The sequence below is a fragment of the Populus nigra genome, chromosome 10 (genome assembly GCF_951802175.1).
Source record: "Populus nigra chromosome 10, ddPopNigr1.1, whole genome shotgun sequence".
Lineage (NCBI taxonomy): Eukaryota > Viridiplantae > Streptophyta > Magnoliopsida > Malpighiales > Salicaceae > Populus > Populus nigra.
Genome location: NC_084861.1, coordinates 7,552,042 through 7,837,601, shown reverse-complemented (window position 1 = coordinate 7,837,601; position 285,560 = coordinate 7,552,042). Strand labels below are relative to the sequence as shown.

Genomic DNA, 285,560 nt, shown 5'->3' with positions numbered 1-285,560 from the left:
CTAAGTTCTATAACATTCTCAGGAAACAAAATCACCATATTCCCAATATCTCAGATAGCATACATGCCATTGATCTACATGAAGGTGATTGGGAAACTCCAGGCTCTGTTAAACAATGGACTTATACCTTAGGTAAGTCGGGGCCATTGAATTATTATTCTTTATTTCTTAAGATATCATTATATATATACCAATACTGAGGAATGTTAATCACTTAGTTCGCAAATGGATATGCTAGAGTAAGGGTTGTCAATGTTTGGCAATGAAGTTGAATTGCTTTTACAAGAGTGTTTTTTTTTATTTTACTTGCAAAAGCAATATAAATATGTGACCATATACTCTTAGTTCAAAAACATTTACTTTTTTCGTGTTCTTCACAAGAAATTAGTCATTTTCAAAAAATCTAACACCACGGTTTTCAAGCAAAATTCTAGATGGAAACGCACCCCTGTGCGTCAAGGAAACCGTTGAAGAGGTAGATGATCAAAACAAAACGATCAAATTCAATTGCTTGGAAGGAGAAGTTCTCAAGGAATTCAAGAGCTTCAAGGCCATTGTTCAAGTAACTCCCAAGGCCGGCGAGGGTAGCCTAGTGAAATGGACCATAGAATTTGAGAAGGTAAACGGGGACATTCCATCTCCAGATGCTTACCTGGAACTTGCGCAGAAGATGACCAAAGATATTGATGATCATCTTGTCGAGGCATAGCACCATGCATGGTTCTATCCTTGTATATATACTGTATATACCTTATGAAAGATTTGTATGCACGACGGCTTCTATGTCAAACGAAGTCTCCATGAATTGTGGTTCCTACATGTGAGGTCTCCTAATTCAATCCTGGTTATAATTTCGTGTTGTGCAGGGGAATTCGTGAAAAATAAGAAGAAGTGGAAGTGTGGATTTTCTACTGTTGTTTGTTTGTGGTTGTAATAATTTAAATTTCCTGAGGGCTTGATGGAGCTTTCTTGTGTTTTTCTTTTTCGTTCATGACTTGGTGTAAATTAAGCCATTGCAGTACTGTGAAGTTTGGAATCTTAATGATATGGTTATTTCTTGCGCATAGCATAATGCATGGATTTTCAATGAATCAATAAAATCTAAAAGTTCAGATAGTAAAATTAAGTTAGTCTGTAATGATTTAATTTTAATTAGCAATTAAAACTTTGTAATTATTTAGCCATTAAAATTTGATGTGATATTAAAAACTCATTTCAACTAAAAAATCTAAATTATTAAATGCAATCTTATAAACTATTTTATATTATTTTTTAAAATAACTCCTAATTTTGTGTTTGTTTTTTTTGGTTTATTACAATCCTGGATACCATGTTTTGAAACCTTAGATTTACAGTAGCTTTTCAAAGTGCCAGAGAAGATAAAATTAAGAAGGAAAGGACGAAAGAGAGAGAAAAGGATACCATGAAGGATGATGATGGTCTCTAACTAATACAATGTTGACCGTTGGATTTCTTTTTTAAAGATACAATCAGATATGCCAGGATTTTCCATCCACTTACGAAAAGAAATGGTGCCCAGCCTCGTTGTATTTAATTAAGTGACGCAAGCACGTCATAAGTTGACCTATAAATTAAATACACACATAAGGAGGTTTTGATTAGATATTGTAAGATTTTTTATTACAAGTGTATTTAATTTATGTGTGTATTTAATTTATAGGTCAACTTATGACAAGATTTTAATACGGTCCTTCAAAAATATGTTTATAGGAAGCCATGATAAGATATGGCAAGATTTTTGAAGGACCGTATTTTATTTGTGGGTGTGCGGCTATGTGCGTGTACGTACAACTTTCCTTTTGTTCTTTTCTTTTGAGAACAATAAGAATATCAAATCGAAGCCGTTGAATTTTTTTCTCTATTATTTTTTTTATTAAAATAATATTATTTTAACTTTTTGTGAAATAAAAAATTTAATTGAACTTGAGATATAATAGAGGTCGACTCTCATATGAGGTTTTTAAAAGCATGATAAAATTACAAACATAAAATATAATATGAAAATTCAATGAAATAAAACAATGAGGGATGGAATTGTCAAAAAAAAAAAGTAATCAATAAGAGAACTCAAAATAAAAAGAATTACAATCATAAAAATAAAGATCAAATTCAATAAAAAATAGAAATTAAAATCAAATGGGTAGGGATGAAATCAAGAAATAAAATCTAATAAAAAATTATTAAAATAAAATAAATAAAAATTAAAAAAATAATGATCAAATTTGATAAAAAAAACATAAAAAATCAACTGTCAAGGGATAAAATTTAAAAATAAATAAATCAAATTCAATATAATTAAGAGATTGAGGACTACTTTATAATTTTATAAGATTAACACACCTTTTGAGGTGGAGAAGAGAGAAAAGAGGGAGAGGAGAAAAATTATCTCTTGAGCTTCTTCGTGCCATGGAGGCCGGCAAGTGCCGGCTCACTATGTAGAGGATGGAATGATGCTTTAAAAGCCGTCTCGAAAGATCATCAATGATCACCGAGAGACACCGCACGCTTCTATTAAAGGGTGTGGTTTTTATATTTTTGTTTTTAAAAGTAAAATTAATATTTTATTATGGATTGGACTGTGTTTATAAAACACTATAAACTCTAAGCAGGTTTAGCTTTATGTATAATAATATTGCACTGCTCACATTTTTTTGACCATTTCTTCTTTCCACATTGTTGTGCATTTGGTGAAGCGATTTAACCATTCTGGGATATAATATGCTTGTAACATCTTATACGATTGGTGCTCTGTATTTGAGTTCAATCTAGTCATTCTAGACCATTTATCTGAAATTGCTGATGCATAGAAGAGAACCGATCTCCGTCTTCCATCTACAGAGAGATCTGTTAATTTGGGCCAATAATCCACGATGATTCATGATAAATCCATAGATCTGACAAACCTTAGATCATGGGTCAGAATTTTGTTCTGGTCGTTGTAGCAACGGGAAAAATAGAATTCGAATTTTAGATATTTTCAGTTATAAAATATTCTGGGAAAAGATAATAACAGGCTTTTGGAATATGGTGTTTGAAACTAGAACTTCTATTTGGAAGCGTGGAAGAGAATTCAGGTTTATGTTGTGCAGCGGAAGTTGTCAGAAATTTTAGCGAACACGAAATAAAACTATGAAAGAAAGGCACGGGAATTATATACATCTGGTTAGGCAACCTCTTAGATTGCATCAATTGTAGTGAGATTTCTCTGCATTCGTATTTAGTAAAGAATAATACAAATTATTTTTTTAAAAAAATATTTAATAATTTAAATTTTTAAATGAGATTTTTTTATAATATTAGAATTTTATTAACTAAACAATCATAAATTCAAATCTTATTATTATATTAAAAAATTATATAAAATTATTTTTATAATTTCACATTTCAACTTAAATTTTTAAATTGATATGACAGTAATATTTATAATTAATATTTACAATTAATAGTTATAACTATTCATCTTTTGTTCAATCTTGTCAAGATTTAATCTTATAACCACGACCTAATTTAATATTATTATCTTTTTGAACTTTTAGCATTTCTTATTTTGCTGGTATGTTTAAGAAATGATTAAGAAAAATCTAGTTTTCATGTAAGAAAAAAAAAGTAAACCAAAAAACTCTAATCATTTTTTTATTCCAAAATAAAAGGTATCTTCAGATTAATTTACACATCAACTAAGAATAAATCTACTTAAAAAAGTATATCAGAAAAAAGAAATTATGATCAAATTGGAGAGTCAAATTTTGTAAAATTCGTGAGTTATATATATCTATGGGTTCACGATCAGATTTGTAAAAATCAGCTTTGCCTTCCATTTGATTTGTTCCTTCTCTAAAAAAAAAAAAGAACATTCCAATAAAAAACATTCCTGAAATGATCGCACTTTTTTTTTTTTTGATTTACGTGGGGTGTTCGGGCTAGCTTGCGCGCACCACGACTATTCCCTACGGCCCACTGGACATCCTGCAAGCCCAGGGGCAGGTTAGGCACCGCGGGGGTGACAGACGTGCACATAGAAGGTCGAACCCGGGACGGGGGCGAAACAAGTCACACGATTGACCACAATAGCTAGGCTCTCAAGTGCAATCATCGCACTTTTTAGTTCTATTAATGGTATATCTCCACTTTACCATGTGGACAAGATTCAAAATAAAGAAATAAAAAAAACAAAAAAATAACAGTTACGCAAACATTAGTGGCAAAACAAGGAGCATTTTAATGAGAGGATATTAACACATAAAAAACAAAAATTTTGTTCCTAAAAGGAATTGTTTTTTTTATTAACATGAATATTTGGATTAGTTTATGCATACTTCAACTAATCTTATAAATTTTAAAATTAACAATTATATAAGCTTTGATTTCAAGCACTTACTACTAACCATCTAATTTAAAAAATAAAAAAAATTACTGACGTTTTTGTCATAACCCAATTTTTTACCATTTTATTTTAATTATTATTATTATTTTATTTACTGAAAAGGATAAAAAAATGATGATGATGATAAAAAAATAATAATGATAAAAAAAACTAGTAACATGAGATAAATGAAGAATGAATTAAAATTTGGGTTAAGGGCAACATAATTAGAAGTTTTGGGGTTTAATTAAACTTTAAAATTAATCTAATTAAGCTTGGAATTAATTTAATTAATCCAATCAAAGGTTTAATTGGAGAATTGAAAAGTTTTGAGACTTAATTAAGCTTGAAATTAATTTAATTAATCCAATCAAGGGTTTAATTAGAGAATTGACAAGTTTTAGACTTAATTGAGCTTGGAATTAACTTATCCAGGGATTTAATTGAAGAAATATTAAAGTTTGGGGTCAAAATTGGAAAATTAGAATCCAAGGATTACATTGAAAATGTCGCGCAAATGCAAGGATCCAATTACATTTTAACCAGAAGCTTGATTGCAAAATTACAAAATTCCGAGGACCAAATTGAAAGCAGCCTTTGGAATTGTAAAAACGGAATCGTTTTGGGAGGCGACTGTTCGCTCGTCTTCTTCCCCTGTAGCGGCTCCGCCATTAAACGCAGGGACGTTTCTCCATTGAATGGAACGCCCCACGCCATTACTGCCGGCTGTTACAGCGCCGATCGATCTCCCAGCCCTATAAAAACCCGGGTAAATGCAACCTCGCGAAGGGGGGGGGGGGTGGAACGGCAGAGGTCGAAATCCAGGGGACAGAGGGAAACCAAACAGAGCACAAAACAAAGCAAAGAAAAAACACCGAAAGAAGAGAAAAATCAAGGAGAAACACAGCGAGGGGTATTGGTTTTCGCCATTGTTTTTGTCCCTGCAGAAAACCCAGAATCAACAACCAATTCACAGCAGGCCGGCCTCTCCATCATCTTCTTGGTTTCAAAAGTCGCTAAGAAAAACGAAGAGGAAACGCGGACAAAGTGAGCACAGAAGGAAGATAAAGGGAAACCATAGGCGAGGATCCATCAGCACTGCAAGCGTCTTCGGTCTCCAGCACCACCAGGTAAGCAAACCTTTGCTTCTTGCCATTTGTAAATTTAATTAGCATTGGCTCTGTGCAAGTGAATTTTAATTCACTTGCACGGTGAAGCAACACGCGTGCGTTAGCGCACGCGTGTTGCTCAACCCAGCCTGGTCGCTGGCTTGGGCCAGTGACCAGGCCGGGCTGGCTGGGTCCAGCCCAGCCCAAAAAAAATAAAAAAATAAAAAATAATAGAAAAATAAAAAATAGAAAATAGAAAAGTAGGAAAAATAAAAAAAATAAAAAATAAAAAATGTGTATGCATGAATAAAAATAATGTAAATTTATTGGTTTATTAACTGATGCCAGAGTCAGGAATAAAAATACCGGTTTAAATTTATATTATTTTTATTCGGTGTATCTTATTTTATTTAGCTAGAAAAATAAAAAATATGTGCATGTGTAAAAATCAATTTATTTTTATTTATTTATTCACTGGCGCTAGAGTAGGGAATAAAAAATATTGATCTAATTTTTCGTAGCTACGAATTTTTACCAACGCCAGAGTTGGAATTATTCGAGCTCGAATATTCACTGACGCCAGAGTCAGGAATATTATAAACAAATTATCAAAGCATAAACTAATAAACATTTAGCAATTTAAGACAAAACAGCAATGCAGTTTGCCTTAGGCAGAACGTTTAAGGGGTGCTAATATCTTCCCTTTTACGTAACCAGTCCCGAACCATAGAATCTCTGTTGACCAGTTAGGGTTCCTAGTGACCATAATACTAGGTGACGACTCCTTAAACAAGACTTTTTCCCCTAAAAGAACCAGATGCCAGATATCTGTTCTTTTTCCACAATTCAAGAGAATTATTTGAGGGCCGCCGCGATGTCGAGAGGATATTAACACATAAAAAACAAAAATTTTGTTCCTAAAAGAATTGGTTTTTTTATTAACATGGGTGTTTGAATTATCTTTGCATATTTTAACTAATTTCATAAATTTTAAAATTAGTAGCTATATAAGCTTTGATTTTAAGCTTTTACTACTAATCATTTAATTTAAAAAATAAAAAAAATTACTGAAGTTTTATTGAAAAAAGTCACTTTCTATTAAAAAGTAACTTTCTATTGAACCACGTAATGGCTTAACCTTACTCAGAGACAGTATTAACAATTACTGACGTTTTATTTGAAAAAACAAAAAACAAATTGACAGATGGGGCTGAGAAGATTGCCAAGGAGGTCATTGAAGCTTTAGACGATGTGAACCTGTCAGCCAACTTCAGAGCGATTGAAGGAGTCATCACGACGGAGTACAAGAACTCCATAATAATCGTTCAAGCTACTCCCAGGGGAGAGGGCAGCTGCTTGGTTCACTGGACTTTTGAGTATGAGAAGCTAAACGATAATATTCCAGATCCCCATACGTTGCTTGATCGAGTCTTGCATCCATTGCAGCAAAGACATTGAAGACCATCACCTTACCCAATTACCAATAGCTCCTCAGGCATGATCAGATAGATCATATGCGTGCATGTCGCTGCTATATTAAATTAAAATTAAAATTAAAATTACTATGAATAATAATTAAGGCTAAATTTTGGGTCCAATTGAACTTAATTCTGATTTATTTTATTTTATTTAAGTTCCGTGAACTATTTTTTGGACAAAAAAAATAAGTCTATTTGTTCAGGTTTTTTCCCTGCGTTAATTTTTTTTTTCATATTATGTATTTCCACAACTTACATTGTGTTTTTAAATTATTATTTCTCATCAAAATTAAAGAAAATATTATATTTTTCATAAGGAATAATTTAAAATACTCAAATAAACAATTAAATTCAGTTTCATTCAAATTCAAGATATTTTTTTTATAATATAATTTAGGGGATTAAAAGCGAAAAACTTCTGTAATTTGATGGGAACAACTTGTTCTCCAACGAAAAATTTATTTTAGTTTATCATGGTATTTGTGCAGGGTACTCTACTAAATGGTGTGTTCTCAGTGTGTGTAATGTGTGTTTGGTATGAAGAAAATTTATTTTTATTTTTGACATATCATATTAAAATAATCAGAAAACATATATAAAAAACATTAATATGATATATTTTTTTAATTTTTTAAAAACACAACAATATTATTATTAGGTTTCAGGGTACTGCTGTGTGAAATTAATGTGTGCTCTTATGTGTGATTCAGAAGTGTTTTTCAAAATCCTGGCTGGAAATCAATTGGGATTTTAAACTACTTATGAATTGATGTCTTACGAGACTACCAACAAAAAAAAGGGGAGAAAAATAGACCGACCCTCAAACTGCAATTGGGAAATTAATTTGCCGCTATTTGTAATTCATTTGATTAGAAGAAACTAATATCAAATAAAAAATTTATTCAAATTCAAAAGTTTAAATTATTAAGTAAAAGCATAAGAATATTTTAAATAAAGAGAATTAGATGGCAAAATTCAAATTCATGACAACATAATCATCAAAACTTTGATATTGAACTATTTCAACTCAAATTTAAATAATTAAACCAGGCTTCAAAAATAATTTTATATTAATTTCAAAGATATCAGTGAGAAAATTAATGAAATAGATCAGAATTTCTTATTGTAATAGGAAATTAAAGAGTTTAAATTTATTTGTTTATTTCTAATTAATTTATACTTCGTGGATAGGTAATAAAGAAGCAGTGCTCGATGCTGGGGGGTGTCTCTTAGCTTCTCAGTTCTCAGTAATTGCCTCGAGGATGGCAGTTTATCATTTTTTTTTCTTTTTGATAATTAGTTATCGATTATTTTGATTAAATTGAACCAAGTAAAAATAACAATAACAAGAGGATAAGCAGAAAAGAATTCAGTTCCCACCCATTAATTCTCCCTGTACATTACGGCCTTGGTCTTTATTAATTGTAATATAAGGTGCTTACATCTAATTTCTTGAAGATCCCCCATTATTTTACAAGTCCAGTTCTAGCGTACTTGTCGATCTGAGTAACATCGAGGATCTTGTCCATTCCACTTGCCACGAGAAACCTGGGAACAGAATAATTAATCAATAATAAATCTCAGTCTTACGAGGCGTTCATGCAACATTAACAGAAATTGTTTTGAATTGATCTAACTGCTAAGGTCAGGCGACATACTTGTCTCTCAGAGTTTTTGTCATAGATAGACAACCCCCAGGCGCCATTGATTGCATATTCACTGCAATATTTGGATTGTGAATACTCTGACGCAGGTGTATCCAACCATGCTGTCCAAGTTTTTCATCAGAAACTTTGGCCCTGTACTCACAGAATAATGTATGACTTTTTATATATAGAAAAAATCATCGTGTAGATAACTGATAATCTTTTTTATGAAATAGAACTCCTTGCATCAGATAAATTCAGATTATGTGATCTTATCATTTATTAGAGAATAAAATAAATCATTAAGCCTCATCTAAAAATTTAATTAAAATATTTTTTTGATTTGGAAAGTTAGTAGTCTGAATCCCACAAACTCCCTTCATTCTATTTAAATTAATAAAATTAAGCATAAAATTTCAAATTTAAAGAAATTTCACGTCAGAAGGTTGTTAATCATCACATAAAACTGTTTAATGTCAGAGTAATCATTGTGGTTTATAGCACCGAACCTGTACATATGAGCATCAACAGCTGCTGGATCGTCATTTGAGTCGACGAGGCATCCATCGGATACCCAACAGTCTCCACAGGAATCCAATTCCCAGCCTTCAATTCGTCCCTCCTGAAAGCGGATACATTACAGTGAAGTGATGTCAATTTACCATAAATGATCGCGATCTTCTGATGAAATGAATTGTGTTTTAAATATGAATATTTGGAGATAAATACCTCAACATAGCTTCGGAATGTCTCGATTGCATCAATACCTCTTGCCTTAGCATGCCTAGGCTCAGAGATGATGTTCATCCTTAGCTCTACAGATTCTAATGGTTCTTCAAGATCTTTTATGAGGCTACCGATTCCTTCATCTGATCCAGCTAGTTTCATACGTACCATTTCGATGATGATTTTTACCACCATATAAGCCCCTAAACATAAGATTAAAAACTGCATTAGAAGGTGACAAGAACAGAACTTGAACTACATCTCCATCAGCACTACTAGTGGGGAACACTCAAAATGCTATTCAAATTGCTAGGGCTTACCATCGTCTAGGAAATAATTCTCTTTAAGAGCGCCATGTCCAGAAGTTTCCATCATCAGATGTGTTTCAATTCCATTTTTATTAAGCTGGACACCCTTATCAATAACATTCCGGTAGCCAACTCGATACAAGCAATGTTGACCTCCTCTATCAATAATAAACCTTGTCAGTGCCATGCTTGTACGCGCATCGGTAACTATAGTAGTTCCAGGATGTTCCCTCAATACGATAGCAGACATGAGTGCTATAAGCCTGTCACCATTGATCGGGTTTCCTTCCTTGTCAACTACCCCACTTCGGTCCACATCAGTGTCGAAAACAATTCCAAGATCAGCTGAATTTTCTAGCACAGCAGCTCTAGTTAGTGCCATGGCAATCTTGTCCTCGGGGTTCGGGATGTGGTTTGGGAACATTCCATCTGGGTTTAAGTGTAGCGAGCCAAAGGTTTCTGCACCAAGCTTGTCAAGCACATCCCATGTGAAGAAACCTCCTGATCCATTTCCGGCGTTTACAATTATCTATACATTAGGAGGTAGCCTTAATCAATCACAAAAACAAGTTGGGCTATATTCAATTTCTTGGACTATAGTCTATAGGTGAGGCCTGGGCCTAAAACCTATCTGATCGAGCAAAGAAGTCCACTCCGCAACCTACTTGCCCCCTTTTCATTTATTTTTTTCCGTACTTGGATAATTAAGAATCGATGCTTCTCCAATTCATGTCTAGGTTAAAGTTTCACCTCTAAAAAGAGTTCTTGGTTTATGGAGAATAAAAGAATCCTTCTCTAGTTGTGATTAAAAAATAAAAATAAAATACATGGCCACCGCTAACTATTAAAAGAAGAAGAAAAAATTAGGCTTGAAAACAATTGTAAGAGTAATTAATAGTCGTTAAGTGAATGCCAAATAGAGGTTCCTGGTTTACTCAGAGTTCTTTATTACTTTTTTCTCCCTGGCTCGGCAGGTTTCTCCTTTATTTCTAATCTTCTTGTTTTTCGATTGTTTGGTTGGCAAGGGGCTGTATATATGAGAATTGCTGTTATAATTAAAGAGGGGTTTCTCTCTCTCGTTGTATCCGAGAACCAAATTTTTTTACTTTTACTTTTTACAGCATGCAAAAGAATAAATTATACATTTGAGGATATATATATATATATATATATATATATATTACAATTAACTATGTATTTAAATTTTCAAATATTATATTATGAATAAATAAAACCATTATTCTCATGTTCGGCTAGAGATTAAAATTAGAGGTTAAGTGCTAAAAAGGATGAGGTGTTAGAAGTGCAAGAAATTTATTGAAGGGAGTGTAAAGGTTGTTTGATTCATGTATAATAAATTATATATAATGGTGGGGTCCAATAAATTTTGTATATTTAGATTAAATATAATTTTAAAAATAAATAATAAATATTTGTTGGGATCCAATAGCATGTCAAAGAAAGGGGGAATATTTAAAAGCTAAAATTTCAAAAAGTAACCCCCCCTCCCTAACAAAACTTTCCCTCATGCTCCTCAGGTTTCCCAGAATAAAACAAGGTTAAGAGTTAAGGAGCTAACACTTAACTTTCTTAAATCCAAAACCAAACACAACCTCAAATTCTTTTTTTGGAGAGTAAATTTTCATCTCAGCTTGGAGAATAAAATTTAACCTTTAAAGTATTTTTTAAAAAATGCTTATTGATCAAATAATTTTTGTTTCCTTCTTATCGATCATCACTGGTAATTTAATTATTTTCTCTCTTTATATTAAGGTTATGTTAATTTGGTGTGCGCTAAGAAAATTAAAAGAGAAATGTTAAGGGGGTAAAATTTAAGGATGAAATGTTAAGAAATGTAAAAAGTTAAAGGATGGAGTGTGAAGGATGTTTTGTACGGGAGTAGTGGAATTAAATATAATTATAAAAAAAATAATTAACTTATATTTTGTGGTATAAAATGGAAGGAAATAAAAAAAGATGTAATAGTGTTTTTTTTTAAGAAAACAGGAACAGTACAAAACCCCAAATTTTTCCTCTTTCAAAATTTCTTTACCCTTCCCCTTACAAGGTAAATATATTTAATTCCTTTTTGGGGTAAATGTTTTTAACCTATATTAGAATTTCTCCTCCCTCCAAATTTGCACCAAACATAAGTACAGATAATGAAAAATTACAAGAGTAATTTTCACCCCCTTTTACCCTCCTACTAATACGTACCTCCTAACATTTAACACTTTAATTTATAAACATACTAAACTTCTTTAAATACTAATTTTAATTTACACTTTTAAAATTAAATCTCTCTTGTAATAATTACTCAATATATTAATTCATATTTATCTTTTGGACTCATACGTACCAAAGGCTATCTAACGATAACAAAAGATGAGTGTGGGTGGGTGTGCTGCTTGTGTTATAACTTAAACAATAGAACATGTACAGCCTCATGCACATATACAAAGAAAGGGAGGAGGGAACTTATGAGAGAGGGAAACCTGAAATCCTTTGAGGGGAGTGTCGTAGTGCAAGGGATGGTTCACTCTCTCCTTGATTATATTCCGGAGATGCTTTGCATAGGTGCTCATGAAATCAACTCTTTCTGGTGGAGTCTTAAGCATGGTAGAAACTTTTGCAAGCCTATTTGCATACTTACGCGCAGCTTTACCGCAAATCTCCTCCACCTCGGGCGAGGTTAGCCCCCCTCTCCTGGTGAAAAATTTGAGTCCGTTACGAGTGTATGGCAAGTGTGATGCTGTCATCTGCAAAGCAATCAGATTCAGCAGCTAAACAAGCTAGCCCCAAATCGATCGTGCACGCATGTCTTATATGCTAATTGCAAGGGAAAACTTACCATTATGGATGCATCATAGGCAAATGGAGTTAACAAAGTACTCATAAAACAAGCTGGAGTGGTGGCAAGTCCCATATCAAACGCCAAACAACCAGCACGAACAAGACCTGAAAGCACAGCTACACTCAAAGAAGCTCCTGATAGTCGTGGGTCTCTGCCTAGTGACACCCTAACATTCTCAACAACACGACCTTTTTCCTTTTCCAAGCCATTGATAACCCATTCGCCAAAACTCTCTGCAATGGCTTCCACGGCCGGAGGAGAAAGATCCACTGTTCTACCCTTCTCCCCTTGCAATGCCACCCCACGAACATCGGACCCATTTTGGAGCCTCCTAATCTTGTCCATTTCTTCATCAATTACAGCTTCATTGTACCTTGTGGCACTTGAAGATTTTATGCCTGTAGCTTTTGTTGCAGGCATTAAAAGTGGAAATTTGAGATTAGAGTGCAGTAGTTTTGATGTTGTAGATGAGGGGAACCTTGTTCCTGGAGCATTGTTTCGCAATGATATCGAGGATCTCGAGGTAGAAGCCATGGATTCCTTGCTCAAGTTGGCGCTCGTCGAATGTTTTGAAAGTTTTTGAGGGAAGATATTTGAATCAAGAAAGCAAGTTGAGAAGATGAGGAACTAGCTAGAAGTAAGATTAACCAAGTAAATGATATCCCTACAATTCAATCGATAGCTATCTCAGAAAATGAAAATATCTATATACAAACTTCCAAACATCCCTGTAGATTTTTTTCTTGTTTTATGTATGAGATGTCTCTATTTTTGTTTTCCATGATAACGCAATTGATATTTCTTCTGGACGAGAACAATTGGATATCTTTGCATGGTACTACAGATTGTCTAAATATATAAAGCACATTCCGTAAAAATTAAATAAATAGCCAAATCTTATTCTTTTATATGTAATTATCATAATTTTTAAATCCGGTCCGGTTCAAGATCCAGATTCCAGGTTTTGACCGAGTTATCGGGTCACCTAGGTCAAATCTTTTTTAAAAAAAATTAAAACGACGTCGTTTTAATAAAAAAATAAAAGTTAGCAGGTTACAACTGAGTTTTTAACCGGGTCTTGCCGGGTCACACTGGGTTTTTCCTTTCCCTATTTTTTCTTTAACCTGGCCTGGTTTCATCCCCGAGTCGGCCAGGTCCCGGGTCGACCCGCCAGGCCAGGCCGAGTTTCAAAACTATGGTAATGATATTCTAAAAAAATCAACTAGTTTAAAAATAAGATTTCTGGATTGAATAATCAATTAATTACTTAGTCATAGCAATCTCATCTATAATTCTTAGTTAAGATGGTTGATAGCTTATATTTGGTGTTTGATGGATCAAGGTAACTTGTGACTAGTACCTGTAAAAGATCCCTATTGATAGAGGTAGGAACTTTCCGATACTTAAATAAAGATTGTTTTAGATAGAGAAAATACAATAATATTCTAGAGAGAGATGCCTTGAAAATATATGCAGTAAAGAATGAAAATTGTGAACTTTTGTTATGAATATCTCATGGTATATTTATAGCTCATGAGTCTTTTTTTATGAAAATAATGGTCTGAAGTGTAATTTTACCTTAATAATATTTAATAATAAATAAATATCTCTTATATCTATGTTAATATTTGATGGAAATATGATGGGTCTTTGAAAGACTTTTATAAATCTAAAAGGTGTAGAGAGACTAAGGTCTAAGATCTCAAATGTAATTGAGTCTATAAAAACTAAGTTTTTCTCAGAGTCTAAACCAAAGAGAGGTGGGTGGAGGATAGGTTATCTTTTGTTGAGCTTAAGGGAGGCTGGGTTTGTCCCTTGTGAACCTCAAGGAGGCTCGGTTCATTCTTTTGGTATGCCTAAGGGAGGTTGAGTTAATCTCTTGGGCGTGCCTAAAAAAAAAGGTCATTTTCTTAGACATGTCCAATGAAGAAGAGTCATTTCTTTTAACGTGACTAAGAGAAATTGGGTCCATCCCTTGAAAGAGTCTAAGAGAGGAGGTTCTTTAATTTCTTGGTTGAGCCTGAAAAAAAATAAATTCATCCCTTAACTGAACTTAAAAAAAATAATTCTTTTTTAGTTACGTTACATTTAAACTTATTAGCATGAATAAAGAAATTTCAAGGAATGACTATCACTCAAATATTGATTAATAAATTTTAATATTGAGAAACGAGTATAATAATTTAATATCTTAGCATTAACTTGACCCAAAAATGTTCCTATGTTAAATTGAAATAAGAATATAAAAGAATGCGTGACAATCATTCAAAATAAAAAGGTGTTACTGAGAAGTTTAAAGAATGATTTTATATTATTTCATTGTATATTTAAAGTTTTTAAAATCTTAAATTTATATGATGGTTATGTTTTTTTAATTTTTATTAGGAAAATGAGAATTTTATATATCAAAAAGTCATATTAATTAAAATTTTAAATTATTAAATAAGACTTCAATAATAATGTTAATTAACTCATTAACATAATAGGTAGTTTTACCATGCTTTTGTTTAGTGCATAGGATCCTCAATTATGAAAAATAAAATCCACCATGCATTTGTAAATATCCTATTAATTGAAACACAATAAGTTTGTTCCTTTCAAATTAATCTCAGTGCTGGATTAAGCTTGCAGGCTTCTAATAACTCTTATTGTTATATAAGATTAGGCTTCCATGTATGGTTTGAGAATTGTTCTTCTAATTAGATTTTCTTCTTTTTCTTTTTCATTTTCTTTTTTCTCGAAATTAATCTTAAAAAATCTTCATCTTACAAACAAGAATTTTAATTCCATCACACCATGATCGGTTTAACATTTTTTAAGATTTTGAACTATGAAAAGCCCAAGCCCATCATCGAGAGAGCCCAAGGCCGATTGTTTATCTCTTCTAGATTCCTCCAACGACGCGTTATTTGCAGAGAGTTTCCAGCACGTGCCAACTATGATCACAATTCACGATCACAATTGTTGGTTTATTACATGATAATTTCAATTTCAAGATACTTTTATATTTTAAACATTAGCTAAAATAAGTTTTATTTTGAGTAAATTAGGTAATTATTTATAACATGATATTTTATTTTATTTCCTGAGTATCGAGAATTATTTTAGTGTCTGGTGTACTCCAATATTATCATCATGGTCTAATTGTTCGAATTTGTCCATTGATACGGCTCTCGTCTCGCATCAACCTAAGTCATACTGCATTTTATGAAGGTTGAGGCAAACGCTTTCAAGTGTTGACATGCCGCTTACAGTCAAACTATTTGGAAGGGGTGCTCTAGGTTTTAATAAATTTCTTGCTGGTGTTTATTTATCAGAAAGTGATTTTTAAAAAATAAATTTTTAAAATTTTTTGGGTTTATTTATTATTAGAAAAGTTGATCAATAAAAAATACTTTCCGGTCAAAGAAAAATTTGGCTTGATTTTAAAAAAAGTATTTTTATTTTATTTTGGACGGAAAACACTTTCTAGAAGTTGTGAAAAATTTAGAAATGTCATATTATTTGCTGATTAAATCAAATTTGATCCTCAAATTTTTAATTGCTATATATATTTTGTTTTGAATATTTGTTTTTCAATTTCATGCCTTAGAATTTAATTTTTATATTAAATTCGGTCCTCATTTTTATAGTTGTTATTTGTTTTTCCCTTATCATTTTTTTATTGAAATTTTTTATCTATCAAATTTGGTCCTCATTCTTTTTATTGTTACTTATTTTATTTGAAATAATTTATGAAAAGTTAATTATTATTATTTTAATTTCTTTATCTTTCAATTTTTTTATTTTTTAGATTTAATCTCTATTATTTTGATTATTATTTATTTTATTTGAGATAATTTATGAAATTATATTTTTTTTCAATTTTATTCTCATTCAACTTTTTAATTTATAAGATTTGTTTCTCGTTATTTTAATTAACTTGAAAAAAATAAAACATTAATAAGTTATTTTCCAGCTCATTTTCCATGACATAATCAAACACTGGAAAGTGTTTTCCAACTTATTTTTCATTACACTACCAAACATCGAAAAGTAATTCACTTTCCCAGAATTCACTTTTAAAAAAAAAACTACTTTCCAGCAAACAAACAGGGTCTTGATAAAGAATTCTCGTTCAAGGATTTTATGCAATGGTTAGTAAACAGCGAAGACTATTTCGGGTTTAAAGAGATTTTTTAGAATCAAAAGATAAAACTTGTAAGTTTTTACAAATCTTGTATCAAAATCATTAAAATATTTATAAAAAAAACATTTTAAAAAAACCTTAACCTCAAATAATTGCCTCATTATAACTAGTTTGTAGTTTGAAATATGATATTTGGTGTGTATGGAAAAATAAGTGTTGGGAAGAAATGAAAAGGGTTGGTGGTGAAATACGGGTCTAACTTAAAAATTATTTTGGCCTTGACCCGAATATATTTTCTATTGATCAAGTTCTCAAGGTTAGCCAAACGCAAGAAAATCGGAAAAATAGTTTTCTCCATAGAAACAAAGTTTGAAAGTTATACTACTTGGTTGTGTTATTGATGAGGTCAAAGGGTAGACGAGAACTCCATGGGAGTAATTCTTAAGGTAATGATTAGTTTATTACCCCCATTATCTGTTACCACTACCGTAACATCAGAAAGCTAGCCTTCATGCCGGCTGTTATCTGGCAGTCTCGATATTATGGCCTCTGAGCTCCCTCGGTGGGACGTCGTAAGATTGATTTTCACTCAGGTTATCGGTATGTGTGCCTCATAAAACGTCAGGAACTAGGATCGAAAGAGTTGTTTAAAATAAAACCAAAAGAAGAAAGACAGAAGACAATAAATCAACAGAGAAAAATATTCAAGTAATTCTTGATTAATATCTCTATGCCAGAAATAGAAGGCACTCCGAGAAGTTCTCACTGGGATTAATTGTTACAAAACCAAAGAATTCAAGAAGGTCAAATGCAGTCATCAAACTCCCAGTTAGGACGCGGTAAATTAATGAGCAGTCGCATCTTACCCAGAGAGGTTACAGTGAGCAGTAAAATTACGAAAATCATTTGATCAGTTGCGGTTCTTCACCCGGTTCAATGATGCTTCCCTGTCTGTGTTTCAAAAATGATAAAAATTGATGGGTAATCCAGTTAGTTTATGCAGACATGCTTGAGCGAATCAAGAAAGTTGTTTGTCTGTGGGAAGAAAAATTGATATGGCAAGCAGTTTTGAGAAACTAGAGGCACCGTAGTCCATCATGTCTTTGACAGTTCTCACTAATTATCACATTGAAGCACATATATCATGTCACTACAGATCACTTGTTGCTTATTCAACAACAACAACTACTGCCACAGTAACAGAACCTTAATCCCAAACTAGTTGGGGTCGGTTATATAAATCCTTTTACATCATTCCGCACGATCATAGCCAAGCCCACCTCAATATCAGCATAGTTTAACTCTTGTTGCTTGTTACAGACAGTACAATAATTTAAACCCAGTTCAGGCACCTTGAAATTTACATTACATATAACAATACATCTTGCAAGCACATTAGCCCGTACCTTCAGTTTTCAATCCTCGACAACCTGGAACATCAATCCACTCGATTTGAATCGTAACTTCACCAGACTCTACATTTCTTAATCTGAGAATCATGTCTTGGTGGAGTTTTCCATCATCCCAAACAATGCAGCTCTCATCAGCAAGGCAGTTGTTCTGGCTTGGCTGAACTCTTGAGACCACACAACCTTTCGGGAGATTTTGCAGGCCCATCTTTAGACTTGCGATATATGGTTGAAGGTCTATGCCTGCTTCACCCATTTTGTCATCCACAGTGAACGTGTCTTTGTCAAAAACTGTCTGCAAAGGAAGCCAAAACAATTGGAATCTGGATAGACTGCATGATATGGATTATCATGTTTCATCAAAATATTAAAGTGAGGAAAACGGTGTATTGCCGAAACAACCATCAACTATCTGTATGTAATTATAGCACCGAACAAATCAATTGCTGAGTGATTGACAGTATAGCAAGTCATAAACAGACTCGCATATGGTGGGCTATTACTTACTAAATTGATTGGAACATTGAGATCTGTAATTGAAAGAGTAAGCTCCTCATTCCACACTGGATTGCAGTTTTTTTTCACCACTCGAGTCTTCAATTTCTGCACCAACGTTCGGGTGATTTCAGTGCAGAGATAACATACTGGAAAAGGAACAGACAAGAAGAAAAAAAAGAAAACTAACGTGTGGTTGAACTTTATCTTGTGAAGTGAATATGTGTGCAGATCTAATGTTATATAGTTATGACGTACTTTAAAAGGATGCATGCTGTCTAGTTCTAGATCACGATAAATGATTGAAGACAAAGCTTCACAACAAGCAAGTACAGGGACCCCTAAGGCCCTAACGCGATTCTCTCAAAAAATAATGAGAACACATCAGCAGTCCAACACTGACCATAAATTTCAAGCAAAAATCAATCAATAACCAAGTTACCAAACAATTCTACCAAAAAAAAAAAGGCTCCGTCCTCCATATTTGTTCTTATGTGAAGCTAACCAGAAGTGAGAAGACTATTTCCTCTCATCAGAGAGGCATTTATGATAAATCAAGATGAATTCATGAACTCCACTCCCATCGATATCAACTACAGCTTCAATTAGATGAACAAATTTCACCCTCTTCTTGTTTATTTCCCATGTGTATAACAATAATATATCCTTGCACAAAATACAATTGTGAAAACCCTTTTCTTTGCGGTCCTTAATTCGCTCTCGTACATAACTTCATCTCCGCTTCCCGTATTCATTTCTATAGAGGTCCCACCGTCTCAGACAGACAACTCAAAAAGATAGAACCATGTACGATACCGAAAATTCAACTAAAAAAGACCAAGGGAAAATTAACAGTTCATGTAACAAAATTTGAGGAGATCAAGAAACAGTAGCAAGCCTGGTTTCCCATGGTGATGACAACATAAGGATCACTGGAGCCAAGGTCGCGAACGGCAAGATTTACGCCGCGTTTCACCCGGATTCTGAGAAGGCCAAGAAAGCTGTCCATTTTCGGAAAACTCCTACTGATTATTTTTCAGGTCAAACAGATACAGAATACTAGATTTTTTATGGCCTAGAAAGAAGACTTCATAAATGTCGCTAAGGACAAAAATTCCACAGGCACGTGTTTCTCGGTGGAACCCAACCTGGATATCTATGACTATAAGCAACCTGCTGCAACGGGCTTTAAACAGTAAGAGATTGGCCGATCAAAAACTATAAACAGTAAGAGCCTCATATTAGACAAGCCTTTGTGGCCCACCGCTATGCTCGCTCTAACCATTAATGTTGTTTCTGGAGGGGGAAAAAACACTTGTGCTTGTGAATTACAGGTATTGAGATAATACATATAAGATGCCATTTTTGTTCTAATTTGCTTCTGTCCACCCAGAATATGATAAGGCATTATTATCATTTTATTAGGAAATAGCAATAAGTCAGATTGCAAGATGCGGGTACCATGTCCAACCCTATTTTACATGGAATATGCGCAAAAACATCACTTCGCTGTTTTTGCTCTCACATGGTCCATCAATGCACTAGGGGGGCATCGCGCCACCCCGACCCCATCCTGAAATAGAGTATGAGCTAAAAGACCAGAAAACTGTGGACCATTTGTACTGTACAATCATGAAATTATCAGATAATTAATGATCCCAGGTACAACAATAACCTGGAGGAGAAAGATTCTTCAACCCGATTTTGCGTTTTGCACGTGGTTGCCTGGAAAAGGTTCTGGCTATCGGGCTGATGGGTCAAATCAAGCTTCTTGCTTTTATCCACACGTTTCTTCTTCTTCTTCTTCTTCTTCTTTTTTCAAAGAACAAAACTTCTCTGGGTTTACCACAGTCGGGATTGAGTGAATCAATCTACCGATTCATAAAGATTTGACCATTAATTTTTAAATCAATTTATATTAAAAAGTTTCAAATTTATAAGATCACCTTGTTAAGCTAGGATAATTTAATAGTTTAATAGTGAACTACTTGTGTTGTTATCATTAATTTCTATTATGTGCACTTGTTGTGGGGTCGGTTCGAATTATGTCACCCTGATTCATTTATAATCTTACATGTACAATGTAAGAATGTAATTCAATTTCTCCTGATATACTTAAAATATAGTTTAATAGTTTATAGACTTATATGTAGTCTCGTGCCTGATATACTTCAAATATAAATTTAGAGATTTATCTTTTTCTTAATTTTCACTACATTATACATGTATGAAATATATACCTTACTTTTAGTAAATAATCTTCTTCAATGCTAATCTGATAACGTGATAATATAGAAACAAAATGACATTTAAATTCCTATTAATTTAATAATTTGATAGTATAGACATGAAACAACATGAGAAGAATCATAAAAATACATTAAAAAAATTATATATTCTACTTTATGTAAAATACAAACAAAAAATTCAGAAATTCAATAAAGAAATTATTAAAAAAAAGTAAAAAACACAAAATAACAGAAGAAAAAATCTGGCCTTGGATCTTAGCCAAGACCATTTGGGCTTTGTCCTGGAGCACCTAGGCTCGGGTCTAAGCCCGCTCAAACACCCGTTCATGCATCATTTTCTACAGTGCCGGCTAGAATCCAGGCAAGCATGATCGTGGCAGGGTATATTATTAGAAATTGCGATGATTTTTTTCTTTTTCACCAAAAAGAAATACATTTAAACAATTATATTATCGAAGCCTCCAAATTACAATTCTTTAAAAAAGCCACAAAAAGTTGTACAGATACACGTAAATTACTGAAAATTTTGCTATCTAAAAGGAAGTCAAAACGAGAATAAACACTCCAAGTGCAGGCATGAGCTGATTCAGGAAACGAGCAAGACAAGCCATTACTGGGCACCGTATCCAGGGAATGTAATGAAGAGGAGGATTGAAGAGCTGATCGACTGCCGTGCAGGTTCTCCTTATTTTCTTGTAGCACCGAACAGTAGCTCCTCCTTTAGCACAAAAAAGCATGCATCCATTTCAGAATGCTGAAACCAGCTCTGCATTTTCCCTGAAAACAATTTTGTCCTTGTGTTCATCAATTAGAGGTTACCTCGATATGTTTGCTGGACTTTTTCCTTGGTGTTATGTTTGCTGGACGACAAGGAAATCCTCCGAAAGTAAACAACTACAGTCTCTTCTTTGAATTCAAGTCAGCAAGAAGACATTAATTGGAGAGACTAACACCTCCTCCACAAGTATCCAAATACTGATCAGGCACACAGGTGGTTCAACCACTCTTGCATAAAATCAACGAAATAGCTAAAGAAAAAAAAATGTAAAAGAAATCGAAATTAGCTGGCGGTACGTTCATTTTGAAATCAGTATGGATGGCTCTTGAGGCTTATGCCTGACCATTGATGTTGGATATTCTAATAAACGACCGTACATATCGACCACCTGCTGCAAGGCTACTTATCTGCTGCCACCTTTCCCATTCACATGGTTATAAACTATCAGAAGCCAAATTCTGTCGTTAGCGCAAGGGTCCCTGAATTGTAATTACAAATTATATATGTAGTTATGAATATGATCCGGCATTTGACTTGTCAAGCATTCTTAAATTATCTGGTCGTTTTTTTTTCCGAGTTTACCTGATTTTAGTAACTATGATATGGAAACCAAAAACTAAAAAAAAAAAAAAAAATTAAAATCAGTTATTTGAAAATTATAAAGACTTTCAAGGTTGATAAGAGAAGGTAGAAGGTTAAAAATAAATTCATGAACCAAAACTTAGATATTTCTTGTTTTTTACACTTTGATCTTCTAGCACTTAATGGATTATATCTCAATCTAGGTAGAGAAGAAATTAAAAAAAAAATTGTTATAAAAGTTTTAATACATGTTATAAAACCTTAGCTTATAATTAATCTAATGTGAGTAACAAAATCAACTCAATAAATAAATTAAAATAATATATATATTTTATTTTTTAATATTAATACATTAAAATAATATAAAAATATTAATATAAAAAAGTATTCAAAAAAACAAGCAAACATGCTGTTTCACGGAGGAAAGAAAAAGCGTACGAGAAGAAACAAACCTTCAAAGAACCAAAAAAACGTGTTTGCCTGTGCAAAAGGTTTCTCCTTGCTGTCAGGTGAGGTCGGCGCTAAGTAACGGACGCCAGCAAAATTAGAACAAAATCCCTCTGTTTAATTAGCCCACCTCATTGAAACAAACAACAATCAAAACCCAAACCCTCATCTCCTCCAAAGCCCCTTTCCTTCCCTCGTCCTCATATATATACATATCCGGAACCCCGAGAAAAAGCTCCCCACAATTTTCTCTCAGATCTCAATACCCCTTTATCGTCTGTCACCAACAAAAGCAGAAGCAAAGCAATTTAATTTAATTTAGGCGGTGTTTTTTTGTGTTCTGTAGAAATAGATCATCAAAGAAGAAGATCCAATTGTTATCGTTGTGAATGGTGGAAATCTTAAGTAGTAGTAATTACATGCTCTCCCTTTGTCAATCAAGGGCGGGCGTTGTCTCTGTGGCCTCTGCTTTTGCTTTCGGATCTTGCAAGGAAGGCTGGTACTATCGCTGCATCGGTGTCGACCCGTAAACAGAGAAAAACTAGGAAAAAAGAAACTTGTTCTTGCTGATTTTTAATAACAACAACTATCCAGTTCTCGATTATTTGCTTTTGTTCAAAGAAAGCAAAAAAAAAAAAAAAAGCCAATTCATAACTTTTTTGTTCAGATTTTTCTTTTTTTTTTTCGGTTGTTCGAGAGAAAAACAAAAGGAAAAACAATGCTGCTTTACAAGCAGAAGAAGAACCAGGTAGCCAAGGGCAAAAGGTTCTTGATTAGCGTGACGGTGTTGGGGAGTGCAGGACCGATCCGGTTTGTTGTTAACGAGGAGGAGCTAGTGGCTGCTGTTATTGATACTGCCTTGAAGTCTTATGCGCGTGAGGGTCGCCTTCCAATTCTAGGCTCTGACCTCAATGATTTCTTGCTTTACTGCCGCAATGCTGCTTCTGATGGTAAGCTGCTTATTCCAAAACCCCAATCTTTTTGTGTCATTTTGTTCGTTTTGTATTTAATTTATAAGAAATTATTCCGATTCTGCTTGAAACTTGTGAGCCCACTTTACTTTCGGAGAAAGAGAGCAATTTATGTCTGTTTCTTGCATGTTTCCATGATTTAGGTTCAGTATTTGTAATCTGTGTGGAATTTGATTGCAGCTATAAGCCCCTGGGAAACAATTGGATCACTGGGAGCTCGCAATTTTATGCTATGCAAGAAACCACAGCACTTGAAAGCGGCGGATGATGGAAGATCCACTGCAGCATTTGCCCAGAAGGGGGGGAGTGGGAGCTGGAAGGCATGGATTAACAAGTCTCTCAATCTTAAGATATCCCCTCGTTGGATATCATATATTCTCATCAAGTAACTTTTCCAAGTAATGGAATTTGATTCCAATTTCATTTAAGTGTTGCCAAATTGTTAGATTTGGTCATCTTATTAGTTAGTGTGGTTGTTTGTTTTCTTGGTTATGTCCCCTTGGGGTTTCTGTTCCGGTTTGAGTGCCAATTCAATCAAATTGTTCTCCTTGGATGTTTTTCTTTGGATAAAATAGACAGTCATCTCTGGTTGTCTTTAGTAATTTCCTTTCTTCTTATCAATTTTGGTTTGCATCTTGAAATGGAAGTAAATCGTTTGGTATTTGACTGCTTTTGTTATTCTAGTTAATGGTTGCCATACCAAAATAGGCTGGAGAATCCCAAAGAATTGTGCACTTTCATTTTTTTTCTCTCACAGGGACCACGGGCCTAGAAACTCCTGGACGGTTTATTCCAATAAATTCAATCCCTTAAAACTGATTTGTAATACAGGGGGAGGAAAGGATAAACACGACACTGCCCTCTCTGAACACGCAAGAGAGACGAACTTACCCCTTCAAGTTTCTTTGTTTAATAGCAGTTGCTAGGGAAGTCTTGGCCGCTGAAACTGGAACTTTGAATCAAGCCTCTCAAGGCAGGCATCTGTTGCTTTCAACCATATTTTAGGTCCTGAAGCAACCTCTTCAAATTCAATTATAGCAAGTTCTGAAGGAATATTTCCTCATCATGTCAATGCCAGGAAGGGTCTTTTTGACAGAAGGCCCGTCCTCCTTATCTGCTTGGTCACAATCATTTAAACAGGCTGCGACATTTACTTCAATTTGCTCTTTTATTCTAAAACCAAAACAATCTAGAAATTGTCACAGCTAAAATAGATTTATATTCCCTTACAAATTTATTGAATGAATGCAAACTGTTTTGTGTGATTGTGTAACTAGCCCCCCGCAAAACATTCTTTTAGTTAAATTTAATTTCTGTTCTTTTCAATGCCCATGGATCGTTGTGTGAGATATACCGAAGGTTTAAGACCCATCAAAATTTAAGAGAGTTTTGACCGAGTGCTGTTTCGATGGCCGCGGCCTTCCAAAATTTACCAGTTTTTCACTTCCCAAAACCAAGGGGTCTCTTAGCCTTATCAGTACTAAGACGCTGACAGCCTGACACGAGAGATGTTTGAGAATCAGTCATTAGTCTTTGCTTGGCCCATCTTTAATTTGGTGTGTGGTAAAATTTGGGCTTGTTCTGTACTTGCGTAGCCTTCTACCCAGTACCTCTTTCACTTGAAATCGAGCCATGCCTGCGCTGCTATTGTTAAGTGAGCGACAAATGCTCAATTACTTTGGTAGCATGGGTTCTTACGGCCCAGTAAGTAATAGATTTTGTTGCTCAAGAGGGTAGATGGAAATAAAGATTCCAAGAGTTATGTTCCGAAGGTAAAATTCTACTCGATCATTTATAATTACACAGGTAGGTTTTTTGAAAAACAACTAGAAACTGATGCTACGATTTCTTCTTTTACAGAAGATCATCGATTTTAATGAATAACACTTGCAACTTGAATTATTTCATTATTAATAGAGAAATCATGTGTAATTATGAGATGATATAGTTAATAACGCATCAATCAATAAATGGCGTGTGAAATTATATACTTTCTAGACAAATAATGGTAAAATATTAGTTACCTGTCGCTCAATGATATATAGATATACAAGTTATTTAGTTCTTTCTTTTATACAAAATTAAACCAGTTGTTCGAGTATTATCATTAGAGTTTCTTGTTTTGCTATATAAAACTCAAGAATATATAAATTCAATAATAATTAGTTTATAGTAGGGGGAGATGATTTTTTAGATATACAAATTATTGGTGTGATGTTGACATTGGACAACCATTTTATTATTTTGTTCACATCTAGCAATCCCAACGCCATTGTCATTTTGCCACTGCTTTAAAGTAAATTTCATCTACATAAAATCTGCTATGCTTTACTTCTGCTGCTGATAGATGACTTTTGAGTTGATATTTTAAAAGTATTTTTTATTTAAAAATATTACTTTTTTATTTTTTTAAATTATTTTGGATATCACTGTATTAAAACTATTTAAAAAATAAATAAATTTTAAATTTAAACAACAAAAAGAATTAATTTTTTATAAAATATTATTTGTAATAAAGACAACTTTAATTGATAGATACAGCATCGCTGATTGAGAGAGAAGGACTGCGCTGAAAGGTAACGGAGAGTAAATTGGCAAGCTCTTGTATTTATATCCACACCCCTTCAGATTTTCTAACCCGATATGATCAACAAAACGTGAAAATATTGCATAGTAGCTTCTGGATTTGTTTTATATATATATATATATATATATATATATCTGTTCTCTCTCTCTCTCTCTCTCTCTCTCTCTCTCTCTCTCTCTCTCTCACACACACACACACACACACACACACACACAAAGCTTACACTATTTAAGACATCATGTCACAGTCACGAGCCTACCCGACATCTTAAACAGTATCAAACTCACGAGTGAGGGATTCTGACTCTTTTAACACTGACCCATTTCTAAAATCCACAAGAATGTTTTTTGTAGTGTGTCTAAAATTGGGAAGAAGAAAATTAAAGCACGCCAACCAGTTTGTGCTAGTGGTTCTTTCAGAGGGTGCTTTTTATTATGAAAAAAATGTTTAAATAATATATTTTTTTATTTTTTTAAATTAATTTTTAACATCGTTGTATAAGAACATGATTCAAAAATACTAAAAAAAATTAATTTAAATAAAAAAATTAAAATTTAATAAAAAAAAACAAGATGAAATTCAATTCAAAACACTCCCGTAAACTGCCCTGACAAGCCTTTCCTTCCACTCCTTTTTTTTTTCGAGTTCCGTCTAGCTTCTCACTAATAATTAAAAAAATATCTCACAGTTTCAGTTTGACTTGGCTTCCTGATTGTTTCGTGTAGTAAACAATGCGAAGACTAAAGAAGACGGACCACTTTCCTGACCTCTATAAATAGAATGAATAAGTAATGATTAAATGGGGGGAAATTAAAGTCATGCGTGTTCTCTCTCTTTAAAAAATAATAAATACATTTTAGAAAAGTAAAAAGGGAAATTAATAGAAAATGCAAAAAAAAGGGGCTGTTAGCTTTTGAAAACGAGATTTGATGTGATGTCCAAAGATTAGTGAATTTTCAAACGCATGGTGGCAAATTGGCAAGTTGCATTTTAAAGGAATTGCATGGTTGAATTAAACGTTGTTTTAGACCGCAGAAATACCATAAACAAGCAATATATCATCGCTTGTAGTGTACCTAAATGTAAAGTTGGTCCAATCCGTAGAGGCTAACGTGGGCATGGTGCTTCCTTCCTTCCATTCATACAGACACCTACTTGCCTGTGTACACACTAAATTATTGGCCCCCTCCAGTGTCGACAAATCCCGAGCAATCTCTTTGGTGGTGATTTGCTTGTTTTTAAATTTTCCTAGATGATAGAGCATGCAGGAGGAGGGGCATGGTTCCTTTTCTGCTACTTTATGACACAGTACGCTGACCAATTTAATCATGGGCGGCATTGTAGATAAGATAAATGGGCACATTATTTTGCCAGGGAAAAGAATTGATCAAGGATTACCCCCGCATATTTGATTTCTGCTTTTAGCTTTCCATTAACTCTTGCTTGCTTCCTATAAAGGAAGATTTCTTAGATTTTAATGGGTTAGTAATCACATGAACTGCAAGTTCGAGCAGTCTTTTATGATTTGGGATCCACTAAAGCTGTGGGCATGTCGATCATCTGGTTAGAGGAAAATAGGATGGACATTCTTGATTTGACCCATATGAAATTTGAGTATAAAGAAGTGGCCATCCAATTTGTAAGATTATTATTTTTTTTTTTGGATTTGAGGAAACCTTACCTCCTCAAAAAGCGTATTTTATGGATCCAGATGAGTGAGTAAAATCCCGACTATCCTAAGCTCTTACAAGAGATGCACGCCCTAACTCGAACTTGAAACCTGCTATGCAGATCTCAAGTCCTTTGCCACCACGCTACACCTGAGAACAATATGTAAGATTATCATGAACACTAAACAACAAAACCCAATCTCAAACGAGCTGGGATCAACAATTTGCAGAAGTTAACGCGACCACGAAAGTAATCCTAAAAAGGAAGTAATTTTGGTAGAACATGATGGATGAGCAGGTTTGGAGAAAGGATGTGATAGTAATAAAGAACAGACCAAAAGTTAACCTTTCCAATAAACAGAATAGCAGATTCACAACAAAGAAGTAGGAGTAAAAGAGAGACTTTTTACGCTTTTGTATATACGAGCCTGCTTTCCTGACATAAAAGAAGATTCTCAGTAGTCCTCTGCAAAAAAAAAGAAAGAAAGAAGAAGCAGTAGCTGTAGTTCAACTTGAAAATTAATGCCAGTCTTCATCACTTTTCTCATACCTTAATTAGCTTGCCTCTCTATGTGGAATATATGACAAGGGTGAAAAATGAAGAAAAGCTGGATAGTTTTTATCGTTTAGGTGGATCCACAAGATGACGACCAGTTCAGGTCCTGCTTCCAAAAGAGTTTTCTACCAATCTTTTATTAAAGACAATATATATATATATAAATAAATACACCTTTTGATTCATCCTGAAAAACGCAGAAGATTCCACCCAAAAAAACAAGAGGAAAAAAAGACTTGAAATGAAAATACCTAAGGGAACAGCTGGCGATTTTTTTTTTAAGAAAAACAAATGACAAAGGAAAAGAAAAGAATACTGCTACTAATTAACAAAAGGTGATCCAGAGACAAGCGGGGTAAGTGATGGGGTCTCACTTTAACTCCGGAGCTGCTCAGCATATCACACAGAACCGCACTAGGGTTTGGATTGTGTGGGGTTCGAAAAGGAGTTGACCTAACTCGGACGAGTAGACTCAGTGTGTTTTGACTCTCTAAGCAGCACCAACTACCGGTTGGTTGGTGTTGAGCCGCCAAGCAGAGGTGGCTATGAGCGGGCGTGTGTGCCAGCCCAACATCAAACACCCATTATTCTCCTCCACTCTGTACCCATCTCCACCAGCAAACAGGGCCAACAACATGCTGGCCTGCTTAAACGCGTTGGAACCGAGATGAACCGGAGCAAACCCAGCCGAACCCAGCCGAGTTCGCCACTGTGTCAGGGTCTCATGCCTCTCAACTCGGTCAGGCCCTTCGCATGCCACAACATTGCAAATCTGCTTCCCCAAGTACACCTCTGACATTATCTTATCTTGGGTGCTCACAGATCCCTCCAGCGAATCAAACAGAGTCGAATAATAATGTAGTGACTCAGTGAACCGGTCCAAGAAAATCGGGCCATTATGGTTTGCTTCTTGCTCAACAACAGTAACAATTTCCGGTTTCATTTGTTTCACGACTGATAACACCTTCTCAATAGCACCCGGTCTAGACAACAATTTATGCAACTCAAAAACCGAGTTAACAGCCACAGACTCAGTGGGTCTGAGTTCAAGCATAGAAGCATCAAGATCAGCCAAACTGTTAGCAACAAAACCTCTATACTCAAATTCCACATGAATAGTCTCCGCCAACTGAGCCAACTTCCACCCCACCTCTTGAAGGTGGTCCGTGTTATCATGAGCCGGTGGTCCAATGCCGGTTAACCGAAAAGCAGGCGGCCCACCAGGCCTAAGAGCAAGAGCTTGCATCAAAGCAGGCCACTGCATCCCTTGATTCATAGAAAAATCAATAACATGAACACGTTTTTTCCCTTCAAAGGCCTCAAGAATTGCTTGATTGGCCGTGAAGTGAGCGAATTTCAGATAAGGGCAGGTCTCATAGAAGTGTATCTGAAGAATATCTGAGAGAGAGTGGTCAGTTGAGTTTTGAGGGCATAATTTGTAAATTCTCCGAGCTAATGCCTCGGCGAAGTAGGTGGCTACCTTACGCATGACTCCGGCCTGAGAAACAGCTAAAAAGCCGATTTGTTTGACGAGCGCTTCTGCCAGGGTAAAGTTACTTTCTTGAACGGCTTCGGCACAGGCCATTAGGAGATGGACGAGACGAATACCGTTTTCTTGCGAGTCAACTAGGACTACCGGACGAGTCGACTCGGTCGAAATCCCAAAAGAACCAAGGGTAGTAGCGGAAGACAATGATGACGAAGAGGATGTCTGATATAGGTCTGTTTTTAAGCGTTTAGATTCTCTAGAGTCTATTTGGGTCTGAGAAAAGACAGCCTTACCTGGTATGACTTTCAGATCATAATCCGATGATGATGATTCCTCGAAAAGCTTTTGTTGCTGATGATGTTTGCGGTCGGAGAAATCGATAGAAGTGATGGTGGAAGATTCAGCAGGAGCAAGTAAAGAATCAGCAGAGGGGTCGAAATTGAGATTTGGGTTCAACTCCGAAATCATGCTTTCAAGCCAAGTAGACAGATCGGAAGGATTATAATGGACAGAATCAGATGCGAGGTGGGAAAGACCATCTTCTTGCGCGTGACCCATGACTTCTTCAAGGTGTTCAAGTTTTTGGGCAACCTCAGCCATGTCTGACGATCTTACTTTGTAACCCAAAACAGCTAAAAGCTCATCCATCCCCCCATCTGCTTGATGCCCCGCTCCTTCCTCCCATATCTTAGCTTTCCCGGTATTAGGCGCCATGGCACTGGTAGAAGTGGAAGTAGAATACCCAGCTACAGCAAGAGAAGATGGGTCTGAGATTTGTTGGGGATGGAGATTTGGGTGTTCTCTTTTCATTTCTTCTTCTAGGGAATTTCTATTATGAGAGTGAGATTTCTGGGTGTGGGGGTGGTGTGCTCAAAAACCAAAGACGGGTGTGACTGGGTAGAGGAATCTGAGCATTGGGGATTGGGGTTTATTTTTTTGCTTGGTACTTGCCACTTCAAGATCAGGGTAAAAAAGGACATTTCTTTTAATATTAAATAATACACAAATAATTAGGGAGGTAAAAATAAGGCTCGTGATGCGGCGCAAGCTCCCATGAAACTATCAAGACGACAACTACTACTCAAACAGATAAAAAAAAAAAAAAAGAAGAAGAAGAAGGGAAACTTATTTTCCAAAAATAAAAACAAAAGGAAACTAGTCACAGCGGTGGGAGAAGTTGTTGTATAGCAACAACTTAATTGATCTTCTTCTTCTTCTTCTTCTTTCCTGAAAGGGTGACGAATTTTTATTCAGGGTACCGTTTATTTTCGAAGTTTAAGAACTGAATTTAAGTCAATGCTGTATTTAATTTAGTTACTAGGCTCACTGAAAATCCATGCCGTGTTGTAGGAAGGGGAAATATGTGGGCTTTCATTAATGCAAGCGGTGATTCATTGTGTTTATTACAAGGAACTTAGTTTTGTGCCAGTAAATAGGGGCTGTGGTTGGTGTAAATTAGGAAGGGGAATTACTTTTTTTTTAATATATAAAAATAATATTTTTTTATTTTTTAAATTTATTTTTAATACAATCCTATCGAAACCATTCAAAACCACGATACAGATTCATTTCAAACTACAGAAAAAATTCATATTGTTTTTCAAGAACGCAGTTATACCGCGGTGTGAAACAGTAACCTCTAGCCTCCTACTTTTTAGTGCTCTAGGTCTAGGGTTGGAGAGCCTTAGGATAATCCATTCTATGCGTAGACTAGAGAATTTTGGAGTTGCCTTTTCTTTAGAAATTAACTGTCAATCTCATCCTGCGATCTTTTGGATTGCATGGGAATTGTGTTGAATTCGTTCACACTAATCTCTAAATTCACGTGTACTGTACTCTCGTTGAAAAGAGTAAATTGCTTTGTTCAATCCTTGATTTTTTAAAGCTTTAGGTTTTTTTTGTTAAAGGAACGAGAGATCTTTTAGGTGTTCTTTCTTTTATTATTTTCAAATAATTCATATTTGGAGATTTAGAAGAAACAAAAAGGATTGATATATTCCTCTGACAGATTAACAATCAAGAACAGTCACTAAATTGGAGACGAGGCTGTGGTTTTCTTTATTATTGTAAGAGATTTGTGTAATTATATTATCAAATTTTATCTAATAACTTAAATTTTTGGATTAAATTAATTTTTTAATATAATATCAAAATTTTAATGATCAAATGATCACGAATTTAAATTTTACTATTTCTATTTATTTTATAAAAAATAAATACAAGTTAGTGTAGGTATATGTAAATTTTAATTTTAAAAAAATTTTATTTGAAAAAATATATTAAAAAATAATATAAATTATATTTTAATACCATACCAAATAACTAAATTAAAAATGTTTTTTAACCATTATTATTACCCTAAGAATCCATTTAATCGAAGAAGAAAAAACACGATGGAATGTTTTAATTACTTGACGTGGATGGGCTTTTTAAGAAATGATTAAAGAGGAGTTGAATCTAATGTACGAAAGTTGGATCGAGGATGTTCTTTGCCATTAAAAAAACTACCGATTTAATCAATGGCATGAGTGCGATGAACATAACACATAAAAATCGAGATATCTGAACTTCGCGATCCTCTGATAGACTCCTGACCTTCACAGATTTATACCCGAGTTTATGAAATCGATCGATCATCGAAAATCACTTAAAAATTCATGCCGAATTTCAAGTCATCGAGATATCTGAAGAAACGTTTCTCACCATGGCATGGCAATTGATCAACAATTAGGAATAAAATGTCATTTTCAAGAATGAGCAGTTTACCATTATCAAACACATACAACATGTGACTTAAACTGGTTGGTGGAAAGGTTGTTAAAAAAATATCCTGCGTCATTCAATCCATGACTCGCGATTCTTGAATCCCACAATAGTGTATTTCAAGATTGCAATTTATTATACTAGCAAGCAGTGATTTTTGATTTATTACAAGTTGAATATAAAAATATTTTTAAAAAAATTCTAAAATTTATTTAAATTTAAATCTATAAGCATGTAAAATAATAATTTATAATAAGCATTCTTTCAATAAAAATATAATAATTGAACACTAAAATGCACACTAAGTACACACACAAACTAGCAATTGTTATTTATTTAATGCCCTGGCATATATACTAGTAATCAAGATATCTCTGTTCGGATTAAAACAAATAAGATGTTTATGTAATTTAAAATAATGTGATTTTTATTATTATTAATAATAAATTTTTTATTTTAAAAATTTTATTGTTTATCACTTTTGCATCCAGTATGTTTGCAACATGGCAATAATATCAACTTGGTTTCTATGTACTTTTAAATAAAATCCTTCAACTATATAATATAACACTCAAATATTTTTCAAGAAGGTGAATCTAAACTTTAGATTTTTTTAAAAAAGTGAAAGTATAAAAATAAAAAAGAAAAACACTGGAAAATAAGACGAAGATGAATGCGTCAAAACATGGAGAGAAAAAAAACACAAGCCAGGAACACTCCACTCACCCTCTTTTTTTATAATGAATTGTGCAGGTTCAAATATTGAAGAATTAATTTTTACACCTGATAATGTTTAATTAATCATCATAAATCAATAATTAAATTTTAAAAAATTGATAATTATTTGAGTGTGAAATCAAGAATTTTCTAAAATTGATCTTCCTTTCACCCTCAACCATGATAATCAAAACAAATTTCCGATGAGTATTTTAAATTGATTAACCAGTCAGTAGAAAAACTAGTAAAGAACAGTTGCACGGTTGAATTTACAACATCTGAGCAATTTGAAATTTGTCATTAGACGCGTGCAATAGAGTGTTTCGTAAAAATTAAATTAGATTTACAGTTCATGTGGTAACATGCAATAAACTTGCGCAATTTGCGGTGGCGTACGTGTAAGGTAATCCCTCCCGTTAATTTACTTTCCACGGAACGTTTCCTGTTGACGACAGGATTATATTAAACGTGGAATCCTAAAAAGAAAAATGTTATTTTTCAATCATATCATATCACAGAGCCAATTACCATGCCAATTTCGGGCAGTAATATTGCTGTGTCTGGGAGACTAAAGACGTATTAACTTCAGATCTCAAAGCTGTTGTCTCTGCATTCTTGAGAAAAAGCAAAGGATCAAAGATTCTCCATGCCTGTCTCGAGTTTTAACAGGAGAATTACACCAGGAAGATATATCATATTGATCTTGTTTGTTTTTATATTTTATAAGTATTTAAAAAAAATTAAAATTTTTATCTATTTATTTACTTTAAATTAATATTTTTTAGTGTTTTCAAATTATTTTGATGTGCAAATATTAACAATAATTTTTATAAAATTAAAAAATATTATTTTAATATTTTTCAAATAAAAAATACTTTAAAAAACAATTTCAATTCACTCCCGAACATTCTCACCAGATAACAAAGCCGCCGTAGCTAACCCTGGGGTCTTGCATACTTCTTCTAAATTTTTATTTTTGTTTGAAATATTCATTCATTTGTCGATTTAGATTACCGAAGAACTACAAGAAATTTCTACAAATTAAAATTGAAACAACTAAGTTCACGAGAAAAAACCTCTACCGATAATATTGTGTGTCAAGTAAATGACCAAGAAAACTTGTAAACTAAATCTGTGCCACATAAATTACATATCTAAACTACTATATTGTGAAAGATATTTTGCACAGAATATAGTCACAATAACCTGAAAATTTGGCATGTTTCGCTCTTCGTTTTAATCCCTTGGAATGTGCTCATCGAGTCTGGTGTCATGTTTAATTAGTTAATTTTTTCTACTATTTAAAGAAATTAATTACGAGGCTCGGCCGTGGTGGTTAAGCATAGAGAATAGATAAATTTAACGTGGATGCCCCTTTCTAGCATTGAATATGTAGGCCGGGGCTGACGTGCAAATGAATGTGTAGACCAGGGACTGTTTCATAGTTGGCCTGACCTAGAAAAGTACAGCGCTCAAAATCGAATCCTGTTGACGTTTCTCGGTGGAAAGTACATAAATAGTTAAGGACTGTAGAGAGCCAAGAAAGCAAATTGTGATTGAAAAACCTCGAATCCATGGGGAACGATGGGAGTTTTGGGATTGGTTGCTGATAACAAAATGAACTACGATGAAAGAGTGATGTTCACCGGGTTTTTTTACTGTCGTTTCAGATTCAACAGCACTGTAAATTTTAATATTATAATTACAGTTTTGTATATTAATCAAGTAATAATTGGCTTGACTTGTAGGAGTGAAAGGATCCTTTTTCATTTTATTAACAATGAAAACACTAGAATGCTATTTAAAGTGACGAATATATGTGGTCTCCATGGGTATTTTTTGATTTTTGCTATTGAATGTAAAGTGAACTTACTTAAATATCTTTATTGTAAAAAAAATAGATTTGATCAAGATTTTTTTAAAAATTAATATGTTTTTGATATTTTCAGATATCTTTTATACTAATATCAAAAATAATTTTTTAAAAATAAAATAATATTATTTTAATATATTTTAAAATAAAAAAATATTTTAAAAAATAACCATTACTAAGCTTTCAAAAACCCTATTAATAACCTTGGAATAAAGGTTTTTTTTTTTGTTATTTGATGTTTTGTTGGGGTCATTTAATATAAATTGAATAATACTGAACTTTGAAAATCTATTGGCGGCTGTTGAAATTGGACACACTTTTTTTTGTTGCGGATATAACGTTTTTTTATTGTTAAAATTATCGTTTCATTGAGTTTATAAAGTAAATGTTTTTTTCTTTGGTTATTTTATATAAAAATTCACAACTCAATTCAAGTTTATAAGTAATTTTTTTTAATTTTATCTTCCTTCTTTTAGTTTTATCTTCTTTTGTTATTATTTTTATTTTTTTGAAATTAACTCTCAAATTGAAAAATTATTTTTGTTTTTTTAGTTTGACTATTATTATTTTAATTGCTTTTTTTATTGTGAATCATTTTGTGTAATTTTTTTCTCTAATTTCATTATTTGACATTTCATTTTGTAGGAATTGGGCTTCACAATTTTTTTCATATGTAATGCTTCTAATCTAATAATCCAGGTTATAAATTTGAAAAGTTAATATGGGTTGATATTTGTTTTGTTTGATTTCTTTTTCTACATCGTCATTTGACATTTTTAAAAAAAAAAATCATTTGTATTCTTTTACAATTTAATTTTTTATTAAATTATCCAGATCTCGTAACTTAGGATACGATTTTGACAAGTTATCCAGATTTAACCTGTCATTTGATGCCAAATTTATATATTTATCATGTTATCTTGTGTTGACATATACTGTTTTGTTTTTTCTATTTTTTTACCATGTTTCATTTTTTTATTTTAATTGATTAAAATAAAACAACATCATTTTTTTACTCTTAAGTAAAGGGTTTTTTTTATAAGTTATCGTGATCGTTTTTTCGTATTTTCCTCTTTTTTCTATTGCTACCTCTATTCTTTTTCCATCTAATTCAAATATAACTAGCTTATATGGTTGGCTGGTTCTGCAACCTAGGTAACGAGATTTCTCTTATTTATTTAAAACATGCTTGTGGCACATAAATATTTTACTGAGAAAAATAATGCAGACATGTGGCATAGCATGAGCTCCTGTCCAGTTAAAAAACACTAAAGGTGAAGGAGAATTTACTTGTTATTGTTATTTTTTTGTATTTTATTATTCAAAATTAAAATAAATAAAAATTAAGTTTTTTAATTAAATCTGGTTCAAATATTTCATGAATTGTGACTTTAAAAATTAAATTGGGTTACAAGATTATTGAGCTTCACCTTTTTTCTTTTTATTTTTTTTCCCATGAAATTATTATGTTCACATTTGACTTACTAGAAATTGATTCTCGAACTTTTTTTTTTATGCTTTTTTTATGAGATTATCTCAATCTCATGTTCATTATCATAAAGTTTCCGAGTTAACCTAATTTAACTAGAGTTTTTTTTTATTTTTTTTAAAATTTTTTTATTTTATCACCGAGTTGTTTCATAATTCGATGAGTTTTTTTTTTAACTTTTTTCTTGTTTTTTTAACTGTTTATTTATTGTTGTTTTGTTTTTTATATTATTATTTAAATTAAATTGTACTAGTGACCCGGGTTTTAAATCTTTTTCTTTTTAACATTTATTTTTTTTTACATTGAAAAAAACCTGCCCGGCCAGCTGCACAGGCCAGGCTACAAATGTAGTCAAACACTAATTTCCCTTTGTTTGCTATACCTCTATGAATACAGGCAAACTTTATAGAAATCGATGACCATTTCATAGCTAGATGGGATTTAACAATGAAATCTATTCAGATGCAGCATATGTCCAGTAGTGAGATTTTTATCCCGAGTCCAGGTCCATGTCCTGCAGAGGCAATACTTCTTCTTTGTCATTTGCGGTCTCACCACTGTCTGGTCGTTGTAGACTGTAAACTATGCTATTTACTTGTACAGTGTAATATTTCAAAACAAAGCACCAAAATGTTTTAGAATCAGGATTTATAATTTCAATAAAAATAATAATAATAATCTACGGCAACAGAATTGACAGCCCTACAAGAAAACACCATGCGGATAAGAATGCATTGCTTGCAGAGTGTAGACCCGTTTTGAAAAATCCCACAACGTGCTTGGCACGTGAAGAGACATCCCCCCTCGATGATCAAAACTCAAATGTCAGAGGCCTGCCCTACCTAATGGAGACCATTGGACTCGAACGGCCCCGCCGTTAACGTCCGACCCGTTTATCGTCACGTTTCAAACTCTATGAAAAAGAAAGAAGCGCTAGACTGCATTGAAGCCCTCAACAGCCTTCTTATTGTGTTTTGCTTTGAAAACCTCACAGGGCAACATCAAGGGATCCAGGTAGTGTTTGTTTTTATCGTCTAGCCGGCATTTTAAACTCCTTTTTTTTAAATATTTTTTTACGGTTTTAATATACTAGTATAAAAATAAAAAATAATATTTTAATATATTTTTAATTAAAAATTATCACTCACCTTATTACCAAAAACACACTAACTACTCCTAAACTTTTTTTAAAAAACTATTTTATGAAAAAAATAAATAGGAAATTCTCACCATATCCTGTCCAAACATATATTATCCATGAAGTATTTGAATCAGTGTGTCGGTTGGAATTTCAAATGAAAACAAATCTAACCATGTATATGCTTTATAAATAATAAATAATGATCATCAGATTCAACTCACACGTACATGCCCTCAGTGGTGTTTTTTGTTTTTTATTTTTAGAAAAAAAAAGGAGGAAACTTTTTAACCTTTTAGATGAACTTTCTCTGGTGTTAAGGTGCATTTGTTCTATATCATTTTTCAGTGCACACGGGGTAGCAAAAATCACCAGTGAAACATTTCCTGTGAAAGTGTATTAAAGCCTATGTGGACATCATGTCTGTAAATGAGAAAATTAGCATGTGCTGACTGCAAAATTATGATAACAACTCTTCTGTGGACAATTTATAGTGTTATAATAGATTTTTTTTCCAGTGCTGCTATGTTGCGGGATGGGTCATTTTTTTTATAATATAAAAAAAATATCAAGACAATAATAATCTAAATGAACCCGGTTTAATTTAATTAACTCCCGATTCGGGATAACTTGGATGGAAGGAAAGAGAAAAAATAGAAAATTCAATGCCCAACAAAGCTAATATCAAATGATGAATTAAAAAAAAAACACAGGAGAAAAAAACATAGGTTTACTCTACTTACTCACCACCTGCGGCATAAAATTGAGATGTGATTTATTTTTAAATGACCTAGAAAAACTATCAAAATTAATTAAATAAATCAAATATTGAAAAAAAATCCCGAGTCATCTAGGGTTAACTTAACAAACCTGCAACCCTGGTCATGAGACTAAGATGACCCTGCAGAAGAAAAAAAAAACTTGAACAAAATTCTTAACCATAAAAAAATATAAAAGAAAATAAATAGTAATCAAAACAACGAGAACCAGATCTAGTATAAAAATTAATGAAATAAAATAACGAGCAACTTGATAAAAAAAGATAGAAAAAGAGTAATTAAAATAACGAGGATCGAGATTATAAAAAAAAATGTAGAGGGACAATATTTAAAGAAAAAACATATTAAGAAAATAATAAAAATGAGCAATTAAAAGAATGATGATCAAATTTGAATAAAAAAATAAAACAAAATATTAAGGAATAAAACTGAAAAAAAATAATTAAAAAATGATAAAAAAAAGTAATTAGAAAAGCGAGTAAAATTGGATTAAAAAACAAATGAAATAAAATATCGAGGGACAAGTTGTAAGAAAAAATAAATTAAAAACATAATAGGAAAAAATAGTAATTAAAAAAGCGAAGAGCAAAATTGGACAAGATAAAAAAAAATATAAAAAAAAATATTTAAAAAGAAAATGATAAAAATAAGCAATCAAAGAACAAAAATAAAACATGAAAAAAAATGAAATAACATGTGAAAGAAAAAATAAAAACTAGGAGAAGGATAAAAATACGATAATGATATAAAAACTAAAAAAATCAAATGAAAAATAATAAAATTCAAAAACAATATTTTTTAAAAAATCAAAACAAATAAATATCAATAATAATAAAAAACACAATTAAAAGACAAAACAGATGGGAAACAACCTTGATTTTTAGCTAAACTGACACGAATTTCAAGGAGAGGGGATAAAAAACAGAAGGAGAAAAAAAATCAATTACCGCCTAACCACCGTGATTTGAGCAAGATGCTTTGCCTCCATTGCATGCTTTGGACAACACAGCAGTTGAGAAAATTTGGTTGTTATATAACACCGCACAACCCATCAATTTTTTCTTTTTCATTATTGTTTTACTTGTGAAAATACTAATTTACTACCCCTAATTTACTTAGATTATAACAAAAAAATCATGATGAAAAAATTAAAATAACAATTGACTCGTATTTGAAGGATAATAAAAAAATTGCACTATTTGTAAAAAAAATGAAATCACGCGAAAATTCTTTTAGCCTTTTATATGTTTTTGTCTTCTAAAGACATCATTGTAATTGAACTGTTTAAAAAATATAAACAACTAAATTGTCTCAAATTAATTTGCAAAACATCTCTGGGTGCTCTGGAAAGTACAGTTCTACCCTTTCAAGGAAGGTAAAAAATCTGTATTTATAAGAATAAAATAGTAATTATAGTATACAAATTCACAAAGAATTACCTCGCATTCTACGATGAAAGACCGATATCTTGTGGAGTTTTTTTTACAATATAATAACGCTGTTATCTCTAAATGGGACCACATGATAAAAGTCCGTGCTAAAAACAATGCGAACTGACAATAGATCCACAGCAGCTTCAAGGTGGCAGTGGCATTCGATATCACCGTGGACGCAGCTTTGTAACGGGGCCCACTGCCCATGTGATTGTAACATGTGTTGGGATTCCAGTTTCACGAGAGGCCCACAATCCGCCCCCTACCTTGGTGGCGTTTTCACGGTTATGTTTCCAGGGAATCTAACCACGGACGCTTGTTCTCAGCTGCAGTACTGCGTTTATTTATTTAATTTTGTTTTACAGCCGGTGATCCTTCAAAACATTTCCTACCCCCAGAAATTAAATTCATCCTCTTAAAAGAATCGAACACAAGTTCATTTACCAAGAATTATTATTATAATATAGTCTACCTCGGGGTTATAGTATTCATGGCTGAAAAGGGGGTTTGCATCCTTTTAATAATTGCGTCAACCCTCAAATTATTATAATAGCATGAAAGTTTGACTCCTGCTCTATCTCTCATCTCAATCAAAGACTAAAAAGGAAGTGGAATCACTTATGTGCTGTGGATACTGATTTACAGGGTGGTTTTTTTGGTAGACGAATATAATTTGTTTTTTATTTAAAAGTATATTAAAATAAATTTTTATTTTTAAAATTTATTATTAATATAAATGCATCAAAATCATTTGAAAATATTTTTAAAAAATAATAATAATTTAAAGCTTGATGAGAAACCAATTCAGTCGCAGCTCTATGCAAAAATTTTAAAAAATAATTTGAGCTCAATTTGAAAACTTTATTCACAGATCAAATTTAATAGGTTTATCACTCGTAGTCATGAGAAACTCATTTGAAATCCCATCAAATAAGGTCATAAGTGAGTTTCTAAGCATTGAAAAAAAGTTATTATAATATAAATCAATTTTACGTGACATGATCAATGACTTTCTTATTATCCTGATGTAAGATCCCAGGGAGTGTTTTGTTGTTATATTAAAATAAAAAATATAGAGGCAATGAAAACATTAACCTATTTAATTGAAAATTAAAAATATAGACCCAAAATAAAATTATTTTTAAGATGATTTTTGAGTAATTTTTTTTATAATTTCAGGATACAGAGTATATGAAGATTAATATCCCCTTGTCTTCATCTTCATTATCCTTTTTATTTGGAGGTAGTAACTAAATATAAAGTATAGCTAGATAATTAATTAATTATTTTTTATTGGACATGGATTGGTATGAACATCCTCTAAATTATTGGTGGATTGAATGGAACACCCCCGTCCTTTTTTTTTAGTTTGACATTCACTATGCTATATTAAGCTATTAATAACTCCCTTATCTTCGTTTTTTTGTCTGATTCCTCGTGTATTCTTTTATTTATTTTCATGCTAGTACATGAGCTGTGATTGGGTTCTATAGTATGTTTTGGCTAACATTAGCGATGACACCACCACCAAACGAAATGCTTTGCATTAATTTTATATCCAATCACCATCAAATTTGACTGTCATAATTAATTAAGATCTATAAGTTTCAGATTGAAAAACTAAAATTTCATATTTATGAGTATAATTTGAGTCACAAAATAACTAAAATCTCATATTTATGAGTTTAATCCGAGTTACAAAAATGGTTTTATTTTCAAGATATTATTGGAAGGATAAAAGAGCTATTTTTGGGATCCTTGGGTGTATAATTGGTTTAATTTGGTTATGATGACAATTAATACGATTTTTAATTCGAACGTATCATGGTTCATATATTAAAATCGAAAAAAAAATATAGAAGGTGCCAATCCAATAAAGAAATAATAATAAGGAGTCAAACCCGAACATGATAGAATCTAAATGAAGCAAGCTCGCCTTTAAATTCTAGATTCACAATAAAAAAATAAAAAAAATTCAAACCTTGTTAAAACTAAACAAGTCGAGCATGGATGCTTAAAAACTCAGACTTGACTCGGACCAGCTTATTTACGTGAAAATGCACATGCGAATACACAAGCATTCGTTCTCCGAGAAAAAAATATAAAACAACTGGAGTAGAACGCGAACGGCCGCTAGCATAAAATAACACTGCTACTGTATTTATTTATTTATTAAAACAGGAACCTTGCTAATTAACCACTGAGAAAACAGGGCATTGATTTTCTCCGCACGTGTCACGGAGGCTTCCAAGCTCCCACCATCTTAATTGACAAGGCATTGCCGATCGAGTACAGTTTGAAAGGTAAACTGATGATATATCTATTGAAGAAAGTTTCCATCACGTTATATTACAATTTGATATAGCATATAACTAGAATAATTATATATACAAAAAAAGAAGATCGCCGTCGGGATGCATGACGTGATTATAAAAATGACTGGCTTGCGCCGGCGGCATAAGAAAGAAATTGACATTTTGCAGGATACATATTTACAGAATTAGCCATGCTAGATGCTGGATGGATAATCAAAACACTCGTTAATTAAAATATCCTAAGTTACGTGCATACGACGGAAGTAATTGCTCCGTTTTGGCCTTTTCAGCCCTTTTGGAAACTAATAAATACATATAAGCACTTCTCGTTGCTGTTCACTTGTCCTCCTGTGATTTGATTTTGAGGTTATCCATGAGTATCGATGTCAATTTACGGACACAAAGCGGATATAATTGCACGATCCAGTTCATTATATATTCACGAGGCATGCTAAAGCTGATAGTGAGCTAGAAAAATACATGTAAGTGAATGTAAGTTTATAATTTCCAGGTATAGGTAATATCAGCTCATTCCTTGTTTATTAATATTAAAATTACATTATTTTTTTAAATAAAAAAACATTGAGCATGATCAAACTTTCACTATAAAGTAAGACTCGATAAACTATGAACACAGACGATTTCTCCCTCTACGGTTGTAAGGATATTATTGTATTTTTAGAGGCAAAATAATATTTTCACAGGGTTTAATTATCGTTACTAACTTTTTTTTTTTTGGATAGATTGGTCTCTGTAATTTTTTATTGCGCATTGAAATATTAATTTACCCTTTATAGACAAGAATTATAAAACGGGGGCAAATGGTTTTTTATTTTTTTTTTAATGGTGATCACTTAATTACCATTGCAATTTTGTTTTTCTTTAACTCGGGTAGAAAAGGTGTTCTTGTCATTTCCCTTTAGCTTTTCTTTAATCTTCAAGTAGAGTTGTGAGCAACTGGGTCATTTTATATATAATGTATATTTAAAGCAAAAAAGTTATTAGCGATTGCATTATATGTGCAAGCGAGTGAGAAGAGTTCACGCCTTTCAAACAGCATAAAAAAACGATGTCAGCCCATGTTAACCCATTAAGTCCGCGACACGAGTCATTTGACAAAAAATAATAATTTTGAAAACATTTTAAAGCTTGATCCTCAATAAATTATATGTTAAATGATAAAATTAAAAATAATAATATATAAATGAATAAAAAAATAGCAATTACAAGCCAAAAAAAGACATGAGCCTGATTGGGTCAACTCGTCAAATATTCGAATCAAGTTATGAATCCAAGAAAATCCGATAAAAAGAAGAATAAAAAAAATCATAAAACTCATTTTTAATGTCAAATCATGAGATGATAACAAAAATAAGTGAGAGAAAACTTATGCTAACCTTTGTCAGCTTGTAAAACTTGTGCCCTGGGCCATTTGATTGGAAACACAAGATATGAAATCTTAACAAATTTAATTTTGGATGGTGAAATGTTTTTTTAAACAAAACAATAACACAAAAGGATCAAAAGGAAAAAAAGTAACTAAAAAAAAAACAAATGATGCGAGCCTACTTGGATAAACACGTTAATCCGGCAGGTTATGTTATGAGATTATGATAACCCTATATAAAGGAAAACGAATAAAACCATGAAAGTTGTTTTTTTTTAAAAAAAAAATCAATGTTGAGTAACAAGGTGTAAGGAGAAAACAAGTCCATAAAAAAAATGAAAACTCGTGTTAGCTTAGAAAACTCATGACCTAAGCCATTTTATTAGAAGCATCAAACCTAAAAAACCATGAACACTAAACCTTAAAAAATCAAATGTCAAATGTTGAAATTGTAAAAAACATTTAATTACATAAAAAAGAATTAAAAACACGAAAATGCAATAAAAAAATGATGATCATTTAAAAAAAAAACATATGAAAGGCCAAGTAATTTTGGATTGAAGGGCTAAAATAAAAAAAATAATTAATTTTACAAAAGAATTAAAAGAAAAGACCCCCAAAAAATAAAGATCAAATATAAAATAAAATAACAAACTATATATCTCGATTAAATGATGTAATTAAAAAAATTAAATGTTTATAAAACAGATAAAAGAGAAATGAAGATAAAAAAAAGAATCAAAACCAATTTTTTTAAAAAAAAATTTGTAGATTGATCAATGAAATTTAAAAACAAGATAAAAACTTATAAAACAATCAAGGATAAAAATAACAAATTAAAAAAAATAAAGATTAATACTACAACATCCTCGATCAAGATGACTATTAGAAATTTTAATCGCCATGCGTGAATTTCAAGTAAAGAAGGGAAAAAAAAGTTTGGATAACAATCCGTCCAGAAAAACCAATCAAGCACGATTAAAAATAGAAAAGGACATCACAAGAAATCTAATGAATCAACAAGGCATGTGATAGACAAATTTTACAATATTTGACTAATGTAAAATACCAACTTGCCTCTCCTCTGATGTTTTTATAACTCAAAAACTAACATGAAAATCTAAAATTTCCCTGGAAACAAGTCTAAATTATTTTTGATTTCAAGGGTAAGTTAGTAATTGAACTGTGCTGTGAAATTTGGAATTTTAAAAAAACCCTTAGCAACCAATAATCTTATTTTTATTTATAAGGGCAGTAAAAATATTTTAATATCCCAAAAAAATATGGAAAAACCTTTATACCCCCATTAAAAAAAACAAACAAACGAATCATATGTAAAATTTCATTTTACCCGTGAGCGCTTAATCTTGTAGTTTGATTTGGTGAATGAAAAAAATTGGTAACTCATTATCACAATACACGGTGCTCTACGTGCTCGTCTAGCGTTACAGCATCTTCCCGCGCATTGTATATCTTGTCAATTAATGTGCATATTTCTTTCCGTTTTCTTTTTAACAATCCATGTGCATTTTTATCTCAGTGCGGCGGGGTTGACTTACGGAGACGGATACCTGGCATCCCATTGGTCATCTCAAAAGAGAAAATAAATAACTATAAAACTATCTTTTTATTTCTAAAATTCTAGAATGCATCGCCGTCTAATGTTTTTTTTTACCCTATAATCTCAGTTTCTCTCCTCCCCTCTCTTCTCTTTTCCTTGAAACTGGAGGGAAATTCTAAATAAAATATCAAAATATTTTTTTTCTTATAAAATAAGTTATCTCTACTGTAATGTAAAAAAACCATAACCTTACCAAATATTATTCATTGTGAGTGATGATTTTTTTTTTACTAGTTTTTTTTTTCTTTGATTTTTTTTTCAGTTTACTTTTCACATGATTAAACTAATCTCACGACTCGTGTTATAAATTTTACGAGATCATCCAGGTTGACTTAAATTATTTTTATTAGTTGATTTTTTTAATTTTATTATTTAGTATTAGACTGGTCAAGAATAATTCGAGTTGCTCTTATTTCTGTCAAGTCAACCGAATTATATTAGATTGTTAAAATAGTTGTATATTAAATATATTAAAATACAAGTGGATTGTATAATTAGTAACATGCTTATATTATTAAAAAAATAATTAAATTAGTTATATAATTATATTAAAATTAGTTTAATGTAAAACATAGCAAGACATGTCTAACTATTATAAATGATTTTTTAACATTAGAGCATGCATAAATAAAAGAAAATCAAATTCACATCATTCAAAAACTATTCCATCTTCCTGGGAGATGCTCGTGCACACCTGGAGCGCAACCCATCTTAGAAATTACAGGCTGTGAGATTGATTGCATGCCCCACTTATTAAACTTTAACTCGCAGAATGTTTTTATATCTATACTCTTTAAATAAAAAATAAATTTGAAAATCCTCTAATTGAGTGTCGGCCGAAACACTTTTCAGTGCAATGCGGGTTATCTTCTGCCCCCATCGGCACAGTGAGACATGCATGCTAAAAATGATGGGGCAAAATCGACAGCACATCTTGACAGACATGCTCTTTCAAATTCAAGCCTACCTTTCTACCTTGCCATTGAGTGCTAGCTACTGGTAGTGTTATCTCTGGGTCCGATGGCTGACTGGGCGTGAAAATGGTGTCAAATCAGCTGGCCAAGAATGGCAAAAAGAGACGACAAATCTCACAAGGAGGATCACTCACATATTCCATCTCCCGCCATCTCTGATCTCTCCCCGGGAAGTTTCTAGGTGCGTCATCTACTTAGCATGATGGGTCGGTCTATATTTCCCCCTTGTAAAGGAAATTCTCTGCTCTAATACGCTTCCATGTTTTTGGACCGGAAGACCTGGTCAATGGCCACTCGTTTTATTTATTTTTTATCCATCCTTTTACTTTTTATTTGCGCACAATTCTCATGCCCGATTCTGGTGTTTTTGCCTCACATTTTTCAGCTATTATTTTCTCAGTGATTTATTGTCTGAAACCTATTTTTTCCTTTACTATTTCAAGCCCTCGGTGTAATCTGAACTGAATCCTTTTTCCTACAGCAGCGGATGTGACCTGTCCACAGTGTGAATTATGTTTTTAACGGTTGCATTTAGCGTGATTAATCGTGCGCTGTTAGCCACCCTGTCAAAATGTCAGGGGGGTTGGATGTTTTTAAAATATTTATTTTTGAATATAGTAAAATATTTTGTTTTAATTTTTTTAATATATATATATATATATATATATTTTTTTTTTTTTTTGTGGGTGAAATGATTTTTTCTCTAGAAAAATTAAGCCCCGTAAACTTGTAAGAAAGGAAAGATGAAAAATTAATCCGGTCTCGTACAATCTTCAAACCAATCTCAGTCGCTTACCCTCTCACATTCTTTAAAAATAAATAAAAAATATTCTTATTTTCACACGTGTTGTTACTACTTACTGGTCTTTAACAAATTGAAAATCGAAAGAGTTTAAATGTTTGATATAATATCAGATTTTGCTTTTATATGATTTTTAAAAATATTTTTAGTTTATAAAAATATTAAATTACTATTTTTAATATCTTATGATGGTTTTAAAACATTAATATTAAAAATAAAAATAAATTATTATAATATGTTTTAAAATAAAAACTATTTTAAAAATCACTTCAAATCACAATTTCAAATACCTTCATAGTTAAGAAACGCGTGTGACACCCTTGCAGAAATTTTTTTAAGACAAAAAACTTTATAATATTCACGGTAGAAGTTCTTGACAATTGTGCAGGTTTAGCTATTATTGAAAAATCTACGACGAAACTTCCATGAAAGGACGTTATTTTAGTTGGATCTGATCAAGGCACATTTAGCTCTGATAGTAATTATGGTTTAAAGTATTTTTATAATTAAAAATATATTAAAATAATATTTTTTATTTTTTAAAATCAACACATCAAAATAATTTTAAAAATATATAACAAAAATATTTTTTAATAAAAAAAACTTTTTTTAAATTTTAAGAAAATAAATAAAATTTCAACTACGTTTTCAAACAGAGCCGGATTCCAAGTTGCTGAATATCCGAAGAGATGTATGTAATCAGCTTCCAAGACAAGGAGAAAGCCCTGCTTGAAGTCTCAAACGGCGCAGCACCATTTTGCTACCATATACTTGGCAACAAAGGGATTTGGGGCCCAACATGTTTTGCGCTGAGTGTATTAGGCTGAAAATGTAAAGTGGAAAGGCCGAATCTTGTTTCTTATCCATATCAAACCAAAGCCCAAGCGCCCAAGAGTTCTTTTCTTGGGCAGCCTCATATCTGATCGTCGACTGTTGCCTAAGAAAAGAGTCCATGGATTCCTGTCTTGCTTGAAAAATCAAATCCTTGAAAATTTCCAGATATATTTCTCCATGCTCACCTCTCCTTGATTATGAAGAGAGCAATCCTGGTTTCCTTCCCCAGGGACCTCAAAATCCCAAGATTGTTGTCTTTCCCAAAGGCTAGTCTCGTACAAGAGACCTCTCATATCTACCTGCCCTGATTCCTTGACCATGCAGTCCGTCGAGAGCAGTCACGGGTTAGCATTTGGGGTCTGTGGATGAAAGGGACTAAAATGCCACCACATGAGGCTTTTAAGAGCCACTTTGTCATTGAATTTTTTGGTAAAACTTATCTTAGTCCCGCTTTTTATTTTTTAACGAATAGGTCCTTATTCTGCCCTCATATGTTAATGGAAAATACTTTTAATCTCTTAATCGAAAAAACATTCATGGTTTAGTCCTTGAATGTCAAATATTGTATTTACTAGCTAATTTGCCCACGAGATGAGATGTTAGTGGCTTCTTCTTTTTTTTTTCAATTTTTTATTTGATTATTTGATAATTAAAATAAATATTCACAGGAAATCTAAGTATTTAAATTTCAGAGGAAAGCTACATGTTTATAGTCAAAATTCCTATTTCTTATTCATCCCTTTTTGCCATAAAAACCTTTTTTTAATCAATAACAACGAACTTTTCAAATAAAAATTTGAAGTGATTAAAATAAAAATTCATAAAAACCCCAATGATTTAAATTAATTAAAAAAATATTTTTTTTAAATCAAAACTCCATTTTTTTATTCGTGCATTTCTCCTTTGTTGTGATATAAACATTTTTTTTTTATTAGAAACATGTTTTTTTTCTTAAAAGAACACTTATCATGATCTGAAAAACAAATCTAAATAAAAAAATAACTTAACAATATCATAAAATGCTTTAATCTTACTTCAAAATTATTACATAATCAAAATCTTTCTCTCTCATCTCTCAACCTCTAGGAATTAAAATGCAAGGAAAATAAAATTTCAAGATTAAAATATGAATATATGGACCAAATTAATGTAAAAATAAAACCTATGGATATCAAAGTGTACTTTTCTAGCCATGAAGGGTAAAAAAGCACCAGCACAATGCAATTCACACAGCAGGTGGATGCAGAATAAAACGTCTCTCTCTTTTAATTTATTACTAGCAAACCACTCAACTACCTCTTTTAATTTATTATTAACAATAAGTTATTGCAATCTTAAATCTGAGTAATAAAAAATTGTTGCTCTGGAGGGTGTTTCACAATTCACACTGTCCAAGTGATGTGCCGAAGAAAAAACAAAAACATAAAATTCCCAAAAGGCCTGATCCAGCTTGCCCGGGTCAGCCCAGGTGTTTGGATATGCTCTCAGGTGCAGCCCAGCTGCGGGCAAAACTCCGATCATTTTTATTCATATTTTATTTTATTTTACATATTTTTAGTACAAATGCTTTTTACATAATCTTAATTCCAGTAAACTCGTGTTTGCACGGTAGGAAAATCCGCCTGAGTGGTGCCCTGCCTGCTGCGAGATGTGGCTGGAGATCGTACACGAGGAGCTGAGGTATATTTTGCGAAGTGATTGAAGACTTGCAGGTGTGCCTTTCTAGGTAAATTTACGCAGCACTCGAAGATCTGCGTTAAGATAATGACAATTCATTGCTTTTGGATAACGACGCCATTGGGGTTGTTAAAGCTTTAATCTTTTAAGAACTGGAAAAATGGAAAACGACGGCAGTGGGTTGTTGTTACAGCTTACACCCATCCGCAGGTCAATTCTTAACCTCTCTGGCCTTATAACAAAAATACTCCAGCAAGTAGCTATCCTTCAATCCAGGATTGCCTTTTGATTTTGCCTTGCATTTTTGTTTAAGATAATTTGGCTTAACATCCCACCCTTGCCCTCCAAATTTCACCAACAAAATGACTATTTTTTAAAAGTATTTTTATTTTTAGATTTTTATTTTATTTTTAGATATTAACATATTTAAAGGTAAAAAAACAAACATTCCCGAAAGCTTCTATTAAGTGGCCATTAATCGACGATCATTAAGGATAATGCACTATTTAGAAGGAAAAAAAAAACATAAAATTAATAGGAAAGGCAACACGGTAACAGTAATAGGTCAAATTAAAGAAGTCAACTCGTTCAAATCGTCTCCCCAGCCAAAAATTTCCTTTTATTTCCCCTCGTTTCTCTTTACCTCTCTCCGTGAAAAAGCTAGACATTTTTTTGTTTATAAAAAAAACTCCTATATTTGAAGAGGAAGAACAACAACAGCATGGATTCCTTTGAATCAAACGAAAATCACCAAATCGCCGGCAACATCAACACTCACTCAAACACCAACGATCACGGCTGGCAAAAAGTCACTTACGCCAAGCGCCAGCGAAAGCAGAAACCCGCTGCTCATTCCGCCGCCAATAATTCCAATGACAACAACGAACCAAACAATGTCTTCCGATCTCTCGAGCTTCAGTCTGAAGACCGCCGCCTTAAAATTATTGAATCTCAGAGAGTCGCCGCAAATGCCGTCGCTGTTGCTGATACTCGATCGAGATCGAAGCACCACCAATCTGATGGCAACGAAGGTGATGATTATGATAGCGATGATACTGGATCTCTCGAGGAGAATGCCAAGGCCGATGAGAAGAAAGTGAAGCAGAAGAAACCTAAGAAACCTAAAGTGACTGTAACTGAAGCCGCCGCTAAAATTGATGCCGCCGATCTTGCTACCTTTCTCTCTGACATATCGGTAGGTGTATTATATATTTATTTCTGTAATTTTGAATGATATGGTTGATTTTTGACATGTAGTTTTTTGGTTTTTGTAGGGGTCATATGAGGGGCAGCAAGAGATTCAGCTGATGCGATTTGCGGATTATTTTGGGAGGGCGTTTTCGGCAGTGAATTCGTCGCAGTTTCCTTGGGTTAAGATGTTCAGGGAGAATACTGTGGCCAGACTTGCCGATGTGAGTTCTAATTTAAACGTTTGTTTTGGTTTATTTAGAGATTTTATGTTAAATTCTGTCATAGGTTCAGCATAGCAAATTTCAAATCTTTAATTTGATTGAATTTAAGATGTCATGTATGCATTGTTTTTTCGTCTACCTGCACTGCATTGTCGTTATGTTAGTTTGTAGAGGACAATTCCATTTATTTGTAAACTTATAGCATTTTTATGAAATTGATTTCATCATGTATGACTTGATGTACAGTTATGTTTTTTTTATTATATCCACCACTTGTCTCACATGCATTCTTTTGATTATCATGTCCTCTACATTGCTGATATTTTAGTCTGACATCTTAAGGAATTTTTTTTTTTCCATTTTTCATGAAATAATTTTTGGCTATTGTATGCTTCAACAGATTCCGCTGTCTCATATTTCTGAAGCTGTTTATAAAACATCTGCTGACTGGATTAACCAACGCTCCATTGTAGCGCTTGGTTCATTTGTACTCTGGTCTTTAGACAGCATTCTTGCAGACTTGACAAGCCAGCAAGGTGGTTCTAAAGGTTCTAAAAAGGGCACTCAGCAAGCATCGTCGAAGTCTCAGGTAAGTTGCTGGAAACATTGCTGTGTTTTTTCCACACAATGTCTTGCACTTGCCTGCTCATTGGTCTGATGCATGGCACTGTTGAGTTGTGGTTTTTCCTGATTTACATGAATGTTTAGTGGTTCCCAACACTGTGGCTAATTTCCTCAGGTGCATGAATGTAGAGTTTAATTTGTGTATAATAGAAAGTTTTCGGTTCAACTTGGAGATATATTAATATTTGGTGCTATCTTTATTAGAATAGTGTCATGTCTTTGATGCGTTGAGCTTTTAAACATGCAGGGTGGTCAAAATGTTCTTGAAGCATATATTTTGACATAAAACAACATATGGTACAGACACTTGTACATTTATCATGTTATGATCGAGGATTGAGTAGATGGAAATACATAAGAACTTTTGCATTTTGATTTTATCAATTAATTCATCTTTTCCTGTAAATGCAGGTAGTAATTTGTGTGTGCTTAACACAAAAGTATATATTCATTAGAAAGCAGCAAGTAACAGCAAGTAGACATCCAAAAATTGAAACCTTGACACATTGAATTAATTCACGTGGCATCTACGAGAACATAGTCTTTGAAGAGTAAATGTGTGCCATTGGATAGATCCCAACCTGCCCTGACCCCATCGTATTTACTACCAGTCCCAAACTCTTGCATATTACTCAATGACATGCATAGGCTTCAGGACTATGAACTCCTTAGCCCTACTGATCTCAACTTCCTAATGGAAATATATTGGGTTTATTATATTCTCATAGATAGCTTGGCCTCACCTCTGAGTGTTAACCATGATGCGCAAGCCTCACATCTAGAGTCATTGGCCTTACATGAGCCTTGTGCTAACTTCATGCCTGGTTCATGATGCTTACAAGTTCAACTTGTAAACATCAACCTATTTTTCAATTTGAGTTGCAATTACTTTCTTTCTTTTAAGTGGCATAAGTCCTTTCAGCATTCCATTACTGTTTTGATAATCAATACACTTGAACTAGTATATTGAAATCCAAATACTATAAACTCTTTTTTAAACCAAACACTGGTGAATGCGGGCCGTCATCTTGTGGGTGACCAATTCTGTTGTTCCATAACCACCATTTCTCCTGAAATAATATTGGAGGAGGTCAAATTTAGGTTTGAAAATCAAGAACTTAGATTGCTAAATTTTATGTGGGATTGTTTATTTTAGCTGTAAACGTCAGGTTTGACTTTCCCCTCTGAGTTGTTATGTTAGAAACTTTAGGTGTTCCATTAATGCTGCTGTCTGGAACATGCATATCAAAGCCATTTTGGTCTAATCAGGTTCCTTAAATGAAATTTTCATGAAGCGTCAGGAAAAGCTCTGTTTGGAGTGAGTAAGCCATGCAACCCTTTTTAATACGTGGTACGTTGTTATCCTGTCAGTTGGGATGTAGAGTGCATTCATCAATCATTTGATTTGTACAGTTTGGGTTTCTTTTTATAATGATAGGTTGCTTAAGGAAGTCCATATTTAGAATCATCTCACACAAAAATGTTTGGGAGGTGGTTTCTGTAAGAATTTAGGAGTGACTTTCTGACAAAATGCATTTTGATACATCACATGTAACTTCAGGTGTACTTCTTGGATGCCAAAAAATAGGTTTTGGAGTAAATAAATCCAGATTTTCTTCCATAATAGTCTGGCTTAGTATGGCTTTTTTTCTTCCTCCTCGATGAGGCTTTGATGCGCGTTGCTCTTGAGAGATTTGAGCACTTGCTGTATGATTTATTTAATGTAAACAGATCATGCTTTTTCTTTGTTCAAGCATCTATAAGCCAACATGTTGGAGGTTGCTCCATTTTTTTTTAATATTGATTATTAAAGTTTAGCTATGAGCTACAGCTAACAACTGGTGCTTTTGTTATTGAATTCTGGTTTCAGCAATCCAGAAGGCCTGATATGTTAACTTTTTTTTTGCTTACTAATAACAAAGAACACTTCCAGACCCCGGACACATTTGTGGCCTGTTTAATCTGGTGCTTTTAATTTTGGGCATGGCTATCTGTTTAATGAAAGGGCATATTTACAAATTGTGAGCACTCAGAATGTCTTGGCTAATGTCGAACCCATGGTTGGTCTCAGGATCCATTTTCTAGTTTCTTGTTTGTAATAACTCTTTCTTTCTCTCCCTACTATCTATTAACAATCGGATTAGTCCACTCCAGATGCTTCCTTTTACTCTCTGAATTACAGCTTCTCTTTAATCTCTATACCTTGGTGGTAATAGCTGTTCTTGCAAACTGAGTTTTGTGTTTTTGTTTTTCTCTAAATGCTTTACTATGGATAGACTTGCTTGTGAAAACTTTTTACTTTGTCTAAGTGTTGATGTATAAATGAAATGACAGGTCGCAATGTTTGTAGTTCTGGCATTGGTGTTGCGACGAAAACCTGATGCTTTGGTTAATGTACTGCCAACACTCAGGGAAGGTTCAAAGTATCAAGGACAGGACAAACTTGTGGTTATTGTATGGATGATAGCACAGGTAACGAAACAGTTGTATGACTTCAGTGGTCTGCAAGATGGGCACCTGTATCCATTGTTTTGTTGACCTTAACTATGCAAATTTTATTGTGTAGGCCTCTCATGGTGATTTGGCAGTAGGGTTGTACTCTTGGGCACATAACCTTCTGCCTATAATGAGTGGCAAAAGTTCTAACCCACAGTCCAGGGATATAATTTTGCAGCTAGTGGAGAAGTATGTACGCTTTGTAATCTGCCATTCTTCTCCCCCACCCCCCGCACGCACACACAGCACACACAGCTCTCCTCCCTTTGCTTTGAACTCTAATTTTTTTAAAATTTTGTTCTATTCGGTTGCAGAATTTTGTCTGCTCCGAAGGCTAGATCAATATTGGTAAGTGGTGCTGTTAGAAAGGGGGAGCGCTTGATGCCACCTTCTGCACTTGAAATACTGTTACGAGCTACCTTCCCTCCATCTTCAGCTAGAATAAAGGTGAGTATTTTGATCTGGGCATCTGTTGTATCGGTGCTCGAAGATATTATAGGTTCAGTGCTCTTAATTTCTTTTGTATGTGGTGTTCATGCAGGCTACTGAAAGATTTGCAGCAATCTATCCCTCCCTAAAGGAGGTGGCTCTTGCTGGCGCTTCTGGAAGCAAAGCAATGAAACAAGTATCACAGCAGATACTGAGCTTTGCTCTAAAGGCAGCTGGAGAAAGTATGAGAGCTTGATTTGATTGCATTTTCAGTTACGTAATCTTTTTGCCATCTAGGGAAAATGATCTTAAAGTTCAACATGATATATGTACTGTCTTTAACAGGCATTCCAGAGTTATCTAAGGAAGCAGCTGGAATTTCCATCTGGTGTTTGACTGAAAATGCTGATTGTTACAAGCAATGGGTAAGTTACTTTCTTTGTTTTGTTTTTTCCATAATGAGTTTTATGTTCATAGATGCTGGCTATCCTTGTTTTGTCACCACCCATGTCTAATTTTGTCATGAACTGGAGAAACAGGATAAGGTTTACCAGGATAATCTAGAATCTAGTGTTGCTATTCTTAAAAGACTTACGGAGGAATGGAAGGAGCTTTCAGTGAAAATGGCTCCTCTGGATCCTTTGAGGGAAACCATCAAGAACTTCAGACAGAAGGTAGTATCTTGCTCTTTTCTATTATTTGTTCTCTATTAGCATTTTCAAATTATTTGGCGACTGTAATACAATTTCAATGTAAAAGCTATTCCCCTTCATGTTGTAACTGAATCCTTACCTATGAAAGTGCTATTCATGGTATGCGAAGTAATTTTCCTAATTCCTGGTTTATGATTTTTGCATATAGAACGAGAAAGGAATGGAAACTGAAGCTGATGCTGCTCGCCAAGCACTCTTCAGGGATGCAGATAAGTACAGCAAGGCGCTATCAGGAAAATTATCACATGGCCATGGTTGCCTTAAAGGTATGGCCGTTGCTATTGTTGCATTGGCTGCTGGTGCTGCCGTCATGTCCTCAAACTTGGAATCCTGGGATTGGAAGGAACTGCCTGTATTTATTAGCTCTCAATTCTCTTTCTAAGGAGGATGCTGTATGATTGTCAACCAACATTGGTGCAAAGCATCGATTTGTTTTTAGGACACCAGCTTTCCTCAATTTTGCACTCTTGATAATAGAGAAAGGGAAAAAAATTCGATGACATTTAGGATCCCTTTTTGGTGGTACACATACAGCATGAGAACTTGGGCTGTTGCGGTATCGAGAAAGGCACAATGGCTCTAGGGTGGGAGACCTTTTGAAAGGTCTCGTTCCCTTCAAATAAGTTGATCAAAACCAGTTTATTTGATATTTTGACTTTGAGGTTTTGTGAACGAAATCATATTACATGTTGAGAATATTTGAAGTTCTCGAAAAGAATGAGGTACAAACAAGTAAATAACCAATAGGAAGCATTTTGTCAGTCGCCTTAATGTATCTGGAAGAGATCCAATTACGTTTGCTGCTAGAACTTGGAGCTAGCGGGATAGCTTTGCTTTGAACGATCCTCTGGTTGGAAAATGCTTTGCAGAGAAGAAACATACAGATTGCAGAGCTGGTTTGTGGTGAGAGATCATTCTATTGCTTCTTATGGCGTCAAATTTTATCGATGTTTGTATAATTTGTTAGTGTGTATAACAACATAACTAGATGTTTTCATTCTATTCTCCACTTTTTGACTGTCTTGTGATTTTTAAATTTCTTTGAACTTATGACTCGTGCTTTTAACATGTCTTCCAAATTCACTTTCATCTGCTTCAACAAAGTTGATGCAGTTGCCATTATGGTGCTGGCGCAATGGTGTTGAAATAAAACTGATGAATCTTCACAGCAACAATGCTCAATGGTTATTTCGGTTCTTCCATTTTCTTGCAATTCCCACAAAGGAGAGAAGAAAACTGCAGGACGGAGGAGAAAGTTCACTTCAACAACTGGAGTTTAAATGTTTGTTTTAAGTTGTGCAAATAACAGATCTCTGTCGCGTATATGGTACAAGCAAGCTTGCCAAGGGCCTAAAGTCGACAAGTTTCTGAGATTTTCAATCATGATCTTCATGTGTAGCCCAAGGATGCCTAAGATGATCGTTCTTTATTTTTGAAGGATCTTCAGGTTTTCACCATGGATATACTTCAAGGATGCATCCCGAGGATTTCCTGAAGTTCAGAAATGGTGCCCATAGTATTATCCTGCACATAGGAGAAAAGAGCCCTAAGTGTCGAATTAAACATTATTCTAGATGAAATGAAATTTAGATAATTACTGTACAGAAAATTATAACTAATCCTGGAAAGAAAATGAAGATGCGCATGAATTGCAAATACATCTCCAAGAGCTTTCTCCTGTACATCTTTATCCTAACCCAATTCAAGATGATAGGTTGCCATATATCTACCATAAAAAACAATCACATTAATATTATTCAGCACCAAGCAGGAAAATCAGAATATGAGAATATTAATAATTCAATTCCGAGGAAAAAAAAAAGCGTATAAGATCGATCAAGGGAAAACATGGAAATGGAGGGATTCACTCACTGGCATCAAACAAAGTACTAAAAGGTTACAAACTTACAATAGCAATTGTATAAAAACCCACGTCAAATCTTCAGGATTATTCACTCCAGTAACAGCAAATGCTGTCTGCTCAACCTGGTGGAATTATTCTCGTGGAAATCAACCTCACGAAATATAAATGGGGTTTTCTTCACCAATAAAAAAACGAAGGAAAAGGCTAAATATAGAAAATTAAACAGAAAAGGCTTACAGCGCCTAAAAGTGCAGCAAACTACGTTGCCAAACCAGACTTCATTACTTTATTGTGGTCTTCAGGCTTTCAGCCAATGCTGGTTGCTCTCTGTTACAGACAAAGGAGAAGTGCAATATTTCATGTTTTCTACGAAATATCTCAAACATGGATGTGAAAACTATAAATATGAAAAAAAGACCAGGAATATCGTCTACATTATATATCAAGCCTGGCATTGTGGAATGATTTGTGCTTGGGCCATACAGAGAGAAGTTCTTTTGCACTGAGGAGAGGGAGTAGGCAAAGCCCTATAGCTTTGGAAGCTGAAGGAACAGCTCCTATTAGACCTCTATCCGTGTTTCCTTATCTTTTCTAAGCGTCCAGTGTCATGGCATAGGATGCATGGGGCTCCTAGAGGAGTCAGGGATAGAAGGGGTAGAGAAAACAAGAAAAAGAACAGGCAAGCGAACACAACTTCAAATATTAGTAGTGTACTGTATTCTATTCATCCATGGAGACTAGAAGTTCAGTTGGATTATGATCGTCTGCTGAGATAGTAGTTGGCCCTTTGCCTGTTATCTGGCCTTGGCGATAGGATTGATAATGTGTTTGTGATTATAGTAATTTTTGCAATTGCAGTTTGAAAAAATAGATGAAAAAAATATAAATTATAGTTTTTTTATAACTAAAATTTGAAACTCATACAAAATTATAATGTATAATTCAAAGTTGTACAAATGACCTGAACATCTAAATCATTAGAGGCCGTTTGTTGGGTTAACGATGCATTTGATTCTTTTTCTAAATTTTGTTTCAATTTAGTCCTTCCACTGTATAGTCTTTTAATCCAAACAGGCTAATATGAAAGAACATCCTGTCTTTAGAGTTTGGGCCAGTAATGGACTCCTAGCTGGGCTATCATCTGCTGCAATTACACTGACATACGATAGCACAAAAACAAATTAAACCCGAAATATTTATTTTAGTCAGTCGATTGCTTGTTGATAATTTATTTTGATATAATTTATTTATTGTGTTATTGCTGTTGAAAAAGAAGTACATACTAAACAACTTGATATAAAAATTAAAAACATTTAATTTTTTTTTAATTTGTTGTTACCTCAAATTTTCTTCGTTTTGACTTTTGAGTTAGCAAGCAATATATCATCTTGGAATCTGTAAAACTTGTACGAATTTAAAATTTATTGATTTATCTATAGATAACAGTGCTTAGCATCTCAAATTTTTTTCAATCTCATAAATAATTAAATGTGATGCTATAGAATATTAAAAACCATCACATGCACGATTTAGCTGGAATTTTACATTCTAAACTTTTCATAATTTTTTTTAAAAAAACTAAAAAATAAAGAGGTTTTACTTTGCCTCTCCTTATAAAACACAATTAGTTATAATAATGTTTTTTTCTTTTTTTTCTTTTTTTTTAATTTATAATAAAAAAAACTATATTTCATCATTTAACTTAAAAAATAAAAAAAGAGGTTTTACTAAACCCCTCCTCACATAACACTTTCGCCTAATAATATTTTTTTTTATATATATATATTTTAATTTTAATTTTTTTCTCATAGTTTATTTTAATTTATTTTTATGAAATTATCCTAATGGTTCATGCCTTAAGTTTAATTGACTAGCTCGGTTAATTTTAGTTTTTTTCTTAATTAATGTTTTTCTCTCAACTTTATCTTTTATTACTGGGTTGATTGAAAATTAAATTTTATAATTTGTTCTGGTTTGTTTTTTACAAGGTTATTCTTGTTCTATGACTCAGGTTGCGAGTTTGACGAATTAACTATGGTTGACTCGAGTTATTTTTTCGTATCATTTTTAATCAATTTTTTTTTCAATTTCATATTTCAACACCGTGTTGATTGTGAATTAAGTTTTATAATTTATTTTAGTTTAATTTCTATTAGATTATCATAGTATCATGACATGAGTCGCAAGTTTGTTAGGTTAACCCGATTTGGCTCGGGTTTTTTTTTTATTTTTTTTTAATTTCATCATTCAACATTGAGTTAATCGAAAACTATGATTTATAATTGGTTTATTTTCTTTGAGATTATTACCATTTCATCAATCTTGTCACGAGTTTAATGAATTAATCTTGGTTAACTCGAGTTGTTTTTTTATCTTTTTTTTTTAATTTCATTTATCAACACTGAATTGATTATGGATTAAACTTCATAATTTATTTCAATTTTATTTCTACAAGGTTGTCTCGGTCTCATGACTTAAGACGCGAGTTTGTCATATTAACTCGGGTTAACCCATGTTATCTTCCTTGTCTTTTTTTTTTTATCATTTAACACTGAGTTATTGAAAATTGAGTATCGTATTTAGTTTCATCGGCTTTCTATAGAGTTATTATAGTCCTATAACTTAACATGCAGATTAAAAGATTAATCCGAGTTAATCTAATAGTCTTAATATTTATAAAAAAAAATATCATATTGAATATTTATTTTGAATCAAATTATTTTTTTTATTGGTTATTAATGTTGTTTTTTAGAAGCTCGAAGTTGATTAGATTATATTGAATTAATCCCCGTATAATTTAATTTTTTTATACTAAAAAAATATTAACAAGAATTAAATATTTATTTTGTGTTAATTTTTTTTAATACAGTCCAAAATAGCGCATGAAAATGAGCTCATTGATAGGAATTTATTTATTGTTCATAGTTCATACAGGGTCATAAAACACAACGACAAAGATTCAGCTACGAGCCACACTTTCAGTTTTTCTTTTACCTGTTTGCCACTCTATACTGCCCTGGGACAATTTTTTTTTTCCTTTTATTTAGAAAAACAACTTCTTAATCTAAAATATCCGTTATCCACAATTAAATAAATAAACATTCCCAAAAATTTTGTGAAGAAAAAGGATAAACCCCCCAAGATTCTCCTCCTTCTCTCAAGATCGACTTGAGAAACCCTAAACCCAGTAAATAATACAGACACCATAAACCCCTAAACCTCTCCCAAAACTATCATCTCTCTCTGTTTTTCTTTTCTCTTTTACAGTTTTAGCTAAAAGGAAATGATGGCTTTAACAATCCCAGCTCACTCCAGTCTCAACCTCCCTTCTCTCCAATACACTCCCTGCAATACCTTCTTGCAAGTTATTAGACCCACAAGAAGAAAACCATCAGCCTCTTCCCATTTTCATATTAACAATAAAAACTCAAACTTCAACCCCAAATTATGCTCCAAAAGCGCAGTGCTTACCAGGGCCAGTGCTGATGGCGGTGGAAGTGGTGCCGTTGATGCCAGTCCACAACAAAAGGCTAGTCTGTAATTCCTAAACTGCTTGCTGTTTTCCAAGTTTGGTTCTTGCTGTCTGCTTGTTGCCAATGTAACATGTATATATGATTGAAAATGATTTTCCAAGCATTGGTTTCTTGATTTTGATTCATGCTGTGGTGATATGTTGATGGTGTCTCTTTATGGGTTTTCTTGCTTACGATGAATGATGGCAGTATCTTTTGAGTTCTGGCCCAGAATTTTTAAGTTTCTATTTGTTTATTGTTTTAATTATAATTTCTATTTCTATTTTTTTTCATTTTGATTCTCTCAGTTTTGTGTAATCACGGAGCCAAGGGAAAAAAACAGGGAGCCCATATCAGTATTGTTTTCCGATAAAGTGCTGGCCATTTACCCATTCCTTTCAGCAGCTAAAGTTTTTTGAAGAAGCTAAATTTGGTTCTTGTAATTTTTTTAGAATTAGCAATTCTTATATTATGTTTTTATTGTATTTTCTTAAGGAAACCTGTGGTCTAGATTGAGAACGTGATAAATTACTACTTAACTATACTAATTCAGGGTTCCTTATTAATGCAATATATGTTGTTGTCGATGGCAAAAGTTCCTCTTTCTATGCTCAATACTGATGCATGATTTCTCAAATTTCAGAATATTGAGGACTCAAAATGTAGCTCATCTAGTTTCAGTGATAACTATGTGGCCTTGTTTGTTCGGATGCTTGGGCTAGATAACGATCCTCTTGATAGAGAACAAGCAATAGTGGCACTGTGGCAATATTCACTTGGAGGAAAGAAGTGCATTGATAACATCATGCAGTTTCAGGGATGCATCAATCTCATTGTAAACCTTCTTCAGTCAGAGTTGAGCTCTGCATGCGAAGCATCTGCTGGCCTCCTACGATCAATATCTTCAGTCAATGTATACAGAGATGTAGTAGCAGAAAGTGGAGCAATTGAAGAGATAACTCGTTTGCTCAGTCAACCTTCTTTGACTCCTCAGGTATAGAAAATTATTTCATCAAATGAAATTCGCTTCTTACCTTTTGGTGTTGAAAATTGGTTCGTTGAAGTAAAGTGTAAACATATTTCAGGTGATGGAGCAAAGTATATGCATTCTTTGGAACTTGTCTGTGGATGAGAAGCTCAGAGTGAAAATTGCTAACCCTGATGTCCTACCTTTACTGATTAAGTCCCTGAAAGATGAGGACATTAGAGTGAAGGAAGCAGCGGGAGGAGTATTGGCAAACTTGACATTGACCCACTCCAACCACAACATCATGGTTGAAGCAGGGGTTATTCCTAAGTTGGTGAGGGTTCTGTCTACATTTAAAACCAGGCAATTTGAAAGTTGAATTTGGTGTAGGATAATGTCATTGATTTGCGGTGATTTACTTTTTAAATGGAAAGCTTCTATGACTGAAAAAGTCTGAAAATGGATGTGTCTGGCTTTCTCAATTGGTTTTGATGCCTTTCTTTTTCTTGGCTCGACATGGATGTTGGAGTGGGCAACAATAAGAAATAGTTGATGTATTTTCTTTTGGTCAAAAGTTTGATGTTGCTGTTGCAGTTGTTTTCCCTTCAGCAATGAAGACATTTGAATTTTCCAAAGTTTGATGCGCATTAGTGGGCTGCCCAATCTGGCTTTTAGTGTCTTCTTTTCTGTAAAGGGTGAATTTATGAAGAAATCCTGTAATATAAAGCCTTTTACGGAGCACTTCCACCCTTAAAAGAGCTTCATTTGATGCTTGCTTTAAGTATTAAGAAGTCTAATCTCCTATGATATTGACTGCAGGCGAATTTCTTAAAATCTGCGGTTGACGAAGAATCCAAGGTCATTAGGAAGGAAGCTAGAAATGCTCTGGTGGAACTTTGTAAGAATCAATACTATAGAATCCTTGTCATGGAGGAAGGTCTAGTTCTTGTGCCATTAATCGGCGCAGCTGCATATAGGTCCTTTAATCCAGCTTTGCATTCATGGCCAAGCCTACCTGATGGTTCAAAAATTGAACATACTTTTAAAGGTCCTTCAAGGTTTGGTGCTTCTGAATTGCTCCTTGGATTAAATATTGATGACAAGAATGCAAACCTTGAGGAAGCTAAGATGAAAGCAATAATTGGACGATCTAAGCAACAATTCCTTGCTCGTACAGGGGCTATAGAAGTGGAAGACACAAAATTGTCTCAAAGTGGATCGTCTAAAACTAGGCAATTTACAGTTTTGCCATGGATAGATGGGGTGGCCAGATTGGTTTTAATTCTTGAACTTGAAGATGAGTCAGCCATTTGCAGAGCTGCAGAGTCAATTGCTGATGCATCTATCAATGAACATTTGCGAAATTCATTTAAGGAAGCTGGAGCAGTCAAGAACTTAATTCAGCTCTTGGACCATAACAATGATGCTATCAGACTTGCTGCTGTTGGCGCTTTGGAGAAGTTATCTATCAGGTGCTGTTTCTTTGCTTTCTTGTTTTGAATCTGTCTTTGCATCCCAGATAACGTTGGAAACTAACACTTTTGTTCTCTAGCAATGCGGTCACTCCATATGAATCATGATGTCAAAGGTCTCTGCATGTGGCAAGGTCAATATCTTGTTGGATTTGACATTATCATCTAAATTTCTGGTGCTAGGTATATTAAATAGAAGGATTGTGGGCAACTTACACATTTGAAAGAATCTGAAACTATGGCAGGGAGAATATGGCAGTGGCTGTTTCATAAGAAACCAAAGAGTTGAGATATTCTTTGAACCATCTTTATAAGCCTTTAATACATGTTAACACCATGATATGCCCTAATCACTTGGTTAGGTTGCCGCATACTAGGGTTTTCTGCTCTTTTGAATCACAATGAAAACTGCGATTTTACTTATGTGACCAAACTGAAAATTGGCAAGACAACTTGATGCCAAAGGTTGGTAAACAAAGCTAGAATTAGGATCAGTTTAGGCTGAACAACATGGTCATCCAGTCTAGTCTGGTGTTTAATACTCTTGCTTTTTATGGGATAACTACTTTCTAAAAGCATTAGGAGGTCATAGCAAACTCTCTTTTGGGTGGAAGTAACTCTCAAGCTGCTGGAGAGAGAGTGAGAGAGAGTTGTGAATCGTCAACTTCATGTTCGAATTTTATTCTCTTTTTCATACCAAACCTTTTATGCTGTTGCTGTATTCTTGATGTATGGCACTTCTCATTAGTATTTTTTTAATATGCATCTTTTTGATTCAGCAATGCAGTTTGTGAGACAATTGAAGCTGAAGGTGTTATGGCTCCCTTGATCAACATCTTAAAGAACTCAGAGATGTCTGAAAGCATGATGGAAAAGGTAGTTATATATTAATCTTATATATTGCCATCAAATTTGTTGTTTATCGTGATGAATCGCTTATGAGGTTGCAAAAAAATGATGTAATGCAGGCCTTGAATTTACTGTCTCGAATTTTAGACCCTAATAGGGAAATGAAATTGAAGGTCAGTTGCCTGCTTCTTGCAACATATTGTGAAAGCTTAGAATTCTCCATATGCTTACCAGGTTTTTTAATGCATTGCAGTTTTATGATGGACCGGTTAATGGATTTAAAAAGGAATTGGATGCAGCAAGAGGTGATGATGCCTCTACTGGATTAAGTAGAAAAGTTGATGAAATGCTGAAGTCAAAAACAAATACCAGGTAATCCTCTTTTAAATTTTTTTTTCCTCTTCTTCCCAAAATCAGATTTGTCTTCACTTCACCATTCATTTCTTTCTTCTCTTTACACAAAATGTTATACTCAGGTGTTGAACACTGATTGTTGATGCAGAGTACCCAAAGTTGTAATGGTTGCCATTTAAGTTTGTGTCTTGGTATAAAAATTTCTCGGTGGAAGTGGCATGCAAAATCCAAGCTTTTCCTCTTTAGTCATTGTCAAGTGATTTTGGAAAATATTAGTTCTACATGAAAACTTTTTTGGTTGAAATTTACTCTAATGTTTTTCTTGCTTGACAAAATATTCTTGAGAAGGAAAAAGGTTCTAGATTGCTATTAAAAATTCTTTATAACCTGAAGTGGTCATAAGATTGATCTTGTAATTTTTTTCCATCCACAGACATTCTCTGTGGGAAGTTATAAAAGTCTAGCCCCATGCCTTACAAAATGCCCCATATTATTATGATTTCCAGCCTCCTGAAATGCTTGACTTAGTGCATTGTTGTTTGATAGCATAATGGCCATAATAGTCCTTGACAGCTATGCTTTGGTGGAGCTCCTAAAAAAAAGAGAGCATCCCTTTCAATTATTTATACCCAGGGCCACCTTATCTGTCCAGGGCAATTTAACAGAAATGGGCAGATTATATAATGGGTCAGCCTTAGAGATATTTAGACAGGATGCCAACTGGAAATAAGTTTTTTTTAGTTATCTTGAAATAGGATTTTGATTTCTGTGAATGATTTACCATTTATGCATTTGTTGAACCAAGTGTAGTGATCTATCATGTGACTATGAAACTACATGCATGACAAATCATTTTACTGACACTTGTGTTGACCTTCAAATCTCACAGACGAGACGTGTTGGACCTGGATGTCGTTGCTCGCCTAGTTGATATGCTAAAGCACCCATCCCCAGAGCTACAAAGAAAAGCAGCTTCTGTCCTTGAGTTTGTAGCAATTAGTGACTCAAGCATGGAGACAGTCATCTCAGCGAATATCGAATCTGGTCTGCTTGCTATTTTCCAACAAATAGAATTGAACGGTATGTGAGATGATTGCCTCTACAGAATTTTTTTTTTTAAATGAAGTTATCTTGAGATATGTTTTTGTGCTTAAACAATGGTTGGAACTTTGTAAATTAGTATCTTGCTTTGATTGAAACTTTCCAAGATATTAAAACTGAATTTAACATCTTTTGGTTGTTGGCTGTTGCTTTTGTTTTACTGCTTTTATCCACCAGGCAACTCCATACAACCTATGCGATTTTTATATTACTGACTATTGATTAATTTTATTCTTATCGTGTTCTGTTGATTTTAAAGTTTCATAAATATTAGCAGGTTTTTAAAAACATTTTGACAATTAACTGCTATTTGCTGAAGTACTAGTGACTACATGCATGTAAATGGCCTACTTTTCACAAATTCTAGCTTTAGGCACAAATGAGACATTGAAAATAATGTTTTTTATCACTGTAAAAGTATTTGAACAACTTGTATGTACCTTCAATTGTTTTTCTTTCTTTCTTTCTTTTTTTAAATAATGTCAGAAACATTCCAAATTTTGTCCGAACCTTAACAATTTGGCTGCTGTGGGGAGTTTACAAAACGAACTTGATTTCTTTAGTGACAAAAAATGTGTTTAATTGAAATTTTTATCTATATTGATGAATTGTCTTTGTTATGGATCACATTTCGTATTTTATTTTTCCGTATGCAGTATAATTTGTCATTGATTGTACTGTTTCAGATGTGATTATTTTTCTGTTTTTTATATTTTTGGCAGAACTGGAATCTGATGATGACAGTCAGCAGACAGAAATACATGCCATTCAAGTTGAAGAGGTTGGTCTTGCTATATCTTCAGCCTCCCGGTTACTCACGAAGCTTCTTGATTTGGAACTGTTTCGACACACTATAAACCCCTCCCTTTTCACTAAGTTGCTTCGTAAAATCCTGAAATCAAACATTCCTCTTCAGTACAAAGATTGGACTGCTGCTTGCCTTGTTAAACTCGGCTCTCTCTACGGTCCTACTCCCATCCTTGAATTTGAGAATCCAATCAACATGGAAGTTACCCTTTACGAGAAGATACCAAGACTAATAGACCAAATGAGATCCTCTTTCTCTTTAGAAGCACAAGAAACTGCAGTTTTAGAACTCAACAGGATAATTTCTGAGGGAATGGTAGATGCCACTCGAGCTGTTGCTTCTGATGGTGGAATATTTCCATTGGTGAGGCTAATAGAGGGAGGAAGTGAGAGGGCAGTCGAAGCAGCCATATGTATCCTATATAATCTAAGCATGGATAATGAAAATCATGCTGCAATTCTAGCTGCTGGGGCGGTGCCAGCTCTGAGGAGAATTATCCTGTCAGAAAGATCACAATGGAAACGAGCTTTGCGTTTGCTGAGGAATTTACCTACATGATTAGACAAAATCTTGAAGTCAGTAGTTACCTGGAGACAGTTGCCAAGAGTTGTATGAATGTATACATGAATGCTGATAAAATTCTACTCCTTTAGAGAATCACCTAATGAAATTTATGAATCTACAAAGATAAGATTTCTTCAACGGCTTGTTGGGCCTTGGTGATTTTATGCCTTTATTCGTAGTACAGCTGTATCTTGATTACCTTATACTCCCATTTTCAAATGTCTCTCCACACGTTGTCGTGCCTGGTCTGCCATAATTTTGAAGCTTACCTTTACATAAAATCTGGTGCTTCAGCTTTTTATTTCTATCCGGAGAAGATATATTCGCTTATGGAAAGATATATACACTGTAGTGAAAAAAGAAATGGACATGCCCGCAGCCCTACAAGAACTAATCATCACGTATTATTGAAGTTCAAATAAATAAAAGAAAAATTAAGAGTAAGAGAAACAAATAAAGAAAGTTTTAGGTAGAAAATGATTTAAATGCACGCACAGCTGAAGATGTTAAAGTAGCATGATCATGACATTAAAAATAACTAAAAAAATTATTTAGAATTTTTTGTTGATCTCTAACAGAAAAACGAGAAAAACAGCCAGAGACACAAAACGCATGGGCATGGCTTGCTTATCCTGCCACTCCATGACCAAAACACTTTGAGTGTTTGTTTTTCTTCCCTCCAATACCAACTCTCCATCTCCACCATCCAACACTGATCCGAAGCCTCTTCCAGTTCCAGTTCCCACAACAACAGCAAGTACCAGAACCAAAAGCACCACTACTCTACCGTTACCGAGAAAGGAAACGAATCCACAACAGACGATAACAAAGAGCTCAACCTTAAGCACATTGAAAGCGTCGTTGGTGCTGGCAGTTATCGTGACTATGAGAAGCCCATGTATGTCCCCTTCTCAACAGTACTGTTTCTTTACTTTCTCCTTTCTATATAGATATACATATATAAATATTGGTGGGCATTCTCCTTTCGTGTTACCCTTTTTTTATGGTTATAAGTGACCAAGAGAAGAAAAGGAAGAAGTCTGGGTTCATGGAGGAGGGAACAGTGGGAAGAAGCTCAGAGAGACTGGAGAGTGGGTTGCCACCAAAACTGATGGAGGATTTCGTTCCAATAGTACCTTTTTTTTTCTTATTAAATTTAAAGTTCTTTTTAATATTTTAAGGTATATGAAATGAGAGAACCTTGTCCTTTTATGGGTTCTATATATGTGATTCTTGATCCAGATAATTTGGGGTTTCAACTTTTTAAATCAAGAAACGGGATATAATTTGCCATTGTTCAGATGACATTTAGAAGAAATTCATGTGCTTGCAGATTGAGAGAGGATTGGATAGCTGTTTTCCGTTTTAATTTGTTTTATCTGGAATTCGAACCAATTGGCTGTCCTATGTTTCACAGGATTGAAGTCAGTTATGAAGGTACTCTTCCTTCAGAATTTTGAGTTTCGTAGCAGAAAAATCATTTTGAGGCTACTTAGCATGAGCTTAAATCACAACACAGCCTTTTTTCTTGGGCACCGCACCCTGAAAGATTAATATTGGTGACTTGTGGGACTGGAAGAAATGAAAATGCCCATGGAATGATTTACTTGAATGCTCTAAGAACTCTGGGTACCTTTGTTACTCATAATGGATTGGCTTGCAAAGATGGAACCTTCTCAGGATTACAGTTGAAAGCTTTTTGAGTCTGCAAAATTGTTTCTTTTTACCATTTTTTGTTGTTAGAGAAATGATAGAGCATCATGTCTAGTAATTAGTTTGGCATTTAGATAGATGGTTTGTAGAGTGATACAATAAATAGGAAAGTAGATTGGGAACTTGATACTCATTGTACATGTTGGCCTGAACCAACAAAATCACCCCTGGAAACTTATGTTAGCTGAAGTGATTATGAACAGCCGAGTGCTTGAGCTTGCCAGTTGAAAAATGGTGTAAGGTTTGTTGAAGTAAATAGGTGTCGTCACCTGGATTCATTTTCATTGCTTGTTCATACTTTATGATCACTGGACCTGGTGTGATCAACTTTAAGCTAGATTCATCAACTTCTGTTTCTCTTTCACCTTTTCATTTCCATTTTCACTCTTTTAGGGATTTAACTAAAGTGCTTTCCTTGATAATTACACCATGTGTTTCCCTTGCATCTGATCCTGTAGACCATGGAGTCAACGGGAAAAAAATAGTTATATGAAAAGCACAGCATACTAAGATAAAACTGTTCTTTTTATTTTATGTGATCTTGCAGCATATGACATTTTTCCTGGGAAACAAATCTGTACTGTGGTGTCTTTTTTTTCACTCAGGTTCACTAGAAGCCAAGAATCCGCCTTCTATTTGCTATTGAATCAATAACGTGATTGACCAGATGCTGGTTTGCGTTATTCTTTTGCAGGTAAAAGAACTTTAATGTTCTCTTTTCGGTGGGCCATACCAATTAATTTCTTGATGATCTGCTCATGTAAAATTATCAGTTGAGATAATATAATGTTTTGCTATATTAGTTCGAGAGTGTTACCGAGCTGTACACAAACCTTCCAACTTGTGGGGTGACACCCTTCCTGCCAGTATAGATATCAATTTGAAGGGCCAAAAAAGCTTCACTGCAGGTAAGCAGGTGGATTAAGCAATTAAAATTCCACAATGTAAAGTTGCATAATTTACAGAAGAAACCAAGATACATCTCCTGCTTGGTCTTAATTTATCTTGTAATTCTTGTCATCAAAATATGTAACATATATGTTGCAATATCTATGTGGTAACATCTACTGAGACAGCAACATCTGTTTACCAGAAGAAACAGTCTTGGCTCTCCTTAGGAACAAGATGCTTACCTGGGGAAGAATTGCTAGCCCGGCTTGGATCTGGCACATTAAGAAGGGTGTGATGGCTAACTGGGAGCCTTACATAGGATTCCGAGAACTCCTTTATATCATACACGTGGCTAAACTTGATCATGAACGTGATTCTTGTTGCTTCCGAGATCACTGTCCCCGGACACGAAAAAAGATGTCATGATTAGCGCTTGAGTGTTGAGGCATTATCATTGTCATTATTGATTTTGTTTCTGAAGAAAACATTATTAAGAAAAGAAACCTCGTTAAGGTGAAATTGATTATTTAGTGAATAGAAAAACGTTGGGTTGCATCTTACTTGTTCAAGCCAATAAAAATAAATTAAAATAAATATAAAAGGAATTATTCGCCATTGATATTTTGGCTGCTCCAGAAATACATTTAGTATTTTGGGAGATGAAGATAGGAACAGGGTTTTATTTATTTCAAGAAAACGCGTTTACTAATTTCTGTGAAATGGAAATGAATTATTTGTTCAAAAGAAACAAGTTCTTCCTCGTAAGAACATGATCCTGTTCTCTCAAAAAAGAAAACTAGCAGAATTGCTTTTGCAAAGTGTTTTTACGACATGAGGGATGTAAAACCATTAAAGTATCCATAAAAGAGTAAAGCAGAGGCAAAAATACAGTTACTCCGTACTGGGAAAAAAAAAAAATCTTGTGCGGATCCTCGAGGAAAAATGAGATTTTGTTTAGATTTGAAGGGTAACATCAGTGATTTTACTTTCATCGCTGAAAAACAACGTATACACATAGCTCCTGAAAAACAAGCCTAAAAGAACTGTTCCTTCTTTTTCTTTTTCATAATTGCTTTAATGGTGGAAACAGAATGTTCTGCTGAAACAACGATTGCTTTCAATGGAGGATGTCAACAAAATACTACCTGTTGAAGCCTTGACCATTGACCCGTTAACTTACATTTTACACTTCCTTTTGTCGATGCTTTTGGTGGAGGACAAGGATCGGTAGATTCAATACCAGTTTCATATATTAAAAATTTAATATCATTGTGATATAAAATTATTTTTTAAATTTCATTTACTAAATTATTATTTTTAATTAAAATAAACCAGTGATATGAACTCCATTCTTATTATTTTATTTTATTTTATTTAATAAGATTGAGCATAATAATAAGCCTTGAAAATTTCAAACTTTAAAGACCTTCCACTTAATAATATATTAAAAAATAATATTAAATTATTTTTTAAATTTCACCCGATAACTATAATTTTTTAATCAAGATTATTTTTTAACAATGAGCTTAGGAAACAGGAAAATAAAGAACAATAATAACTAAAAAAATTGAAAATTTAGGTAAATGGTGCTCATATTTTTTTTTTCAGAACTGGAGTTGGACACCTCATACTTCTAAAACTGGAGTTTTTTAAAATTAAAATTGGAGATTGATCTAGGGAAATTAATTAAACTATAATTTCGCAGACCTGCATTGTTATTTCCTGGAGTCAAGAGTTACTAAACTCTTTCTTTATCACATGGTATTGTAAGAAAAAACAAAAACATCTTGATTTGATGTGCTAATGTATATATACTGTGGGGACTACCCTTTAACTCCTTTCTGTAATTTGAGTTGGAGATATTAAATTGATATTTTACATGAAAATATATTAAATCAATATTTTTTTATGATTTTAATATACTAATGTTAAAAATAAAAAAAAAATCTAAAAATTAATAATTTTAACACATTTAAAAAATTATATTTTTAAAAAATAATTTCAATCACAATAACAATCTCACTAAATAATTGAGTGCATGGAAAGCATTTACAGTGCAATATGAAAAAGAAACTCCACATGATCTCAGTTAGTCTCCACTAGCTTGGCGTGAGGTTTTGACCGTAACTTTAGACACATATTACTTTAAATTGTGATAGTAAAATTTATTAAGATATGATGTATAACTAAGAGGATCATAAGGGGTATTTTAATATTTTTACATTGTCTTTTTTATTTTTTATTTTAGAAGTTGTTGGCGCCTGTTTTACACGCCCCAACGAGTGGGCGGAGCTTACGCCATGAAGGAGGCACGTGAAACGCCTCTCGGTGGCCAAACGCTGTCCAGATAGATGTGCAGACATGCCCTCTTTCACATGATACGGCGTGTGTAGACGTATCATTGATGGATTGCCGCGTGGCACCTGATTGTTTACTTTTTTTTTCTTTTCTCTCCCTAACAACTAAAATATACAATTGTTCTCTGTTTATTTGTTGTCTGCTTGGATCTGGTAAGAGTTGTTAGAACCAAACACCTTGAGTCTGACAAGCATACTAGATGCAAGCTACTTGGGTTTGGGTATCATGTCAGGTCCAAGGTTTTTGGGTTTGACTTAGCCGTTAGATCCAAGTATTTTAGGCTTTTTAGCTCTGACATGATTTGTTAGATAAAAAAAAATTAAAATAATTTTTTATAAAATAATAGTAACTCGCTACAAAGTAAAAAATAAAATAAAATAGTGTATTCTATAAACGTACTCGTGTTCTTTGGAGTCGGGAGTGATGGTATTTTACTGGTAGAATTTAAGTTCAGCTTCGCATCACGTGGTTCCTAGAACTGCCCATGTTTTGAGCCTTGATTATTCTTGCCACATTTTGCATACAGCGATAGAATTCCAACTACGGAGATTGAGACTCATCAATGTACTCATCTTCCTTCATCATTAATTTGCTTTTAGATACAGTGATCATTTATTCTTAAAGAAAAAAGGTTTTCTTCTTCTTCTTCTTCTTCTTTTCTTTCTGGTACTTAGCTTTCTTAATTCTCTCGCACTCGATGCAATATTATAAATTGATATTAATTAATTACTATCCAAGACGAAGAAGACAAGAGCTTCACTGTTGTCGCAAATTTCTCCTCTCGTTTCTTTTTCCATCTCGTCAGATTAAATTAATTAAGAGTTGGATTAACTAAGTTGTTTTTTCCCCCCTGAGATCAAGTTAACCATCTGGAAAACGATCTGATCCGTGCACTTAGTGTGGTAATTTAATTTTAGAAGAGATGACAAAGGAAAGAGAAAAATAAAAGAAATAGAGAGACCCAGAAGCACGCGGAATCTCTAATAATAGTATTTATGGTAATATAAAAAAATCTTAACAAAATAAATATAATGATATAAATAAATATTATCCACAAGGGCATGAGTGACCACACAACTTGATAAAGAATGACACGTGTGATCATTTTAATTACCGTTGGTGATATTTTTTAATGTTATTATTTTTTTTTTGTTATATTTTCAATTATACTATAAATAACATCATTGAAGTTTTGATGAGTTTTTAAGAATCGTTTTTTTCTTTTTCCTTTTTTTAAATCAAAATATTGTATTTGGACACCATTTTTACTAAACCCTGCTATTTTCTAATACGTGATATTTTTTTTTGGTTAAATATGCTAGTTTTTTTATTATAAAAAAAAGTAGTGTAAAAATAATATTTGTAGTGGAAGCAATGTTAGTATAATTTAACACTTTTTATACAGGTCTGAAAAGACACAATTACCCATTCAAGTAACATCCTTAAACAAATAGGTTTTGCACATTCTCGATGTTTATTACAAGCTATTTTAGGAAAGAAATTGATTATGTGTAGATCATATGCTGTTGCTATTGATTTTGGATAGAAAAAACTGACAAAATGATAGAGTAAAAACTAAATTATTATTATTATATATATATATAAACAATCTATACGTGAAATATAACTGAAACTCTAGCACTATTTTTATTAAATGAATGAGAATCTTTTAACACATGGCGGCAAATACCACTAGTTTATATGAAAGCTTCGTTTAATTATTGATGTGGAAACTCATAATTCGTTAAATTTAAATTATAAAAATAATAATTGATGGGATATTCAAAATATTTTATTAATTGGAGGAACTTAGTTGAGGATTTTTAGATTTTAACGAGTTTTATGTTTCTTAATGAGTTTTAAAAATGTATTTTATTTGAGAAAATATTAAATTAATATATATTTTTATTTTTTATTGTGTTAAGATTAAAAATAAAAAATATTATAAAAATTTATTTTTAAATAAAATTATTTTTTAAAATATCATTAAGTAATAAGTAGGCAGGTGGGGAAAATGTTTTTGAAGATTCAAAGCAAAAATACTGAACAATGATGACTGTGCAGTGTGCCACCGAAATGAGAGGGGCCGCCAAAAGCCAACCAGCCACAGCTTGGAAAACTTTTAGCGAAGAAAGAAAAGAATATTTATTATTTATTCTTAGTTTAGTTACACCCGAAACATTTTATTATTAATTAATATTAATTATTTTCTTAAAACTAAAAACACAACGCATCGCTTCATTCTGCGGTCTTTCTTTTCTCTCTCTCTCCAATATATGGTTGATCAATTCCAGAATCCCAACAAAAAAAACTGAGTCTCTTCCCTTACCTTCTAGAGAGACAAAAAAAAAAAAAAACAGAGAGAAATAAGGCATAAACAGCACGTACAGATATCAATTGCCAGATTAGTATAGAGAGAAGGCGATCTGATCCATCTCTATTTAAATTTAAGTAAAATAAAAAAAAATATGGGCACACTCCAGACATGGCGAAAAGCCTATGGCGCTCTCAAAGATTCCACCAAAGTCGGTCTTGCTCATGTCAACAGCGATTATGCGGTCCGTCCGTCTCCCTCTCAATCCTTTTTTATTTTATTTTGAAATAAAACCAGATCAAATATCTGTCTCTCTTGTTCTCTATTTTTAGATTTTTTTTTCCTGTATTTTCTTAAATTTAGGAATTGGACGTGGCCATAGTCAAAGCAACTAACCACGTTGAGTGTCCTCCAAAAGAGCGCCATCTTAGAAGTCAGTACCACTCTTCCTTTCGTTCTTTATTTATTTATCTCTTCAATTTTAATTTCAGTGGGCTCATGAGACTTGATTTTTCCTACAGAAATCTTGGCTGCTACGTCAGCGATTCGGCCTCGAGCTGATGTTGCTTATTGCATTCATGCTCTTTCCCGCCGATTGGCCAAAACCCATAATTGGACGGTATAGATTTTGTTTATTTTTTGAAATTCTAATTGTTTTATGATGTTTTGGACTCCAAATGAATCGGGGTTTGATCAATATGTGTATTTGTCCATCCAATGCAAACGATGTTTTTGGTTATTTTTTCTTAATCTTTGAAAGTTATCAGTTGAATTCTTTGGATGAACAAAAATAAGATAGAAAGTCTCCTCTACATTTTGTTTTTTCTTTGTTATCAATTGGGCTTGCACAAGAAGCTGTTGGAAAGTAACTCAGGTCTGCTCATTTGATCCTTTATGCGACCCCTCAATAATTGAAGGTTTTCAGTTGTGTCGGCTGTTGAGAGGAGTGTGCATTGTCACTGTCATGGAATAAATTTAGTCTTGAAGCTTCAAACTAACCAGGCTATGTCTTAAGTTTATCCATTGCGCATGCAGTGTGTTATTGTTTGACTTTGCTGCACTGTACCAATTTGCTTTTGCAGTAACCACATGTTGAGGGAACTTGGTTTCACAGCTTAATGCCCAAATCTAAGATGCTAACCCACATGGTGATTGTGGAAAAAAAGATAACGAGCAGAACCAGTGAGACAGTCATTGTGACACTTGATGAGAATTATAGTTATTCATATTGACAGAGGGTGTTTGGAAGAAAAAGGCTCTAGATGTTGGAAAAAAAAAGATACTGGAATTGCTGTTGAATCAAATATACATCTGCAATTTGTGCAACCTGTACATTATGTGAAAAATTTTAGTATTTTCTGTGAAGTGATCGAAATCTGTTGTTTTATTTTTGTCATTACCATTTTTTTGTGAAGATGCTCATGTTATGCTATCACTCCTGCATTTTTACCAGGTAGCTTTGAAAATACTGATTGTGATCCATAGATTATTAAGAGAGGGTGATCCTACTTTCAGAGAAGAACTTCTGAATTTCTCTCAGAGAGGGCGCATCCTCCAACTTTCTAATTTCAAGGATGATTCAAGTCCTATTGGTAATTTGATACTGCTTTTTCCCTGTCTTTCTCAGGTCACAAGTAGTGGCCTCTAACTGCATTTTGTGAACCAAGTACCTTTTGTAGCTCTTTTTTCTCACCATATTTCTCCTTCTTCAGCTTGGGATTGTTCTGCTTGGGTGCGTACATATGCACTTTTTTTGGAGGAACGACTTGAATGCTTTAGAATTCTAAAGTATGATATTGAAGCAGAGCGTCTTCCAAGACCTGCCCAAGGGCAGGATAAGGTATGTTACCAGAATAGCAATTCTGCTCCTATTAATAAAAAAACGAATTATCCGGACATAGAAGACAGCAAGATTTGCTAGTGAGTGAAAATAGCATCATCTATCAATTCATTTCTCTTTCCCTATTCAGCAGCTTTTTTTGTTGTTAATGTTATTTTAAAAAGAGCTGTAATCTCCATAGAATGTGTGCATTATTGCGAAGGTCACACTCTTTCTTCCCTCTCTTAAATTTTGGAACAAAGAATCACTAATAAGCTCTTGTTTTGTGCACTTAAGCTGCAAGGATAGAGCAAATTGTGATTTTCCTCAGTATTTTCTGCAATTGTTGTTTCCAACATGAGCTCTTACTACTCACCTTTCTTCTCTTAGAGCTGCAAAGAAATTCTGTGCTTTTATCAACGAGACAAGTTTATGAGAAAATGCCCCACTAGTATCGAAATGCTCTTTTTGGTTCTTTTGATGAAAATTAATAATATGTATCAAGTTCTTCAGAAGAACTATGAAAGGAAACTCCTTATGAAATGTCAATCACCACTACATGGATTGATCGTATGGTTGGACAGTTGCACAACTTTTTTTGTTGAGAGTGCAAATGTTTTCTTTCTCCATGAACTTTCCTTTTGACTTTTATTGTGACATAACATGTGGTGATTTTAGTTGAAATTTGGACCAAGTTCTGTCTAGAGATTAACTGGTGCTACTTTCCCCTCATAATGCAGCACTCAACATAGCATAGCATAATACAACACCAAACAGGCCCTAATCCTGCAAATTGGCAATACTTATTAAATACATAATTATGAGAAATTAAGAGTCATTATGCCAGCAATTCCAGTGTACGATGTTCTAAAAAGAAAGTTTAGAAGATTTGAACATATGAGGTCAGTGGAGGTTTAGGACATGGTTGTCAACCTGTTGGATCTTCTGAATTTCATAAACTTGGAAGCCCCAGATTTGTGGCTTGTTTGGTTGCAAAGAAACTCCTGCACATCTTTTGTTTTGGAGTCATTTGATGAAACATGAGGATGTGATTCAGTTAAGTGGTATTGCATTATGAGCAAGATCATCAAGCCTTCACAAACGGTTGATTGAACTTGTTGTGTCATGGCCTGGTTTCTTATTGAATGGCTTTCCAATTTCAAAATTGATTGTGGTTATTTTACAGAAGCTAGGGAGTTCATTAATGGAAGATTGTTTTTCTTTTTCATTTTCATTTTGTTATCTTTGGTGTATTTTTAACTCATTTTAGCAATCTCAAATTTTATCCACATGAAAATGCTTTGGAGAAAATTGTTAAAGCTGATGTGGAATTAGTTATTGACTTGTTGAAATATTTAGGTGAGACCAACTTTCATTGATATATATATTGGTTTTTGCCCATTTAAAGCAGGGCTACAGCCGAACTAGGGACTTAGACAGTGAAGATCTGCTTGAACAGTTGCCTGCTTTACAGCAATTGTTGTATCGTCTCGTTGGCTGCCGGGTATGGAATTTCTTTCTATCCATGGGTAAATTGTTACTTGAACACTCTGCAATGGAGGTGGACACAAAAATTGATGGAAATTTCTTTTTCAGCCAGAAGGCGCTGCGGTTGGCAATTATGTTATACAATATGCTCTGGCTTTGGTGAGCCTGCCTCTTTCTGCTGTATTTCTTGTCTTGTACAAGAATTTTGTTTCTGTATTTGCCATGTGGAATTTTTTTTAATATCTAAGTTCCTTGTTTTAGGTGTTTGAGGTTTTCAATTTATTCTAAAATATCATATGGTAATAAGGAAAAGAAAATCTCACAGAAAATTCAGTGTAGTTTGATCTTTTTCCTCCTTGTATGGGTTGCCTCTGTACAGGACTGCTGCTTTACACACTCGTATTACATACTCATATTATAATGCAGCAATGCAACATAAATTTTTTACACTTTATATAGTGATGTCCTTTAACTTGCCAACTGAATGACAAAAGCATAGATTTAAATTTTGGAAGACATAGGTTTCATTTATGCTTCCTCTTCATGTATTCTAATGAAGTTGTTGCTGACATTTTCATGCAATTTTCAGGTATTGAAGGAGAGCTTTAAAATATATTGTGCTATTAATGACGGGATCATCAATCTTGTGGATAAGGTAATCCGTTGCTCTTAGTTTTCATCATTTTGCAAGCATTGTTTTTGTCTGATTTTACTATTAAATCTTTCTTCGTTGCAGTTTTTTGAGATGCCAAGACATGAAGCAATCAAAGCCCTTGATATCTACAAACGAGCCGGTCAGCAGGTCATGTTGTCCATTGATTTTGCAGAATGTCAGTTTGTGGTTAAATATTCTTTATCAACACCTAAAGTGTTCATTGGTATATCTTTTATGTTGTAGCATTCATTATAGAACTGAAGTCTCCACAACTAAAAATGTTTTTGCTAGACATGGTGTTTTGTTGAAAAAAATTGTTTATTCCTGCAGGCTGGTAACCTTTCTGATTTCTATGACATTTGCAAAGGATTAGAACTTGCTAGGAATTTCCAGTTTCCTGTTTTGAGAGAGGTATTTGATGCTATGAGACGGATTTAGAGTTTTCACTGGTTATTTCATTCTTTCAATTGCAGTGATTTATGACTTTATTGTCCTAATCTTTCTCAGCCTCCACAATCCTTTCTTACAACTATGGAAGAGTATATCAGAGAGGCACCACGTGTTGTTTCTGTTCCTAGTGAGGCATTGGTAAGTATCATTACTATGCTAGACAGTCCTATAAATTTTCCAATTTATGATTTGTTGATATGTTACAGGTCCTTTTGTTTTATTGTTACTAGTTTTATATTTTTAAACAGGCATTAGAAGCCAAGGATTTTTCGGAAATAGGAATCATGGATCTTGACTAAACTAATTAAGAAAATAGTTCTTGACTTGGCTAGGTGGCAGAAAAGGATGTATGGTGCTGCATATTCAGTTTATGCTTTCTTGTCTCTTTTTGTGTGATGCATGCATGTCAACTTATTCTTCCTTGACAAGGGATATCATTGTTAGAGGTTAAATACTGTAGGACTAATATCTGGTCATTTCAAACAGCTTCAATTGACATACAGACCAGAAGAAGGTCCTTCTGAAGATGCCAAATCATCCGGCGATGAACTTGAGCCACCTCCTTCAGATGATGTTGCTGTCTCCAATGTTGAGATCGCCCCTCCTGTTCCTACAACCGCTCCTCAGAACAGCATAGACACTGGAGACTTGCTGGTAATCTCTTAGTTGTCAGCCAACTAATGCTGGTTGATGATTTATGAGAAATGACCCACCTCTTTCTTCCAACTTTCTTCTTTCAACACCCTCTTTCTCCTTTTTGGTGATTTTTAGGGATTGGATTATGGAACTCCTAATGCATCTACCATTGAGGAAAGCAATGCTTTGGCTCTGGCTATAGTTCCTTCTGAATCAGGTAACCAGCCTTGTTCCTTTTCTCTTTTCTATCCCTTATTTGAGGTACTTCTATGCTTTCTGGTTGGTTGCTTGTATATGTTTATATGGGATATGCAACTCCTAATTCAACAGATGTTGCACCGACATTTAACTCTGTTGCTGGTCAAGCAAAAGATTTTGATCCTTCTGGATGGGAACTTGCCCTGGTCACTACTCCAAGCAGCAATATTTCTGCCACTAATGAGAGGCAATTGGTAGGCTGCCTTCCTTTCTTATTTTCATTTCCACAAACATATATATCTATTTTTTTTCATGGTCTGTTCTCTTTGTTGATTAGCCATCATGAGAATGAATATTGGTGATACAGCTACATTGATTGACATGCTGCTATTCTTGTTGACAATGTTAATGTTGCAACAAACCATTACAATTTAGCACTGATGAAGAAAAATGGATTGGAACAGATAGGATAGAAAATGAATTGTTTCCTCTGCATGCATTCTTCTTTTAGTTCTTTAAAGTTTTCATCTAGTTATTGAGAAAAGCCATTGCTATGAATTTGGAGGCAGTTTTATTTTAAATGATCAAGGAGCCACTTAGACATGCTGCTTGCATTCCCATTTTTGTGTAGACAAATAGTCGTTTTTGTTCTTGTGAATTGTTTGTATAATGTAATGTTTTTTAGCCGATGGTTTGTTTCAAGTCAGGCCTGTGTATAAAATGATCTCTGATCACAGGGAGCTCAAGCTCTGAGCCTGGCACTTGTAGGACTATGGTTAAAAAACTTTGTTTCAGTTATTAACAATCTCTGCGCATATGATTGAAATTGTATTAAGAATAGCAAGCATATAGCTGTATTCTCTTCAACCATCTTGTCTATGAATGTCAGGCTGGCGGCTTGGACTCGCTCACTCTGAACAGTTTGTACGATGAAGGAGCATATCGAGCTGCCCGGCGGCCTGTTTATGGAGCGCCAGCCCCCAATCCATTTGAGATACAAGATCCATTTGCTTTGTCGAACAGCATTGCTGCCCCTCCTTCAGTCCAAATGGCAGCAATGACTCAACAGCCGCACAATCCTTTTGGTCCATATCAACCTACCTACCCACAACCACAGCATCAACAAAATATGATGATGAGCCATGCAAATCCTTTTGGTGATGCAGGGTTTGGCGCATTTCATGCACATCCTATGGCACATCCTCAGACTAATAATCCCTTCGGAAGCACAGGCCTTCTGTAATCATTTGTTTTTGAGGATTTGAGGAGTGTGATCTAGATGGTGCATCATTATACATAAATTGGAAACGAAGCACAAGAGTGATGGTTTGCGGCTTGGATCGTAAATTGGATTGGGTTGTAAAAGTTGGGTGAATTTGTATTATGCGACAACTAGTTGATACGGATCCAAATAATCTCATAGTTAATTTTTGAAATCCCACCGTTGTATGATTGTAGATTTATTGTAACTCATGATTGTAATTACTTTATGTTGAAATCCCGATAGAGGACTTTTGGCCTGGCTTCTTATACTTGATAGCTGCTCCATTGTGTGTTTGCGCGCACTTCCGTATGTTTGCTTTGCTCTATGATACCTTGGGGATTTTATGCCCCTGAACGTTGTTATGCTGACAACTGAGTTGGGATAACACTTGGAATCATACGTAGAGTTCTAGAAAAATCGTCCCCTCGTGTCAAGTAAGAATCTCTAGCTCTTGGTGATGCCACGGAGAAAAGAAGTGTGTTGGGACGCGCTGGGCTACAGCAACTTCTCTGAAACCACCTAGCGAAGAGAGTAAAGGAGGAGAATATGGGATCTGTGAAAGCGAAGGTTACGAGGGTGTCTCTTAAAGTGGATAATCTGGCAAGGTATTCGATGTTCTTTTTGGGCTAAACGAAAAAAGATTGTTAATATCAATCTCTTTTGCTTGCTTTAGGCATGGTTGGGTGCCTAATGTTCTTTTGGATTTCTCTTTTGATTCACAAAGTCCTTGTTTTTTTAATGGTAGATGTTGACCGCAAAAACATTGAAGTGATACAGCACGAAACACCAAATTCTTGTATACTTGTATATTGGTTTTGGTTTGCCTGCATGTCCCGGCTTGCAACTTCTAAATTAAAGTCCGAAATAGATGATCATGAAGTGAAATTTACCATCAGAATCATATCACCAAGTTCAAGTTTCCATGTTTTATGAGCAAGTCGAGTAACTAGAACCTCTACATCTCTGGAGATTCCCCCTTCCAAAAGGCTTGCTGATTGATATCTTTTGATTTTAGCACGCGGGCAATTAAGAGGATGTGAGAATTTTCAAAGTGCTATTACTAGGATTAAAAGCAGCCGACAAGAGAGAGAGTTACAAAAGATGATTAATTTGAGAGAGTTTTGTCATGTTATGAAACAGTAGCAACTCAGAACTTCAAATTATTAGCCTGCCAGACATAAATAGTGAGGTTGTTTGCCTTTAAGTTCACAGCACAAATGCCTACTCGTCTTCGTCTTTTGAAGCAGGGAGTTGATCATCTTTCGTCCTTTAATATATAGGAAACAGCATGCAATATGCAATGCATATTTCGAATCTCTGTGGCAGGGCTACCTCTCATATAATGATATCCTGACACGTGAGTCTAAGTCACAGTTAAATCCCCCGTGCTCTTGTTTCAGCATCATGTAAAGTTGTAAACAAGGATTAGGCCGTTATTAGCAAATGCCTGTGAAATTATTTGTCAAGTTCAACCAATGCATAAATGATCTTGTAGATCTTGCTACTAAGATACCACTTCTCCTAATGTCCTTCAGCTTTTTTATTTATTTTCAGAGTCTCAAAAAGAATTCAAAATCCTCCTTGTTCTTTGAAGAAATGGCCATCCCAGATGAAAAGTTTTGCACTCTAGTCCTCACGAACACCGAAACCTGGATCTGTCCTTGAATACATCTTTAAACAGGACGAACAATATCTCAGATCACAATGTCTTTCAGCGTTATCTGAAATAAAAAAGGTCTGAAACGAAGAGGCATCACCTTTCATTATTATGTATGTGGGTGCGTGCCTACATGTGTACATGAGAGAGAGAGAGAGAAGGAAGGGTAGTTTTTTCAAAGCCAAAAGCAAAAGGAGAGGAGGTAAGAAGAAACATGTTGCATGGAGCAATAATAAAGCAAGGGAATCCATGCCCCACGTCGCCAGACGCTATCAAATCACATCATGACCACAGCATCCCAGCCCCCATCTATTTCTAATATTAATTTGTTCATTCCTCTCCTCTTTCCTCCTTCCTCGTTGCTTTTCTAACTGGTATCCCGTTATTTATCACAAATTCACAGCTGTTTTTCATGACATTATTTTGCTTTCCTATGTTGTTAATCATTGGATCCTTTTACATCACAAGGACTAGGATACTTCATTTATCTTAGAAAACCGAATAAATACGAATAAAACCAATATATTCTTGGGCTCTTATACATAATCGTACTAATATTCTTATGCTACCTACCTTCTCTCTTTTTTTATCGGGAGGAAGGTAAAAATATTCGAATCTTGCATAATTCTATGTTTCCATGGTTCTTTGCAAAAAGAGCTATTGCAGCATCACAACAAATAACGATCGATGGTTTAGTAGCATACATCTTTTTGCGTTGAAACTTGGTTATATATATATATATATATATATATATATATATATATATATATATAACAAGTAATACCACAAACAAAATAATATATATATATATATATATGTATATATATATATATCTATGTGTGTGTGTGTATTATTTTAATACATTTTTAAATAAAAAAATATTTTAAAAAATAAGTACTACCATAATTCCAAAAAAAATACTTAAACATAAATATAAACAACCAAGACAGTTTAATTGTAACAAAAAAATTACTAGAATGATGCCTTTACTTGCCTTTTTTTTTCTTCTTAATTGAATGTTTTTTTTAGAGAGAAGGATTTGTAGTGGAAACTTTTTTAATTAAGTGCTGCTAGCTGTTAGAATATGTTTGGAAATTGTACATTGATGATCGACATGTTGAAGTGAACAGCTAGCGATTAAAAGTGAAGCCTCTTGCTAGACAACCATGTGAGTTAAATATTACAAATTTGATGCTTGTAGTTCATCCTTGGACCTTTTCTTTATTATTGAAATTTAGTCTGTCAAACTTTAAAATAGTGTTTTCATGGTTTTGAGTTAAGGATCTAAAATATTGAGAAGCACTTGCCTCAAATGGAATCTAAAAGGGTCTAAGCCGTGCGTATGGTACCGCCTCAAGGGTGAGGGATTAGCTATCCAGGGGAAAGAGCTGATGAACCCACGGTGGTCTTAAATCTCACGAGCTCTCCAAATTACCACCTCTGGTGGCTATGACTGCTACAAAAGATCAGGTGCTAAAGTGGCCACCTTGAAATTTATGTGCTTTTAGGCACGCTTGGATTAATCTCCTAGATTTGTACTAAAGTTTATATGCACATGAAACTTCAAGAGCACACTGTTGTTTGGTGCTTGATTTTGAATTAAGGATATCAAAAAACCATCTCAATCCAAAAGCTTAAGTTATTAGGTGAGGTTCCAGGTTTATATTATTCTCTAACACATCCTTTCAAGTGAAAGCTTTTTTGAGCTTGAAACTTACACAGACCCACATTACCTTGTGTTTAATTTTTATCAAATAAATAGGGATGGTGAGATTCGAACTCGTGACCACTTGGTTATCAAGACTCTGATACCATGTCAAAGAATCATCTCAGCCCAAAAGTTTAAGCTATTAGGTGAGGTCCCAGGATATGATTTATATTATTCTCTAACAAAGAAACATGCTGAAGGATCATTCGGTGAATTAACGAAGTTTCGGAAGCCTACAGTCTATTTTGCCTTGCAGTACCGCTTCAGCAGTTCTGCTTTGAAAATCAATTGGAGATCATCCCAGCCACCATAAAACTGCCCCAGAACAATACTTGAATATCTTCTTCTTTTTATATATATATATATGAAAAAGAGAGCCATCTGCAAAAGTAGCCCTCCTTGACCCTCGAGAGCTTGCAGTTTGAAGTATTCCTCTTGAAGAAGCAATTGGGGACCGTGTCATGTAGATTTGACAGTTCAACTGTCATCAATGCTCATCTCAACTGGAATAGAATTTCTTTGAAGCTTTGGCACTAGCCCAAGTTGACAAAAATATGATATCTTTCTTCTTGTCATACATATACTAAACAGCCGTTACAAACCTTAATCCACGTTAACTAGCACGCATTCACATCCTGCACAGCACAAATTACTGAGTTCATATCATGGCCAAAAAGACACGCAGCCATGTAACAGATTTTGCGATGACCCAGATGTGCAATGGCCCTTGTTCTTGAATGCTTAAAATTAAGGTTAAAGGGTTATGATTGGAAATGAAAATAGGGTCGCTTAGTGTATAATTATCGTACAAGATTAAGTCAAATATTTTGTATTTTTTCAGTTGTTGGATGGTATCTTCTAAACCACGCGATAACGTGGGATTATGGCCCCTAACAGGGTCCCTCCATTCAATTCAGGCCATGCCAGCAATATTTCTCCTTTTTTGTTTGTTCAACCTTGTGTTCCTACCCAGCCATCAGCCACCAAATTTGAAGTTTTCTCTAGTGAAGAACTAGGCACTCAATCTTAGACCATGGAAACAGTGTAGGCCAATATTATTTCAATTTCAATACAGTACGCGCTTTTTTATAACTAGCACGAAGCCTTTTCTAGAGAGAAAAAAAATCAAAGATATTGTCTGAATATGATGGTTTGGATATTGAAGGGTGGCTCTTTAATTTGCAAAACGGTATAGAAAGCAGGATTTTCTCAGCTCATCTTCTGAAAATTATAATGTGAATCTTATGCCAATTACATTATTGTCTTTTTTGGTCAAAAATCAAAAGGGAAAGACAGACTTGATCAACCTTTGAAGAGGGGCGAGTCCATCAAGAAAGTTTATTGATCTTTTTTTTTTATTTTTTTAAATTCATATGTTCTACATTCTATCTTCAAAGATTGGTTACAGAATTGCAACAAAAGGGGACACCTTTTGTGCACAAATTCCTTTAAAATAGTTGTGATCTCTGGCATCTATAAATCTAGGTGTTTGAACAAAAGCAACTAAAGGCAGAGAGGAGGGAACACAATTATCTTTAGGGGTTAATTGATTTAACTTGAATTGGGATCTGAAGAGTTAAAAGATCCAGTAGGGCGAATTATTATGAAGCATGGAGGATTATTATTGGTGTAAACAGGACTAAAGCAAAAGTGCATTGGAGGGGTGATGCGAAAAATAATAATAATTAGATTCCTTACTTTAAAATCAAGACAGGAGTTACAATAATTTATCAGAAATGCTAAATATTAAAAAAAAACATAATAATAATAACAAAAAAAACTTTGAAAATACATGTGGATTATTGGGTCAATAGATGTACAAATTTATCTATTTTATTATTATTATTAACGTGGGTATTCGGGTTAGTTTGCGCGCACCTCAACTAGTTTCATGGATTCTAAAGTTAACGATTATATAAATCTCCAGTGGTATTGAAATTTGTGAAACTTAAACTGATGATTTTTAGAGTATAAACTCAGGGTCTGACCAATTAAAATATATCCCTAAAGTTAAATTTATCTCTTTTTAAAACATGATATATTCTTAAGAGTTTTTTCTTGACAATTTTTTTTTTCATGTCTGGCATTACTCTAAAATACAATACAATATACAGTTGTTATTTATATCAAGAATATTCTATTATCTGTCTTTAATGATGTTAGTTGTCCTTTTTAATACTTTTCATGATGTGCATATTATATTGCATTTTTTTGTATTTTTATTGCTATAACAACGACAGTTAAAATAATACTGTATATTTGATACAATGGCTCTTGCTATATATTGAAACCTTTCAAATCTTCATATATCTATATTAATTATATAAAAACATGTATCCTTGCGTATTTCTTTTAAAAAAAAGTTTCAGATCTCGTTCTTATTTTTTAATTCGATTATTAAAATTGGACGATATTAATTTTGATACTGTGTATGATATTGCATTCGGGAAGGCCATGGTTTTAGAGCATAGGGACGATGATCATGAGAATTTGGAAACTAAAAGGAAAATATGAAATGAGGTGGTCTGTGTGTGGCGGTGTGTGGCGGTGCAGCCTCAGACTATCCCAACCCAACCAAAACCAAACCAACATCAGCTTTTTATAGTATTTCTGAATTCACAAGTATTCCTTGATCCGTCAACTCGTAACAGTTTCCAGAAAAACTGACCGAGGAAGGGATCGCAGAATTTCCTTAGAAAAACGACATCGCCGAGTCTTGATGGCTGATTCAACCGTAGGTAAAACAAATTAGAATAAAAACCAAAAATATATCTGGTGTGAAACATAAAATTCAGCATAGTGATGGTCTCTGGCTTGGTTTTCTATAAGAAATTCTAGCGAGGCCCAATGCTGTTTCTGTCTACCTTGCATGGATTTAATAGTTCGATGAAACAGGCAAGCTCTCGGTAAACTTAGAGAATCTGCGCTTCAAACCGAAGTTTATTGCAAGAATCTGGGTGGCTTTCCACAAGAGAAACAAAATTAAAGAACAGAAGGAAACAAAATTTCATATAAAAACAGAGAAACCTCATGAGATCAGAGAAACAGAGTTGCGTAGCCCCTGATTGGGCCCCCTGCTTGGGCCCCCTGCTCTACCTTGAGAGTGGCCCACCAACTCATTGGTACGGTTGGTGGGCCATCCCATTTTAATGCCCAAAGAGAAAACAGGCGTGGGACATCGAGATGGCCTCTGGAGATAAAAATAAAAACGATGTCTAGCCTTTGGATTCCGATGGAGAAAAAAATGCTGATGTTCCGAATTCATGGTGATGAGGATTTTCTAAAACATGATTTATTACAAAAGGATAAAGATGTAAATGCATATTCACATGAACTGAAATTTAGAGCATCGTCATCAATAAAACTAATTATACATACTTATATAATAAGCTCATCATAACCCTTATATTTTAAATAATATGGGTCAGAGATTGTTGTAAAAAAATATATATGCTTTTTTATATAAAATTATAATAAAAATACTAAAAATTGCCTTGGGATTTTAGTAAAACCCAAGAGTTAAGATTTCTTTATCAAAATATCTGAAATATTTGTTACTTGTGGAATATTAATAATAGGTAACTTAATTCCGTCGGAAGAATCAAGTACTTTAATCATGCTCTAAAAATTCTTTAATTCACTTTGACTCAAATCACATTATTTTATATAGAAAAAAAAAACTTTAATTTTCTATTCTAACATTCGAGTTTTAGAAGCTTGTTAGGATTGCGTGTAACCTGTGTTTTATGATAATTTATTTTTTTTAATTATATTTTTATGTTGATATTAAAAATATTTAAAAATATATATATAATTTTAATATATTTTTATAAAAAATACTTATAAAAAAAAAATCAACCATCACAACCATCCACGTTCTTTAGCTCATTCCTATTCAAACCGGCTTTTCAACTTGTAAAAATATACCTCTCCATCTTCAATTCCTCTGTCCTCCCTCTCTCTCCCGCTGAAAACATTTTCACGTCTTCTTGTCTTCCTTCTTGTCTTAACTTTCTCTCTTTTGATATTCCTCAATGTCCCCCTTTTCTCTGTCTTGAAGCCATTTAACTTCACCTTTGATAAATTATCTTTTGATATCTTACCCAACTCCATCTCTTTCCTTGTACATAGAAAGAAAAACAGAGCAACCATCCATGGCAGGTAACAAGTTTGCAACCATGCTGAACAGAAACACCAACAAGATCACTCTTATCCTAGTCTATGCAATCCTTGAATGGATTCTGATCATTCTACTCCTCTTAAATTCTCTGTTTTCTTATTTAATCATCAAATTTGCTGATTACTTTGGCCTTAAGAGACCCTGTCTCTGGTGTTCTAGGCTTGATCACTTCTTTGAGCCTACAAATTTCCAGAATTCTTATAGATCTCTTGTGTGTGATGATCATGCTAAAGAGATTTCCAAACTGGGGTATTGTTCGAATCATAGAAAACTAGCTGAATCGCAAGATATGTGTGAGGACTGCTCATCCTCATCACATAGCGAATCCTTGAACAAGTTTGCTTTCTTTCCTTGGATGAAGCAACTTCGTGACCTTCAAGATTTAGGGGGTGGTAAGCTAAGTGAAAATGGTGAGGAGGATTTGAAGTGTTCTTGTTGTGGTGTTTGCTTGGACACAAAACTATTTTGTGATGATTACTGTCTAATTAACCCTACCTGGGGTGACTCGGTTTTTACCCAGAAAGGAAATTTGGTTTTGGATCATCAAGTTGATGATAAAGTTGGTGTGGAGGATCATCCTGATAGAGAAAGCTCGGATTTTGTGAGTGATTTCTGTGGAGTTGAACAGGGGATTGTTGAAAACAGGGGACTTGAGATTGGAAACAGAGAAGAGGAAATGGGGCAGAATTGTTCAGGCCCTGTTTCTAATTTTGATCGCAAGGAAGTGGCTGCTGATGATTGTGAAAAGGAAGATGTGTTTATTGAAGAACAGGAAGAACCAGTCAAGAAGGATGATTTGAATGGGCAAATGGATAATCCGGCTTGTGTTCAACCTGTGATGGTTCAAGCCAGTAGCAGTAAAGACAAGGCTTCTGAAATTCAACCTTGGCATCTAGAGTTTTACATTGATCAAGATGATTGCCACTTGATTCCAGTTGAACTGATCGATTCCGATGCGACAGAGAAGCAAATTCGAAAGAGGCACGAAAAGGGAGTGGAGGAGAATAGTGGTAGTGAAGATTTTGTTTTGGAGTTTGATAAGCAAGTTGGAGCACAATATGAATTGGTTGTGGAGGATAGGAGCAATTTAGAAGAGGAAATGCCATTGATTTCAGTCGATGATAATGCGGAGGAACCTAAGATTGCAGTGGTTGGGTTCATGGAAATACTCGAGAAAGAGAGTTCCTCGGGAGTGCATGCGGATTTGGATTTGGTGGAGGAATTTGAGCTAGTTGCCACTGCTCAACCAACTCAAACCCCTTCTAGTGATGGCAATGATGCTCAAGAAAGTTCACTGGCCGTTGGAGAGTTTATGGATTCAGATTACAATCAAGGTACGCATTCAACCTTGTTTGATCTAATTTGTACTCAATGTTCCATCTTGAATTCCCATTTGATAAATTTGTTAAAATTTGCAGTGTCTGAAGAAGCACTGCAAATGCTTAGTGACGAAATAGAAGCGGATGTCTCGATAGGAACTGAAATTCCTGATCAGGAACAAATTGATGATATTCATTATGGTGAAGAAGTTTCTCCTTCATATTCATCCAAACAAGAAGACCCTTCAACTAGTGATGTCAATAAACATGCATGTGAAGATCATGGTAACCTTTCCTTTGTTATACTGCTGTATTAGAATTTATTGTTACTGTATGTGTATATGATTTGATTTGAAAAAAACTGAATTGTTGGTTGCATTAGGTTCTAAGCAAGCTGAGGAAGATGCGATAGAATTTAGGACCATAACTGTGGAGACTGGCGAGCCATCATTGCATACAGAGGGCAATGAGCTTGAGGAAGATAAAATTCCTGATACACCAACTTCTATAGATAGTCTTCATCACCTACACAAGAAACTGCTACTACTTGAAAGAAAAGAATCGGCTACAGAAGAGTCTTTGGACGGAAGTATCATTAGTGACGTAGAAGCAGGTGAAGGAGTTTTGACTACGGAGAAGTTGAAATCAGCTTTGAGAGCTGAAAGGAAGGCTTTAAGTGCTTTATATGCAGAACTAGAAGAAGAAAGAAGTGCCTCTGCTGTGGCAGCTAACCAGACAATGGCAATGATAAATAGACTTCAAGAAGAGAAGGCTGCGATGCAGATGGAAGCTTTGCAGTATCAGAGAATGATGGAAGAGCAATCAGAGTATGACCAAGAAGCTTTGCAGCTTCTGAACGAACTTATGGTAAAGAGAGAAAAAGAGAAAGCGGAGCTGGAAAAGGAGCTGGAAGTATATCGAAAGAAGGTACAGGATTATGAGATGAAAGAGAAATTGATGGTGTTGAAAAGGAGAGATGGTAGCACGAGAAGTGGAACTGCCTCGCCTTCTTGTAGCAATGCCGAGGATAGCGATGGACTATCTGCTGACTTGAATCATGAAGGGAGAGAAGTAGCTGAAAGCTTCGATAACCATCAAGAAAGTAGTAATCAGAACACCCCGGTAGACGCAGTTATATATTTGGAGGAGTCGTTGGCTAATTTTGAGGAGGAGAGGCTATCAATTCTAGAGCAACTCAAGGTCTTGGAAGAGAAGCTTTTTATGCTGAGCGATGATGAAGAGCAACATTTTGAGGACATAAAACCGATTGAGCATCTATATCAAGAGAATGGCAATGACTACAATGAGATTTATGATCATAGCAGTGAATCAAATGGAGTTGCAAATGGTCACTACAAGGAAATGAATGGAAAGCATCAACAAGGAAGAAGAAACATTGATGCAAAGGCAAAGAGACTTCTCCCGCTTTTCGATGCCATTGATACAGAAAGTGAAGATGGGATACTAAATGGGCACTCAAAAGGGTTTGATTCTGTTGCTTTCCAAATGTCAGTTAACAAATCTGACATGGATAGGAAGAAGCTTGCAGTTGAGGAGGAGGTGGACCATGTCTATGAGAGGCTACTAGCACTTGAGGCTGATAGAGAATTTCTCAAGCATTGCATCACCTCCTTGAGGAAAGGAGATAAGGGGATAGAACTGCTGCAAGATATTCTACAACATCTTCGAGATCTAAGAAACGTGGAGCAACGTGCAAGGAACTTGGAATATGGTGCTCTATAGTCACGCTGTCCTCAACCATGCATATCAAAGAAGATAATTGGTAACTTCAGTTAAATTCTTCTGTTGCGTCCTCTTAAATATTATAGTGTTAACTTAAAGTAGCTAAAAAGATTTATCGATTTACTTTCTTTTTCGCGGAAATGCAGATTTATTTAGCAGCTGCAATTTGAAGATGGATGATCACTGACATTGTTGTCCAAGGAACACGAGACCAAATGCATTGCCACCTTTACAGGAAATATTCATACGGGAAGTCCCTCGATGGAGGGGGGAGGCTCCTGCTATGGTCCTTTAGGCGAGCCTTGATGGACTGTATAATTGAAAGTCTGCCCTCTTCTTTCTTTATTTTTCCTCGTTCTTTCTTTCTTTTAATCTTATCAACAGTTTTCGGTGTCCAAGTAAGCCCAATTTTTTGGTGGGTTCAGCTTATCATCCCCTCTTGAGGGGGAGGGGGAGGATGGTGAGTGCATGTGTGTGTAGGCTAGTGAAGCGAAGCCAAGCTGTCGTTTGTATGTTGTGAGAAAGGGCCTGGCCAGCTAGCGAAACTGGAGTGATCAAGCAGAGATTCCAGTGCGCCAGGTGCGTAGGCGTTAGTTTATCAAGACAGATAGGACTAGAACACTCTTTTTGTCATTTTTTAAATGTCTCCGAGAAGGAAAGAGAAAGGGTAAGTAACCCCAGCCTCTTGTCTTTCTCATCATTTCATCATATGGGGTTTGTTTATTATTTGTAAGGGCAAAGTTGAGTTATTTGTATACTAAATGTATCCATTTGTAAAGTATATAAAGTGAGTGAGTGTGAGTTTATTCTGTTCTGGAGTTCCTGTATATTCTCTGTCATGAGGACTGACAGAGATGTGATGGTGTGGAAATACAACAGATGGTTAGAAAAGGAAGCAAAGATTGCTTCGCGTTCGATGATGCTTCAAGTATTTGACAACTCCTGGTAGGTACAAACCAACAAAACGCAAGCAAACAAGATTGTTATTACTTTCTTAAAATTTTGCAACAGGCTTTTGAGTTTCTATTCTTGACGTGATGGGAGCTCTAAGATGGAGATAGAGACCGTGTTTTTTTAAAAAATATATATTAAAATAATATATTTTTATTTTTTAAAATTTATTTTTAACATATTACATTAAAATAATATAAAAAAAAAACTAAAGAAAAAAATTCAAAAACCAACAAAACAATGGTTGATTTGCTATGCCAAACATACCCTAAACTTGCAAATCACGTCACCATAAATAAAGAGAATGTATTATAGTAGTTTCTGTTTTTTATTTAATTATAAAAAAAAATATTTAGTTAATCAAATAACTTTTGTATTTTTTCACACTAAATTTCATGGATATATTTACATTTCAAACTTTGATCTTACATAAATTAAAATAAATATTTTTGTATTCATGAATATTCATTTATCATGAAAAAAATTATCTCACTTCAATTTTAATTAAATTTATTTTTTAAAAACTATAACCTTAAAAGCTATAAAAATATATATCATATTAATTGACGTGTTTGTTTACATCGCATTGTGCTTTTAAAAAAAATAATTTTTTTATTTTAAATAATTTTTATATTATTATTTACAATAACAAAAATTAATTTTAAAAATAAAAAAATTAATTTTACATATTTTTAAATAAAAAAAAATTAATATAATCTCAACCGCCGCACGGCAGTTCAATGACTATATATAAACAAAAAAGAATTCACAAAAAAGAATTCGGTGACCGTAGAAAGCCCTAGATACCGGTGCATGGAAGCCATCATTATTGTCGGATTTAGGGGAAAGCTTAAATGATTACTTGGATCACTCGCCAGGGACATAATTTATTCAAATGCTCAGCAAGCAAGAGCAGCTTGGAGTTATTATATATGAAGGGAAGAAAACGAGAAAATTCAAAAGCATCTTTCACACTTAATTTTGACATGAAAACATTATGGAGAACAAGAATTTCTCCTACTTGACACTGATTTAGCCTCTGTTACTGTTGTGAATTGGCCTCTCAGCAGATCTGATAACGATCCAAATCTAATTGAAAACTACATTTTTATGCCTTTTTTTAATATATATAATTAGGTGAAATTTAGCATTTAATATGCATTGACATGAAAGTATAATACATAAAAAAAAAAAATCATTCCTGTTTAGGAATATCTTTGCCTGGTGTAAATATTTTTAAAAATAAAATATTTAGTTAATCAAATATAGCTGTTAAAACCATGTATCAAATTATAAAAATTATTTATATTGTCAGTGATGATTTATTTATTTCTTTTTTATTTTAAAATTTTTATTTTTAATGCACTTTAAAAAAATTAAAAAAATTAATTTAATATTTTTTAGAACCAAAATATTCATATATTTAAAATCTACTACGTAATTCCAAACACAAAACGGTGCCTTGATCGTTTTTATCACTATGGTTGAATAACTTTCGGCGGTGTTTTACAACAAAACGTCAAGGCTAGGTGGGCTTTTAAAAGTGTATTTAGGAATTTACGTGTGAATTTACGTGTAGTTGTGGTTTAAAATATTTTTTATTTAAAAATATATTAAAATAATTTTTATTTTATTTTTTAAAAATTATTTTTAACATCAATATATCAAAACAATTTAAATATATATATATATATATAATTTTAAATAAAAATAAATAAATTTTAATAAAACATATATGAACCGTGTTCTGCCAATGTCTCCATGTTCATGTACCAAGCTCAATTTGATTTGAGAAACTGAGGCCATGGTCCTAGGATTAAAAGAGTGAATTCTGGTAGTGGAAGGGTTTTTTTTGTGTTTGATTACTGTGATATGATAAAAAAAATATATAGTTATGTATAAAAAAAATTTAAACGTTATTAGTTTGAGAAATAAAAATTAAAACATAAAATAAATATTTTTTAAAACAGTTTCAGAATAAATTTATATATTTTTAAAATAAAAATAACAGAGAATATATTTTACTTGGCTAACTATCTTAGTCTTATGTTTTGAAATGGTATCCGAGTACTATTTAAAAAACTTTCTATTTGAGATGAAAGATTATATATCTAGTCAACCTCCCATTGACAAAAAAAATTGTGGCTAAATCACCCCATCCATATCTATATAAAAACTATTTATTATAAAAGTGTTTTGAACTTTTATTTCAATTTAACCATTTACTAACCTTTTTTTTAGTTTTTTAAAAATTTATAGTTTAATATTATGTTATTTTGGTAATTATAATTCATAATTTTTTTAGGTCATTTATTAGCATCATGGATTTAATTGGGTTGCTTTTTCTATTTTTTAAAAATTTTATTATTTAATACTGAATTGATTGAAAATCAGGCTTTATATTTTTTTAAGAGGTTTTCCCGATTTGATAACTCATATCGCAAGTTTGGCGGGTTAATAGTGTTTATTTTTTAGTTTTTTTAACTGAATATTTCTTAATTTGACTTCATATTTTTTTATTTGCTTTTCAATAGGTTGTTTCGGTATCATAACATGAATCACGAGTTTGACAGGTTGACTTGCATTGACTCAGTTTATTTTTTTTATCATTTTTTATTGATTTTTTTTTCAATCTCGTCATCTAACAACTCAATCTTTTTTTTATTTAGTTTTTTCTTTAATTTTTATCATTTAATATTCGATTGTTTGGAAGTTGAGTTTCATCATTATTTTTTTCAATTTGTTTTTTATGGAGCTATCTTAGTCTCATGGATTTAATTTTTTTTCTCAATTTCAATCTTCAATGTTTGATTTATTATAAATAGAGTTTTGTATTTTTTTTTACTTTCTTTTCTATAAAGTTATCTTAAACTCATGATTAGAGGTCACATATTTAATAGGTTAATCTAAACAAATTTTAGTTGTTGTTTTTTTGTTTTTTTTCAATTTTATTGCTTAGTATTAAATTAATAAAAAATCAAGTTCTATAATTTTTATGATTTTTTTTATATGGCATTACCTTGATATCATAACTTTTGTTTGTAAATGTTTTTTTTTTCTATTTATTAGAATACAACACACAAATTACTCATATGGTGTACTAATATTAGAGGCGCTTGCGTGCAAGGTCGGGTATAGGCTTTCAATTATGGCCAATCATTTAACTCATGCTTCGTTATGGATTATAATTATTTAAAAAAAATATTAGGTATACAGGCTACTTTTTTAAAAAATAGAGTAAAAAATAAAACTTCCATGCAATTATCTAACTAAATAAATTAATAATTATTTATATAAATAAATAAAATTATTAACAATAACTAAAAAACAAAATATAAAAATAAAACATTCACCTGATTATATTTATTAAATTTATTTATTTAAATAAATAAAAATAAATTCACCCTAAAAGATTTATAACTTAAATGATAAATTGAACGAATAAACCCATGTCATGAGAAAAATATTCGGTTTGACTTTTAGGGAAACTAACTTATATGCACGTGAAAGTCCTTTTTTATTCGAGCTATAATCGAGTGAAAGTCCTTTTTTATTTGAATCTGACGGCATTGTAAACACGTGAGTATTTATCATTGTCTTTTAGGAAAACTAACTTATATACACCGCATGGCGCATGCTAATAAGCAATAACCTTGTTTGAAAACGACCGAACTCAACCATCTGACATCAATGACAATTAACTATAAAATTAAAAGGAGTGAGTTTTTCTTTCAACTACTATTTATCCTCTCACATGTTATTATAGATGAACTATATTTTTTTTTTTGTTATCTTAATTTCATTCTTAATTTTTTTTTGACAATTTAATCTTAATTGAAAGTTAATTAATTTTGATTTCTCATTGAATAGTGAGATTATAAGATGAGAGACCTAGATAAAAAAAAACATCAAATATGGGTGATGTTCTGTAAATTTTTAAAAAGATGCACTTTTATTTTCAAACTTAAAAAATAACATAGATTATACAAATTTGATATTTCAATATTTTTCAAATTTAATTTTAGTAAAAAGTTTATTCTTGTTATTTTTTAGTTCAGGATTGAGAGAGTAAAAAAAACAATTTTTTTGAGGTCATAGATAGGTTTATCGTGGTTCTTGATATGTTTTATAGGTATTTTGGGTCAATATAAGTTGAAAAACAAGTTTTGACAATTTTTTTGAGGTCATAGATATGTTTATCGTGGTTCTCTATTTTCTCTCATTTTCACCTCCCTATTTTTTTTCTTCCACTGTTTTTTTTTAATTTTATATTTCAATATTTTATTGATTTAAAATTGTTTTGACAATCTATTTTGGTTTGCCGTGTAGTCTTATTTGGTTAAATATATTGATATTTCAATATTAAAAAAAAACACCGCCTTGATTTTTTTTAAAAAATTAATCATGTTTTTTGCTGGCTATTCAAATTAATTTTAAATGTGCCCGGTCAACTATAACGTGGCCTTTTCCTGTTCAATTGTTTTTTAATAGAGCATGCAATATAATATAGTACTAGATATTTGATCCGCGTTTCACCGTGAGTTAGATATTTTATTTTTCAATGAAAAAATTTATACATGAACTTTTTCAACACATTTTTGTATTTAAAAAAATTATAAGTGAAAAAAAAGTATACATACATGAAATCAAATAAATGGAGAAATATATGAGTTAATAAGTGAAAAAAACCATAAATGATAACTAGAAATAAAAACTGGATAAATCAAGAGATAGATATAGATTAAAAAATTTAATTTCATAAAACATGATATTTACTCGGTTGTGTTTGCTAAATTTATTAATTAAAATAATTTTTTATTCAATCAAACGATAATAAAAATAGACACACATATTGAATGAATTTAATAAAATAAAAGGGAAAAATAATATGCAAGACTGCACATATTAAAAATGTTATTTGAAAATAATTTTTATTTTATTTTTAAAAATAAAATTCATCTATACAAAAGAATAAAAAAAATATAGATTAATCAGAAAAACATTCTAAAAAATTAAATGCATAATTAAAAAAAGCCATCATTTCAAATAGACATTCTAAATAATATAAAAAAGAGAAGGGATATTAATATAAATATAAATAAAAATAAGATTATGATAATGATTTAAAAAAATAGAAAAAAAAGAAAATATTTTTTCTTAAACAATAAAAAAATGAACAATGCCGTCTACAACAAAACTTGTGGGGTGAATCCAGATCATGAACTCAACCGGATTTAATATTTTTCCCCTTAAATTTATAGCAAACCTACAAAAAAGTAAACAATGTTCTCTACGTTAAAATATAAGGGGGTGAACAGTGCGACTGTATAATATTCATCTCACACATTTTCCCTTTAAAATTATAGCAAAATCTTAAAAAAAAAACCAATGACTAGTGTCGTCCATAGTAAAACGTAATGGTGTGAATAATATATCTACACAGTATTCACCCCACACACAGGATGAATCCGGACCATGAACTCAACTATGCTTGATATTTTTTTTTCTTAAATTTATAACAAACTTAAAAAAAATGAAAAACATATCTACATTAAAACATGACAAGGTGAACAGTGCGATTGTACAAGTTCACCTCATATATTTTCTCCTTCAATTTATAGAAAAAAAAAAGTTAACCATGCGTCCACAATAAAACGAGGGGATGAATAATGTTGCTTTACAGCATTTACCCCCAAATACTTTTTTTTTTTTTGATTATCGTGGGTGTCCGGGCCAGTTTACGCGCACCTTGACTAATCCCACGAGCCTTAAAGTTAACGATCATGTAAGCCTCCAGTGGCCATCATATGAGCAGCCACAGGGTTTGAACCTGAGACCTAAGAGGAAGCAAACCCCTTAGTCCCAAGCTCTTACCACTAGACCACCACCTATTTTATATTATAAGTGTGTGTGTATATAAGGGAAAAATAGAAAAAACACCGTGAACTTACACAATGTTTTTCCCGCAAAGTTTAGATTATAGGTAATAATAAGTAATATATTTATAATATATAATAATAATAACAATAATAATAATAATAATAAGAAAAAATGAGGAAAACACTTGTATAATATTTTTTTCCACGCGGTTTAGAATATAAGTATTCAATCATAATTGAAAGACAAGTTGAATAGTATAACTTGTGCTCTGTCTATTCCTTCTCCCAAGTCCTCCGACTTCTATCTCCCCATGCTTCCGTACTTCCATGTTTTGAATAATTCCAAACACCTTTCAATTTCTCACAAGCTTGGATTCATGAACTATTTGCTATCTGACCGGTCCTCCTCCGTCCACTCTCCCTGTCTCTATCTCATTAATTGAATATTGTCTCTCTTTGTATACATAACCTGTTTCCTGTATTTATAATCACGTACACTGACTTGATTTAAGAAACAAGGGTGGTGGGGTTAATTTTTTTACTTTTAGATTATTAATTTTAATTTTTTTAATATCATGTGAATAAAATTTTAAATTTTAAAACAAAGTTCTATCAATAATTTTATATTATCTATGATATGATGCATGGCCCGAAGGAGGTAGTAGTTAACTCTTCATTTCATGCGATACCCTTTTAACCAATCCAATTGATATGGTTTCTCAATGCCGATCACCTGGTGCGACTGTAATTCAATTCCGGCTTCTATGCTTTCAAAACAAAAGGACAAGCATGCCCCCCCTGCATCGGTCGGTTAATTTGAAGGTGTTTGAAAATATAATAATAATAATTTTTTAAAGTATTTACATTACAATAATATTTTTTTAATATATTAAAACAATTTAAGAAACGTGTGTTTACGTGCATTGTAAACTTTCATTTGGATAAAAAGCATGCATAATCCTATATTGTCTATATGATTATGTCATGAATTCGTGCTCGAAGGAAGACAAAAACAAGAAGTATTCAGTTGACCATTTGGTTTTTTATTTTTGTTTTATTAATTAAGGTATCCGGGTTAGTTTACACATACATTAACTAATCTCACAGATCTTGAAATTAACAACCATATAATTTTTTAATGGCTCTAAAATTTATATAATCTAAACTGATAATCTCTAAAAAAACAAACTTAGAAGCTAAACAAAATCTAATCAATTAAACTAAAACCTTTAAATTTTCCATTTTGTTAATTAAATCGAGTTGTTGCGGTTATATATCATATTTGAACGAATCAATGTCTCATTCCACAAGAAACACATCACCACCCTTGAAAACACGGTGTATAGCATCTTAGGTCTGCACTAGGAACGCGCTACGCTACTGGTACAAACATTTTTTTTTAATATGAAAAAACACTTTGATGAAGTCAAGAAAAAAAAGTACGATGATCGAGATAAATAAAAAATAAAGGACTGAAAAGGAGAGTTGCCATTAAAATCCAGGGTTAGCTTACCCTATTTCGGTTTCGACTATTCTAACAGGGATCATCTTGTTTTCTCATTGCCAGCACAGACAAAAACACCTCAAAATCATTTAAAAAGAAAGAACAATTAAAAATCTCAAGAAGAGTCGATCCACCTTTCTCTTTCTAACCAAGAATTTAAAAAACCTGAACACCCAGAAATCAGTCAAAACCACATATTTCACTTGAAAATATCAGTGTTTATCTCCTGTAGCAGTACTTTCCCGTGGTCTTTTCTTTTAGCAGTTCTTGAAAACTATGACGAAGCCCAATAATTTCTTGCAGAATCTGATGAAGCCTTTCAAGCTCAACTCAAGCAAAGGTAATTAAGAAAACCAGTTCATTCTCTTGGATTAAGTTCTAAGATGCTATGTGTATGACCCATTGATGATCTAACTGCTTGGTCTCTTGGTATGTGATTTGATTGACCAGAGGGACCTGAAGAGGACTTGGAGAAGATTGCTGAACAGGAACAGAAGCAGTTTTCTTTTGAGACTTTGCTCTCTGCTACCAAAGATTTCCACCCAACTCATAAGCTCGGTGAAGGTGGATTTGGACCTGTATTCAAGGTAAATATTTTATATTTCTCTCTAATTGGGTGTGTTAGTGAATCCCAAGTTCTGTTTGGTCAAAAGAATTGGAAGAGTTATCATGCTCTTTTTGGTGTTTTCTTTCAAGAGTTGATGGTTTTTCTCTCTCTCTCCCTGTGCTTGAGATGAAGAATTGATGGTTATTTGTATCAGTTTATCATTATTATTATTTTTAATAAATATTGTTGTCATTATATTGTCTGCCACTGCGTTTTGGATCCTTAACACAATCATGCATATAATTCGTATCACATAGGCATATAGCCTATAAAACGTTAACAAAATGGCATTTGCTACATCAAGTTCTGCCAATTCTGTCTAGAATGTTTTGTGTTATTGAATAAGACTTTTTGAAATGAGACTAATTGTGGCCACTAGCCATGAAGAAACACAATCAACCTGATTATCCAACTGCGCGAAACAAGTTTAAGATCTTGTAATTTAAAGGGTTATACTTGTATACTAATGAGAATAGATGCTCTCAGTACTGAATTAGTTAGAGGATATTTTTCGTTATATAACTTGTTCAAAGGGAAAAGGCCTATATCTCTGCTGGTACACACACGCACACACAGGAAGCTAGTAAGTTATTCCACCTATCTTCTGTAGATCCTGAACTTTAATCCCAATCTTGACGACGCAAGAGTTCCTAGATATCTAGGAAGGGAAATAAGGCAACTGAGTGTTCTTCTAACCCTGGAATGTTTTAAATAGGGGAAGTTGGATGATGGGAGAGAGATTGCAGTGAAGAAGCTGTCTCACAGTTCAAATCAGGGGAAGAAAGAATTCATGAATGAGGCAAAGCTATTAGCACGAGTCCAGCATCGAAATATTGTAAATTTGTTAGGATATTGTGCACATGGTGTGGAAAAGCTACTGGTTTACGAGTATGTTGCCAATGAGAGCCTTGACAAGCTTCTTTTCAGTAAGTGCCAGTTAAAAGTTTGTTATTCTAGGATTCCTTTTCCTTTTCATGTTCTGTGACATTACTTTCCCACTTGCTCTTCTATGAGATGAACTAAGTTCAATTGAATAACACTAGCATGTTTAAGTTTCAATCTCTTCTCCTACAATTGCTCGATGATTATTTATGTTTTTGCAAAACGTATTTAAAGAAACTTGGATTTTCTTTCTCAATTTGGGGTTATTAATGATTTTTAGACCTTTGAAAGTTGTAGCAGATCTATATTATCAAGTGTTGTCTTTGGTGGATAGAAAGGAATCATGTTGTTATACGGGTTCAGTTTCTAAAGCAATTTGATCTAATGAGTAGCCTGACTGGATTAAATTAACCAAACATTTCCTTGACAACCAGCATTTTGTTTCCAAAGGACCTGTGATGCTGAATTAGTGGCACATTCATGTTCTAAATTTTGGTGCCAAGAAACTAACAACAGATGGTCAAGACAATATCATGTTCTTCATTACACGACTGTTTAAAAAAAAAAGGTTTTACTTTCAACTGATCTTATTTTCTTAATTTGTTTTGTGATTAAAATTCCAACGTTTGTTTTGATTTGTGTATTTATTTCTAGTCATGATCTCTGGTTTGAGAATTAAATATTCGTAAGACAGATGATTTTCTTGTTCTTCACCTGTTCCAGCATTGTGGACCCATTCCTGAAAGACCTTGTTAAAATCATCGTTGCATAAATAAGTTGTCCTTGTCAGCTTGCTCCACCTTGCGAGAGAGAAATATCATGAGGTTTTGACTTATCTACTTCTAAAAGCTTGATTTTGAACATGAGTGCCCCAGTCAACTGGGAATTTTTGTAACATGCCTCTTTTGACCAGTTCTAGCCCAACTGTGGAGGCTTGGAACGTAATCCCATGCCTCACTGACTTCATAAAAAGAAAGAGAGAAGGAAGGAGGTCTTCAACCTGCCTCTAACCAATGAGTTCCTAAATTATTACATAGTAAAAAAGCACAACATGATGGTTGTACACTTGATTTTTCGTTGACATTGCTGTGCCCCAATCAAAATAGTCATAGTGATGATTTTCATGCAGAATCTGACAAGAGAGGACAGCTTGATTGGAAGAAGAGATATAATATAATAATTAGCATTGCTCGAGGTTTGCTTTACCTTCATCAGGATTCTCACAGTTGCATCATCCACCGTGACATCAAGGCAAGCAATATTTTACTGGATGACAAATGGGTTCCTAAGATTGCTGATTTTGGCATGGCCCGTCTGTTCCCGGAAGATCAAACACATGTCAACACCCGTGTTGCTGGTACCAAGTATGTTTTCAAATTTCGACCACCATAATATATGGGCGATATTTTTATGATTTGAACAAAGTCTGATTGCTTGGTATAAAGTTTGGGAATGATATAATAATTGGCTTATGATTGGCAACAGTGGGTATATGGCTCCAGAGTATGTCATGCATGGACATTTATCGGTGAAGGCAGATGTATTTAGCTTTGGGGTTTTGGTTCTGGAACTGATCAGCGGCCAAAGAAATTCAACATTTAGTCAACAGCATGTTGAAGCACAGAATCTACTTGATTGGGTAAGGACATGATTTGTCATTTAACTAATTCATATTATGGCGTTTTGTGGTGTTGTAGGTTTCATTTAACTAATTCATATCATGGCGCTTTGTGGTGCTGTAGGTTTCATTTGTCCATATTTGTTTATCAATTTCAATATCGTTGCTGGTTTGAGACTCCAGCCATCTTTTTTGCCTTCTTTGAATCTGGTTTGGGACAAAATTGGGAACAAAAATTTGGCTGATAACTTGTTGACATATAGGCAAGGTTATGTCAAATTAATGTTGTTTAGAATTGTGAAAGAAGTACTCAGTAAATTCGTTGAATGAACTCATTCTTAAATTCTGCCCACTGCTCCTGGTAAGATATATATATATATATATATATATATTTTGTTATCCTCTTGGCCAAAGATAACTTAATGTTGAAGATAATAATACATCAAGAAAGTCAAAATTGCAACGCAATCATGAAGTTTTGAAGTGTTCTCACATAAGAAACCTTTTCTTATTTTCTGGGCATAAACCAAGAAAAAAGAAAGGTAAATATTGTTTGATCTTGGGAAAAGCTATAAAATCCAAATTGACATCAGATAGTATAAATATGCTGATTTGGGAAGAGCCTACGGCCTACCTAGAGGATTCGATGGAATGGCAGTGAATCAAAGCTGGCTTTGGGAAATTGTTTCAAGCTGAGGTGCCCATATTATTTTCAATTAATATACATGGGCAACCTTGCATATCTGTTCTGAAATGACTTGTCTGCTACTACTTGGAGAAGCACCTGTGGAATTATATATTTCTATTATTGTGTTTTCCAGCATTTCGTATGGTTTAAAGCTTTGTTCTGCTGTTGGCGCAGGCATATAAGCATCACAAGAAAGATAGGGGTTTGGAGATTATGGACCCAGAATTAGCATCCTCAGCAGTCACCGAAGAGGTGAAAACATGTGTTCATATAGGGCTGCTATGCACACAAGGTGATCCACAGTCGCGGCCGCATATGCGACGTGTTGTTGTCCTGTTGTCAAGGAAACCTAGCAATCTAGAAGAACCAGGCAGACCTGGAGTTCCTGGTTCTAGATATAGGAGATCTCGTAGGCCAGGAGGAATGTCCTCAACTGCTGGAACATTCGGTGAATCTGATTCCCGTACATTTAATTCAAGCTCAAGTACTAAAACTGCCACCGCGTCTACCTCAGCTTCGAGAGAAACGCCCCCTTGAAGGCTAAAGCATATTTTAATTGGAATTATTTTCTTATTCTTTTTATAATGTAGGCTGTCCTTTAGTGTGTAAATGTTAGCGGAAAGTTAGTGGTTAAATAGAAGCAATACTGATTGCTCCTAGTTATTTATTAGATGGAAAATGGCATTAACAAAGTAGTCTAGGGTTGGACTTTTTCTGTTACAAGAGAGGTAGAGGAGGAGAAGAAAATGAGGTTTTGAATCGCTGGTATCATGGAGGCCGATGTCTCTCTCCACTGCAGCCCTGGAATTTAATTGCCAGCGAAGAGTTGCATTGACATATTAACACTTACCATATAAACATTATCAAGGCTATACCATCAAAACTTCCCATATTAACATTATCAATTAATAATAATAAAAAAAAAAACTAAAGAGTATTGACATGCTCAAAATATATATTATATATTGGATAGTGTTTTATGTTTTTTTTTTTTACCCTTCAACAACGTGTTTTTTTTTTCAATTTTATTTTTAACATTAGATTGTTTTGAGAATTATGATTCATGATTTTTTTTTGTATATCGATCTCATAATCTTAGTTTTTTTTTTTATTTAAACTTTTGATATTAGATCTGTTGGAAGTAGAGTTTTGTAAAAAAAAATTTAATTTGCTTTCTATGGGATTATCCTGATCTCATGACCCGAGTTACGGGTTTGATCGTAGATAAAGCATGAACTTTGATGTCATACACATTTCTAGTGGCAAGTTATAAATTGTGGGTATCATCGGCTAACAAGAATAAAAAGTAGCAAATGACCTAAATGGGTTGAATTTGTCTATACATAATTCAAGATGCATGTCTCGTGATTCCACTGAAAACTGAGGATGCACCCTATTAAAATGTTTCTAGGCTTCACCATCAGAAAGATGCACCATCACTTTATTTTTTGTGTCATGCGAATGATGTCATGTCATGTGTTCATTAGTATTTGGAGACATGAATAACCTTTATAGTTTAGGTATGACTAGGAAATATCTATGTTTTCTATGTGCAACAAGAGTCTTTCCCTTCTAGTTCTGAGTTAACAATGAGCATGCTCACGTGTTCTGCACTCGATTAACTTTGCATTTTCAAGAGAATACAACATGTAAAAGTTTAAACATATGCTAATTTTCTAGTATCATAGGTCGAGGAGTTTCATTGTGGATTTAGTAGCATAAAAGTTTTTTTCTAGTCTATTTCCTTCAAGTAAAATCTTTTAGCTCATTCCATAATTTTGTTATACTGCTGATAATTTATTGTGATTTGTATACCCATCCCATAATGGTTCATCAGAATCTTTTTAGATATAAAAAAAAATATGGTCCCGTCTATATTAGATCCTCCATTTATGATTGGACATTCGCTTGCATTATCCTGATTCATTCTCATCACATCCATAATCATGTTCATATAAGGATTAATATTGTTATCTACAACTCCATGCACGTTGTTAAAACTAAAAGTGAACCCAATCATCTTTTATACCACAGTCTAGGAACATATGGTTCTTCGTGTGCAAACCAAAACATTCATTTCTTCATAATTTTTTTTTTATAAAAGACGCATTGTTACACCATTTGGATAATAAAAGTCTTTATTTTTATACTTTTTATATGGACATCTAATACCGCCTTCATTAATATTTATCGGATTAGATAGTGCATAATTAATAAAACCCCCAACTCCATTACAATAATCCATCATATACAACCCTTCAGGTAAATCTCAATACATCCATGAATGATCATCCATTATTTTTATCAAACATACATAAACTATTGGTTTAACTCAAACTTATTCAATATGTTTTAATCGTACTTTTAATTCATTATCAATTATCTATATAAATTCAAATTTCCATACATTTACCAGAATTTTCAACTCAACAATAAAATTGACAAGATATAAATTTTTTTTCAGGTGATTTTTTTTCCTAATAGGTTATATATCGATCTCATGCATTTAGCTTTTTTTTTTTCCTTTCAATTTCAAACTTCAATATTAGATCCGTTGGAAGGGGCTTCGTAATTGTTTTCAATTTGCTTTCTATTGGATTATCGTGATTTTATGACCCGAGTTGCGGGTTTGGTAGCTTAACCAGAGTTGACTCGAGTTATTTTTCTCATAACTCAGGTCATGATTTTGGCAGGTTAACATGGGTTAACTCGAGTTATTTTTTGTCCTTTTTAATTTAGTATATTTCTTTCAATTTCATCATTTTAATATTGAGTTGATTAAGAATTAACATTTATATATATATATATATATATATATATATATATATATATATATATATATATATATAGAGTTGTCATGGTCTCGTAATACTTTTTTTTTTCTTTTTCTCTCTCTTTTTATTAGGCCTTTTTCTTTAAAAAATTGTTTTGTTTTTAATTTTGACCTTCAATATTTAGTTGGTTCGAACCGGGCTTCATGAATTTTTATTTATTTTCTTTCTATTAAGTTCTTTCGATCTCATAACCCGAGTCGCAAGTTTGTCGAGTTAACCTAGGATGACTCAAATTATTATTATTATTATTTGTTTTTTTTAATTGTTTGTTTTTTTAATTTTATCATTCGATAATAAGTTGTTATACAATTGTGCTTCATAAATATTTTTGATTTGTTTTTTATGAGGTAATCTTATTCTTATCATTCGCGGCGTGAGTTTGTGGGGTTAACCCATATTATTATTTTTTGGTTTTTTTTTTTAAATAATCTTCTGATTTCTTCGCCCAATAATGGATTGGTTTAAAGGTAGACTTTATAATTTTTTTCAGTTTGCTTTTTATAGTGTAATGTCGTTCTTATTACTCGGGTCGTAAGTTTAGCTGGTTTGAAATCAGGCTTCATGATTTTTTTCAATTTGATTTCTATTAAGTTATCCCGAATTGACTCAAGTCATTTAAAAAAAATTATATTTTTAAATTTTTATCCTTAAATATATTTTCTTATTGAAAGTTAAGCTTTCTAATTGATTTTATTATGTTTTTTTTGACGAGGCTACAAGTTAATTACTTGAGTCCTAGAATCTGCAAATAAAGTAAGCTAATATGAGGTAATTTGATATGTCACTATCTCGCCATTAAAATGTCGTGTCCCAGCATTTAAAAAAAAATTCATATTTTTATATTTTTTTACTATATAAAAAAAAATAACTGAGTCATGGCATGGCTATCTAGGGTCGTCCTAGAGGAAGTACACAAGGAGGACGCTTATGTAACCAAGTAAAGAAGCAGGAGAGGTTCCGTGCATCTCATAGGGAAGAACAGAGAGTGGGCACAAGAAATATATCACCGCCCTCGGTTCTGAATTATGATTGACAAACAAAAATTTGTTCCTGGCCAGCCAAATTATTCGTCGAGCCAAACAGAGCCTCCCTTTCTGTCTATCTGTTGCTCGATGTACTAATCCAAACGACAACTCGGATCAAGAAAGGGACCAGATTTACTCGACCTTGCGTTCCTTTTTCACGTGTACTTGGACGAGTGCTTCTTCTTCTACATTCATCATTTTTTTTCCCGTCACCTCTTTCTTTCTTATTTTTATTATTTACTCCCTTCCATCCCCATTTTTAATAGAAGTTCCGTCACTGCTTCCTCCTCCTCCTCTTCTTCTTTATTTTTTTTTAATTTTCCATTTAATTGGATAGTTACAGAGAATATATCTGAGGATTCAACTTACAGTTAATATCCATGCTTAAAACAATTATATATGAATATCATTGTGATTCCTAAACGCTGGATCCCTGATGGTGCAAGAAGTCCGGTCATTTGTGGAATTTCAACAGCAAGCTCAACAACTATTCGATTTCTTACAAGATTCGTGTCAGATTTTAACTGGCTTTAGAAAACAACTTTCCCTGCGATTATTCCTATCTCCAATAAGAATACAACACGTTCGTAACTCTATTTCATAGGCAATAAACACCTCCTTGTTGTAGAAACACCATTTAAAAAAACAGGGACAACATCGTAAATTCAAATAGCATAAATCTAAAATCCCCAATCTAGCCGCTACCAGGTCATCAATCCGAGTCCTTCCCTTCTAAGCAAACCGAAACCGTCCGATCAAAACCAAAAAACACAATCCCCAACCGCTAGATCCTTCATCAACCCCTCGTCTTTCTTCACTTTCCTTTCCTCTCCATCCAATCCTCAAGAAAACCCCTCCTTTTTAAATCCAACCCTTTACCCCCTTTCCTTTCTCCACACCAAACACACACAGTTCCTTCGATCTCCTTCTCTTTTAGAAAACATTTGTCTGTTTCCATGGCTACCATCACTGAAGATTCTACTAACCCCCAACCTCCTCCTCCAGCACCACCAGCACCACCAGCAGCAGCGCCAGCTCCACCCCAACAACAGTCACAGCAACAATCCTCCACTCCCCCTCAGTATCCTGAGGTGACAATTTCATGAGATGGCGATCGATGCTATTTCTTTGTTTATTTCCAGTTGTCTGGTTTATAATGTGTTTTTTCCCTTCTGTTTCCAGATGATTATGGCGGCTATTGAGGCATTGAACGAGAAAGAAGGGTCAAACAAGACATCAATTTCGAAACAAATTGAGTCAACACACCCCGATCTGCCACCTGCACATAGCACACTCCTCTCCCACCATTTGAATAAGATGAAGCAAAGTGGTCAGCTTGTTTTGGTCAAGAATAACTACATGAAGCCTGACCCCAACGCTCCCCCGAAGAGAGGCAGAGGCCGCCCTCCCAAGCCTAAGCTTCCAACCCCAACTGGAACTGTTTCTGGACCTCCCAGGCCACGTGGCCGCCCTCCCAAACCAAGGGATCCTTTCGCGCCTGTGGCTTCCCCTAAGAAGAAGACGACAAGTACTGGAACTGGGAGGCCACGTGGTCGTCCACCTAAGAACGCTAGCACGGCGGTTCCCGCTGCGAGTTCTGGTGGTGCTCCACCCAGCGGTGCGCGGAGAGGAAGGGGGAGGCCGCCTAAGGCGAAGCCAGCCGTGGCACCCGTCGCTGGCTGAGTGGGATTAGAGCAAGGGAGAGAGGAGAGATAGGAATCAGTTTCTTTAATCTTTTTTTTTTTTTTCCTTTTTAACTTCTTTTCTTTTAGGTAGACAAGGGAACTACTAATTGATGTTGTAGCTTAAGCTTTAGCGTTCTTTTAAGTTTTGAATTTAGTTTCAATTAAAATGTGGTGAGCGGTATTGTAATGTTGAGCTTGGAGGGGAAGGTTGGATTATGTGACCTTTGTAATTTTAATTTAATTTGCCTTGTAAATTTGATCAGTGGCCGTGTATGCTCTTGCTGTCGTTATCTCTCTCTCTCTGAACAAAAACAAAATTAAGGGAAAAAGAAGAACACAAGAATGAAACTTTATTCTGACCGCTTTTTTCACATGGTATTTCTCTATATTTCAAGGCTTCAAAATTAATTTTTATATTTATGAGTGTCTTCAAGAAGCAACGCATGGAGGTAGTCGGTGAAAAAATGTTTAATGTCGCCATTAGATTAGGCTTTTGCTTTTCAAGAAAAAAAAAAAAAAACTGCGGGCAAACCTTTACAGCTATATTTTATTTGATGCAGCATATGCCCAGCATGTTACTTTTGGATGGCATGCTTGAATGCCTTTTGTTTTATATAATTCCTATCACCTTTTTTTTCTTCTTTAAATAACTGGACAAGAAAAAAAACTAGGCGGGCTAAGGTGGGCTTTGACGAATTTTGAAATTTTATGTCTAGATAGGTGTGATGGTCCTCATCGTGACTCGTGGCGGGGGCTATAATAAGAGCCTGCAGATCCCTTTTTCCAGTTTTTGGATGGCTGAGGTATCTTCTCATGGTTCCGACTTCTGACTACGCTCCTAGTCGATTCATTCGAGTGCGTGTCCTAAATTGGGCTGGATCTTATGCTAGCATGGCTTTTCGTACATGTTCGTTTTACTGTTGGTGATTTATCCAAAGATACGCAATTAAGGGCTATTGTTTTTGTGAGTTTTTTCCTCCCCACCTAGAAGGGGCTTGAGCCTAGAAGACACGATAACATGTGGGTAGCGGTGTCAGGCAATTCCAGTTATATACGATGCCGTAAAGAAAGAACGCCATCAAATACTAGATTCCCACAGCCATTTCAAAACCAAAAATTTGCTAGCCAATCCATGCTAAAGTTGTCTTTTCTGCAAAAATTTATTTTTTTTCATCAGATTGAACCTCTTAGTTTCTAGCGAAAAAGTAAACAGCATGTATGGTAATATTACATCGCTTCCTATGCTTGCTGCACAACCCTTCGGAGTTTTTTCTAGCACAGTGGATAAAAAATATTTTGTAAACTAGCGCATCATAGTCACTTGCGCAGGTCGAACCTCTGCGGGTCATTGACCCGTCTTGTGTAATTAAGTTGATGCAGGTAGAGGGATCTGTGCCAGTGATAAAAATTCAGTAACATTCCTTTTTTCAATTAATCAATCTATCCAAAATATAAACCACAAAGAAATCGGTGCCAAAGGTTGCTGCTTGATTTTGGCCGTTGCCTGACTGCTATCCAAATTTACAGAGCAAATGTGTGAATAGTTTTAGTTAATTTGAAGACAAATATAGCCTTCTTCATGGCTGCACTGTCGCGCAGGTCATCTAATTTGCGGATCAGAATCCTTGGAGAGCACACTCTGAACATATAAGATCAGTTTCTCTCACTGGTTAACCACCCATTTCTTCCATTCTACTAGGAAACATCAAGGATCGCACTGTTATCGTTGGATTTTGCTGGATATGGGGCTAGCCTGCGAGCTGCAGCAAAGATAGAAATAGGGCTCTTTTGACGTTCTATTTTGCTGGATAAGTGAAAAATGATTGTATGATCTTGGCTTATCACTGTGCTGCTTTGAACAGTCCTTTCTTTGTCAACTTGCGCAGCCACCACATGCCCGTATCAACTTGCGGCGCGAGTCTAGTTTGGGAAATATTTTTTCCGCTATGCTAGTTTGAAAAAAAAAAAACTGACTTAACCAATTCCTTTCTCATCAGAAAGCCCAACAGCAGATAGAGTGAGGCACCTCTGTGATTGGAAGGAAATGCCATCTTCACTGGCCAAATCAAATAGAATCACATTAATTTAAGACCAGTCTTCTTGGTTGTCAGTAAGAGAACACTCTTGTTTCATCGCTCAAAAACCATGCACCAAGTAGAGAGAGTTTTCCAATGCACAGAATCTCCTCTTTCTCCTGATTTTCATCTTATCGTAAAAAAAGAAAATGGAAAAACTCAACCTTGGGTTAAACAGTTTTTTCATAGTCTGTTCAAGGGAATTATAACTCCTGTTTTTAAATGGGCTGTGTGAATCTTTGACTTCTACTTGTAAATCACCAACACCCTCTTCCTGATTCAAACCCAGCATCTTCCACTTAGAGGATGAAGGAAATGTAGCGAGGTCATCGGTTGCTTCTCTCTAAAGGCAAGGATTGATGGAGGGGCAGAGTTTAAAAGAGGATGTTTTATTGATTTAGATGCTATATTGCCCACATGCTAGATCTCTACACATGCACATATGAGTTTCTTCATCCTATATGCTATAGAAGTTTTATTTTATTCCGACTCGAAGAAAGTGGCCAGTTAGGCTAATCTCTCTCGCTTCCTTCAATTTGTTTTTTAGTTTCTGCCACCAATGACAGTACTTCTACCTTTTTCTTTTTTATTACTGCAATTCAAGATTTACCATCCATTAGATAAATTTCCTTAGTCTGAGTCTTCTTTTTGCTAATACTTTTGATGGATTATTGAAAAAGATTGTACTAGCTGTCTGTCTAGTAGTAGAATAACTCTCAATTTCTTCAGATCTAGTTTCCAGATCTTCAATTTCTCTGCAGAGTTTCATTCTATGTTTTTGAATGTCCTTCTAGTAGCAAGTAGGCTTATTTCATTTTGTACGCGGAAGAAATATATAATATTTTTGTTGATTTCAAAATCTAGATGTAAGAACATTCATCAACGTTAATTTAAGGAAATATCGCTATGACAAAAAAAAAAAAAGGAAAAGGAAAAGAGAAGTAAACACCTTTTGCATTAACAAATTCAAAAAAATTATCCATAATTAATTGTGGTTTGGTTAATTAACTTGAGTTTATTAGAATTTATTTTTAATTAAGTTTTGTTTTTTAATTAATTTTATCATTTAATATTAAATTAATTGAAAATAAGCTTTTTAACATGTTTTTTTTTAAGATTATCCTATAAGTTTTGTAATAATTTGACTTAGGTTAATTCATTCATGTAATTTCAATATGTTTATATCTTAAAATTAAATTAAAATATAACCCGAGTATAAACTTGATTTTGAATTCATGGTCGCAAATCTTTTGTACATTTCTCAATTGAGTCATTTCATCCATTCCCACTGTTTTTTCATCAAATTTATTAAAACGACACTGTATTTCATAAATCAGTCACATTTGACCGGAAAGTATGAACAGACATTGACAAAATGACCCTGTTGAAAATGTTCGAAACCTTCGGGACCGAATTGAATAAATACATTGTCCTAAATCTTAATTGACAATAGATATATAGGTTAGGGATTAAAATGGGGTTTTTTCATTGAAGATCCACGGGAATCGTTCACTGTCACTCTCACCACACTGCCGCCAAGTGTCAGCCGTCGAGCCAAATAATAAACGACAACTGCGAGTATTACGTATACCCACACCGAATAATCCTCCTCAGATACCCATTCCCTCACCTCTCCTTGAGCAAGTACCATAATTTTTAAGTCACAGTACAGCCCTTTTGCTCTCCCCTGCTAGAAAAAAATGGTGCTATTCAATGTTTCACGAGTGGAGACCACTCCTTTCGGAGACCAGAAACCTGGAACTTCTGGCCTTCGCAAGAAGGTTTGGTTTCTTTTTTCTTTCTTTCTTTTTCTCATTACTATTGATTGATTCTCAATTGCATTCAGATCTGTCACATTCCATTTCTTAGCAGTTGATCTGCTTGATTTTTCGCGTTCAGATATCTTGAATCTGAATTTAATTCTTGTGCTTCCGATCCCAGTCTGATGATTTGTTAATTTCTTTCTGTTCCTTTTTCGATTGAATTATCTTTTTGTTAAATCTATCCTGTGCGTTTCTTGCGGTTGGTTCTTTTCAGGTGAAGGTGTTCAAGCAACCTAATTATCTGCAGAATTTTGTCCAATCAACCTTCAATGCCCTCACTCCACAAAATGTTAGAGGTGAAGTTTGATCTGTCATCTTCACCAAAGAATTGTTTGCATCTGAACTTGGATCTAGCGTCAAACTCGTGCACCTTAAAATTGGGAATTATAAAATATTTTAACTGCTAGAACAGAACCCTGCTGTCTTGCTCGACTTTTGTTTTTATTTCCTTGTTCCATCACGGCTTGAAAACATTTCTACCCTTGATGACCATCTCGCCTTTGGGCCCTTACTCTGAGGTTAAGACAGTGTTCTCCATCCTCTGTACTGAATCGGACAAGAGATATGTGTTCTAATAGACAGATATAGTTGAAAATTTTCACAAATTGACCAATGTTCTGTTTTGTATCATTTTTTGCAATTTGATTTAAGTTATTTTTTAATTCTTGATTCAAAGAAAAGTCATACAATCATGTTTGGTTAAAATAAATCTTGACTTATATTAATGAGTTTTTATAAAATTGATTCAAAATTTTGCCGGGATTAACGTTAAAATTTTCAACTTAATTTGTTAACTTGAACTTATATCACCTTCCTTCTTTAGAAAATTGATTTTGTGGCATTTATTATCAAACATACTTCTAACTGAACTCATCTGTCTCAATTTATTTATGGAAGTTAATTTTTGAATTATGACTCACAGTTAAAAGTTATTTTTCATTAGCTTGCATTTGGTTCAACTTTTTCTAATTGATTTAAGTGGTGTTTAACTTTTAACACATAGAAAAGCAATGTTGTCAAGAGTTGCTGAGGTGCTCGCCTAGGGGCTCCAGGCGTGGCTAGGCCCCAACGCCTTTATTAGCCTCAGGCATTGGATTCCAATGAAGCGCTGCTTAGGCGAGCGCCTTGTGAGTGAGTGCAGGGTGTTAAGGCTAGCGCGTGCTTGAAGTTCTTCCTTTTCAGCTGGATTTTTCTTTTTCTTTAATTGATTTATGTTTTGACCTATTTGTTCATTTTATTTAACTGATATTTATTTTTTCTTTTTAATCTATTTGTATACTTGCTACTTTAAATTATCTTATTTTGTTTTAAGGGTGAAAAACATAATTTTATATGACTATGCTATGATATTTTATATTCTCTTTTGATTTTCTAATGATTTAATCGTAATTGGGAAGACATATATTTTAGATTTATATAAAATAATATAATATAATATTACATTTTTTTTTTAATTTATAGCATATTGCCTTGGTTCATTCAGCCAAGCGCCTAGGCGTGTGCCTAGCGCCTCAGGCATTTTTATAGGCTTGGCATCTTTTAGTGCCTTTCGCCTTTGACAACACTATATAAAAGTCATAAATATGTTTGATTAGAAATAACTTTTGACTTATGGATTCTAACTATACTGCATCAAAAAAGTTGATTCAAGTCATTTTTACTATACATGCTTCGAACTTAAAGTCTTTTTAACTTATTTTTATCATTAGTTATTTATGAAAAACAACTTTTGAATTATGACTCAAAGTTAAAAGTCACTTTTCATAAGCAATGCCAAATGGATTCTTAGTCATTCCAAATGGACTTTATTCTTTTACCAATTACCTGTGCTTGAATGCGATGTGAAATATAAAGTTCTGTTTTTAATTAAGAGTTTCCCAAGGTTACTTAATTATCCATTCTTGTCCTTTTGCATGCTATTAACACAATCAGTGACACTGATCGCCAGTGTCTATATCTAATGCCATTATGCATAACTGCTGATCATTTCCTGTTGAACAACTTAGTCTATTTCTGATATTTTGTTTTTCTTCCTTTTTCTTTGCCATTGTAAGCAGGTGCTACACTTGTTGTTTCTGGTGATGGTCGCTATTTCTCAAAGGATGCCATTCAGGTACCATATATAATATGTGCTGTGGTTATAATGTTACCAGATCATGAAATGTTTTGGCTGAACTATTACTTTCATGCCGTTGGATTTATTTTCAGTTTTGAAGGGCACATGCCTTTTAAATTCTTCCAGCTCTATTGAGCATTTGTGCGGATGCATGTCCCTGTGTGTGTTTGTGCAGCCATGCAGTCACATTACACTGTGGACATGTATAATTCTGTTTGAAGTTTGGAATACATCTGTAATTGGGCTGTAGATGGGTAGAGAGGTCTAAGATTCACCATCAAGGTTTGTCAATTTTTGATGGATTGATTGCACCAAATAAACATCCTTTCTTGAGTTCTTTAATGAGTAGAAGAATCTAGAATATCATCCTGAACAGAATCTATTAGCCAACTGACACTTTATATGAAATGCTGAAAGCATGAGAAAGGAAGCTTTTCTGATCATCTCGATCACCCCATTAAGCATTTGAGCTATAAAATCAATCTCCTGTCATCATATCAGGCTTGCAGTCAGCTTTCAAGTAATCCTGGATTGGTGGTCACCAGAGTAGAATGAGATGTTTAAAATCTCAGCTGATGTTTTCAGTTCATGTTCTTCCATTCCTGTTCCTCGCTTACAAAGCATTTGCAACAATAAAGGCCTGTAGATTGAACTTGTTGACATCAGACTTCTTGTGTCATGTGAACCAAGAAAACACCTTAATTATTGAATATGGCCATGAACTTTCTGAATCATTTGTTTTAAAATATAAACCTACTTTGTGTGGTATAAGCTCTCAAAGTGTGTTTTTTCTTGAGTATTTTATGAGTTTTAAGTGAGCTGAACCAACTAGCATCTTCTTAACCTGTGTGATTCTTTAATGGAATGCATGGGCAATATCTCTGACAGGCACATATTGTGTGCTTGATTATGAGTTCTTTTTTGGCTACTGGTTTTGAGCATGGCTATCCATTCCAGGCCAAGGCAGACAGTTCAATGTTGTGCTGCTCCCAGCCTACTCAAATCATCTTTTCTTATTCTCTTAAGTAGTCTAGGATATGTGGCATAGGTTTTTTCACTATTATTGGTGATTCTTGGATAGCTACAATAGAGGGGAGAATGTGCTATTGGTGTATTTTGTGGATTTTCAGGGGGTTGGGAACTCTTATCATCTTCATTTCTGTTACACTTACCATTTTCTTGGAGGATACGTCAACTTCATGTTGTAAGAATTCGCTCTCGCTCTCCTTTAATAGTATGGCCTTTGTTGTCTGAAAAATATCTACAGTCTCTTCCTTGCTTTCTCTCTCTGCACAGTGCTGTTTTGCTCTTGCTTTTTGTTTTTCTGGGAGGGGTGGTATCCTTGTTGTTTGTGACTGTTAATAGTATGCATGCATGTTTCAAGCAGTCAAACCTCAATGGAAAAGTCATATATTCGATCCAAATTTATTTTATTCCATTGGCAGATTATTACTAAGATGGCAGCTGGAAATGGATTAAGACGTGTTTGGGTTGGTCAGAATGGACTGCTTTCAACTCCTGCAGTATCTGCTGTAATACGTGAAAGAGTTGGGGTAGATGTAAGTAATCGACTTGTCTTGTGAGCTGGGCTCATCTCCTTCAACAATAGTAACAATAGTCTTCTGCACAATGAGTTTTATACCTTTGAACTTGGATGTCAGGGATCCAAGGCAACGGGAGCATTTATATTGACAGCAAGTCACAACCCAGGTGGTCCTAATGAGGTAAATAGAAACCGTTGTGTTTTTTTTTTAATTTGTTTTTTATATTTTTGGTCTGGGATTGTGGTTCTTAGTGACAATTGCAGCTCTTCAATCTTTATTATGTTTCGGATGAAAAGAAATGGGATATGATGTCACCTTAAGGTGGAAAACAGAAAGAGGATGTTGATCAGTAATCAACAATTATTTAGCATCCTGCCATAACTAATAAAATTTGCAGATTCTTTTTTTTTGAGTGCCAACTTCATTTTTTTTTTAATCTTTCTTTCCTTTTTGATGAAAGAGAATGTATCAATACTAAAACAAGTGGAAGTGCAATCTCAAAAAGGTGGGCAGGTCAGCCCAATCTTGCTGAATATCAGCTCATGCATGCTAAAAGCATTTGAAGCATGGCAGCGCTAGGATGCAAGAGAATCTACTGTTATCTCATAACAAATGTCTGGGAGTTTATTTTGTTGTGTGGTAATAAGGAATCCTGTGTTATGTTATCTAAATCATGCTTCTTTTTTTGTCTCTCTATTGCAGGATTTTGGGATCAAATATAACATGGAAAATGGTGGACCTGCTCCTGAGGGAATCACAGATAAGATTTATGAGAACACTAAAACAATAAAGGAGTACTTAACTGCTGATCTGCCTGATGTATATCCTTCATCCTTGCCTTCTTATGTTTCATTTGCCTCGTACTGTTTCTGTCAAACTGCTCCCAGTGTTTCATTAACTATGTTTGTATGTGCTGCATCCAGGTGGATATTACAGCAATTGGTGTAACCAGCTATCGTGGGTCTGAGGGACAGTTTGATGTTGAGGTGTTTGACTCGGCTAGCGATTATGTCAAATTGATGAAGTAAGCTGTTTCCTGTCTAAACTGCAAGTTTTCTTTAGTTTTGTTTCTAGGAGACACTTCACTGAATATTATTAATGATGCTATTTATTTAGCTATAGACAATCACTTGAAGACATATATATCATTTCTATTTGTGTACTTCTAAGCAGACTTTATGAACTTTATTGGATTGCAATCTCGCGGACATTTGTTTTTTACCCCTCTTTACACTTCTGTATTATGCACTATGTTTTGTAGCTTACTGGATTATCCGGACATGATTATTGGCATGCTTATGATGCAGAATAATATATTAAAATTTAGGATACTCCTTGGATGCCCAAGGAATTTTATTGGCTCATATGAAGTACAGAGAAAAGGTGAAATGATTTTATTTTTCATTATGTGATTTTTATAACATTGCTAAAATTGACCTAGCCCCTTTGCCTTTTGAAATCAAGCTTCAAGAATTTGCACCATGTCTTCTCTAGCATGCTATGCATGCAAATTAGAGTCAGTAGATTTTTCATGGTAGAGCTGTATTATTTTGCATGTTCTCTTTCTTTCAAAAATATTGAATGCTTCTTTAACAATTACCCAGGTCTATTTTTGACTTTGAGTCCATCCGGAAGCTCCTTTCCTCTCCAAAATTCACTTTCTGGTATTTAGATGGTGTTATTTACTTCTCTTGTAAATTTCTGTTTCTCATGTATGCTATATCAACTTGATAATAACTTTCCTTGGGTCATCATGTTGAAGCTATGATGCACTACATGGAGTTGGTGGGGCATATGCAAAACGCATTTTTGTGGAGGAGCTTGGAGCACAAGAAAGCTCCTTATTGAACTGTGTACCCAAGGTGCTGCTAAGTTTGTGATGCTATATGTGATAAATTATTAGTAAGATCTCTTTTTCATCTTTAAGCACTTATTATTTATATAAATTTTCATGCTTGTGCTTGGAAAATGCAAACAGGAGGACTTTGGAGGAGGGCATCCAGATCCCAATCTCACTTATGCGAAGGAGTTGGTTGCTCGTATGGGATTGGGTAAATCTAACTCTGAAGTTGAACCACCAGAATTTGGTGCTGCTTCTGATGGTGATGCTGATCGTAATATGATCCTTGGTAAAAGGTAGCAACCTTTAATTTTTTCGTTGGAGAAGTTACTTTTCACTAAATCTTTCATTTACAACTCTTGCTATTTTATCAGGTTCTTTGTTACTCCATCAGATTCTGTTGCCATCATCGCTGCAAATGCAGTGGAGGCCATACCATATTTCTCTGCTGGTCTAAAAGGAGTTGCCAGGTTGAAAATATTTCTTTGCTTACTTTCGATGTTCTTTGTGTATGTACAGTATTTACTTCTTATTGTTGTAGTAGTATATCTTAATGGATGCAGTGCACAACATACTCCTTAACAACTAATATTCTATATGCAGAGCAAAGAGTGGCGTGCTTGACATAATAATCTTAATGAAATTAGAGTGGAAAAACTTTTCAAGTTCCACATGCAAAACCATAGCCAGTAATTAACATTGCTACGCTAATTTTCTATGACATGAAAGCTTGTTTATTGCATGAAACTCCCATTTCTGAAGTTGTCAGGGAACAAGATGGAGAGTAAAAAAGAAAAAAGAAAAATGGAGAGTAAAAAGAACATGATGATTGAGAACATATTAGATTAAGGGTTGTTTGAGTATCCAATTGCATTAGCTGTATAAATTTTGAAGGAAGTTGTTTTGTTGAAATAAGTTTCTTTTTAATCTTTGTGTAGAGAATCATGCAAAGTAACTATTTATTACAAGGCACATAAAATACATTAATATTGTTATTTTTTTCTTTTTTGTTTTGAGCTTGTATGTGTGCATGTCATGCACAATAACCTTTTTATTGTTTTGGTATATGAAAACTGGCCTTGAGTGCTTCCATTATATCTCATGATTCCTGCATTCTATATCAACCGAAACTTGATGAGTCTAAAATTCTTGATAATATCTTGGTATTATTGGGCCCTATCTCATTGGTTAGGTCATACATGTATTTTTTTTATTTTATGCTTTCTCCGTGGAAATTTCTGTATAATGTTTGTGTATTTGATGCTTTCTCCGTGGAAGTTTCTGTATAATGTTTGTGTATTTGCTGTTTCTAGGAGCATGCCAACATCAGCTGCCCTTGACGTTGTGGCAAAAAATCTGAACTTGAAATTTTTTGAGGTATGTCATGGCCTCATCAATTTTTTATATGGGTCCTCCTTTGCTATTGTATGGTCATATAATTTGGTTATTCATTGTTCAAATGCCAGGTTCCAACTGGATGGAAGTTTTTTGGTAATTTGATGGATGCTGGTTTATGTTCAGTTTGCGGGGAAGAAAGTTTTGGAACTGGTTAGTCTTTTGTGTCTCTGCGTGTGTAGTAAATCATCTTATGCTTGGAATTCTTATTAAGATGTGCAAAGGGTCTTTTGTTGTAATGGCATCTGTGAACAGGCTCAGACCACATACGTGAGAAGGATGGAATTTGGGCAGTTCTGGCTTGGCTATCCATTCTGGCTTACAAGAATAGAGAAAATCTTGGTGGTGGAAAGCTTGTGACAGTTGAAGATATAGTTCACAACCATTGGGCTACCTATGGTCGCCACTACTATACTCGATATGACTACGAGGTACTATGTTCTTAATTTTTTCATGCCGCCTCTAGAAACAAGAGATCTCGGACTGTCATGTAATTGGTACATTGTTCTTGAAGAATGTTGATGCAGGTGCAGCAAAGGAATTAATGGCATCCTTGGTCAAACTGCAATCTTCCCTTAGTGAAGTTAACGAGTATGTCTGTTTATATACATTTAAATTCTCTTTCTTTATCAAGCTAGCATTTTTAATCAATCCTTTTAAGGATTGAGGTACAACTGTTTTATTGAGTGCCTTTTATTTTGCTCTTACTTATTTTTAGTTACCTGCTAAAGCACATTCTGCTTGTACTTCAAGTGCTAAAATTCTAACTTGGTTTTGGTGTGAAGATACGGAATGATATCTTTGCATTTTATTCAGTTGCTTTTAGCTGTGAATTTATCAATTTGGTTCCATGTATAGTCCTAGGTGCGCAAAGTTTCAAAATAAATCTATTTTAAGAAATGATAAAAGGAACAGTCATTAATTTATTTTAGTTTTTTACTATTGATATTGCCATAAACAGTAAAAAAAAACAAAAAGGTATGTTTTTTAAGTTTTAACTTTGGTCCTTGTTGTTTCAATTTTTTTAAATAATAAACTTAAATTCTTTTTTTATTATCAACCTTTAATTTAATGTAGGAATGTTTTTCACCACTACGAATATGCTGAGAGCTCGAAAATCGAAACAAGTTTTAAAACTTAAAACCATGGCAATACAATTTGAGATGGTGAAATTGAAAAGAAAAGTTTAATGACCATAACTATATTTCAAGGATAAAAAAGGGACAAAATCAATTGTACTATAGCAATACACAGTGCAATTGTCACACTATCCACGGTAAAAGAAACAGTGAAACCATGTTGTCTTTTAGTTTTTATAATAATATAATAATGAGGAGGAGGAACTTGAATGGTTTATTTATGCAGGATTGTCAGTGGTATACAATCAGATGTGTCAAAGGTTGTTCATGCTGATGAGTTTGAATACAAAGATCCTGTTGATGGTTCCATTTCAAAGCACCAGGGTATTCGATATCTGTTTGAGGATGGCTCAAGACTGGTAAGCTGATTCTCTTGCAAAGCTTTCAGCTTGAGTAAGGTCATTGGAATAGGACTTAGATTGGTGTGGGACAAGCAATATCTTGTGAGCTGAACTAAAGTCTATATCTATAACAGCTGATTGCAATTTTTTGCTTTATTGTTGTTGTACCTGCAAGAAATTAGAAATTATTGTAGAAGTGTAAGCATCCATTTCAGTTGATTTCTTGTTTGATTAACCTGGAATCATGAATTATTTCATTCTTATGGATGCATTCCTGTTTGAAATAAAGAATTTGCTGGTTATCATCTCCATGAACATCGGTGCAGGTTTTCCGCCTCTCAGGAACTGGTTCAGAAGGTGCTACCATCAGACTCTACATTGAGCAATATGAGAAGGATCCATCAAAAACTGGAAGAGATTCTCAAGATGCCCTCGCTCCTCTTGTATTATCCCACGTCTCATCTATTTTTTATTGGCCAATGTCCATCTCACCAGTTCTTGAGGCTGATTTTTATGGTCCTCTTTGCAGGTGGCAGTTGCTCTGGGGCTTTCTAAGATGCAGGAATTCACTGGCCGATCAGCACCAACCGTTATAACATAGATGTGAGCTGCTAGGCGCAGCAGTGGGGATCAGAGTCACCTTGGATGTGGGAAGTGTGGTCTTGATAAACCATGCTTTTATATGTTGAATGCTTTTTAAGAAATCCAATAATGCTACATATGCTTTTCTTTTTGTCGCCTTACCAAAAAAGGCAGGAGTACGATTTACTAAAACACGCTGATCCAAAGTTTTGAAGTTCAAAATAAGAATTTTTCTCATGTTATCTTACATGTGTTGTGAGTTGAGTGTTTGTGTACGAACAGGCTGTAATTGATGTGCTGCCCAGCAGTTTTGGAGCTTGTAAAAAGTGTGAAAGATGCTTGTTGATGTCTTTACCTGCACTTCTCAGCATGGCTGTCAATTGCATTTGCACCAAGCACGAACAAACAAAATTTTTCATAGGCCGATAAACACAGGAATCCAATCTATCCCGGAAAAAAAAAATCTTGCACAGTTCCTGCATAACAACAAAAGAATGCAAATTACTTGAACCTGTCTTTAGTATAACTTACAGTAACTATTTAAGTTCTTTTATATTTGTGATTGCTTGAATATCAGTTTATTCATCTTTTTTTATTCTAATAATAATTTACTGGAACAAAAAAGAGCTGCTTATCAACTCTAAATTCGTACAAAACTGAACACTTATTTGTAACTCACGAAGAGTTAATAAACATGTAATATTTATTTGAATAAATGGTCATAAGAAATAACTTTCAATACACTGCATGGATAAAAGTAGACATAAAAAAACTTTGATGAGTGTAACTTAACTGGTTAAGTTCTGGATTTGTTTTTTAAAGGTCATCAGTTCGAATTTCACAAACCTCAAGGTCACTGAAAGCTTATATGGTCATTAACATTAAGACTCGTGGAATTAGTCGAGGTGCGCTCAAACTGGCCCGGACACCCACGTTAATAAAAAAAAAAAGAGTGGACATAAAAAGTTTGATAATTCTCTTAAATCCAAATATCAAAGTACTCAATTATCTGAATTAAAACTACAGCTGTGTAAAAAACCGAGACGATGAGGAACCTTTATTGTCATGAAACACATTTGGGAAACATGAAAATTTGAGGGAGATAGGACTCGGGGTTAGATACTGCTAGGGAGGCAAGGTAGGACTTGAAGTTGTGGAGGCCCAGCAGGAGGCCTATTCTGCTCTTTTCTAGTTTTCTTTATGGAAGATCATATGAAATCGAGCTCGCCATTCTTACCATATGTGTCTTGAGCCGAAGTTGTTTTTTGGGCTTTTCTATAATCTATTAATAAACGGTAATTACTTTTATTCAACAAATAAAAAATATAAAAGAGATGTCATTTTAATTTTTTAAAATTTTAACTATAAAAATTCATTTTATACAAGTTGGCGTCGCCCGGACTCGAACCGGAGACCTTCAGTGTGTTAGACTGACGTGATAACCAACTACACCACGACACCTTCTGTTCTTTAATGTTAAATACAAATATTAGGATTATTAATGAGGTCCTTTATAAATAACATGTTTACACAAGCCATGTGAACGGTGGACCACACAAAATTGAGTTTTACTGATTGGAACAAGTGGGCTAGCAGAGACATACAGTGACTCCTGAGCGCATTATAGAAATAAAAGCTTCGAGGATGGGTAATTTATGTATCAAGAATTATTGTATTATGGATTTAATAATATACTAAAAAATCAAAATAATTCAAGAATAGAGTTTTGAATTGGATAATCGGTAAATTAATTGATCTTAGTAATTACATTCATTTTTTATATTTAGATGGTTGATAATTTATACTTAGTATATAGTAAGTTAAGATGGTTTATGACTAGTATATGTAAAAAAATCTTGTTTTTATAGACGTGAAAATTCTATGATGATAAAATCAATAACTTTGTAAAGAGAAAAAAGATGTAATATTTTAGAGAGATAGACTCTGAAAATATATGTATTAAAAATATTAAAAATGAAAAAATTATAAATTTTTATTCTGAAGATCTCAAGATGTATTTATAACTCATGATTTTTTTCTGTTTATAAAGAAGATAGTCTATAATATAATTTCACCATGAAAACATTTATAAGCATTACTAAATAAAAATATCAAGGAAAGAAGAAAAAGGCATCGAGTACGTGTTTTTGAATTCAAAAGTTAGGGCAAGACATATCATTTGGGGATTGGATTTAGATAGTGTGCCCGAACCCGCAAGGATGATAGGAGTGCCCAGCACCTGGATGGGGCGTTGGGGAAGCCCAGCACCAGGGCTCGGGCTGGTGCCCAACAACCTTTTTTCTAGGCTTGATTGTTTCTAGCCGAGCCTTGAAAAAATGTTTGGAAATGGACCAAAAATACTAGACCCGTACGTGACCACTGTAGGTTTGTGACCATTGATTCGTCACAATTGTTAAAGTATATGATGGTTTTGCCTTTCACAGTACCAGTCAAGGATAGAAGATTTGAGGGATAGAATGGTCTTTTAAAATGTTAATTTGATATTATAAAATTAATCATGGGTGAATGAATCGGTATCATCAAATTGATCAGTATAACATAATGTTTTCACAATTCATTAGGAATCGCACTATTCCTTTACATCGCAATCCTCCCCTCCTCGCTACATCTGAGGTATGAAAAAAAATTAATTTATTTTCTAAAGTTTTTCAATTTTTACATCTAGTCTCTTTAGTTTTACATCTTTATGTTTTATTCTAAATCTTTATTTTATAACATTTCAGTCTATAAATATTGAAAAAGATAAATAAATTTGTCAAAAAAAAGATGAGAGGTCCAGAAAAAATGATCTTAGTGTCTCTATATTTGTCATAAAAATAAGAGTTCAATGAAAATAATTTTGTCTTTTAACCATGCCATAAAACTTAGATTGGAGCTTAAAAAAAAATTGATTTTTTTTTTATATTGACTAGAGAGTTTTTCAAATTGAAAATAGAGTTATTAAAGTTCTTGTAATATCTTTTGAATGTTTTTAAATGAAAATAACTTGAAATTTAGATTTTGGTTCCCAAAACTGGAGTCAATTTCTTGATCAGTGGCAAATGACAGTACTTGGGATATGTTCTAGTAGACAAGGGATTGTCTGCACAGCTGAACAACACTTAAATAAAACGTCATCTATTATATTTTAAAAAATATAAAATAAAGGATATATTGTCTATTTAAAAAAAAAAACAAAAGGGTTATAAAAATGCTTGATAGCCTTTTTTTAAAAGAGTCATTCACAAGGGCTTCATTAACCTGACCCTTAAATTATCTTTTATATACTTTGAAATAAAATCTTTTTAAAATAAATATTTATAATAATATTTTAAAAATTATTGAATTAAAATAAGATTATAGCTTTTTATAATAATATTTGTAATTAGTTAATGAGTAATTATATACGAATCCAATATGTCATCTAAAAAAATAATATTGCAATGTAAATATCAATAAGAATAAAATATATTTTTTGTTATTTTTATCTTGACTTTGTTATGTAGTTCCTGCAAACTAATTATTCTTTTATTCTCCCATACGAACGTATAGAAACAATAAAGACAATATTTGTTTTCAATTATGATAAGTTTTTATTTTTAAAAAATACCCCTAATAAAAATGGCATGTTTTTTTCGGTATAAAACTTGTTATCATAGCTTGTTTTTCTGTATTCCACAGTTTATTACATTTATGCTATCATGAACCAGTTGAAATCTCAATAATTAACGTTTATAAAATATTTTTCCGTATATCTATCTTTTAATTTTTAATTATTATTGTGAATATCATCTTTTAATTTTAATCTTTAATTAAGATTCATAATTACTTTTATAATTTATCAGTTTATATATTTTTGAATGCATTGTATTAAACATATTTCTCAATTTATAAATTTTGTGATATAAAAAATTACATTAATAACTAACAAGTCTTTCTATTAAAAAATAATTTTCAAATTTCTCTCACAACGCGGGCGCAATGACTATTTGATCAATAAAAGAAATATCGAGTATCGAAACCTTTGGCACCTGTTCAGTGAATTTTCTAAATCTATCTACGGTTGTATTTCTCGTGTCCTTGCTCACAGCCCTGTAACGATTCCAGTTCAGCTTTCCGATTTGACTGGTGCAACGTGTCATGTTGTCATCGAGCGTCGTTTCATGGTAGCACGAGGAGGTGACACGACAGGATATGATGGCCGCGAGCAATAGTTGCGTGGTTGAAATGAAAACCCGGACTGTTGTTTTTTCTTCCTCTGGAATCTGATGAAAAAAAAAAAAGGGGGCCGGATGTTATAATATTGATTGTGTATGGCGAGGAGTCGGACACAAAAGACGCAGATAAGTTTGCATCCCGTGAACCCTGAAACAACCTGTAGTCTCTTCATTTCACGGGCTGATCATGTCCCCTAGAATAATTCCAAAACCCTCACGCGCCGAATTAAGTCGAACAGAACAGAAATTGCTTTCACATTGTCTTTTTCCTAGTTTGCTGCCTCTTGCCTCGTTTTTTATGGTTCGCTACCTGTTGAACTTGAGCCATGCGCATCTCTGTTCGCCATTGGAGAAAAAAACGAAAAAAACCACCTTTTACATTAACTGGCTATGTGTTCAGGCCGGAATCCGGCCACCAGATTCAATATATGCGTGATAGCTTGATCTCAAGGGGACAATTTTTATATAAACTGCCAAAATTAGTCGGGTGTGTTCTGCGCAGATCATTTTTTTTTTAATTAAGCCTGTACGTACATGCTATGCTAATTCTTCTAGGTTCTTCCTTCAGAGATACTACCCAGTACACTAAACGGATTAAAGAATTCAATCATGCAACAATTAATGTCTCTTTACGTATATTATACATACCATCTAATCATGAACTGGCTTGCATCCTCCAAGATCTTAAGAGACACGGACTCACTAAAGAAGAGAAGAACCGGTGACCGGTTTCAAGGACTTAAAAGCTTAATCTCAAATGCTGCATGGTTCCACGCAAAAAAAGGGGAGAGTGCTGTATAATTCAAGATCTAATGAGCCTTTGATGGATAGAAAACATTGAATTGCTTGGTAATCGGAGTAATTTAAAAGCAGAGGCTACATCACTGAAAACAAGCATCCCCTTGGCCACCCTCTATGTATCTTCCTGTTAATTTCATTGATGTCTAGCTCCTTGTAAAATTCAAACTTGACTGCATATTGCTATCAACTAGTTTGACCGAAGGTCAAAGGAAGGTATCTCGACGTGATGTAGCCATCATTAGAAATCAGGCGGGAAGAAAAGGTGAAGAAAGAGATTGTCTCGAGAGAGCCATTCTCATTCATATTTCAGATTAATTATTTTGTCGATTTGTCTGAAGTAAATATCATACCGTAAACGTAAGTGAAGAAACATAATCATTGAATTAAATGTTGACGCATATGCGTACGTCTCCATTGCATATCCAACCATATCCTTGCTCACGAATATTGGTTGGTGGAAATTGCAACCACGACGACGATGACCAATCATATCATTATATTTTTATTTTTAAATCGTATTTACACTGCCTAATTATAACTAAATCCCAAATCAGCTCTTCTATATTGTTAATTTATTTATATGTCAACAAATGGTGATTTATTATTTAAGAAAGCAATAATTACCCACGATCGATGTGTCGGTGGTGACAGAAAGCATTCTTTTAATTGTGGCATTTTTACATTACTTCTTACGGTGTCTTCTCTTTTTGGAACAACTTCCTTTGATATCTAAGGATATTTTTATCTGTGAAACACTCCAACGGGGAGGCTAGCTAGGACAGTAAAACGATCATAGCTGACTTCCATAAATAGCTTATTAAATTATTATTAATTATTTATTATTATTGATGAATATTCCAACTCTCAGTCTTGCATGATGAGATTGTTTTGCATTATTCTTTTACAAAGTATATTATTTTGAAAAAATATATATTTTAATATAACAAATAGTTGTAGTAAATAGTAATGGAGAAAAATGACCACGTTGAAAAGGTGAAATGACGTCATCTGCAAGGTGAGATAATTATAGAAATTATATAATTTCTATGATTTTATAATACATTCAAAAAATTATTATAATTTATTTTTATTTTTTTCCTGTAAAATTTAACATAAATCGATTATATTTGTATTGTATAATTCTAAAAATAAAAATTATAGTTACTAGCTATATATCTTCAAGATAAATAAAGAAAACGTGTAAAATAAAAATAGTAATTGAGATGAAACAATTGTGTATATATCTGTATTTTAATTTCTTTTGAGAAAATTAACTTCTCATTTTAATTTTTAATTAGCATTTATATTTTCATTAATATACGTACCTTTTGATTTACATCATATTGTCGTCTCTTTTTTAGCAAATTTTATGAATTAGAAAAGACACATCCATAATATATATATATATATATATATATATATATATATATATATATATATACAACTTGAAATCTTAATCACTAATAACAGCTGCATCAAACATTTAAAACCAAATCTAATTGCAGAGTAATGCACATATACATGATAAACAAGGGCTCGGTCAACATCTAAAAACCATAAATCCCTCTTTGCTTTCCCACTCTGGATGACACTCACACCGTCACACGCTAATTCTATATCCAAATCTAAAGTTTATTTATTTTTTAAATGGGTATATAAATATCTATCATGGCGTTCCTGCGGCAGCAAAAGTGTTAACCAGAGCAAGAGCATTGCTAGTAAATTTCTTGGCATCCGCAACGCGGTTACACACCTCCGTTTTCACAGCCCCGTCCGCTACGTCCTCAAATCCATCCGTACACGTCTCCTCATCTGTCAAAGCCGCACTCATCCACGTCTGCACGTTACTCATCTGAAACTGAAACGACTCTGCGGACAGCCCAGCTGCTCCAACTTTCCGCATCTGCTTCAACGACCCACTCATCTCATCAACGGCGTCTCCCATGTTGGATAAGCAGTCGTGAAGGGCGGCCGTGGCACGGTGATCGCCTCCGAAGTCTTCATGGCGGGTTAGGTTGGATACGTAGGCTGCCAGGCGGCGTGCTCTTGAGAGGCTGACGCCGATGGCCACGCGAGCTAGGCGACTGGGGCTTTGTTTTACAGCACTGGCGTAGCGAGAGAGGGAGGTGTAGCAGATTTCGGGGTACAATGTTGCGCCGCAGCTTGAGCGAATGTAATCTGTGCCGCTTGATTGAGAAAAGGCGGGGTCCGGTGAAGCGACGGTTGAGATTGGTTGGGAGTATAGAAGGAAGGTTGTTAGGAAGAAGGTGAAGAGTAGCAGAGGGCCTGGCGTTTCTGATGGCATTTCTTTTAATCAAGAGATTAGAGAGTGGATTGTTTCCTTTTCTTTTTCTAGGGATTAGTGAGTGAGGACTGGAGAGAGAGAGAGAACCTGTGTTGACTGTGATGATTTTGAGTGCTTAAATAGGCTCGAGTCTGCTGGAATTACCACTCTATTTTATTAATTTTTATTTTATACATATCCTCCTCGTGATTTTATGATATTAATACAATAATCCTATAGTATTTTGGAGTATAGGAAGTAAGTTTTCCCTACTTAAATTGATTATTTTTTAATATTAACAGCAATGAAATATTTAAGTTGATTTTTTCATATAAAAAATCCCTTATTGATCAGTTGCTAAGAAGAAAAAAAGAGTACTAAGAATATTTATATCTTTAAATCAAATCGAAAAATTAATTCGATTGCAATAGATCATGCTGAACACATTCCTGTCACTGGTTGGTGGAAACAGGGATGGAAGCATGATACAATTTCAGTAGGGAAAAAATAATATTAATATAAAACTAAATTAATTAAAATTCTAATAGTCTAAAAATTCTAAATTTATAATATAAAATTAAAAAATTATATATGTTATAAAAAGATGCTCAATAAAGTATTATTTTTTTTTATAATTCATAATTGCTCTCTACAGGACTTCATATGCCGAAACATTATAATTTTTTTTTATTATCAACACTTTCAATTTTTTTTTCAATTTAAGTAACAAAATAATCATTCAACTACTTATCCTCATAGTTAACCATAAATTATTCATCTCAACTAACCAATACATAGCCATAAATTATTTATTTCGTCAATTTCTCACAATCTTTTAAAAATTGCATTAAAAATCCACCTACAACTAAATAATATAATAAAATCAATTTCAATTTTCATCAACACAACAATACATATTAAATACACATAACTAAATAATTAATAGACATTTACTTTATTTCAAAAGTTCTCATTTCCTCCTCTTAAATCATCGGGTCTACTTTCACCATTACCATCTAATTTTTCACGCAGTTCTTTTTCTCTTTTATTCTTAATTTCAATTCTACCATCTCCTTTCATTTTCAAAACACATCTATTTTATTTTTATTTTTTAATTTTTTTTGTCCATCAAAATCCGTTACTGGTTTCAGCATCGTACAAGCAGTGTGGCCACCTGTCCACATCGACCTCATGTTGTCTCCTGTCCATTGGTGGAAATGACATTACCATGTACCTATATTATAGCTGCATGCATGATAAACAAATACAGAATAATGAAATGCTACCGTCGCCTTTGCGTGCGGTCTTACGAACGACCGGCAAAACCTTGTACTGTACCTCCGACACTAAGAATACGCATGGCCCCTACTCACCTTTGCTTTATTGATTATCAATGGAGCCAGTAGTGCGAGAGCGAGCAGCGTCCTTTTTCATTTTAAAGTTGACAACCTTTACTCCTTTCCCTTTCTCCAGATCCTGTTGGTTCTCCACGCCTTACAAATTATGGCTGCAAGTCTGGCTTCTCGAAGGGCGCCTGCCATGACGATGATAGATGACCACGAAGTATTGAGATGAACACGTGACCGAGGATAAAACAGCCATGTGAAATTCGAAGCTTAACCTTATAGATTTGCCATGCATTCACAAACCAGTCCTGTTCTGGTGAAGTAGGTCGAAGTATGAGGAAATTTCGGAGACGAGATTCTGTACATAATTTATGAAGATAAATTGTGCAATTAGCACTTAAAATTAAAACTAGTCGACTAATTCAAATAGAGTATTTCATTAGAGTACTTCAAGTTTTCTTCTTCTTCTTCTTCTTTTAATTTCAACGACTACGGTAGGCAATCACACAAAAAATATAGGAAATTTCGGGTCCACGAAAGTATTAGGTGTTGATTGGGTGTGCTGACTTGTTTAGTTAGTGCAGCGTGGCATCGATGGGGGATTCGCCGGTTTCGCCGACCGGATTTTTTATGGGAGGTTAGCTTTTGAACTGCAGTTGGGGACCCTTTTAATTACTGGCCCATTCGCCCACCAATATGAAGCTTGCACCTTTTCTGTGCCTTTTGTGGATGGCGGTGGATCCCGTCCGCCATTTCGCTCGACTTGACATCTTGAGTTTCAGCTCTGAGCATGGGATGGTCAAAAGCACAGATTTTGGGAGCTATGAGCTAAAGCAAATTTGTGACTTCCAGAACTCTTTTAGATCCGGACCCGTCAAGGAAGAAAAAGAGAACAAGTTCTTGAATTTATACTGTTAAAGTTCTGCTCTCGAAAATTTTATATCTGCTAGTACGGTACCGCTTTTTTTTAAAAAAATATTTTAAAAATATGATAAAAATCATATTTTTAAAAAATTAAAAAAATTATTTTTGTTAAAATTTAATATGGTTTAGATTTTTCAAATTGTTTTAATATATTAATATTAAAAATAATTTTTAAAAATAAAAAATATTATTAATATATATTTTAATATAAAAATTTATTTAAAAAACAATAGTTACCATGATATTATATACATGCTTTCTATTTCCCAACTCCCGCATCGCTCCTCTAGATTTAGGTGACAAGTAAACGGGTTAGACACGGGATTTCTGACAAGTTTGGGCCCTACGGGCTCTAAGGTCGCGTACAAAGGGCCTAGTGAGGAACGACCCATGAACACGCTACTTAATATGGGCCGCTCCAAATACTGGGCTAATAGCCCCAAATCACAAGACCCAATAAGAACTCCAAACTCGGTCCCATAAAACAATGACGAAAGCTCTTCCAAATCAAAAACAACTTTTACATCCATGCCCATGTCCCGCTTGGCCTCCAATATTTTTAAAAAGACCCTTTACATACATGGCCGTCACCTTGTGCTCTCTCTGTTAGTCTATGTATCTATTTCGCTTTAGTTTTTAATTTTTTTAATGTTTTAGTATTAAAAAAATATTATTTTAATATATTTTTAAATAAAAAACATTTCAAAAAAGACATCTAAAAAAAGTTCAGAGTTGTGTAAGAACGCATTTTACCTGGCTTATGAACAGTACCATCTAGGGAAATCATCTCTGGTAACAGACAAGAAAGGAGAAAAAAAGAAGAAGAAGATTTCTTTTTATATGAGTCTCTCTCTAAAAAATGGTTAATTGTTAACTTAATTATAGAGTATCTCCTACCCTCGACAAATGACTTATGTTGAAAGTCCAGACTCTTGGTGAGTCCAGATTCTGAAGTTGATTAACTCGTTCTGGCTTAGCCTAGTTCCAATTCTCTCAAATCGTCGTTCTGGCTTAGCCTTGTTCCAATTCTCTCAAATCGGCCTCTCATACCTGACACGCTCAAGCCTACCATCCCAACAAAGAAGTTCGTCAACTTTTCAAAATGTATGCATCCCACAAGTCCATCGATAACAATGAGATAAAGAGTTCAGATAGATCGTGCCTCGTCAACTTGTATATGCACATCCATAAATGTTTCTCGGCTGAATATTTCAGCAATAGAAAGAATTGATTGATTTTTACTCGGTCCTTCAGCTAGGATTTGTAAGGGCGGGTGACATTCTCCCTGCTGGCTAGTTAGGATCATATTCATTTCAATAGCAGTAGGGTTTCATTTCAGGACGGGCACATATAATTGCAAAGGATGCTAGGGTTTAGGGTGTGGTGGGACAAGGGAGTAGAAGGAGGGACTTTCGGTCTAGTGTAGTTGATTTGACAATTAAAATTGCATTGATAGATTGATTCTAATTCATTACTTTATTTTCTACAGTATCTTTGGTTGAAAGTGAAAGAAATGGCTTTCTTTTAATGAACTGGAGGTTTTATATCCAATCTGACCTTATTGGCCATGACCAAGTTTCTTTGAAATTAATCCAATCTCGGCTAATTGAAGGTTTCGAAAATATGTAAAATTGCTCCAAAAATCTTTGTGAAAAGCATTTGTTTTTGTTGAAAATTAAGGGCATTGTAGAAAATGCTCCCATCCCATGGAAATCGATGCTCGTTCACTGGGCAAAAGAATCTCCATAAACAATAAGAGATTTTACGTGCACAGGCATGGGTTTAATTTGCCTTTTTTGGGGGGAACGAGTGAACTATTTTTCTTATTTATTAGAGACACGAAGTATAGAGAGAACAGTACTTCATTTCTTTGTAAGCTGGATAAATGCTGGCTTTGAAAGGACGAGGTGGGATCAGTCAGAATGCCAGCCATATCATTTGAAAATACGTACTTGTCACGGGCGAAACGGCGCAATTCATGACTCGATTCAAATAGTTTTGATACTCTTCAACCAGGAAAAAAGTAAAAATTTTGATACCCAACAAGAATGATATGATGCATGGACAGGAAGAGTAAGCATAATCTTCACTTAAAGCATACGTAATGAACTGTTAGGATATGAATTGAAACTATCTGGGGCCCTAGCACCTGGTCTAGCTAATAGCTGAGGTTCAAGTTTTCAAAAAGGGAAACAATCACATCTTCAAAATAACCTTGAGAATGAGACGACGCCATTTTTCCATGATTTTAGCAGCAAACTGTTCCTTGGTACTCTAAGCACAAATGCCCCACAACATCATTGTAGAATGTCAAGAAAGGGAGATCGTGATCCCGAATAGTCTCCCTTGATTAAGAATTTCCTGTAGTTTTTGAGTAATGTGGATAAACTCCTTGGTTTGGGATCGATAATATCAATTACCAACCTACACAGTACTCTTGGTGGCGGGTTTTGTACAACGGGAGTCGCGAGAGCATTGACTTGTAGTAGCTGGGCGGTGAGAAAACTTCGGGTTTTACTTGTTTTATAGGTGGCGTTGGGAACGTGTTTGGAACGTGAAGATTTATTTATTATTGGTTTAAAATTTCTGGATTGTGTATATTATTTTAATATATTTTTAAATTAAATATATTTTTAAAAAATAATAATTATCACAATAATATTAATCACTAATTGCAAAAGTTAAAATCTTCAATAGATCGCGTAATTAAATAACTCAAAAGTAAAAAGTGGAATGCTAGCGGCACTCTTTCACAGCCGCTAGCGACCCTCGCGTCCATAGAGTGAATACGTTTCAATTAATTTCTCAAAGGTTACTGGATAACCGAATAAACTGGTTTTTCAATTTTCATATACTAAGAAGTAAAAACTTAAACAGAGAGAGAACACTGATATTATCTCTCCCTCTGATCCTATCTTACGCACTTCCAAGTCTTTTAACGGAGCAGCCTTCACTTCACATGAATACCATCTTCTACTATCAGCTTGCCTTGCGCCCATGGATCCAACCACCTGCCCGCTGTCTAGTTTCATGATCATATCTTTGTTCCCTTAATTTGATTCATCCCTCTATAGTCATTATCTTTAAAATTAGTCACGGGTGAGAAACTCGCCTCCGATTTTTAGTTTCAATTATGTTGATTACAGATTTGGAGAATTGCCCATTTCTCACTGAAATTGGACGTCTTTTATGATACTTGGTGGCACCCACATGAAAAAAAAAATGTTCTTCAAAAGATGCTTGATGGAGACAAAATTGTGTTAGATTCAACTTAGGGTTCACGGGCAAAATTGGCATTCGAGGTGGTTGAGCAAGCAAGGGAGCGGTAGTGGCTGCAGCGGTAGACGTACGTGACTTCATGGGTTTTGAGATGGGCGAAGATAGAATTTGCATTGGATATTTGGGAGATCTCCTTCGAGTTTTTGTTATTTGAAACGTGTCTCGTTATTTGAGGAGAATGTTCCTAGCGGCGTCAGGAGAGGCTGCGGCTAACATCCCCACGAGTTACTTAAAATTTGTGTGTTTATTTTTGCATTATAATTTATTTTTATAATTTTGATATATTAAAATATTATTTTAATATATTTTTAATTAAAATATATATTTTTTAAAAAATATCACACATTACATTATCAAAAACAAATAAATCACATTACCAATCACAGGATAAGTTTTTATACAATAAAAAATATTTAACCGACTCATAATTGCATTTTCACGTGGAATATTATCATCTCTTAGTAGACAACACGCTTCACGAAGCTTGTGCTTTTAATATATATATTTTTCTTATGACAAGCTTACCTTTTAAAAAATGTCGTCAGGACTTTTAAATTTGCTACAAAGTTTCCCGTTTTTTTTTTTTAATGACAGCATTCTTGAAACTGTTTAATAGTTTTTTTTCTAAAATAAAAAATATTTTTGAATTAACTTTCATGTTAACCAGGACTACATCTCTTTTTTGGGTGATATTAAGAGTGTATTTTTCATGCATCTCTAAACCCATAAAATCAAAGAATCAGACACGTCTTCTTAATTAATTATTAGATTAACTACTTAATATAGAAAATTACAGACTTATCCATGAACTCATTATTTTTTTCTTTACATGTAAAAGAAACTCATGTGCAAAGTAATAAAACTTGACCAGGTTTTACTTCCAAACTCATAGCTTTAATTAACTCGTCAATTCAAGAGTCAACTCGTCCAAACCTATGATTTTGGTGCTAGGCCCAGTTCATCCTCGACTTGAGTCTTGTAACTATGCTCCCGTGGCAAGTATATTAGTTTAACAAATAAATATAGTAATTATGAACAAGTTTCAGGTTAAGTAAAATATGTGGATTATCTAATATATGAATTTGTTTCCTGAATTGATAGATAAAACTTCTATATTCAATAATTGACAAATCAACTTAAAACGAATTAAATGACTCTGCTGGTAATTAAAGGTGGACCGTAGTATTTTGAGACATGGTTTCAGTTCTTCGAGCACGCAGCTCATTCTGCTGTTGCGTGTTTAAAATTTTGACAAAATTACTTTGTAAAATATTTTTTATTTAAAAATATATTAACATAAATAAATAATTTTTTTTATAAATATAATTCAACTGTAATCATATACACCCTCTAAACTTAGTAACACTACAAGGCAATTGCTCATGTACATGACCCTTATAAAATGGATAAAATGGGGCTTCTCTTTTGCAATAATTAATTATATATAAAAAAAAAATACTAAAACAGATCAGTCGATTACATTGTGAATTATCAACGGTGCAATCCATAATAAAACTATTAGACGAACTTGGATTTAGGGATATGAGAATCTTTAATTTCCATTGAGCTTTTTAGTAATCATATTAAAGAATGGTATTAATCGGTAATTTAATGTTTATTTTCTTACATATAATTATAAACAAATCTTTTAAAAAGTTTCTTTTGGTTAAGGGGCTTTTCAAGTTTTTGATATTTTTTTGTGCATATTAATTACTTAAATGCCTCTAAAAAATAAATTCTTTTTACTACAGATACAATGTCATTTTAGGTTTTTTTGCTTTTATTTTTTTAGGGTTAGAGGTGATTTAGTGTTTTAATATCTATACATTAATATTAAAACTCGAAAGTGGTTGGTGTCGTCCCATAGTCTTTGTGTGGCGCGTGCGGTGCCAACACAACACCGAATGCCTCCCTCTATGATGATTTTCGATGCGTCTCACCACCCTCATCATGATGGTGAGGTGTGTGTTCTCCGATAGCATATAAAGGAGCTTCAATAAGGAGTTTTCTTGTAACATCCCACATCGAAAGAAAAGTGTCCAGAGTGAGGGCATATTAAAGCAGTTGGTATCTAGGACGTGTTTTGGGGCATGTGGGTTATCAGGAGCAAAATCGTGAGGCGTAGAAGTCAGGTTAGGCTTAGCTATAACGAACAATATTCTGCAAGGAGGAGTGTACCAGGCCTTACATATGGTATCAGAGTCGAGGATGGCTCGTTCTTAAGATAAGGGGATTGTAACATCCCACATCGAAAAAAGAGTGTCCAGAGTCAGGGTATATTAAGGTAGTTGGTATCTAACCTTGTAGGATGCGTTTTGGAGCCCATGGGCTACCAGGAACAAAACCGTAAAGCGTGAAAGCCGAGTTGGGCTGAGCCATAACAGACAATATTCTGCAAGGGGAAGTGAGTCGGACCTTACATATAGTATCAGAGCCGATAATGGCTCGTTCTTAAGATGGGAAGATTGTAACATCCACATCGAAAGAAAAATGTCCAGAGTTAGGGCATATTAAGACAGTTGGTACCTAACTTTGTAGGACGCGTTTTGGGGCCCGTGGGCTACCAGGATTAAAACCGTGAGGCATGAAAGTCGGGTTGGGTTGAGTCATAGCGGACAATATTCTGCAAGAGGAAGTGGGTCGGGCCTTACATTTCCCCTTCCTCCCTCTCATCCTTCTCTCCACCTAAAAAATTGTGCTAGCAATTAAAAAAACAATAAAGTCTAGCTATTTGTTTGTTAAATTAAGTTAGTTCTTCATTTTTTTGATTGAAATATTTTTTTTTGTGAACTTAATTTTTCTTTTCGAGTTTTCCCTTTAGTTCAATATTTTTTGATATTTAAGGTTTGACTCTGAATGTTTTGATTTTTAATTTTGATTCTTAGTTTTTTTATTAAATTTTAATTTATTTTCAATTTCTTCCTTAGATTTTTTATTTTTCAAAAATCTGGTCCTCATTCTCGTGATTTTTGTTTTATTTGTTAATTTGTATTTTTAAAATTTTTTTCATTCAATTCTAAATTTTAGTTTATTTTCTCAATTCTTTTTTTCAAATGAAATTCTTGTTCTCCTAATTGTTATTTTTTATCCTTCATTTTTTTTATTTCATCATTTGACATTTTATTTTTTAAGATTTGGTTTCCTTGGTTTTTCTCACTTTTTCTAGTCTTTACCTAAGAGTCAATCCGGGACAATTATTGGGTCATGGGTCGAGTGGACTGGATTGAGTTAACCGAAGTCAACTAGATCCTTTTGTTTTATAAAAAAATAAAAAAGATACCATTTTTTAAAAAATAGAAAATTAGTAAACAAGTTTTGATTGGATTTATCCCGGGTTAATTGAAACATTGGTCATCTCAGGTTTTTGATTGAATTACACTGGATGAATTCTCCCTCAATTTCATTTGAAACTCGGGTCACTTGGGACCTGGGTCAACCTGTTGGGTCAAGCCAAGTTTTTAAATAGTTAATTTTCATATGCAGTGCTTTTAGTTTAGTCACTACTTAAGATTATGATTTGAAAAGTTAATACAAGTTGATGTTGTTTTCTTTTCCAATTACATCCTTTAAAGTTGTTCATTTAATAAAATTAACTTTGTTAATTTTTTTATTTTTTTTCAATCAGGTTATTCCTATCTCATGATCTTGTTGAGGGATTTATCAAGGTGACTCATGTTTTTTTAAAAGTTGATTTTTTTTATCTTTCTTTATTTTGCCCTTTCAAATTCAATTCTTTTTAACATTAAACTTTATTTTTTTATATGTTTATTTTTTTATTGGATTGTCTTATCCGCACGATACTACTTGCGGGTTTTGAGCTTTGATGATGCTTTATTTCTTAGTATTTTTTTCTGATTTTATTCTTTTACAATTTAATTTCTTGGGTTTGACAATCATTATTTTTTTAGTTTTTTTTCTATTATGTCTAGGAGTTGTTTTTTTTTCATCATTTAAAATACAATGAGAGCACTCTAACATCAGATTTTTACTGTACAAAGAAATTGGCCCATTAATGTAGTTATAGAACTGTACATCATCAGAGTCCCTGTGGATCCCGATCGCCCACAATCCACACTGAGTCACGGAGCAACCTCCTACGAACAAGTTCTTAGCCCAAGTCAATAAGTTGTTCGAAGGAGGTTGCTCCGTGACTCTCAGTGTGGATTATGGGCGATCGGGATCCACAGGCTTTTGTACCTTGGGGTACTGTCTACTTAGCAAGTTACCTCATTCTCAGAAAAATGTCATCCGCTCATCAACTCTTCTTACTTTTATTTTTCCAGGCTTTTGTACCTTGGTGTCGACGTCCACTACAATGAGGTTACCTTCACATCTTTGAGATAGTTAAGCGAAGGCCTCCGATCTCAAGGGATCCATGATAATTTATATATATATAATTTTAAGATTTAAATTCTGACTAGACAGCTAAGAGACTCTTTTCACTACTAAAAAATTGAATCTTTTTAGCAACTATTTGCAGATAATATTAAAATTTGTTGCTAATAAAATTTAGTGAGAGAATTAACAACAAATAATCTTAAAAGCAAATAATAAAAATTAATTTTTTTACAACGAATTATCAATTGTTGAATATATAAATTAACAATGAATATTTTATTGTTAATAATCGTTGCTAATTAGTAACAGATATTTCGTTGCTGATCAGTAACGGATATCAGTAACAGAATATCTTACTAATTAACAATGAAAATTTTATTATTAATATGTTGCTAAATAATTTTTAATTTTTGACAGTATGGCCAAACCCACAAGTTAATTAAGCTCTTTACCCTGTATGATACTACAAAATTCTGCAAACTGCACGCAAACTTGTCCCAATTCCACACCTTTTCATATACATTTGCAATTAGGGATAATTACGGAGGTTTATAAAGGCAGAGAATGTATCATTTTATATATATAAATACTGTGTGTTTGTGGCGGACTGACCTTAATACCGGATTAATTTTTATATTTTTGTTTAATGACTGTACGAGAAAACTTGAGTATCTGACAGGGATTAAGCTACACACACCAAAGCAGCTCGGTAGATATACATTTCTTCATGATTTATATTTCATTTTACTTGCGAAGAAGGGAAAGGAAAATCGCTGATGGTCATTTGATGGCTCAAAAATATATAATCTCTGGAGTCTTTTGGCTTCAATGGAGTCATTACGTCGAATGAAGCCGCTGTTTCTATGATGAGACGAGGACTTTTTGTTCACTACCTAATCACTGAACACACATGACATGGGCACGGGTAGAGTTTTGTTTCAAGTTGGATTCACGGGATCAGACAGTATATGATCAGTCATGGAACCGGCGAGAATTAACATAGATGCGTGGTCACGTTGAACTGATCACGTTACGTACACCAGAGAAGGGCAAGTCGAAAGGGTCCTGGAGACGAAGTACTTAGTTTTTCTTTCAGTAACTTGATTGTTTAATGGAGTCTGGCCAAATAATAACTGGATTTGATAAGCCTATCATATCCAGACATGATACGCTATTTGCTTCCGATTTCATCACGGGCTAATAGTTTTAGAGACACCGAGATTTTGGGTTTATTTAGGGCTCCGAAGAAAATTTGATCCTTTGAAGCTTCGCCTTTTTCGAAATAACACCGGGATACCACGAGAAGGTTTGAACAGATACACTAACAGGAACTGCATCATGCGGTTCTGCAGGCCAAACTGTCAAGAATCAGGGGAGGACAAGTATGTTAAAATTACCTGGTCTAGCAAAACGAAAGTGTAACTCAGGTTAAACCAAAGTAAAGTCACTGGGATAAATATAAGAAAGAACCCAAAATTCACCTGATACAAGGCAAATCAATCATCATTAACATTATATATATATATATATATATATATATATATATATATATATATATATATATTAATTCAGAAGGCAAATGTACTGTTTCAAGTACTGTGGCTCTACATTTGACCTGAGTAGTCACTAAAGAAGACCATTTTTGTAGACGAGAGGAAGACACACTTGCCGTCACAAGACGGCACGCTCATGCTGGCGCTAGTTATTTCATTGTCATTCTTTTACTTTGGTGTGTAATTCTTTTCTTTCAATTTAATCTCTATTTATTTTTTTAAAAAAATCTTTCATTTAAGCCTGAATTCCATTGACCCAAGCCCAATTAAAAGCCAACCAGTGAGGAAATAAGGGCAGTGAAAAAAAAAATTTAATCAACCCGGTTAGTGCATTATGTTTATAATTTAAATTGTGATTCTTTAGTTAAACCCAAATTTGCTGGGAGTTCGTTATATCTCTGTATCAAAATTAAAACAATTAAATATATCATACTTATTTTTTAAAGAAATATACTATATTTTTAAATATTAACCAAATTGCTTTTTGCCTGTGAAATTGATTGAGTAAATTCATGACACCTCCTCCGAGATTAATCAAATGATCGGGTAAGAGGTTTAGACAATGACTCGCCACGTTGATTTTAATGGCATTATCAAAGGATTTTCCATTACCCGGCTACATTCCAAGAATTCAACTACTAAAACAATAATTGCACGACCGTTATTAATTTGAATAAGATGAGATTGCCTCTCAGAGAGGGCTGGGGAGAGTCAAGGACAGGGAAACGAAGGGTTTAGAACGAGCTTTCTCACCAGACTGCCTCCCATAATTTGCCTTATTTCTCCCCTGAAGATCGTAATGCCGTTGCGTGATTGAACTTACAAGTCTAATTCGTATATCCTCAATATTTTTCTTATCATGGTTTGGTTTGTGCAGAAGTCCATGATCGTAATCTTTTCAATTATTAAATACACTCGGAATCCAATCTTGTAGGAATATATATACTCTGTAACAATTCAACTATAGTTCATTGAGAATGTTCCACGATTCAATTTACGTTGTGGGAAAAAAATTCCATCAAAAAGTGTTTCTTTTTAATAAAATATTTTACAAATAAAAATATCAATCACATAATACACCTTTCCATTAATTTTTTTTTGGATTCAATAAATAATGATGTTGAAACATAATCAAGATAAAATGGCAATGATTATATTAATAATAAAGCAATGATGGTTTAAATAATGATGGTGATTGTGGAATGATGCTAATTGTGATTATGTTGAAATATAATCAAGATAAAATTTAACAAGTCTTTATTGCAAATCTTAATGAAAATTTAACACGACCCGCCGCCCAAATTTGAGAGTTTAAATGGGTTCATTATTTTGTTTCTAGGATTTGATTTTATGTGATCCCAATCATGATTTATTTTAAAATTATACTGGGTCTAGCACTCCGATGAGGGCTAAGCGTACAAAGAAAGCTCTCCATCGAGCTGTATTGAATAGAACCTAAGCTAGGAGACTCAGTGATAACCAGAACCATGGGTGCAAGCCATAGGACCACATGATCTAAACGCACCGCTCACTTATTTTTCACAAGAAAAATTATTAATCTGGATAGATAGAACAACTTTCCAGCGAAACTCAACAGAAAACTCACATGTCTCCCTTCCCCTAGTCAAACCTCTCTGATGCCCAGGAATGATCATTCCCTATCTTCTTCATCATCAACGTACAGAACCCTCAGGCTCAGGCCATATTTGATCCGCACATGCCTGGTTCAGCTTTCTCAAGTGTTTCATTCATGGCATTAATCAAGGAAAGAGAAAAGCACTACAAAGCAAGCCCTATGATCGAGCCACCATCCTCAATTGGTTTCAAAACTCGATGGAGGAAATCTGTTTTTCAACAGCAATTATTAAAAGTAACCATGCCTATTCTAAATCAAAAAGTAACCACGTCTCAGGCTGGAATCATGCGAATCTACCACCAATCTGAAAAATCAAAATACAAGAAAACTTAATTTAATAGTCCCCTAATAAATTTGGTGCTTCTTTTTTTAACCACACCGAAATTTGTCGACATCTTCCTCCTAAAATTATCTTAGCGAACAGAGAAAGGATTACCGCCCTATGCACTCAACTATTCATTCTAGTTCTTATCCACGTGTCGACCATTAATGGTTCGGTGGACGATACATTTCATCAATCCTTCCATGGCAATAACCCCACCGAACCTCTTCGTGGGTTTTCTTGTTCGGGTAACCGCTTGCCCAGTAACCCGAATTGACCCGGTCAAGCATGTTTTGCATCGGGATCCTAACTCCATCCAGTAATGTCCATCCACGTGGTGAAGATCCACTGGTCCATAATCTGGAATCCAATGACAACACTTCCCTTTTTTTTATTTCTTTTTATTTCTCTTCTGGTTATAAAATCCACGACACTCCGCCTTTCTACTCTGCTCCACCCTCAAGAAAATGGCGCGAAAATCCCTAACAACTTCCCTGAGAAATCTTCGCGTCAATGCCGTTCCTTTCCTCGTGCTCCTCTCTCTCCATGCAGTCATCGGCAGTGGCCATGATTACCATGACGCCCTCCGCAAGAGCATTCTCTTCTTCGAAGGCCAGCGCTCCGGCAAGCTCCCCCCAGATCAAAGAGTCAAGTGGCGCCGCGACTCCGCCTTGCATGACGGCTCTACTGTTGGCGTAATTACTCTGAACTCCAGCGTTTTTCTTTAATGTACATTGCTGCATTGCTTTAATCAGCTGCTTATTTTCCTTCATTTCTTGCGACATTCTATTTTGCAGAGGGATTTGACGGGAGGATATTACGATGCCGGGGATAACATAAAGTTTGGATTCCCAATGGCATTTACGACGACATTATTGTCATGGAGCATTATTGATTTCGGAAGGAACATGGGGCCGGAGTTGAAGAACGCCGTTAAAGCAGTCAAATGGGCGACTGATTACTTACTAAAAGTAACCGCAGCACCTGACGTCGTTTATGTCCAGGTAGGTGACGCGTATTCGGATCATAACTGCTGGGAGAGGCCGGAGGACATGGACACACTGAGGTCGGTGTATAAGATCGATGGATCCCACCCGGGATCTGACGTGGCAGGTGAAACAGCCGCTGCATTGGCGGCCGCGTCCATTGTATTTCGTTCACGTGACCCTGCCTATTCTAGGTTGCTTCTCAATCGGGCTGCTAGGGTACGTCATTTTCAAACTGGGCTATGCTAGCTCTGGCTCCTCTTTATTTTTTTAGTGTTTGTAAACTGTCTTCTTGATATTTCACTTTCTTCTCAATTAGTGATCGATTCTAGATCTTTCACCTTGTTTACTGGCTATAGCCTGCTGTTTTACGTTTATATTTTTGAAAATCATCTCCTGGTTTACAGCTAGTTTTTTTTTAAAATACACCATGCATGATTGTTAGCATTTTACTATAAGAGATATTGCGTTATTTTCTAGCAGCAAGAGTAGTGTCTTTCTTTTGGAACACACTGGGTTTCCTTGGAAATTTGAGTGGGGGTGGACCATAAAGATTAATAAAGGCATATTAATGTGACTAAAAATTATCCTGAACTGGGCTGTTTGTTGATAATATCTGTACCTTGTGTGAATATGTTTCAATGATTACTGGCATGAAGCATGAACTTTGAAGTTGTACCAAATAAAAAAAACGATGCTTGTAAAAGGACAAAGGTGGAGTGAACTTAGATTTGTGCCACCGCATGTCAGATCAATTATTTTTTTTCCTTTTATATATATATACACGCCCAGCTGTTCACATCAAGTTTGATTGCATTGGAGGACAGTGAGATTTATTCTTTTATGCTGATTAAAAAACAAAAGGTTATTCTTTTGATATTATTATTCGAGAAAAATGCACTAGATCAGTTATTTTAAACATTCGTCGCTAAACTTGTTTTGGAATTATTCAATCACGGGTTGGTGTAGACGTGTGGTAGCAGTTGTCATTTTAAACGAATGCACATTTTGGAAATAGAGCGAGAAACTGACCGTTTTGTGGGTGTATGTGTGAAACGGTCACTTCGTAGGTCTTCGACTTTGCTGACAGACACCGTGGTGCGTACAGTAGTAGCTTGCGTTCTGCAGTGTGCCCTTTTTACTGTGATGTGAATGGTTACCAGGTAAGCAACAGCCGTACCACGTACTGAAAACCAGCCGTTAGATCAGCATGTCAAGATAAAATATCGGCCCAGGATTAATATTAATGGTGAGATTTCGAATATAATATTGCAGGACGAGTTGCTCTGGGGAGCAGTGTGGATGCATAAGGCCTCGCGCAGGCGCAGATACAGAGAGTATGTAGTGAAAAACGAGGTAATATTGCATGCTGGAGATACCATCAATGAGTTCGGGTGGGATAACAAGCATGCTGGCATTAACGTCCTCATTTCCAAGGTAAGAAAAAACCCTTACGAAAAATTTAACTTTTCTAGCTCTCAATATTAACCAGTAGTTCCTGCTAATATAGAGTATCATCTTATTTTACGAGAATATCGATGCTTTTAAAATGCCCGCTTGCTTATCAAACCCCTGTCTTGTCTAGGTTTTATTGTTCTTCATTTTTTTTTAACAGTCTTGTTTGTCTTGCGTTTTTGTTTGCTACACGGGGATCGTTCTTTCATCCTGAACAGAGTTATAAAATAAAAAATGTACGGGTATCATGTGATGAAGCATAAGCAAAGAACATCTTTGGTAGTGTGGATTCCGCACATCGTTGGACCCATAAGTTCAGATAAACTAAAAACAGTGTAAAATGATATGCTAGATATCTACACTGGCTTAAATAAAAGCCTAGATCGAAGGGAAATGAAATCTAAAAACTCGAATCATATTATTATTGTGGGGTCATCAATATAATTCTGACCCTGCTAGCTAATTTTTTGATCGTGGTGAGCATATGAAAATATGGGAAGTGAATATAAAATAATATGAATAAAAATGATAAAACTTATTAATTTTGATGATTTCACATGATTAGATTAGAATTTGGTTCTGGTTTTCATGTGCGCTGGCACCGATTTTTCCTCGGTATAATCCGTGCATTCCTCAAAGCATAAAGCTACAAAAAAAATAAAAAAAGCCATAGAATTAGGAGCTTTAATTAGAAGGGTATAACTGTCTTTAAAGTCGGTGAGAATTGAGAGTCGTTGTGTCCTTAAATTAGAGCCAAGTCACCACAGTCCAAAGGTGCCAACGTGAAATGCCCTGAAAGTCTATGTGTTCGTTTTTCAAGATCTGAGCTTTTCGGGGGTCCCAGAATCACTAAGATAGTAAGTTCCTGGTGGATGCATGTGCCGAAAAGCTGGGTCTGTTGTTCTTCCCAAGCTCTCATGAGCCCGTTATCTTTTCGACCCCCACCTTTCTTGAAAGTGATTGTGGCAATTCCTTGATGAGCGATTCCTAGTTTCAGTCTCCCAAGTTTTAGTAATTCTGATAGCTGAACTTTCAATATTAAGTTACTGGAAGTAAGGAAGAAACTTAGAAAAAAAGAAAAAAAATCATCTATGCTCATGAATAAAATTGTGGGGTCTCGTAACATGATAAGTAAGGCAGCAAGTGAACCTGATATACCAGACAACACCATACACAGTTACAGCATTAATTTTTTTTCTGTTAAATTTATATATAACAGGAAGTGTTAATGGGAAGAGCAGAATATTTTGAGTCTTTCAAGCAGAATGCAGATGACTTTATTTGTTCTATATTGCCTGGGATTTCTCATCCTCAAGTTCAATATTCTCCAGGTATTTTACCTTCATATGTTTATAAATGGATGCAAATATTATATAATCACAATTTTTCCCTGATCATTTTGACAGCTAAATCGCAATACATTTTAGTATCTTCTTTACTGTGAAAAATACCGTTATGTAGGAGAAGCATGTGAATAAGTTTGTCATTTATACGCAGTAGTCAGAGAATTAGTGCTTTTTCAGCAAAGTTTTTGTGCAATCACTCTGTTTTGGGTTTGGAATATTTTTTCTACTTTATTATGGGCGGCTAATAGTTGGCTTGTCAAAATGTATCTGTCATGATTGAAAAAGGCGGGCTGATCTTCAAGGCTGGAGGGAGTAACATGCAGCATGTAACGTCTTTGTCTTTCCTGCTTTTGGCTTATTCTAGTTATCTAAGCCATGCCAATAAGGTCGTGCCATGTGGTGAGACGACAGCTTCCCCTGCCCTTCTCAAGCAATTGGCCAAACGTCAGGTAACTTCTTTTTTATCTTGTTCTCCGTTAACCAGATAGTAAAAACAAAGGACCCGTTCTCCAATCGGCATCATGATTACATCAGTCTGCTTTAGGATAATTCATGGGACAGTCGGTCCGTCTATCAAACTGGCTTTAATCATAGAGGAGATGCAAAATAGCAAGGAAAAACCTTGTACGAATAATTCTTTGGTTGTGGGTTGTGGCAGGTAGACTACATTCTTGGAGATAATCCACTGGGGATGTCATACATGGTTGGATATGGTCCACGTTATCCACTGAGGATCCACCACAGGGGCAGCTCGCTGCCATCAGTGCAGGCGCACCCCGCTCGCATTAGGTGTAAAGAGGGGTCGCGCTATTTCTTAAGTCCAAATCCAAACCCCAATGTGCATGTGGGTGCGGTTGTTGGTGGGCCTAACATCACAGATGCTTTTCCAGATTCCAGGCCATTCTTTCAAGAGTCAGAGCCCACGACTTACATCAATGCTCCCTTAGTAGGCCTACTTGCATACTTTTCAGCCCACCCTTGATTTCCGGAATGGAAAGGATCATTAATTCAGTGGTGTGCAAAATGGTCACCCTACCAATTATTGTCAAAGATTCTAATTGTCCCTAGCTAATGAAGAAGGAAAGTTGATTCTGCGAAACGATGGCGCTTTCATTTTCTCCTTTGTTTCTGTCCTTTGGTAATAATTGAACATCAAAGATGCTATGTTCAATGGCGAAGCCATCTAGATGCCAGCCAAATTACCATAATTGAAAAATTATAATATACTAATAAATTATTGAAAACTGTTAAAACTCCAGCAATTGGGATGGCAAAGGTACACCCTGAAACAATAGACTGTAAATTAAAATCTAAAAATAATATTCAGTCATAATTTACTCTTTTATATATATTTAATATAAATTTTAGGAACAATAGACTACCTTTGATCGTAATAGCCGGAAAAGAGAAAAGTCGTAGCAATAACATTGATTCATGAAAACTCTGGCCATCTTAAGACCAAATGTTGTTGGGACTGTAAATTTTGCAAACAGTCTTCCATTTTCTGAACCAAGTTTTTCTGGTCTGTTGAGACCAGAGGTGGAGTTGGTTAGGGACTATTATTTCTGTCAAAGCTCATGGAAATGCAGGGGCACTCGGTGCTCAGTTTTCTTTTTCTTTTTTTCCTTGGCCTTTGACTCCTTTCCATTTTCAATATATATTTAAGCACGGACTTGTCATCCATCTGCTCCTCAGGTTGGTGATGATGAATCTGGGTAAGAAACAGAAGTGAACCGCACTAATTAGAGTCCACTCGTGTTGTTGTGGTAAAGAATGGTGATTAGGGTGGAGTCTGTGTGGGTATCAAGATTCATTGCCTGATCTGGATCTGGGCAAGTCGGGTAGTAACTCAATTAACCCGATTAAAAAGCAGATTTTTTTTTTAAAAAAAAATTTTTGTTCAAAAGATGTTATTTCAGCGTTGTTGTTTTATTGAAAGAGAATCACTGAAGTAATATCGTTTTGGGCAAAATTGTTTTGAAATGGACACAGCCAACCGTGACCTGGATTGCATCTAATAACTATCAGATCTTGTTTTATCTTGCCATGATAATATTGGCATGCTTATTAGATTGTCCTCCTCCTTTCTAATTGTTGCACAGGTTGCCCGGAAGAGCGTTAACTAATAAACAAACCAGCTGGTTGTGAATGCTCAATGTGCAGCGCAGATAGCAAAGCATTCTCTCACTCTTTGTTGGCAGAGGTTGGTCGAGATGTGTTTCACATTCAATGCAAATTTCAATTTTGTAGCCAGCAAATTCCTTTTTCCTTCTTGTTTTCTTGTTGGGTATGGTTTTGGTGTCTCTAATTCCAGATCTGCTAGGACAGTTGATGCAGACGGAAGTTATGTGGGACAGTAACAACATAAAATCCCAAGAAAAAAAAACTTTAAATATTTAATGATGGAAAAAGGTTGCAGTTTGCATATCAGAACCTAAATTCCTAATTTCATTCTTAAAATTAAAATTTATAGTGGTTCCAGATGAAACTAAATTCACAATTTTATTTTTAAAATTAAGTCTTATAATAGTTTGTTTTTAAATAAATCAGAAAACTCTACCTCTCTACTAGAATACAACTAGAAATCTGAAAACTTAAAGAAAATAAACACAAATTCTGAATTAAAACATAAAATCCAAAACAACACAAAAAAAAAAAGAAAAATTGTTATATTATGAGCTGCATCAGTGATCAAAACATGATTTTAAAAGATTCAACGATCCATTCAACACGCAATGGTTTCCTTAGCAACATTGTGGTTTTTTTAGAGAAAATTATGGGTAAAATCATATATAAAATTTAAACCTTATTTAGAATCTCATGTTATCATAATTTTAATGAGGTAACCAGTCCCAATCATATCTTTTCTTGGACATTGAATTATTCCTCTTATCTATAAAAATATCTTTTAAATTATTTATATAATCTATCTATATTATATTTTTATTTGATAATGTCATATCATTTTTTAGTTTTTTTAGTTTAAAGTAGGTGTTCGGACTAGCTTGTATACACCTCAATTAATTCTACGAGCCCTAAAATTAATAACCATGTAAGTCTCCAGTGACCATCATATGAGCAACCACAAGGTTCAAACCTGAAACCACAGAAGAAGCAAACCTCTTGGTCTCAAGCTCTTAGTATTAGGTCACCACCTAGATGGTTCTACATATGTATTTATCCAGGAAAAAAAAAGGATTGCATAGGTTGCAATTTCCAAGCATTTTCAGGCCATCAAAGTTTATAAACCATGATGGAATGGAGATGCATTTCTTAGTACTGTTGTGGTCTCTCTTAGTATTAGGTCACCACCTAGATGGTTCTACATGGTCTCTCTTTGTCCATTTGCATAGGTTTTCAGGAAAGTGTTATCCTTTTATTTTAGGCGGAAAACACTTTCCGGAAGTTGTAAAAAATTTAAAAATATCACATTATTGTTGATTATATCAAATTTGGTCCTCAAACTTTTGATTGCTATATATTTTTTGTTTTGAATATTTATTTTTCAATTTCATCCCTTAGAATTTAATTTTTATATTAAGTTTGGTCTTTATTTTTATATTTGTTATTTGCTTTTTCCTTATCATTTTTTAATTGAAATTTTTTATCTATCAAATTTGGTTCTCATTCTTTTGATTGTTACTTATTTTATTTGAAATAATTTATGAAAAGTTAATTGTTATTATTTTAATTTCTTTATCTTTTAATTTTTTAATTTTTTAGATTTAATCTCTATTATTTTAATTATTATTTATTTTATTTGAGATAATTTATGAAATTATATATTTTTTTCAATTTCATTCTCATTCAAATTTTTAATTTGTAAGATTTGTTACTCATTATTTTAATAAACTTGAAAAAAATAATAAAAAAAAAGTTATTTTCCAGCTGATTTTCCATAACATAACCAAATACTAGAAAGTATTTTTTAACTTATTTTTCATTACACAATCAAACATAAAAAAATAATTTATTTTTTAAAATTTATTTTCTAAAATAAAACTACTTTTAGTTTGATCCACTTATAAACATGGAAAGGTTCCATGAATAACATATTGAACTTTGTTTTGGTATCTTCCAAGCAAACATTGGCCTTGGTACTTATTTTATTGGCCACCAAAATGTTCGCTTCTATATGTCCAAGTGAACGGAATCAATATGTGTCAGTCCTCAATTTCATCTGCCCCAACAAAATAAAAATGATTGCCGCCATAACAAGTTTCAAGTTTATCTCACTCTCAATTTACATATGCAGTGCTTATCCACAAAGTCAGTGTAAGGGCATGCAGCTGCCAAGAGCGACTTCCCCTGGCATTCCCCAAAATGTATGTTCTCTCCTTCAATAACTAGGTGAAGCCTTACGTCAACCATAACAGTGTTCTGATGAACGTTTATAATTTTATTCGCTGCTGTAACAGATTATCATAAGATATAGTTTCATAAACAAAAGAAAAATGTTCTTTCAAAACCATTTAATTGTGGAACGTCTAAAACTTTGAACACTTTTATATATTTTGGTTTTTTTATGATGGTTCGCGGTATAATTTCTTAAAAATCTTATGAGAAACCTGGAAAAAGGGGATCAGATAATAGTTTTTAGGGTTAATTACATAAAAACTCATGAATTATAGTTTATTATCAAAGTGGTCCTTCAGTGACATGTGGTTACTCTTTTCATTTCTAATCAATTATTTAGAAGGTGCATCTGTTATTTTATTAAGTTTATCTTCTTACAACGTCACCGGCATTGCAAACACATTAGTTTATTGTTTAAGAAACTCGAACGTCGACATAGCCAGAAACTCCATGGAAGCTAACATTTCAACTCGTGTTTAATTATTGCAGATCAGACAGGGCACCATTTTAGACCTCGTTTTGAGTTACCGGTGAAAAGTTCACGCGTGTTACTATCTCAAGTGTTTAATATCATCTTCGACTCTCAAATCTCAAAGTCAAGTTGCCTTCATGCTGATCCCGCTTGACCGGCTCTCTCTGCGTTAAAATACACGTAAAAAAATGGCGACGAATTCACGTGGTCATGGCGGCTGATCACTACTTGAAAAATTCAAGTGTCTAAACCTCCCCTTATCTTCACTCGTTTATGGTTCGTATATATATGCCCATTCCTCTGCTAACTAATAGTGCACAAATTCAGCAAAAACACTTCGATTCTACTCCTTTCATCACTTTCTTAGCTAGTCGACGACATTGTTGCTGCTTCAATACATTCTTTCCACGGTCTACGTACTATTTGTCATCAGCATGTATCCATCAAAGCAAGACACTGCTCATGAGATGAACCAAAAGCCATCACCTCCCTTGCCACCACCGGTGACCGGCTATCCAGTAGGACCCTTCACAAACCAGCATCACAATGAGATTCATTCTCACCCCATTCAGCATCAACAGCAGCAGCCCGGTCGTTGGTCCTCCGGTCTTTGTGACTGCTTCTCTGACATACCTAATTGTAAGTTCTTTCAGATTATTTGGATTTCAATTATCAGTAACATTAATTTTATAGCAAACGCTGGATTTCTATTTACATTAGAATCAAATCTTTTTTTTTTCTTTGAGTAGAAGCTAATATATCTTTTAACTTGTTTTTATAAAAATCAACGAATGTTAAACATAATTGAAGTGAAAGATGCAATTACACTAAATTTATTTATGATTTCTTATGATTGAAAAAACAATTTATAAAAATCATAGCAACCGAAACCTTACTAATTAGTTGCTCAACATTTGCTTCTATCAATTGGTTGCAGGTTGCATCACATGTTGGTGCCCGTGCATCACTTTTGGACGGATCGCTGAGATTGTAGACAAAGGAACAACATGTGAGTACAGTACTAGTTCGTTTGTTTGTTCTGGAGATGACCATTTATTATGTGCAAATTTTTTAGCGCAAACCACATTTATGATGGTGTTGGAAAGTTAATATTTATTAGCTGTGCGGTTGTGATTTTATTTTTGTTGCAGCCTGTGCTGTAAGCGGAGCAATTTATGGCGTACTTTTATGGTTCACTGGTTGTCCTTGCATATACTCGTGTCTATATCGAAATAAAATGAGGAAGCAGCTGATGTTCGAGGACAGACCTTGTAATGATTGCTTGGTTCATTTCTGCTGTGATGCTTGTGCTCTGTGTCAGGAGTACAGAGAGCTCAAACATCGTGGATTTGATATGACAATGGGTAAGCTCCTCGGGTGCTCATTCCCTTACCTCTTCAATGACTAATTGCATAAGTGATGCTATATCCCTTCTGGGCTGTGCTCTGTGGATCTATATCAGTTGGTTTTTTCTTTCGTAGGTTGGCAAGAGAATGTGGAGAGACAAAATGGTGGAGTGACCATGATCGCATCAGCACCGACCGTTGAACAAGGCATGAAACGCTGATGGAGCCATGCATGCTCTGAATGTTTGTGTTACATGTACGGTAGAAGAGATCAAGATTTCAGTTCAAAACGAAGAAGAATAAAAGATATGATCAAGATTGTGCCGTTGGCATCCTTGTATGTTTTATGATAGTTCTCTTTTCTTGTATTTGTTTTTTTTTTTATTGATTGAGATCACAAAAGCAATGTTCCTCAATCTTGTACGATAATAGTCTGCTTCGATCGAATGTAAGATATCTATCATTTTTTAATCATTTGTTTAATTCTTGATCATTGATTAAATTTGAACAAAAATCCATCCAATCAATAGTTGACATGCGTCCACCATGAGGATGGAAACCTTGCCATTACGAACTGTGGCGCTAGTGATGGTGTTCCTGTTGGGCGGCATATTTGTTTGTTCTCCTATCTGTTATCGAAACTGAAGAATCCGTCCTCGACATCTTCTCTCCCCGCATCTCCTTCTCGTCCTCCCTGTTGGAAGCTATACATGGCCGCCAACGCGTTGAGCCTAGCTGTCTGGCATTTTAATATTCTGGATAGCTTGCTTTCTGTTGACAGCTAAGGTGCCTTAAAATGATATTAACTAGAAAATTAAAACAAGTCGGCTAAATATTGTTGAACAAGCATTATCCACTCACCCGTAAAGTGGATATACAGTGTATATTTCAATAATTTATTTTAGTCCTCGATGTTTTATTTTAAGCGATTTAATTTTAATTAAAGACTAATTGCTTTTGATTTTTAGACATGGGTGGAATTGAAAGGAGATGGACCAAAATGAAAAGGACATCAAATATGGGAGACATGCCAAAAAGTTCTTTAAAAATACACTTAAATCCTAAAATTTAAAAAATAACACAAATTATACAATTTAGGTCCCTTTAGATTCCACAAAAATCAATTTCGGTATAAAATTTTGATTTTTTAGTTGCTGTATTAAGCAATGAGAGAGAAGGTCGTCGTTTAAGCCATTTCCGACCACCAAAATAAATGTTTTTTTGTCCATGGGTTCCATAAGATGTGAAGGGCTTGATTGTGTTGTTTAAAACTTCAATGTTGCATGAAAAAAGAGATCTAAACTAAGAAAGATAAATCTAATCCAGTTTAGGTATTTTTAGTAGATGAATCGGTCTATGAGTGCTCCAAGGATGTTAGTGAGGTGTTTTTTAGTTGAAATAACTTAAAAATTAGGTTTTTTAAACAAAAAAATATATTGTTTTGATTTTCTAGCCACCATTCGATGGCCAGAATATGAATTCTTAGACAATGTGTGTGTGTGTGTGTGTGTGTGTGTGTGTGTGTGTATGTATGTATATATATATATTATCGTTCACCCTTTTAAAATATATCTAAAAAATAAAATCAATCTCAAGTGTGTGGACTTGAGGTTAACAACCCACTCGCACGCACTAGGCTTTTCCTTGTAATAGTCGAGGCGGAGTATTAGGTTCACCTTATTGAAGTTGAAGCTTTTAGGTTCAATTCAAATATGGATGTTGAATAGGCCGAAACTAAATTTCTTATAGATCTCAAATCTTGGTACATTACTCTATCCTCCATTTAGGACAGTGTAATGTACCAAGATTTTTCTTTTTTATTTAATTTTGTATTTTATGTTGAAGCTATTATTTATTTATTTATTTATTATTATTATATCATCACCACAACAAATCATAATTGAACTCCCACCATATCTTATGCTTTGTTATTTCATTGAGTATCATAAAATCTATTTCATTTAAAATGTTTCATAGAAAAAAAAGTGTGATGCAAAACAAACAAACCTAAAACTATCATATCTACCGGTCACCTGACTTATCAAACACCACCTCCTACTATCACAACTACCGGTTATCTTGGCCTACCAGACACCACTTGCTACCACTTCTCAACTCTCTGAGCCTTCTATCTTAAGTCACCAGATACCTTTATTATGAAGAATAAATCAAATTGCTTGAAGTAAAATATAAGTCAATTATCCAACACATCACCATTATTCCTAAATATCTTGGATTTTAGAACTCATCACATATGAGTTTTTTTGTTCCTTCCATTAATTAACCTGAACTCATCTAATAACTAAACGCTTTTAAAGCTAAAACTTGATGTATTTTCCATGAATTATCAAGGACCTTCATTTCAACACACATCGTAACCGGAAGAATCTTTTTAATTGCCTTTGCAATCTTATCTGCATTACATTTATATATTGTAGTGTTAACTTACGAATTATAGAATTATATGTCAATTTCAAAATAACTTCATTTTGAATAAAGAAATTTCAAAAAATAAAATAATATTTTTTGAATATTGGTTTTAGAAAAAATATTGAAATTGACAAAGTTCAATTCTTACTCAAACTCGATTGAGTGAACAATTCATGGGGCCATCTGTAATAATTTTTCCAAGTTATCCAAAACAAAATTCAACTAGAGTTAGACCTTTAATTAATGTAGCAATTCATGGGGCCATCTTTAATAACTATGAACTACGACGTATAACCTGTAAGCTCGTACCAGCAAGAGTAATTTTTCCGGGAGCCCATGCGCGTTCTTCTATAAATAAAACAAACTTTTTTTCGCACTCATAAGTACTTTTCAATGCTTGTGGCTTTAGGACCTATTACTCACATATTGCTTTTTGGTGTATTTGTTATTAAGAAGAATATATTTTTTAAAAGTATTTTTTATTTAAATATTTCAGTGTTTTAAAACCCGGACCGGACCGGCGGGTCGATCCGAGACCCAACCGACCCGGGCCTGGGACCGGTCCGGGTGGAGGCAAAAACCCACTCGGGAGTTGGCCCGGTGAAACCCGGTCGACCCGGGACCCGGGACCCGGGCCACCCGGTCAAACCCGGCTGAGACCCGATCTTTTTTTTTTATACTGATAGATGTTAAACGATGTCGTTTTGGCCTTTATTTTAAAGGCCAAAACGACAAAGAACAATGAAGCAGAATTGGGCATATTGATCACAGAGTAAACCTAATTAACAAAAAGATCAATTTCAATCGATGAGGAGCTGAGGAGCAGAGGAGAGCAGAAGACGTCTTGATCATTGTTGTTTCACTGCGAAAAAGGTTAGACTCTTGTTTCTGTTCACGAATCTTCTTCTTTCACTTTTTCTTTTCTTTATTCTTAGTCGTGTTTTGAACTTGCAGTTCTGGCATCATTTTGCTATTCGTTGATTCAGTCGCATTGATTCATTCGCAGCCCAGTCATCTCAACCTCAGGTATATTTCTCTGTTCTTTTCTTTTCTGCAGCGTAATAAATCCTCTGCTATTAGGAAGTGTCGGAAATGGATGAGGAAACTAGTTTTGTTCGATGCATTTGCTTCTGGAACTGTTATAGCCAGAGATTGAAACTATTTTGTTCTAAGAACTGTTATAGTCAAAGATTGAAACTATTTAACATAGACTCCCCTGGTTTTCAACTAATTCACTTGTATATCTTGGAAGATAGCCATAAATGAAAGGTTCTTCCAGTTCAAGAAAATTAACCATGAAGCTCGACGCTATATTTTTTAGACAGAAGGGTGGCCAAGTAAACTCCTATACTCTGCACCTCTGAAATAATACAGGGAAAGGATGTCTATGTATTTTGATGTCTTATATTACTTGACCAACTCTTGCTTATCTCATTATTTGTTTTTACTTTTTGCTAATGATTCCACACATTTCTAATACTGGTGTGGTTTATGAGTTCAGGGTTCTTGTTTGCTACTGCTAATTTTTATATACTTGCCTAGTCATTAAAAATAAAATGTAATGATTTGCATGTACAGAGTGGAGACATTAAAGTTGCATTTTCTGTTTTCTGGTCAAGAGGCATTACAAGAACTCAAGAAATGGCAGTGACACTAAGCATGATTTGCATGTACCTCTGGAATAAAATGTAATGTTTGTTTGGTTTTACAGTTGACTATAAATTTAAGCAAACATAAGTTGTAGAGATTTTGATATGCTGGCCTACAAGTTAGTGTGTTTGTTCTGCTTTTGCTTTTGCAAATTTTTGTTGAAGTTACTGTGGCATCGATTCTTCCATAGATTTTTATTTAAATTGGTTGTGCTTGGTTAACTGTGTTTCATGGAGTTACTGTGACATTGATTAGTTAGTTGATATTATCAACTTTTGCTAGAGTTGCTGTGGCATCAGACTTTCCTTTCTCAATGCTTTCTCATGTTGACTGCTGGCTGATTTTCCACATCTTGTTGCTTGTTATTAGTTCAGGATAAGAAAATAGCCTTGACAAAATTTACTAGGAAGCATAATCTTTTTCTGTTATGTGTTTTATATAGGTGTTTTTTTTTTGTTGACTCGGGTCAACCCATTTGACCCGTGACCCGATCACTGGATCGGGTCGATGACCGGGTCGGGTTTTAAAACTATGAAATATATATTAAAAATATATATATATTTAAATATTTTTTTAATATATTAAAATTAGTTTTTATATTTTTGATATTGACATATAAATTCAATAAAAAAAAATATCAATTTAATATATATATATATATATATTAAAAAGGAATCAGAATGCCAAATTACACTTCTTGTTGTTCATGAATGAACTTTTAGGGGTGTTTTGGAGTGTAGAATTGATTATTTTTTAAAGTATATTTTGCTCGGAAATATATTAAAATAATTTTTTTTATTTTTTAAAAATTATTTTTGACATTAACACATTAAAATGATTTGAAAATACAAAAAAATTAATTTGAAGCAAAAAAAATTTTAATTTTTTTTAAAAATAATTTTTAACTATAAAAACAAACAAAATGATTCAAAAACAGAAAATAAAAGAATTGATTATTGATAAGCAAGTATACATTTACTTGTCAAAGAAAACTTCACTCTCTTTTTCATTCATTCGTATCTTTTTTTTAGGCCTAGTTATAGAAAATAGTTTATTTTTTTAAAAAATAGTTTTTATAAAAAAATAAATATTTAAAAATTGAATTATTAATTTTTTATATTTAGTATTCTCATTGAAAATAAATTGAAAAATAATTTTTTAACTAAAAATATTTATTTATTAATCAACTTCTCTCTCGGAATAAACAAATACATTAAAGTTTAGAAAATAATTCCATTAAACATACGGCCATACGGGTCTTATTTTCAAGTTAACCCGCCACTGGAGTTGGAAACTACATGCTCGAAACCCCTTTCTTCTCATCTTGATCTGGGTATATAAAATCCATTACTTAATTGCTCATCATGTACTCACAAAACCCATCTTCTTATGAAAAATTCTCCACTTCGCAGCCACCGGCGTTCAGTCAAGATACAACAACAACTGGGATCCCGGTCACCTCAACAAGCCAGTTCTACAGTACTGATGATTCTAGATCTTCTATTGAACTCCGATCCAAGAACAAGGGCCCTTGGTCAACTGGGTTGTGCGACTGCCATGATGATTGGCGAAACTGTAAGTTAAAAAAGCTGCTCCTCTTAGTGGCGCGTTTTTCACACGCGATTTATTTGTGAGCGTGGGGTTGGGGTAGTTGGTATCTCATTGTCTGAACTTGGCTGTATTTCTCCCCCTCCCCCTCCCCCTCCCTATTCTTGTGGTTTTACAGGCTGCATAACGTTTTGGTGCCCCTGCGTCACATTTGGCCAAATTGCTGAAATCGTCGACAAGGGATCTTCGTGTAAGTAAATATTTCCAATTTTTGTGCTGTTATTAATTTTATGATTTATAGTTTCATTATTAATTAAGAAGTTTAAACAAGCGAATAACTTAATCGAATTCATATAAATAAAAAAAATACTTAACTCTATGTTTTTAGAATATTTTATCTTAATTAAGACCACTATTTATTGACTAGTATGATGTATGCGTTACATGCAGCTTGTGGTGTAAATGGAGCACTTTACGCACTGATTTCATGTGTTACTTGTTTTCCATGTTGCTACTCATGCTTCTACCGTGCAAAAATGAGGCAGCAGTACTTGTTGAGGGAAACCCCTTGCGGGGACTGTCTGGTTCATTGCTTCTGCGAGTGTTGTTCTCTGTGTCAAGAGTATCGCGAGCTTAAAAGCCGTGGATATGATTTGGCTATGGGTAAATATATATAATCTTGCGCTTAATTATATATACGCATATGCTTTATGGGTTTAATCTGGGTTCTTAATTATATTGCGAATTTTTTGTTTTGAAATTGCTTAGGATGGCATGGCAATGTGGAGAAAAAGAATCGCAGCTCAGAGATGGCTTCAGTGCCGCCAGTGGTTGAAGGGGGCATGAGCCGATAAGGGTGCCCCAGATCTGGTTGTGCAAAACAACGCGATTCGTTATCATCAGTTCCACGTCGTATGATCCCCTGTAGCTGTTTAATAAACTACTTGACAGTGTTGTAGGCTTGGTGTAGTATAAAAATGATACTCCCAGGTATATGGAATAAAACCCAGTAAGCTGTCCAGTGCCAGGTGGCATATTTGTGATCTTCAGTTGATGCATAGACAAATTTAATTTACTTGTCCTGTATTTTACTTTACCCTGGTCTTGTCCATTTCATGAAACTATGTGGGCTTTTCTTTTATAATATGGTGACCGGGGGAATTTTAGATCCTTGCCCTATCCACATTGAAAACATCCTCGAACTTTCTCCGTGCTGTGTTAAAACAAAAATAGCAACGCCCACATGCACCTGTAAATCCAGCTTTCATGGCACATGTGCTTCCTTTCCCTGTCAAGAACACCTCTTCCTTTCCCGTTGTTCTTTCAGGTCTTGATATTTATCAAAACGATGGATCTCCCACATAGTATAAAATCCACAAATGGTCGAATTAAATGGATAATATACCGAGACAACGACTGTACCGTAAATTCTCCATGGCTCCTGGGCCATTTCAAAACCAGGATCATAAATTCATCCTTGTTTGTAGTGATACCAGGTCACTCGTGTTATTGAATCATTGATGGGAAGACCCAGAGTAAATTAAAGTGAAGCCCATGAGACAGAAAGGTCGGAGAGTTGATTCCATCGAACAGAAAACAAGCATGTACAAATGAAGCAAACACAAAGTTTTTCCATATTAAACGAACCCATATGAACAACAAAATATATTCAACCAGTTCAAAAAATATTAATCTACCCAAGATCAGAGTCACCAAAGTGATCCCAGACATTATGAATTTATCCAAATAGATTAATAAGTTCTTTACATACACAGTAGCATACGTTTATTCATTCATATGTTTGTACACGAATCTATTTGGGAAGCTTCTTCAGGATGTGCAACCAATTTGAAAAATATATTATGTGATCTGATCTTACCTGAAATTAACAGATATATCGGATATAACGGGTAAAAACATTAAAAAAACAAATATGGTGGGCTGGGTTGCTAGCGCAACGCGACCCAACCCTTTCACTCGTGTACATAATACGATAAGTTTAATACAATGCTTAAAAATCTAAATCCTATCGAAGCTCAACTCCAATATAAACTCGTAAGTTTCATATCCCAATTTCCAAGGCCTGCTTTCTTCGTTCCTTTGTCTTGCCATCTCTGTCCAGCAACATTTCTTCTCTTTTTTCTTCACCAACCTTCAACACTTGACAATATTTAAGACTAAGATCAAACAAATCAAAACAAAACAAGTTTACAAAAAAACAAGTTCTTTTTGTTGTTTTGGTTTCATTTTCTTTCTAAATATTTAAATTCGTATCCGCAAGTATATGATATATCTGTAAAATTGTTATTCAACCAGCTATATTCAACCCACATGTATACTATCTGCGGGTCACGTCGGTTCTGCATGTTGAAAGAATTGTGATGTCGGGTTAGATATGTATTCTGGTCCAACCCGATCCAACCCGACCCCGTGCACGCCCTTGGCTTGTTCTAGAGAAAAAAATAAAATATTTTTACGGAATCACGTAAAGTTGCAACTTATGAATGAGCTAGAAAATCAGAACCCAAGGAGAACTGGTATCCTGTTCGCCCACAACCATGAGGTTCCGGGCTGCCCATTTGTAAGAAAAGAACTTCTTGACTGGTCGTTAGACCTGGCGACCCTGCTTCCGCCACGCAGAAACCAACAAGTCCAGCTTAGATCAGACCCGTCAACTTTGATTCTTTGAAAGTATCGGAGTTTACGAGGACCCACGTGTTTGCTTTTTAAATCCCGCAATTGCCGTTTGTTTGTCTATCGAGTGTAAGCCCAGTTCGGAGGTCCCCTCTTTAGGTAGGAATGTTAGGGGACTTTTGCTTTAGAGGTTCCATCTCTCTTCCTTATGTTGCAGAAGCTGCCTGGCACCGAGCTTCAAAGGAAGGTAAAGTTTCTGTGGTACTGGACCTATCCAGCTACGAAACTAATTATGACTGGGATTGGTGTAGTTAGTCAAGAGTTAACTTCCTCTGCACCTCATGATAAAAATGAAAACAAGGAAAACCTTCTGCGATGCCTAATTCCCCATTGCCCTCATGTTGATTACCAAGAGGCAAATTCTACAATGCTTGCATCGAGTTTTATATTTATTTTTTTGCCTCAGTGTAAACAAGATAAATTTTGCTCTTAGTTTTTAGAACGGCTAATCCATGCAAAATGCATTTTAGTCGAACACATGACAGGAGAATCTCAGAGTGTAAAAGGCTGATCAATTCTGGTATAGGAAGCCGTTCATGTTATTATTAGAAATAGATGAAGCAATTGAGCTACTCCGAGTATTGACAGCTATAAGCCTATAACACAACTGGTCAAATGCTGTAAACGGTAGTTTCGCGGTATAAATCCTAAGAGCAAAGCTACTTTTACTCAATACAAGAAATGATCTGGGAAGAATAAGATCAACACTATTTAAATCCTATTAACCTCAAAAGTTGAGCCTACATTTTTTTCACAAGCCACCATCTCCCATCTATATATAGTATCACATATCAATCAGGTCTGGTCTTATGCCACTCCATACAAGAGAGCACAATTTTGTGTGGAGGTGAGCTGCAAACTTTCCGCTAAATCAAGAGTAAAAATATATCCCAAGACGATTACAATATACTGGTTTTGTCCCCTCTACGCCTACCCCAACAACAGCCTGACCTTGTCGATACTCAAAAACGCACCAAGAAAGCTCCAAAAACGAAAAGAAAGAAAAAGAAACACCTCGAACCCACAACCTTGCTCTCTTTCCCTCTCTCCCTCCATTTATTCTTCTAACATCTTCTCTTTTGCGACCTTTATTTTTTACCCCACCCTGTCAGTCTTTTCTTCAAACACTTAGTACGCTCTTACAGTAACTGCTGATACAAGCAGTTTTATCCTCGTTTTTAATTAAGTGATGAGTGAATAAACAAGAAATCAAGAATCAAGCTAAGTGGATGGAAGGAGCAGAGCTGGAACTAGAGAGAAGGAGCAAGTTCTTGAGTGGTTTGATAGAGAAAAGGAAGGCCAAAGAACGTCAAGAGCAGCCCAGCAAACTCAGTGTTCGTGTTAGAGCTGCTGATATGCCCATTGTTTTGCAAGACCGCGCTTTTAGGTGTGCTCGTGACCAGCTTGACTCCATGCCTGGAAAGCTTGACAGCAAACGCCTTGCTCTTGCCCTTAAAAAGGTTAGAAACTAAGCAAGTTCCCTTCTTTTCTGGGTTTCGATCTTTGTTTACTCTTCGAGCTCAGAATCTGTTAATTGTCTTTCATTCTTCTTTGTTGGAGTATTTATAGTAATGGGTTGAATTATGCATGGAGGCAATCCTGTTGACTTTTGAGTATTTAACTTGAACTTCAAACGTGCTTAAGCACAAGGCTAAATCGGTTTGTTGGGATTTTTAATGGGGTGTTTAGTTTAAATTAATGGGTACTTGGTAAATTTTGAGTACAGGTGGTCCTGTTCGAATGTGTCATTACTGTAAGTGAGCATGGCGATGTCCTTTTTATGCTGCTGGGCTCTAATCCTTCTTTTGGGGTCTACTTATTCATGGTTTATCCTGATTGAAATCCTTTTTTGTGAAGACGAAAGTGTTTTTCATGTGGTCCAATCTTGCCGTTGCGTTAGATTTTTTCTGCTTCCATTATGAAACAGCCAAACCGATTTGAATCTTGTCAGTAGTGTGTGTACAGAAACTGCAAGTACAGGTGGTCCTATTGATCATTTGTGCTGTTAACTTCTCAAGTGAAATTCATTGGCTTTATTTTTATTCTTGATTGCCAGCTCGGTCTGGACCAATTGGTTCTTCCGCGTGCTCTGCTTGCTTTCTATTGTAAGAATTAATGTCTTAGATAAAGAAAGTGAAATTCTGCAATAGTAGGTATTGAGTTGATATTTATACTACTTAGGTTTGTAATTAGTCTAATTGAGACATAAATGTAACATGTCTCGTAACTAATCAGAATCAACAATTTATTTATTATTGATGGTTGAATTATGGTCTTGTTTTAGATTCTCTTTTGGTTGATTGCCACTCTGAATGGCTTCTCGGAATTGCTAAGTGCATTTGCATATGTGCAGAGGGAAGAGCATTACATGTATCTGAATGTGTTTTCCATCGACTTCCCTGCAATGATTTATTTCAGTTGAAGGGAGAATTTAACTTCTTTGTTTCCCTTTTTATTGAGTGTAGAGTTGAGACTTTGGAATTATAGGGAAACCATTTTCTAGACGCATGTAACTAAATGTATGAGAAAATAAGAAGTATCTGGGAAGGTTTTCATTTAGGTCGTGTTTAGAATGGTAAACGGTATCCAACCTGTTAACAAGCGCAGTACTTATTACCCTTATGACCCCAGAAAACTTGACAAAATGACCAACTGGATTGCTTGGTGTTTAGACATTCTATATATTGGGTATCTAAATCCTTTAAACTGCTAATGAGTTCTTAGAATTTGTTCATATTGTAACAGCAAAGCTAGCATTCTCACAGCTCCAATGCACCAGAATTGTTGGGTTTAAATTAGGAATGGAAACCCATGATGGATAATCCCAAGTCCATTTCCACTTAAGAATGAAGTTTCAACTCCCTTAAAAACTATCTTGAAGCAGTTTTACATACAGGTTAGTTTCTTGAGTTCTACACTAGTCGCGGCTTACCAGCTCAGCATGATTGAGTTAGAAAGCCAACCAGTCATGTTGCAACACTGAAAAACAATTATGTATCTGTAAGAGAACATGGATTTATTTGTTAGAATTAAAGAAAATGGCATTTTAACTTAAATCTATTGTAACCACTCTTCCAATGTAGTTTTTGTACTCTTGCATGTAACCATTCAATTGGTCGGGTTTTGCAACTCAGCAATGCTGAGTTGTAAAGCTGCGACTAGTGTAGAATCTTTCTAGTTTTTGAATAGGAAAAACTAACAGAAAAAAAACACACCTTCTATCTCTTTGTAAAGGCTCTCTACATTGTGAATGACACTTGAATTGTGGAAATTGGGTGTTCTTTCTTCCGTGATTGCATGCTGAGCCTTAAGCAAATAAAATAACAGTGATCTTGGAAATTCCGCAAACTCTACAGCTTGTAGTAGAGGTAACCTATATTTGTTAAATTGCTTCATTTGTGGCGGAGCTATGGTTATTACTGTCTCACTGCATGAAAAAACAGGAGCAAAAGATATGAATGCACTTCCATAGGCAGCAAAATAAAACCTGTAAATGTTGAAATGTCAAGAATATGGACTCGTCTGGCCTAAGCACATTACAACATTCCATAGTGTACCATCAAGTAAACAATTAGCTTACTGCTCTTTCAGCTGATGTTGGCATTAGGCAGCCCTTGCTAGCCAGATGTTCTATGGTTCAAAAGAGAACTTTGTCAGTTGCGTTTCTTGGGGATACAGTTGTCTATACCTGTTCATTCGTTTCCAGGTTTCTTTGTTAAAAGAAACTTTATGGAAAAAGCATCCAGCGGTGGATTTCTCTGGATTTACTCCTTTTCCAGTCTCTTGCATTTTCCTTTTTTCCCCGTCAGAACTTTCTCATGTATGCAACCATTATCTTCATCAAACATTGAAATTACCTACTGTTAGATTGTTTTAAGAAGAGAACCTTTGTTTGATAAATAAAATGAAAACTAGAAGCAGGAAAATGGGGAGAGAGAAAAAGTTACACAACCTGGAATGTGGGAACACAACAAAAGAGAAATGGGCTGTTTCCATCATCTTTGAAATATGGTATTGTTTCTGGTTTGATGAATACCCAGCTTCTGTGATTCATGATAGTCCTTTACACATGGAAACGCTATCTCTATCTCTCTTACATCTAGTCAAGCAGTTAATTGACTTGAACGTTGTAAGCCAAAACCAATTTTCTTGACTAATTATTGCTAGTGGAACATAACAGCAGCATGTGCGAGCATGTTACTCTGCATCGAGTTTTGTAGAGATACCATGGAAGCTGGGAGTGGGAAATGACACTTATCAAACTTCAACTTGGTAGAGCAAATTGGCCCCATACCTTTGGGGTTGTTCTGTAACCATCTATTATTATTTTGTTGCATGTTTTAAAGAAGACCTTTTGAAGCAGTAATTGTATTGATGTTTGAGTACTCAAAACAGAGATGGACAAATTTCTGCTTGTCCTCTATCCTCCTGTTGCCTAAAAGATTATGACGATCATCCAAGCAGGAATTTATGGAATTTGTTGTTGGAAGTGCCATTTAACATTAACAATCTAACAGTTCCCAGTTTTTAATGGTTTGGCAGGAATTTGATGCTGCATATGGTCCAGCCTGGCACTGCATTGTTGGTACTAGCTTTGGTTCATATGTTACTCATTCCACAGGAGGCTTCTTGTATTTTTCGATCGACAAGGTTTACATCCTTCTCTTTAGGACTGCTGTCGAACCTTTAGAACGCTGACAGTTTATAAATTTTGAGTTCCTTGCTTTTCTATGTGGTTATGCCATGCTGTCGCAGCTCGACAGCTATCATACGTTTCATTGGCCCCTTTTTATGTATAATTAGACTGTAATCCTATAAATTTTTATTTTTATTTTTACTTTTTTACTTTTCAGCTGGACAACACTCTCTACTCATCCTAAGAGCATAAGAGATCGCTACTCTTTTACCATTTTGTTGCTGCATTATTTTCTTTACATTTCAAATTAATTAAACCAGGCAGGAAGCTTAATATCTTTGGTTTATTTGTCAAGGATTTTCGTTTTTCACGCTTTAGACATTTACTATGAATTAGTAACACTTAACCTCACTATGTTATCTGCAACTCGGTGACACAAATAGCATTTTTTTTTTTGGTCACTTGATCCTCTCACTAGCAATTTCACTGGCACAATATCACAAGCTCAGGTTTTGATAAATGATAATGCCAAGGATCCCTGCAACTGCAAGTGTTGCCTTTGTTATCTTGCAAAGGTGGACCGGCGATAATTTGGAGTCTTGCGTTCATTTGCTCAGCAAGCAAGAAACGAAAAGCTGTAGGCAGTCTTTGTCAAATGACTTGGAAGTTCCATTCACAGGTGTACGGTCCACGTTGCTCAACATGTATAACCTCGGTTACTCAATTATTTTGTCTTGTCTTGCTGTGCAATCCTTTCACACCTCTTTTCTTGAACTTTCTCCTATTTATATCAACAAAATTAAAATTCAAACTCAGTTACTAATATTTTAGCTTGATTGGGAACATGGGGATTTTTACTTTCTGTAGAGAGAGAAATGCATGAAAGCACAGAATACTTTGTGCAGACTCAGCAAATTCTTTCTGCTTTTGTTTCTGGTCTTAGTTCCAAAAATAGGTATAAAACCAAAAAGTGGAACCAGGGGGGGCACCCCATGAGGTTCTATTTCTTGTCTTTGCGTACCTCGATGTACCTGAGCTTCATGAGTGAAGCTTGCATGCTGCTCAGAGATGCCGTGAACAAAGATGTATTATCATGGCGGGATATCATCATTGAAAAGCCTTTGAACTCGAGATTGTATGATGAGATTCTGGTGCAAATCACTTCGAAGGCGAATGGAAAACTGAGAACTTCGCCTCTTTTAAACTGTTTCGAGATCACAGGATATGGGCTTCAAACCGTCATGGATAAAAATCCTTGAATCAGTAAGGTATTGTTACCAAATCGACCTTCTTTTGTCTCTTATTTTTCGTTTTTTTTTATATAATGATTAAATTGATTTTCCTCGCTCTATGGCTTTGCTATTTTAGGCCGGGGGGGGGGGGATTTGGATATTTGCCACAGTTTTTCTAATAACCAATTATCTAGGTTAAGGTGGACTGGATAGGATTAGTTTGGTAATGGGGATTGCTTTGAAGCAAAAGATACCTAATCTTATCAGTTATAAATAGATAGACTCGCTTAGATGTTGACTTGCGATAGTTCGAGAAATGGATGAGTGGCTTCCTGAGGCAAAGCATAATTAAAGTAATTCACATGAATTATATATTTTTAGTCAATGGAATTCATTAGTCGATCGAGTGACGTACTGTAGATCAGGATGAAATACCATAGAAGGGTTTCGGCTCATACTTTCTTGCAATTGAAGTTGCTTCAACTGACAAGTTTGCTGTAGCTGTGGGAATCCCAAGTCTCATGTAGTTGAAATGTGAGTGGGAACAAATTAAACCATGACTGTTCAAAGGATCAGTACTAGCGCAACACTAGCGCAACATTCATAGGTATATAAATCACAAAACACTAACCCCAAGGGTTAAGCTTGACTGTTAATGAGACTTGTTCTGTCGTTTCATTTTGCTGTTGAAGTAGGTCAGTTCCGCTCTTCTCGTCTACCATGACTGCTAGTCAAAGCTCCAAGAAGGAGTAACCCCGTGTAGAGTTCCCTCCTTGCCCTCATCTCCTTTGATCCCGGATTCCATCAGAAAAGGGTAGAACTCATGCATTCAGTTTTCTTACTTGATCGATCAAGTCTGTCTGTCCTGTCTTCTTTATTGCTTGCATGATTGTTGTCTTCTCTTCTGGCTACTCCATTCACCTAGAACGCTGCTAGTAGTCCTAGTTCAGAATTTCTTGCTTTGAGGAGTCTTAGACAGCTCATCTTCTCCCATTTTGTGCTGGTTATGTTAAACTATCTTCCATCTCTTTCCTATATCGGAGTTGGAGATAAGTACACGCGTAATAAAAAGAAAGCTTTGACAAATCCAATAAATAACTGAGAATTAGATCCTGGTACTTTTCTCCCTCTCCCTTCATCGGGCTTCGTCGTCTCCCTTTCCTTCCCACTCAGAGGATATCTAAGGTCTATTTTGCTGGTTAGACAGACCCACCGGTCACTTATAAATGCATAGAGCTAGATCCCACTCGGGTTGGTTGCTTTCCGATGAAGCCTTCACCTACTGGGAAGAAGGAAAAATAGGCCCTGAATACTATGATAGAATCGGTTGTTACAGAATCTGCTGTTTGAGGATCAGCTGAAACAGGATTTTGATGTCACTTAGAAAAGGAAATTTAATCCGATAGCATGTATAAAAAGAAGAGGCACATGCCAGACCAAAAGAGGTTTCCCATTCAACCCTAGTACGAAAGAGGAAAACTAGTCAGTGTTGTCAGAAATTTATTTTTCTAGATGTATATATCAGATCGAATGGGGACGGTGATACATTCTTAAGCTCATCTGGATTTTTTTTTTAAAAAAAAGTCTTAAAAGAATTCAGTTTGACTCGAAGTACCCTCAACTTTTCGAACCAAAATAAGACAAGACATTCTTTTTTTATTTTTTGAGCAGAAAGCATCAGGTGAAATCCTAGTTATTTTTTATTAATTCTTTAGTAAGCTGCACACACCCAGATGCTTTGAATGAATCCATGAGGGAATTATAAGAACTGCAAAGACACTATCCCAGTATTTTAGAACTGTAAAGACACTATCCCAGTATTTTTTCGACGGCTTAAAGAGCCCAGAGATAAACGTTATCTACAACCTAAAAAAGGAACACCTCGAAACAATTTATTTTCATCTTCAAATGAATCCAGCATAGCAAAAGAGACAGCCTATCCTGTATCATCACCACAGCATAATCCTACATTATAGTGGCTGTAAATTGTTATTTTACGTTTAATAAAACAAAATTACATTTTTAAAAGTAGATAAAATTTTATGTTTGTGAATAATACCACAATTAAGTAAATTAATAAATTGTTTCTTATACCTTTATATATATTAGTAGGGTTTTTTTGGTGCCTGTATCCCGTCAGTTTCATAGATATAAACTAACTATTATATTATTATAATAATTTAATTTACTTATATTTCAATAATATTGCAGAGACTTTTATTATTAATGTTATCAATACTGTTATGATCGTAATAATAATTATAATTGTCTTATTCATGGTAAAAGACACTGTTAACATAGTCAAAAGGACATTTAGATTTTTTAATAAAATAGTTTTAGCTTCACTCAAATTAAATATTTTTATATAAAAAATTATTATTATTATTTAGTATTAAAAATTAATAAAAATTATATAGTGCATATATTTTAAAGGACAGTTGATTAAAAATAATTTCTAAGCTACACTTTTTAATGCAGTTCATGAAATTTAATTGATATGTTTTATTTTTAAAAATTCTTGAAATATTAATCTACCTGAGAGAAGGATTTATGCAAATCAAGGGTAAGGCTAGGGCAGGAAGGCTAAAATATTCTTCAATACCAGACATAGAACATAGGATCGAAGCTGATATGGTATCGTACGGGAAATATGAATACGGGAGCGTACCGCGTACGCCATGAATATGAGATCGTACGCCGATAAAGATATATAATAAATCCAGTTAACCATTTTAATTATGTACATGAAGGTATCGTAGATATTAGTTGCTTCAAGTCAATTATAATAGCCTTTGTCCTTATTGGTGATATATTGAAAGAAAAAAGATAAAGAAAAAAAAAAGTAATGGAAGTATTCTTAAGAACAAAAATAAAATAAAATTGAGGGTAGTAAATTTCAGAGGATGTTTATAAATATAATAATAGTTATTTATTTTATAACGTTTTTTATTTTAAAATATATCAAAATAATAATTTTGTTTTTTTAAAAATATTTTTAACATGAAACACTACAAAAATATACAAAAATTATTTTTTAAAAAAATTAAAATTTGAAAAACACAGTTGCAAACGCTGAAGTAAGCAATCTATCTTAAAAAAACGCACAACATTAGAAGCAAATTTGACCAAATGAAGGCGTAGAAGTATCTGCAGCAAAGTCATTGCATATCGAACTGCAGGGAACAAACAAATTGTCTGCTGCTGAAAATCATCACACTACCAATCAGAAACTGAACATATCATAAATCCAGTTCAAAGAATACATATCCTGCCCCGAGAATATAGTTATAACTTACAACAATAATCCAGGCAAGTCGTTTCACCTACTCATGTTAGAAGTACTTCATGGCTATGTATAAGATCAATCAACCTTGCCACCCCTCAACTCCTCTCCAGGAAAAACCAAAATTGGGTATGCAGCAAGTTGTCTAAGAGTATTAGAAACGAAGGTTCTGAATGAATCCAAAGGGTATCAGGGGTTACAACTGATACAAATGCACAAAGTTTTACAAGAAAAACACGCTCATTAGTAAAACACCTATAATCACAGAGGTTGTGAAAGAGCCAGCACCATAGATATATACTGAATGGCAACCAGACGTCGTAGAATTTGAAGATGGTGCCAGAGAAGTTGTATTTGGCAAGGTGCCATTTCTTCCAGCACTATATAAGCAAAACAAGGAGAGAAGAAATGTCAACAAACTACTCATGACAATCGGGTGTATCCATACCAGAGTTATTGAAATGCAGTACAAAGTGAATTTGACGTGGATGACAAGAGTGGAAAATAGGAACAAGAAAAGAAAAGTAGGCCTTAAATCAATTAGAATCTTTAGTTTGTACCTTCCAGGAAATATACAGGAACCATGACCTGCACAAGTAAAGGAACATGAGAAGCTTCTTATGTAATAAGAAAACACTAGAAAAGAATGGACAAGCAACAGAAACTCTCACTTGTGAGAGCATCTCTGGTAAATTAAAAAAAAAAGTTCCAATCTAGCAGTTGCGAGAATTAAACACCCTAAAAATGTTAACAGGACCTGCCACTTATCTTTGCAGTGAAGTAGCTTTTACGCTAGATAAACACCTATCACAATTCATCTCACTAGCACATTAATGCTCATAAAGCAATTCATATCCTCACTGTAATGTAATTTGTTGTTTTCTTCTCAAATTCTGTCTTGCTAGAACTATTATTGCTTACTTGGGTCAGTGGTGGTGATGGTAGCCACCCCTTTAAAATCACAAGTACCGGGAGACTTGGCCATCTTCTGGAAATAAGCATTGAAAGCATATGTTGAATGAGCAACAACATTATCTGGCTCGTAACATAGCTGCCCTTGTAACAAGTATGAGCAATCAACTTTCCCTGGTCCACATGCCCAATCAAGAGCAGCTTGTAGCATCTTCGGGTCAGCACCTTCCTTTGCCACGCAAAAGGTTTGGTTTGTGGTGTCGTTTGCCAATACAGTACCAGCACCAGTCAAGTGTAAGGTATAAACTGGCATGCCGTCGGCATCAAAAAGCCCCCAGTTCTTTTCAGATATTGCCCCGGGTCTCAAATCTTCATTATAGAGTTCATAAATATATGTACTAACTGCAATTTTAGGATGTTTGGGAGTGCCTGTGTTATTAAGCACATGCCTGATCAAGTTGCTGTTGTAAGTGTTAGCATTTTCAAGTGTTGCATCTGGCTCAGATGAGTCACCTTTGGAGGGCCAACCAGACTCCGTCACAAAAATAGGGACATTGGTGAAATTCAGATAGGACATAGCAAAATATGCGGCATCAACAATGGCATCAAAGACATTAGTGTAATGAAGGAGTGTATTAGCATCCACAGCTTCCTTGTCAGGAGGGAGGGGACGGAAAAGCGCATAATCCAATGGGATCACACCATTTGATTGCATGTAGTCGTAATATGGATATGCATTTAGCATGAAGTACGACCCTGTGGACTGCAAAAATTTAAGCAAGGGAACCATGACTGGATCCCAAGAGCGATTAAAAAAGGCTTGGGAAGGAGGGAACGAGTCAAGGATGATGGAAGAAGAGTGAGGGGTAGAGACTTTAATTTGGCCATCAAGATTGGAGGCAACAAGGGCAGAATGGATGAACTTCAGGGCAGAGACCAGGACAGGGGCAGCATTTGGGAGCGTAGTAAGGATTTCAGATCCAACTGCAATGGCTGTGATGTTGGTGGCAGGGACATGGGCTATTACATTTCGAGCAACCCAGTTGGCTGCCGTGGCATTCGATTGACCAATGCCAAGGATCTGGTCATTAGGAACAGAAACAGTTACACGGACGCCTGTGTTGGCAAGGGCAAGAAGCAGGGCTCGGTCTGCATCATAGAGCCTGACATGTCTAATATTCTGAGCCTTAAGAAGGGCTACCACCTGAGTTGGGCTTGGCATGTCAGAAAGTGCTGTGCCAATGTTTACACCAATGAAGCCATCTGGAAAAGGGGGGAAAAATGCAATTCAGCAGTAGGATTCAGGCAAAAAAATTGTCCTTGTTGACAGAAGATTTCATCTTAATGAAACCGCTAAAAGTGTTGATAACTATATTTCATACGAAGTATGAATGCAGACATTGCAATACTATGTTTAGAAAGAGGATCAGTCCTTGGCCTGAGAAAATCTGAAACACATAAAGGACGAGTGCATTTTGACATTGAAGAGAAAAATAGTCACTAGTCAGGCATGGAAAATAATTTCCATATTGTCAGACACAAATTTCTGTAACTTGAGCTCATTTGACACCAATCAGGTAGATATCCATGATCATCCACGCATTGTGTGCCTCGTTTTTTACCCATACACAATTCATTTTTTAGGCATGATCACTTAATAATAGTGGCAAAAACAACTAGTGGATAAAAAAGAAACATAAATGCAAACTTGATTCCTTTCTACAATTACAGCATCTAGCAATTTGCCTTTACCCTCTTTTGGTCTTATTCCAAAAAATGGGATCGAATTCGTCCACTAATCCCAATCCAGTTTGGAATCATGATACTAAAAGCCCCCCACTTTTCTTATCGAGAAAAACTTTAAGATGGCACCAACAGATGATGGGGCTCACAAATTCCTTTTACTGTTAAAATGCATGTTGTGTTTATCTACTTTGTACAATCATACGTAACACTCATTGATCATCTTCATGGCAAAAGACATAAATGATAATGTAAATACAGGCATCGTTATCTGTCTTCTTTTGCAGAGCTCACTATGAGGACAATTATTCACATTTTCGCATATCTAACCAGCCGGATCTGTAGATCACTTTTCATTCCTTTATAACCAAAGACATGCAAAGGATACAAAGAATAGCTCATGGGCATTTGTGGCAAGTGGCCAAATAAAGAGGAAAACAATCTGACTTTCAAATTCTGGCTCTGGGCCATATATGGAATGACATATCAAGAATTATGAAGGGTTGCGATAAAAAAAATAGATTCATCAAGATTTTACTTATACCTCCATAGTTTAAAATATCTCAATATTACACCTTTAATTTTTATAATGTTTCAATTTTTTCCCTTAATATTAAATAACTAACGAAAAGCTCACTTCTTTTGTACTTGTATTTTTTCCCTTTAAAATTCCCCAAACATATTGTAAAATCTTAATGGGAAACCTAAAAAGCCACTAAAGAAAGCCAAAAAAAATATATTTGAAAAGGCAAGACTATTTGGGATCTAGAAGGTAAGACTATTTAACGGTTGATGGTAACATACTAACTTCTTGGGATCTAGAAGGTAAGACTATTTAACGGTTGATGGTAACAAGCGAACTTCTTGGGATCTAGAAGGTAAGACTATTTGGATAGAAGTGAAACATTGATGAATTTGAAAAGGCAAGAGTGAAGTTTACCCTATCATGAAACATTCACAGTTACATTTTTATCCTGTCTATCACAGTATGTATTATGCGATTGTTAGCCCTTGAAGCTGGCTCTTCTAATACTGCTCCTAAGCTCAGGCACAATATTTAAGATACTTGTATATTATCTTAGAACTTAGATATAGAGGTTAATGAATTCCAATCAGCAAAGTATTTTTTATGAGAAAGATGTTATTTGAGGTTCTTTATCTGGGGGAAAAATCATGTTATTCGAAATGGGTTCCACTATGTAGTGAGTCACTTACAACCTGGAAAAGGTCATCTTTTGAGGTTACTGCTATTTTTTGAAGAAAGGGAGGGTACAGGTTCCTACATTTAAACTATAAATAATATAAAGTAATGTTATGGTGTCTAGTAAATAAATAACCCATCGCACAATTTATGTAGCACTGCCACCTAACTTTGAGCATGGGTTTAAGCCTTGTCCGTAGCAGACCATCATCAACTTCAAAAATTTCCAAACATCAAATCTCTAGATACTCATAGGGAATACACGATAATAGGCAGGTTTACTCCTGAATACCATGACAATCAGATCTGCGATGAGGATGACTTCTATAATTTTAAAAAGAGCTCTGGGGATTAATAGAATAGCAGAGGAAGGTGATGGTTTTTGCATATTATATCCACTTGGGGGGAGGTATACGATGCTGTAGTGGAACATATGTATGCGACTGGTTGCGGTACTAGTAGCGAAATGACAATGATAGCCTTGGAAGAAGATTTCTAGGATTCCAATCCATTCAATACCAGATGCTTTTGCATCCTCGAGCTAATGGTATTTTGGTCCTACACCGTATTTATTAGAAATATATGACAGCATCTGCTGGTCAAAGGACTGCCACATGAGCTGGGAAGCAATATGGTTGAGATTCCCCATTAAAAGAAAGGGTGGAGAAGAGATTAGAGGTTTTCAGCAAAGGGAGAGATTATTATGCAGAGGCTTATACTCTGATAGCAACAGGTTAAATGACCAAGTGGAGAGAAGATTTTTTTCATCATGCATACCATGTTCCCTTATGCAGGTTTCCAAGATAATAAGACATGTAATAAAGTCGAACAAGGTTGTGACTTCATGTTCAAGAATCCCACCCTACTGTTTTTAGCAGACTTATTGACTAATTAGTACTGCTAACCTGCAAATTAAACCAAATAACACCTGTTTTATTTGAAACTTGATTATAATACCAATAATCCCGTCTGTCTGTTCAAACTAATCACTGAAAACCAAGCTTGTGTCAAATAATAAGACTACAATTTCAAGAAGAAGAGATAAATGAAATACTGCAAAAATTTAATAAGAAAAGGGAAAAGCAAAACAGAGGAATACCCAGCAACGAGGCACACACGAATATAACTACACAGCTACACAAAAGCAGACAACTTGAAATGAAAAGGAACTCGAGGAGAACGGAGAGAAAAGGCAAAAGCAAAATGGTAGAATAGAATGGCAACTAATGCCTGCAAATCATTGATTCGTGAGTGAAATGAATTAAAATAAGCTAGCTAAGAGCACTCAGCTGCAGCTAGTAATAAGACACAAGTACAAAACCAGAACAAACCAACAATTAGAGACTCAATTAAAGAAAAAGCAATAAAACCATGAAAGCACAGAGAAAGAAGCTTATTACCTTCATCAGCAGAAACAACAGACACTGTCAGCAAGAAAAGCAGGAACAGCACAGCCATTGAAACTTCAGCTACAAATTAAATCTCTTATATCTTGAAAAGACCATAAAACTCAGAAAGGAAATCTATTATAAGACCAACCCAAACACATTAGAAGAGAACAAGAAAGAGTCCGAATACAGAAAGCAGAGAGAAAAAAGTTTGCTCCTTTCGGGGTCTCTCTCTATTGTGGGAAGCGTTTTTAAACAAAACAGGGATGGGCTTAGTTTAGTTTAGTTGTGTAATAAAGAGACACAGCGTGTGGGCAGGATTTTTTTATTTCTTCATGTAAATACTCTTCGCAACAGCTACATTATAGAAAGAAACTAGATCATGACCCGCAGCATAAGAGCGGGTTGCATGTGAGTTCGAATTTTTTAATATAAAAAAAAATCAAATATAACTAATATGTTCTCTAGGAAAAAAAAAAAAAAACTACGTGGGGATTAATTAATTTGATATGGACTTGTTAAGTTAGCAAATCTAAGTATAATTTTAATAATTAATAAAAATATAGTTTAATTAAAATAATATTTTTTTAATATTAAAATGATAATTTATTAAATTTATCTATAAAATCCACAACTCAAATATTAAGATTAGGATAAATCTGTTAAAAAAATCAAAAAAAATTATAAAATTGAATTTTTAATTGACTTAATATTTGTTGATGTGATTAAAAAAATAATTTTTTAAAAAAATAAATTAACATGCTAGATTCATGATTATGATCATGAAATCGAGATAACTTTATAAAAAATAAATTAAAACAAAGTATAAAACTCAATTTTTAATTGTAAAATTAAAAAAAAAATCAATAGAAAATATAACAAAAAAATCCAATCAATCTCCAAACTCTCAATACAAATAATGAGAAATATATAATATTATAAAAAATCAAGATAAATTATAAAACTCAATCTAAAGTTAAAAATAACTAGTATTGTTATATAATAATGATTTGTGAGAAAATAATTAGTTAATTCACCTGATTTTTAGTTTTTGTTAGTATTTTCATAAAAATTTCATCCAAACTAACATGGTAGCGTTTACATAATTTACTAGTTATTTTTAATAAATTAAAACGTGCAGTTTAGAGATTGATATATCATTTTACATGTAAAATTAATATGAATTCTATAGATCATTTTATCTTTCTAAGAAAGTGATGCTATACATTAAAGCAAAAAAACTTATAAAATATACACAAGATATTAGACTGCATAACATTTATTATTGGATACTGTATATTAAGATCATAGTCCATTATTTATTATTTTTTGAAGTTTTGTTAAATATTCAACATTCATGCTTTCAAAACCATTGACACTGGAAAGCCGTTTCATCAAATATATTTAATATTCCAAGTTGTGTTCGAGGTTTATACAAAGAATAGTTGGAAATATGGTTATGATTGTTTTTTAAAATATTTTTTATTAAAAAAATATTTTAATAATATTTTTTATTATTTTTTAAAAATTATTTTTAAGATTAGCATATCAAAATAATTTAAAAATATTAAAAATATATTACTTCAAAATAAAAAAAATTCAAATTTTTTTTTAAATACTTTTAAAAAATACTTCCAAATTAAACCTCGAGAGGAAAATAAATATGTATCGTCACACTTTATACTTAAAAATATCCCTTGAAAGAACTAAAGTTACCTTGGAAGGCGATACCTTTAATATGCACGTAAAGTGCTACGAAAAATTATTATTATTATTATTTAAAAAAGGATCTGAGTGAAGTAACAAGGTAGGCAGTGAGGATATCACAGAGGACAACAACTTTATTTAAAAATAAATTAGATTTGTGATTTGAAAGAGGTGTATCTGCAGGCTTTTTAATGCGTGGGGGCAGAGGAGGGTCACCTCACGGCCTACGAGGAGAGTTCCAGAGCTGGATTCAGGGTTTATTTGTTAGTATGATTATGATTGCTTTTCAAATAGCTTTTCGTGTCAAAATGCATGCTAATGATGCTTTTTTATTTTTTAAAAATTATTTTTGACATCAGCACATCAAAATGATTTGAAAACATTAAAAACATATTAATTTGAAGTTAATAAAAAAATAAAAAATTTTAAATTTTGTTAAAAGCGCTTTTGAAACGCAGAAACAAACAGGCCCTCAATCAACGGTCATGTTCCAGGAAGAAGAAGCTCCCTTCTCTGTGTTACTCCTCTTGTCCTGGAATGAGATAGCGATCGCCCAACTTTGCCAGTATATAGCTCTGTACAGTGTACATGTTTCATTGTTTAGAATTCAGAGACTGTGAAAACGCATTTTAAAAGAAACCAAAATCATGAAACTTGAGTGAATCTGAAGGCAGAGGTAGGTGGTTGGCAGGGCCCGACCCTGCAATTTCTTTTTTCTAGTCATTCACCTTAGATAATTTTAACTTTGATCTTAAATTTTAACTTGTAAAATTTGGAATGTCCAAAGAAAAGGGAAAAAAAAAACTGCAAAAGAAATCTTAATTTCTCGACGAAATCGACCCCAAACCATGGAGAAAAATGTGATTGAAGCTCCCTCTGGAGTAATCTCGTTGAACAAGAAGCAGCGAGTCAAGTTTTGCTCGCGATAAAAAAAAAAAAAAAAAAAAACCTAGCGCTCTTAAATATCTCGATGAATTTCCCAGCAAGATTTAAATTCTTTAATGGCATCTGATGTGTTTACGGTCACGCACAAAAACCTTGTTATTTAACTTGATTTTCTTGTTGATTTCTAATCCCCATGAAAGACCTGACTTTTAGTGTTTGATTTTGTTTTTTCTTGGAATACACCTTTTAGATTGAACAAGTGTCCATTTTGTTGCGTGAATGTTAATAGATTATTTGAAATTATGGTAGGAATTGATTGAAATTGTGGCAGTGATTATGGTTTAAAGTATTTTTGTTTTTTTAGAAATGTATTAAAATAATATTTTTATTTTTTAAAAAATTATTATATTAAAATAATCTAAAAATATAAAAAATACTTTTTAACAAAAAATAATTCAAATTTTAATAAACCAATTTCTAAACAAACCCAAAAAATGTCCTAATATTGTTGTTTATCATGGGGAGCAGACCTTGATGAGAAAATATAAATACATGCGAGTAGGCTTAGATTGTTTTTGTTTTTATGTTTAAAAAATATTTTTGAAAATTTTTTATATTTTATTTTAAATTAAATTACTTATAATTTTTTTATAATTTTAATATAGTAATCTTAAAAATAAATATTAATAAATAAAAAAATATTATTTTATTATATTTTCAAATAAAAATTATATTTTTTAAAAATAACTATCATAATCTAAAAAACTGAGCACTTACTTTTTCTATGAAAAGAAAAAAAAAATTGTTCGAATGTATGTGAAAAGAGGTCTGTCATTCAAGATGACAATGAGCTTAAAAATCTACGCAGCCCAACATTATTCGGTTAGGCAACGCAACAAAACACCATGCAAATTTTTTCTTAGTTTGTCGAGAGTTTCAAGACCTGTTTAATAATAAAAAAATCATTTTTTATCTTCATTTATAGCTCTTCTTGGTTTTCAGTTTTTATTTTTTTAATCTAAAATTAAAAAAACATGTTCATTTAAAAAAAACAGAGAACAATTTTTCTATCCAAAAAAATGAGAAATTGTAAGATTATAACTATATTTCCACAAAAATTGAAACCATAATCCATGATTGGCATCATATTTTTTTTGTATTTATTACAATCTAACCATAAAACAATATTTTAATTTCTTTTAAATTAAAAATTCTCATTGAAAGTTTTTTACTTATCAGGTAAAAAAAACACATTAGATATTTTACTAAAAACAACGAATTCACAACATTATCCAGATATAAAAATATATATATAAAAAACAATTTTGATATTTTACATGGCTAATTGCTCGTACATGAAAAAAAGAGATTTATTATAACCCATCATTTTAGTTTATTCTTCATTTGAAAAAAGTGAAAAAATTATAAAAGAAAATTGTAGAAAAAAATCAAAAGAGTTCTTTCTATTATCCAAATGAAAAAAAATATTGCATTTTGAGAAAAAATACAATCTTTTCATTTTAATTTCTTTAAAAACTGAAGTGTTATTTATTAAATTACCACGAAGAAAAACTTGAATTAATGGATGCTTAACCCTGTTTCTTAAAAGATATACAACCATTGTAGTGTAGGAAGGTACAATTCCCTTGCCTTGTCACAGAGATATTCATTTATTTGTAAATTATCTCAAAATGGTGAATAAAATAAATAAAAAACATCGCCAGAAACCAAGAACAAAAAAGGAAAAAAAGAATTTGTTGGTAGAGTCGAAATTATATAACCATTTTAGCTGAAAAACGGGTTCTTCTTTAAGTAAATTTTCCAAATGGGTCCGGACCCCCGACCCAAATGCAATCCCCCCTAATGGGCCTAGAAGACTTCTCGCAGCACCCCCACTCACCTTCGACAAATTTCCCCTTTACTTTCCGCTACACTATACTTTTGTGCTGATAACTCACAGTGACTCGGTCATCGCTCTTTCTTCTCGTTACTCCTCACGACTCGAACCTTTCCTCCGACAAAACATGAAATGAAGTGAAAATAAAATGGAACAAAGCCAGAGATCAATAACAGCAGCAGCAGCCTCGGCCTCGGCCTCCTCACGTGGTCACCAATTCCACCCAGCTCGAGCTGCCATTATCGATCTCTTCAACCTCTACTTAGGCGTAAATCATCGTTTTCATTCTTATTCTCAATTTTATCAATCACTTCCAAAGAAGCGAAAAGATTAGTCATTAATACTTCTTGATTTCCGTTTCGCAGCGAAGCAGCCGCCAAAAACCCGATGATTCAGCTCGCGAACTGCCGTGAGTTTTAAATTCGCTTTTCCTTCGAGGATTATTCTCTTATTATTATTATTATTATTATTATTATTATTATTATTATATTTTAAAAAAAATCTGACTTTTTTTTTTCAGGAACAAGACACAAAAGCGTGTTCTTGCTCTCAACAGAGAGCTTCCTCCTCCGAATGAGCAATTTCTCTTAGATTTCGAGCAACTTCATACCCAATTTCCGGTAAATATTCGTGCTTTACCATCGAATTACTTCTTCTTTTTTTTGGTGTACTTGTGTTTAAATGGTAAAAAAATATCGTGTTTTGATAATGTGACGTGTGTATGTTCGTACACTTCAGGATCAAGAGCAATTGCGTGCTGTAACTGAATCTGTACTTATAACTCTGGTTGTGCAATGTAGTAATCACGCCCCGCGGGCGGATTTTCTTCTATTTGCCCTACGGAGTTTATGTAGTATAGAGTACATTAACTGGGATAGTTTCTTGCCGAGTCTTCTTTCTTCAGTATCTACCACCGAATTGTCAGTCAGCCAGGCAGGTCAAGCAGTGCCAGCTGTTTCGTCCACTGGTTTAGCGCAGAATGGGATGCTTCCTTCTTCAACCACAATCTCCAATTCGTCAATTTTTCAGTCTTTGAATCCTACATCCCCACTATCTTCTGTTCATGGCATTGGCTCTCCAGCCCCATTGGGGATGGAAGCTTCACCTTCTGTAGCTATGTCTCCGGTTAAATCATCTGATATTTCTGGTAATGGGCCACAATCTTCAGCAAGGGTCAATTTATTGATAAGGGACAGTGCCATGAGCAGTCTTCGCCAGCTATGTTGCAAGATTATTTTAACTGGACTTGAGTTTAATTTGAAGCCAGTGACTCATGCTGATATTTTCAACCATATGTTGAGCTGGCTGGTTAATTGGGATCAAAGACAACATGGTGTCGATGAATCTGATGGTGTGAAATCCTGGAGACCTGTCAAGGCTCTGATTGAATGGCTGCATAGTTGTTTGGATGTGATCTGGCTGCTGGTGGATGAGGATAAATGCCGAGTGCCCTTCTATGAATTATTGCGCAGCGGGTTGCAGTTTATAGAGAACATTCCTGATGACGAGGCCTTATTTACACTTATCTTGGAGATTCATAGGAGGCGAGATATGATGGCTATGCACATGCAAATGTTGGATCAACACCTTCACTGCCCAACATTTGGTACCCATCGGGTTTTGTCTCCTACAATTCCTACTGTTTCAGTTGAAGCTGTGGCTAACTTGCGCTATTCACCAATCACATATCCAAGCGTGCTTGGAGAACCTTTGCATGGAGAGGTGATGTATTTTTCTAAGAACTCACTCTGGAACTTCGAAAAATTATACCTCATTCTAGTGAAATAGTATGGTTCTGGTTTATGCTATCCTTGAATAGCATCCTTTTGATGGCAGGACCTGTTATCACGGGGCCTTCCAAATACAGCCACCAGCAATGGTAGTCTGCTGGTTGTGCAGGCTTATATCATTACTACTGTTTGCAATAGTGCATTTTTAATTGGATAACAAGAACCATTTTTTTCATGCCTTATAGAATTTCTTCAAATTATTCATAATCCAAAATTAGTTCAAGTTTCAACGAAGTGAATTATAGATGCTTTCCTGTTGGAATAATCATAAAGAGATCCTCATTTTCTTTTTGTTCATTGAACAATACATGGTAGATATGCATCTTCCCATCATGATTTAGAAGTAGTGACATTTTGCAGTTGTGAAAGCAATGCTATATATAAAAACAAACCGTACAAAATTTTCATACAAACAGGCATTGTTATTTCCCTTTTTATCCTCTACCACTCATTTAATAGTTTTGAGACCCACAATTCACTGCTTATCAGTTTCCACATCTGTTTGTTTGGAGTTTTAGTATGATTTGTCGTATGCGTAGCATTTTCCTTGTGAAAATGAATTTAATTTTGATCTCCAGAGACCTGTATTGTCTTATTGCACCTATTCCGTGCTTATTGTACTTGGATGCCGACACTAATTAGTGTAATCAGTTGAGGATATATAGACAGCAATGGTCACCATTTTCTTATTCATTTCTGTGTATTTGGATTAAATTAAAAGCACTTGAAAAAAGATTATGGAAGTAGAGGGGTCGATATGTGAGGATATGATGCATTGAAGATTCATAAATGAATACTTTTGGAAACAAGGAATGGCCATAGTTATAATAGTGATGCCGTGGTGTGCCACAATGAGAATATGGGATAAAAGTAATTATGCAATCAGGTCACTTTTGAGTCATAAATAATGATTACTGCTGATTTTGTTCTCCATGTACACTACTATTGGTGAAGTTGAACTGTGAAGACATCAAATGGAATTACATATGGAAAGACTGGGACAATACATGTGCTATCTTTGTTCCAAAAAGCCCTTTATCAAACATTCTGTTTTTGGTATATTATTAAGTTGACGCCTGAAAGATGACAACTGCTTCCTTTTTTACCCACATGAAGATGATTGAGATAATGTATAACCTATCTTTGTTTCCTAAACTCCTCCATCTAACATTCTGTATCCTTGGGTATTTTATTAATTATCTAGACAAATGCTGTAAAGGCCAACATGGTGATTGTGGCTGCTCATTTTACTTATGATGTTGGTGAATTTGAACTGTGAAGATATTAATAGACATTATATAAAAAAATATTAGCATAGATATAAACTCTCTTCATTTCAGAAAATTCCAGCATTCTGTCTGGTTTTATATAATCTTGTATAAAAATTTCTTCTTCAGCAAGCTAAGATGCTTCAGAGATGGGCTGCTGCATCATTAACAATATGCTTTTAGAGTATTTTGAAGGAGATGTGATTCATGTGTGAACTTCCTGAACGACAGATTCTGGATCTTATACAAAATTTGCTCGTGACCTATTTGTGTGTTAATGAAGCTGGCATTGTCTAAAACATAGAACAAGAAGTACACCAGATAAGACATAATAAAAATAGAAAATACAAGTTCGTTTTTAGTATACCCACTGTTTTGTGTAGTTCTCTTGTGCTATAGAAAAGAAAGAACTGCAAAAAACCGGTGAAAGATTTTCTAAGTGAATGAAGCTAGTATTTTATTGTATATGTCGCAGAGTATCTTCCATGAGATCCCTGTATCTAGGATTGGAGGATTGTGTTTTGTCTTGGATTCTCTGTTTTACCTTGTCAGCCTTAACAGGACAGTAAAATAATCATGTTTTTCTTCTGTCTTCACCTGGAAAGAAACATTCTGACATTGTAAGGTGAAATATCTTTTATTTGTTTCGTGTATGGCAAATGTATCATCATTATAATTCTTATCTCTAAATATATTTTGAATATTGATTTATGGAGATTGTTCTTTATACAATGCTGCTTAAAAGTCAAATGGCTGCAAAGTTAACAACAGTTTTTAACAATTTGCACTTATGCTTGTGTCTGCATATATGTTTATATATTTACATGTGCACAGTTGGGCTGTATTTACCTTTCATTCTTTCTTTAATTGCTTCTGGTTAAAAATTGGATAATTCTATATGCAGTTCGTTGCTTATACCATGATATTTTTGTTGGACTTCAATTTGTCTGATGAGTTTTATCATTACACTCTAGTTTATCAAAAGTTTTACTCTATTTATACGGAAAGATATCTTTGTTATCAAAGTTATGAATTTGGTTTTGATTCACTTTTTACATGCCTTCTATTGTTTTTTGATGAATTAAAGTACATTTCCAAACTTTTAGTGCATTCTTTCCCCATCCTTTAGCTCCTTTCAAAACTTGGTTTAAAAGCTGTCTAGTATTCCCCATGGTATATTTGTCTTTACTCGAGCATGCATTTTTTTTTTTAAAAGTGAGATTATATTTTTAAATAAAACATTTTTGTCAAATCATTGAATGCATGTCTGGGATGAACCAGCTAACTTGGAGCCTTGTACAGTGCATGGAAGCTGTTATTCCCTCCTCCTTTCTTTAAGGGGTGTTCTTTATCTTATGTCTGAAAATGCAATGCTTTTAAGTAAAATGTTGTGTTTGTAATTGGGTAATTTTGTGCCTGTCAAACGCAAAAACACATGCATCTATCTACCACCGCCTGTGAAATTGTTTTCTTTTAACCATGTAGGATCTTGCAAATTCTATTCAGAGGGGAAGTTTGGACTGGGAAAGAGCTTTGCGTTGTATAAGACATGCTCTTCGTACTACTCCATCACCTGACTGGTGGAAGCGTGTGCTTCTTGTGGCTTCTTGCTATAGGCCTGCTCATGGGCCTACTCCTGGTGCTGTTTTCACTTCTAGTATGATTTGTGAGGCCACTATTGATAGAATTGTTGAACTGTTGAAGTTGACAAATTCAGGCAATTATTTATTCCTTTCATTTTTTTTACTTTCTTCTGTTCCTATATAATGTGCTCAAGGATCACTTACTGTTCATGATCTTTTCTTCATTGAATGTCTGGTAGGATTGTTCAACTGTTAAATTGCATATTTTCACCAGCAGAATTGAAAATGTAATAGCACAATTTTTAAGTAATATGAAGCAGTAAGCATGGTTGAGAAACTTGGTGGACATGTTTGTCACGGTAGCCCCACTACTTTTAAGTGCACGAAGCTGCTTATGTTTCTAATATGTTTAGTGTGTCTGGTTTAAAAATTGATTATAGCAAATTTTGAAATGCTTCTTTTTGTAGGATAATAATTCTTGTAATTTTTTTTTTCATTTGCAGAAATGAATTGTTGGCAGGAGTGGCTTGTATTCTCTGATATCTTCTACTTTCTTGTGAAAAGTGGGTGCATAGATTTTATCGATTTTGTGGACAAACTGGTTTCAAGGCTAATAGAGGGTGATCAGCACATTGTTCGAACAAATCATGTTACTTGGCTGTTTGCACAAATTATTCGGATTGAGCTTGTGATGAATGCATTAAATACAGATGCTAGAAAGGTTGTTATTACCGTAAAATTCATTGCCTTCATACTGCCCGGTGTAGTTTTGCATCTTTCTCACTGTCATAATATATCTCATCGTTTTTTATTTTATCGATTTTCTGGACAAACTGGTTTCAAGGCTAATAGAGGGTGATCGGCACATTGTTTGAACAAATCATGTTACTTGGCTGTTTGCACAAATTATTTAGATCGAGCTTGTGATGAATGCATTAAATACAGATGCTAGAAAGTTTGTTGTTACCGTAAAATTCATTGCCTTTATACTGCCTGGTGTAGTTTTGCATTTTTCTCACTATCATAATATATCTCAACGTTGTTTATTCCTTGTCCAGTGCATTTACATTAGCTTCTTTCATCCTTGGTGAAATTTTATTGGCCTTAATTTGTAGCAGATATATAGGGGGTTCATGTTTAGGACTGTGGTTTGGTCATAATATTAGCCATAATCTTAGGGTCAACTTGTCACACTCAATCTTGGGCGTCGCAATTTTGCTGGCAGGTAGAGACAACACGAAAGGTTTTATCATTTCACAGGGAAGATCGAAGCTCTGATCCTAATAATCCTCAAAGCATCCTGCTTGATTATATTAGCAGTTGCCAAAACTTACGTATTTGGTCATTGAACACATCAACAAGGGAATGTTTAAATAGTGAACAGCTTCAGAAAGGAAAGCAAATAGATGAGTGGTGGAGGCAAGCAAGCAAAGGTAAATTTCTCACATATGAAATAGAAAAAAGAGCAGGTAAATTTCTTCCAATAGTAATTGCAGAATCGAACTGGTTTGATAATGTGGATCTTGCTGGTGGTTAGTATTAGAAAAATGCTTTAGTGTGAAGCACTCTTCTGCTTCTTTCAGTTTTCTACTTTACATTTTAAGGTAAATGCATGTTTTTAGCATCAGGATATATTGATTTTAGAAAACTGCTTGAATGTCAGCACATTTTGTGGGTATGTGCGTTCACATACATATGCATGTGTGTGCTCACTTATTTTTATTGATACTCTCCCAACAAAGACAGTAGCTGTTACCAAAAGGGGGGAAGGGACCTGTTCTTTCTTGATTTTTCACTTTTCACATTGCCATACTTCTCATGGAATGCATACTTTTCAACACTCATGCTTCTTACTAAACAATGCTAAGTATGAGGATTGACACTTATTAAGTATTAAACAAATTTGTACTCATGTTTAAATTTTTTTGACTTTGCTTTCCAGGGGATCGGATGTTGGATTACATGAATATGGATGACAAATCAATTGGAATGTTTTGGGTTGTATCCTACACCATGGCTCAGCCAGCTTCTGAAACAGTGGTGAACTGGTTATCCTCAGCTGGAGTTTCTGAATTATTAACTGGAACAAACATGCAGTCTAATGAGCGGTTAATGGTGATGAGGGAAGTAAGCCCTTTGCCGATGTCACTATTATCTGGACTTTCCATGAACCTATGTTTGAAGTTGGTGTTTCAGATGGAAGATTCTTTATTTGCTGGACAGGTAATGCTTTTAGTGCTTGCTTATGTTGTAGTTGGCAACTTGGCAGCAGGATCCACTTTTATCTGCTCCCTAAATGCATGCTTGCAAAATTGGTGCATAGTTCAAAAACCATTTGTCATTCAATGCAATTCTTGCAGCATTACAGGCAAGATTTGAATCAGGTCAAAAGAACAAAGGCATAGCAAAAAAGAAAAGAAACCACCAAGTTATTATTATACAAATTGAAGCATTCAGTCTCATTTTGAACAAAGGCATGGCAAAAAGAAAAGAAATGACAGTTTTTATTATAAGGATTGATGCATTCAGTCTCATTTCAGAAAGTAGCACCTAATGTTGTTGCGTAAATGGCATAGTGCTTTGTTCCCAGATCCCCAGATGGTTGTCATAAAATATAAAAATGATAAACAGCATCCTTACTGCTTCAGACAATTAATACAGATAGCAAAATGGGTTTCCTGTTATTAAGTTTTTGAGCTTCATTTTGGAACAAGGATGTGATGAAACAAGGGAAAAGATTATATAGGTGTTGAAGATCAGTTTATAATTAATTGTTTTATACAGTTCTAAGAAATGCTGAAGCCTTATCTTTTGTCATCGGGAGCCTGTAAATGGTCTTCCTAATTATTAGTTGCATAACTGACATTTACACATTTGTGTGTTTGAGAGGGGATTGTGTTTTATATTTGTTTCAGCTTTGGTTAATGTGGAGCTCAATCTTTATTTTAAGGGTGGTTTTCCTGGGATGTTTTTTATCTTGTTCTTTGTTTGCCTTTGAAGTTGATGGTTTAAGTAGAATGATTAGCAGAGGCTAAAAATAGAGAGTTAAGGGTATGATAATTGGTTGAGGATGTCTACGTGTTTTGCTGATGATGCTATGTTTCTGTCTGATGATATGGAGAGAGGTTCTTGAAAATTTGTCCTGATTACATATCTTAATGAAAGAGTTTTGTCTTGAAGATAAATTTCGTAGTGTGATTTATTAGGTATTCATGTACAGTCCAAGTCTCTTTTCTATGTTGCTTCCTTGGCAATGCATGTTGGTCGAACTCACATTCTGTGCTTTCTGTGCTATGGCTGAAAGATCTGTAACTTGGTAGGCGGGTAGAACGGGGAACATCTTTAGTCAGGAAACCCACTCTTAGTCAGCCTTATTTGTCTAACATCCATCTTCATAACTTGTCGTTATTTTATGATTCTTGTGGGGTGGCCCATAGTATTAAAAAGTGTGTTGTGGGATTCAAAATGGAAACTTAGTTATAGTTCAAAATAAAGGTCTCTTGTCCAAAAGTAAAACTCAGAAAGAAACATTGTAATTAATGACAGCAATTGGCAAAAAGAGAATTGTTGATGATGTATGTTGCACTGGCTTCTGTGATCAAAGTGTAAATAAGTGCTACAACACGGTGCTTTGAAGAAGATTATATCTAATGGGTCTAGTTTATAAATTGAGACTAGGCTTCTTCCTGTGATTTGCTCTTCTGGGAATGACTTGCCGTAGCTGGGACTAAATGGTTTCTACTTTCCAATATAGATGTTGTGGACTATCTATCAGATGTCTGACAGTTTTGACATTTCTTTTAATGTGATCTAATGTTTGGTGCAGGTTGTTCCTAGCATTGCAATGGTTGAAACATATTGTCGATTGCTGCTCATCGCTCCTCATTCACTGTTTCGGTCACACTTCAGTGTATTTCTCTTTACCCTTGCTTCTAAAAGGACACCATTTCTTGCAGATAAATTCATCACAGTGATGCATTCACATACACAGAAAAATACTAAAATCTCTCTTAAGCGCAATCATTTAATATGCAAGCCTGTTTGGCGATTCTCATGTAGATATCGGCATGAAATCACTGTTGGTCACAACTGCTTATTTATATATTCTGTTCCCTAGTAGCCTTGGTTATGAGCCCTCACATACATAGAAAAATACTAAAATCTCTCTTAAGCGCAATCATATAATATGCAAGCCTGTTTGGCAATTCTCGTGTAGATATCGGCATGAAATCACTGTTGGTCACAACTGCTTATTTATATATTCTGTTCCCTAGTAGCCTTGGTTATGAGCCCTCAAAAATATCAGGGGTAAAGTTTATTTGTGTTTGGTGAATAAAATGGATTGAGATAAATATTTATCCCAAAAGTGGGGTAAAGTGGGTGTAAATATCATCTCCAAGGGAATGGTTTGAAGTCTTTTAAGGGGGGAAGGCTTATAGATTTTATTCTTTTTTTCTCTTATAAAATTTAACTCCTAGATTCTCTCATTTACTTATAACTAGCCGTTGGGACCTTTTTATGTCATTTTATGGAATGTCTAATGCTCGAGTTTTTAAACCTCTACCAAACATGTTTGAAAATAGCTTTTTTTATTCACTCTTATACCCTTAATGATTTCTCCCGTGATAAATACTTTCATAACAATTCATCTTCAATTTTAACCTTTTACCAAATTGATCCTTAGATTAAAAATTTGCCTGGTACTTGCAGTGCATGCTACAATTTCAAGTCAATTGATCTACATGTAGGAAAGGAAAGCTGTTCTTTTGCATGTCATGTTTTGATGGATTGTGAACTGCCTGTGAGAGCTTAAAAAATTGGCTAGATGAACACATCAACCATTTTCATGGAAAGCTTTTCATGCTATTAAACTAATGTTAGTGCATTCCTCAAGGCTGACCAAATGATCTTTAAATGTCCATGGATGCTGAATCTTTGTATGTCCCTGCTTAAGTTAATTGTTGTGCATTTTTTCACCTGTATATTTTGTGAGGTAATGTAATTTTAATGTGATGATGATGTACATTATAATTTCTTTGTAAAGCATTTGGCACAGAGGTATCAATCAATATTGAGCAAGCCTGGGGTCACTCTTTTGGTGCTAGAAATTGTGAACTATCGCTTACTTCCACTTTACAGGTAATATCTGCCAACTCCATCCTGTGAAGCTATTCCTTTTCCTTTTCCTTCAAACTGGTGATAATTTGCTTAATGTATTGAAATTACTGAGGTTGGGGAATATATTTAAAGTCTGCATCCAGATATTTCTGCTCAGAATCTTTTTAATTGCGGACAACCTCTACCTTCAGGGATTTTGTCTTTTCTTTGCTTCCCAAACATATGCCATGTCTTGTTTGGAAGTTAGGTTGCTTAATGTAGATAATATTTTAGAGTTTTATAGCTATTGTTTGGGTTGATGGACCTTCAGATTATGCAAATAATAATTTCAAGATTTTTTTTCTTCCATGAATTTTTTTTTAAAACAAAAACTGTAAATCACACTTGTTTGTTACATTTTTTCTTAGGTATCAAGGGAAAAGCAAAACCTTAATGTATGATGTTACAAAAATAGTTTCTACTTTAAAGGGGAAACGAGGAGATCACCGTGTATTTAGGTTGGCTGAAAACTTGTGCATGAACCTCATTTTATCACAAAGGGATTTTTTCTCAGTGAAGAGAGAAGGGAAGGTAAAAGACTATCATTTTTAAACTGAAGATTTTCTGTTGAAGCTTGTGTTCCTTCTTCTTTTTTTGTTAGTATCTGAAAAATCTAAGATTTGTTTAATATTTTGCAGGGCCCCACTGAATTTACTGAAACTTTGAATCGTGTAACTATAGTCACTCTTGCCATCATCATAAAAACACGTGGAATTGCTGACGCTGATCACATGCTTTATCTTCAAACTATGTTAGAACAGATATTGGCAACAAGTCAACATACATGGTCAAAAAAAACATTAAGCTACTTCCCTCCTCTTCTTCGTGATGCCTTGAGTGGGAGGATAGATAAAAGGGGTTTGGCTATTAAAGCTTGGCAACAGGTCAGTTATTGCAAACCATTTTTTTTTAATTCTTTCATTATGTTACTTCTTTCATGTTTTGCTGATTGGCATTCTTTGTTGAGGATGGAAGTCTAGAATCAGATAACTGGAAGGATGCACTGATCTAGTGGGATGCAAGTCTAAGATTTGCCTGGTACATGTGAATGGAGGGCTATCCATGTGCATCTCAAGACTTGAAAATGGATCAAGGTTCCTCATTGTGCTAAAAGAAATCTGACACCTGGGTAGATTTAGGAGGGGGGTGTAATTTGCTATGTGCAGTTATTTTATCTTCTTCTTTCTAATAATGGATCAGGGAAGCATATCGGCAAAGTTGACATGATTTGAGAATGGATCCTTACATAAGTAGGCATTATATTTTAAAGAAGCACCTTAGCAGTCTGGTTTAGTTAACTTGATTTAAGGATTTTCATTCAAAGGAGACAAATGTAGCATGATATTCATGGGTATTTTTGTGGTTTTCATATTTGGTCAGAGTTAGCAGATATTCAATAATGAATTTAGTCTATCCTGTTTCAATTTAGTATCATTGAGGTTTTCTTTAAACCATTAAGAAGCCTTATTGGTTTGGGAATTATTTTTGTTTTCTTTATTGGATGAAGATTTATCTTGTTTAATTGGGATTCTTTTTACTTATATTTTAGCCAGTCCTGTACCATTAAAGCACTAAAGAGAGACTATTTCATTTAAGTTTCTTTGCACGTGTACTTTTCTTTAGGGTTGACAATCCAATAGAACAGTACATAAGATTCACATAAAGACTAATATGATTCTATCATTAATTTTTTTATGAAATAAAGGGAAATGAAATGATTTGTTTTTGTTTTTATTTTGTCTTCATCTTCTTTTCTGGGGTCCATGGGAGGGCCTATTGGGCTTTGGACAGGGAGTACTCAAGTAACCTCCCTTTTCCCTTAAATCTCCACCTTCCTTTGAAGGAGAACACCAGAGCTTCAAGTTAGAAATGCAAAGTTTTAACTTGCAAGTTTGTATTACTCTTCATCGGAGAGTTTAACCTTGTGAAATGATTTTAGATTTGAATATTTCCATGCCTGCTGTTCAGATTGCTTGGCAATTCAGTCAGTGTTAAAATGCCCAGTGTTTTTGCAGGCAGAAACAACAGTGATTAACCAATGTACCCAGCTGATCTCACTATCAGCTGATCCCTCTTATGTGATGACATATATCAATCATAGTTTCCCCCAACACCGACAATATCTATGTGCTGGCGCATGGATACTGATGCATGGACACCCTGAAAACATCAATAGTGGACATCTGGTATGGACTACATTCTTCTAATCTGTTTGTTGGGAAAACATCATTAGCACAAGCAATTGTTCCTATAGAAATCATCATTTCTTGACAGCTTTATCTTTCTGGATTTGTTTTAAAAGACCCCTGACTAATTATGTGTTGGTGGATGGAGTTCAGGCACGTGTTTTGAGAGAATTTTCCCCTGAAGAAGTGACAGCGAATATATACACAATGGTGGATGTTCTACTTCATCACATTCATGTGGACCTTCAGCTTGGGCATAGCTTACAGGTTTTCATCTTCTGCCCTGGTTATTCTTGCAAATTATATGCACTAACAGTCTTATTTGTTGTGTGCTAGTTCATTTAGTGTCTGTTTGTTCCCTTTGTTTTCCTAGGACCTTTTATTGAAAACTTGTGCAAACCTTGCCTTTTTCATTTGGACTCATGAGTTGCTGCCGTTGGATATTTTGCTTCTGGCACTTACTGACCGTGATGATGATCCCCATGCTTTGCGTATTGTGGTATGTTTTTCTGCACAATTTGATCTTGTATATGCACATTTCTTAATCCTTTTCTTTTGTGTGTGCACGTGCACCATCAAACATGACATAATCACTGTAGTGTTTGAAGGATGATTAGTATAGCGATTACTGTTGCTTTAATCAACTGAGAATCTGATTACTGTCTGGGAAATAAGACTTGGGGCAATTATGATTTTGTGGTTTGGGTCAGAGGGGAAAGTCTCAGGACAGATTTGGAGGTGCAAGATTGAAGACGTGTTAAAAAGCAAACACGATTTTCTAGTCAGCGTCTGCCTTAAGGTTTTAAGGCTCCAAGTTGAGGGTTTGCACTATGAGAACGATCTTGGTATATGGAGACAGTGAATCCGTTAAGAGGATTCTAATGGTAGAGCTATCTGTCCAACTGCTGCTCTGACAGCTTTTATTCTGGTTTTTATGCAAACCAGCAGCCAGTTACATAAACTTACAAGTAGTATATAAGAGAAGAACGAGACTTGCTCAATTTTGTGTGCTATGGTAAGGAAAAAACTTTCAAGAGTGTTTATTTTAAAACCAAATACCTGTTGTGCGATTTGGCACTTGTTATAATATGTTAAGGTTGCTACGTCTTCAGTGACAGTTTCCTTGAAGACAACTTTTGGCACTTAAACATAACTTCTCGTGCATAACCATGCAATTTGGTGGGAGTTTGTTTGATTTGATCTATGTATGGGTTGAGATATCATGCTTGTTCAAACATAGTTTCGATGTTTATTGTTCTTGCACTGACACTGAAATGCATCATAATGCATGTTTCAGATTAGCTTGCTTGATAGGCAGGAACTTCAATCAAGAGTGAAACTATTTTGTATGAATCGTGTGCGTCCTGAGCATTGGATTCTCTCAGGACTGTTCAAGCGTATTGAATTGGCAAAGGCACTTGGAAATCATCTATCATGGAAGGACAGGTAAAGACTTCTAGATTATATGTTTCTACATGGAATTTTATTCTGTTATATGAAATTACAAGACTCATGATAATTTAGAGCATTGGTAATTGATTGATGTCTCTAGCAATTTAGGAAGCATAGATACTCCAAAATGCTTCCTGTAAATGCATCAATCTCTTTTAGATATGGATATGCACCTGATACAGCACGATATGTATTGGATACAGGGTATAAGAAAGAAAAATAAAAAGATAGTTCAATCTTGATTATGTTTTGGGTTAAAGGGTATAGGTGACAAAAGTAATGCAATGCTGAAATTTCATTGGAATACAAGAATTGCAGCTTCCTTAACACTGTTTGCTATAAGCTCTGCAGGTATCCCACATTTTTTGATGACATTGCGGCACGCTTGCTTCCAGTCATCCCATTAATTGTTTATAGACTTCTTGAGAATGATGCTGTAGATCCAGCAGACAGAGTTCTGGCCATGTATTCTCCACTTTTAGAATATCACCCCTTAAGATTCACATTTGTTCGTGATATACTTGCCTACTTCTATGGTCATCTTCCTGGAAAGCTTGTTGTGCGGATACTGAATGTACTTGATCTTAGTAAGGTATTTATAGCTTCTCTTCCCTTCCTGTTATTATTTTCTTTCTTCTTTGTTTCCTCGTTTCAAGTCTTTGGAATGCTATTTTCTTTTTTCTGTATGTTTCTTTGTTGATTATAAACTTGTCACAGATCCCATTTTCCGAGTCATTCCCACAGCACATTAGCTCACCAAACCCTGTCATCTGCCCACCCCTAGAGTATTTTGCAACTCTTTTGTTAGGGCTTGTGAATAATGTGATACCCCCACTAAATACCAACTCAAAGTATGGATCAGTTGGAGATGCTTCAAATAATTCAGGGCGCAATCCACATACCAAGACATCAGCAGCCTCTCAGTCAGGGCCAACGAATGCTTCTGAGGGTCAGAAGGCGTTCTATCAAATCCAGGATCCTGGAACTCATACTCAACTGGTTCTAGAAACAGCTGTCATAGAATTGCTCTCACTTCCAGTAGCTGCATCCCAAATTATCCCCTCTCTAGTTCAGATTGTTGTTAATATACAACCGACTCTAATTCAATCCAGCAATGGAGCTCCAAATTGTGTTGGACAAGGATCAGTTTTGCCAACGTCGCCTTCTGGGGGAAGTACTGATTCACTGGGTGGAAGCAGATCAACCCCTTCAGTTTCAGGAATCAATACTTCAAATTTTGTTTTACGAAGTGGTTATACTTGCCAACAGCTTTCTTGCTTGTTGATCCAAGCTTGCGGTCTCTTACTAGCTCAGCTCCCTCCTGATTTTCATGTGCAACTTTATATGGAGGCATCGCGCATAATAAAAGAGTGTTGGTGGCTTACTGATAGCAAAAGGTCACTTGGGGAACTAGACTCTGCTGTTGGCTATGCATTGTTGGATCCAACATGGGCTGCTCAAGACAACACCTCAACAGCAATTGGTATGCTATTTAATTTCTCCTCTAGTCCTGTTCATCATTTTCTCTTGTTATTCTCAACATTCCCAGATGCCCAAATTTTCACAATTAAGTTACAGCAATTGGTATGCTATTTAATTTTTCCTCTAGTCCTGTTCATCCTTTTCTCTTGTTATTCTCAACATGCTCAGGTGCCCAAATTTTCATATTTATGCTAAGTATTTAATTAAAATGTTGTTGAATTCAGGACATTCCTAAACTCTGTGAACTTGAGCCCCATCTATCTTTTAACCGTGCAAAACCTGTATGATTAGAAAGGATTGATGACCATGGCTGACTTTTGCTGATGACTTTAAAGCAAGCCATCTTGTTAATTCTGCAGACTAAGTCATGTTATATCAACAACACACAATGAGATACATTTACATGCCATCTTGGAGACAATACTGTAATTGCATCTCGAGTTTGGTGATAGTTTAGTTTATGCTTTGATCTGTTTAGTAGAACCTAGAAGCCAATACTGCTACCATGTGGGGGGAGAGGGCATGTTAAGAGAGTGGTAGTAGAGGTCCTAAATGAATCCAAGGTTGTAGACCATACCCTCAAGGGTCCTCATGATGTAGGACATGATTATAGAAACAGGGGAAATAAGGAGGAGAGGAGAAGGAAGGGGCAAAGGAAGTGAGGAAAGTATGAGAGTGGATACAAAAGAGGAGGGTTTGTAGATACTTACCCTCGTCATGGATGAGCTAATCAGTCACATACAAGATGATGTACCGTGTTGTGTGCCTTGTCGACAATGTTGTGAATTGATAGTGTAGGAGTCAACCAAAAGATGGAGTTATGGAGGAATACTCTTGAAAGTCGAGGTTCTTAGTGAAGTAGAAGTAGAAGTATATGCACTGCAAGTTTTGCTCTTGTAAAAGGAATGAAGGAGATGTTGGATTGGATGGAATTGAAATACGATCAGTTTAGGTATAAGGGTTGTATCCTCCATTCAGAGAAGTGGATGACGATGTAACTCATGGAATAAAAGCAAGGAGGTTGGAATGGAGTTGTCTTAAGGGTGTGTTATGCCAGCATAATATCTCTTATAAAGTGAAAGGTAAAGTTCTATAGAACAGTGGTGAAGCTAGCCATGCTGTATGGAAATGAATGTTGGAAATAAAAGCAACAGAGTCCCTTAGATGAGCGTGGTAGAGATTTGAGAGTGGTGAGACAAGAATGGACAAGATTGGAAATGAACATGCCGCCACATATTGGAGATAAAATGAGAAGGGTGGACTAAGATGGTTTGGTCATGCCCAATGTAGGATGCCAAAGGTCCCAATTCAGAGGAGTTATTAGGAACTGTAAAAGGAAGGAAAAGAGGAAGAGGAAAATTTAAGATAATGGGATGGAAGTGATGCTGAGAGATCTAAACTCCTGATGCGGAGGCAGATTTGATTTATGATTAAGCTGAATGATACTGAAAGAACCATATAGCCATCCCAATGAGTTTGGGGTTAAGGCTTTGTTGTTGTTGTTGTTTGTAGGACCCTTGAATGTTGTTGACATTATGCTTGTGGTGGGTTGGTAAGGAAACACAGGCTAGAGGAATGCAATCTGTATTTCGTTGTTGTTATTAAGGTCCAAACTTTGAAGTTTTCTTCTTGTACTTGCCGGTTTAAATCTTAGCTTTCTTAGCAAATGTTTTCATATCTTTAGCAGTCATTTCCCTGTTATGAGCTCGTCTTATGCCAGCATTTAATTCCCAATCAAGTATTATGATTATTATCATTAAATGCGAGTATCCCAGATATATGCCAGTCGCATCATGTGACTTCAAAATTATTACTTTCTTATTTAAAAAATCACACCCGTATTTCTTAGATGTTGGAACTGGAAGGCATGCATTCTTTCATCCAAATCTGTCATCATTGCGTACTTTATGTTTTATACATCAAGTACTTGTGTCTTGTGCTCTGATTCTGTGTTATAAATATTGTATCGCCAGGTAACATAATTGCCCTGCTGCATTCTTTCTTTAGCAACCTCCCACAGGAATGGCTAGAAGGAACACATGCTATCATTAAACATCTCAGGCCAATAACATCAGTTGCAATGTTGAGGATAGCATTCCGTATAATGGGTCCATTGCTCCCAAGACTTGCTAACTCTCACACGCTCTTCAATAAGGTATAAAAGGCTACTCGTTAGTTTTTATCTCTTAAATGTTTGCAAGGTGTGATTGCAATTATGACAGACAATTCATTTTGTCTGGTTTAGTCTGTGATGAACTTGTCCAGTCATGCTTGAATGGTTGTACCATGCATTTCTTGAGTTGTTAAATCCACAATTTGTAACTAGGCACTAGGCAATAAGCTGAAAAATGCTGGAGCTTAACTTTTGCGGTTCCATATCTTATCAGTAAAGTCATAATGCATTATGACAACTTAGGATTAATGTCCACAAAAGATTTGTGTGAGCTAGGGTTGTTTTTTGTTGAATTAGGGTTATATGGGATTTTTGTAGATGAAATAGGTTGGAATTTAGACTGTTAACAGTAACACAGGGATTGTAGCAGCGAACTTCAAGCAAGAAGGGATGATAGTTAGGGAATAATAGAAGAACATGAGTAGAAGATGACCTCTTGGTTCCTAGACATCAAAATAACCTTAAAACACATTTTTATTGCATACTTCAGCTGCAAGGTAAACAACATGATTCTGTAGTTCTTTTCAGTCTATTGATATGATTTCTTTATCAAAAGAAGAAGAATGAATAATAAGATATATGCATAACGAGTCCTAACATGACTAGGTAAGCAATAAATAGGAATACAAACCATTAAAGATTAAAACACCAAGTTCCTGCTGAATCAAATTTCAAATATCTTTCGTGGAAAGATGCAGAACTTATAATTCTGCCCTGCTTACAAAAATCACGTATGACTTAGAACATTAAACCCCAAACCAAGAAATCTACACTTGTATGAATAACTAATTTATTGAGGCTTGGATTTCCAAGGAGGTTTTTTTTTGTTTGTTTTAAAAAACAGCTACTCCATCGTTGACAAGTTGATAGTGTGAAATATATTTTGATAACTGCATAGATATAGAATAATATGAGGTGCATCTTGAATTTGTTGATTAAACTTGCCCTGTGAAGTGACAAGATAAATTCAACAGAAAAGAAGAAAGAAAGAAAAGAATAGAGGGTAGCTTGGTGGTAGCTGAGGGATTGGACTGATAAGCCTTGACCAGTCCTTTTTATCCCCTTAATTTTGCAAATCATGTCTTAAGTTTTTAGATAGAAATTAGAAGGTGATTATGTAAATCTGAATCAGATGGAAGTGAGTAGAAGATGCCGATTAATGGTTGTCAACAGAGGATGAACTAAGGAGAAATGAGGAGGGAAAATTGGTTAGGAAGATGACTTTCTATGTGTAACAACCATTACATACTGCTCTAAGTTTTCTGAAAACACCAAACCCTAATTTAATAACAGGCTCTAGTGTATTAGGTGCATCATTTACTTTCATATTAATATACTTTATCTGATCTGGTCTAGATGAGAGTGGCTGTTGCTGTTAATTGTTTTGTAAAGACAAGACACTGTTGATATTCATGACTGCCGAAGGTAAATATGTATAAAATTCTTGGCGCATAAAAAAATAGAGAGCAACTAGTTTATAGGTCCGTCCTATGTTGTAGGTCGAATAAAAAAAATTTTGGACAACAAAAAATGTCCTAGCTAAAGAGATCAATTTGGCATTGTTATTAAACCCGACTCAACGAGTCAACCTTGAAACCTCTCAACCCAACTCCTTGCCTAGTTCGGGTTTAAATTAAGCAGTGTGAGTTTCAGTCGGACTTAGCTGGTCCAAAGGCAACATGGCTAACCATTAAAAAAAGTCTGAGGATGAAATTGAGGGGAAAAAGGAGATAAATTGACAGGAAAAAAAACCTTTCAACTCAACTTCTTGCATAGTCTGGGTTAAAATTAAATAGTGTGGGAGTTGACCTAACATGACTCAATCGACTTGGTCGATTCAAAGGGAACCTGGTTACCGGTAAAAAAAAAATGTAAGTATGAAATTGAAAAAAAGAAGATGAAATTGAAAGGGGAAAAAAACGCTCAACTCATCTCCATGCCAAAATTGGGTTTAAAATTAAACCGTGTAGCAGTTGATTTAACATGATCCAGTTAACTTGGTTGGTCTAAAAGTAACCCGAACGATTATAAAAATAAAGTCTGAGGATGAAATTGAAAGAAAAAAAGGAGGCTAAATTGATTTTTTTTAAAAAAAAAAAAACCTTCACTGTGAAGCTCTACAAAGCAAGCAGTTCTTTTAGTAGAGATAGATATGATAGTGAAGCTCCAATTTAGAAAGGTAATGTTCATGCGCAAAAACAATGGAATCTATGTGATTTTGTCTTAGTTCTTGCATCTAGAGATAAAGATGAGATTTCATTATATCACCAAGGGGGATGATAAAAAAATGCAATGGTTGTCACCATAATCTGTCAAACTCAATGCGCCCAAGGTAAAGAAAACCCATTTATAACTAAAAGGGAATAATTTCAGCGTCTAATGACATTATCACTTTAGGCATCGTGCAATTTTCCATTTTATTTTCTATTTGGTGTTTGAAGTCACAGAAACTTTTGTTTGTTTCATTTATCTCACACATGGATATACTGTATATATTTTCTTTTCATTTATGAAGAGGAACAAAAAAAAAAGGCAAGAACTATGTGAATTGACCGTGAGAAAGTTGCCTTTTGAAACCATTTTCGTTGTACTGGGAAGTCCATTAATATTTTTTAGAAACCGGTGTTTCACAATGAGAACATTGACTTCTGAATATTTTCTGATTTGTTTGAATTTATGTTTGATTTTTCATGACCATCATTTCAGACCCTCTCATTGCTTTTAAATACAATGGTCGATGTTTTTGGGAGGAATTCACAGACATCAACTGCTGTTGAAGCATCAGAAATTGCAGATCTCGTTGACTTTCTGTGAGTATTCGTTATTTGGAACTTCCATTTATATGATTTGAAATTCCATATATTCAAAGAACTTACATTGACAAAACTCGTGTACGTCAGCCATCATGTTGTCCATTATGAAGGGCAGGGAGGTCCTGTCCAGGCTAACAGCAAGCCTAAAGCAGAGGTTCTTGCCCTTTGTGGGAGGGCAGCAGAAAGTCTACGTCCAGATTTGCAACATCTTCTTTCTCACTTGAAACCTGATATGAATTCTTCTATATATGCTGCCACTCATCCAAAGTTGGGCCAGAACCCCCCATGACCTTTGGGTTTTAGCATTCTTCACTAGCCGATCATGAGATGGCAATGCCCTCTGAACAAAGATCGTTATAGAATTGAACAAGCTTTATATCTCCGGGGGCTCCTTGTACTGCAGATTTTACTGCTTTGTGTTGCCCTGAAATAAGATATGTAAAAGAGTAATGATGAGAATCACAAGGTACTCTCAACTGCTTCCAACCCTGAGTGTGATGGCAAAGACATTCCAGTTTTAAGGGTACTGCTCCACTGATTTGGTGCAGGAAAGCATCCACCAGCATCCATAACGATAAAAGGAGCATTATCCATTAAGAGCTGTAGAGCAGATGCTGTAAATAGCTGCCGCGCCAATTGCCTCCAAGGTAGCTGAAGGTCAAGAGGTGATGACGGAATTGTTCCAACCAGTTGTTAGCTTATGATTATAAATATATCGGAAAGCAGTGGGAATTTGATCATCGCGCGCGAAAGGAGTGTTGACTTGAATTAAAATTTTGTGGTGTCGTCAAATTTTAATCACATCCCTGCACAAGGCTTCAGGGTATCTCGAAGGAAGGGGGAAAAATAGGAAAAAGAAAATGAAAGCCATAAACATTCTTTTGACTGTTGCAATTAACTAAAAATCTTCTAGGCATTAACCAAATCGTCCCGCCGCGAAACAAATCCATTTAAGTTATTAAATTAATATTATTTTAAATATTTCGATTAATTGATGTTAAGAAATTATAGAAATGCTAAAAAAAATATTTTAATACATTTTAAATTAAAAATAATTTTGTAAAACATCACCTTTGGATTTACTTTTTTATCCCTAACAAAGGGCCTTAATCAAACCCCATTTTTAGCCTTACAGTTCAACACGGAACCCACTAGATCATACCTTTTATCATGTACAAAAACTTCAATAATCTCATTTAAGGTTCCGTGTTAACTTCTTTTGATTCGCGTAAATGTTTCCTTGCGCGGTGAAGACTTCGAGGGCGAGGTCCAGGTTTTCTTGGTGTGTGATTAGGCGTTTTGGATAGAGGCGTTGAGGCCAGGGTTTTATTGGGGGTTTTACCGTGTAGGAGTTGGATTCAGGGAGGAGCGGGAAGATTGAAGCTTCAGATGATTAGTGTTGAGTCTTCAGGTTTTGATGTTTAGATTAAAGGCTAATGAGTTTGTTCAAGTGTTTGTTTTGAATGTTTTGCAGGTTTTCCGAGGGTTTGTGGATTTGCTTGGAAAAAAAAATTATATATATATATAGCTAAATTCGCAGATGTATTTTAAAATTTAATTCCAATTTAATATGTAGAGTTTTTTCTGAACATATATATATATATATATATATATATATATATATATATATATATATATATATGTGAAATACTCATATTGCTTCTCAACTGGAGTGCTTGTGCATTCTCCTATATCCCTTTTTTGTAGTAAAAAAAAAACTGTGGAGGGCAAACAAGTACGCTATCATGGCATGGAAGAAAAGGAAAAATTCTCTCTTTTTTTTATGTTTTTTTTTTTTTTCAAAGGTGAAATTTTGAAATTGGAAAGCGTATAATCTGCAGAGTTTGTTAGATGTGGAATAAAAAGCCACGAATCTTCATCCCAACTTCGAACACGATATATGAGATAGCCTGAATAAGTGATTATTTGAATAAGTGATTATTTTTGTGTTGAATCTTGTTTTTAAAATATGTATTTTGTATGAAAATATATTAAAATAATTTTGTTATATTGTTTTATGATTTTTATATATTAATATTAAAAAATTATTATTTTAATTGAAAACATTTTTAAGAAGATAAAAATGGATGATTTATTTTTATTTTTATTTTTATTAAAATTGAATGGGTTGAAATGGGTTGAAAATTAAAAGATTTAGACACTTCACAATTATTTTTTTTATTTTCTGAGATAAAAAATGAATCTTTTAGTTTGGTTTGATTATATATAATCTCGGTTTTTTTATTTAATTTCTCGAATTAGTTTTGTTAACTTTTTTATTTTTAAGATTTAAAATCGAAACCAAGATGATTTTTAAGAAAGAACAATGAAAATCACACGACAAATTTAAAGAATAATTTGATTCAATTAATTTTAAATCAATCTTTAACATCAGCCAAGTAGCTCTGCTCACCTCTGAATCGATGTGGTGCTTGAAAAGAAAATTAAAATTCAACGACCGAATTACGCAGAACCAATCAAATTCCAGAAAGGACAGCCACTTATTGTCCCCTGTATGAGCACGTGAATTTTGTGTACGCTTGACGACGAAACCAATTGATTCCAGATCTCTCCAGCTCTCCGCATTTGTATTTTGTCTGCCACTTTGCATTATTTATTATTGTGAGAACAGCTACGAGTATATTTTGTGATAAAATATATTAAAATACTATTTTTTTATTTTTTAAAAATTATTTTCAATTAACATATCAAAACCATTCAAAATATATATAAAAAATTAATTTTTAAGAAAAAAAATGATTTTTTGCGGAATCTCTTCTTTCTATCTCTTCCCACTCTCGTTAATTTTCATTTATCATTGAGGATATATATTTCTCCGTACGTAATTTGAAATCATTTTTTTTTTTATTAACATCCATGTAATTTAACTCTTCATTCTCTTCCTAATCATGATTTCTTTTAAAAATATCAAGATTTAGGCAATATTTGGAAAGATAGTTGAAATTATATTTTTTAAAAAATTATTGAAAATTAATTTTTTATATATTTAGATTATTTTGATGTTTTGATGTAAAAAATAATTTTTAAAAATAAAACATATTATTTTAATGCATTTACAAACAAAAAATAATTTAAATCACAACAATTATAGCAACACATCTAAATACCCTCTTAATCTATCTCAATGAATATGAAATTACCCTTATATTTTATATTAAAGTGTGTTCTCGTAGTCTTGATGAATATTGAGTCCTCACTCTTTGATTATTATGATTTTTTTCATGATACGAAGTTAATCACCATGATTCCATTAAATTAATTCGCATTTTTATAAATGAGTTGCATAAACAATGCTTTAATAACTTTTGTTGTGATATATATATATATATATATATATATATATATATATATATAAAAAAAAAGGGGTGAAATTACCTGTAATTGAAGTAGTGATGGTAATTAAAATTAATCAAAGAACTTCTATCCGGCGCAAACTACGAGAGGAAATGTCACTCAATCACCGTCAGAGCTTGTCTGACATGGCCGTGACTTTTAACTTTGGCGTGGACCGATTAGACTGTTAGCTAGCTCTTGTCGTTGTAGACTTGTAGGCTTGTAGCCATTTTTGCTTTACGTGTAAAATGTGTTCAATCATACTTCCATATTAAAAGACTTGTTTGTTTATAACAGTCATTATTTTTTAAAATAATTTTTATTTAAAAATATATTAAAATAATATTTTTTATTTTTTAAAATTTATTTTAAATATTAATATATCAAAATCATCTAAAATCATAAAAAAATGTATTAAAAAGAAAACTTTAGATTTTTTTTAAAAGTATTTTTAGAATGAAAAAACAATCATACTCTTAAAAAAAACTTAAAAGGTTATTTTCTATATATTTTTGGTATGATAATAATTTTTATTTTTATTTAATAAAATAATATTTGGTTTGTTAAACAATTTATGTTTTTTATTACACATCACCTATAATTGCTTTTTAAATATTGGTTTTGTAGAAGATAGAATAATCTAGTTTTTATTTATCTTGAAAGCAATAATTCATCTCATATTATTTTTAATAAAATCTATAATTTTTTAAAACTTAATTTTTAAAATCACAACTAAAAATATTTTTTAAAACTTTAATTACAAAAGTAACCATATTGTCATTCTAACTCTTAGCTTCCAAATAACTTTTAAGAAACCTTTAATATCCCACCATATTTTTCATTGATTTTAAATTGGGTTTGATACAAGAAAAAATATATATATTAGAAAAGGTAAGTTTTAAGAGTGGTGTTGCCTTTGGATCATCGTTTTAGTTTTTTTTTTAAAAAAAAAAGTTTAAATAACATCATTTTAAAGAAATTTAAAAAGTCAAGTAGAGTTTTACTTGGGTTTTGACTGTCACAAGTTCATTTATCAACGACCAAGCAACTCCTGAGTTGGTTTGACATAAATGTCCTCAACTAAGTCCTGACTCAATGGGTTGACCAACCTACTAGTCTCGTCCCAATGTAAAATACCATAAAATTTGGTCCCCTTCAGTTAAATGAGGGACTATAACCTTGAAAATTAAAATGTACCTTTTCTTTTAAAAAAAAAAATGTACCTTTTCTAATCTAGACGAATACGTATGTGGTAGGTTAATAGAAAGAAAAACTAATAATTCTTTAGTTAGAAAGTATTAAAAAAAACAAAAAACTATTATAAAGAAGCTTAAGCCAAAAGCAAAATTAGCTGTATAGCAAGACTTGTTTGAAATTGTGATAATAATAACGGTTTAAATTATTTTTTATTTTAAAATATATTAAAATAAAAAAATTATTTTTAATATTAATATAATTTGAAAATATAATTTTTTTTATTTTAAAAAAAAATAATTTAAAAATTTTAAAAATATAATTTGTACTGTATTTCTAAACACACCATGCTATTGTAACTGAAAAGCCGTGTAAATCTTGGTAATAAAAATATAATTTTAATCATGCAACAAATGTGCTTTATGTCGCAGAATCTTACAAGTAAAGAATCCAAGAGCATTAACAAGGTAATGGGGAAAAAAACAGGCAAAGGAGGAAGACCCTACAGTTTATAGTTGAGATCAAAAAGAGTTTTGAACAAAAAAAAATATTAAGTTGTAAAAATTTGAAGGATATTGTTATTAAACTTAAATTAATAAATCAATATTAAAATTATATAACTTGATTTTTTATCTAACCCGATTTAAAATTAAATTTTATATAAGTTACTTTAACATGCAATGAGTCTAGCAAGTTTAAAAATAATTCAAATAATAGATAAATAACATAATATTTTTTTAATTTTTAATTTTAAAACATTAACATATCAAACTAACCTAGATTTAACTGCTTAACCTAGTTGAACTTCATTAGATTTCATAACTTTGTTTATTTAAACTATTTTTTACTTAGTTCACGCAAACCAATGAAATAAATTATAAAAATCAATTTTTAAAAAAAAATTGAAAAAAAATACAAGTTGCTTCTTCGTTTACATGAACAGCAAAGCATATGAATAGTAAATCAGCTGAGTTGTACACCTCTAGTGTATAGTAGAATAGAATAGAATGAGAGTTAAGTTTGACGATCAAACAGAGTCGTGATTACAATCACACTACTAACACCTTTAACTTGCTACACAAAATCTCAATAATTATTCCCTTCTGCTCTGGCTTCATGCATAGTGGTCCACTCCCTTTTCTTGCTAAAAGAGGAACTAGTTCAGGCTGCAGAGATTGCAGATAACTTGCCTTAATAGGGTTCAGGGTTGGTAAAATGTGGAGATTTCTTATTGAGGTTGTATGGTGCCGCATTCATCACCCTACATTCACAAAAAAGGTATCAATTCAGGAGCCGGACGATTTAGTTGAGCTAATCGTTGCATCCATAATATCACTACATTGAAATGCAATTTTTCCAGGAATATAGCAAAGGTAGTAGTAGAGTATATTTTTATACTTTCCACCTTCTTTTTTTAAAAAAAAAAACTGATTCTATATTGGTGGTAAATGTGCCCCTCATACCCAAAGCAAAACAAAAGGCAGGCTTTGAAAATTCTGGAGTCAACTCCAGACATAAGGTGTCTCCAATTCCAGGCCCCGACTTCTCTAAAGATATAACTACCACAGAGGCAAGAGTTCTAGGCCTAGCTAAATTACGCATAGTAGTGCATCTCCACATGTACTTGCTTTGGCTCCCCATCTAAAGTGTAATTGTTAATAATTATGAAATGGATTTGAGCATTATGGTCAAAGTGATAGTGTAAACAAGCATCTTTAGTTCTTCCTTAAATAAGAACTCACCTTTCCTTGCGCTTCTCTAAAAACCGAGCCAATGATGCTTTTCGAGCCTGGGGGACTGCGGTGACAGAGGTTGGCCATCAATTATACATTGCAAATGTAGACAAACAAAAACCTAATCTGTAGACTATGTAACAAGTTCTGAATGAATGTGCTGCATAATTTAAAAATCCTTTAGTTGGAAAGTTTTTCAACGGGACAATATCTGTTAGAATATCCCCCTCAAGAGAGAAAAAAAAGATCATACCAGATGGTATCATGGTGGTTGTAGTAACAGATCCCACTACATTTGCTGTCTTTGGATGCTCTGGTTTGGTAACATGAGTAGTCACGGCTCCTGTGGTTTTAGTTGCCATGATTTCCTCAGTACTAGTTGACCCACTCCCTGATTGGGCACCAGTATGTGATGGGCTTGAGAGACGAGAGCATGGTGGAGTGGACATTATAGGTTGGTTCACGGGACTAAGATCAGCGGCTGCTGGCTTAGAGATAGATGCCTGGACTTGGACTATTGGCTGTGCTAAGTTAGATGAAATGGAAGACCCATTTCCAGCCAAGAACATGATTGCCTGGGCCTGCGTAGGATTCCATAAAGAAACCAAATTTAGGATCACCATTTCCCATTAGACAATAAATTAACAGCCGGCACACACATTTAGACAGAAGAAAGAAAGACCAAGAAAAAACCTTCTCAGGGGATATATCATCATAGACATTGACTGAGCCGGCATAAAAGATGGTCAATTGAGCAGGAGACCCAGATGCCTTGACACTGTTCCCATAAACATGTTTCAATTGATGTTCATTGTAAGAAATATTTGGAAGTGTTCATTTAAAGAATAAAGTGATACCTTACCTTGAGTCTGTTACCCCAGCAACAGAACCAACCATTGGAAGAATTGAATGTGGAGCTGTGACAGGAATTCCTCCTAGCAACTGTGGCTTCGTGGTAGTCCCGGCCATATTCTGACCAGTTGCTGGATAATGATTCTTGAAGAAATGATTGCCCATAGAAATTGGAATTGCATGATTGGAGACTGGAAACATCTTCACATCATGAGGATGATGCATAGAATGCACATCGTGTTGCACAGGATAAGCAGTCAGTGAAAAATGAGTCCCACCTTGTCTATTGAGATTGAATAATTTCTATATGATAAAAATCCATGGGGGAATAATGACATTAGCTCTTATATATGAAATAAAATGGGATTTGATGATAAACGTTTGCTTAAATCCTAGCACCAAGGGAAATATTCGTCCAGCTCTTTTTAAATAGCAACGGAAGTGATAAAGTTTGTTCCTTCAGGATTTTTAAGCATACCCAGCTGATAAGTTGATTATTCCAGGGAGCTTCGTTAACTAACTTTCCATTGATGCCTAACAGCTACTCAACGTAAATATATTATTAAACACAAGGGATAGGAAGGAACCATACCATACCTGGAATTCAGCCGTGGAGTGACGAGGGGTGGAGACCTTGTTAGAGAAGGGCCACTGCATCCCTGAACCTGTAGCAAATCGTATAGATTTCAACAAAAGGATTAGCAACTGCATAACCTTTTAATTCAAAACAAATCCGGGAAAGTAACATAACACTCAACTTTTGGTCACTATCAAATTAGGGAAAAGGAAACTCAAACTGTTTGAATCAGACTCCAGATGGCACAACTGGGAAAATCAACCTATTGTGTATAATCCAAAATTGCTTGTTGAGATAAACAGTCAAACATATGAAGACAAACAATTATAAAATATCGATGTAAACAGGCACTGATACAAAATTGAATCTTTATCTCACAGATATAATCCGTCAACAGTAGATATATGGCGACGCACATATATGCATATATATTGGTTGTATATATATACTGTGTCAAACAAATAAATTCAGCAAAGATTTTTTTTAAAAAAAAAAACTTCATAATTTCTCAACGGTATGAGACAATTACTCTTTCTTTTCATTTATTCAATTCGAACATCACAGTCACAGACTCGCGGCTGCACCAGCCATGCACTCAGAATTAACAAGGTACAAGAAAAGGAGAAAATTTTCCACACCAAAGCAAAAGCAAAGCTACACGATTTCATATCACAAGTAATTCTAAATATAACTAAGCGCACAAGTTCATTTTAATGCTAGAATCACAAAACCAAAGCAAAAGATGAAAAAAAAACAAAAAGAACTTTTTTTTTAAGGCAAGAAGAAGAAGAAGAAGAAGAAGAAGAAGAAGAAGATACCTGACTCTTTACACCCATCAGCGTTTACCTCCTCCTTAACCACAGCCAATGGTTCTCTTGAACTCAAACCCAAAAAATCTCTTTCCATTTCACTCTCTTCAAAAGAACTAGCTTACTACAGAGAATTCAGCTAAAACCAACCTCGAAAGACGAGCCCAATTACCATACGGATCAATCAATCGATTTCTCTTCTCTTCAAAAGACCAAAATTCTTGGAGAGAGAAACGAGAGAGGAAACCCAACCAAGCTTCTACTATTTAAAGCAGGAGAGTTTTTTTTTTTTTTAAGGTTGTATAAGATCTTGACCGTTAATTTTTCGAAGAATTATCAAAATACTAGGTGTGATAGTTACCGGTTTATCCAGTTTGGTTACTGGTTTGTCCGGTAACACAACACGTGCGAAACTCTTTAATGGACACATTACCAGCAAGTTGCTGCAAGTTGGCCCACTTGTCGGTGGTAACGCCTCTCTTCGACTGAGAGTGTAACACGTGTACTTGTCACGTGAAGAGTTTCTCTCGGTGGGTTGATGAGCTCATCTTTATTTTAAATTTTTAATAGCTGTCTCAACTCATATAAATTATCGCCATAAATTATCAAAGAGTGATGTGTAATTCATCTCAAGCTTCTTCTTTTTTTCTATAAATGATTACACAGCATTTTCGGGGTTTTTTTTTTATTTCTTTAAGTTAAACACTTAACCTCTTTTGTTATTTGTGGGTGTAAAAAGCATATTTTAAATTAATTAGGTTTCATTTGGAAGTATTGTTAAATATGATTGAAAATATATTTTGCTTTAATTATAATTTGAAATGTATTTGATTAGTTAATATATACCATAATTTTAAATGAATTCCATTAAAAACACTATTTAAATTTTGATTACGAAAAAAATCATCTTTTATAATATTTTTTTTCTGAATTTGTAACAGTAAAAACTATTACAATATTAAATACATAATATCTACCCGGCTATAATATATATTTTAAAAAAAATAATGTAAGAAGAATAGAATATCAGAAAACTAAGACGTTCATTTGTTTGAAAAGTTCCGCAATTTTAATTTTTTTGGTCAAGTTATATCAAATAAATTGATTGAATAACTCTCAAATTCTCATGGAATAAAGGATATATGAAGTGAATAAATTGCTCTTTATTGTTTATAGATTTTGCGAGTGATTACTTGTATTGATTATATTTTTTACATAATTTTTTTTTTATAAAATTATTTTTGTATTGTTTTCTTGTGCAGTTTTAAGGCGAGGTTGGAGTGACGTGGCATCATTAATTTTTTATATGTTACTATATTATAATGGTCCTTACTGAAAGTGCCGGTTTTAAAATGGCACATGTGGTATCATTGATTAATTCTTCACGAGTTACTTTGTTTATTTTAGTGATCTTTAGTGAAAATAACAGTTTTAAATAGAAATGTATGTTCATGATTGTGATGAATAAATGAATGAACAATTTTAATTGTGGAATATGAAATAAAAAAATAGTATATAATAAAAATATCTTGAGAAGTGTAATTTAACTGATCAGATACTAAATTTGTTTCATAGAGATTATCAGTTCGAGTATCAAAAATTTTAGGATCATTAGAGATTTATATAGTTGTTAACTCCAGGGTTCATGGAATTAGTCGAGATACAAGCTGATTCAAACACTCATATTAATTAAACAAAACATTCATAAAAAATAAAAAAAAATATTCCATACTGGTAAAAGTATCCCGCCAAATATCGCGACCAATCAAAAACACCAGTAAAATGTTTTAAGTATCCATCGAGCTCACCAAATATTCTTCATACGAGTCAAAAACACCCGTAAAAAATAAATAAAAAAAGTAACCCGCTTATTCCAAGCTGGTAAAAGTTTCTTCTCTGTTGCAAACTATTATCTCTTCTAACAATCTCACTCTTTCATAAACAAAGATTTACAGGTAAATCACCACCCTCAAGTTATTTCCTCCTTCAAATCCACATATATTTCTGTTATTCATATACAGTGAAGCTCCTCTTTTTTCCTTTTTTTTTTCTTTTTTAATCCAGCCCCATCTTTTTTTTTACCATTTCGTTGTTTTTCTTTTCTTTTAATTTAGCCCCTTTTTTTTCTAAATCTAATTCACATATTTTTTTAACAATTATCTAGGTTGTATTTGAACAAATTAAGTCAATTTAATTATATCAGTTGGGGTATTTTTAAATTAGTCAAGTCAATTAAATCATGTCAGGATAATTTTTGTATGGTTTAATTTTAAACCCGGACTGATTAAGAAGTTAGGTCAATGTTTTTTTTATTAATTTTATTTTTAACTATTTTTACTAATTAGATGGATTGTTTTTGGATAGACCAGGTCAATAGGATCATGTCAGATAAACTTTCGACACAGTTTAATTTTAAATTGAAATTTAATAAAAAATTAAATAAAAATGTTTTAATATTATTCTGCTTTGTCTAATTTAATAACAATATTAAATAATATTTTTACACTGCGTATTTTTTTGTCGCGTTCAAGAAGAATTTCGATTTAACCCAGCCTTTGTCTAATTATCTAGCGCTAGCTGTAACCTAGTTAAAATTTAGTCGGTTTTAACCCAGCCTGGAATGATTATGAGATTTTAGGGCATTACTTTGTAGAGATATACAATTACGTGATAAATAACAAAACCTTTTAATTATTCGTGGTATTTAGAGAAAAAGCTGGTCTAGATATTTTAAAATAGCTCATAGAATAAATAAATAAATTGAATTAACGAGGACATGGGAGATGCCATTAGAAGAAATTGTCCTCTTTCAGTCCAGTCAAGTGAGCGAATGAATGGAGAAGGAAAGGAAAAGAATAAAGGAGAGAAGCGCAAAGTTAAGCGGACAACAAGATGAACCAATCAACCAGAAAAGGAGATTTATTTCCGTGCGGATGGTGTATATATGGATCAAATTTAAGGAATAAAAAAGCATTGTCCTATCAATACAGAATTTTATAAGCCTGCACTCAATCTAGTTGCTGTGGTCAATTGTGTGACTTGTTCCGTCCCCGTCCCGGGTTCGACCCTCTATGTGCACGCCTGTCACCCCCGCGGTGCCTAACCTACCCCTGGGCTTGCAGGATGTCCAGTGGGCCGTGGGGATTAGTCGTGGTGCGCGCAAGCTGGCCCGAACACCCCACATGAATAAAAAAAAAAAAAAATTTATAAGCCTACACCACTGCAAAAGCAAAGCAGGTAAAAATAGATTATTTTTTTTTATGTAGAATTAGCATGATTTTTAAAAATATTTATAAAATAACATGTTTTTAAAAAATATATGATAAAATGACATCATCTTTACATGTCGCAATTGAAAAACATAGTATGCATAATTTATTGTTATTCATGATAGTTAAATCTAAAATAATTATGAAATAGTTTCATATTTGAAGAGGGGGGACATCATAGGAAAAAAAAAAACTCCAAAGACACACCAAAATTTATATTATAATATCACTGATACCATTAAACAGATCTTGACTAAATAAATTCAATAATATAAAAAAAAATTATCAACGATTATCTAAGTGACCACACTTGTCATCCAAGTACAATTGGGTGACTCGTTTGTCTAAAACGATGTATCTACTAAAATTTTTGTTAATAATTTTTTTTAATATCATTTGATTCGTTTTGTCAATATTTTTTTATGATACTAGTGTTTTTTTATCAGAGTTTTAATGTAATTTCTATATTGTTTTCCTCTCTCCTCACTCTTAATGGGGCATCGCATTTCATAATTATTTTTGTAAGTCTTTATTCTAAATAACAATAACTTGTGTATATCATGTGTTTAAATCGTTACATGTACAAGCTGTTTTATTTTATTAATTTTTTTAAGCTGTGTTATTTCATAATATTTTTTTTTAAAAAAAAAATGCTAGCCGTAAAAATATTACCAGTATCGTTACTTCATTTGATAATAAATCATTGTATATCCCTTGCCATGGAAAACAAGTGAGAAACGTTTCTGGCCTACTTAAATTTCTGGCCTCAATTGAAATAAATTGTACCGTGCCGTTATTTCGTAAAAGTAACGGTCTGTGACATTATATTGTTTGGTAGTCATCGGGAAGGGACAGATCCAACACGTGTCGAAACTCTATTGAGTTTCTCTCACAACAGTACCCACGTACTGTCTCTTTCTGTCGCTGCCAATTGTTACGTGTCAAGGTTAAAGGAAAATATCAAATATTTACCGTTTCTCAGGTCACGTGGCGATTCTCTGGCCACCAATCTCACGTGTCTTTGTGCACGCCTCTATGCAGTGAATTTTTTTATTTATTTTTAGAAACATGTTGCAAATCAATGCATGTTTTGATTTATGGCATAGTTTTTTCAATTTCTAGAACATTTATTAGTCTTGTACAAATATGGTATCTATGTAACACCTAAGTGTTCGTTTGATATTGTTGATATTATGAAAATTTTTGTTTCTTAAATTATTTTATACCTAAAAAATCTTTAAATTAATGTTTTTTTAAGTGTTTTTTAATAATTTTGATTTACTAATATAAAAAATAAAAAATCATAATTTAATATTTTTTCAAATAAAAAATATTTTAAAAGAATATAATCTACCTGATCTAGATATTTTTTTACACGTTCAAAAAATTTTAATCAGGCCCGCAATAAAGTGCAAAGCAGTAAAACTAGTTATTCCTTGAAGGAAGAAGATATTTATTTTTTCAAAGTGGTAATTGATCATTCACAACAATCAAAACTAGTTAAATTAGGATAAAGAAGACGAATTTTTACGCTATAGATATATTAAAATACATCATTACATGATAATGATTCACTATCAAGTGAAACAAAACTCGTTATTTTACTAATTATAATTATCAGAAAGTTACATGTCAATAAGATTTTTTGTATGGAACAAAAGTTAAATATACATAAATAATAGTACTTAACTTAAAAACAATACACATAATTGTATATAATAAGAATTGTTAAAACCATAGTTTTGAAATTCGGGGCTGGAACCGGGCGGGGTTAGAAAAAAATAAAGGAAGGAAAAATCCGGTGTGACCTGGCTGACCCGGCAAGATTTGTTAACTTTTATATTTTTTTTACTAAAACAACGTCGTTTTGATTTAAAAAAAATAACTCGATTGACTCGGTGACCCAGTTAAAACCTGGAACACTAGTCTTAGATCGGGCTGGATCTTAAAACTATGGTTAAAACCTGATTTCCAAGTAAACATAGCATGCACACCTTATTTTTCTCTTCTCGAATTTGAAAACTAAAATTGATGTTAATATTAACATATATTACCCCTTTAAAATTTTTTAAAAATTAGTAATTTTTACATATTTAGTCGTCGTATTATATTTCGATGATAAAAGGTTTGAACTTGTATCTCTAACATATTTTTTCAAACTCTAGCGCACTTTTTTTTCCATCAATAGTTTCTCTGTTTTTTTTTTTTTAATGTCACGACAAAGAGGTATGAAGAGATTAAAGATCATTTTAATCCCAATTGAACTATAATTAATGACTTTTATCACCAACTTTAATACAGCAACAACATGTTTAACATGTTATAAAGATTCATTTTGCTAATACAATGAATACTAAAAATTTATATAATCATTAATTTTAACATTTATGAGATTAGTTGAGATATACAAATTGACCCGAATATTTATATTAATAATAAAAAAAAAATCCATTTTGTTATCGGAATATCTCTGTGAACAACTGGCATTTTAAGGACAAGATAAAAATTTCCATCGGTCTCTCTTATGTAAATTATGATTTTCCGTTGTAAAAAAAATAAAATAAAATAAAACTGTGGATTTGTCAAAATACAGTAATTTCACTTGATTGCAGGTTAATGTTACAATATGTTTTTTTTAACACGTTTTCTTTACTTTTGCAATCATCACTCTTCCTACGCAACTTTAAAACAACTAGGTGATCATGGGACACGGAAATATAAATCTATTAAAATAATGATGCACTTAGTACGGCCTGTGTTTAACAAAGATCCCTGGAGTAATAGAATAGTAGGCTTGGGGGATAGACAACTTAAGATGAATATGTATTTAAAATATATATATAAATGAAAATTTTTAATATATTTAAGAAATATTTTATTATTACTTTTTATATGTATCTGATAAGTGTAGCCTTGAGTAATTTTTATTTTATATTTGAGTTTTTTGTCAAATAAAAATAATTTTTATTTCATGAAATATAAATAACAAATATATTTTATTTATTTTTAATTTAGTATTTTCTCACGCAAGGAGAAAATAACTAATTATATAAATATTTTAATTAATTATCATCCAAATACTAAATAATTTGTTTCTTAAACAATATATTGTATCTTAAAATATTATCAAGTGATAAATAGTAAGACAATAGAGATACTTCGATTACAACGACACTATTAACACAACAAGGAGGATGGTAGTTAGAAGATGATATAAATCTTTATATTGATTATAGAGTTGATAGTAGCCCGCGGTAATAGTTTTAAGGTCAAAGAACTTGAATTTCAAGCTATTTTGATGGATTTAAAAAATACCAAGACTAAACTTTAACTTAATCCAAAACATGAAAAATAAAATTGATGGGTTTATAGCTTTATTGATCAACGTTTCATCCCGCCACTTTGTATGGAGAGAGGTTTGTAAAACCTTTTCTTGCACATATAAAAAAAACAAGAAACGCGTAAACTGATTCAAATATCCGCATTAATAATAATAATAATAATAATAATAATAAAAGCGAAGGGATGGGGAGAAAGATTGAACAAGGCATAAAAATATGTAAATTTTCTTTTGTCCCTGCGTTAATTCTCGAATGGGATCGGGAGAATAACCAGAAATACCCAGAAATGATATTTACGAATTCTCTTCTCTCAAGCAACGTGCACAGATCCATAAACTTTTTTGTTTTGGCTCCACACATACGTTAGTGCTGTTAGAGTAATTCAGATCAAACATAAAAGGAGGCTAGAATTCTCAATGATATGTTTATTATGAGTGCTTAAGTTAACCTAAATACAAAGGAATTATATATAGGTTAAACTGAAAATATTATTCTACCCTTAATAAATAAAACTAGATAAATATTACTTAACATCTCCCCTCAAACTCACGATGCGGCATCTACAAGCATCGAGAGTTTGCCAACTAGAAAAAAAAATGAGATATGGAATGCGTCTTGGTAAAGAAATCTGTAATTTGCAAGAAAGAATGAGCAAAAGACAAAGTAATGGTGTCATGCTTGAGATGATGACGAGTAAGATGACAACCGATCTCAATGTGTTTAGTTAGCTCATAAAAACCGAGTTGTGAGCAATCTGAATAGAACTCTGGTTGTCACAATTCATAGGAGTGGGATGAGAAAAGAAAACTCTCATATCAGCAAGTAATCAACGTAATCAAACAATCTCTTTGATAGTAGATGCCATGACAGAAGCTGGAGGAAAGTCGAAATACCAGATTTTGCAGAGGCGAAAGACAAAATATCACTCCAATTTTTTTTATTTTTCTTGCAGAAACTTAATTTAAATACCAAATTGCAGAAACTGAAGAGAAGATGAAATATCAAAACATATGCAGAGACATAACAGAAATACCAAATTGCAGAAGCTGAAGAGAAGAGGAAATACCAAAATAATTGCAGAGACAGACAGGAATACCAAATTGCAGAAGCTGAAAGACAGTCCAAATACTAGATTTTGCAAAAGCGGAAGACAAAATATCACTCCAATTTTTTTTATTTTTTTTTTGCAGAAACTTAACTCAAATACCAAATTACAGAAACTGAAGAGAAGACGAAATACCAAAACAATTGCAGAGACAGAACAAAAATACCAAATTGCAGAAGCTGATACCAAATTGCAAAAACTGAAGAGAAGACGAAATACCAAAACAATTGTAGAGACAAAACAAAAATACCAAATTGCAGAAGCTGATACCAAATTGCAAAAACTGAAAAGAAGACGAAATACCAAAACAATTGCAGAGGCAGAACAGAAATACCAAATTGCAGAAGCTGAAGAATCTAAAATAAAGTTTCAGATATTAATTCTTCAGCCGCAAGCACAAAACTTGATCTTCATCCTCCATCTTTTAATAGGTCAAACAACCCATGTCTGATGTTTTGAAAAATGAATATGATGTTAAGCTTCAAAGGAATGCATTGAGCGTGCTGGAACATCCTACAGGGAATGAAGTGGATGATGATAACGATTTTGATACGAGCAGTGGCTCTAACATTGGTGAACATGATTTCTACAAGGGCAGCGAGTTCCATAAAATTAACAAACCAAGGGTTTGATCAACTAGGCTCTGATACCATATTAGAGTAATTCAGATCAAACATAAAATGAGGTTAGAATTCTCAATGATATGTTTATTATGAGTGCTTAAGTTAATTTAAATACAAAGAAATTATATATAAGTTAAACTAAAAATACTATTTTATCTTTAATAAATAAAACTAGATAAATATTACTTAACAATTGAAATCCAAAATTTGAAGCTCCTTTGTGAAGATCCAATTCACAACACTTCCGTGTATAGAGAGAGGGAAGCACCAGGTAATAACGTGTGAAGCCAAAACCATGTGCTGGAGCACTAATAATTACTCTATTGAACTAGACCATGAGCTAATTAGCCTGTTGAACTTAATAAAATCTTGCCGTATATTTATTCCTTTTTTTTTTTCTGGCCTGTGCTCCGAATCAGTATAGGTGTAGTGCACTATCCTCCAGAAAGAAGAAGAAGCTCTTTTTTTTTAAAAAAAAAGAAAAAAGAAAAAAGAAAAAAGAAGAAGCTCTTTTGTTTTTTAAAAAAAAGAAAAAAGAAAAAAGAAGAAGCTCTTTTGAGAAAATATATCAATAATTTTATAATAGCACGGAAGGTTGAGTATTCACAGTAGAAACGCACTTGTGGAGTATGATATTGTAAGCCCACTGTTTTTTTCCTCTCCCCTTTATGCGCGACATCATTATTAAAAACCTTAAAATATTTGAGGTTAAATACGGTTTAATATCAACGATGAATCAAATTGAGTTTTTTTTTTCCTTTTTATATCCGGTTGATTTAAGATTAAATAGATTTTGATGGTTTTTTTTATTGGCTTGATGTAGGGTCCTCATAATATCAATAAATAAATTCAATACTTGGTTGATGTTTGATTTAACAAAATCATAGTTATTTTTTTACCATTTAAAGTTTTTTATTTTTATTTTTTTGATGACTTGATATTGTGAGGACGCCATACCAAACCTGCCGAAGCAAATCATAAAATCCATCCCTAAATAAAACTAATATAAAAACATCAAACTTGAAGAAAAAATCCTCCTAGCGTCAAAAAACAAAAAAGTTAAAAGATTTTTTCTTCATCCCACGACGACGTGTCGCGAGGAATCGAAACTAGAATTCATGATTACAGTTGAGAATCAGAACAACATACTTCCATGATTCCATCAGGAAACTTTATAATAATAGCACATGCGAATTGTATATGTAATAATTAAACATACTGCTCGGTACACGCGTCTCGTATAAAGCAACTAATTTTAAATCCTGTACCGAACATTCTCGCTCAATTTTAATGCCAAGAAAACTCGAGGGATATTCTCGGTTCCTTCCTTGTCACTAAAAATCGAACACCATTCAAGGCATGTCCTGTCCTAGCAAATAAAACTCTCTGGTATCGATGCAGATGAACCTGTCTTTATTTAAACTAAAAATAAAGGTGAAAATTCAGGCATTGAAAGGAAGGAAGGAACTTTCTCGAACACACAAAAAGCCTAGCGATCCATCAAATAATTTTTAATGGTTAAGACAGAGATTCTCACTAACAAAATCAAATTTAGTTGGTGCGAAGACACGGGGGTAAGTGGTTTTTTATTAAATGTAATTATAGTTAGCGAGAAGATATGATCACAGACCAATCACATCAAATAATTTGTTCAGACATTTATTAGACTTTGACTGATAGTTGAGGAATTATCTCCTCTCCTCTCCTCTGCCCTTTTGTTTTTGTTGTGACCCTTATGTTGTAACTAGGCCAGCTAGATATATTTGGCAATTAACTAATAAAGTCACGTCAGCTAAGGATGATCTGCCTAAGGAAAATGGAAAGCGCGACCTGTGCTGGGCCATGATCACACATGCGCCAGCTATAATTCCCTGTCATTCATTCATATATATATATATATATATATATATATATATTTTCTATATTTTTTTTTCTATATTTTTTTAAATAAGAACTTATAGCTGTCAAATAAATTCAACCTTGGAAATGATTCCTTAAATAAAGAAGGTAAGATAAAAATTCAACCTAGAATCCAACTCCAAAATCCAATACCATAAATAAACATCTGCATTTTGTTTGCTCTGACCAATAAAAATCTTTTAGAATTCTTTGATAAATGAATTGTTTTAGCTAATCCATAAAAACATTCTTTGAACCACGGATAGTTTATATACTGTATTTTGATTGACACTTCTTCCATTACATTTCTTTTATTTTTCTGTCAAATAATATGTTTCTATATAATATATCAAAATATTATAAGAAGTTGGATAAAAAAATAAATTCCATAAATATTATAATAAAACATAAATTATAATATGATAAGAATTATCATAAAAAATCAACCTTCTGTATTTTAATGACTTTTCGGTACTTTTTAAAGGAAAAAAACGTGATTTGTATGTGACATTTAACGGCTAATTAATTAATTGAATGGATTATAATGAAAGAATGTTGATCAAAACACCTAATACCATGAGTGTTGAAGTTGGGAAAAAAAAATAGAAGGGCGTCAATCAAAACAGGCTTCAATTCAAGAGGTTTTATATAGTTTAAGTTGAATTATATTCATTAAAAAAAATGTAACCCAATGATTTAGTACATTTAACTCTTAAACCATTATAATATACACCAATGGCTGGTTTAATTTGCGAGTTCAAGGACATTAGAGAAATAAATAGATATCATGATCTAAAAATAGCTTACGTGGCGCATAAAGATTATTTGGAAAGTTCTTGCAAGCTATAGATTATTTTTGTATTCGATTCTTCACTTTCCATTGCTTGAATTACCAAGTTCGATCAAGCATCTCTTTCAGTGGCTTGCCCTAATCAAATAAATGCCCTTCTCCAAAAGTTGCAACGTCACTTATCTGGGCTCTGAGCCCTTCGGCCTTTCCGAAGTAGAAAACGACTTTGAGCCCATCACACGCTTGATGTCGAATTATTGTGGTGTCCCACGGGATAGCTGCCTGTAGTTTCTTTCTGGGATCGCTAGCTCAAAGCTACATGTGCTTCAAGATCTAGAGAATCAAACCTAGATTTTCCGTGTGATATGCTCCTGCACGAACCTGTGAAACATGGCAAACTTGCAGTGATATTTACTAGTTTGTTAGTAATGATAAAAATGTATATTCTGGTACAGGTTAGTATATATTCTGTAACTTGCAGGGGACGGAATTAAAACATGAAGAACAATGAGTTTTCTGATTGTTATTATTCCAAGTAGAGAGATAAGTAGCCTCACACCACTCAAGGAATCACTCCTTAACTGGGAATCACACGATAAAACTTTATTGAATCAAAACACACTTGCATTCTGCCTTCCTTTTACAGGTTTCTATACGACTGGCAGTTATTAATTACTCGAACAATTCTAGCGCTAAAGATAACTAATTAATTGGATAAAAACAATAACAATTATTATGATCTATAATTACCACTTAACGATTATCATCATCTATTAATAATTAACTGCCCTCCTTGTCAGCATGCTCTGACATGCATTGCTGCAACATCTTGTTCCTTGTTAGCTAATTCGTTGTCAGATTCATTCTGTTTCTTCCCCTTCATCTTGTTCCTGTTGTCTTGGTTTTTCTTCCCCTTCATCTTGTTCCTGTTGTCTTGGTTTTGGTCCTTTTTCATTTGCATCAGTACGTGTACATTTTGTAACCCCTGACTCGTCAGTTAACTAGTCAAATCATGATTTCACACGTTGCTGTTGAGTACGCATTAATTACATTCCCGCTGGTTATTGATCATGATGATTAACTAATTTACTTAAAGCATAAGAAACCTTCGGTTGGTTGGTTCAAGAAGTAATCAAAACAATTTTTAGGGGTATGTTTTAATATCATGTTCTAAGTTTGTTATTTAAAAATCATCAATTTAAATTTTATAAACTTAAAAATTACTGAAAATTTATATGATTATTAACTTTAAAACCTGTGAAATTAATTATGATACGTGCAAGCTGACCCGAACACCAACATTAATACAAAAAAAGAAGAAGAAGTAATCAGAACAATATTATTACCTTCCGAACATGTTGTTTTGAACTAGTTGATTGGGGTTTGTAAAGTTGGATGGCTTGCAAAAATCAGTTTACCTCGTGCAAATTAAGATTGATGCCACTTCACATCGTGCCTGGCTGTTAACTCTTGCTAGAGGCCAGGCTAGCTTATATATATGCTGTCTGTCTCCCTCTCTCCCTTAATTTCCCATCAAGCAAGCATTTTTGCATGTTTGGGACGTGAACCAGTTCATTAAAGCTGGATATATATGAAGTGATTTTCCCATCCCAGCTAGCTATTAATTTCATGTAGAGGTTTATACTAAGATATGACAATGATTTTCTCTCGCCATGAAATAAAGAACCGCTTTGCAATCCCGGAATTGCTAGCTTAATTAGAAAACTTTTTTAAAAAAAAAGACCATTTTTTCATTCCATTAATTTCTACGAGCCAGCCATATGAATCCCCTTCCCCCCATCTTAGTTCAAATTAAGATTGCTAGAATCCATGTGATACTCTTCTTCCAATCCAAAAATTTATTTATAGAACCATATATATGGTAGACATTATACTATGCGCATTGTCCTTCCAATTGAAAATATTTTCAAGCAAGATCCTATTTTGCTGGATTTTGTCATTCAACATTCAACTCGCTTGTAGTTGTTCAAGAAAGCTATCCGTATTTGGTAGTATAAAAGTTGATGTGATCGGAAAAAATCACAAACCACAACGAGTTCGGCCAGCTATATGGACCGGACATTACATGATCGATGCAACACGAAAACTAGGCTAATTCGAGAAGCATGGAAAAGACCTTCCTTTATGAAGCTGGAAAAAAACAAACCCTTCATAAAGTTACATTAATTATTGAATGTGACCTTCGTTCTCTTTTACTTTTCTTTGTCCCTCCTCTTCCTTTACCACAACCCAGCAAATTTTCCTCGTCTCCGGCCACAATACAGTTTAAGAGTGTTATAATGTTTATGATTAAAAATATTTTTTGTTTGAAAATATAATAAAATAATTTTTTTGAACTTTCGCACATTAAAGTTATCTTAAAATATATAATAAATAAATTTTAAAAATATAATTTCAACCCTATTTCCGATGATATTTTCGAATATCAATTAAATATCTAAAATATCGATGTAATATTTATTAGTTTCAAAGTCTTCGGTCAATTTTGAGTGTCTTGAAAGTATATAATAAAAGATTTTGAACTTCGTGGTAAAGGTACTTCGGTCTCGGTCAACCATATCAAGAGAAGTCCTTCTGATTGAGAATATGTAGAGATCGGTCAATTTGATTTGCTTTGAAATTACATGATCATTAATAATTGATAGCGAAAAATGAATGTAACATGAAAATCTTGGGCCACAGGAAATAATTCAATTAATCAAATTAATATATTGAAGTGCAAAACTACATATTAAATGTATGAAATATATATTTAATGTGGATGGTATAAAAACGTGTTGCATTTAGTGACCACGGATGGATGTGAATAAAAATGCAGTACTAATCATGATTGATTAACCAGCTCAACAGATAATCGTAGCCTGTATTATTAATTTAGAGTATCTTTTTCCAATGAAATGCTCATTAATGAAAAAATATACACTCGATCGGTCAGTGTGCTAGCTTTACAATCATTTGCGAGGACATATATATGCTCAAGAACTCCACTGCCACAGCATTTCTTTGTGCTTACTGCTTAGCAGAACGATTCTTGTCGAATTCAAGAGAAACAATTCCTCCGATATGCCGATGGCCCTTCTATTGTTTATATATTTAAAATCATAAACAAATAGGATTATAAAGCATTATCTTATTTTAATTAGAAACCGAGAAAAAGAACCAGCAAGGGGATGTCGGGTATCCATTCATGTTGGTCTGCATGGAACAACATCAGTATTACAGGGTGTGTAATATAAAATAGATCAGTGGCGAATATATGAAATTATTTAAATATTTCTAGGATCCATAAACCATATATAGCAACATGACAGATATCGATATAACAAATCATATAAAGTATTCACTTCTTGATGAGATTGCTCCTGCTGATGAGGGTGATGACTGCTATATATCTGTAGCAGGATTTTCAATTTTCTAACGGAGTTCGTTTTGGAAACTTGACAGAATCATTTTTTATTTCAGATTTGGTCATGGGGAGGGTTATCGGCCGGAAAAGAAAGGGGAGGATTAGGTGTTTAGATAATCGGAAAAGGTAAATTGGGTAGCGGTGACCAGGGAGGTGAACTGGTTCTTCTAAACAATTTTCAAACACAACAAATTTCAGTAACTGGGTTTTGGCTGGAAGTGATAAACATGCATCCGTAGCTCTTTTTACCTGACGACAATTGAGCCTATGCCGTTATTATTATTATTTTTTTGAATGGAGCGGCAATAACAGTTCTAGGTTGTCACTGTTTTTTCTTTTTAAATTGTTTTTTATTTTAAAAAATATTAAATTTATGTTTTTAAGTATTTTTTTTAATGATTTTGGTATATTAATATTAAAAAAAAATTAAAAAATTATTTTAATATATTTTTTTATTGAGAAATACTTTATAAAAAAAGAATTGTTGACCCGTAATTCATAGGGAGCTGGGCTCGAATATAGCTTATTTGACACGCCCCATTGAGGCTGCAGGCAGGCCATGAGCACTTGTCTATTACTTGATTTTTAATGCTTCTTTTTTACACGAAGTGCTATCATCCATTGCAGCTTTCTTGAAATTAGAATTTATGAAAACAATTTGTGATTAGACATGTATTTATAAGAAATTATTGCTTTGTAATCTCTTTATAGAATTCAAACTTATAAATATAATATTGGAAACAAATTAAACTCATTTATCAACCACAAATCCTCCAAAAGTATTATAATTTCCTTTGCAGTGCAAGTAATGTAATAAAACATTGTACGAGTGCAATTCCCAGCTTAATTTCACTGCATATATAGCATTACAAGACCATCCAACAATTGAGAAGAAGTAAAATATATTTAGGGGGTTTTTGGAAGTATGACAATGGTTGCAATTTAAAATGTTTTTTAATCTAAAATATATTAAAATAAAACAAAATTAAGCTAACCTTAACTAATATTTTAAACTTTGATTTATGTTATATTTGTTTTTATGTCGTGTTTTTTTTAAAATAATTTTTTTATATTTTAAAATTATTTTGATATGTTATTATTAAAAATAAAATTAAAAAATTAATTATTTTAATATATTTTTAAATAAAAAATATTTTAAAAAACGATATCTTAACGGCATATTACAGATATTAAGATGTCTGGGATTGCAATGACCCATAAACACTCATGTTCGAATTGTACCTGCATGGGCCCCGTATTTTGCTTTACTTTTACGAACTGATGATGATTCGTTAAATATGTTTCATTTCTGTGTTTTTTTTTTTCCAGAACAAATAACTTAACAGGAGAAATATATTTCTGTGGCCACCATAAATAAACGTAGTTATAACGTGTTTTTGTTAAAAAGAAAAGGATGAGCTGCTTCAAAGCATCTATTTATACAACTGCCCTTTTTTTTTTCAAGTCGACTATCTTCTCTGCAATTAGTTAAGCTGCATCATTCATCATGGAATCTATGGAGTTCATAAACTACAGACAATATAAAATCACTATCAGTCCCTCTCTGATCCCTTGCAAACTCCCAATCTATCCATTAATTGTTTTTGCTCGTTCAACCACATTCTTGCATGCCAAGACTTTCCTTGCAACAGTACTCCCTCCTCTCTCCCATCCCTTTAACGATCTTGATTATTAATTTGGAACCGTACGTGTGCCTTACTTGCCACTCCTCAGACCTTTCATGGAAGCTTCCCAGTTCCTTTTTATCCCCGCCACTTGGATAAAAATACAAGGTCGTTCTTGTTGCGAATTTGACACACACTCATTGCTCTCCACCACCAACTTGGCAACTTGTCCTTTCTTTGTTTCATGATTAAACCTCGTTTAATAAAGCCCCGTGAAAGCCAGGGAGTTCATGGATGGATGTAATTGGATACGTACAGTTTTGAGTTCATCATTAATTATATATGATTCAACGTTTAATACTTTACAAGTCGGTATTAAACGTTGAATGATTCTTCATTATATTTATGATACAACGTTTTTGTATTTCAAAATATTAATTAAAAAAATTAAATTTTTATTTTATTTTATTTTTTTAAATTAATATTTTTATATTTTAAATGATGAGGTATTATTAAAAATAATTTTTAAAAACTAAAAAAAATATTCTGATACATTTTCGAATAAAAAATATTTTAAAAAACAATCGCAACTATATTTCTAAATACCCAGGTTGAATAAATCAAATTAACCTAAAATTTGTGTAAATATTATAAATATTCATGAGTTAGATATTTCTATTGTTATTTTTTATAGATAATATTTAGAGACAGATATAAACATATAACATGGACAGTAAATATTATAGCACCTTAATATTAAGTCTAGCTTCATACATTATGTGATCACCTTAATATTAAGTCTAGTTTCATACATTATGTGGTCATTAAATTCTTATTACTATTTTATTTTAATAAATAGACAAGTTTTTTAATTATATTAAAGAAATCTAATAAGAAACCCATTAATAAAAGTCTTGGAGCTAAGATATTTTTAAATAAAATAAAAATAAATATGTATCATTAAATTTAAAAACAAAATAAGTATATAATATACAGGTTAAATCTGATTGGTCAGGTTTTAAAAATGACAATCCAACTAAACTTGTAATATCTATTTTTATAATAATAACATTATTCGATTTTAAAGAATGTTGTCGGAACAGATAATACAAATCAATCACCTAATGAAAGCGAACAATAGGGTTCCCAGTCATTGTCACTCTTTTGCACATGAAGCAATTATTAGTGTATATAAACCCAAATTATATTTATAGGCTGCGCATGTTGACCATAAAAGTCTGAAAAATTGGTTACGGTAATTAGCCGTGGATGGCTTGCAGATTTTGGGGTTTGGTGTGGAACATTTGATTACCATCCTAGTTTAAAAAAACATTAATTTGGAGATCTGGAGCATACCGTACGTGCCCTAGCGTTTTGAATTTGATAAACAGCAAGCAGATCATTCCTGGTAGCAAAACACGATAAGCTTCCCAAGAAAACAAGATCCTCCTTCTAACCGGAGAAATTACGAAGGATTTAATAACACCATTTCCATTGCGGAACAAGTGGCTTCTAAGAGAGCAAATTCTCATCTTTGTTTGATGAAGAAAGTTTCGGGGGGCCAAATGCTGGGACCTTCACGGAGTGGCGCTAATTAAACTATGATGAGATTTTGTTCTTTTCTTTCTTTCCTCAAAAAAAATAATTGAAAATTGTATTATGTGAAGGACAGAAAACTTGTGAGCAAATGATAGAACACAAGCTGTCACAAGAATGACATATTTGCGTGTTGAGCTGAGGCTGAAAATGGGAATCCCTTTTTAGGATAGCTGAAAATGAATCCTAATGCAAGGAAATTCACAAGTTTATTTTTCGAGCTTTATGATATGCTAAAGGTCATCGAGGCATCCAGGCCTTCGTTTCCGTGTTTTTCTCGTAAGAGGAGAAGGGAAAAAGTTCAGGAAACAAGGGTTTCAAAAAAACTAGTGACAGGGATTGCGATTCATTATATATGGTATAATCCACTCAATCATATAGGGGTATGGAGAGTGAGAGAGAGAGAGAGTCTTAATTTGTATCCAAGCGTGTTAAAGAAAACTAAAGTAATGGTGTCAAGGACTAGATTGGGAACAGCGCCGCCTTACAAAAACTCCAAATTTAAACAAGTATCATGCAGAGAGAGAGAATCTTAATTTGATAATGGAGGAGAGAGAGAGACAAGACTCTACCCTATTCATGAATCTCATCACCCACTAGTATCATGCATGATCCTCATTATTGATCCTTTAACAAACCAATTATCCCATTTAATTCACTGATTAGGCCTCAATTAGTTTGATAAGTTATAGGAAAATTCTAAGAATATTGTCCTAATCATTATGATGATGATATCATAAGAAAGTGCTAAAATTTCATGAACAGTAATCTTCGGATCTAGACAAGCTTAAGTTGCATTGCATCATTAGGCAGGCACTTTCATCAAATCCCCCAACTTAACTGCAACTGCTAAGCTTTCAATTGCCAGGGGAAAAAAAAGCATGGCTTGATGACATTCAAAACAACAGTTCGAAATACCAAAATCAACCATTCCATAGACAAACAAGAAAAAAAAAGGCATTAGTTTATCTGAAAGTATAAATATTCAAGTATAGTGATCATCTGTTAAACTCTATCTTGGTATAAGTCCCACATAGTCTATTGTACCCCAATCAGTTTGCTTGTGATAAAAGAAAAGAAAAGAAGGAAACAGTTTGCTTAGTACACATGACAGGAAATAAAGAGGATTTTAACAGCAAAACAAGTAGGATTGTTGCAGATAAAGGAAAGTGAACATTGAATGGACACAAAATTTAACGAGTCTTGTGAATACAACATCTGGATGAAAACAAACTATAAAGCTCTAATATCACCCAACAAAGGCACTGACTACAGCATTTCAAAGAGCACTTTCACAAAAGTGTCTCAATTTATACAAAACAATTAGAGACAGAACTAACATTAAAGTAACGTTGTAAGACTAAAGTGGGTGTAAGGAGAGTGTGGAATCCTTGGGCTTTTTCAACTTATTGCAATCTTTCTTTTCACTTGTTTCAAGGTACCTGTTTCCATGGACATCTTCCTATCTACCCTTCCAAGCCTTCTTTAGGAGAAATTTGAAAGAAACTTTAAAAAGAGGAGAGAGAGAAATCAAGACCACAAAAACAAAAGGGAGGCAATTGGGCCGCACATAATGCAAAGCAAGTTACCAGACGGATTAAGGGAGAAATGCCATTTCCTGAATCATCATATTTTCTTGGATTCAATTATTTACCACCTGCGTATTGAAAGATGGCACGTATATAATACGAGTATTGGCAATTTCTAAACCTAAAAAATTTGAAAAGTTTTGACAACGTTCAAGGAACACAGTAAAGAGAACTATAAAGATGCAAAGAAAGATAAACAAGTGACTTACATTTTTCTTTTCCACAAGCTTTTCTTAAGAAAGCAAGGAATACAATGAGCAATGCAACCCCAGCAATAAGTCCTACTAAAATTGCAAGTGTCTTCTCGACCTCATCATTTTCGTCGTGATCTACTGCAGAAGGTAAAAATCAAACAATTAGATACCATCTCACTATCCTTGCACAATGACAGGATAGTTAGCAATCCTAGGTAATCGCTGTGTCTCGCTATCAATTACAAATTATAAGTTGCTAGATGATCATCTCAATAAAGAGAACCTAATTATATGTGAATGATTTTTTGCTACATTCTGCATAATTAGGGGAGAGGATTTATTGATTACTTCAACTTAGCTGTCAAACAAGATTCATTATGCTAGTCTTTTCAAGAACAACATGTCCAATTCATTTTGGAAATTGTAGCAGTAATAATCTCAACATTATTTGAGTAATAATATGCCTTGCTCCCCCTTTATAAAATCTCAAACACCTGGGAAGAAATACTGTGAACTAAGGCCATAACAACTTCATTTGCATTGGATTCTTTCTTGAATACTAGTTGGGCATTAATTTAGAAGTGGGGCCTTGATTATATCATGGTGTGGTAACTGAGAACTTTAGAGGGCTTTTTCTTTATGAACATGTGTGCAACAACTTTAACAAAGCAAATATACATCAGGATTATGAGATTCTCCCTTTTGGGTTTTGACCTCCAAATCCATCAAATCTTTAACAGTATATAAAATAGAAATACGGGATTGATGTCAAACCCATGATTAAAACCACTACTAAATCATTCAGTGAAAAAGCATTGAAGCATTAAGTATCCATCAAAAAATTTGAAATTATCCACTCTAGGAATAAAGAAATGCTAAAATTCAATAAACTTTGCTCCAGAATCTTCATAGACACTTCCACATTCACCTTGAATTTGCGTCAAGAAATCGGATCACACCAGGAAGGCAGTCTCATCATCATATAAATTAGTACACCAAACATCATTAACCAGACAAGTGACAAACATATCAAACTTCCCACTGTCAAACACACACACACAGAAGGGGGAAACCAAAACAAAATAAAAAAGAAAAAAGAAAAAAGAAAAAACACCCTGAACAATATGAAATTTACCCAAATAACCATGCAAAACTACAGCACCAGTCTCACAGGTTTGGTTTGCCATGGTGTTTAAATTAGGTAAAATTCAAGATCATTCAAGATGGGGATTTTCACTAATTACTCATTAATTTAAACCAAGAAACATTTAGCCAAAAACAAAAAACCTTAAACCACCACCCAGCCGGCCGGTGGCGCAACAGCTTACCATTTCCGCCGTGGGAGTGGGCCCCAGCTTTGGAGAACCGAACATAACACTTGGCCAAGTACATGTCTCCCGAGGCAGCCGCCCCACAGTAAGTTTTCAGCCGTCCGACCACCTCAGACAAACAATCCTGACACTCGCTCGCACTCAAATCTTGTACGCACTGCGCCACGGCAGAAATATCCCCGGACCCACCAATTCTGAAAGGCTTGTAGGACCCATCACTAGTCCCCAGGTAATCCATCACCGCATCACGCCTGTTCAGCTCATCAGAATCATACGCAATCAACGGCCCACATTTCTTCAACACCTCCGTCTTGTCTTCCACGCCAAGAAACGTCGTGTTATCGTATTTTACGAAACACCCATCAAGCTGCAAGGCGCCACCGGTCGAGTCAAGGCAAAGAGTGCCGAGTTGACTCACTGCACGAGCTACACAGCTGGCACAGTCACCATTGGAGAGGTCTCCCCGGCACTGGAAGAGACCGTAAAGGGTGTCCTGTGATGTCGGGGACTTGATGGTGAAGTTGTTGTAGATGGTGAACGTGGCCGAGTTAACAAGGGAGGTAAGTAGCGAGTTGACGTTGGACTCGTAAGGAGAACCCGGTGTGTATTTTACTTGTGAACAGCCACCGTAGACAAAAGTGTCTACGGAGGAAATTGATGGGGTTGTGAGAAGTGCGATTGTTAGAAGGGAGATAAGAGGTGCCATCGTTAATGTCCTAGACATGTCTCTGGGTTTGCTTTGATAGGTGGTGAGGGCTCTGGGTATATGGAGAATTGATTGTTGGCAATTGTGGCGATGTTTTTGTGCGAGTGAGAGAGAGAGAGCGAGGGAGTGGTTGTTGCTTTGAGGAGAGAATTTGCGTAAGAGAGGGGCTTTCTTTCTTCGCCGACGCAGCTTTTCATTTCATTTTAAATTTTTTATTCGAAATTTCTTCCTTTTTTTTTTTATATTTTTCCCCCCTTCCAATTCTTGTCAAAGTGTATTGGACCATCGAGTAGCATCAGGTAGCTAAAGAAGAAAAGGACCGGTTGCTCTGCTAATATACAAGTCGCGTCTTTTGAATTGGGATTGTGAGGAGCGCTGGTCGGTCAGGGCTTTGTTCTTTCCCTTTCCAATATTTTTAAAACGGTTAATAATTATGGGCGTCTCGTGATGGTTGACTCCATCAGCATCAACAAAGGTCCGGACCTTGATTTGATTTCCTGCGAGGCTGCAGCGACAATTCCGTCTGGTTCGGATGGAAAAAACAAGAAGAAAAACTGTCCATGCTTCCTTTGACGTGATGAGAAATTAACTCAAAATGCTTTCTTATTTAGAAAGAAATTTCAAATTAAATGAGGTTTTCCCATCTAATTCTTCTCTATTTTAATGTCCTCGATGGTATTAATTAAATATGTGCTTATGATTGTTTTTAAAAAATATCTTATTACCTTTCGATGGTAAATAAAACCTTTTTTATTTGTTTTTTTTTAGCAATAGTTTCAGATTATATTATGTATTTTATTTCAAACTTCATACCGCAACACCTAAAGCAACCCTTTTTATTTTTTTAAATTCAAGGAAACTTCACTTTTTAGAAAGGGTATTTTATGGTTTAGCTTAGAGAATAAAATCCTAGTTATTTGAAGCTCTTATAAGAGATGGATGTTCCTGACTCAAACTCAAAACTTGTTATATAAATTTTAAACTCTTTATTATCATGATCAACCCGCTAAACAACATTAATATTTCTTTTCTAAGAAATAATAATAATAAAGAGAATTAATGAGCACATGAGTCCTCAAGGACGCATGCCGTATTTGGATGCTCCAAATCACTCAGCTGCTGTGGAGGTGAAATCCAAATATTTACCTGATCTCAGCTAAGCTGTAGAACAATCGAAGGAATTTTTTTATTTTTTTTTAGGAAATTTTGATTACGAAGATAGTGGAAGCTTCTGGATATTTATATGCTTGATCACCATACGGAACAGGGGGCGTGTTACGATGCTCCCTGAAAATAGTGGGAGCACAGCTCCTGAAAATTAGGGGTAGGGGATAGTTGTTAGATCTATCAAAATCTTGTCAGCGGGGCCCGTCCTCCCTCCTTACTCCTTTTTTCCATTCCATCTCTGAATAATTAAATTTATTAAAATAATATTTTTTATTTTTAAAATTATTTTTAGAGCTGAAAAGGTGCTAATCAATGGGCTTTCAGTTGTTAATTTGAAGATTTACAGAATGTATTTCGAATTCGACGCTTCTAAATTCATATGTGTTTGTCTAAGGAGCGAGAGAATTTTAAAAGCTTCCATCTCTATCATATGTGTTTGTCTAAGGAATTAGATTCCAAAGTCAATTTTCCAGAATATTTTTGACCAATTTCATAACGGTCATGTATGTATTGGTATTTTTTTAACAAAATATATTAAATTTAAATATCTGCTTGGTGATATGGTATCATGAATGATGAGGATAAAAAAAATATAAGAAATCTAACATGGATGAAATAGTATAAAATAATATTTTTGGGATAAATGTAAAAACCAATATATACTTGGGTAAAATGGTCCAGGGGATGCAGAGCTTGATATTTTTCCCTGTCCACTGCATTTAAAAATATACCGACTAGATTCATAATTTTACATATAAAATTCCAGTACATATAAAATGATCTTTAGCATTTTTGATTCGTTAAAAATGATTTTGTAATTGACTCTTTTATCCAAGTTTGCAACGGAAAAAAAACATTGACTTCATGTTTACTCCTCTCGGAGTTTTTTGAAATGGTTATCAAGTCATAATGAGAGAAAAAAATAAACATGGAAAATGAAAGTGAACTTTCTCCTAATATCCTAAAAAATTTAAGTAGTTTGGGAACAAAAATTATATTTTTTATAATTAGTTAATCTCTTGATGAAACATGGTCTGGATTAGAGAAGCAGATGTGAATGGGATATTAGCTTGCTTGTTCACTGTTCACTCTTTTACAAAACACTAAGATTGGAGTGGTGTTTTTTTTTATTTTTTAATTTAATTCTAAAACATTTATCTTGCATGATTTAGTCTTTTTGAGCTCAAAATAGCTCTCAATTGCATATTTTTTAAACATGAAGAGTTGAACTGAAACACAAGGACTTAAGTTAAAGAAATGAGTAGAATAAGAAGCATGCTTGAAATTTGCTGTGGAAGTTCATTTTCGTGCTTTTTCTTTTTGAGATATTGGGTTACTGGTACTATAATTTTTAAATATTTGATTTTAATACTGAACTTTATTTTTGTTATTTTTCAATCTTTTTTGGTTGGAAGATAAAAAGGGGGTATGCAAACCCTAGTAAACAAAAAACATAGGATCGAAGTAATGAGGTCTCAATAAGTAATGGAGATTCGGTATGAAAGAAATGAATAAATAGTGGAAATGATAATAAATGTGTTGTGTAAAAGAGAGAATGATCTCCATAAATAAATTTAAAGGCACTGTTAAGGTCGAAATGAGGTTATGATTTTTAGTTTAAAACTCATAATGTTGGTGAAACTAGTGACAAGTTTTAATGGATAAAAAAATAAAAAAATGAGAAGATATGTAAATCCCGGTCGAAAAACTTCATTTGAACAATTAGTGATAAATGGGGTATATTGAATTTATTAAGTATAAATTAGAGGGAAATTTCATGATGATCTAAGTAAATAAATTAATGCATAAAATTCAGATTTTGGCATAAAAGATACTGATTATTTAGTTTTGCAGTATCAATTGTATATCTCAATCCGACCATTGGATCGGGCTGAGATTTTTTAACCAATCTTCAGACGTATTGCTTTATCTTAGGTTAAAATTTCATAGCAATTAGAGTTTGAAAAGGTTTTACAAGAGTACCGAAAATCAGGTCACTAGCTTCGACGTTTAACATCATTAGCTTTCACTTCAGAGTCATTAGATTCTGGTTGTTGTTAGTGATGATTTCAACTATCAAAACGGTTGTTCTTTATGCTAAATGATACTATATGATGAATAGGGATACAACTAAATGTTTTTGTACCTTAAAAACACAAAAACAAACAAACAAACAAACAAATATGGACTTGGAAGGTTTTTTGGGTTTTGAGTTGAATTCGGGTTTTGGACCTTTTTTTTTTGTATTTACAGGCAAAGGATTGATTTAACAAGGTTCATGAGATGTTTCTTAGGTGTTTTGGGTCAACAATGGGTTGAAAATATCTTTTCAAGTAAAAAAAAAAAAACCTTGTTTTTCTAGCCACACTAGTGGCTGAATTCTAGGCTTAGTGGATAATTCATTATTTTTTTTTTTGAAAATAGCTGGGGCAAACAATGGGTCGTCAACCCCATTCTTTTTTGTTCTTATTTTTATTTTTTTGTATTTTATTTTTTATTTTTTATATATTTTTTAAAAAATTATTATACAAAGACTAAAGAAACAATGTTTTGCTGTAACAATTGCAACATTATTTCATTCTTATGCTACGCTAAAAATTACCTCGATATCTTATTTGTTTTTATTAACGCATATGATCTTTATTGTACTTTATTATATGTAAGTATTGACCTTTTGATTTATGATTATATTTTTTAATCGATGTCAAAAAACATGTTAATAACAACTACATATTATTTTTTTACGTTAAAAAAAATTATTCGACCTGCAATAAGATGGGTAGAGTAAACAAATTAACATTTTACTTTTTATATTTATTAGCCCATGCAATTCTCAATATATTTGATTAAATGCATCCATAGATTTTTTAATTTATAATTCAAAATTTTATTATAAAAACATATTTAAAAAAATTATATTTATTTTTTTAAAAAATATTATTTAACATGCGATGAACAAGGCCCAAATAACTAGTAATTTTTATTCCATTTACATATTTTACAGCCGTCCAGGGCCAAGATTGGACTGTCAAAGCTAAGCCCAGGTTCGAAGTGGCTAACCAACATGGTATGCCAGAAGTTTAGACTGGCTCCACACAAGGCATGGCTACGCTGTTATAAATAATTAAATATACATTCCCTTAAAAGTTTTACAAGCAATTCAAGCCGATTAGACATTCTGGACTCGATTCCATTAGCACATTACCGGATCTGGCCCTGCGCCTCGCAGCAAGCAAGACTAAACTTTTTTTAAAGTAAAAAAAAAGAGAGAATATTTACATGACACAAACATATTTTTAAAAAGTAAAAAAATATGTAATTTAAGTTATAGACATTGATCCAAATAAGTAAATATATTGAATTAAACAAAAAAAAATCATGAGAACCTGAACAAAAAAATTTAGATAAAAAAAAACAACAAAGCTTGGATATTAGCCAACCTAATAAGAAAGAACAAAATTAAAAAAAAAAAGAAATAAAGAGAGAGAAACAACTAAAGTCAACTTGAGTGAGCAAGTTAAATCTACAACTCGAGTTGCGAGACCGATATAAACTTGTAAAAAACAAATAAAAAAATAATAAAGTTTAATTCCCAACAAATTCAATATAGATAAATGAAAAAAAAATCATTTTAAAAAAAACCCAAAAAAACCCACCAAACCCCGTGGCCCGGATCAATTGAATGAGATGATATAATACGAGGTAAACAAAAAATAATCTTGAAGTTTAATTCTAAAACAATCTAATGTTGAATGATATGACTAAAAAAATATTAAATTAAAAAAAAAACACAACCCAAAAAATCTCTGACTCAACCCGAGCTAACCTTTGATTCAAGTGTCGAGACCGGGATAGACGAATAGAAAGAAAATCACGAAGCATGGTTTTAGAAAAACCTAAAGTGAAATGGCATTAAAAATAAAACTAGTGTAGAAAACAAATCTAAAAAAAGACATATGTTAATCCAAGTTAAGTTTCCAAACTTGTGACTTGGGTCATGAAATTGAGATCACTCATCAAGAAAAAACGTTAAGCCAAATTTTCAACCAACTCCATGTTTAAGGATAAAATTGAAATTTTTTTTTGACAAAAGGACCTAACAAAAAAAAATCAAAAGAATGATGATCAATTTTGAAATAAAAACAAATGAGAGAACACCTTATATTTTTTGATTGGATGATGACATTGAAAAAAAAATCATAAAAGGATCAAAATAAAAAAATAGAAATTAAAAGAATGAGTATTGAATTAGAAAAATAAAATAAGAGGGCAACATGATATTTTTAGATTGAAGGGTGAAGTTGAAAAAACTTTTAAATTTACAATAGGATCCAAAATAAGAATTTAACAATTAAAAGAACGAGTATCGGATATGAAATAAAAATAAACGAGAGGATAACTTGATATTTTTGGATTAAAGGGTGAATTAAAAAAACTTTTAAATTTACAATATAATCCAAAACAAAAATTTATCAATCATGTTTTGACAAACCATACATCAACTAATTGCTTAAAAAATTCCTTAATACTGTGAGACTCCCATGTATAAGTAACCAAAATAAATTATAAAGTGACCCAAAATAAAAAATGGGTAAAATTAAAAACAAAAACAGTAACTGAAAAAAAAAAGAACAACAATATCTACCTTGATCCTGCAACCTAGTCTAGGGTAAAATTTAAAGGTCTCGGTATTTATCAAAGTCTAATACTCGGTCACCAAAGCTTTAATTACTATAAAATAATAAAATTAAATTTTATTTTTTGAAAAATCGAGCAACAAAATATTTTTTCAATACCTGGAGGTTCTCATTCATAGACAAACAAAACAATTTGCAACGCCGAAATCCACATTATTGCAATGTCTATTGACTAAATTAAGAAACAAATAAATTAAAGGATCAAAACTTAAAACATCAGAGGAAAAGATCTTTCTTCTGGGTTATAGTAACTTCAAGAGGAGATTTAAGTGTTTTTGCAATACATCAAGTAGAAAACTAGCATCACACACACACAAGGGCTTGTGTGCTTGTGTTTAGTATATTGTTTTTTAATCTATTTATTTTTATATTTTAAAAATGTTTTTAAAAAGATATGATTTTTATTTTATTTTTTTGTTTTAAATTATTTTTTTATTTTCAGGTCATTCTGATATGCACGTATTAAAAATATTTTTTTTAAAAAAATATTTTTTAATATATTTATAAATAAAAAAATGTTTTTAAAAATAATTACTATCAATTCATCAAACGAGTTTAATCCGGACAACAGAAAATGCCCAATCAATTAACAAACTACGAGCATAGTGAAGCTGCTCAAGCAAAATTACAAACAAGATCAAATTTCTTTCTGACTGGTTCTACAAGTTGGGAATAGAATTGATAATTTTTAGAAAAATAAAAATAAAACATAATCAGTGGGAATAAATACATTTCAGTTACCCAACAAGAATAAGAAGGATTAGCGAAAATTATCAAAGAAACGAGAGAGAAGAATTTTTGTTGTGTTTTAAAATCTATTTGAATGGGTTATTTGATATCTTCAGATTATTTTTATTGTGGTTGGTTTACAATTTTTCTTCACTTTGATCCAAGGACTGAGAAATTTACTTTATTTATTTCCTAGGTGCACCGTAGCATATGCCCCTCTATTTAATGAAAAAGAAAAAATACAGCCTTAGTTCTCTGACCACGCCACGTTCCGTTTCTCCATACTCCCGAAGAAAAGTACAAACCCATAATCCCCAAATTTCCCAATCGGATTCAGATCTTTTAGGGTTTCCAAGCAGCAATGGCACTTGAGTGGGTAGTACTAGGCTATGCCGCAGGCGCAGAGGCAATCATGGTCCTTCTCTTGACCATCCCAGGCCTTGACGGACTGCGCAAGGGGCTGCTCGCGGTGACGCGCAATCTGCTGAAGCCGTTTATGTCGGTGGTTCCGTTTTGCCTGTTTCTGCTGATGGATATATACTGGAAGTATGAGACGAGACCGAGCTGCGAGGGCGAGTCCTGCTCTCCAACCGAGCACCTCCGTCACCAGAAATCTATTATGAAAAGCCAGAGGAATGCGTTGTTGATCGGTGCTGCTCTAATTTTCTACTGGCTTCTTTACTCGGTCACTCATCTTGTTGTGAAGATCGAGCAGTTGAATCAGCGCGTCGAGAGGCTCAAGAGCAAGGAGTAAGTGATGATGATGATGGATAGACATGGACTTTGTTTTCTATTTTCATGGATTACTACTGTTAAATGAGACTTTAATTGGCGTTTTCAATTCAGTTATTTTTCTCGTGTAGGTAGTAACTGTGTTGGATTTCGATGTCAAGACTTATTAATATGCAGCTTTTCCTTAATCATTTTGGGAGTTTTTTCTTGCGTGTCGAGTTCGTTCCAATTTTGATCAGAATATGGATCGTGTTTTGTGAAAGTGTAAATTGATGAAATTGTGAGATCTGTATTAGGCAGTTTTATTATCTGCTTCTTTCTTCTGATTAATGCGGATGAATCTGTAGTATATTAGGGTAGGAGAAGAGGACACGCTTGGGTTTTCAATTTTAGTCATGCAATTGCCATGTCAAAACTCTGATTGTGAACTTAATGCAAGCTGTTGCTTGTTCTGACCAATAGCTATATTAGTCTCTTCTGATCCCTATCTCAGACAACCATCACCATACAAAAATAATGGTCAGCCAGGAAAATGATGATGAGATCCAAAGATTTTTACCTTTTCTACTCTGAACTCGTCAAATGTACACTCACAGCGACTCCGTTCCTTCTCAATGTTGGAAATATTGTTCATTTGTCTCTGAGGCAACCTTTTCTTCATATGTGCTCTCTCGCATTGCCATCTTTGGCTTTGAAATTCTTATTAGTTTTGTCATCGTTGCAACTTGTATTGGCTTGATGTTTCATCACTTGCATTGGTGATGGGATATGTGAATTCTTAGCGGCAGGCAGTGGCCGGGGGCTGGAGGAGCAGATCAGAAGAGGGAATTGATACCAGTTTACAAGGAGACGTGGTGGTGGTGGTCTTCTTGGTGCAGAGGAGTAGATTTAAAAGTTGGTCTGGGTCTGTGGTCAGTGGGTGTCAGAGTTTGTTTGGCAATGTGACAATTTATCTAGCATCCTGTTTAGTGACGGGTTTGTTGAAGCTGATCTTCTATTATCGTGATGTTCATAAACTCTCGCTTGTCTTGAAATTCATCTCTACAAGGCCAAAATAACCCTCCAGTAGCAGATCTATCATCTCATGCTGAGTCTCAGTACTCAGCATCATCAAAGCCAATTCGCATTACCCATCACAGCACCGCTCCCATGTTAGTCAATTTTGCATCCTTTCAGCCCAAGTTTTACCATTTCTTTTAGTGTTGAACACTCTTGAGTTTTGAGCCTCAGGCGATGGGAATTGCGTGGTTAAAGCAAAGCTGCTCGAAATCATGCTTTTATGAATGCCGGTAGCGACACCTCCCCATTCAAATAAGATGTTCAAGTTGTTATTCATTAAGGATTCTTCATGTTTTTTTTTTACTATTTATTTTACTAGGAATAATTTATTATTAATTCTCATCTCATTTTTTTGTTGATATTTATTTTATTTAAAATAATTTTTATTTTTTTACAATTTCATTCATATATTTTTTTTCATATCAAGTTTGATTCCTATTATTTTGATTTTTTTTTCACTTCGAAAAATTTTTTAGATTGATTTTTTTATTTCATTATTTAACATTAAATTGATTGAAAATCAAGTTTGTGAGTTTTAGACATTAACCCAGGTTTAGTTGGGTTTGCTTTTTTTTTTCCCCTCTTTTTTCTAAATTCAAGTTTTTTCAGTTTCATCCTTGAATGTTTATTCAATTTGAATTAGGGTTATGTTATTTTTAATTTTTTGCTTTCTATATAATTTTTTGCTAATTTTAAAAATGACTCGGGCTTTATCGATATTTTTTATTTGAAGAATTGTTTTTTGGTAAATTTTTAAATTGATATTTTTTTATTTCATCCTTCAATGTTAGATTAGGTGATAATTGTTTTTTTCTTTCTAGTTCCATCCTTCATGGTTGGAGTTTGTTTTTATATTAGGCTTTTTTATTTTTTTTTATATTTGTTTATCTTAATTTCATTATTTAAACCGCGAGTTAGTTGGGGTTGACTTGAGTTTTTTTTTTAATTGATATTTGTTACGTTTCATTTTTTAGCATGGTGTTGTTTTGAAATTGAGCTAAGTAATCTTTTTCAGCTGCTTTTTATTAGGTTATTTCATTTATATGATTCGAGTTATAAAGTTTGGTTGGTTTGTCTTATTTATTGATTTTATTTTTTAATTTCATTCATATATATTTTATTTGTTTTGGAATTGGACTTCGACTTCGACTTTTTTTTTTCTTTGCATTATGTTGGCTTATTATGGTTGCATGACCTGACTTGCATACTTGACATGCTTGCTTATGTTGGATCATGTCAGGTTTTTTTTCCTTTTATTTTTTCAATTTTTTTTTGTTTGCCTGGTTGGAATCTTAGTTTCGTTGCTTTTTTTTGTTTTGATGATCGTTCTTTTTTTTTTGGCAGGTTTCCATAATTATTTTTTGTTTAAATTGGTTAATTAAATGTTGTTGTCAGTTATTTTATTATTTGATTAGATTATATTTGCTTTTTTTGCTCAGTCGGGTCTATTCACTAAGTTGTTTTTTATTTATTTTTTTAAAATATGCTTACATCGCCCAAGAATCTTTTATGTATCGATAAAAAAAATATTACAGTCAGCGGTGTAGCACGGAGCCACAAATCTAGTTTGGTCTAAATGACAAAAGATGATACATAAATAAATAAAAAATTTCCCGTGCTTAGGCCAAGCCCAAGTTTAAAAATGCCTGGAAATGTGCCCGAGTGTAAGGAGTTCCCCATCCCCAACACTTGGGCCATTTCCAAGCATAAAGAGGTTTCCACTCCATCTTATCGCGGGTTATTTAATATATGTTGGACACACTTTAATGTATTTTGTCGAGTTTCAAGAGTCGTACATTTATTTTTCTATGTGGTGAAGATATCGCTTTTCTCGTCAATGATTATTTTCTATTCACATTTCTTCTCCAATGTCACATGTAAACACAACAACCCCAACCCATGACAATGGTAACCTCTCCATCAATATAGCAACTCCCTTTCACATTGAGGTATTGCACTCGTCGAGATAAACTAAAGTGATTAAGATTTATAAATAACCTGGATATCAATTAAGAAATGAGAGTCAAGTTCAAGCTAATTTAGACTAATTTAAGCCAAGCATGACAAAAAATCTAAGCTAGATAATGATAACCAAGGTAAATTCTAAGTTGTGGAAATTTATTAACTCGTATATGTTTATTTTATTTATTTTTTATATACATTATCTTCTTCTTCTACATTTATTAATTCAAGTATTAAAAGGTTTTATACTTCAATAAAAATCTTGTTTTTAAAAAACAAACAAGATAATATACAAAAAAGATATCCAAGCACATATATCTCAACGGAACCATAAAAGCTAAATTAAATCCAGAAGTTTTTAGGATAGACATTTGCAATTACTTTCTAGACCAAGATTGGCTATGCTTGTCGATCCATGGATCATGGCTACGATGCTTATGATATTGCAAATCCAAATCGAGAAGCACGGTATGTGGTCATGTTCGACAAATATGGGCTTTGATTAATGGAATCATTGATCATAAACTGTACATAATTATCACAAAGGTGATGTGTAGAGGGGAAAAACGAACTAAAAGTTAGCGAGATCTGCCCTCTTTTTGGTGCTCCAAACCAAAATGAAAAATTCACAATTAAAATAAACTCAGAAAAATAAAAAATAAAATGTTCAAGCCCCGAAAAAAGAGAGAAAAATCTTTGCTAAAACGGCAATGCTGCAGGCAGTTTTGGTAATGCATTGCCGTTTTGGTAAGTGGGCCAATGGATCCACTAGCTGACGTGGCATAACTCTAGAGATTGATTGCTTAGCGCGGAAACTCACCCCACCTTGTGGAACGAGGCTCTGCGCTGTAAATCAATAAACCATCGAATATTCTGAATTATCAATCCAACGGCCAAAAACACCAAATCCCATTGTTCTTCTGACCTCATCTCCTCCTCCTCTGAGCTCCCTAAGTCGAATGTCAACCCTCTTCTCTTTTTAAGTTTTTCTATTTCATTATACCTTGGATCTTCCAGATATCTCTTCTTTCCGTGCATCGTTAGAAGCAGTTCCTGGTTTCCCTGTTCGTCGATTTGGATCAACCAAATAGAAAGAAATAAAGAATGGATGACATGAAAGACAAGTTCAAAGGTTTCATGAAGAAAGTCTCTTCTTCATCTTCTCCTTCTAAATTCAAGGGCCAAGGTCGTGTCTTGGGCGGTGGTGGTTCCACTCCTTCTCAATCATCATCCGGACCTACTAATCCTCTCCATGCCCGTTATTCTCAACCTGTTAATTCAAATAATTCGAAGCCCAAGCCAAACCCATCTTCCTCTCTTACTTCTTCTTCAAATTCCAAGCCTTTGCCTGAGAAAAGATCCAATCTTGATCAAAACAAACCCACTCCTGCCAACAAAACCACGAATGGCCTCGACCCATTTGACTCATTGATCACTACTAGCAAAAGATCTCAAAATGGATACTCGTTGAATGTGTTTGAGTGCCCAATTTGTGGGCAGTCGTATCAATCAGAAGAAGAGGTCTCTATACATGTAGAAACCTGTGTCAATAACAGTAATGCTAAGAGTCCAGTTGAAAGCAATGATCGTGTCGTTGGTGATGATAGTGCGGTAGAAGAGTCTAGTGGGAGTGAATTGGAGATTTGTGTTAGTGCATATTTGTCAGGAAAGCCGCTGGAGGGATCGGTGGAGGTTGTGCTTAGACTGCTGAGGAATATTGTCAAGGAGCCTGCGAATACAAAATTTAGGAGGATTAGAATGGGGAATCCAAAGATAAGAGAGGCGGTGACTGAGGTTGCTGGAGGGGTTGAGTTATTGGAGATTGTAGGGTTTGGATTGAAGGAGGAGGGTGGAGAAATGTGGGCCATCTTGGAGGAAGCTCCTAAAGAGGAGAAAATTGGTTTGATTAATAAGGTGATAGGATTATTAGAACCTAGGAAGGAGGAGCAGGAAGAGCCGAGGGCTGAGGCTAAGCCATCTGATGCTCCAGCTGAGACAGAGGAACAGGTTGAGCCAAAGAAGGTTGACAGGCAGGTACGATGACAGTTTTTGCTTGATAAAATATGATATTTCCTTCTTCGTTTTTGCATTCTTAAAATTTTTGGTACCTGTTTCTTGCTTTCTTAGAAATTCTTTGCAAGAATTCCAAAAATCTTTCTGTGATAGACTTCTAGAAATTGGATTATTTATGTTTTAGTTGAATTCGAAGCATTTAAACCCCTGAAGCAGAGTAATACTTCGAATGAAAGCGTTGGTTCAAAACTAGTTATATAGCTGTGCATTAAAGATGACAAAAGATGTTCAACTCAGGGATGCCCTTTCTCTGGCACATTCAAGCATTATTTAGTTCATTACTATAACAGGTTCTTATGTGAAGGTTTGACTAAAGATATTTATGAAACATAAATAATGTCTATCACATGTAAGATTGATTGAACAAGCTAATTCTTATCCAACTTAGATTCGTGCAAGTTTTCTGCATTTGTTGAATCAACGTGCATAAGGAATGGAAACATGTCACATGTGAGCTTAGATTTGTGGAGGATTGCTGCCTGTAACTAGGAATCTGTCAAACCCCCCATCCCGCTGCCTTTTTCTCGATTTCTTTACTTCAATTTGCTTCCTTCAAGAACGCATTGTCATCTAGTTTATTGGTTGCTACTTCTCCTCCAATGAGAAGGAGCATGAAGGGTTTACTGGCCTAGGGACATGCTTTCTGCCTTCTGGTGTTTTCCCATGGTCACTTATCAGTAGTTTAATATGTCATGTAATTGTAAGCTTATGAAAGTCAATTGAGGGTCTGAAATTATGATTCCTTGCCTTCCAGTGGCAGCACTCTCTACTGTTTCTTCTCATTTATTGAATGTGTTCATTGGTAATGTGGTGTCTAAACTTTGTGTAGCCATATTTTATATGTATTTTCATGGTGCACCCCGCCTATGAATAGATGTCTTCAAATGGTCTATGTAGTATATACAGCATTCTAATCCATTTATTCGGTTTTGTTAGATAAGGGTCTTCTTTTCTGTCCCTGAAAATGTAGCGGCAAGAATTGAGCTGCCAGATTCATTTTACAGCCTCTCTGCTGAAGAGCTAAAAAGAGAAGCTGATATGAGGAAGAAGAAGATTGCAGAATCTCAGCTTTTGATCCCCAAGTCTTACAAAGAAAAGCAAGCAAAAGCTGGTAGGAAGAGATACAAAAGGACTATAATTCGCATCCAATTTCCTGATGGAGTGGTTCTTCAAGGTGTCTTTGCTCCTTGGGAATCAACAACTGCTCTCTACGAGGTTAGTCATCTTAACTGCTTTTATAGTTGTTTCATTCATGGTTAGCAATGAATACGACAACACTCTTTGTATCAAGAGGCAACATTTATTTTAAGTGAGACTTCATAGTTAAACAGGAAAGGTCAATTTTTTCTTGTTAATGCCAACAGTGCTTATCAACTGGAAAATATTTATCTATGGAAACAGAAGAAGATTACAATATTCTGATTGCACTATCCCTTTGAAAATCAGGTGATGAAACATCTCAAGAAGTTCTAATATGTATCTCTGTAATGGTCAAAAGAAATAAAAATAGTATTCTATCCAAAAACAGTTTTGTTGATGAAGTTCAATCCTGGAAATTTTTTGAATTGTGCCTCAAGTAAATGCTTCAATAATTGCATGGAAACAACATTTGTATGACATTCCAGAATCCTTCCTCTTCGACCAACCAGTTCCACTTGTATACATATGCTCTACTGTACCGAGACAAGACTCTCCACTTGTAAACTCATGTTTAAAGCTCCTACTCTTGCAATTTTACTGCTGCAATCATGTGAAGGATGGAATAATCCGTTCAGCTCTCCCACAATCTTTCCTGGTCTCCTCTTCTGGAACTTGTGATTGGATTTATTGAATTGTTGTGGTGTTTGACTTGTAATTATTTCAAGCAACCTTTTACACTGTTTCCTTTTTCTTGTTGAATTCCTTTAGCTGATAACCCTTCCTTCTCATTTTTCTTCACTATAATGATCTACCATCTGATTTATTGAATTCTCTTTCATGCTTCCTAGCTTACTGTATTATTTCCCTTTCATTTTAAAATAATAGGTCCATTGTTTGCCCCAACTCTTTTCACAAAGTGTTCTAAATTGCCACTTATTCATCACGATGAAACATTGTCTTCCCAAGAAAAGAGAACCTACTACTTAACATTAATTATATTTATGGTTTTCAGGAAATTTGCTTCAAACGAGCTTCATTCTTAACCAGCCACTTCTGTGCATTATGTTGCAGCTATAATTTTAGAACTAATACAGAAATCTACTTGTCTCTATGAGTTAAATATGATGAGAAGTTGTTTACTTTCAGTTTGTGAGCGCAGCACTAAAAGAACCTGGGTTGGAGTTCGAGCTGTTACATCCTGTTGCAGTCAAACGGAGGGTTATCCCTCATATTCCTTCAGTGGGGGGGAGAGCCACCACACTTGATGCTGAAGATTTGGTTCCTTCGTCTCTCGTCAAGTTCAGACCCATTGAAACTGATTCCTCTGTTTTTACAGGGCTCTGTAATGAGCTCCTTGAGATCAGTGAGCCACTGAATTGATTGAATAGTGTGGTGGAAGATCGCAAGTTCAATTCCTGCATCTGGTTTCAGTGTAAGCTTTAAAATCAACTCGATGGGTTGGGGCCGTGTGATAATCTTTCTTTAAAGTTTGCATCCATCCCCTTCCCCTCTCTTTCATGTATACTTGAACAGATTATACTCAGCAAGAACTATTTTTGTACTCATTTACCATTTCCAAATAATACATTTGTTGGCCAATCTAGATTGTACACAAAGTTAGAACAGTGTATTTTTTCAGAAAGGGAATTGTTCTCTATAGGTTGTTGTTGTTATATAATATTTGAAATTATATTTTTATTTCAAATATTTTTTATGCACAAATTAATTAATTTGAAAATAGTTTAAAATATAATTTTCAGCAGGCTCGACCAGTAATGGATCAAAAGGAAAAAGATTTTCTAGGTACCGTCACTAGGAAAAGAATAACAGAATATCATATAGTTTTGATTCTTTGTTAGAACGTGTTTAGGAAAGCAACTAACTATATGTTTTTTAAAATTTTGATTTTTCTTAAAAAAATTATTATTGTTTTATGTTTTTAAAATATAGTTTTAAAATATTGGTGTTGAAAATAAATTTTAAAATATAAAAATAAAATATATTAAAAAAAATTACCACAGTACCAAATACCAAACATGGAATTGAAGTACATATGAATTGATACAAATATAACATTATACAAAAAGAAACTAATTTCCTAGCGCAGGACATGAAATAGTTAGAATAAAATAAAAATATTTTAATATATTTTTAATTAAAAACACTTTTAACAAATACTCCACAACACAATTCATCTATTTATTTCAGTTTTCTTTCTCTATTGAAAGTGAAGCACAAGAATTTCCTTTTCCAAAAGTTTTTGCATATGTTTCTTTAATTTTGCTTATTTCATTGATATTCCTAATCGAACACATTCTTGTCCTTGCGTAAATTTCTCATGCTTGTTTCTCTTTGTTTATTTCAATCTTTTTGTATCCTCTTTGAACATTTTTTTTAATTAATATTAATGTTTAAACCAGTTTATATGTATTTTAACTAATTTTATAAATTCTAAAATTAATATATATTCCACATGAAATTTCTTTTTTTAATCGAGTTTAAATATATTTACTGGATAGAAAGCCTAGCAACAGTAACCATCTTCGACGGACGAGGACAGCCTTAGCCAGCCTTAGCCAAGAAAGCTTCCTATCCCATAAAATCACAGAGCTGCTGAGGGACGTCTTGCTTCTTCCTACATAAATTTCATTGGCATACAGTTGCCGTAGGCATGCACATTCATAAGCATCTCCTTCCTAGCTAGCTAGCTAGCACGGCTTACTGTTACTTTATCATATAGAATTACAGGCAATATCAAACATCAAATTACACTTCGACAATCTGTGATTTACACATTACTAGAATCAAAGACCATCCTTGAAGCATGGCCAGTTAACTGGAGAAGTAGTACCCAAACCTACCAAATATATATTCCTTTTCTTACACAACACTGCATTAATTGAAAATAAATCTTTTCCTCCCACGATTCATTTATTTGGGCGACTAACAGAATGATTCAAAGATGAAGTAAATTAATGTATCCATTAATTATTGATAAATGGCAGTGAAATTACGCTTTCTTTTTGGCTGAAGTTCTTTCCTTCTCCATGTGTTCAAATAGGCTTCCATCATAGGCAGCTCTAATTGTATCTTCGTGAAGCAAACCATTCTTGTCCTTGCATAGATCGTACAGGATCTTCCATTCGGTGTAGGAAGCAACCCTGGAAAAAAACAAATTAACATTTAATTATCTTTTTATATTTACTCATCTCAATCCAATAACTTAAATTTTTAGTTGAGATTTTAGAATATAATTTATATTATTCTCTAACACACCTTCTCAAGTAAAAACTCTTTGATCTTGAAACTTGCACATGCTCACATTACTTTATGATTAATTTTTTATCAAATAAATAGGGAAGGTGAAATTCGAACTCGAGACCACTCGGTCATTAAGACTCTGATACCATGTCAAAGAACTATCCCAACCCAATAGCTTAAAATTTTAGGTAAGGTCTCAGAATATGATTTATATTATTCTCTAACAGAAAGACATGATATAATTTACTAATTACTTTTGGATTCTCAAAATTGAAATGAGAAACTAACCATCCTCTGAAGTCCTTAGGTTCTCTGTTAGCCTTGAGCATTCCCATCAGTTCGTCTGCTGTCAAGGAATTTGGATGCGAACGTGCATGTTTGCTGAAAATTTCTTCAAACTTTCCAGGCACGAACCTACAATTTTGTTACGAGAACTGACATGAATATCAAAATAAATGAGCCAAAAAATGCTTTAGTACTATATATTAGCCTGTGTTAAGCCATTGGTTGATACATTGCCCTCATCGCGCTACCGAACCAGAACGTCTTATGTTAGCTTTTGATTTGATAAAATGGACAGCAACTCGATAGCAGATTTAATTAGCGGACCTAAAACAGCATCTCTTCACCACCTACTAAGCTATGGCTCTATAACCCCAACAAAACAAAACAAAACAAAAAAACTATGCATTAAGAACTTTTCTAACGAATAAAATAGGATAACCAGGCCTCACTTGGCACGAGTGCCCATCAACAGTCAAGAGTGGGATAGTCTAGTCAAAGTGAAATTCCATAAACTAACATGGTTATTAATTAATTATGGCCAAAACTCACTGCATAATTGAACTAGCTATAAAAAAGAATACCAATTAATTAGAATTTAATTGGAAAATTAATAAGGAATCTTCATCGATCATGCCATCACCATGATAAAATACGATAAGAAAACAATCCATTCTTGTCACAATGTTTAGCCGCCATGTTTCGTGGCAAGAACTAATTAATAAATTGTAGCATGAAACAAATGAGACTGCAGGAATATAATTATACAGACCTTCCTTCGCTGTCATACACACCAGAATCACTCCCATGTTTGGTTCGGTGGATGTTCTTAACCTCGATAGGGAACAATAGAGATGGAAACTTCCCCTGTAATACATGAAAATACGATAAATAATAATACATGAACAATTCCAGAGATAAAAGGTGAAGTGACTGTTATTTTTAGGCTGTCCAAGTTTTATAATGCCTTGCACATCTTCGTACTTAAATCAATCATTATTAACTAGATAACTGAGCTGCAAGCATCCCAAAATGGGGCGAAATCACATAAAATTAAATATCTTGCGATTCTAGGAAAACAGATTTATTTCTCATTCTTAGAATCTTAAAAGGCACACATAAAATAATGGGAAAAAAGTGATATATTTTTTCCTTGACCTGATTTTATGATAAGTATTTGTTTCAAGGTTTCTCAGCTCAGAGAGATTGAGCTCATGCTAATCAAGAATACGTGAGTTTGTTGCTTGTAAGCAACTAGAGATGACCAAATTTAAAAGAAAAGCAAGGAAGGAAGGGAAACCTTTGCTTGGGATCTAACAATAGCTAGCGTTTCCCTGTGTTTCTACTAGACTCCATTAATATGCGACCCTACCTGGACGTCGCAGCTTGCATATTTGATTAACTTGTATTAACTTCAAATCTTGCTCATAACTTTATATTATATTTATATTTATATACTATGCTAATATTTTGTTTCTTGTCTAGACGATGTGAACTGAACGAAATATGGAAAAGCAAAATTGAATTCGTGATAATGGAACTCGTCCATCCTCGAGGACCCATTTTTCTCTGTCTTTTTTTTCTTCTTAAAAGAATGCACGCGGGTTGAATTCTTTTTTGCAAGGCACATGAAAATTCTTAAATGTGTAAACGGGCCCATCTTAGCAAGAGGACGCAAATTAGGTGCAATAAATTCCAGTGCACAAATTATTGATCATTGACGAGTGAGTCTTCCCAGAAGAAATGTCAAGACAAAAACTGTGATGCACTGCAAAAACACGAGATATTGACAAGAACAACCGGTAAATATAAGCAAGTAAAGCGATATATTAATCATTTGAAAAAAAGAAAAAAATAGACACCACAGATTCCCATTCATAACCCGATTAAATGGGACAATTATCCACCTTCGAGGAAGCACAAGTATACAAGGGTGGCCATGACTTTTTCAAATTATATGCAATGAGAAAACATGTGGTGGAGATGACTTGGTCATCACTCTATGAACACATGCCACGACAACACTATATCCTTCGACACATCCTTTAAGCTTTATTTACCACTTTTGCAAGAATGGTGTTTAGTAGCCAAGTAAGTAAAGCGCATACGCAGTTATCCATCCTCTACGATCTTGGACAAATATATAAAGAACAGAAAAACTAAACAGATGAAAAGATCAGTGCTGCTAGCTTATGTCAACTTCTAGTCAAGCACAAGTTCAATTGATGACACCAAAGACCAAACTAGCTGCATATCAATCATGCACCGACACCTACGGTGATCTTATATTATTTATTACTACTTCCCCCTTCAATTTCTCAAACGACAATTTCTCCCCCCCAAGAAAGAAAAAGTAGAAAATCTTATCAGCAGAAGTGAAAAAATAACCACACAAAAAAAAGGAACGATTACTTTGGATTCGAAATATTAATTAGAAAAGGAGCTGGAGAGAAATACAGGTCGAGTTTTCTGGCTGAGAGCGATATTGATCAGAAGGGCACTGGCAGTGGATAATAAGACACCACACCCAATTGCGCGAAAACCTGTTAGTTAACAAATCCAGGTTAAAATTAAGCCATTAGTTAGTTTTTGTCTTCTTCGACAAAAAAAAGAAAAAAAGAGAAAGAGCAAGAAGAAGAAAAAGACGAGAGCACACCTTGAAATGTCTCCCAGGGATAAACTATGCCATCTTGATTCCTATCAAAGAAGAAAACATGCTTCTGTAGTACGTTATGGTCATTTGGCACAAATTTTCCTGCATGAAAAAAATGATCTCTAACTTTATCCATAGAAAGGCACAGAGCAAGAAGTAAGGAAAGCAAATTCCATTACCGTCTTGTTGCTTATCGATTGATGATAATGTGGAGGAAGTCATAACTATGATAGTATGATGAAACTGTGAAAGCAATTAGAGAAAGAGATGAGAAGCGTTTATTGGGGCGGAAAGGATATATGCTGTATGTGCTAGAGAAGAGAACATACGGCTTTGTTCTGTTCTACTTGAAAGGGGAGGAAATCGATGGCATCCATTACAAATAACAGCATTTTATGGTTACAGTACACCTTACGGCCCAAGCGCTTTATTTGTTGTAGCGGTATGCATTCTCTTTTTTCTGTAATCACTTCTTTTTTCTATTCTTTCATTTCACAACAACGGCAGGGTGAATAAATATGCTTTCTTTTTTAGTGCATCAATTGAAATAAAAGTTAATTGTGGATTCTAACAGTAAAATGATAATTTTTATCTTTAAAAAAGCTTCATAATATTGATTTTTTAGGTCAATTTGTTATTTGATAATTATTCAAGGGTTTTATTATTTTGTTATTATATTTATGCACAATAAAATGACTTTGCTATCATTAAAAACAAAAAAATTATTTAACTTTATTCAAGGGTCTTTCCAAGCATTTCACATTTTGAAATACAGTAAAATTAAAAATTTAACCTTAGAGTTAAAAATTCTAAGTCATTTTTACAGGAGTATATTTGTATTTTCATATTGTTTTTTTTGTTTGTAATTATTGGGTTTGTTATGGCGATAACATAAGTTGCCATTTAATTATTTTTTTAGTTGAAAAAGTTGTTGACGTGTGTTGTGCGCGCGCGCCAATGAGTGAGAAGTGACACGCATTTTGAACGGTGCGTGTGATGTCCCATGACGATAAAAAATACGCTTTCGTTGTGTCATTTTGTTCTCTGTTGTGTCCTCTTTCTTTATAGATTATAAATGTCATTTAAAAATGACCGGTTTATCGCCGCCGCTAGTGACCCTTTCCCCTTACATTTCTCTTTCCTACCCCAAAAAATAAAGTTGTCCTTGATTTTTTATGGTGTTTCAGAATCCATCCTCTTAGGTTTTATTTTTTTATTTTAGTCATTCTTTTTTTTTTAAAGTTTTATTTGTGTTCAATTTAGTCATTCAATTCTAATTTGTATATATGATGTTTTTCAATTAGGTCCTCCTACGTTTGATTTTTTTTCCTTAGCTCTTCTATCAAAGTTTTTTTTTATATAGTTTTTGGTTTTATCATACAAATAAGATTTATGGTTTTTGTTGGTGTTTCAAAATCCATCCTCTCAGTTTTGATTTTTGATTTTAGTTCTTTTCTCTCTTTTATTAAAGTTTTATTTATTTTTAATTTATTCTTTCAATTCTAATTTGTGTATATGATATTTTTCAATAAGGTCCTTTTATTTTTTATTTTTTATTTTTTTCTTGGCTCTTTTGTCAAAGTTTTTATAGTTTTTAGTTTTATCCTTCAAATCAAATTTATGACTTTTTTTCAATAATAATAATATTTATTTCAATTTGGTCCTTTTTCTTTTGATTTTTTATTTGTTTCCCTTTCCCTTTTGTCAAAGCTTTTATGATTTTTAATTTTATCCTTCAAATCAAGTTTATAATTTTTGTTATTTCAACAACAGTAACAACAACAACAACAATAATGGTAATTATAGCAGCTGTAATAATGATGATGATACTAACAATACAATTAATAATGCTACTAATATTGATGATAATGTTAATAATAGTGATAAGAATAAAAATAATGGTAATATTAATGGTAGTAGTATTAATAATAATTATAACAATAGTATTAATAGAAATAACAATAACGATAATAATAATAATGATAGTGATAGTGACCACAATAATAACACTACTATTAATAATGATATTACTTATTGATAATAATAGTAATGACAATAGTTGTAATGATAGTGATGATAGTGATGATAGTAACAATGATAATAATAACTATGAAAATAATAATGATAGTGATAATTAATCATTTAATGTTAGATTTATTGGGAATTGAGTTTTACCACCTTTTTCATATATGTTTTTTTCAATCTAATAACCTATATTACAGGTTTGAAAAGTTTAATTGGACTGACATCCTTTTTTTTTGCTTTATTGTTTTTTTTTTCTATTTTATTGTTCAACATTAGTTTTTTTAAAATAAAAAAGGATCATCCAGATTTCATTTAAATATACTAAATAGACCAATTCACATCGAGTTATCTCTTATATAGTTTCACCAAAAGCTTGCGCTAGGCAAAGATCCAAGTTAAGAGATTTAAAAAGTTATCATCGTGCTTTCAATGTTTTTTTTAAATGGTTCGACCTATATCGAAATAAGGACAAATAAACTAGTCTAATCTATATATGTTACAATATTGTTATAAAATTATTATAACAATTTAATGATTCAAGATTTTGAGTTAGAATGGTTATTTTACATTATATTAAAATTTTGTTTACTAACCAATCACAAGATTAATTCTTACTACCATCAGTTTTTTTCTAATTAAAATTAAATAATATCACAAATTAATTTGTATATGTGAAAATTTTAAAATAAATAGATTTTCACTTAAAAACACATTAAAAAACTAATATAAAACCAATAATAATATCTCATCTAATGATTTAAATCTTTGAATTAGGTTGATTCTTTATGTATTATTATGGTGTTTATGGAGCGTGGGTGGCTCCACTAATTAACCTTTGACTTGCAAACTTCTTAAATTTATAAATTGTATAGAACAATGAGAATTGATTACAAGCAAATATCTCAGTAATCTAATATCAGCTCGTGCTTTTTTTCTTCTTACTACCATTTCTTTAGACATACTACGTAACTCATGACCCCATGTCCAAAGACATAATTGATTAACGAAAATTTGATCCTTCTCTCCTTTTGTTTTAAGAAAAAGGGGCGGAAAAAGGTTAATACATTATTTTAATTATTTGGTTAACAAATTGTTTTCTATGCAAATACCCCATTCTTGAAAAAAGGATCACACAAATCTGGATATCAGTATGGATAAATAGATATAAATGGTATTTTTATAATACATTCGAATCCTCATTATGAATACAGGAATTAGGACATAGTTGGCCTGCACAACTGATTCGGACATCTTTTATTGCTAAAACCGAAAAACATATCTGGAGTTGATAATAATAACTCAAATCCACTCTGTTTCTCACTTTCTCCATGCGACCCTGGGCCAATTCGGTGTGGCAGGTATCACCTTTGATTCTCAGACATGGTTAAGGTTTGCAAGCAAAGAGTTCCATTGCTTCCCAAGGCACGTAAACAGCTTTCCTTTGCTTAAAAACATGTAGAAGTCCATCACTTTTAGAGCATCACTCTCCATTTCTATTATCAATCAAGTCGAATTATGCTTCAGTGTTGTGTTTGAAAATGCCTTTTTTTTTTAAATGCATTCGGACCGAGAAAACAACAAATCATACCTTCTCAAATACTTTTTTCTTCGCTTTACTCGGTGTAAACTGTAAACAGCAGAGTGGGTTTTGCTTTTCTTGGGCGTAAGCTTATCGACGAGGCTACTTAACGGCGTGGCATCCACTTCTAACGCAAACTCCCCAAGCTCACCACATAGTTAACTACCATGCCCGCAATGACCCATCTCGCAGGAAGCATATTTTCTGAAAAATCCAATAGTTATCTACCAAATCAAGGTCACATATTTAAGCAACATGCTATTATATTTTACAGAGCATCGATCAATACAGCAGACAAAATGGCTTTGGTTTGCGAGCACATTCTGTCCCTGATAATGTTCAAATTCGCTGAAATTAGTTTTCACACAACAGAACCTCAGTGGTCAAGGAATTAATAATTCATCAGGATCCAATTATTTAGCCACCATTTGATGGAACTGAGGTTATCTGTCTCATACACAAGATTATATATTGCTGGAATTAAGCCTGCAGGAGGAATTGTGTATCTATATACAGTACTTGCTCATTAACTTTCAAATGACTCTCAGAGAATACAACACTTTAGGACTAGCCCCTTTTGATCCAACCTTGCCTCCTCATTTCCTGCGCACACACACAACTAATGATTACTGTATATTTCTTGAGAATTTTACAAAACATATGCATAAACCAGGTAATTGCATTGCAAGGAAGATGCCCATTGTTCAGTTGCTCATAATTCCGCATCTCACCATCCTGACTTGGTGCCAGTGCTAATGCATGAAGTTCAAATCGGGTTTCACTCCATTTAATAACAACCGCTAACAAATCCCAATTTAGTTGAATCATTTCAAACAATTGAGCAGTAAATCAAACTCACACCCGTGATTCAAAGTACAATCATTAACTGATGTACACTTCAATTTTGTTTTTGCCTTGGTTGTGTACTGGCGGTGTCTATCTTTCACTTCCTAAACAGCACATTTCATCATTTTTAACCACTCCTTCCCATCTCCCCATGAAAACAAGAGTTGTTAATTTCATTAAGTTATTCTTGCTTGACTAGAAAATCATTACCAAATAGATAGGATATACCAAGAATATGCAGAAGCAAAATAGACACACCTTCAGGAGGCTGGGTGAGCTTCCTGTTTTGTGGAGCCATCATTTCTTTCTTCAACTGAGTTAATATATCCTCCATTGTGCATTCCCTCTGCCAATTGGCAAGCATAGGGAAAAGACTAGGCTCGACCTGTTAATTTAGTTACCAATGAGATCATTTTCAATCAATTAGTGTAAAATAACTAAAATTTGCATCACCTACCATTCCGCTTGCAGGATTGACACAAGCCATATTTATCCGAGTTTGGAACCTCACACTTGGCGGATTATCTGGATAATCCTTGCCACAAAACAATTTTAACTGGTAGATACGCCCTTCATGAACAGTCTGGCAAGTAGCATGAGTCAATACATTATTGTTCCTTTTGAAAAGTAATATAAAGCATACATAATTACATTGAAAAATCATGTCTCATCATTCAAGAATCAAGGCAGAGATAGTATGACTATCACGCCAGGCCAACAAAGTCATAAGGTGGTCTGCTTTGTAAAGTAAACTAGGGATGGCAATTCTCCCCACTAGTCAGGACTGGGGGCCTACCATGCCACTACAAGGTGTGGCAATACCGTGGATGGGTAATGGGATAAGATATTAAAAAAAGAAAACCCTGATGATCACATATTTCTAAGACGTACTTATTTCGCATAATCACCTATGCACTGTATTTAGAGGGAATTGTGACTAATTCTCTCCCACTAATTCAATCTAACCTAATTGGAAATTGGAACCAGAATCTACCAGGCATTCATTGAAAAAGACGTGCAAATTTTTTAACAATAAAATTTTAGGATCTATTACAATATTTGGTTTAGAAAGCTTCTAGCATTTTTGCCCATTCAGATCAGATGAGCAATTGATGTAATTCTACCTAAGAAAAAACTTCACCTTGAATTTATTTATCACTAATTTCAGTAAGGGCTTCATGAAGCAAGTAAGATGTGGGCCTTGGAGGCTCTGGATGACTTTGGTTCCCCTGACTTGGGGGGGGGGGGGGGGGGGGGGGTTGGAAATAGCACCATAGCCATTCCAAGACCATTCTCATTCCAACCTTATCCACCATGATAGGATGCCAACATCAAATGCCATGGAGATGCCCAGATTTGGACTGTAGATATGTGCATGTGAAGTAGGGGTCAATCTTTTTGGTGTAGCTAAGGGAAAAAGAAATTCCAAACCTCATCTGATGTAGTTCTTCGTTTTGACAATTTGGGGGTTTTCTTGTCTGGGGGGTATCTTTACGTTATTTTGACTAAAATATTATTTTAGAATCATGGCAAGTGCATATTCTAAGGTCTTTGGATAAATTATTATTTAGATTTCATTGGAAGGTCTTTGCTGTCACTATCTAGAATTGGTTCTACTTTCCCTGATGTTAGAGTGATTTTATTTCACCTTTCCCTTATACTCTTTCAATTTCCGTGTTTTATAAATTGAAATTCTTTGGTACACTACAGCACAAAGATCAACTGCAATTTTCTTTCAGAATCAACCTCTGCAGATGACCATCAAAGCTACTTGATTTATGAGGAATTATCAGATTATAGAAGATTTGACAACATAAGATTTGCAGTGCCAATCTTTTATTTGTTTGTTTGTCAAATAAGTTTTCCATTGACGATCTAATGCAGAAAAAAGAAATAAAAGAGATGATTTTAAAACTTCAAACTACAAACAAAAAGAGAACCTTGAAGATTTCACAAAAAAGTCAGAACAATATGCAAAAGCAACTGGATTGCTAATGCATTACAAAGACATTACACTTCTGATTGAGAGCGTCTGAAAGGACACCAAGGTTTAACAATGTTAAAATAAATTTTTTTAATAGGAGAGCTGAAGGAAGCAGAAGAGATATAAAGAGATTGCAGATAAATACATTAAGTTAGTCAAATAACATCTGTCATCAAAAGATGAAAGAAAGTGTAATTGATAAGAAAAAAACATGTGAACTCATATGCATTAAACTTTTTGATTGAAGAACCCACACATATAAGCATGAATATCTTCTTGGAAACTTTAAATTGATATCCATATTGACAGAGAGAAGTAACTTCTCTCCTCAAAAACCCTGCTTTTATGCCTCCACAGCCCACACCGGCAAAGCACAGTTAAAGGATTAAGGCAAGAATTCTAATCCTACAAGGCCATAAACATAGACATCTTACCAATGAAATGAGCTGGCATCATGAATCGTAATCTACCACTTTGTTGCAATTTAAACCAAGAATTTTATTAAAACCAGTTCATGCATTGGCAATCCAGTATGCATAAAACATGAATGAGAATATTGAAAGAGAGAGTAGCAAAAAAATTACATACATTTGGGGGGCCAATTATAGTTCCTGTCCATGACTGCATGTAGATATCATCGGCATCGTCCATTCCATAACTGACAGTTCCATTTCCGATCCCCTTTTCTCCTCTCTCAAGCTCCTCCAGTAGTCTGAAGTTCCTAGGCACTGAAGAGGACAGAAAAATTCAGTTACAAAATAGTAATCATGTATGCATGCATTCTAGGAATCATCAAATAGAAAAAGAAATTAAATCCTCCCCCCCAAGACACGCACCACCAAACAGAGAGAGAAAAAATTGTTACTGTTGGAGGATTTGGGGAGATACATGGAAAATCATGGGGCAAAAATGTGGTATTTCATCTATACTACTTTTAATTAGGAAGCTCACTTGATTTACAACGCATGAGTAGGATTTTATTTTTCCACTCTAGGGACTATTTGCATCATTGCCCAAATCAGCAAAAAAATCAATTGTTTCTAGGCCTCTTAAATCTGATCTCTTTCAATTCAACCAACTCATACCATCTAATTTCTGCCATTACCCACGTATCACATCCCATTTTAAAATTACTCTCTAAAGGTAAAACCAAAGAGTTGGAAAGACCACCCTTGGTCATGATTTGTAAGATCTCTAGATAAACGAGTAAACTCGAGCAAAGGAGCCTGATTGTACTCGGCATTTGCTCCCTCTGTAACAGAAAGTCCACATATGCATTTCATATCTTGTGAGGCATTTCATTAAACATTTATCATGTACAGGAGTGGAGAAAATAGCCTTCCAAGGCAAAAAAAAATTACTTCAAGATAATTTCTTTATGCTCGAGGACAAGATATAGATGCTGTAAAGAAAACCATCTAGCCAAAACAATCAATTCCAAACCATTCAACCACAGCCAATCAGGGAAAAAAAAGGTCTAAGAGAAACGGATCATCCTGAATTTCAACTCAAAAACAGATCATCATCAATGATAACTCGAAAACCCTAACCAATTGTAAACCTCGGAGCAAAACTCCAACTCAAAGACACCACAGATACTGCAAAGTGCAAAGAAACACAGAATGCTAACCTTGTGAAAAAAAAACAACAAGAAGAAAAATTACTACTACAAAATCTAACAAGGAAAGTTAGGTTTTTTTCCTTGAAAGGGTAATCTTACCAACAACACTCGATCCTTCAGAACCCATTGATATTGAATGTTAAATTCAGTGAAAGGAGGTAGGATTTCTCTTTATTAATAATTATATATTGTAGATTCAAAGACCAGAAAAAGGAAAAGAAAAATGGAAGAGATGAGAGGTTAGAAAAGAAAAGAGGGAAAGTAATATATCTGAGTCCGACAACAGTGTCTCTAATCTCAAGTCGAACACGTCAGGTCCACTTGTGAAGTTCATAGTACTTGTTCTTTTTATTACGTTGTACTTTCTCGGATTAACAGTGTCTAAAATTTGCTGGCCGAGTGAAGTGGTTACTGTGAGTGAGTTTTAATTTGTTTTTTTATTAAAATGATTTTTTTTAGTATTTTTAAATTATTTTGATAGGATAATATTAATAAAAATAAAAATAAATATTATTTTAATATTCTTTTAAAAAAATTAAAACTTTATGAAACAACATGACCATACGTTTAAATACCCTTAAACTATGAGCCCCATACACTCGAGAGAATACATGTCGTTTAACAAAACAAATTGTTCCACGTGGTTAATCCTTTTGTAATTATATACATATTTTTGAGGGATTGAAAAGTAGAATAGATAAAGATATAAAATTTTGATGATCAAAGAAGATAAATTCGAAAGAAAAACTAATAAAATGAGGATGATCAATAATCATTTTTTTATATTATAAAAACTAATTAATTAGTTTTAATATATTACAGGGAAGCTGTGTGCTCATCAAATGTATTTACTTCTTAAAAACAATATGATTAAAAAAAGTGTCGCGGGGTGCGCGACGTCGCGACGATCGTCCACCCTCAGGTGTTGTAGGGGGGATATATCTGGTAAATATGGAGAGACAAGGAGTTCTTTGTCTCTTAGCAATAATAAAAAAAAAAGTGTGGGAGTCGCCACCTAGTATTTTGGTTACTAGGAACCCTAACTGGTCTCAGAGATCGGGCACGGGGACTGGTTGCGTAAAGGAAAGGTATTAGCACCCCAAATACGCCCTACCTAAGGTAAGCTGCTTTGTTTGTTTGTCTGATAAAATTAAGGTCTCGTTGTGTTTCCTAGTTGTTGGTCCGTCTATGGTTCAAGAAAAGTCCTCCTTAATAAGGAGGTCCTTATCTTATCGGGTAAAACCTAACCGTTCTAAAAAATCTATGTAAAAACCATATTTTTAATATCAGGAAAAACATTTTATGTATAAATTCGTAATCCCGAATACTAAAAGAAAACAAAAAGAATTTTTTAGAATTTTTGAAATATTGGCCTAGTTCTCATGGCTTGAATAAACTGGTTATTAAAGCCAAAATGCATGCTAATACATATATTGTTTTGAAATTTTCTTTGTTGTATGAAAAATATGATGTTGTAATATTTATATATATATATTGGAGAGACTAGGCCGTATTTTAAAACAAAACATTTTTTAATTATGTATATTTTTTTTTGATGTTTTGACGCAAATCGGGTGCTTTAATACCGGGTTGATATTCTTACGGTATAAAAATATAACCAAATATTAAATCACTTTGATAAAAAAAATGCAGAAAAATCAACAATATTTTTAAAAATATTTAGGAAATTTTTGAAAGCTAAAGACATTTTTATTTTGAAAATCTTTGATTTTTTTATGAAAACCGGGTATTTTAAAACCGAATTTGTATTTCTATAACATAAAAATACAAACCAAAATTGATCAAAATACAATAATAAAATTACAGAAAAATCACATATTTTTTGAAATAATTTTTGAAGAATTTACGTAATTTTTTTTTATATATATATCTATATATAAATAATCTAAAACAAAATAATATATAATATATAATATATAATATTAAATGGGCTGGGCTGGTCCGGCCCAACCAACTGGGCTGGACCGGACTCAACCCAAAGGTGTTTGGGCCGATTTCGGCCCAAAAATGGATTGGGCCGATCTCGGCCCAAAAAGAAAAAAGAACTAATGTTGCCTTCTGGGCCAGGCCCGGCCCAGAAGGCAGAGCTGGGCCAGGATCCGCCTGGCCCAGCAACCCAAAACGGGTGGGGGGAATTATTTTCCCCCCACCCCTGCATGCAGAACGCTATTCGTTCTGCATGCAGAGAAAGAAAAAAAATGCAGGAAATGAAAGAGAAGAAGGGTTACCTGGAGGAAGCTGGTGGCGGCGTCTTGGCGAGGCTGTGGCGGAGGCCGGTGGCTCACGGGCGGCGGTGCTGCGGCTGTTTCCAGTGGCAGAGAGTGAAGTTGTTCCGTTTCCTTTTCCTCCCGTTTTCTCTCCTCTTTTTTTTCTTTCGGGTCACTTCCCTCTCCCTTCGTCCTCTGTTTTTTTCGTTTTCTCCTCTCCCCTCCCCCTCTCCTTTTCTCCCTCTTTCGGGTCCTTTTTATAGAGCCAAAGCCATGGCCTTTTTACAGCTCACATGGGGGGGGGGCAGCCGCCTGGTCGGCCATGGGCGCGGCTGCCGAGGTTCGGCGGGTGGTGCGCGGTGGGTGGTCGGCCATTGTGCCCGGTCGGTGGGCTCCAGGCGAGAGAGTGGCCAGCAAAATTCAAACAAAAGGCATCCCTTTTTCCTTTTCTTCCCCGCTGCATGTTCGGGGGGGAAAGAAGGAAGATGAACAGTGTCGTTCAAAACGACACCGTTCTGCCCCTTTTTTTTTTTTTTTTTTTTTTTTTTGAATGGATGAAACGGCGTCGTTTTGGATAAAACGCGCCGTTTCATTTAAAACCTGCAAAACGCCAAAACGCGCCAAAGTCCAAATCAGCCCTCAATCATCTTTTGTCCCTTCAATTGCGTCCCTGCCGAATTTCGGTCTTCGCCCCCATAGTTGGCCGCGTTTTTCACTTTGGTCCTTGGTCTCTGAATTATGCAATTGAGCCCTCAATTGATCAAATAACTTCCAATTTCTTCAATTAGGTCCCTGAATCAATTAATTCCAGCCCCTATACTTACGCGCCTTCTTCAATTTGGTCCCTGGTTTCGGATTTCTTCAATTAAGTCCCTAATTGGCCCTTAAACTTCAATATTTATGCAATTAAGCCCCTGATTTGACTTAATAAATTCCTAAAAAATATATTTTGGCCCCATAACTTAAATTTCTTCCAATTAAAGCCCAAATTGACTTAAAAATCAATTTTTCTTGCAATCAAATCCCCTATAAATTCATTTAAAAATCCAATTAAATCCAAAAACATCCAAATTTGGGCTTTTCTCCTCCAATCCAAATTTTCCTTCTCAACAGGGCTCTCCTCCTTCAATAATATACTGTCAAAAATCCAATCTTTGTATTTTTAACCTCCTTTGGCTATATATATATTTTTATATATTTTGTGGGGGACCCAAAAATGGGTTACAACAGATGCCCCCTCTTTATAATGCTTACGGAGCAGAGATTTTGCGCAGTAAGTTTTATAAAGAAAAAAAAAACCCCAAAACAAAACTCCCAGAACTGATCTGGTCGAAGCTTGAATGATCTGATACTTGTTTTTTTTTTTTTTTTTTTTTTTTTTTTTTTTAAGCAATCTCAACTTGGAATCCCATCTGACGATTCCATTGTTTATCTTCTCTTTTTTTACTAATATGAAAATATGAGGTCTCATCTGGCGACCTCCAAATAGTGAAGCATGAGATCCCTTCTGGCGATCTTCTTTAATCAATTTGGAATCCCATCTGGCGATTCCTTTTATTCAACATGTAATATGAGGTCCCATCTGGCGACCTCAAGTAACGAAACACGAGATCCCTTCTGGCGATCTCCTTTAATCAACTTGGAATCCCATCTGGCGATTCCTTGTAACCAACATGAAATATGAGGTCCCATCTGGCGACCTCCTGTGATGAATATCGAAATACGAGATCCCTTCTGGCGATCTCTTTTAATCAACTTGGAATCCCATCTGGCGATTCCCTTTTTTCTTTCTTTTTTTTTTCTTTTTTTCTTTTTACAAGGTCCCATCTGGCGACCTCCAAATAGTGAAATGCGAGATCCCTTCTGGCGATCTCCTTTATTCAACTTGGAATCCCATCTGGCGATTCCTTTTAACCAACATGTAATACGAGGTCCCATCTGGTGACCTCAAATGGCGAAACACGAGATCCCTTCTGGCGATCTCCTTTAACTTGAAATCCCATCTGGCGATTCCTTTTATTCAAAAACGAGGTCCCATCTGGCGACCTTCAAAATAGTGAAACACGAGATCCCTTCTGGCGATCTCTTTTAACTTGGAATCCCATCTGGCGATTCCTTTTATTTAAACGAAGTACGAGGTCCCATCTGGAGACCTCCAAACAGCGAAACACGAGATCCCTTCTGGCGATCTCCCTTAACTTGGAATCCCATCTGGCGATTCCCCTTTTTTCTTTCTTTTTTTTTTTCGAGGTCCCATCTGGCGACCTCCAAATAGTGAAACACGAGATCCCTTCTGGCGATCTCCTTCAACTTGGAATCCCATCTGGTGATTCCTTTTTATTCAAACGAAAAACGAGGTCCCATCTGGCGACCTCCAAATAGCAAAACACAAGATCCCTTCTGGCGATCTCCTTTAATCTTGGAATCCCATCTGGCGATTCCTTTTATTCAAAGCTGACATACGAGGTCCCTTCTGGCGACCTCCTTTGACAAATATCGAAATACGAGATCCCTTTTGGCGATCTCAAACAACTTGGAATCCCGTCTGGCGATTCCTTATTACCAAAGCTGATGCCGATGTCGTTCTTCCTGATGGCAGGGTTCAAAACTTTTCATTTTCTCTCTTTGTCTTGTTCTTCTTGTTGTCCCAGAATCCACTATGGTTCGAAACCGTGATTCTTTGCTATCGCCCACTATGATTCTTTCTTCGTCTCCAATCTTGCTGGAATGTATTAAGAACTCCTCCTACAATGATTCAGACAGTATATATGCAATGATTCATGATTAGATGCCATGCATGCATTCGTACCTGATTTTGAAACATAGGCCCCATCCTCTTCTTCTTGTTCTCCTTGGCCGCTTGCTTTTGACGTGTATGCTGGATTCATCTCTAGTGTTGTCTTTGACTTTCTTCAAGTAGTCCTTTTCTTAAAATGTATGACTTGTCATTGCCTCTTTGTCATGCTTTTGTCAAATGCTTTAGCTTGGTTTTCCAATCTATAGGCTTCCGTACATTTTAGACACGAAAAAAATTTCATGAAAACATCTCTGATTGCCCCCAGTGTAGGGGTGTGATTATAGCCTAGGCTTTTGTATGGAGAAGAAATTCGTTCAGCCGATGCTAAACTTTTTAGGTGTGATAACAACAAGACATGCATTATTGGGATTAATGCAAAAATGATTGTTGTGAGATCAATGCAAAAGAGAAAGAAGTCAATGGCCAAACTTTGCTTTATTGATTTAGGAGCCTACATCAAGCATAATATCTTTTTACAGAGTCAGAATTCACAGGTCGAGCTAGGTCTTCTCCATCCATTCTAGCCAACTTCAACGCTCCTCCTGAGAATGCCTTCTTTACTACGTAAGGACCCTCGTAATTCGGTGCCCATTTGCTTTGATCGTCTCCAGGTAACGACAATATTTTCTTCAATACTAGATCCCCTTCTTGAAACAACCGCGGTCTAACCTTTTTATCATATGCCTTGGCCATTCGTTTCTGGTAAAGTTGGTGATGACATATTGCAGCTATCCTCTTTTCGCTGATCAAGTTCAGTTGCTCATATCTCACTTTGGCCCACTCGGCCTCCTCTAATTCTGAATCTATCAACACTCTTAACGACGGGATCTCCACTTCCAAAGGCATCACTGCCTCCATACCGTACACCAGAGAATATGGGGTAGTCCCCGTCGAGGTCCTGACTGTAGTGCGGTATGCATGAAGAGCAAATGACAACATCTCATGCCAATCTCTATATGTGACTACCATTTTCTGAATAATCTTCTTGATGTTCTTGTTGGCAGCTTCTACTGCACCATTCATCTTAGGTCGGTATGGTGAAGAATTCGAATGCTTGATTTTCCATTTAGTACACAACTCTGCTATCATTTTGCCATTGAAATTCTGTGCATTGTCTGTCACTATCTTTTCCGGAGGACCGTATCGACAAATCAAGTCCTTCTCTATAAACCTCTTCACTACGTTTTGTGTTACGTGGGCATATGAACTGGCTTCCACCCACTTTGTGAAGTAGTCAATAGCTACGAGGATGAATCTATGACCATTGCTAGCTTTTGGGTTAACAGGACCGATCACGTCGATTCCCCACATTGCAAATGGCCAAGGGGATATTAGATTAAATAGAGGAGCTGGCGGCATATTGACCTTGTCACTGTAAACTTGACATTTATGACATTTCCTGACATAGTCGATACAGTCTTTCTCTAGTGTCATCCAAAAATAGCCAGCCCTTTGGATTTTCCTCGCTATCATATGCCCGCTAGCATGGGTTGAGCAAATCCCCTCATGGACTTCCCGTAATGCCTTTCTAGCATCTGCCTCATTTAAACACCTTAGCAGGGTTCCATCAAATGATCTTTTGTACAAAATCTCTCCATCTAAATAGAAATCTATAGCCAACCTTCTCAAGGTTTTCTTATCTGTTTTGGAAGCTCCCACCGGATATTCATGATTTTGCACAAGGTTCTTGATATCATAATACCAAGGTTGTCCGTCCATCTCTCTTTCAACTAAGCAACAGTGAGCTGGGTCGTTTCTAATGTCAATGTGTACCGGTTGTACCTTGCACTTGGGATCAATGGTAGTCATAGCAGCTAACGTGGCCAAAGCATCCGCAAAATGGTTCCCTTCCCTTCCCAGATGGGTGAATCTAATTTCTTCAAATTCCTTTGCTAACATGGATAGGTATTCCTGGTACGGCCTCAACTTTTCCTCCTTGGTTTGCCATTCCCCTTTAACCTGACAAATAATCAACATTGAATCTCCATATACATATCTTCTTTATCTTCAACTCTAATGCTGCTTCTAAACCGAGGATACAAGCTTCATACTCAGCTGTATTGTTGGTGCACTCGAAATGCAGTTTAACCGAAACTGGATACTGTTTCTTATCGGGAGAGATTATTACTGCACCGGCCCCATTACCATATACATTTACTGCACCGTCAAAAAACATCGTCCACCAATCTGTCTTCTCTTCTTCTTTCTCTATTGACAATATATCTTCATCAGGGAAGTCAAAATCCAAAGGTTCGTAGTCTTCAACAGCATTATCGGCCAGATGGTCCGCGATTGCACTTCCTTTCACGGCTTTCCTTGTCATATATACTATGTCATATTCTGCCAATAAAACTTGCCACCTTGCAATTCGACTTGAGAGAAAGGGCTTGTTACAAATATACCTCAGAGGATCCACTTTTGAAATTAACCAAGTGGTATAGTATAACATATAATGTCGCAACCTCTTTGCCGCCCACACCAATGCACAACAAAGTCTTTCTATCTCCGTGTATCTAGACTCACATTCAGTGAATTTCTTGCTTAAGTAATAAATGGCTCTTTCCTTCCTTCCGGTTTCGTCATGTTGTCCTAATACACATCCCATGGCTGCTTCAGTTACTGTGAGATATAATACCAAAGGCTTTCCTGATACCGGAGGAACTAGTAAAGGTGGATTTTGTAAATAATGCTTGATTTTATTGAATGCCTCCTCACACTCCTCATTCCAGGTTCCAGGATTCTTTTTCCTTAGTAGTCGGAATATAGGTTCACACGTTGTTGTTAGCTGAGCTATAAACCGAGCAATGTAGTTTAACCTTCCCAAGAATCCTCTTACTTCTTTCTCCGTCTTGGGGGATGACATGGCTTGGATGGCCCTTACTTTATCTGGATCCACCTCTATACCTCTATCACTTACCATAAATCCTAACAGCTTGCCCGATTTAACTCCGAATGAACATTTTGCAGGATTAAGCCTTAGTTCATATTTCCTCAACCTCTCAAACAACTTCCTCAAAACTTTAACATGATCTTCTCCCCTTTTAGACTTGGCAATCATGTCGTCTACATACACCTCAATTTCCTTGTGCATCATGTCGTGGAACAAAGTCACCATTGCTCTTTGATAGGTTGCTCCTGCATTCTTCAATCCAAATGGCATGACCTTGTAGCAGAATGTACCCCAAGGTGTGACGAAAGTTGTTTTCACCTTATCCTCTGGAGCCATTTTTATCTGGTTGTATCCTGAAAAACCATCCATAAAGGAATACGTGGAACTTCGGGCAGCGTTGTCCACTAGAACATCTATGTGTGGTAGCGGAAAATCATCCTTGGGGCTGGCTTTATTCAAATTTCGAAAATCCACGCACACTCTAATCTTCCCCTCTTTCTTAGGCACCACAACAATGTTAGATACCCATTGTGGATACCTAACTACTTCTAGAAAGCCAGCATCCCATTGCTTCTCGAGTTCTGTCTTGACCTTCATCCAAACATCTGGGTGGGCCCTCCTCAGCTTCTGCTTGACTGGCCTACAACCTTCCTCCAACGGTATCTTGTGTACTACAATATTTGTATCCAAACCAGGCATATCTTCATAGGACCAAGCAAAGACATCTGAATATTCTTGTAATAGGGCGATCATTTTTATCCTTTGTTCAGAAGTAATTAGGGTACCTATTTTCAACTCCTTCTTGACCTGATCACTGCCTACATTGATGGTTTCGAGTTCCTCTGCAGCAGGTTTCCAAGTCTGTTCCTGTTGTTCTACTAGCCTGGTGAATTCACTGATATTGCTTTTATCCCACTCTTCTTCTTCCATAGCTATCACATGTTCGTTCAAGTTTGGCCATTTATTCTTGATGCTAAATGTATGTGATGTTGTAGGAGATCCGCTTTCAGGATTCCTGAAAGCGGGAAGTGTTTGGTGTAAATGCATAAGAAAAGAAGGCAATTTGCGAAAAGTGCATGATCTCATAATTTATTTGAAGAAAAGGTAGGCTCCATGACAAACACGAAATCTAGCTGACAATCGAGCCTTGATTGTCGACTAGAGAAAAAAAACCAAACAAAGCAATGACAAAAGCATGTTAAGACAACCAAAGTGGGTTTACATTTTAAAAACTACTGGAGCTTCTTGGATCACCCAGTTCTGAAACTTCTCGTCCGGAGCCAACTTGCGCACAAAGGTCTTGGCGGAGACGTCTTCTATGGTGTAGACCGTTAGTTGTGGGAGTGCTTCATCTCCCTTTCTTGCTACTGCCTTCTTGTTATCTCCTTCCACCTTGTTTTCTCCCAAGGTATTTATGCTCATGTTTGACAACTCTTGATCAAGGCTTTCAGCTTCTCTATCATTTTGCATTATGTATGCAGCTTTTGGGAATGACACGCTAAGAGGAGGGATTTCTAGCTTTTCTTCCTCAGGCTCTCTTCCTTTAATTCTAGCCATCCTTCTTGCCCTTCTTCGACCAGCAGCCCACCGATAATCCTCTTGGCTGGGTTGATACCCTAACCCAAATCTTTGAGCAGTATTTTTCATCATTGTCGGACTAACCCCTTCTGGTATCCCGATAATGAGGTTATACTGAAATGGGATCCCGCGGTCCAAAAAGCATAGACTTGCCATCCTTGCTGCTTCTGAGATCCTTGGCCTTCTTAGCACTGTGTTCTCCGGCACCCAGTCAGTGTTCACAATCTCAAAGGCATGGATATTGTTATCCTTGCAATCATCTGCTTCGATAAAAGGCACAGCCACATTCTTTATCATGGATACTGTCTCCTCGGCCTTGACAGTTACCAACATCCCGTTCATGATATACTTCAGACATTGGTGCAATGATGAAGCTACTGCCCCTGCTGCGTGAATCCAAGGTCTTCCTAACAACATACTATAGGAAGGGTGGATATCCATAACCTGAAGTGTTACTAGGAACAATTGTGGTCCCACATATAGCTCCACTTCTAAAGTCCCAATTATTGGCCTAGGCGAGCCATCATACGCTCTAGCCATCATAGTACTTGGCTTTATATGGGATTCATCGATCGGCATTTCTTCCAGAATGTGCTTTGGCAACACGTTAAGGGCCGAGCCATTATCAATGAGTACTTTTCCTATGAGGCAGTCCTTGCATCTAACCGTAATGTATAAGGGCTTGTTATGTCCGGTACCTTCAGCATCAAGTTCATCAGCCGTGAAGTAGAGGTAGTTAGTTGCATGGATCCTCCCTACTAGATGTTCCATGGTTTTATGCTCAATGTCTTGGGGTACATATGCCTCATTCAATACCTTTTGCAAGGCGTTTCGATGCGGCTCAGAGCTGAGTATCAAGGACATCAGGGAGATCCTAGCTGGAGTCTTCTTTAGTTGATCTACGATGCAATATTCGCTGTGCTTGATCAACTTCAGGAATTCATTCGACTCCTCTTCCGTTATCGGCTTATTAACTTCTAGTGTCTTGTCCAGATCTACCACTTCTTTGCCCTTTGCCTTCCTCAAATCCTCGGGCGTAAAGCAACGACCACTCCTGGTCAAACCACTTATCTCAGTTTGGAACAAAGGAAGAGGGGCTCGAATGTTGGAGGTATAACCATAATTATAGGGCATGGCATTGTGATTCCCTTTTGTGTAGGATGGTTTAACCAAGATTAGCCTTGGGGGCCCATTAGCCGTTTGTTGGATCCTGCATACTCCTGTCATCTCATCCTGACCTTCCATCATGCTCACCTCACCCCTGCTCTCCATGGGTTCAACTCTCAATTGCCCCATTTTTAACATTTTTGCAATCTTTTCACGAAACTCGATGCAATCTTCAATATGGTGTCCATCTCTTCCATGGAACTCACAATAATCACCTCCCGCCGGATGGCTTCCCACATTCGCCTCTAGAAATCCTGATCGTATTAACATGTCGTACATCTTTTCCATAGACACCTCCAACATTTCGCATTGATTTCCCACCTCTATCATGCCTATTCCACTACTGCTTGAGGCATGTTTAGGCAACGGGTTTGAATTAATATTGGGCTTGTCTTCAAAGGATACCCATCCTATCTTAATAAGCTCCAACAATCTTTTCTTGAAAGCGTAACAGGTTTCAATCCCATGCCCGGGATTACCCGCATGATACTCACAAGTCAACTTGGGCTTGTACCAAATTGGGAATGGTGGTTGTAATGGTAGTGTAGGGATAGGAGCGATGTGCCCAATGCTCAATAGTTTGGCGTACATGTCCTTCAAAGGCATGGGTAGTGGCGGTAGTTGTTCTGAAGGGTATCTTATATAGGGTCTTTGGTAGTGATTTTGGTTGTTTGACTGGTTATTTGTTCGATTGGGGGAAAAAGGTTGGTTAAAGTTCATGTGTGAGAATTGAGAGGTAGGTACTTGTGGATTGTGGGAATCTACTTTCTTGCCCCTATACCCGCCTTCCAAGTGGTTAATATCACCTTCCCTCTTTCTTCCAATAAAACCCTTCTTTTCTACTGGCATTGCTATTCGCCCAGCTTTAATCCCTTGTTCTATCCTCTCAGCTATGCGTACCGCATCATAAAAATGTTGAGAGGAGCTACCCATTAGGTGCTCATAATAAGGTGCCTTGAAGGTATTGGCAAACAAGCTCACCATTTCTGTTTCTATCAAAGGGGGTTGGACATGCATGGCCTCATCCCTCCATCTTTGCGCATAAGCCCTTACCGACTCCTGGCTCCTTTTCTCCATTGCCATTAGACTTGTTCGATCAGGAGCGATTTCCATGTTGAACTTGTACTGTTTGAGGAAAGCCTCCACCAAGTCTCTCCAGCTTTTGATCTTGACACTATCCAACCTCATGTACCAACTCAATGCGGACCCTGAGAGACTATCCTGAAAGAAATAGATTAGCAGCTTATCATCGCGGATCACTTCTGCCATTTTATTGCAGTAGGAACGAAGGTGGGTGTTTGGACATTCCAAACCAGTGTACTTAATGAACTCTGGTATCCTGAAATCTTTTGGTACCACGATGTTTGGTACCAGACACACTTCAGCTGCTCGCATAGGGTCAAACCAATCATTACCCTCAACTGCCCTTAATCTTTCTTCCAAAGCAAATAACTTGTTCTGGTCCATCAGACTGGGAGACCTATTATCTGGGGTTCCTTCCGCTGTTAAGTCAACAGTGACTGGAGCATGAGTTGGTAGAATAGGAGTAACAGGTACAAACTGCTGCCCATTGGCCGAGTTTGCCCCCTGATTTTGAGATGTTTGAGGAATGTGAACTGCTGGTACTCCTTCAAGCTGTTGTGCTGATGTTCCCTCCCCATTCTTAGCTCTTAGAAGTTGCTCCAGTAAGTCGGTTAGCCGAGAAACTTCATTCTTTACGGACTCCAACTCGGTCTGATAATGTGACTCTAAGTGAGCTCTCTCTTCGTTCTCCATTCTTGCTCGAGACCGGGTGTTGTGGATTTTGGATGTGGGACCTATGTTTCACGGTCTGGAGGATGTATGGAGAAATGTAAATGAATGTATGATAAAGAAACAATGTATGAATGCATATGAATTTTTTTCAAAAAAACGATCGATGGCCAACATTCCTCTTGTATAATGGGCATGGACTCTTTTTGTCGCATTCCTTATCAGGAGTAATTTCTGCTCAAGCTGTTGCTTTGGTAGGCTTATATTTTTTACAAAAGATGGGTCAAAGCCCCTTTTCATTAATATTGGCTAATACATCTCTTAAAAAGATGGTACAAAATAAAAAAGAAAAATACATCAATCTTCCTCTTCATTCATATCTCTAGCCACTGGTAGAAAAGCGAGACCTCGATTCTCAATTTTCTCTAAGAAGGCGTCCGTCTCAGCCAAGCTTCGTCGATAACGAAAAATGTCCCTTCCTACCCTTCGAGCATTGGCTCTAATAATCCGTGCGTGAATGGCAGCTTCATCCATTTGCTCATCTACTTTGGCCATCTTCTCTATAAGCAACATGTTGTTACGATTCAAGGTATGGTTGTTGGTGTCGATCTGTTCTTTATGTTTTTCTGAAACTTCCAACTTTTTGGTCAACTGTTTCACCTTTTCTCGTTCTTTGTCAAACTTCATCTTCAGCGTTCTAATTTCAATTTTCTTAGCTGCCAAATCTGCCTTCAAAACCTCCTCTTCATTCCCCTTTCTTCCGAACTCTTGTAATTCAGCTAGGTGACTCTCTCTCATCACGTATTTCTTGTTTAACTCATCATACTTCTCAATTCGGTCCAACAACTCCGCTTGAACATGTAATGATTTGTCCTCGACATTCTCTTGATATCCGTTGAAGTCGGCTTTCAATGCTTCCAATTCAGAGCTGCTTTGCATCCAATCTAAAATCAGTTTTCCTTTTTCTTTCTCAGATTCTTCTATTACAGCCTTTCTTTTGCTCAATTGCAACTCCAACGCCCCTATTTTCGCATCTCTGGATTCGAGCTGTTCGTTTAGAAACACTCTGCTTTTATCTCCTTCCATCATCATCCTTTCTAATGCTGCTTTATCTTCCTTGCTCTTTCCCAATTCTATTTGGAGCCTTTCTAATTGCTCCATAAGGTCTTCCTCATTACTGACCTTTTTTCTTTTCAATGTCCCTTCTTCAATTCGTGAAGACCCATCTTCTGGACATGGCTTTTTCGGAGCGGCAATCGGGGTCAAATTCCTCCACCTTTCATATCCTTCACTTGAGCTCGGGTCTCTCAAACTTTCTGACTCCTTTTGAATCATAGTCAAATGGCACCAATCTTGTTTGATGGTTTCAAGAACTTCTCTCGCGGATTGATCCTTGAAAAACCCAAAAAATTCAGCAAGTCCCACAGTTCTTGGGATGTGTTGTATGCCACCTAACTGTCTTATCACCAGAGCCGGAGCGTAGCTGACATAACCTGTGATCCCAATTAAAGGTACCCAACATTTTTGTCCACAACTTACTATGACATCAACTGATTTAACCCAAGGGGCCTTCCAACTAAAGCTGCTACTAGGTAACTCTTGCAGTTTTTCCATCCAACCTTGATCACCCAAGATTCCCCATTCTTCTTCCTCCACTATCTTCAAGGGTTTTTGGTTAAACCACCAAAAATTATTAAAGATCGGCTTCTTGGTTTCAACATGGCTCACCATCCAGATGTATAATAACTGAGTACAACATCTTACTGCGCCTTTCCCTGTCTTTCTAAAATGGTTGAGGGTCAGCAAAGTCTCAGCTAATATGGCAGTTGTAGGGTTGACATGAGTATTTTCATATTCCACGAATGCAGCAGCAGCTTCTAGACTTATAACCCCTTTTAAGCTTGGAAACAACACAAGACCATAGATCCCCAGAGCGATTAACCTGTCTCTTTCCAGCACTGAGTTGTATTGTTCTTTTTTCCTTTCTAATTCAACTTCCAAAAATTTCCACTTTAAACCGCTGCCATTCTTCTCTAAAAATCTGCTCAGATGTGGAATCTTCAATAATTTCGACAATTCAGGAATCACCTTGTCATTTCTCAAAGGAAAGTAAACCCGGTGTAGGTGTTTGGGAAACTCCATCAACATTCCATACTCCTCTATAGTGGGACATAAATCCACATTTCCAAAGGAAAAACATCTGTAATCGGGATCCCAAAAATTAATCAAGGCTTTGATTGCTGGGTTCAATACTTCTATCCTTGCAATTTCTAACAATCGCCCATACTTCTCAAAAAATGCTGCCTCATCAATGTTCTGACTATGGCCTAATATTTTCTTCATCTCATATGCTATGCAATTCAGATCTTTGACTACTGGAAGCTTCCTTGCATCATATCTAGAGCAGTTTCCTTCTGATAGTTGTGACAATTCAGAATTCTGCCCATATTCCACAGTAGAAAATTTGGTAATGATGGCCATCTTTTCGTTTCAAAAGACCTGAAAACCAAATGCTTTATGGTTTAGATGGTTTTATGCAAAATGCATTTTGTGGAGCATACACCCTATAGTCAGTTCTAAATTTTTTTGTGCTTTGACGAGGGTAGGTTGGCTATTCAGTCTCTAAAAAGGGTCTCTTGCTGTCCCAGTGATTGCCCTCGTGGAGGCAATATGGGGGCTTGTAGGCAATGAGATGGCACATGTACCAACCATTACCAGTCTAAGCACTCAGCGAAGAGTTGGGGTTTACACAAACTTAAACCTTGACTAAAAGTCGTAAGGTAAGCTGCTAGTCCCCCACTTAACTTAAAGTTTGTGTGTGCTCTCAATAATCAAAATATGTGATGCATGTGACAGTTCTATACAAATGCATGAAACAGTTCTATACAAATGCATGAAACAGTTCTATATAAATGTATGAACAATATTGCGTAAAAATATTTAAAGCATATAAGCAAATAACCAAAGGAAAGGTAAATTAACAATAACGCATGAAGACACAAATAAATCAGACAAAAAACAAAGCTTAGTCCACTTTTTCCCCAGTGGAGTCGCCATTCTGTCGCGGGGTGCGCGACGTCGCGACGATCGTCCACCCTCAGGTGTTGTAGGGGGGATATATCTGGTAAATATGGAGAGACAAGGAGTTCTTTGTCTCTTAGCAATAATAAAAAAAAAAGTGTGGGAGTCGCCACCTAGTATTTTGGTTACTAGGAACCCTAACTGGTCTCAGAGATCGGGCACGGGGACTGGTTGCGTAAAGGGAAGGTATTAGCACCCCAAATACGCCCTACCTAAGGTAAGCTGCTTTGTTTGTTTGTCTGATAAAATTAAGGTCTCGTTGTGTTTCCTAGTTGTTGGTCCGTCTATGGTTCAAGAAAAGTCCTCCTTAATAAGGAGGTCCTTATCTTATCGGGTAAAACCTAACCGTTCTAAAAAATCTATGTAAAAACCATATTTTTAATATCAGGAAAAACATTTTATGTATAAATTCGTAATCCCGAATACTAAAAGAAAACAAAAAGAATTTTTTAGAATTTTTGAAATATTGGCCTAGTTCTCATGGCTTGAATAAACTGGTTATTAAAGCCAAAATGCATGCTAATACATATATTGTTTTGAAATTTTCTTTGTTGTATGAAAAATATGATGTTGTAATATTTATATATATATATTGGAGAGACTAGGCCGTATTTTAAAACAAAACATTTTTTAATTATGTATATTTTTTTTTGATGTTTTGACGCAAATCGGGTGCTTTAATACCGGGTTGATATTCTTACGGTATAAAAATATAACCAAATATTAAATCACTTTGATAAAAAAAATGCAGAAAAATCAACAATATTTTTAAAAATATTTAGGAAATTTTTGAAAGCTAAAGACATTTTTATTTTGAAAATCTTTGATTTTTTTATGAAAACCGGGTATTTTAAAACCGAATTTGTATTTCTATAACATAAAAATACAAACCAAAATTGATCAAAATACAATAATAAAATTACAGAAAAATCACATATTTTTTGAAATAATTTTTGAAGAATTTACGTAATTTTTTTTTATATATATATCTATATATAAATAATCTAAAACAAAATAATATATAATATATAATATATAATATTAAATGGGCTGGGCTGGTCCGGCCCAACCAACTGGGCTGGACCGGACTCAACCCAAAGGTGTTTGGGCCGATTTCGGCCCAAAAATGGATTGGGCCGATCTCGGCCCAAAAAGAAAAAAGAACTAATGTTGCCTTCTGGGCCAGGCCCGGCCCAGAAGGCAGAGCTGGGCCAGGATCCGCCTGGCCCAGCAACCCAAAACGGGTGGGGGGAATTATTTTCCCCCCACCCCTGCATGCAGAACGCTATTCGTTCTGCATGCAGAGAAAGAAAAAAAATGCAGGAAATGAAAGAGAAGAAGGGTTACCTGGAGGAAGCTGGTGGCGGCGTCTTGGCGAGGCTGTGGCGGAGGCCGGTGGCTCACGGGCGGCGGTGCTGCGGCTGTTTCCAGTGGCAGAGAGTGAAGTTGTTCCGTTTCCTTTTCCTCCCGTTTTCTCTCCTCTTTTTTTTCTTTCGGGTCACTTCCCTCTCCCTTCGTCCTCTGTTTTTTTCGTTTTCTCCTCTCCCCTCCCCCTCTCCTTTTCTCCCTCTTTCGGGTCCTTTTTATAGAGCCAAAGCCATGGCCTTTTTACAGCTCACATGGGGGGGGGGGCAGCCGCCTGGTCGGCCATGGGCGCGGCTGCCGAGGTTCGGCGGGTGGTGCGCGGTGGGTGGTCGGCCATTGTGCCCGGTCGGTGGGCTCCAGGCGAGAGAGTGGCCGGCAAAATTCAAACAAAAGGCATCCCTTTTTCCTTTTCTTCCCCGCTGCATGTTCGGGGGGGAAAGAAGGAAGATGAACAGTGTCGTTCAAAACGACACCGTTCTGCCCCTTTTTTTTTTTTTTTTTTGAATGGATGAAACGGCGTCGTTTTGGATAAAACGCGCCGTTTCATTTAAAACCTGCAAAACGCCAAAACGCGCCAAAGTCCAAATCAGCCCTCAATCATCTTTTGTCCCTTCAATTGCGTCCCTGCCGAATTTCGGTCTTCGCCCCCATAGTTGGCCGCGTTTTTCACTTTGGTCCTTGGTCTCTGAATTATGCAATTGAGCCCTCAATTGATCAAATAACTTCCAATTTCTTCAATTAGGTCCCTGAATCAATTAATTCCAGCCCCTATACTTACGCGCCTTCTTCAATTTGGTCCCTGGTTTCGGATTTCTTCAATTAAGTCCCTAATTGGCCCTTAAACTTCAATATTTATGCAATTAAGCCCCTGATTTGACTTAATAAATTCCTAAAAAATATATTTTGGCCCCATAACTTAAATTTCTTCCAATTAAAGCCCAAATTGACTTAAAAATCAATTTTTCTTGCAATCAAATCCCCTATAAATTCATTTAAAAATCCAATTAAATCCAAAAACATCCAAATTTGGGCTTTTCTCCTCCAATCCAAATTTTCCTTCTCAACAGGGCTCTCCTCCTTCAATAATATACTGTCAAAAATCCAATCTTTGTATTTTTAACCTCCTTTGGCTATATATATATTTTTATATATTTTGTGGGGGACCCAAAAATGGGTTACAACAAAAAGGTTGAAAAAAAAAACAACCCAAGACTGGGTGAACCTTGTTATTAATTAATTTTTTTTTAACAACTTATCTAAAGACCATCTTTGTATGGATGGAGATCAAACTCATTGCCAAAAACGAAAAGAAAAGAAAAGAAAAGAAAACCCTTGTGAGCACAAGTCCATAGAGAGAAACTAGCTAACTTAAGACGTGGAACTCTAATAAGGAAAAAAGGCAGATCAGTACAGCACAATAAGGTCTTGCATCACCAGTAACAATAATACATTAAGAATTTGCTTGGCAATCTAGATTCCAATTGTTATTCCACCATAAAATGTGCTCCCAAGAAACAGCGACAACTCCAGATCATACAGGCTTCATCGATCGCAGGGAGCGAGTGAGGAAGGAGAAAGGCTCTTCTTCTGCTAAGCCACACTAGCCACTATCCTTCAAATTTTACAATCATCGATCCTTGATGAAAGCCTGGCTTGATACTTCTCTTTATTTTTCCAAAATAAAAACCCATGGAAAGTAGAAAAGGAGGTAGAAGAATGTAACACCACCAGGCCACCCACTAGCAAACTTAAATCACCACTTCAACTCCAAACCATCACAAAAACATACCCAACAATTTGGCACTCCAAAATAAAACTGTGTCACTAGATCAGCCCCATCTATTATAGAAAGCTACCAATATAAAATATATGAGGTTAATTCCTGTTGTCCTCATAAAACTCGCACCGATGATCAGATAGGCTTTAAAAAGCAGATAAAAACAAAGATCTCTAGCAGGGTGAGGAATAAAGAGAGGAGGCTGAGGACAAGGAAGTTCAAGACTGTCTGTTTGAACTAACAGTAAATGATCCTCGATTTGCTCCTACTATAGTGCTCTTAAACATGCAGTAGGTTAAAGATGCCTTGAAGAAACATCTTGTTGCGCGACGCAAAGGGATGATTTATAATAAAGAATGATACAAAGAAAGTGGGATCAAAGTGTTCAAGTCTATATTGTTCCTGGTTGTTTTGTGCTCAATGTATGGGTTCCGATTGCTCATTTGGAACTACAAAACTGCTTTGTTCAAAACCAGTGCTATCAGGTTTAGGTGTCATGATCGAACCTCCAACGCTCTCTCCAAGTTCACATTGCCAACATTTTTTACAGCTTCAAAGCCCTCGGTCGCCATAGTAACTTGAGGCGAGTTGAATGTGTACATTGAAGTAGGATATTATTATTATTACGAGGCATGTCATTGTGTTAAATTGTATTTTGATTAACTGATGAGGATAATTTAGTGAAACAAGACTGCGAAGAACTCTTATGATTTTAATTTTTTTGGATAAGAACTCTTGTGATTGCTAATTTTGGTTCGAAGTCCAATCTTCGATAACCTTTCATGTTACCAGATTAATATAGGCTTATTACAAATGAGTCGTGACAATGGAAACGAACAGCTTTAGCCCACTTCAGCCCGTACTGTTCTTCCATAACACTTGACAAGGCCTTTTACTACCGTGACTAATATTATTGTTTGTTGGAAAATAATTTTTTTAAAAAAATAAATTTTAGAAAAGTAAATTATTTTTTGATGTTTAATAATGTAATAAAAAATAAATTGGAAAACGCTTTCCAGTGTTTGGTTATGTTATGGAAAATAAGCTGAAAAATAACTTATTAATATTTTATTTTTTCCAAGTTTATTAAAATAATGAGGAACAAATCTTACAAATTAAAAAGTTGAATGATAATGAAATTGAAAAAAAAATTCATAAATTATTTCAAATAAAATAAATAAAAATCAAAATAATAGAGATCAAATCTAAAAAATAAAAAAATAAAAGATGAAATTAAAATAATAATAATTAACATTTCATAAATTATTTCAAATAAAATAAGTAACAATCAAAAGAATAAGGATCAAATTTGATAGATAAAAAATTTCAATAAAAAAATGATAAGGGAAAAGCAAATAACAATTATAAAAATGAAGATCAAAGTTAATATAAAAATTAAATTTTAAGAGATGAAATTGAAAAATAAATATTTAAAACAAAATATATATAGCAATCAAAAGTTTGAGGACCAAATTTGATATAATCAACAAATAATATGATATTTTTAAATTTTTCACAACTTCTGGAAAGTGTTTTCCGTCTAAATTTTCTAGAAAAACACTTTCCTACAAACTAAGCCAAATTTTTTTTTACTGAAAAGTATTTTCCGTTAACCAACTTTTTTAATGACAAACAAATATAATAAGATTTAAAAAATAATTTCTCAAAAATTATTTTTCAAAATACAACATGGCCTAAATAAAAAAATACATCTATATAGAAAATGAGCGGTTTACAAACTTTGATTTATCCATTTTCCTGACAACTCCAACTAGTCGCAAGTGATCAGAATACTCTGGAGCAAAAACACACATGCAACAACAATAAACAAATTAAAGACACGTATTACACTCTTTTTTTTCAATGAATAAAACCACATTCTTACAAAATAAAGACATGCATTAATTTGGAAAGGCATATAAACTAATGCCTGCAAATCATTCAAACATGACATGTGTTTTTTGACTTGCCATATCGACTCAAGATAGGAATCCTGCTCCCTAATCCAAACTAATCATGTAACGTGTTAAGGAAAAGTGTCTAAAGCTAAGGATTCAATAACTCCAGCAATTGCAGCCGAGAAAATTCTCCAGAACCTGCAGCAACGAAAGTCAGCAGCATCTGCATATACGTGATCGGGGCACCTGATCTCCGCTGATATAATTGTTTTTGTGCCATGAATGAGGAGAAATGGAACCCTTCATAGAGGACTTTCTACTAATTTTGTAAGCTCCGTGTTCCCTACTTTTAGCTTCTTCAATCTTCTTCTCAAGTCCTTTCAAAATGATCTTGTCTCTGAGCTCTGTTTGTCTATTAGATTTGGGTCCATATCTTTCTGGGGTTTAATTTTAAGCATCGGGACATAACCGTGTTTAGAGAGCATATATCCCGGCAAATCACTCATCTTAATTCATCGTCAACGTGTTAATGATGGTGGAACCAACATCCATGAACATAAATACCAAACCTTAATTATCTAGATGATGGTTCAATATTAAGAGCTTGGTATCAAGAGATTTATTTTTTCTGTGGTCTAAGGTTCGAGCCATGTTATTGCTCATATAATGGCTACTGGAGACTTACATGGTTGTTAACTTCAGGGCCCGTGAGATTAGTCAATATACACGCAAGCTGGCCCGGACACCCACGTTAAACTAAAAAAAAAAAAAACCAAACCTTATTATTGTTAATGCGTCATGAATTAATGATGGCAGAACCAATTAATGAATGAACAAGAAATCACCAATTATAAACGTATAAACACGATCATGTCCTTGAAGTTAATAGCATCAAGGTTATAACTACAGCTCATGAGAATTTTATATATTTAAGAGGTCATGGTTTGTCGATGAAATAAATGGCGTCTTCGGAGGTTTATTATTCTACTGGCGAGCAAATTAGATGCTATATGGTTTTATGCGCATCTTGTCCTGGAGTTTGATAACTTAAACATATGGAATCACCGAAGTCTCACATGATGACCGGCTATGGAGACTTTTTTCCGCTGAAGCTACAAACTGTCGAAGTTTTCAGGTTGGCCTTGCGCTATCATACCACTGGCTGGCTCATTGCAGAAACTGGGGGATGAAAAAAAAAGGCACTGAGAGGGCATAGATTGTGATGCCTGACTGATCGCTTTAATGGACAAATTAAGCAAACACATGGCACCACTATTTAGGATTATCTACTCCAAATTATTCATGGTCCGCGTAGTTAATAAGATGCTTCGTTCATCTTGAGTCCAAGCCCAGAAAACTACCATAAAACACTGTTTGCGTCCTCATTACAAGTTGAGTCCATAACAGACATCGACAATACCAGTCAAGGCAGTGATTTTTTATCAGGAGGAGTTTTATTAGGGAACAGAAATGAAGTTCTAGAAATGCCATGTTCATACTGCGGCAAAAATTTGTCTCGAGCGAGGTTGGGATAAGGCTTAGTTTGTTGATCTGTATGACATCAAGGCACTCGACTCACATCTTTATGGCAGGCAATGAAAAGACGGCAGCAAGTATGAACACATAATTAAATAGCTCATTCCATGGAAAATGAAGGATTTAATTTCTCACTAAAGAAATGAATGTAATATTTTTCAACTACTTTGTCGTGCTTTGATTTAATTATTATATTAGCCTCCAATAAAGAAAACGATGGTTGTCAATTTCTTTTTCTACAATCGTGCGCCTTAAATCCGCACGCCTTGGCCTGATTACTAGTTCTCGATCCGTCTTCTGCTTCCATGAAGACATGGTGCATTGAGACTTTGGGAACTGTTATGTACAAATAATCTAATCTTTCCTAACTTAAAGAGCATGACAGCGCAAGTTCTTCCTTCTGTAGTTGTTGCAGAGATGTATGCCGCTCAACTAATATGTCCAAGGCCTCCTTCATCCACCAATGCCTACAAACTTCTCTGGCTTCGTCCACGGTCATCTGTTTTCACGTGTAATTAAATTATTAGGACACAATATCGTGGCAAATTAATGATTTTAACATGGTACAGCAGCAGAAACTAAAGCAACATACCCAAATTCTTTGCCTGACACTCTTCTCCGGCCAAAGATCAAGTTGCTTTGTCACAAACAAAGGGAACATAAATCCTTCGTAAAATGTGCCATGTCTTTTGCTTAAAAAGTTCCATTTGCCTAGTTCATCCTGCCATGTATGTGAATCCATATTAAAAACTTGTTCAAAAAAATCAAGCCAGCACATAATGTTAAAAAAACAAGGCAAAATACAACAAAGGTAATTTGCAACTGGCAGTAAAACACCAACCTCAACATTGCCAAGAACCCCGGCTTCTTCAAGCGATTCCCTGGAAGCTGCTTCTTCCACGGACTCATCGAGTTCCCAGCCACCCTGATAAACATGCAATTTTAGGCTCTTGATATATATGAGAGGTAAAATACGAAGCCATTTTCTAATTTTTTTGCATAATTACCTTAGGGAACATCATTCCTTGGGTTTGACCCTTCTGTGAAGTGATGACTAGAACCTCCAATTCATCACCATTGAAACCATCACTACAATTTTTGAATCTATATGGGATGCATCTGCAATTCCAAACATTGAGTAAAATTAATAGGAGTTAATTCTAATAAATTAATATAAACAAATCATGATTAATTTGTTTGAATCAAGAAATCAAAAGGGCAAAAAAACAACATATATGAGGCCCATGAAGAACAGCTGCACATAAATGGGGACCACTCCCAAGAGAGGAAAAAAATAACTCTTTCCCTTCATATCAAACAAAGAAGAGGAAGGCCGCCATAATCAAGAAGGAAAAACTCATGGGGACCACGCATTCAGAAAAAAACAAATCAAGCTCACCCAACAACTTGGCGGCGGCCCATGTCATCATATCTCTGCAACTCCCTCCCTGATCGAGCAACCATACACGCCATTTTCCAGAGATCAATTCGTACTGGAGAAGAAAAGGTGGCTTTTTATAGTTCTTCAATTAAGACAATCTTACGGTAAGGGATTGAGTAAACCTTAATCAGTTTTAATTTCCGAAAAATCCACCACTAATAAAAGAAAAGGGGTGGGTTTTACAAATATATTCTCTTAGCTTTAATGGGGGTGGAATAGAAGGAACTAGTAAGAGAATGAGGCTGGAAGGCTTGTTGGCAACAACAACGAAGCAAAGGCTTTAAATAGAAAACAAGAGATCAGCAAGAATGGCTCCCTAGCTATAAAATGTTAAGAGAGACTTTTTATCTAACAAAGAGTATGTAGAACTGCTATATATAGAGAACATGGATGCGTCTAAATTTATATGTTTTTGAGTTCAAGAAAAAACTAAGGTTTGGTCGTCACAAAGATGTGTAATGAGCGCGTCGGCATCTACGTGGTATACGTACGTGTCCTTTCTGTGTTGTTTCCTAGGTATTATTATATATTTATATGGTATGGTACAATGGCAGTAGACTTCGTAGTGGTAATTTTATTGGGTTAGCCCACACGGTGTGTGAAGAAGGCGAGTTGACTTGGGAGAACATGCCCACGTGTGCGAGTATAGTCATTGTTGTTAGGTTTGGGTGGATAGGGATGCATGCATGTAGCCCCTAGATCGATATAAATATTCTATCTTCTTCTTGTATGGACTCTACATGCTTATCACGCGCTCCGTGTTACAGTGGTCTATGCATTGCTAGCAGTACTGCCCTGTCTTTGGAGAATAGTTTTTCTTATTTTTTCCTCTTTCCTTCTTCACTGTTTTCTTACTCTCCTCCCCTTCCTTGCTTCTATGTTTTTTTTTTAATTATTATTTTTATTCCCTGCTTCATATATATATATATATATAGAGTATGCATGTCAGGCTAGCCTTGAATAATTTGTCACTTGATACCTACTTTTTTGCATCGAGGCTTAAAGCATGACTTTTTATTTCCCTTCCTGAGTATTGCAAAAGTTGCAGAGGCGATCCTGATCATATCATCAAACCTCTTGTAAAGGGGGCAAAATATTTTATATCTATATAGAATGAAATAAGTTGCATCTGGGATCGATCGACGGCTAGCGTTTGTATGTGATTTGAGTGCAAAGTATTGTTATAGATGCACATGCAATAAATAAATAATTGGTCATAACTAAACCATATAAAATAAAAAATTATGGTGTTAATTATTTAAAGAAATTAATTTACGCACATGCAAAATATTCATTCTTATTTTTTTCCTATTAATTTAAAGAGATTCATTAATTAGAAAATATTGGAGGGAAATAATAAATCCACGTAGCATTTTTTTAATCTTAAAATTAAATAGTTAAATTTGGGTTACATTCAAAATACTTAAATTTGTGATGAGTGATGCATTCTCAAACTTTTATATTACTTTGATGCTCTTATATTCACTCAATGTGTGATGCTCATTCACGCTCGCTCTCCCTTTACTTTCTACCCATTTCTTAGCAAGGATCAAGTGGCCTGGAATATTCCAGAAACTTTATTAAATCATTTCCAAGTTTATATATTGCTCTTAATTTTAGAGCTTATATCTATTCGATACGGGATGCGTTCACTAACATTACTTTCCTTCACTTGTGGCCCATCTCTTTAGTTTTATCCTCATTTATACTTCATTTTTTAAGATTTATCAAGTGATATGGGATCTTTGTTGAATCGTTAGGCCTCTTTAAAGTTTGAGTTGATCCAAAAACTAATTAAAATCTTATAGGAAGTGAAGTATTCTATAATATTTAATATTAATATATAGTTTTATATTTATTAATTCTATGTGCAGTAACTGCACGCAGAAACAGTGCACAGTCTATATGGACGGATACAAATGAAAAAAAAAAAAAAGTAATTATCGTTCGTTAAATATTCTTTGGATTTAATAATTAGTTCCTTGGATTTAGTGATCTCGTGCTTGAAATGGCCTTATTTTTCTTCTGAAAATAGCTTTAAGTGCATCGAAAATCTTTATTTTGCGGTTTATATATTATTCTTTCAAGGGGCAGTATTCATCTAATAACGTTAGATTAATCCAGAGCTATTCGCATTCTATCATCTCAGTGTGGATATGTATTAATTTATATATCAGGAGCTAGCCACTGGCCAATACAGCAGGAATTGAAAGCCTACACTGATGGATTATTTTCGGTTACAGCCACGAAAGGGCCGACGAACAAATTTCAGGATACATTAAATTTAGAACAAACCAACATAGTTTTATTTATTGTTTTTTTTTTCATATCTCTATGTAAGTTCCTTTTTTTTTTTTATGGCTACTCTCTAAACAACCATGTTTTTAATAAAATCTTCCCAAAAAAAATCAAATTTCTTCGGTTGATCTCTGTCAGGTAGGCATAATATATAGTACTGTATGTCATGTTTCATGCATGGCATGACGTCCTCAGCGCAGAGAATCGATTCCAAAAGATAACACCCAGGCGGCTCTTATAAGCTGAATATTCGACATCAAGAGTACTTAATTGCAAACATATATAAGCAGCTCAATGTTGAAAATTCTACTCATATGATGACAGATCATTATGATTACTACAGTACTGAGGATATAATGGAATAACACCCCCCCCCCTCTCTCTCTCTCTCTCTCTCTCTATATATATATATATATATATATATATATATATATATATATATATATAAAATTGTTGACCGGGTAAAATGCAATTAAGAACTTCATATACGTTTACTCTTTCCTTTTAATCCTCTAATATTTATTTAGCCGGTCGACAAATAAACAAATAACAATTGGCATTTTTCATTCTAGCTAGCTAGTTGCTTGTTTCTGTAATTTCAGGTCACCTCTTCGATCAAATGGTCATAAAGAGTGAACTCCTTTCTCGTATGTGAAATCTCCTAGGGCACACACACATATATACATACATACATATATATATATATATAGAGAGAGAGAGAGAGAGAGGTTGTTGATCATTTTTGAATTTGACCATATATATATATAGAGCATCTAAACAAAGAAGAAAATGTGTTTGTGGCCCAAAACAAACACGTGTGGTTTCTTCGTTACTTTTCTGCTACTAATATATATATTAGTAATTTCTTTTCCAAAATCTTGATGGAAGAGCGAAATCAAGAAACTTCATGATGAGGACTCTCCTCCAAATTATATAAACCACTTACTGGCTGAAATGAATAAATGGTTAACTAACGAATCCTTGTTGGACATACATGAACGTGATCAGAGCCTCATATGTCTATATGTGTGTGTACTATTCAATTTTGGATGTATACACATGAAAAAAAAAATTGTAATTTTTTTCTATTCACGTATATAAACAAGATTTTGCTTTTAGTTGCATTATATAAACCCATATCTTGTAATGCAACGGAGCATTAATTTTGGATGCATCGATCGTAGCTATATATAACGATAGTTACGTGATGGTAACTTTCATATCTCGCGGTGGTTGCAACTTGCAACCATCATAATTAATATTTAAAATTAATTATCATCATTTGTCTTAATTTATAATATGCATTTGCATTTAATTGTTTTGTATCAATTAATTAGTTTATATAAATATCAACCGCGCGTAGTATATATGTTAATATACTATTTAATTATACACAATTTTAGATATTTGAGTTTTATATACTTTCTTTGCATAAAGTCGTGATTGTTACACTAGAAATATTTATTGGGGGGACATATATTTATTTAGGCAAGAAATATATAAGAAAATAACGGGAGACGATTACTTGATGTACTTCTTTTTGGATTTATATGAAAAGGAAAGAAATATAAGGACCAAAAGGGGAAGTATGGAAAATTAAGGGGAGCGATATTTGCCTCCTTTTATATAACCCAGCGCATCTTAAAATGTGCCGTATTTTTACTTAGGCAAGAAATATATAAGAAAATTACGGGAGATAATTAGTATACTTGATGTGCATATATATATATATATATATTTGGATCTACACGAAAATGTGAAAACTTTAAGGAGCAAAAAGGGAAGTATGAAGAATTAAGGGGGCGATATTTGGGAATAAAGGTTGGAATATTTATGTGAACGTACATAGTCCTAAAGAGTCAAGGGTATCACTAGTTATTTTTTTGTGCATTATAAAATTCTCTAAATAATTATTTTTTTTTAAAAAAATCAATGTTGGGAATCAAATGTGAAAAACAAAACATTTTACTCCTATATTTTAAATATTTACTTGTCCAAGCTTCATTAAGAACCCTTGGCAGCCAATTCACTACTGTAATACTGTTACGACGAGTCGCTCATCTATCTGCATCTTAATCTCCTTGACTTACAAGTAACTTTTATTTCATTTATCAAAAACAAGAAAAAAAAAATCAATTTTTGTGTTCTGGTCTCTTAATGACCGGTAGACCAATAAGAAAATTTTCTCTTTTATTTTTCCTATATTATAAATAATATTGACCGGTAGACCGAAGTTGAGATAATTTTCTCTTGTATTTTTCTTATATTAGAAATTTCAAGGGTTCCATAATTATAATGCGTTTAAACACGTTTCATTTATACTATTCAATCTTCAACCAATTCAATTCTATAATTCACTCCTACATGCATGAATGATTATCATTAATTAGCAATTTAAGTAT

General features: G+C 34.2%; 26 protein-coding genes, 2 long non-coding RNA genes and 1 other non-coding gene across 39 annotated transcripts in view; 18 read left to right on the top strand and 11 right to left on the bottom strand.

The window, feature by feature from the left end:
* Positions 1-1,072, top strand: part of LOC133706055 (MLP-like protein 34) — a 1,256-nt gene extending 184 nt beyond the window's left edge. Inside the window, exons 1-2 of the mRNA XM_062131573.1 lie at positions 1-132; positions 435-1,072. The exon at positions 1-132 is cut by the window's left edge and continues 184 nt beyond it. Of these exons, the coding sequence (XP_061987557.1) occupies positions 1-132; positions 435-709 (407 nt within the window). The 3' untranslated portion in view covers positions 710-1,072. The remainder of the gene's footprint in view (positions 133-434) is intronic.
* A 7,253-nt stretch (positions 1,073-8,325) lies between these two features.
* Positions 8,326-13,161, bottom strand: LOC133704218 (uncharacterized). Its single transcript, XM_062128999.1, has 7 exons — positions 12,503-13,161; positions 12,147-12,410; positions 9,664-10,180; positions 9,347-9,546; positions 9,127-9,239; positions 8,630-8,770; positions 8,326-8,519 (listed from the first exon to the last, which is right to left on the bottom strand). The coding sequence occupies exons 1-7, from the start codon at positions 13,037-13,039 to the stop codon at positions 8,438-8,440; spliced, it is 1,854 nt and encodes a 617-aa protein (XP_061984983.1). The 5' UTR covers positions 13,040-13,161; the 3' UTR covers positions 8,326-8,437.
* A 4,573-nt stretch (positions 13,162-17,734) lies between these two features.
* On the bottom strand, positions 17,735-19,660 carry LOC133704957 (protein C2-DOMAIN ABA-RELATED 10-like). The gene is made up of 3 exons (XM_062130032.1): positions 19,437-19,660; positions 18,551-18,646; positions 17,735-18,338 (listed from the first exon to the last, which is right to left on the bottom strand). Exons 1-3 carry the CDS (start codon positions 19,545-19,547, stop codon positions 18,030-18,032), a joined length of 516 nt encoding a protein of 171 aa, XP_061986016.1. The 5' UTR covers positions 19,548-19,660; the 3' UTR covers positions 17,735-18,029.
* A 2,914-nt stretch (positions 19,661-22,574) lies between these two features.
* On the top strand, positions 22,575-24,226 carry LOC133704586 (uncharacterized protein At4g22758-like). Its single transcript, XM_062129461.1, has 2 exons — positions 22,575-23,544; positions 23,746-24,226. Exons 1-2 carry the CDS (start codon positions 23,313-23,315, stop codon positions 23,952-23,954), a joined length of 441 nt encoding a protein of 146 aa, XP_061985445.1. The 5' UTR covers positions 22,575-23,312; the 3' UTR covers positions 23,955-24,226.
* A 4,313-nt stretch (positions 24,227-28,539) lies between these two features.
* LOC133705364 (DELLA protein GAIP-B-like) lies at positions 28,540-30,825 on the bottom strand. Its single transcript, XM_062130504.1, has one exon. The coding sequence runs from the start codon at positions 30,675-30,677 to the stop codon at positions 28,869-28,871; it is 1,809 nt and encodes a 602-aa protein (XP_061986488.1). The 5' UTR covers positions 30,678-30,825; the 3' UTR covers positions 28,540-28,868.
* A 19,436-nt stretch (positions 30,826-50,261) lies between these two features.
* On the top strand, positions 50,262-56,361 carry LOC133705558 (uncharacterized). Its single transcript, XM_062130833.1, has 10 exons — positions 50,262-50,864; positions 50,944-51,081; positions 51,482-51,670; positions 54,040-54,177; positions 54,272-54,390; positions 54,516-54,648; positions 54,743-54,872; positions 54,976-55,055; positions 55,170-55,304; positions 55,492-56,361. Exons 1-10 carry the CDS (start codon positions 50,391-50,393, stop codon positions 55,723-55,725), a joined length of 1,770 nt encoding a protein of 589 aa, XP_061986817.1. The 5' UTR covers positions 50,262-50,390; the 3' UTR covers positions 55,726-56,361.
* Positions 56,362-60,239: 3,878 nt separating this feature from the next.
* On the top strand, positions 60,240-66,972 carry LOC133705415 (uncharacterized). Its single transcript, XM_062130601.1, has 9 exons — positions 60,240-60,736; positions 61,363-61,713; positions 61,805-62,020; positions 62,506-63,158; positions 63,938-64,034; positions 64,127-64,180; positions 64,261-64,379; positions 65,251-65,441; positions 66,185-66,972. The coding sequence occupies exons 1-9, from the start codon at positions 60,491-60,493 to the stop codon at positions 66,826-66,828; spliced, it is 2,571 nt and encodes an 856-aa protein (XP_061986585.1). The 5' UTR covers positions 60,240-60,490; the 3' UTR covers positions 66,829-66,972.
* Positions 66,973-67,327: 355 nt separating this feature from the next.
* On the top strand, positions 67,328-69,998 carry LOC133705416 (uncharacterized). Of its 2 annotated transcripts, XR_009844263.1 has the most exons (5): positions 67,330-67,732; positions 67,849-68,788; positions 69,153-69,241; positions 69,351-69,455; positions 69,641-69,998. It is a non-coding gene; the product is annotated as an uncharacterized LOC133705416 (long non-coding RNA). The 2 variants fall into 2 exon arrangements; XR_009844262.1 differs by having other exon boundaries at positions 67,328-67,732; positions 67,849-69,241.
* Positions 69,999-74,033: 4,035 nt separating this feature from the next.
* On the top strand, positions 74,034-80,888 carry LOC133705448 (putative clathrin assembly protein At2g01600). 2 transcript variants are annotated; one of them, XM_062130658.1, is made up of 15 exons: positions 74,034-74,354; positions 74,474-74,543; positions 74,632-74,729; positions 75,564-75,702; positions 75,823-75,950; positions 77,338-77,433; positions 77,526-77,576; positions 78,007-78,072; positions 78,154-78,219; positions 78,403-78,483; positions 78,580-78,660; positions 79,009-79,176; positions 79,294-79,375; positions 79,489-79,610; positions 80,246-80,888. In XM_062130658.1, the coding sequence occupies exons 1-15, from the start codon at positions 74,265-74,267 to the stop codon at positions 80,597-80,599; spliced, it is 1,692 nt and encodes a 563-aa protein (XP_061986642.1). In that variant the 5' UTR covers positions 74,034-74,264; the 3' UTR covers positions 80,600-80,888. The 2 variants fall into 2 exon arrangements, with proteins under 2 accessions (XP_061986642.1, XP_061986643.1); XM_062130659.1 differs by having other exon boundaries at positions 74,035-74,354; positions 77,341-77,433.
* A 7,018-nt stretch (positions 80,889-87,906) lies between these two features.
* LOC133705539 (myosin-binding protein 2-like) lies at positions 87,907-92,036 on the top strand. The gene is made up of 4 exons (XM_062130801.1): positions 87,907-89,499; positions 89,584-89,769; positions 89,867-91,267; positions 91,374-92,036. Exons 1-3 carry the CDS (start codon positions 88,140-88,142, stop codon positions 91,225-91,227), a joined length of 2,907 nt encoding a protein of 968 aa, XP_061986785.1. The 5' UTR covers positions 87,907-88,139; the 3' UTR covers positions 91,228-91,267; positions 91,374-92,036.
* Positions 92,037-99,492: 7,456 nt separating this feature from the next.
* Positions 99,493-104,115, top strand: LOC133705487 (cysteine-rich receptor-like protein kinase 43). Its single transcript, XM_062130737.1, has 6 exons — positions 99,493-99,901; positions 100,012-100,148; positions 100,884-101,094; positions 102,180-102,414; positions 102,536-102,689; positions 103,531-104,115. Exons 1-6 carry the CDS (start codon positions 99,838-99,840, stop codon positions 103,891-103,893), a joined length of 1,164 nt encoding a protein of 387 aa, XP_061986721.1. The 5' UTR covers positions 99,493-99,837; the 3' UTR covers positions 103,894-104,115.
* A 3,921-nt stretch (positions 104,116-108,036) lies between these two features.
* Positions 108,037-109,162, top strand: LOC133705489 (HMG-Y-related protein B-like). The gene is made up of 2 exons (XM_062130738.1): positions 108,037-108,306; positions 108,398-109,162. Exons 1-2 carry the CDS (start codon positions 108,172-108,174, stop codon positions 108,896-108,898), a joined length of 636 nt encoding a protein of 211 aa, XP_061986722.1. The 5' UTR covers positions 108,037-108,171; the 3' UTR covers positions 108,899-109,162.
* A 3,325-nt stretch (positions 109,163-112,487) lies between these two features.
* LOC133705486 (phosphoglucomutase, cytoplasmic) lies at positions 112,488-121,997 on the top strand. Of its 2 annotated transcripts, XM_062130735.1 has the most exons (18): positions 112,488-112,756; positions 113,013-113,094; positions 114,856-114,911; positions 116,360-116,473; positions 116,576-116,638; positions 117,161-117,277; positions 117,382-117,482; positions 118,063-118,122; positions 118,221-118,320; positions 118,437-118,594; positions 118,673-118,768; positions 119,612-119,675; positions 119,765-119,846; positions 119,949-120,124; positions 120,208-120,284; positions 121,059-121,191; positions 121,500-121,616; positions 121,703-121,997. In XM_062130735.1, the coding sequence occupies exons 1-18, from the start codon at positions 112,676-112,678 to the stop codon at positions 121,772-121,774; spliced, it is 1,749 nt and encodes a 582-aa protein (XP_061986719.1). In that variant the 5' UTR covers positions 112,488-112,675; the 3' UTR covers positions 121,775-121,997. The 2 variants fall into 2 exon arrangements, with proteins under 2 accessions (XP_061986719.1, XP_061986720.1); XM_062130736.1 differs by lacking the exons at positions 112,488-112,756; positions 113,013-113,094; positions 114,856-114,911 and adding an exon at positions 116,085-116,118.
* Positions 121,998-123,142: 1,145 nt separating this feature from the next.
* Positions 123,143-123,216, bottom strand: TRNAV-AAC (transfer RNA valine (anticodon AAC)). Its single transcript has one exon. It is a non-coding gene; the product is annotated as a tRNA-Val (tRNA).
* A 5,034-nt stretch (positions 123,217-128,250) lies between these two features.
* On the bottom strand, positions 128,251-129,157 carry LOC133704456 (pectinesterase inhibitor 7-like). The gene has a single exon (XM_062129279.1). It carries the CDS (start codon positions 129,076-129,078, stop codon positions 128,440-128,442), a length of 639 nt encoding a protein of 212 aa, XP_061985263.1. The 5' UTR covers positions 129,079-129,157; the 3' UTR covers positions 128,251-128,439.
* A 13,734-nt stretch (positions 129,158-142,891) lies between these two features.
* Positions 142,892-147,341, top strand: LOC133704512 (endoglucanase 8-like). Its single transcript, XM_062129351.1, has 7 exons — positions 142,892-143,150; positions 143,253-143,660; positions 144,512-144,604; positions 144,717-144,878; positions 146,116-146,227; positions 146,528-146,691; positions 146,901-147,341. The coding sequence occupies exons 1-7, from the start codon at positions 142,923-142,925 to the stop codon at positions 147,222-147,224; spliced, it is 1,491 nt and encodes a 496-aa protein (XP_061985335.1). The 5' UTR covers positions 142,892-142,922; the 3' UTR covers positions 147,225-147,341.
* Positions 147,342-151,143: 3,802 nt separating this feature from the next.
* On the top strand, positions 151,144-152,890 carry LOC133705925 (protein PLANT CADMIUM RESISTANCE 2-like). The gene is made up of 4 exons (XM_062131374.1): positions 151,144-151,709; positions 152,008-152,079; positions 152,222-152,434; positions 152,552-152,890. Exons 1-4 carry the CDS (start codon positions 151,505-151,507, stop codon positions 152,635-152,637), a joined length of 576 nt encoding a protein of 191 aa, XP_061987358.1. The 5' UTR covers positions 151,144-151,504; the 3' UTR covers positions 152,638-152,890.
* A 4,830-nt stretch (positions 152,891-157,720) lies between these two features.
* Positions 157,721-159,214, top strand: LOC133704825 (protein PLANT CADMIUM RESISTANCE 2-like). The gene is made up of 4 exons (XM_062129839.1): positions 157,721-158,071; positions 158,223-158,294; positions 158,495-158,707; positions 158,813-159,214. Exons 1-4 carry the CDS (start codon positions 157,861-157,863, stop codon positions 158,896-158,898), a joined length of 582 nt encoding a protein of 193 aa, XP_061985823.1. The 5' UTR covers positions 157,721-157,860; the 3' UTR covers positions 158,899-159,214.
* A 2,127-nt stretch (positions 159,215-161,341) lies between these two features.
* LOC133705706 (uncharacterized) lies at positions 161,342-165,647 on the top strand. 3 transcript variants are annotated; one of them, XM_062131061.1, is made up of 2 exons: positions 161,342-162,198; positions 162,465-163,021. In XM_062131061.1, the coding sequence occupies exons 1-2, from the start codon at positions 161,968-161,970 to the stop codon at positions 162,576-162,578; spliced, it is 345 nt and encodes a 114-aa protein (XP_061987045.1). In that variant the 5' UTR covers positions 161,342-161,967; the 3' UTR covers positions 162,579-163,021. The 3 variants fall into 3 exon arrangements, with proteins under 3 accessions (XP_061987045.1, XP_061987046.1, XP_061987044.1); XM_062131062.1 differs by lacking the exon at positions 162,465-163,021 and adding an exon at positions 164,919-165,238 and having other exon boundaries at positions 161,347-162,198; XM_062131060.1 differs by lacking the exon at positions 162,465-163,021 and adding an exon at positions 165,281-165,647 and having other exon boundaries at positions 161,391-162,198.
* Positions 165,648-166,133: 486 nt separating this feature from the next.
* LOC133705707 (uncharacterized) lies at positions 166,134-172,399 on the top strand. The gene is made up of 2 exons (XR_009844328.1): positions 166,134-166,642; positions 170,795-172,399. It is a non-coding gene; the product is annotated as an uncharacterized LOC133705707 (long non-coding RNA).
* Positions 169,824-175,436, bottom strand: LOC133705705 (glucan endo-1,3-beta-glucosidase 3). The gene is made up of 4 exons (XM_062131059.1): positions 175,146-175,436; positions 170,811-172,064; positions 170,450-170,477; positions 169,824-170,269 (listed from the first exon to the last, which is right to left on the bottom strand). The coding sequence occupies exons 1-4, from the start codon at positions 175,201-175,203 to the stop codon at positions 170,113-170,115; spliced, it is 1,497 nt and encodes a 498-aa protein (XP_061987043.1). The 5' UTR covers positions 175,204-175,436; the 3' UTR covers positions 169,824-170,112.
* A 4,190-nt stretch (positions 175,437-179,626) lies between these two features.
* Positions 179,627-200,411, top strand: LOC133705547 (mediator of RNA polymerase II transcription subunit 23). The gene is made up of 21 exons (XM_062130814.1): positions 179,627-179,890; positions 179,988-180,031; positions 180,143-180,242; positions 180,361-181,344; positions 184,166-184,397; positions 184,767-184,984; positions 185,489-185,696; positions 186,206-186,486; positions 188,090-188,173; positions 189,308-189,402; positions 189,789-189,951; positions 190,059-190,304; positions 191,436-191,606; positions 191,760-191,873; positions 191,980-192,105; positions 192,904-193,052; positions 193,410-193,650; positions 193,776-194,541; positions 196,514-196,695; positions 199,420-199,523; positions 199,614-200,411. Exons 1-21 carry the CDS (start codon positions 179,771-179,773, stop codon positions 199,813-199,815), a joined length of 4,830 nt encoding a protein of 1,609 aa, XP_061986798.1. The 5' UTR covers positions 179,627-179,770; the 3' UTR covers positions 199,816-200,411.
* A 4,529-nt stretch (positions 200,412-204,940) lies between these two features.
* LOC133705623 (protein TIFY 6B-like) lies at positions 204,941-208,330 on the bottom strand. 3 transcript variants are annotated; one of them, XM_062130922.1, is made up of 7 exons: positions 208,055-208,325; positions 207,257-207,324; positions 206,670-206,962; positions 206,501-206,585; positions 206,061-206,388; positions 205,817-205,871; positions 204,941-205,335 (listed from the first exon to the last, which is right to left on the bottom strand). In XM_062130922.1, the coding sequence occupies exons 1-7, from the start codon at positions 208,140-208,142 to the stop codon at positions 205,266-205,268; spliced, it is 987 nt and encodes a 328-aa protein (XP_061986906.1). In that variant the 5' UTR covers positions 208,143-208,325; the 3' UTR covers positions 204,941-205,265. The 3 variants fall into 3 exon arrangements, with proteins under 3 accessions (XP_061986906.1, XP_061986908.1, XP_061986907.1); XM_062130924.1 differs by having other exon boundaries at positions 206,670-206,860; positions 208,055-208,323; XM_062130923.1 differs by lacking the exon at positions 204,941-205,335 and having other exon boundaries at positions 205,855-205,940; positions 208,055-208,330.
* An 18,540-nt stretch (positions 208,331-226,870) lies between these two features.
* LOC133705693 (plasmodesmata-located protein 6) lies at positions 226,871-229,790 on the bottom strand. Of its 3 annotated transcripts, XR_009844326.1 has the most exons (4): positions 228,832-229,785; positions 227,519-227,641; positions 227,310-227,377; positions 226,871-227,226 (listed from the first exon to the last, which is right to left on the bottom strand). XR_009844326.1 is itself a non-coding variant. In XM_062131041.1 (3 exons), exons 1-3 carry the CDS (start codon positions 229,556-229,558, stop codon positions 227,367-227,369), a joined length of 861 nt encoding a protein of 286 aa, XP_061987025.1. In that variant the 5' UTR covers positions 229,559-229,783; the 3' UTR covers positions 226,871-227,366. The 3 variants fall into 3 exon arrangements, 2 of the variants coding, with proteins under 2 accessions (XP_061987025.1, XP_061987024.1); XM_062131041.1 differs by having other exon boundaries at positions 226,871-227,377; positions 228,832-229,783; XM_062131040.1 differs by lacking the exon at positions 226,871-227,226 and having other exon boundaries at positions 227,352-227,641; positions 228,832-229,790.
* Positions 229,791-236,350: 6,560 nt separating this feature from the next.
* On the top strand, positions 236,351-237,056 carry LOC133704302 (uncharacterized). The gene has a single exon (XM_062129098.1). It carries the CDS (start codon positions 236,495-236,497, stop codon positions 236,885-236,887), a length of 393 nt encoding a protein of 130 aa, XP_061985082.1. The 5' UTR covers positions 236,351-236,494; the 3' UTR covers positions 236,888-237,056.
* A 3,668-nt stretch (positions 237,057-240,724) lies between these two features.
* LOC133705457 (plant UBX domain-containing protein 2) lies at positions 240,725-244,698 on the top strand. 2 transcript variants are annotated; one of them, XM_062130674.1, is made up of 3 exons: positions 240,725-241,920; positions 242,896-243,174; positions 243,585-243,959. In XM_062130674.1, the coding sequence occupies exons 1-3, from the start codon at positions 240,991-240,993 to the stop codon at positions 243,660-243,662; spliced, it is 1,287 nt and encodes a 428-aa protein (XP_061986658.1). In that variant the 5' UTR covers positions 240,725-240,990; the 3' UTR covers positions 243,663-243,959. The 2 variants fall into 2 exon arrangements, with proteins under 2 accessions (XP_061986658.1, XP_061986657.1); XM_062130673.1 differs by lacking the exon at positions 243,585-243,959 and adding an exon at positions 244,246-244,698 and having other exon boundaries at positions 240,727-241,920.
* A 1,143-nt stretch (positions 244,699-245,841) lies between these two features.
* On the bottom strand, positions 245,842-249,780 carry LOC133704637 (probable peroxygenase 4). The gene is made up of 7 exons (XM_062129525.1): positions 249,625-249,780; positions 249,475-249,538; positions 249,299-249,397; positions 249,100-249,185; positions 247,415-247,509; positions 246,649-246,774; positions 245,842-246,260 (listed from the first exon to the last, which is right to left on the bottom strand). Exons 1-7 carry the CDS (start codon positions 249,685-249,687, stop codon positions 246,110-246,112), a joined length of 684 nt encoding a protein of 227 aa, XP_061985509.1. The 5' UTR covers positions 249,688-249,780; the 3' UTR covers positions 245,842-246,109.
* A 3,510-nt stretch (positions 249,781-253,290) lies between these two features.
* Positions 253,291-257,665, bottom strand: LOC133704265 (ubiquitin-conjugating enzyme E2 variant 1A-like). The gene is made up of 5 exons (XM_062129047.1): positions 257,450-257,665; positions 256,318-256,457; positions 254,203-254,328; positions 254,004-254,130; positions 253,291-253,502 (listed from the first exon to the last, which is right to left on the bottom strand). Exons 1-5 carry the CDS (start codon positions 257,475-257,477, stop codon positions 253,444-253,446), a joined length of 480 nt encoding a protein of 159 aa, XP_061985031.1. The 5' UTR covers positions 257,478-257,665; the 3' UTR covers positions 253,291-253,443.
* Positions 257,666-279,562: 21,897 nt separating this feature from the next.
* Positions 279,563-281,241, bottom strand: LOC133705075 (nudix hydrolase 17, mitochondrial-like). The gene is made up of 5 exons (XM_062130166.1): positions 280,819-281,241; positions 280,427-280,538; positions 280,261-280,344; positions 280,012-280,140; positions 279,563-279,918 (listed from the first exon to the last, which is right to left on the bottom strand). Exons 1-5 carry the CDS (start codon positions 280,890-280,892, stop codon positions 279,784-279,786), a joined length of 534 nt encoding a protein of 177 aa, XP_061986150.1. The 5' UTR covers positions 280,893-281,241; the 3' UTR covers positions 279,563-279,783.
* Between the last annotated feature and the right edge of the window lie 4,319 nt (positions 281,242-285,560).

Excerpts from the sequence above, each read along its gene's own strand:
- LOC133704265 (XM_062129047.1), bottom strand. The coding sequence starts at position 257,477 with ATGGGTTCTGAAGGATCGAGTGTTGTTG. Across the intron at positions 256,458-257,449 it reads TGAAGGATCGAGTGTTGTTG|TGCCTAGGAACTTCAGACTA; the intron begins GTAAGATTACCC and ends TGTCCTCTTCAG. Across the intron at positions 254,131-254,202 it reads TCAATCCTGCAAGCGGAATG|GTCGAGCCTAGTCTTTTCCC; the intron begins GTAGGTGATGCA and ends CTAAATTAACAG.
- LOC133705706 (XM_062131060.1), top strand. The coding sequence starts at position 161,968 with ATGGAAGGAGCAGAGCTGGAACTAGAGAGAAGGAGCAAGTTCTTGAGT. Across the intron at positions 162,199-165,280 it reads TTGCTCTTGCCCTTAAAAAG|GAATTTGATGCTGCATATGG; the intron begins GTTAGAAACTAA and ends ATGGTTTGGCAG.
- LOC133705925 (XM_062131374.1), top strand. The coding sequence starts at position 151,505 with ATGTATCCATCAAAGCAAGACACTGCTCATGAGATGAACCAAAAGCCA. Across the intron at positions 151,710-152,007 it reads CTTCTCTGACATACCTAATT|GTTGCATCACATGTTGGTGC; the intron begins GTAAGTTCTTTC and ends AATTGGTTGCAG. Across the intron at positions 152,080-152,221 it reads TGTAGACAAAGGAACAACAT|CCTGTGCTGTAAGCGGAGCA; the intron begins GTGAGTACAGTA and ends TTTTTGTTGCAG.
- LOC133704456 (XM_062129279.1), bottom strand. The coding sequence starts at position 129,078 with ATGCCATCAGAAACGCCAGGCCCTCTGCTACTCTTCACCTTCTTCCTA.
- LOC133705364 (XM_062130504.1), bottom strand. The coding sequence starts at position 30,677 with ATGAAAAGAGAACACCCAAATCTCCATCCCCAACAAATCTCAGACCCA.
- LOC133705489 (XM_062130738.1), top strand. The coding sequence starts at position 108,172 with ATGGCTACCATCACTGAAGATTCTACTAACCCCCAACCTCCTCCTCCA. Across the intron at positions 108,307-108,397 it reads CTCCCCCTCAGTATCCTGAG|ATGATTATGGCGGCTATTGA; the intron begins GTGACAATTTCA and ends TTCTGTTTCCAG.
- LOC133705623 (XM_062130922.1), bottom strand. The coding sequence starts at position 208,142 with ATGGAAAGAGATTTTTTGGGTTTGAGTTCAAGAGAACCATTGGCTGTG. Across the intron at positions 206,963-207,256 it reads ACTCCACGGCTGAATTCCAG|AAATTATTCAATCTCAATAG; the intron begins GTATGGTATGGT and ends TTTATCATATAG. Across the intron at positions 206,586-206,669 it reads GCTGGGGTAACAGACTCAAG|TGTCAAGGCATCTGGGTCTC; the intron begins GTAAGGTATCAC and ends TTATGGGAACAG.
- LOC133705539 (XM_062130801.1), top strand. The coding sequence starts at position 88,140 with ATGGCAGGTAACAAGTTTGCAACCATGCTGAACAGAAACACCAACAAG. Across the intron at positions 89,500-89,583 it reads GGATTCAGATTACAATCAAG|TGTCTGAAGAAGCACTGCAA; the intron begins GTACGCATTCAA and ends TAAAATTTGCAG. Across the intron at positions 89,770-89,866 it reads ACATGCATGTGAAGATCATG|GTTCTAAGCAAGCTGAGGAA; the intron begins GTAACCTTTCCT and ends TGGTTGCATTAG.
- LOC133705693 (XM_062131040.1), bottom strand. The coding sequence starts at position 229,558 with ATGTCTAGGACATTAACGATGGCACCTCTTATCTCCCTTCTAACAATC. Across the intron at positions 227,642-228,831 it reads CCACTCCCACGGCGGAAATG|TAGATCACGACGAAAATGAT; the intron begins GTAAGCTGTTGC and ends TACCTTCTGCAG.
- LOC133705075 (XM_062130166.1), bottom strand. The coding sequence starts at position 280,892 with ATGGCGTGTATGGTTGCTCGATCAGGGAGGGAGTTGCAGAGATATGAT. Across the intron at positions 280,539-280,818 it reads GGCCGCCGCCAAGTTGTTGG|ATGCATCCCATATAGATTCA; the intron begins GTGAGCTTGATT and ends TTGGAATTGCAG. Across the intron at positions 280,141-280,260 it reads GGGTTCTTGGCAATGTTGAG|GATGAACTAGGCAAATGGAA; the intron begins GTTGGTGTTTTA and ends CATACATGGCAG.
- LOC133704637 (XM_062129525.1), bottom strand. The coding sequence starts at position 249,687 with ATGCTGTTATTTGTAATGGATGCCATCGATTTCCTCCCCTTTCAAGTA. Across the intron at positions 249,539-249,624 it reads AAGTAGAACAGAACAAAGCC|TTTCATCATACTATCATAGT; the intron begins GTATGTTCTCTT and ends TTGCTTTCACAG. Across the intron at positions 249,398-249,474 it reads AATCGATAAGCAACAAGACG|GAAAATTTGTGCCAAATGAC; the intron begins GTAATGGAATTT and ends TTTTTCATGCAG.
- LOC133704586 (XM_062129461.1), top strand. The coding sequence starts at position 23,313 with ATGCTGCTTTACAAGCAGAAGAAGAACCAGGTAGCCAAGGGCAAAAGG. Across the intron at positions 23,545-23,745 it reads CCGCAATGCTGCTTCTGATG|CTATAAGCCCCTGGGAAACA; the intron begins GTAAGCTGCTTA and ends ATTTGATTGCAG.
- LOC133704512 (XM_062129351.1), top strand. The coding sequence starts at position 142,923 with ATGGCGCGAAAATCCCTAACAACTTCCCTGAGAAATCTTCGCGTCAAT. Across the intron at positions 143,661-144,511 it reads TTCTCAATCGGGCTGCTAGG|GTCTTCGACTTTGCTGACAG; the intron begins GTACGTCATTTT and ends GTCACTTCGTAG. Across the intron at positions 146,228-146,527 it reads TCAAGTTCAATATTCTCCAG|GCGGGCTGATCTTCAAGGCT; the intron begins GTATTTTACCTT and ends TGATTGAAAAAG.
- LOC133705705 (XM_062131059.1), bottom strand. The coding sequence starts at position 175,203 with ATGGCTGTGCTGTTCCTGCTTTTCTTGCTGACAGTGTCTGTTGTTTCT. Across the intron at positions 172,065-175,145 it reads TGTTGTTTCTGCTGATGAAG|ATGGCTTCATTGGTGTAAAC; the intron begins GTAATAAGCTTC and ends CCCCTTTTCCAG. Across the intron at positions 170,478-170,810 it reads CATCACCACCACTGACCCAA|GTCATGGTTCCTGTATATTT; the intron begins GTAAGCAATAAT and ends TTACTTGTGCAG.
- LOC133705415 (XM_062130601.1), top strand. The coding sequence starts at position 60,491 with ATGATGGCTTTAACAATCCCAGCTCACTCCAGTCTCAACCTCCCTTCT. Across the intron at positions 63,159-63,937 it reads TTGGAGAAGTTATCTATCAG|CAATGCAGTTTGTGAGACAA; the intron begins GTGCTGTTTCTT and ends TTTTTGATTCAG. Across the intron at positions 64,380-65,250 it reads AAGTCAAAAACAAATACCAG|ACGAGACGTGTTGGACCTGG; the intron begins GTAATCCTCTTT and ends CAAATCTCACAG.
- LOC133704218 (XM_062128999.1), bottom strand. The coding sequence starts at position 13,039 with ATGGCTTCTACCTCGAGATCCTCGATATCATTGCGAAACAATGCTCCA. Across the intron at positions 8,771-9,126 it reads GTTGATGCTCATATGTACAG|GGCCAAAGTTTCTGATGAAA; the intron begins GTTCGGTGCTAT and ends CTGTGAGTACAG. Across the intron at positions 8,520-8,629 it reads ACAAAAACTCTGAGAGACAA|GTTTCTCGTGGCAAGTGGAA; the intron begins GTATGTCGCCTG and ends TTCTGTTCCCAG.
- LOC133705486 (XM_062130735.1), top strand. The coding sequence starts at position 112,676 with ATGGTGCTATTCAATGTTTCACGAGTGGAGACCACTCCTTTCGGAGAC. Across the intron at positions 112,757-113,012 it reads CTTCTGGCCTTCGCAAGAAG|GTGAAGGTGTTCAAGCAACC; the intron begins GTTTGGTTTCTT and ends GGTTCTTTTCAG. Across the intron at positions 119,847-119,948 it reads GGAAGAAAGTTTTGGAACTG|GCTCAGACCACATACGTGAG; the intron begins GTTAGTCTTTTG and ends ATCTGTGAACAG.
- LOC133705448 (XM_062130658.1), top strand. The coding sequence starts at position 74,265 with ATGGGCACACTCCAGACATGGCGAAAAGCCTATGGCGCTCTCAAAGAT. Across the intron at positions 74,544-74,631 it reads AAAAGAGCGCCATCTTAGAA|AAATCTTGGCTGCTACGTCA; the intron begins GTCAGTACCACT and ends TTTTTCCTACAG. Across the intron at positions 78,661-79,008 it reads CTGTTCCTAGTGAGGCATTG|CTTCAATTGACATACAGACC; the intron begins GTAAGTATCATT and ends CATTTCAAACAG.
- LOC133705547 (XM_062130814.1), top strand. The coding sequence starts at position 179,771 with ATGGAACAAAGCCAGAGATCAATAACAGCAGCAGCAGCCTCGGCCTCG. Across the intron at positions 196,696-199,419 it reads CTCACACGCTCTTCAATAAG|ACCCTCTCATTGCTTTTAAA; the intron begins GTATAAAAGGCT and ends CCATCATTTCAG. Across the intron at positions 199,524-199,613 it reads GCAGATCTCGTTGACTTTCT|CCATCATGTTGTCCATTATG; the intron begins GTGAGTATTCGT and ends CGTGTACGTCAG.
- LOC133704302 (XM_062129098.1), top strand. The coding sequence starts at position 236,495 with ATGGCACTTGAGTGGGTAGTACTAGGCTATGCCGCAGGCGCAGAGGCA.
- LOC133705487 (XM_062130737.1), top strand. The coding sequence starts at position 99,838 with ATGACGAAGCCCAATAATTTCTTGCAGAATCTGATGAAGCCTTTCAAG. Across the intron at positions 99,902-100,011 it reads CAAGCTCAACTCAAGCAAAG|AGGGACCTGAAGAGGACTTG; the intron begins GTAATTAAGAAA and ends TTGATTGACCAG. Across the intron at positions 102,690-103,530 it reads CACAGAATCTACTTGATTGG|GCATATAAGCATCACAAGAA; the intron begins GTAAGGACATGA and ends CTGTTGGCGCAG.
- LOC133705457 (XM_062130673.1), top strand. The coding sequence starts at position 240,991 with ATGGATGACATGAAAGACAAGTTCAAAGGTTTCATGAAGAAAGTCTCT. Across the intron at positions 241,921-242,895 it reads CAAAGAAGGTTGACAGGCAG|ATAAGGGTCTTCTTTTCTGT; the intron begins GTACGATGACAG and ends CGGTTTTGTTAG. Across the intron at positions 243,175-244,245 it reads CAACAACTGCTCTCTACGAG|TTTGTGAGCGCAGCACTAAA; the intron begins GTTAGTCATCTT and ends GTTTACTTTCAG.
- LOC133704957 (XM_062130032.1), bottom strand. The coding sequence starts at position 19,547 with ATGGACAGCTTTCTTGGCCTTCTCAGAATCCGGGTGAAACGCGGCGTA. Across the intron at positions 18,647-19,436 it reads TCATCACCATGGGAAACCAG|AAATTGAAGACTCGAGTGGT; the intron begins GCTTGCTACTGT and ends ACGTTGGTGCAG. Across the intron at positions 18,339-18,550 it reads TCAATGTTCCAATCAATTTA|ACAGTTTTTGACAAAGACAC; the intron begins GTAAGTAATAGC and ends CTTCCTTTGCAG.
- LOC133705558 (XM_062130833.1), top strand. The coding sequence starts at position 50,391 with ATGGATTCCTTTGAATCAAACGAAAATCACCAAATCGCCGGCAACATC. Across the intron at positions 54,391-54,515 it reads ATTTTGCAGCTAGTGGAGAA|AATTTTGTCTGCTCCGAAGG; the intron begins GTATGTACGCTT and ends ATTCGGTTGCAG. Across the intron at positions 55,056-55,169 it reads CTGATTGTTACAAGCAATGG|GATAAGGTTTACCAGGATAA; the intron begins GTAAGTTACTTT and ends CTGGAGAAACAG.
- LOC133704825 (XM_062129839.1), top strand. The coding sequence starts at position 157,861 with ATGTACTCACAAAACCCATCTTCTTATGAAAAATTCTCCACTTCGCAG. Across the intron at positions 158,072-158,222 it reads CCATGATGATTGGCGAAACT|GCTGCATAACGTTTTGGTGC; the intron begins GTAAGTTAAAAA and ends GTGGTTTTACAG. Across the intron at positions 158,295-158,494 it reads CGTCGACAAGGGATCTTCGT|CTTGTGGTGTAAATGGAGCA; the intron begins GTAAGTAAATAT and ends CGTTACATGCAG.